The sequence below is a fragment of the Chrysemys picta genome, chromosome 5, assembly GCF_011386835.1.
Source record: "Chrysemys picta bellii isolate R12L10 chromosome 5, ASM1138683v2, whole genome shotgun sequence".
Taxonomy (NCBI): domain Eukaryota; kingdom Metazoa; phylum Chordata; order Testudines; family Emydidae; genus Chrysemys; species Chrysemys picta.
This window is the reverse complement of record NC_088795.1, coordinates 115,431,398-115,719,416: the sequence shown is the minus strand read 5'-3', so window position 1 is coordinate 115,719,416 and position 288,019 is coordinate 115,431,398. Positions and strand designations below refer to the sequence as shown.

The following is a 288,019-nucleotide window of genomic DNA, read 5'->3' as shown; positions in this document are numbered from 1 at the left end:
TTGTATATGCAAAACTTTACGCTCTTGGTTTTACCCACAGCTTCCCCTATTTGTGTACATAAGCCCACTTCACCTGTTCTACTAAGCCTATTTGAATAGCCTTCTCTAGTAACCTAAGTCACACTCGTACATGCCATAAGAGAAAACCACAGCAAACAACTTCTAAAGTATGGCAAATCGATGTAGCTATCAGCCTCTGGAGTACTACTACAGGCTTTAACAGACATGTTACTAGATTCCCATTGCACATGTTTAACACATGCATAATATCTCTGCCATAATGGGAGCCTAGGAACGTACTGACTGCTTTTTTTCTTTTTTTTTTTTGGTCTCTAATCACACATAATCTGTGGATGGAGGGAATGGAATGTTTTCCTGAAATGTTCCTCATCATTCAATGGTGACTAAGAGCCTTTTGTGTGCAGGCTGTAGTTCCCAGGACAGATTTGTATTACTTGCCAGTAACAGTGGTTTCCTGGAACACTACACAGTGACTAGTCTTTATGAAAACTGCCTCCAGGAACTGGTTTAAGAAATAAGGTTGTTTAATACCTGCACTGAGTTTCCGTGCAAATAAAGACAATGATCCAGGGCATAATTCTCCTCCCATTTCCACTGATGAAAATCAGGAGTAGCTCCATTGATGCCTGTGGATTACATTAGTATGAAACTGGTGGAAGCAAGAGGAGAATTACAGAACTCAGTTGTCCACTGTATCAGGGAGCTAGCTGAATAATTTGTTGTGAATATTCATTGCAAATTTTGCATTTTTTTCCATAGAATAAATTGGGCCTGACTGTCAACTGGTGAAAATCACAATAGCCCTACTGAAATGGGGGAAATTTCTCTGATTTACGAGAATCTGGCAAATATTTCCGTTATTCCACAAGCTCTACCTAGTACTAGCAGCAAAACTTAGTAATAGCACTGTCTCAATTTTATTCCTTCCCCAACCTCATCTCCAAAATTAATGTCTGTTTGTTGAAACATTAGCATCTCCTTGAAAGACAGAGGTCCCCCTCTCATATTCAGATAAATTATAATTCAAAATGATCTGGACAAACTGGAGAAATGGTCTGAAGTAAATAGCATGAAATTCAATAAGGACAAATGCAAAGTACTCCATTTAAGAAGAAACAATCAGTTGCACACATACAAAATGGGAAATGACTGCCTAGGAAGGAGTACTGAGGAAAGATCTGTGGGTCATAATGTATCACAAGCTAAATATGAGTCAACACTGTTGCAAAAAAAGCAAACATCGTTCTGGGATATATAGAAGGAGTGTTGTAAGCAAGACACGAGAAGTAATTCTTCCGCTCTACTCCGTGCTGATTATGCCTCAACTGGAGTATTGTGTCCAGTTCTGGGCACCACATTTCAGGAAAGATGTTGACAAATTGGAGAAAGTCCAGAGAAGAGCAACAAAAATGATTAAAGGTCTAGAAAACATGACCTATAAGGGAAGATTGAAAAAAAAAATGGGTTTGTTTAGTCTGGAACAGAGAAGACTGAGAGGGGACATAACAGTTTTCAAATACATAAAAGGTTGTTACAATGAGGAGGGAGAAAAAATGTTCTCCTTAACCTCTGGGAATAGGACAAGAAGCAATAGGCTTAAATTGCAGTAAGGCAGGTTTAGGTTGGACATTAGGAAAAAACTTCCTAACTGTTAGGGTGGTTAAGCATTGGAATAAATTGCCTAGGGAGGTTGTGGTGTCTCCATCATTGGAGATTTTTAAGAGCAGGTTAGACAAACACCTGTCAGGGATGGTCTAGATAATACTTAGCCCTGCCATGAGTGCAGGGGATTGGACTAGATGACCTCTCGAGGTCCCTTCCAGTCCTATGATTCTATGAAATACAATGTAGTTAGATTATTATTAATTATTATTATAGGCAGAGGTGGTTGGGCCATCTATAGTCATGGTTGCCCGACACTTCCTATTGATTGCTGCACAACATAGCAATCATGGCTGGCAGACAGTTCTTGGAGACCACACAGAGAAGAGAGTCTTAAGGGGGGATTTGAAGGAGTGTGGAGGTCTTACAGATCAGTTCAGGGAAGATATTCCATGCAAAAGGAGCAGTGTGAAAGAAAGCATATAGAGACCTCTGGTGAGATGGGGGGAAAGCTGACAAATGGGAATTCAAGGGTGCATCACTGGCAGAGCATAGGGCGAAGGTGGTAGGTGCAATGGGATAAGAGACAAAAGCAGATAAAACCAGTGTAGATAGGAAGCCCCTGGATACTATATACTACTGAAAAGGGATAATAAGAACTTGGGCTAGATTTTTTCCCCCCATCACATCCATTTGTATTTAAAAGCAATCCCTTAGCAGTATTTGAAAGCATAGCAGTGTTAATTAAAGATGGGCATAAATCAAAATCCCACCTCCACCATTTGGAGTATCCAAAATCCAGTCCAGAAATTTACATTAACTCCAATATCTGAGGCAAATTCCAGTTTAAAAAATTATATTCTAGAAAGTACCTAAATTTCCCCTGGAAGTTTGTTAGGTACTATATTTTCTTATAGTCCTTATCTCAAACTGTTGTATGGCATTATATGCTTTAAAACCTCTTCTGCATTTCATAAGAATACCTCTGTGGAATCTCTATTTGTAGTTACTTTGTGAATATTTTGGCATCCCTCATGAAGAAAGCTGATATAAAAAAGTGTAGTGAGTTATTATGGATCTCCTCCAAAGCCCATTGAAATTAATGGAAGACATCCATTGACTTCAATGGACTCTGGATCAGGCCCTATTTCTTTACAGCATTTATACCTTGCAAGACAAATAAGCTGCTCCCATAACAATGCCCTGAGCTCTGTATTGTCCCAAATGCCTACCAGTAAATTGTGCTGAAAGTCATGCATCAAATAGCTACAAACTCATTGTGCCAAAGCTGTTAAGAAGCTATCTTTTTCTTTCTCATTGCAGAAATTAAAGAATACTTTCTCATGGGAGTGGGGTGGAGGGAAGCAAAAGCATTTTGCACATTAGAGGGTTCCTGACGGGGGTAGATTATATTCTCTTAATAAAAGAAAAGGAATTGGGTGACCAAATATTTTGAAATTTAGGTAAGAAAATATTTAAAAATAGAGCAAAATGTGGTTTCATATTTACTTCCTCTATGCTAGAAGTACCTGCTTCCTTTGTTGTAGACACGCAGATCCAGGGAGGAATACTTTGAGTGCCACAGCAGTTTGTGTACATTTCATGTTGAAAATCTAATCCTTTTAGAGAGACCTTTGCCAAGAGCCTAACAGGTAACAATAAGACCATGGACTGAGTCCAGGTCTCTTCCTGTAAAGAATATTCTACTTCTAGCATCTCAAGCCTTCTCTATACTAAGGACAACTTTGAAAAGATTTCCTTGATAATACCAGCAAAAGACAAGGTGGAAAATTCCCCCAGTGAGTATATAAGGCCTTAGAAGTTTGATATTTGTAATTCTGTACTCCCCAGAAACTAGTGCAAAATTATCATGAGGTTTTTTTAATGAGGAGCACTGAGCTTGTAGGCAGCTAATATTCATATTTTTCATACTCAGAACTTGGGATTTTCTTCCCCACCCCCATTAAAAAAGAAAAGCAAATATTAATTAGCCTCCATACATAACCCTAATATTTACTATATCTTGTTGGGTGCAGTTCTCTTTGAGTTACGGTAGTTTGTATTAATTAGTCTCATTATTATTGATTTGTATGGACCTAATCTAAAGCCCATTAAAGTCAATGGGAAGACTTCCACTGACTTCAGTGAGCTTTGGATCCAGTCCTATTTGTGTATCTATTCTTGAATAAAACACAAGAGAAGACATGGTCCCTTACAATCTTGAAAGAAGACAGGCTGGTTGACCTATGCACTGGGAGGGTGTTTCAGGAGTAGGACGCTGCAAGGAAGAGCTCCTGAAGGAATGCAGGAAAGATACAAAGAGAGTAATGAGGAGAGTTTCATCAGAGGAGTAAAGTTGACAAGAGGGGAGGCGTAAGAAGTGAGAGCAGAAATGCAGAAGGGGGAAATTTTGATGGCAAGGATGAGAAGGTAAATCTTGACACAAGTGTGAGGAAGGCAGTAGAAAGATTAAGGTTCGGATTTCAAAGGAATTTGGGGGCCTAAGGGAGTTCGACCCCCAAATCCCATTGAAATTTAGTAGGAGTCTAATTTACTTAAACTGCTCAGAAAATCCGAGCTCAGAGCCCTGATTCAGTAAGGTGCATGTGTAACCTTAAGCACATGAGCAGGGATGCACTAAGGAAATCTGGGACCCAAGGCACAACATAATCAAGGGCCCACCATGGTCTCAGTCAAGGGTAGTCACCTCTGAGGTACAAAGAAATGGGAGATCCGGGATGATCCTGAGCCCATACAACTGGACAGCTGGCAGCGTATATAGAGACCCTTACTGATTTTCCAGGACAGCTACCTCAAAAAAGGGATGTTCCTGGGAATGGACAGGTGGCAACCCAACCCCAGTTCCATGCTGTGGCCCTGCACCTCATCAGGAGTGACAATGACAGGGGAACCAGTTCCTCTTTTCCTCCTAAAGAAAGGGGATGTGGCATGTAGTCCTCATAGTCCCCTTCTCCTTTATTGGCAGCAGGAAGACCCCAGTAGTTACCCCAGTAGCTGGCATGTATCTGCTTTGATGGGTGGGCCAGGGCCGCTGTACTCTTCTTCTCCTATGCTGCCCCCCTCCCACACACACCTGTCTGTTGGAGTGATGTTCATGCACCCTTGAAAACAGTGGGTCTTGGAGTTAAAATGTCATGGAGATGCACGGGTCAAAGATACCTCCCAGAGCTATTGTTTCAGGCTTTCTGCAGACTCAGGCGGAGATCACTGCTTTGTTTAACCTAAGGTAATATTTTCCAACTTTTCTTCACTATTGTGAGGGCTAGTCACTTTTTAAAAAATTAAGTGAAAGCTTACATTGTGTTGTAATCACATGACTTCAGGAGCTAGGGTTTTAGGCATAGGCCCATAGGGTTTGTTACACAAAGGGACTTAGGCACTGTAATGCTGAGTGTCATGGTGCAGAAACACAGGTGCCAAGAGAACTTTTACTCTGAAAACATAGGTACCAAGTAAGCGTGGGCCTACCGGGTTTGGCAGGAATTTTGTGGATCGCAGTGGAGCCAAAACAGGGACTTAGGCACCTAAACTCCAGACTTAAGTTCCTTTGTAGATCCCACCCATAGTGCCTTAATCCAGCCCTGAACATTAGTCCGGTTGGTTAAGTACTTTGCTCAATCATGGCCTAAAAGAGGGAAGTGACATGATCTGAGTATAGACCAGGATGAGTATTTTGGTTGCTGCATTTCAAATGGACAACGAGACTGAGATGGGAACCAAGGAAGCCAGAGAGAAGGAAGAAGTTTCAGTTGCCGAGGGGGAAGATAAACAAGGCACAAACAAGCATTGTTAGCACAGTGATGAAGAAGGGTAAGGTTTTTGAGATAAGGTGGAGAAATATCTATTGGGAGTTGCATGTGCAGAAACAGGAGGAAAAGGGAGTTCAAAATTTACATTGAGGTTACAAAAACTTGAGAGAAGTGGAGAAGTCTGTCAACAGTTCAGGAGAAAGTGTACAGGGGTTGTGAGGAAAGATGAGGAGCTCAGTTTTTGCCACGTGTATTCAATTACAGAAAATTTCTTCATTTGCAATTTATTTTCCAACACCAGTCAGTAGCTTGGTCAAGAAACATATATAATGCCTTGAAAGTTTCCCTTTATGCAGTCAACAGTGTTTGATTAAAAAGTTCTGATACAGGTGATGAAACTGTGAAGTTAAATTGAACCTGTGAATGAGAGCACTAGAATCCAAATAGTTGTCCCATGAGAGCATCTTATAAGAGTATTACATAGCAATAAAATATTCAGATAAATTGTAATAAAATAAGTTTTACTTGTATTACTGTAGTGCCTATGATCTCCAGACACGGATCAGGAACCTAGGTTCTGTACAAACACAGAACAAATGGTCCCTGCTCCAAGGAACTTACAGTCTAAGACAAGGTAGTATTTGGAAATAATGAGACAATCTTCACCTCCTTAAGATAACCTTAAATAGAAGAGGAAAAAAAAGTTAAAATGGGATAATGTAAAAGCAGTTATGCTCATTTGGTGCCATACAGCTATGTGCAAAGTTATATATAAAATCAAGATTATTTAACTCACTACAGGAGTCTGAGCAACTGAACTGCCCTTTATACTTCATCCTGTAACACTGTAAAGGCCATATGATGGATATAGTGTAAGATTCAAGCTCCTCTGATAGAACTAATACACCATTATCTTGTGGCATAACCATATAGTGGGAATGCCAATTCTATTGATCTATATAATTAACCAATATCTAAGATATAGTATCCTCAATTCATGGCATTTCTATCTTTTTCTATACAAGAGGGGTTAACAACATAAGCCAGAAGTATTTTAGATCTTGATGGATTTTGAAAAGTGTTTGCTTAATTTTATTGCATATTAATATCTTAGTTGGAAGTTTTCATCCCTGATTTCTTTTATTATCTGAGAGTCTGTCGATATCATATACCCAGTATTTATTCAACCTCCAGCCTGCACTGCCTTAGAGGATTATAAAACTGAATAAAACCAAGCTATTATGCTTTGCATTATTATAGCTTTGAACTCAATTAGCTAGTCAGTATTAAAAAAAAAAAATTCCTTAGGAAGATTAAGCTGAGTTTGCATAAGGCATCTAGTTTTCAAACAGTCCTGAAATTATTGATTAAAATTTTAAATCCACCCATTTAAAAACAAATTAGAATAGCAGCTGGTTTGGAACCAGACCCAGTGAGTTTTTAAAACATAGTAGCTTTCAGAAATCATAAGCCCAAATAAGCTCAATTAAATTCAATCAGAAAAAAAACGCAGGATATAAGTGGTGTGTTTGTGTGGTGAAGAGTCACACTGTGGCCTGTTAGGGTGTGTCTACACAGCAAGTGTCAGAAATCCTCAGAGCCTGAGTTGACAGATTCAGGCTTGCGCTACAGCACTAAAAGTAGCTATGTAGGCATTTGGGCTTGGGCTGGAGCTCAGGCTCTGAAACCTAGGGAGGGAATAGGTTTCTGAGCCCAAGCCGCAACATCTACCCAACTGTTTTTAGCACTGTTACACAAGACCTGCAAGCCTGAGTCTGTCAACCTGGGCTCTGAGACTTGCTGCTGTGGGCTGTGTAAACTTACCCTCAAAGGCATAACTGTGGCTGGTGCTCTGTGGACTCACCCCTCAGTCCAAACGTCTGATGGAGTGGTGATGATTTAAACCACAGTAGTGCTCTATGGGCTCGATCCTGCATGGTTCTGAACACTCTGGACTTGACCTAGCAAATCACTTGAGCACATGCTTAACTTTAAGCACATGAGTAGTCCTATCAATGGAGTTATAGCAGGGATGAATCTGAATCCGAGACTATGTAGAGGGCAAGAATTTCATAGCACATCATGTGTTAGGGTGCTTTGAATACCCCTCTGTCTAAAATAATAAAAACAAATAGTCACAAAAACACCACTGACATTTGTTGTTGGTGGTTTTTTTTTTTTTTTTTTAAAGAAACTACAGTTTGTCCCTATGTTTCTACCCCTTATTCTTCACAAAATCCTTGAGACACTATATCGTTGGGTGGGTCATTGGCAGAGGGATTGAACTGGGGATCTCAGCATGAAGTTCTGCTTCCTGAGTTAGAAAACCCAGCTGTATTAGTTAAGGCTGTAGCAGGCTCATCCATCTCTCAGCATATGTCGGCACAACAAGAGCTGTGCAAGGACTAGCCTAACTGAGCTAACTTGAATCTAGCCAATGTAACAATAGCAATGAAGATAGTGCAGTGGTGGCTAGTGCATACCCAGGGGGTCCATGCTAGGCTTGTACTGCCTGCGTTGTGCTGTCTTCACTCTTGTTGTTACCCATTGTTACTGAACTGGCCACCTCCCAAGATCCACCTTGTGTTTACAGGTTGCTCTGCAGGTTACAGGTTGCTCTTCAAGGGGTTGCTATAAACTCCTCACAGGCTTTTACAAGCCCAGAGACAACAGCCCTTCTTAGGAGCTGATTTATTAAATGAAAGCTCAAAAATAAGCACAAAAGTCTTACCCCATCCTTAAAGTGGCATCAGTGCCAAATTCACCTGGTGCCTTGGGGTCCTTCCTAACTAGAGCAACATCCTTAGTCTCAAGGGGTATGTCTATACTGCATAGAAAAACCTGGAGCACTGAGTCTCAGAGCCCAGATCAATTGACTTAGTGCCTTGGGTTTTTCTGTACACATACCCTCAGTCTTCCCTACAGTAATCTTTAGCTTCCCTGGCTTCAGCATTTTCCCTATAGGAGACTCTTACTACAGTTTTCTTATGAATTCTTATTTTATTATTCCTTGTCTTCTCTTCCCCAAAGCTTCCTGTTGCTCTTTGCAAGAAAATCAGCTCCTCCATACCCAGCTGGTTCTACTAATTAATCACACCTATGGTTGCCAACTCTCCAGGATTGCCCTGGAGTCTCCAGGAATTAAAGTTTAATCTTGAATTAAAGATTATGTCATGTGATTAAACCTCCAGCCAAAATTGGCAACCCTATGCCAGACTCCATCCCACATGTGGCAGGGAGGGCTAATTGGACTGTGGCTAGCCAGCTCCAGGCCTCCAGCCCTTAAAGGGGCAGGTCACCCTATCACACCCATGTTAGCTGGAGTCAAGCTAGCCTGGGTAGGCTAACCTATGCATAGCTTGTGCTCTGTAGCTGTACTTTAAATGTCTCCCAGCTCCTATTACAGGGGGACAGAGCACCATGCTAAGTAATTGTGGGTTACTCAGCCAGGGAAGCTTGTCCCAAGCTTCAGAGGTTCACCCAACTTAAATCCCTTATGGGACTGCATGTGTAGTGAACCATGTATAATGATCATCTGTAGCTAGGAATTCTGAGTTGGACTCTGACCAGTACTCAACATCCCTGAACATAGTTGGGGTTTTTCATCTACAAAATTGCCCTTTTCCTGGCTGATTTTGAAGTGTAACTAGTGAGAACGTTTTTCTCTCTCCAAGGTATGGGGAGGGGACTGAGGTTGTTTTTTTTTTTTTTTTTTTTTAATTCTCTTGCAGATGGTTGCAAAAATAGACACTTCCTTATTTCCTTTTGTTAGCTTTTATGAGAGGATACTAAAGTGTTTTAATGAGCCACACAGATGAGGAAGCTATTGTTCAAGATAAGTGTTATGTTCCAAAATGTTCTCGTATTATCATCGGTAAAATGAGTGAAAAAGTTAATATTTTGCTTGGAGATATGCTAATCCCCATGAGGTATTTTAAAACTGTGATAAGGCTTTTTAGTCATTTTATGTACTATACATTGTGTTAAAAAAAACATAGGTACTGGGCAGATTTTAAAGGCAGGAAGAAAACTGAAATAGTGATCTTAATGTAAATTATCTTAAAGTAGTGCGTCTTTTTATTTGGTTGTTCAAATTACATTCTCCCATGGGTTTGGGTTATTGACCAAGGCTAAATTATGCATATCTGAAAGCAATAACGTTTGCTTTCTGTCACTGACGCATTAATGAGAACTTGCAGAGTACTACTACAGAAATATCAGTCCATAGTACTTTATGTTGTGAATAGCCCCATTTTCTTCAAAAATTCCACCGTGCCTCCCCCCCATTTTTTTGGTCTTTTTCAGTAGCAAAAAAAGAAAACTAGGGGAAAAGTAGAAAGTGGAGAGAGATTCAAACTCAAAAAATTTCAGCAAAAAATGGAACATTTTTCAAACTAATTTTAAAAAAACCACTTCAGTGCAAAAATATTTTTGAAAATTATCATGATTTTTTTTTTTTCATTTCTTTGGCCAGATCTAATGAAAATCACTATTGGAGAGATCAGAGATAGAGAACAAGTTGGAAAAATAATTGAAGGAGGAATCAGAAGAAGAAAGAAGTCCTGTGTCTCACAAGAAAAGGAAGACTGCTACAGTAATAGGAGGCAGTTTGAAAGCAAAAGCCAAGAGTGGAAAGTGACAAAATGAGCATTAAGGAGTGGGAGGAGTGGCCAGAGAGTGAACTGGTTTTGAAAGAGAAAGCAAAGGCAAAGAAAACAAACTTTTTGGGGCAGGGACTGTCTTGTTATATGTATGTACAGTGCCTAGCAAAACGGGGCCTAGTCTGTGACTGGGGCTTCTAGATACTACTACAATGTAGTACTAATAAGATAGAGGTAAAGGCATTGTAGGCTGGCAGATGAGTTTGAATTTGAGAAAAGAGAAATCATGCTAATGCAGAGGGCAAGGAGAGGGTTGACCTGGCTGGAGCTACAGGAGAGGGAGATGATGAAATTGTGCTTTCTTCATTGTCATGCTGCAGACTCATACGTTTAGTTCTGGCTTTGCCTAGTTCCATCCCCTGTGTACCAACCAAGACGGCAGCCATCACACCTAGATAGACAAGACTCTAACTGAAATGCATAAAGAACTGCTGCCTAGTTTGTGGCTCAACCAAAGCAAGAACTACATCCATTCCAGTTTGATACTTCCATCGGAGGTGAAGACCCCATCGAAGGTGGCAATAACATGTTCCCTTCCAGGTTCTGTGCTTGCTTGTGAGACATTGTGCCTTGTGCCAGCAGGCTGTCTCCTTAGTCCTTTATGCAAGTAGCTAACTGTCACTCCCACTTTCCTAGAGTTGTTTTTTTGTAACAAGATTTAGCCCTTTGTGTGTGTATGTTTTTGTATATAAAATCTATCAAGTTCCAGCCCAAGAAATCAATTTTTCCTTTAAGCTTATCCAATTTACTTCTGACTGCATTAACATTCAGCTGCTAGTCCTACTCTGTAACTTTGGATACTTGATTTCATGTCTTGTAAATTGTAATTAATCATTTCCTCTCTACTGTGAAAGGTATTACAACAACATCTACACTGTCTATGGATTTTTATCTGTTTACATTCAACTGACATTTTACTGACGTTAATTGTACATATTGTTTGAACCAACAAGGTATAAAATTAAGGGAGCAACCTTTCTAATGAGTGGAACTGTCACAAATTCCTGACTGAATCATTGGTTTATTTAAATTTGCAACTGATCCTACAAATATAGACACAGCAAAGGAAACTGTCAGCTAGAAATAAGAAAATCAAGAGTCGTATTCACCACTGGTATAAACTCCCTTCATTTAAATGGAGTTTTACAACATTATATCAGAGGTGAAGTAACCCCCAGATTTTCTCAGTGGGATTCTGGATACCACAGGGATTTTTTTCCCCCTTTCAATTTCACATCCCCTGAGTGGCAAGAAAACTGGTGTGACATAACCCAATTCTGTTCATTAGTCCCAGTGTGGATTAATTTACTCACAAAGTAAGTACGTTGTTTACTAGATACTTCTACAAAAAAATATTTCCCTAATGTAATGGTACAATCTTTAAAATAGGATTACATATATTTCATATAGTTTTGCAAAACTGCTCATTGAAATTGACAAGCATAATACATGCAAATTTTCCTGAGTTAACATCCAATTGAGATGAATACACATTTTATACTTCAAACATGTTTCTTCAGATATATACTTGAAGACTCAGAGTTTGGGGGAAGGAGGAATTTTTTTCTTCTGTACAGCACCTAGCACAATAGGGCCCTGGTCCATGACTAGGTTCTTCAGAACTATGGTAATAAAAAATAAGAATACAGCACTGTTTGTATTTGGAAGGTTCTCTCTAATAGAACTGGCTATAAAATGCTAATCCCCTTTTTTCTCTCCCAAATCAGGACAAAAAGGAAAAGAAAAAAAAACTCACCATTTTCTTTTTTATGGGAAGGTATTTCACTTTCTCCCAAAATGAATTTTTTCTGGAAAGTGACAAGAGCCTTCCAGCTGGGCAATTGAAATTTTCCCACAGAAAATTCTGATTTTTTGTTTAAAAGGGCATTTTCCATCAGAAAATAATTTCAGCAGAGAATTCCTAGCTCTACTTTTTACATCCAGTTGAGCCAGGTGAATACTTATTAAATTGCAGATTAAAGTTTGTAGCAATTGATGGGGTAATATCAGTTAGATCCTGAGAGCAGATGTTAAGGAACCAAACAAATCAACAAAAATCAGGTATGATATGTAAAGGAGACCTGCTTTGATACTCTAAAATTAAATGAAGGGGAGAGGAAATATCATTCAGTTGTATTGTTTACTGGAGCTATTTAAAATCTACACCAGAAGAAAAGCAAAACTACTTGAAGTTCAAGTTTATTTATATGAATTAAAAAATAAAGCCTGTAACAAAGGGTTGTAACACACAAACAACCATTTTATCCCCAGACTCAACTTCTTCCTTTGTAATTGCCTATTATCTACTCACCCTCCCCCATCACAGGGTTTCCTTCTCAGGAACTTTCTCCCAGCATGCCCTGGGAATGGCTCTTTAAATTTGTCTAAGAGCAGCAGCTGCCTCCCTAATGTGGCCATTTTGCAAATGTTAGGTAGTGCATCTCCTTCTCTTCTAGTGGGCAAGTGTTCCTAATTCCTGATATTCTTTCTTAGTTGTTTTAAGGGAAGTGGCATATCCACACAGGCCCTTTCTGGCTTAAATATAGTTTTGTATTTTAAAAATTTAAGTATGTTTCTTTCATGTTTGTGATGACCAAATAGCTATTTTCTAGAATTTCATGATAAAGCAAAATTTGGGTGGAATGAACTTGCCTGATGCAAAACAGCAGATATTCTGGTGTGAAATTATGCTGAAAAATATTCCCACACTTTGCTCAGCTTTACTCTATATTTTTCTCTTTGAAGTTTCGGTATTCACCAGTTACACCTGTATTCTCCTTCTATGGGCCAGAAAGGCACCTACTCTAGGCTCCCAGCTCCTAAACCATCACCTCTCTTGAGTGGCGATGTGCATTTCTCTCCCTTCTGACTGGGGTATTTCTAGGCTGCACAGTTCCCTCGCTATACTGTGATATCCCCAGTCAAAGAGGAGACTGCCTAAGCAGGCCTGCTTCGCTTCTCTCCTCAGAGAGGCTAAACAGTTGTGATTGCCCACAGTTATAAGTTATCATACAGCTTTTCTACACATTTATTCTTAAGGTGAAAGCATTACAGAAAAAACATACTAAAAACAATTTTTAAAAGCCCCTACATGTATGCTAATAAGCTTTCCAGAGATCACCCCCTGACTCCAACAAGGGCTCTTTAAACTCCACACAGGAGGTTTACCTTTGGCAGGGCAGTCCCTAGGGGCTGAGAGGTCTGGGGTGGAAATGACAAATCTGTCATTTCCGGGACCAGCGGCGTCAGGCAATGGTGCCCGCCCGCAGGGCCCCCCCAAAGTTTGAGGCCCAGAGTGTTTGCCCTGATTTGCCATACCCCACGGATGTCTCTGACCTTTGGTCACCAGTTTGTAACCACTTTTAACCACAACTAGCCTCCCCCATAAATTAGAATCCCTCCTTTATCCAGTTTGGGCCTTTGAAGAGACTATGAATAGATAATATGCCAGACAGCGGGTTTCTCGTCAAGGCGTAACTTCAAAGGGAAGGCTACAGAGCTGCGTAATTTGCATTCCCCTCTTTCCAAGTATTTCCCAGGAACCTCACTCAATTAAAAATTCTATCTTGTCTGGGCCATTGTTTTTAAAAAAAAAATCCTTTGAAGCACATTGGTCCATCTCCTCCTTAGACTATCCCCCGATACCATGTAAATATTTGTATATTTAATACAATGACCTCCTAAAATAATTAAACTTAATCCAATAAGATTTAACTTAATTCAATAAGATTTGTCCAGGATATTGTCATATTTGTCAGAAGCACATCCACAGAGAGTGTCGCACATCCAGCTTTGTCATGTGGTGAATCTGCCTAGATATTTCCTAAAGCTATAATCATTTTCTTACACATACAGAAAGCTTGTAAAGGAACTGAAAAAAAATTGTAACAGAAAAGAATAAGAGCCAAACTTTACATACAGCCTCCTATTTTATGCTAGTCACAAATACCATTAATACATTCTCTGAAGGTTTTTAAATTGTTTAATCAGTTTCCAGATGCAACAGATATAGAAGAAAGTAGCACCTCAGCTTACTCAACAAGAGTGACAACCAAGTACTAAATAATGAGACTCAAAATATCACCCCCAAAGTCATAAGACTGAGGGTGCTCATGCTTCATTCCACTTCTGAGATCAAAAGAAAACAAAATCTACTGAAAACAATATTCCCACTAATGATTTGTATGCCCTTTGGGGAACCTTTCACACAAGGCTCACACACCAGAGTAGTTAACATAATTGGAAACATCTTGTGTTTTTGTAACTTCTCTTTTCATTGCTTAAAAAAAAAATCTAGTGAAAATATATCCTGATTGTCTCTAACATCAGGAGTAAAAATATTGCCCAGAGGTTAAAGAAAAGTGTGTGTGCATGTTGCCCTCAGCTTTAGGGCAATATAAAACAATTTTAGGTGCTACTTTTGCATTTCAGTAAGTCTGTCTTTGTCAGATCTGAGATGCCTATTATAACAAATGTATGTGCTGCTGTCAGCAAAGAGCACAGTCTAACCTCATTAAAGCCAATGGGAATATTGCCACCAACTATGTTAGAAGCAGTATCAGTGTCTAACTTCTATAAATTGCACACATACACAGTGGGAGTTGAGACAAGAACCCTTGTCCTCAAGTTCAAAAAAATACCTCTCCTACTTGAACTAAATTAGAACTTCTTTTAGCTTAGAAATTTTCAAACTGAGGTCAGCAGAGGACTGGTTACTTACATTGTTTGGGCCCATCTGCATTATTTCTAATGACTGCATTGCATTAAAAGACAGCTAACAATACATTCAATACATTTTAAAATATTGTTAATACATAAGCAATTGCTGATATTGGTACAAGGATTATTTACAATTATGAATGGGAGGGGGTGGTCATGTGATATTGAACACAAAGGAGATGGTTCACAGAAGAACCACTAGGCTGATCCATGCTGAAAGTGTGTAAGAACCCCAACTATAGCTAACGAGCAGTAAGTACCAGTTTCTTAGATAATAGTCTTTGGAGCAGGTACTATCTCTTACCATATATTTGCACAGCACCTACAGCAATGGGGGTTTGAGCCTGAGTGCATCATAATACTAATCATTAGAACTGGTAAAATTTTGATTGAAACTATTTTTGTCTTTTTGACCAAAGTGAATATATTTTCACAAAAAATAATATTGGTCAACATTTTTCATTTTTCAGTGGAAACGTTTCAAAGGGAAACACCTTGAATATTTTTGTAACTTTAAAAAAAAAAATCTGTTTTGTTTTGGGGTGGGCAGGAAACACTGTCCCTTTTTTACTCCCTCTGCCCTGAAGGAGGGATAATAAAGGTTAAAAAAAAAAAGAGGCAAAGAGTGCTAGAGTTATCTTCTATGAGCCAGTTATTTAAGGGCAACAACACAAAGCCAGTACATTTCAATATTACCTTAGTATCTGATCTTTGATCCTGGTATCACAGTATTACCTTTTCATCCTAAAGATGATCTCTGGGGACTGGGCAAGCCATCTTCCAAAAAAAAAAAAAGACAGAAAAGAGGTAGCTAGCTGCCCCAGAAGATGGGATGAGAAGGGGGTCAGAGGTGAATAAAAGCCAGGGTCTATCATATTTCTTCCCCATCCCAGGTGTAGGGATCTTCACTTCTCACAGGGTCTGGCATCCTTGGGCAAGGGGATGTGTTTCATCACCACCACTTTGATTTCTAGGATTCTGTAAATGGGGGAATCTTTTTTTCCCCCCCTTCCTTTCTTCTTCCTCACTTCTACCTGTGCTCTTGCATATTCATGTTTCTGAACAGGATCTGGTATGGATGCCTAAGAGGTTTCTGCAGCGTGAACTCTCGCAACCAATGGATTTTTTTTTCTTTCCAAAAATGCTTGTATCAGGATGTAGCATGATAGTGTTGTAGTGTTAGCAGTGCCTAATAGAGACTTATATTATATTAAGAGAGGTTTTTCCAGTTTTTCACTTGACTTGAAAAAACTATATTACCTCATGAATGAAAAATGGTCAGCTAAGTATGAAGAGAAGAAACTGCCTCTCCAGCTACACAATTGCCCAAGTGCATAATAAATAGGGATTGCCTTCTTAAAGGCTAACTTAAGCAATGAATTAATTGGAAAAATAAAGTGGTAATCAAAAATGTTTGCAAGCAATGTATCACACTAAACCTTTCAAAATATGTTTTCAAAGCAGCTTTGAAAGAAGCTACAGTCTGAAATTGCTACTTAACGTGTTGGGTTGGTAGTCTCCTTCATTGCTGATTCAGGTCCTCCAAGGTCATACCAACTTCACTTCAAGCATTGTTTTGGATGTTATCATGCCAAATGAAACTTTCTCTGCTGTGAATGGATTGGAAAATTGGGATTATTTTTAGTGCTTCTAGATAAGAATAATGGATATTGTGAGCTGGCTGATACAATCCTTTCAGGCAGGTGATTCCCTTTGAAATCGATAGGAATTTTGCATGCCAAAGGGCTGCAGGATTGGAAATAAGCACATAAAATTGATTACGCATTAATTTTTCTGCAGCTAATAGCAATTCAAACTTATTTTATTTGCACAGTTAAGAGCTTTTTGACTCTGCTGTATACTGAAACTGTAGTGAAAGGAGTAATATGTTGTGCTCATTGAAGAACAGCTTTCATCCCTGGATCTCAAAATGCTTTATAAATATTAATATTTATAATATTATAAATGACATGCTCCTGAGTTTAAGTATCAGATGGGAGAACAGAGCTTATTATTTCAATCCTTGCATATGAAACACATGAAATGAAGGCCCCAGTCCTGCAGTGAGCTCTGTCCAAGTGGACCCCCATAGAGGTGAATGGACCTCAGTCTGTGGGGCATTCTCTGCATGGGGCTCACTTAGGATGGAGTCCTAAAGATGAATGGGAGGTTTTGAAGCAAGTCATCACAATTGTGGTATCACTTGGAGCATAGCTTTCGAATGCTCACGTAAAGTTTGTACTGTCTGTAGCCACGCTCTGCCCCCTCCAAGAGAGCTCTTCTGGTTCCTGAGTTTGGTTCTCCCCTTTGGTATTCTAGGCATGTTTGCTTATCTGCCTCAAGTGTCCCTTCCCACTGTCCCAGCTCCCCAGGACTTGCCCAAGATGGGCAAGATTTAGTCCTGCATCAGCAACAGCTTTTACAGACATCATACAAAATCACAATATCAGAGGCCAACATCCTGCAGAACTAAATACAAAATATATTTTTCTCCAGGAAAAAAATATATTGGGACCGACTACTTGTGTCTAGCTTTGAAAGGGCATCAGGTATCAGACCTTATAAATTGTAACATTTTTTTAAATCTGGAAAGATGATTTGTGATTATTTTAGAGGCTTTTAAGGCTCCCTGTGAGCCCTGTATGGTTGGACTCATGGTAACAAAGGCACCTTGTTTTACAGGTGGAAGGATACAGAAACTAGTCCTAATAAAATTAAAACTCTAAAGCATACATACGCTTCACCACTTGTGAATAATGGGACCCTGTCAAACTCATGCTGATAAAACCTTTATAATTACAAACTACACCAGTACATATTCGCTATATACATACTGCATATATGCAAACTTCTGTAAAAAGTGATTCACATTATGCAAGTATGCACGTTGATTACAATTTCAGAAGTAGTCTTAACTAATGAAATGTTCTGGGCATGCAGCAACAACTGAAGTCTGGACCAGCTGTTCTAGAAATGTTAATGTGTATCTTTCAGGTTAGATTTCATCTTCTCTCTTTCTGTAAAGAACCAAATTTACTTCCTAATCTTTTGGGGTGGGGAGGGGAGTGAAAAGATTTTCATTCCCAATAATACTCTGACTGCAAGAAGGACATATTGAACAATGCATTAAAACAATTCTTAATACAGTACCAGACTACTTGGGATAGTAGCCTTTGTGTAGTATCTACTGAAATAACCAGCCTTTAAAAGGATACAGGACCAAATTTATTCTTAGAGTATTAAAATCCATGGGAGAAACCAGGGGTGAATCAATGGAGATAAACCACGGATGAATTTGGTTAATATTTTTCCTGCTAAATTTGCTAACATGTAAGGTATATTTACAAAATATAAGTGCTTAAAGTGCTTTGCTCTGTTTTTGTAAACCTGTTAAAACTCCCTAAATAAATAGATTTTTAAAAAGTGCTTTTCTCCCAAACTATTTAGAATATATCCTTTCATTTACACTAGACACAGTATTTTAAAGTTAATAAAGAATAAAATATGCCCTGCCAAATAAATAATACTCCTTTTTATTAAACATACACATTAGATTAAGTGCCTTTTTTCATACAGTGCTTATCACGTTAGACAGAATTCATTCTGTCATAAGAGCAGATGGCTTGGTTTGATGGAATGTGTTTCATTCAAGGAAAGGATTGAATAGTTTGACAAAATGAATTTTGTGGATGGATTAGACAAAGGAACATGACTTGTGTTATCTATGGAAAGCACCAACAAACTGATTTTTAAAACGTTCTGTATGGAATGGATTGGAGAGGTTTAAAACATGCACTTTATTGATCAAACAGATTCAGAGGTCTGACAATCAGTAAAATGTGTCCATAGAACTCAATGGGGGTGTTTTTCATCCAGCTGCACGCTCCACAAATTGTATTTTCTCATGTGTTTCAAATGATCCCATCAGTACAATGCCATTCCCTCCCTGCTTCCTTCCCACTCCCCATAAAAGCCTATTTTTTTTTCCTGTGACAAGAGAAGATATTTGGTAAAACTCCTCAACATGACTCTAATTTCAGCAAGAAATACATGGAGTCAGGTTCCTCACATCCATTAAATACATTCATTTTAGACCTAGCAAGGCAGGATGGTCCATGGTTTGGGTAATCCATCTAGAGCTTGGGAAACACTGATTCAAATCCCAGCTCTGCTACAAACTTCCTATATGACCTTGCCAAGTAACTTAGTCTGTCTGTGCCTTGCCAGTAAAATGGGGATAATAGTACTTCACAGGAGTGTTGAGAAGATAAAAACATTAACAGATTGTGAGGCAGTTGGGTATTATGATGGTGGGGAACATGTAAGCATCTAAGATGGATGAAGATGGACTCCTATAAGTGCTGCACAGACAGAATTCCCAGTGATTAACGAGGAGGAGGCAAAAGGAGGGCAAATATTACCTTTGTTCTTCAGCAAATTATCGTATATTAAGTACTACTGGAGGAATAATGTTATAAACAGAACCCATTATTCAATGTTTCAGAGAAAAGCTAAGACCTAAAATGGTACAAAAGAAAATAATTCTCTCAAAACAAAGAAATGTATATTGAACTATGACTATAAGTTGTATTTTACAGTTAGGGTGATGCCAAGTGATTTCTATTCCTCATAGATGGGCTCTGTTATTGGAAAGATAAACAGTAACACAGCTGTATTTGCTACTAGATATGTAAGGTCCTCAAGGACCTACTTGAATAGTGCCAATGAGCTTGTTGAAGGTTTAATTGAAGATAAGTGACTGTTACTGGCATACATATTGAGCAAAAGCTTTCAAACTAAATGGCAGCTTTAGGTTATTTTTGTCATTTTTTAATATTCCCTGTTTTATTGCTTTTATCATCCTTTGTTTGTCGCTAATACCCTCACAAAAGTTCATAATGCTGCTTAATACAGCCAGATTGAAATATTAGTAGATTGTTCATTAATAATGTTAACTGACCAAATTTAATGAAGGTTCATTAACATTCATAAAACATAAGAGACTCTAAACATGAAATGCAACATTTTTGCAAACCTGGAAGTTCATGAACTTAAACATTTTTAGGAATTGTCATGAGCTTTAATTAACGAAATATCGAAAACAAGTCATAGTCAATTTCTAAATGTTTGAACTCTTTTGAATCACTCATGAATTCATAATTCAGTATATCTGTAAGAAAATATTCCATATGTAGTTAATAAACAAGGGCCTGTTATGGGCTGGGCATAACCCACTGCCCTTCATCCGAAAGATGCCATTAAGCTCCTTTATATAACTTGGGTAGCTGAAACAATAGGAACCTCCACCCAAAGTAGGCACATGTCATTACTCAAAACAAAAGCAGATGCAAGACATATGTGGGTGAAGGGCTTCACTGGCTATTTTTTTAGGCGAAAGTGCGTGTGTGAGAGAAGGAGGAGAAACACCACAGAAGGAGACAGAGAAGGCAGCAAGGAAACACCAGACACAACCACAGAAGCACTAGTAGAGTGATCCTGAGAAAAAGCTAAAAGAGAGAGGCTAGGACTATGAGCAAAGAAAATATCTCCTGTTGTTTGATTCCATCTGTGTTCAAGGAAACAAGACTTGTACATCCTTTGTACATAAACAGGATTGTTTCAAATCAACAACTATCATCAATTTCTCCTCATAATGGAAGAACCCCAAAAGTTGTCAAAAAGGGATAATAGGCCTTATCCTTTAAATCTTTCTCATGCAGGGAATCCTTAGTCATGCATGCAGTTCCATTACCAGGGTGTTTTCTCATGGTTTCTTATGGAATTACTTCTTTGAATGAGGGTTACCCATCTGAGTAAAAATTGAATGATTGGGTCCTCAAGTGGTAATTTCATCCAATCCTAGGAGTCTGATTCTGCTCTTGTTAAAGTCGATAGGTGTTTCAGTGTAGGGTCCTAATGTTTATAAAAGTGCATAGGACAAAAAGCACTGTACAGCTGTGGTTTGAATGGTAACACTCTGCAAATTCAATGGTGTTCATTGTATTGTTTGAGCAATTTACACATGTAAGAGACAAGCACGCAGTAATCAAATCTCCCAGTGATAACTGCACATGGCTTCTAGGAATGCTACTCATAGTTGCATATAAGTGCCAGTAACTGCCTCTCTGTGTTCTAAGAGTGCAACTAAATTCATGAATAAAAGTCACCAAAATAAATACAATGAAGATTGAGCTTCCCTAGAAATTGCCTGTGTTTGGAACAACTCTCACATCTCTAAAAGCTGCTAATTAAAAGTCTCTTTCATAAAACCCTCTATTTCCTGTTGTTTTCGGTCAATCCCACCCATCCATTTTCCATTTGTTTCCTCTACTACCCAGTTGCAGTGACTCATTCCAAACCTAGTCAATGTCAGTCTGTGCATCAGCCATTGAAGATGTTTGAGGATGATTCAAGGTGCTCCTCCCACCAGGGCTAAGCATGCTGCCAGTGCTGAAAAAGAGCAAGTGCATCTCTTCACCCTATTTAAACATTCCTTTTCCGTGTACAGCCCATTTGTGTACTTCATACAGCAATGAGTTGATAGCACTTTTCATCACAGAGATGTCCACAAAGCTTTCAGATACTGGGGGCTAGATTGTGTTTGAAAGCTACAGCCCATTCTCATGTGCAGAGAATTGGGGGAAGGGGAAACGCATCACAGTAGGACCCCCTGCACACAAATCAGCCTCTTGAGGATTCCTATGGAGAGCACAACAGAGGCTAGCTAGGAAAAGGGGAGAGACAGGGCCTGTTCTCATTCCTCCCCATCCCTTTAAGTGCCATATGCAGTGATACACTGTGACTGGCCCTTGCATAGAGATGAGAAGAGATGCACTGTTCCATCTCACGGTGCAACTGAGCAGGCCCAGACAAAATCTGTTCCTGAAAGATAAGTGAAAGATATAATTAAGGCTTCCATAGTTTAGGATAAAATTAATTTGCAAAACAGTTAATAATTCATTAGCTTACAGTTAATCATAATGCATGTAAATCAAAATGCGAAAGATCAAGGACAGAGACGATTTTCCCATATGAGTATAATCTATGTTAAATCATGCTTTGCTTTAATTCTCAACCCCATTCCTGCTCCCACTATCGTTCTGGAAGTATGTCATCTTTTTAATGATAAAATGGATGCTGCATTTTAAATTTGAGTTGTATCGCCAACACTGTCTGGATTTTTATGTATACAGGTAGGAAGGCATTTTATGACTAGGGGAGGTCTGATGATGTGACTTTCAGGAAAAGAACACTTTATGAAAATTATATGTTGCTCAATGAACTGTGCACTTATTTTCAGGCAATGTTAAATGTTTGAGGCTTATCTTCAAAACATGTGTAACCCTTTCTCCCACTGAGCTGCAGGAGAAGGGATCTGGCAGAGAGTTGGACGGTTCATATGGGAGTGAGCCTGGGTGGAGTACTTCGAGAGGTGTCACGATTTCCTGGCAGCTGGAAGCAGAGAAACTGTCAATCAGGAGGAGCCTCCAAACCTGTGTATGAAATGAAGGTTTCAGATGATGTTAATAATATAAACTACTCTTTTCCTCAGTTGATCTCAAAGTGCTTTAAAAAGTTGCTCAGTAGCCCCATCTCAAATTTGCTAATGGGGAAACTGAGGCACTGAGAGGCCAAATGCCTTGCTCAATGTCACCCAGCGGCAGAGCTGGGAATCCAACTCCAGGTCTCATGAGTTCCCATTGAGCCTGCTGTCCACTAGGCTACAGTGCCTCCCATTGGCTTTGATCAAGTGTGTGTGTGGGGGGGGGGGCATTGCTCTCTCATGACCTGCTTGTCCTGCTGCCTGCCTCAGATGCTCCAGTCTGCCCCCATGTTGGTGATCTGGGGAACTTCTCAACCTCTCCTCCTACAGGCAGTCACAGGGAGTGGGGCACAATGAGGGCTGGCTGGCTTGCTTGAGACAATATATTTCTCTCTTGTTTTTCACCTGGCAGACTCCAAGCTAATGGTTGAAATGTGATAAACTTAAATGCTTAAGAAAAAGCACCAAAACCCCTTGTCCTTGAGTTCAATATGTATTATCAGTTTTTTATTACGGTTTAATTTATCATGTTGGATCCTTGTTTTTATTATTCACAGAGGATTTGTTATAGGTTGAAAGAATTTGCTCCAACGTTGAGACAAATACTCTAGTCCATCTATAGAATAATAATAATCATACCTAGCACGTCTATAGTGCTTTTCAGCTGTAGATTTCAAAACACTTTACAAAAGAGGTCAGGATCATTACAGATGAGGAAACTGAGGCACCAAGAGGTGAAGTGACTTCCCCAATGTCTCCCAGCAAGCTAGTGGGAAAGCCAGCAACAGAACCCAGCTCACCTGCCTCCCACTCCAGTGTTCTAGCCATTAGGCCATACAAATTTGCACCTGGATTTCCATGCACTATGGTGACCACTCAACTATTTGGCACATGCCTTCTTTCTCATGTGGTAGGAGATCTATTGGGGACTAGTTAGTGATGTCACAAACTTGAAATAGAAAAAAAGAAAGAGACAGGTATTTTATCGCCTGTTATCTACACTGGATAGATATTTCCAAAATTATTCAATTCCAATTTAGCAGGATAAAACTCAGTACCCTAAATGAGCTTCACTGTTGTTATGAGTTACAATAAGCATGGGGCTGGCCTTACAGTTAGGTAGTAACATCGCTAGGAATGTGTTTTTATTTTTGTAAATCATCATCAATTACTCAAGCTATCCCTATGGGGAAAAAACAGTATAAAGTCTCCAAAGAAGTTGGCTTCCTGATAATAAAATACTTAATGAAACAAGCAGGGGTAAATGGATGCTCCTCCCAAATTGCCTGGACTTGTTCAAATGTTCACTCAGTAATTTTATTCATAATGAGCAAATCATTTCAAACACTGGAGACTTGTTGGATAAGAGCCATCCCTTAATAATCTGCACTTTTTGGAGAAAGGCCCCTAGCTACTGGAGACTTTTAAGCTGTGATAACGTTTATCATGACAGAAACATTTTTCTTTAATTGGGAGCTATCAGAATTCACAACCCATATCTAATAGTAGGTCCAGGCTTCAGTTCTTGAACCAGGATGTTTAAGAGGGAAAGGGGGGACACTAATACAATATCTCAGTTGTTACATGTAGCTCCAATTTGTGATTTCCCAAGACACAATTATATGCATCCAATCTAACTACGCTAGTACACTACCAGGATAATCTCTTATCTGCAGCATGTTGTCCTTGTCTAGTTGAATAGCTCAAAAATTCTCCATCAATCACAATCCTCAGGCCAAAGTCTGCCCGGATTCACATGCCATGGAACCCCATATTATTCAATGGGCCATCACAAAGCAAGGAATAAGCCGGTTGCCTTTGCTTGGATGGTTGCCTGCTTACTTTATGAGCTGAGTAAGTGTGTGTATAAATTGCTCTCATTAGCAGATGCTTGGGATTTCCTATGCATAACTATTATTAATCCCAATGATCCAACACTCTGTCACCTTCCAAATGATACTCTAGGATCCAAAGCTTTAATACTCTACATACCTTTATCCAACACATACAAATGATTCTTGGTGGAATCAAATTATAAGAAGTCACCTTAGAATACACACTACTTGTTTTAACTATGTCAAGTTAACAGGCCTGATTCTTCATTGCCCTGGACCTTGTGTGGTCATTTATATCCATTGAAAGTGGTTGTAAACCATTATTATTCTGGCTTTGGTAGCATTTTACATCCACCTGGCATTCCCTTTGCAGAGGTTAAATGTTTACATTACGTTCAAGATAGTAGAGAATCAGTTCAAGCATGTTGTAACTATATCCATAAAGGTTTAGATTTCAATTATGCTGCATTATAGACATGTTTAACTATGAGTCATTTTAACTTGCAAGACGCTAGATTGAATGCATGATATACCCTTAAGAAGTGGAGGCGAAACAATTTTGGAACTAGGCCGAACCAACTTAAGAAATAGCCTGGGTTCTTTGGATCTTCATGCTTATTTTATTATCTTTTCTTTTACTTTTGGAAATTAAAAAAAAAAATGTTGGAAAGAGAGTTCATGCCTAAGTGGATTTCCTCTGGAACTGCCAAAAGGATTTAGTGCCATTTAAATAAGGGCTGTCAAACAATTAAAAAAAGTAATTGCGATTAATCACACTGTTAAACAATAATAGAATACCATTTATTTAAATATTTTTGATGTTTTCTACATTTTCAAATATATTTATTTCAATTGCAATACAGAATACAAAGTGTACAGTGCTCGCTTTATATTTATTTTTGATTACAAGTGTTTACACCGTAAAAAGACAAAAGAAATAGTATTTTTCAATTCACCTTGTAAAAGTACTGTAGTGCAATCTCTTTATCATGAAAGTTGAACTTACAAATGTAGAATTATGTACAAAAAAACTGCATTAATAATAAAACCATGTAAAATTTTAAAGCCTGCAAGTCCATTCAGTCCTACTTCTTGTTCAGCCAATCACTCAGAGAAACAAGTTTTTTTACATTTGTAGGAGATAATGCTGTCTACTTTTTTACAATGTCACCTGAAAGTGAAAACAGGCGTTCTCATGGCATTGTTGTAGTCAGCATCGTAAATATCTTACGTAAATATCCAGATGCAGTAAAGATTCATATGTCCCATCAAGCTTCAACCACCATTCCAGGAGACAATCGTCCACACGGCCATGCTGATGACAGGGTCTGCTCGATAACAAAGCAGTGCGGCCCGACACATGTTCATTTTCATCATCTAAGTCAGATGCCACAAGCAGATGGTTGATTTTCTTTTTTTGTGGTTTGGGTTATGGAGTTTCTGCATTGGAGTGTTGCTCTTTGTCAAATCTGCAATGAATGTGTTCTTAAAATGAACATCATGTGCTGGGTCATCATCTGAGACTGCTATAACATGAAATATATGGCAGAATGTGGGTAAAACAGAGCAGGGGACATACAATTCTCCACCAAAGAGTTCAGTCACAAATTTAATTAACGCCTTATTTTTTTAATGAGCATCATCAGCCTGGAAGCATGTCCTCTGGAATTGTGTCCAAAGCATGAAGGGGCATACGAATGTTTAGCATATTTGGTGTGTAAATACCCTGCAATGCCAACTACAAAAGTGCCATGCCAAATGCCTGTTCTCACTTTCTGGTGACATTATAAAAAAGGAGAGGGTAGCATTATCTCCTGTAAATGTAAATTGCCTTAGCAATTGGCTGAATGAGAAGTATGACTGAGTGGACTTTTAGGCTCTGAAGTTTTACATTGTTTTGGTTTTGAGTGCAGCTGTGTAACAAAAAAAATCTACATTTGTAAGTTGCACTTTCATGACAAAGAGATTGCACTACAGTACTTGTATGAGGTGAATTTAAAAATACTATGTATTTTGTCTTTTTACAGTGCAAATATTTATAATCAAAAATATACACTTTGATTTCAATTACTACACAATACAATATATATGAAAAACATCCAAAATATTTAATAAATTTCAATTGGTATTCAATTGTTTAACAGTGCGATTAAAACTGCTGTTAATCACGATTAATTTTTTTGAGTTAATCATATGAGTTAACTGCGATTAATCGACAGTCCTAATTCAAATCATTCTTTGTGACTGACAACATGGATTGTTTGTGATGTTAGTGAGATGGTCTATACAAAATAATGAAGAACGAGTTCACTTGTAATGTTTGTTATTAGCAGGGTAATAAACCATATTCTCCTTTAGTATTGATCTTGTACAATAGTAAGGATAATATACTAACTTGACATTGAGTGAGGACAATGACTGTTAATAGGTGTCCATTCTTAGATCTCTTCCAAAGTCTGAACTCTGTATTATGCTCAGAGTTTGATTACGTTTCACAATTCTGTAAATATCTCTGGTCTCATTAGTTCATTTTTTTTTTTTTTGGCACTGAATTACTGAAACCTCCTTATTCATCCCAAAATCTACATCTTCAATAATTTTGAATGTGTTTACTCTTTGTGATGATATTCTGCCCCATTCAGTTTTATGTCATCTTAAAAGCCTGTTTTTTAATTCCCATGCACTCTAAATCAGTACAAGCTTAAAAATTATAGAGAGTATTATAACCATCTGCATGTCTGCACAATAAACTATTTCTTTTTATTGATAATCTCTGTTTCTTCCTCCTCTGCCAGTTTTTAATTTGTTACAACAGTGGTGGGGAACCTGCGGGCCAGATCCGGCCCCTTGCTTTATTTCATCCGGCCCGTGGCCCCCCTGCAGGGCTGGAGCCGCGAGTGCTGTCTCATCCCGCTCTCGGGGGGAACCCTGAGCCTCTGCGCAGAGGCATGGGAAGTAGAGGTGTGTGTGTGTGTGGGGGGGGGGGGTGATGCAGCACCCCCAGGTTGTACACGGGGTCCCGCACCCGTGGCTCTGCTCCCACCCCCCAGCCCCCTTACCTTTGTCTGCGTCCTGCCCCCCCACTCCCAGAGCCATGGCCCAGTCTTTGCCCCAGCTCTGGGGAAATGAGGCACGGACAGGGGTAAGGGGAGTTCCAGGTAAAAAGTTTGGGGACCACTGGCTTTCAGCACCCGCACTATAAAAACTATTCCAGTGCCACTGCCTCCGCGACCCCTGACCCCATGGGGCTGGGGCTCGCCCTGCTGCAGGGGGAAGCCCCGAGCCTCCGCCCTGGCAAGTGAGTGGCCTGCGATTAATTTTTTCTGTGGGTCAATGGCCTGTGACAAAAAAAGGTTTCCCCACTCCTGCATTACAGTATTTCTACCACATTTGAATAATTTTATAAATTAACCTCTTACACAAAAGTTTTCGTGTTATCCACATTTTTTTGTCCTTTATCATCTTTGCCTAGCAGTTCACTTATTATACTGCACTTACAGAAGTCAGGCAGGTGGCTCAGTTATGCTCTTTTCTGAGTAAGAGGCATTAACTGTCCTTTGCTAAATAATACATTTGTAAAGGTTATATTGTATCATATCATATCCCCTGATCCTTTGTTAAACCTTTGAACTATATTAGCCACGGATACCCCTCTGGTACTTCCACTGTCTGTGATGAGCTGCCCATGATATTTGCCAAAGGCTTTTCTACTTCCCCTGCCACTTCCTTCATAATGATGGGATGCTATCCATCTGGATCTCTTGCCTTGTCAACATTTATTACATTTAATTGCTAGGCTATATGCCATCTCATGATCAAAAAGACTCAGAACATTTTGCTGTCTTCCCCCCAAAATTCTGACCCCATCTCCAGAGTGCAATCATCCTGTTTCTTTTTCTCAGATCTAAGACAAAGTAATTTTCAGAATCACAGCGATATACATCTCACTTACCATACACTTTCTCTTGGTTTCCGTATTGGTCCCACTCACTCTTTGCTAGGTTTATTAGCTTGGGATTAGGGAGCATCATAATTTTTCCATCAAAGCTGTTTATTGGTTGAAAATTGGGGGTTTGATACAACAAAATGTCTTTAAAAGTATCTGCTTTCCACGAATTTTTTTTGGTGGGAAAAAAATGAAACTTTTCAGCTGAAAACCAAAGCACTCACATGATGCAACACCTCCTATTTCAAAGGGAGAGATTAAGAAGTGGCACAGGATCTAGAAAGGAGAGAAGAGAGGGAGGCATGGAGAGGGAGGAAGGGAATATCTAGTTTGAGATCTGGATCTAGAATAAGATAAGGACCATAGAGCATTTTTTTATGTTGTAAAAGTGTCTTGCAGCATTTCCCAGGTCTGGGAAAACAAGTCCATTTTTTCCTCTTAGAGACAGGTGATTCTTTACATGAACTCTAGATAACGTAACCAGAAGAAGAAGAAATGGGGCAACCATCACAGCCATTCTTTCCATAACCAATCATTGTACCAAGAGAGATCTGTAAAGTGTCTGAAACTTTTAACAGGCAGTTCTATGTCTCAGAAACAGCTGATGAGTCAAAATGCTATTGCCATCTCCTTTGAGGACAGACACCTTCCACCACACTCGCAAAGTGAGATACTAGACAGAAAATTATCTGTGTCAAATCTACTCGGTGCAATCAAAATCTTGCCAACCAATCTGTGATTTAGAGCACCAGTTTTTCAGGCAGCCTCGACATTTGTGCACTCAGCCATTTGCATATACAAAAAAAGCATATGTGCTCTGGAAGTGGGTAAGCAAACATCCAGGTCACTAACCCAATTTGTACTGTACAATTTCTTTTTCTGAAATAGGAGATGGAACAATAGAACGTAAGAATGACCATATTGGGTCAGACCAGTGGTTCATCTAGCCCAGTATCCTGTCTTCCAACAGTTGCCATGCCAGTGCCAGGTGCTTCAGAGGGTATTAACAGAACAGGGCAATTATCAAATGATCCATCCTGTTGTCCACTCCCAGCTTCTGGCAGTCAGAGGCTGTAGACACCCTGAGCATGAGATTGCATCTGGCAAAGTGCCAGTGATGGGCTGATCTTCCATGAACCTACCTAGTTCTTTTTTGAATCCAGTTATAGTTTTGGTCTTCATAACATCCCCTGGTAATGAGTTCCACAGGTTGACTGTGTGTTGTGTGAAGAAGTATTTCCTTGTGTTAGTTTTAAACATACTGCCTATCAATTTCATTGGGTGACCCCTGGTTCTTGTGTTATGTGAAAGAGTAAATAACACTTCCTATGCACTTTCTCCACACCATTATTGATTTTATAGATCTCTATCATATCCCCCCTTAGTCGTCTCTTTTCCTTACTGAAAAGTCCCAGTCTTATTAATCTATTGTCATATGGAAGGTGTTCCATGTCCCTAATCATTTTTGTTGCTCTTCTCTGTACCTTTTCTAATTCTAATATTTTTGCACAGGTTTCAAGGTGTGGGTGTACGATGGATTTATATAGTGGCATTATGATATTTACTGTCTTATTATCTATCCCTTTCCTAATGGGTCCTAATGTTCTGTTAGATTTTTTTGACTTTTGCTGTACATTGAGTGAATGTTTTTCAGAGAACTATGCATAATGACTCCACAATCTTTTTCTGGAGTGGTAACAGCTAATTTAGACCCCATCATTTTGTAATTATAGTTGGGGTTAATTATGTTTTCCAATGTGCATTATTTTTCATTTATCAACATTGAATTTCATCTTCCATTTTGTTGCCCAGTCACCCAGTTATGTGAGATCCCTTTGTAACTCCTCGCAGTCTGCTTTGGACTTAACTAACCCGAGTAATTTTTTCTCATCTGAAAAATGTGCTGCCTCACTGTTTGCCCCTTTTTGCAGATAATTTATGAATAGGTTGAACTGCACTGGTCTCCATTCTGAAAACTGACCATTTATTCTTATCCTTTGCTTCCTGTCTCTTAAGCAGTTACTGATCCAGGAGTAACTGCTAGCGTCTTATCCCGTGACAGTTTACTTTGCTTAACAGTCTTTGGTGAGGGACCTTGTCAAATGCTTTCTAAAAGTCCAAGTACCCTCTGCCAACTGGATCCCCCTTGTCTACATGTTTGTTGACCCCTCAAAGAACTCTAATAGATTGGTGAGGCATGTTTTACCTTTACAGAAGCCATGTTAACTCTTATCCAACAAATTGCATTCATCGGTATGTCTGATAATTCTATTCTTTACTATAGTTTCAACCAATTTGCCTGGTACTGAAGTTAGGCTTTCTGGCCTGTAATTGCTGGGATCACCTCTGGAGCCTTTAAAAAAAATTGGTGACAGTATATTAGCTATCTTCCAGTCATCTGGTACAGAAGCTGATTTAAGTGATAGGTTACATATCATAGTTGTTCTGCAATATCATATTTGAGTTCTTTCAGAACTCTTGGGTGAACACCATCTGGTCCTGGTGACTTATTACTGTTTGTTTAATCAATTTGTTCCAAAACCACCTCAAATGACTCCTCAATCTGGGAGAGTTCCTCAGATTTGTCACTCAGAAAGAATGGTTCAGGTGTGGGAATCTCCCTCACATCCTCTGCAGTGAAGACCAATGCAAAGAATGCATATAGATTCTCTTCAATGGCCTTATCTTCCTTGAGTGCTCCTTTTGCACCTTGTTTGTCCTGTGGCTCCACTGATTGATTGGCAGGCTTCCTGCTTCTGATGTACTCTCTTCTGGAGTCTCTGAATGTGTCCACATCTTTCCAAAGAATGGTACCTAAAACTGGACACAATACTCCGGTGCCAAGAAGAGTAGAACAATTACTTCTCCTGTTTTATGTACATCACTTGTGTTAATAACCCCCAGAATGACATTTGCCTTTTTTGCCACAGCATCCCAGTTGACTCATATTCAATTTGTGATCCACTATAACCCCCAGAACCTTTCTGAAGCATTGCTGCCTACCCAGTTATTTCTCATTTTGTACTTGTAGATTTGATTTTTCCTTCCCAAGTGTAGTATTTTGCACTTGTCTTTATTGAATTTCATCTTATTGATTTCAAACCAATTCTCCAGATCACTTTGCATTGTAATCCTGTCCTCCAAAGTGCTTGCAATCCCTCCCAGTTTGGTGTCATCTGCAAAGTTTATAAGCATGCCTTCCACTCCATCTTTCAAATTGGGCAGCGTTTTTAAGTGTCTAGTTTTTTTGGGTGCCTAACTTAAGACATCTTGAAGGGGCCTGATTTTCAGAGCGCGGGTACTCAATACTTTCTGAAAATAAGACCCCTTTTGGGCAACCAAAACTTGAGCGAATCTAAAATCACTGCTTACATTTTAAAATGTTGTCCTTAATCATTACTATCCTAGGCTCTACTTGAATCTGCCACTCAGCAGCGAAGGATCTGTATCCCAATATTAGAAATGGTCTGAAGTCAAGATTCTAACACCCTGAACTTGGAAGCTCAAACTTTACTTGCCTCATTATCAATCCCCAATCTATTCAAATTTCCTATTCAATTATTTGTTTAAGCAAATGACTGTATAAACTTTGGATCCATGTTATCTGTAATTCAGAGAGCAGTACCCTTTTCAGCATAAGGAAAATCATACAATATTAGCAGTGTGCCAAAGTAGCTATATAATTCTCTATCCATATATATACATATAGTAAATTTTGACCTCGAGACTAAAAACCAAGTATCATCCATAACTAAATGGATATGACAGCAAGCTTATAGAATGCTGCAGGCAAGCATCTTGGAACAGGGCAAGCTATAATGTAATTTCAGGGTTTGAAGTAATACAGTGTGAAAACAGCACCTACAGTTTCATTGGGTTGGAATGTCAGTATATTACAGATAATAGAAGTAACCTGTATATTTATGATACTCCTTTTTTAGGCCATAGAGGATAGCTGTAAGATTGGATGCTGCAGAGAGATTTAGTGTGGTATGCAAGTTTGTATTTACATTCACAGAGGAAGATATTAATGAGCATCATTTAATTAAAAGTCAGCCTTACGGACTGTTAACCTTCTTGTAATTTAATTCTACACATCTGTTAAATGAAATACAGATCTTTTTGTGCATTCTGATTACAAGTAAATCTTCCGTTTAATTCAAGAAATGCATACTGTGTACAGTAAGCTATAGCAAACTGTAGTACTAACGTTTTCCTATATATGTATAGCTGTCTATAATCAAGGCTAGAAGAATTTTGTTAAGCAGACTTTGGGACTCCTTATAAGGGCTGTGCCAGGGAGGGAAAATGGTCTTCTGGTTCAGGCACTGTAATGGAACTCAGGAAATCTGTATTCAAGTCCTGCCTCTACCCTCATTTCCTCTGTAACCTTTTGGCAACTCTGTCTCTTTGTGACTTAGTATTCCATCTGTAAAATGGAAATGCTACTGATTGTCTCCCAAATATAGTCTTTTTGTCTATTCAGATTATATCAGGGACTGTTTCTTACTTTGCACATATACAGCTCCTCGCCCTATAGGCAGGGCTTAAATTTCAAACCCTGCAGGTTTGAAAATATTTACCTGAGCACCGCTCTGGAGAGCTCTGGCTGAATTTAAGCTCTGCCTATACACCTTTACATTGCACTATAAATAAAAGGATATTAAGTACTTTTATAATCATTTCCCGTTTTCTTCATTCTCCATTTTTTTTTGGTAATGTCCTCTTAAGAAGCTTAAGAATAAAGGCTAATTAAAGTAAAAAGCCAATACACATTTGATAATGCAGCCACAGTAGTTACCCTTAAAAACGTATACAGCCAAAAGTGAAATTTGTAAGGGCATCTGCTGGAGTTAACATATGAGAGAATCAGAGGTGACCCAAAGTTCATATTTTCTGTTTCTTTTTTGTTATTTTCTTAAACCTAATCCTTCGGAGGATTCCCTTATCCACAGTAATACTTCTTTGGATTGCCTAGCTCTACTTGAACCATTTTGAGAGACTCCTAGCTTTAGAACTGGCACTGGATTTTTATTTGCTTTGCTTTTTGGAATTTAAGATTTTCAAACTTAATAAAGGTTGAAAGTAGTTTTCTTGAACATATAATTAGATTTTTTTTTTTTGCTAGAGCAGAAACAAAGCATGAGGAAAAGATGGTTCAATTATTTGTTCCTTGTGAAGAATTAGCAGGTTTACATTTGGCAAAAATAGGACCAAGAACAAGTATGTGGGGGAGAGGGAGGAAGGAACTCACCAAGAGTGCATTGTTTAAAATGATCTGTTTTCAGAAGTGTTTTTCATTTTCCAGGGAAAAGCACTGGCAAGATTGAAGCACTGGAAAAAGTAATAAGCATGAACAACATTTTAAAGTGGGCTTGATCATTTTATGAGCAGTTGACGGTGTGTGCCAGGAAGGACAGGGAAATATGGCAAAAAGTGTTGTTGAGAAAAGAAGGGGAAAGTCATTCATGCTTCAGTTCACACTCAGTCTATTTAGAGAAGTATTTGGCCGTAATAAAGAGGGATCAAGACTCTGTTCAAGAGGTGCACCTCCTGAAATGTTAATCGTAACTCTGTGCAATGTGTCACTTTTCCCAGTCTCACAAAAGAAAGTGTCTGTTACTTTAATCGTCCCCGACCCTGTATTATCTGAGTGCCTCATTAAGTATTGAAAAATAGAAATAATAACAATCTCTTTCTTCCTTCCCAGCCTGTAGGAGAAATACTTTGACTCCTAGTTTATAGGAGTTTTTGCTTGCTTGTGTCTGTCTGGGAAGAAATAGAAGGAAAGCAAAGTCAAAGAGATGGGTTTTGCATGTAAAGTGGTAATTATCCATGGTCTTAATCTCTTGTGGGAATGAGTTATTTAGCATAGGTCTGTCCTCTTCATTCATGCATCTCCCCCTAGTGGTTGATTTTGTTCAGTCTGAATGTAGCTACTGTGGGATGGATAGTTATAGGACTGATCCCATTGAAGAGTTTGAACATAAGGAGACAAAACTAGACTGTACTCAATGTGGGACCCAGTGCAGAGAGTGACTCTACACTGTTTCAGCCGCCTTCTAGAGGAAATAGTTTCAAACATCTCCAGTGTGAAAATGGCTGTGGTGCTGAAATATCATGGAAAAACAAAATTGTTGCACCATGAAAAGGCTTGTTACAAAATGAGAAATATTTTAAGATGAACTTTCATAAAAATATGTATGGCTTTCCCCCAGCTCAGGTAATGAAATGCCAGTTCAATATTCGGTTACATTGCCACAATATCCAATTACCGAATCTAGTACCTAGCCTTCAAATATCCATTTATTCAAAGATATTAATACCTCAAATTTGCCCTCTTTTCTGACTCAGCTCAACTGCAAAAGTGGGCCCCAAACTGGTAAACACTTACACCTGTGCTATTTTTTGCTCACACGAGCAGTGATTGGAGCTTAAATGATGAATTGGCGGGGGGAAAGTCCTTCTAATCCAGTGGTTGTGGATCTGAAGAACAGCAGGAGCATTTCCCATGGTTCTGAGACCACTTGCACACATGGGGCTAACTCTTGACTCCATTAAAATCAGTGACAAAACTCTGATTGACTTCAATGGGGCCAGGTTTCACCCCAAGGCTTTTCCTACCCCAGAGCTTTGGCAACACAGTTATTTTCCCTGCTTGTTTTTTTTCTTCCTGCAGTTCTTTAATATCCCTCCAATGAGGGGTCTAGATTATAGATGAAAACTAACTGCTGCTTGCTTTTGGCTGCTGTTTCACAATTACTCCTGAGACATCTGCCACCTTTCCTCTTCACCTACTCTCTCTGACACTATTGAATGACATTCCCATAACTGTTCTCCTCTTCACACACACTGGACCTTGGGAACAGAGCCCGGCTTTCCTCTTTCCACATCTGCAAAATGTGTCAGCTAGATTATAAACTAGAGAAAAATAGCAACAAAATTAATCTCTTCCTCCACAACTTCTTGTAGGATCAGATCAATAAGAGAAAAGTATATGACCTTCAGAATATGGGAATGAAAATTTCATTGAGCGTTATTTTTATAGATTGAGAGAGTGGCATTTTCTTTGTGTGCATTTTGGAAGCTGTAATTCCTTCATCCATCAGTATGCAAAGCCTTGAATGAGATTGCTCACCTATCCACAATGGCACTTCAGATAAAATATGGTTGCAAATCCACCAATTTCCCTCATGATGTGGACTAGCATTGGCAGAAGCAGCAGAAGAAATGAAAAGAAGTGTTCAATTTTAGGTGAAAGGTTACTGGAGTTAAAGAACCATGGCTTGACAAGAGGATTCTCAGAGTTCTTTGTTCATCTCACTCCCAGGGCTGCACAGAAGATTTTTTGGGGGGGGGGGGGGGGGGGCGCGCAGGGCAATATCTGAAACTGAGGTCCCCCCACATCTAAAAATAGTACTACTGAGGGGAGAGGGGAGATGCTGGGGGAAGGGGCTTTTGGGGAGCAAGCCCACCCTACACTCAAGCTGCAACAGTGGTTCCTGTAACCACAGAGCTGGATCTGACTTCTTGTTCCTGGCATTGTGACCTAGTGCATGGGATTACCGCACTCTATAGATTTACACCAGATCACAACATCACTCGGTTTGGGGTCCCTCTCAAACAGGGCGCCAGTGGCAAACTGCCCCTTTTGCCCTTTCTCTCCCTGAGGCAGCCCAGCTGCGTCCTGTAAAATCGAAGCCCACAAGGGTTATTAAATTTAGTCCAATTTATGCATCATTCTCCCGATCCCTCTGCCCTTCCCCCCTCCCTTTATACACACTTTCCTTCTCTCCCTCTGTGTCTGATTCTGATCTCACCACTGGTTACGGTACCTTAAGATGGTGTGGAGGAGCTCACATTGCACCATCCAAGGAGGGGGAGTAGCTGTGAGCTAACGCTGCTCCCCACCCCAAGCTAGGCAGAGAAGTGGGAGCTGTGCTATAAGCTTACTTTGCTTCTGAATGTCTCTGATTTTTCAGCATTGCCAACCCCAAGTGTCCCAAAATAAAATAAAATAAAAACAAAAATGAGATTGGTTGAAAATCATGAGATTTAAAAAAATATATATTTGTTGGTTTCCTTTTACTTGCATCCCAGATTTTTAAAGGATTTTGTTTGTTCCTGTCTTGCAATCTTTTCCCTCCCCCTGATTCTGTTTAATAAACTATTTCTAAAAGAGTGAGTTTAAGCAAATGCACACATTAATTTTAAACCCTTTTTAAAAAGATAATCTTTTCCTTGAAATCACCTCCAACATAGGGGGCATTCCAGGGTGCAGACAAAAACACAGATGGTGGTGGCAGGCTAGAGATGATGGGGTGGGATGGGACGTGGACAGGCAGACCAGCACCCCAGTGATTTTATGCCCCCCCCCAAAAGCCCTAAAGAATTTATTGAAGCAGGGGTGCAAACAGCCTCCTGGTTGTTACTCAACATGAGAGGCACAACCTGTCTCCTCTGTGCCCTTATGCTTGCATTTGCACAGGGATCAATCTGGCCATGTATCTAGTGGCTTTAGTCCATCTTTACTTTTTAATACTGAGACAAGTGAGTAACTTTACGGACATGTATAGACCTATTACCAGCAATTAGTCACTTATGTCAGTATGTTGCCTCAAACATTTGGGACTGGGGGCTTTAGTTATATCATCCCAAATTTATCTGATTAACTGCTTTCCCTGCTTGTTGATAAAATTATATTCCAGTTGTGTTTGGATACTGTTAATTTACTCCCTCTCAATAGCTCAGTTCTTCAGTAACCAGATTTCTCCACAATCTCATTTTTGTAATAAATTCTTAATGCTGCTGAAGGGAACTCTGGCCCTGAATAATAATAATTTCCATGTTAGTGTCAGTTTCTTGTCTCCAGTGCTGTGAAGTGGTTTTTTTTTTTTTTTTTTTTGTAAAATAAAGCTTGCAATGTTTTGAAACTTTTTGCTCTGCTTGCTCAAGCTTAAGGTTTCTTTGTTTGTCTCTTCTATGGTGTGTTTTAATTCCAGAATGTGGTTCTGCTAATGTGTCATTGGGATCATCACTGAGCACCTGCAAACCAGAAGGCTGTAGGTACAGGTAGGAAGGAGGTCAGAAACAAAAAGCATGATGGTACTGGAAGTGATTGGTCTATTAGCAAGGATGATTTGGGAATTATATGTATAATATTTAACTCCAAATCTTCCTTAATAAAAGATCAACATATATATATTGTGTGTCTGTGTTTCCTAACTGGCAACCAAAGGATGGGGATGTAACTCTGCAAATATTTCAGAGATGTCAACACCAAAGAGGCAGAAAAATGATTCAGGAATGTATAAGGATGTATAAGTTACGAGTAATGGGAGGGATTTTAAATAATTAAAATTTAGGCTAAATTATGAGCAAAAGTTCATGACAGAAATATCTATCAGAGTATGGAGCAGTCTCCCAAGGGACCCTACTGCCAAATCATTTGAAAATGTTTAAATTAGACTGGGCAAGGTACTATAAAATGTGCTGTGAGGAAACAATCCTGAACTGGCAGGAGGCTGAGGCCTAGCAGGTGAGGTGGTTTTCGTGGGCTGTGGATATATTGCAGTATGCACATCTGGTCTTTGGTTGAGTTAATATATTGTACAATGATAGTATATTTCAAATACCAGCAGTCAAATTTTGCTATGACTTACATCTTGTGCAACTCGCTTCCATTAAGAGGTGGAAGCAAACACAGGATTTGGCCCCATTGAGCTGAAGTATATTCTCAAGTATAGTGGTGTAGATCTGGAGTAACAGCATTGACAATAGTTGTTTTTCTGATTTACAGCAGAATTACTGGGAGCTGAACTGGGCTTTTTAGCTCAAATTTGGAAAAAAGCTGGCAACACAAGTTTCTTTTCTAGAAGTTTTGAGTTGGTACATATACACGACAGGCTAGTAATAAGCTTTCCCATAAGCCCTTTAAAGAAATATAAAAGTTTTTAATGGCTATGTAGCTACTTATGCCCCCCATAACTGCAGTATCTGAGAACCTCACAAATATTAATGTATCGTCATCACACAGTGTGAGGTTGGAAATGCTATTATCCCCATTTTACAGATGGGGAGCTGATGCATAGAGAGACTAAAGACCAAATTGAATTAAAACACAAACAAAAACTTGGAGAAAGGGCATGCATCATTTTTAGGATCACATGACAGAAATCCTCATGTGTGTGCACAAATTGGTTCTTGTGCGTGAAGAAGAGCCTTATATATACCTTTACCTAAATTACATTTACAAATGCAGTTGTTTGCACGTGCATACAGACGTGCCCACTAATTTTGTGACTGAAGTTTGGGAAGTCTTGGATAATTTGCTCCTTCATGTCCACAGAGGGCTGTAAGACCCCTGTTGTAATTTTGAACCTTTAGTTGTGTGCCCATATAGAAGCTTGGAATGGAACTTTATTGCATCGTTACCCTACTTCTTCTCAGCAAGGGGATGTTTGAGTCTCCATATAATTAATGTGCACTCATTTAGAGGCGGTGTGAAAGGAAATGCATGAGGTAACATTTCAAATTGGCTATCCTATAGTGTGATCATCACCACCATAATACCTAGGGGATTTTCAAGTATTAAGAGCAGTTAGATGTACCATTTCCATTGACATTTGGGTAGCTCCCATAAGTGTTTTAGAAACACCCACCCTAAGCACCTTATATTCCTAATAGATTAGCAAACATAAATACAAAATAATTTTAAAAAATAACTACCTAGCCTTTAACAGATAAAGGTCCAATTTTTTAAAAGTATTTAAGTATTGCTACACTCAGCATCACAAAGCTTAAGTGTTTTACAAGTCGAAGTCTCATTGGCAGTCAATGGGACTTAACCTCTTAAGTGCTTAAATCACTTTTGAGAATGTGATTTAGGCTCCTATATCAGTTAGACCTGGCAACACTGATTAGGAATAACCCCTAAATACATTCAAAAATCTGGGCCAAAGTGATCTGTGAAGGGTTCATGCCTCACGCAGTGGTAAAGGGATGGATTATTAGCACATTGTATTTTAAGAAACTCATTAATGCCTTGTCCTTGAGCTATGTTCAGAAATAAAAATACATTGTTACCTGCTGGATGTTTCATGTCTTTCTGTGAATCAGTATCACGTGCCAAACAGAACATGTGCTGACAATAATCAAGTTATAAAGCTTGTTTTCTGCCTTGCAGGAGTAAATGTTTGCTTTCTATAGTATTTCATCAGAAGTAATTTAGCTTATCAGAAGCCTAATTTATTAAACAAAACTGAGTCTAAGAGCTCTAAAACAAACATTGACCCTACAACTAGCAAGTCTGACACAAATCTAGGTGCATGATTAACTTGGCTAATAGATCATACTTTGTAACCAATAGGGCATGCTGTGATTAATAGGAGATCCTTGCATAAATGAGATTCTATGCAGGTTTAAGGATAAACTCTGAGTGACAAGCATTGATACACTTAAGAACACTGGAATGCTTAATGAATGCCAGTTAACATAACTGTGTGAGTACTTAAAACAATAAATGTAGATCCAAAAACAAACCTGTCCTCTTAAGGTCTGTGTGCAACTCCTGCCAGGCAGCATTTATGGGACTTACAAATGTTGGCCAAATCTTGAAATGCTTAGCTAATTTATACTTGATCCTAACTCATGCACATTTCTAATTGAAGTTAAAGGGAATTTTGCCTGAGTAACAATTCAGTGAAAGGTGAGTATGGATTTCAGGGTTTGACTCACTGTGGGAGAAAATTGCCCACTTCTTTGGCTAATGCTGAGAAGCAGATGTCATAGCTTGGGGAGCTGAATGTGTGAAGGTGGCCTTTGCTTTTCCCCAGTCCTGAACCCAATCTGTGCCAGGCTGGTCCCTGAGCATAATTTAAAGCACCCTTATGCCAGCTGCCAATGGCCAAATGGGACTCCCCTAGCCAGGGCCGGCTCTAACTTTTTTGCCACCCCAAGCAAAAAAAAAGAGTGCTGCCCCGCCTTAACACCCCCCCCCCCCGAGTGCCGCGCCGCCCTGCCGAGCGCCTTGCCGCGCCGCTGAAACCCCCTCGCCCCCCGAGCGCCGCACCGCCCGGCCGAAACACTCCCCCGAGCGCCGCACCGCCCGGCCGAAACAAAAACAAATAAACAAAAAACCCTCGAGCGCCTGGAGCCAGCCATGCCCCCTATGCTAGTCAGTGTGGAGCGGATCAGAAGAATAAGAAGCCCAAAAGCTGGCTCTACACTCCAAGAAGTTCCCCCAAAATGGAATTGCTCTTTCAGTGGCCTCTACACTGGTGTTGGGGCTATAACCTGCTGGTGGTGTGGCACGAAGCAGCTGCACCAGAGCGAATAATCTGAGCATAAACCAAACTCTAAAAGTTCTCCACGTCATGCAGTAGGTTCCAGTTTGCCTTCTATCAAAACCTTCAACACTCAGAGACTAGCTGATTATGGCAAAAATGGCAGATTAGAAGATCCCGAAGCTGTTGCTTCATCTTCAAATAGCTTTTTAAAGCAATGAATTAACGGTACATTTAGTGTGAACTGGGCTGGATCCATACCAAACTGTCAGCAATGAGCAGCTAAAACACGTTGAATCCAATTTTCAAAACTGGATTCCTTAGCGTGCCTGAGTCCACGTTTGGGAGCTCAAATCAACATTTGATTAGGCATGCACCTAAAATGAGCATTTGAGAGCCCAATGTGGAACAAGTGAGACACGTTTGAAAATGAGCTGCCACATTCAAGAACTCCTTTAAAAGAAGGTTTTACTTTTGAATAAATTTTATTCTATGCAAAGATGCAAATCTTTAAACACAAAAAGAAGTTACAAGTCTTAGTAAGTTAAACACTTTGGAACTTTTTTACACATACTGTTTTTTTTTAATTACCTTTTTCTTGCTGTTTTTCAGCTAACATGTTTTTAAACTAATCATTATTATACATGTCAATAGCCTTCATTTATAAAACATCTTCAAGCCACAAAAGGCTGGTAATCATGGGTTAGCTAAACATATCACATTATAGGACTCCACTGCACTGTATCTATCCAATAGTACATAATGTTCATCTGAATAATCCAGTTGACATAATGAGATATAATTATCCTTTTCAATTTTTCATTGTAAATGGTAATTGTATTTTAAATTACTGTGCAATTTAACAAAATCATGAAATATAATTGCTGCCTTTCAACATGTATATGTTAGAGACTACGATCACTTTCTAAATTTATATGCGTTTCTCTCTATTTTTTTATTTTACATTTCCAGCTAACATACTCTGAATGAAGATCTATTGTTCATTGTTAGTCATCTTGCTAATTTATTTTCAGTATTCAGTAAGAAACTAGCAGTCTTGAAGCTTGAGACAATAATATAAACATCCTTTCTAATTAATCTTCTGTGCACAAGCTTGAAGTTCTAGTCTCCTCGGTAACATCAATTTCATTAGTCTTATTTCTGATTCTTTTCACCCAAAAAAGCAACATTATTTATCTGTATCGGTTAGAGTTGTTTCTTCAGGAATCCTTTTAGTTCTTAAGCCTAAGGTGCAGGAGATTCCTGCAAAGCTTTCGGATATCTTTATATTCCCTCATGTATGGAAGCTGCAGAAAGGAGGGCAGAACTAAACAGAGAACCATAGCTTCTAGCTCTAGGTGCACTTTTGCTGTTTGGCACTAAGAAGCTAAACACAGATTTAAAACGCCACAATCTAAGTGGAGGTACATGGACACATGCAGATCTGCCAACTGCAGGCTAGATTGTAATGTAGCATTCTGCCCTTGGTAAAGGACAATGCATAGCTTTACTGCCTCACAAGGAACCCAGAAAACAAATAGTGCCTGAGTCTCAATCAATTTCCTGGTTCTGCACTTCTATAACCGGTAGCAGATAATTTTTGCCTCTATGCTGGCCTAGTTCTGCTGACTGGCACACTTAGGGGTGGGGCCAAGGCTCTGCCTGTTCCCCACAACTGCCTGCCCACTCTCCACCGAGTGCAGGGGAGGGAGCAGCAACCCTGAAGTCTACGGGTACCTCTACACAGCAGCTGGGACGTATGACTTGAGCTCGCCTGCTAAAAATGTCAGTGTGGCTAAGGCAGCCTGGACAGCAGCTTGGGCTAGCTGCCGGAGTACATTCCCAGGAAGTCAGGTGGGACTGTAGTGGGGTGGCTAGCCTGAGCCACTACCCATGCTGCTATGGCCCCACTGCTATTGTTGGAGCACTAGCTGAAGCAGGATGCCTAACTCCTTTGGGCACCTATGCAAATCCCAGCCTTAGATTGGACAACATATGGTACCCAGAGGTACAGTCTTAGGGATTTTTGCCATTGGCATCAGTCGAGACAAGAGCTCACTCCTAGAACTGACAAATCTCATTTGTGCTGAAGTGGGTTTCCTGTTGTACAGGCTGAATTCCTTTGAATTTCCTATAAGAAGAAACAGGCCCTTCCTATAGGACTGCATACCAAATAACATTGGCTTTAATGTGACATTTGAGAACCAAATGGTGCCTCCACCCCTGTATGGGACAGAAGAGCATAGTCATTTAGGCCATTGAACCCAGCCCAAAGCATTGTGGTCCAAATCCACAAAGGTACTTAGGCACCTAAATCGCAGGTTTAGACACTCAAGTCCCAGTTTTGGCTCCACTGTGATCCACAAAACTCCCACTGAGCCCAGTAGGCTCCTAAATTCAATCAGCATCTAAATTTTCAGGGTAAAAGTTCCCTAGGTGCTTATGTTTCCAGTTCAGTGCCTGAGCACTGCTGCCTCACTCTGGCATCCACCTAAGACCCAGAGCCATGCACGATTTGAAGGAAGGTAACTAACTTGCGTGTAAAAAGCAACAGAGGGTCCTGTGGCACCTTTGAGACTAACAGAAGTACTGGGAGCATAAGCTTTCGTGGGTAAGAACCTCACTTCTTCAGATGCAAGTAATGGAAATCTCCAGAGGCAGGTATATATCAGTGTGGAGATAACGAGGTTAGTTCAATCAGGGAGGGTGAGGTGCTCTGCTAGCAGTTGAGGTGTGAACACCAAGGGAGGAGAAACTGTTTCTGTAATTGGATAGCCATTCACAGTCTTTGTTTAATCCTGATCTGATGGTGTCAAATTTGCAAATGAACTGGAGCTCAGCAGTTTCTCTTTGGAGTCTGGTCCTGAAGTTTTTTTGCTGTAAGATGGCTACCTTTACATCTGCTATTGTGTGGCCAGGGAGGTTGAAGTGTTCTCCTACAGGTTTTTGTATATTGCCATTCCTGATAGCTGACTTGTGTCCATTTATCCTCTTGCGTAGTGACTGTCCAGTTTGGCCAATGTACATAGCAGAGGGGCATTGCTGGCATATGATGGCATATATAACATTGGTGGACGTGCAGGTGAATGAGCCGGTGATGTTGTAGCTGATCTGGTTAGGTCCGGTGATGGTGTTGCTGGTGTAGATATGTGGGCAGAGTTGGCATCGAGGTTTGTTGCATGGGTTGGTTCCTGAGTTAGAGTTGTTATGGTGCGGTGCATGGTTGCTGGTGAGAATATGCTTAAGGTTGTCAGGTTGTCTGTGGGCGAGGACTGGCCTGCCTCCCAAGGTCTGTGAAAGTGAGGGATCATTGTCCAGGATGGGTTGTAGATCACTGATGATGCGTTGGAGAGGTTTAAGCTGAGGACTGTAGGTGATGGCCAGTGGAGTTCTGTTGGTTTCTCTTCTGGGCCTGTCTTGTAGCAGGAGGCTTCTGGGTACACGTCTGGCTCTGTTGATTTGTTTCTTTATTTCCTTGTGTGGGTATCGTAGCTTTGAGAATACTTGGTGAAGATCTTGTAGGTGTTGGTCTCTGTCTGAGGGGTTGGAGCAGCTGCGATTGTACCTCAGTGCTTGGCTGTAGACGATGGATCGTGTGGTGTGACCGGGGTGGAAGCTGGAGGCATGAAGGTAGGCGTAGCGGTCGGTGGGTTTTCGGTACAGGGTGGTATTAATGTGGCCATCGCTTATTTGTACGGTGGTGTCCAGGAAGTGGACCTCCCATGTAGATTGGTCCAGGCTGAGGTTGATGGTGGGGTGGAAGCTGTTGAAAGCATGGTGGAATTCTTCCAGGGTCTCCTTCCCATGGGTCCAGATGATGAAGATGTCATCAATATAGCGTAGGTAGAGAAGGGGCATGAGTGGACGAGAGCTGAGGAAGCGTTGTTCCAGGTCAGCCATAAAAATGTTGGCATATTGTGGGGCCATGCGGGTGCCCATAGCGGTGCCACTGGTCTGGAGGTATATATTGTCACCAAATTTGAAATAATTGTGCGTGAGGATAAAGTCACAGAGCTCAGCAATAAGTTGTGCTGTGTCATCATCAGGGATACTGTTCCTGACAGCTTGTATTCCATCTGTATGTGGGATGTTTGTGTAGAGAGCCTCTACATCCATGGTGGCTAGGATGGTGTTTTCTGGGAGGTCACCAATGCATTGTAGTTTTCTCAGGAAATCTGTGGTGTCACGGAGATAGCTGGGAGTGCTGGTGGCGTAGGGTCTGAGTAGGGAGTCCACATATCCAGACAGTCCTTCAGTGAGAGTGCCAATGCCCGAGATGATGGGGCGTCCAGGATTTCCAGGTTTGTGGATCTTAGGTAGTAGATAGAATAACCCCGGTCGGGGCTCTAAGGGTATGTTGATTTGTTCCTGTGTTAGTGTAGGGAGTGTCCTGAGTAGATGGTGCAGTTTCTTAGTGTATTCCTCAGTGGGATCTGAGGAAAGCGGCCTGTAGAATTTGGTATTGGAGAGTTGTCTGGCAGCCTCCTTCTGGTAGTCAGACCTGTTCATGATGACAACAGCACCTCCTTTATCAGCCTCTTTGATGATAATGTCAGGGTGGTTTCTGAGGCTGTGGATGGCATTGCGTTCTGCACGACTTAGGTTATGAGGCAAGCGATGTTGTTTTTCCACAATTTCTGCCTGTGCACGTCGGCGGAAGCATTCTATGTATAGGTCCAGACTGTCATTTCGACCCTCAGGAGGAGTCCATGTGGAGTTCTTCTTCCTGTGTTGTTGGTGGGAGGGTATCTGTGTATCAGTGCGCTGTTCAGTGTTATCATGAAAGTATTCTTTGAGTCGGAAGCGGCGAAAGTAGGCTTCCAGATCACCACAGAACTGTATCATGTTCGTGGGGGTGCTGGGGCAAAAGGAGAGTCCCCGAGATAGGACAGACTCTTCTGCTGGGTTGAGTGTGTAGCTGGATAAATTGACGATATTGCTGGGTGAGTTAGGGGTACCCTTGTTGTGGCCCCACGTGGCAGGTAGGATTTTAGACAGCTTACGGTCCTTTTTCCTTTGTAGAGAGGTGAAGTGTGTAATGTAGATCTCCTGTCTTATTTTAGTAAAGTCCATTTGTGTGGAGGGTTGGTTATTTATGAAAGTCTCCAGGTTGGAGAGCTCTTTCTTGATGTTTTTCTGTTTGCTGTATAGGATGCTGATCAGGTGGTTCCTCAGTTTCTTTGATAATGTATGGCATAATCTCTCACTGTGGTCTGTGCAGTATGTAGATGACAGTCTGGACCTATCCATCGTCTACAGCCAAGCACTGAGGTACAATCGCATCTGCTCCAACCCCTCAGACAGAGACCAACACCTACAAGATCTTCACCAAGTATTCTCAAAACTACGATACCCACACAAGGAAATAAAGAAACAAATCAACAGAGCCAGACGTGTACCCAGAAGCCTCCTGCTACAAGACAGGCCCAGAAGAGAAACCAACAGAACTCCACTGGCCATCACCTACAGTCCTCAGCTTAAACCTCTCCAACGCATCATCAGTGATCTACAACCCATCCTGGACAATGATCCCTCACTTTCACAGACCTTGGGAGGCAGGCCAGTCCTCGCCCACAGACAACCTGACAACCTTAAGCATATTCTCACCAGCAACCATGCACCGCACCATAACAACTCTAACTCAGGAACCAACCCATGCAACAAACCTCGATGCCAACTCTGCCCACATATCTACACCAGCAACACCATCACTGGACCTAGCCAGATCAGCTACAACATCACCGGCTCATTCACCTGCACGTCCACCAATGTTATATATGCCATCATATGCCAGCAATGCCCCTCTGCTATGTACATTGGCCAAACTGGACAGTCACTACGCAAGAGGATAAATGGACACAAGTCAGATATCAGGAATGGCAATATACAAAAACCTGTAGGAGAACACTTCAACGTCCCTGGCCACACAATAGCAGATGTAAAGGTAGCCATCTTACAGCAAAAAAACTTCAGGACCAGACTCCAAAGAGAAACTGCTGAGCTCCAGTTCATTTGCAAATTTGACACCATCAGATCAGGATTAAACAAAGACTGTGAATGGCTATCCAACTACAGAAACAGTTTCTCCTCCCTTGGTGTTCACACCTCAACTGCTAGCAGAGCACCTCACCCTCCCTGATTGAACTAACCTCGTTATCTCCACACTGATATATACCTGCCTCTGGAGATTTCCATTACTTGCATCTGAAGAAGTGAGGTTCTTACCCACGAAAGCTTATGCTCCCAGTACTTCTGTTAGTCTCAAAGGTGCCACAGGACCCTCTGTTGCTTTTTACAGATTCAGACTAACACCGCTACCCCTCTGATACTTAACTTGCGTGTGGGCAACCTCTGAGCACACCTACCAGAACAAGTCCCATTCAAAATCTGGGCAGAGGAGGAGAGGGTAGTGGATTTGATTGGTGCATTGGGGCTGGACCCAGGGCCTCCCAGCTCCCAGGCAAGTGCTCTAACCACTGGGCTACAAGTTATAAGGTTGGCATCATACCATCTCCTCCGCCTCCCTCCTGCCCACCCAATTCCCAATTTTGTGTAGTGCAAGGCAGGCACATAACTTACTCCGTCAAGAAACTACTGAAGCTCCTAAGCCGTCTAATGTCAGATAATGGGTTCCATTTGTGCATGGCTAAGCAGAGATAGGTGCCTATTTCCAAGAGATGGGCAGGGCTTACCACACACCCCTCTTGTTAGCATCTGCCATTGGTCAGCTTAGGCAGCTCCCCATCTAATGTGCTTGGTTTTGTGGATCACGTTCAAAGGCACCTATCGCTCCCCATTCATTGTATAGGGATCCTACTTGCTAAATCAGGCTTTGTGGATTGAAGTGTTTTTCTAGGCTCCTAAAAGTTAGGAGTGCACTCAGCCTGACAATGCCTATCTGTCTATCTAGGTATTTATGCAGCTCACTCCAGGGATGTCTAAATACCTCACAAACATTAATTAATCCATCTCCACAACACTGTAGTGAACTGGAGGTATCATCCCCATTTTACATACGGGAAACTCAGGCGCAGAGAGATTAACAAAAGCCATACAAAACTGAGCCAGCTATTGAACCCACATTTTCTGAACCCCAGGCCAGTGATTTAGCCAAAAGGCCTTCCATCCCCAACCCTATCCCTCTAAAAGAGTGTTCTTTACAAATATATTGTGGTGTATCTGAAAGCATATCCGTTACCGACCCCTGGGATAAATCCTTTTAAATGGGAGGGGAATTCAATTTTCTAAAGTTATTTACAGGCACAATATGGGAAAATTCAGGTTGTACTCCTGATGCAGCTGTATTTTTCAAGACAATAAGCTATTCCAAAGTTGCACTCTCATTGCATGAGATACAGGATCTTAAAGTCACTTAGGCTTCATTTGATATTGTTAGGCCAGTGCATTAATCAAATAGTAGCCTTGGAAAAAGCACAACAGAAATTTTAACTGTAACCTCGTGGTGCCAGCGGGTCGGAAGCTCCCACTGTTAAGTGCTGATGCATTTGGCATTGCTCCCGAGAAGTCAAACCTCCAGGTGCCAGAAGGGCTTATTAACTTTAAATAGCCTAATGCACTGTTTCTCCGCCCTGGTGCTGCTACCCCAAGGCTGGTCATAATGGAGTTATTGTGGGGCTGCGGCCTAATTCCGCTAATTTTAAACAAAAGAAATTCTTGTTGTCAAGGCAATGTGCTGCAACTGCCCCCCTCCCTTCCTTAACCTTGCCTGTGTTCACAGGTGTGTTCATGGGGGAATAAGGGAGACATAATGCTCTCCCAGCTTGTTCTTTCTACTTGATCAGTATGGCTGCAGAACTAGTGCATTCTTCTCCCAAACATAACTCTTTTAGTGTGGTTGCACCATTATTTTGACTTCAAAGAGGCTCACTGCTTCTCCTATCACTTCAGCTAATGGGAGATTCTGCCTTATCACCTCTGCTGCATGAAATTACAGATCCCTCTGCTGTCTAGGGAGAACTGTGTAATTCAGCAACATTACATAAAACAAAAATAATGTGACACATTTATAATCGCATGAAACCTCTTCATGCTGCTATACCCTTAGAAGTTTAAAAAGTCTTCGTTACAAGACTCAGGGTATATCTACATTGCAATCAGAGGTGTGTCTGCAGCACATGTAGACCTAACCAAACTAGCTTTGATCTAGCTAGCTTGAATAACTAGCAGTGAAGCCATGTCAGCATAGGCTGTATAAGCCCACCCGGGACCCTGAGTATGTACTCAGGCAGATTGTCTGTGCTGCCACGGTTGCACTGATACTGTTGTCAAGCTAGCTAGATCAAACCTTGCTTGAGTATCTCCACGTGTGCTGCAGTCACACCTCCGATTAGAGTGTAGACGTAACTTCAGAGTGTGTAAAGAAGTGTATCTTATGGAGTGGAAGCACCAGCATCTCCAAAAACTGGTTAAGACATCAGGACTATCTCTCAAAATTGGGCATCTGGCAATATTTATTTTTATTATTGTTTTTCCCAGTTAACAAGAATTTCATATTTTATGTGCAAGAGTGAGAAATCCAGCCCCAGAGGTTTGTGTTGTGGAGATGGTTGGAGCAATACAATCCAGTCTGATTCCTTGGCTGGGAAGCAAAACTGAAATCCCAAGAAGGGACTCAACTGCCCACATAATGTCTACTTGGCAGCCTGACCCCATTCCCTACCAAAAGATGAAGTCCAAGATTCTGGGGGTGACTCTTACAAAGCTCTACACATATACAAATATTCCCAAACTGTGGAGATGGTGTTGGGTCTCTATAGCAGAGAATTTTAGAGGGGACCTACAACCCAAAGAACAGCTTCAGCTGATAGCATCAACGTAAATCCCGGCTGTGGGAATTTCTGGCCTTTGAACCTAATTATGCAGCTACTCCTGAGCTCCTCTGGGTCCTTTCTGTCCTGACTTGGCTAGCCTCAGAATCCATCAGGACACTGTGGAGTGACTCCAAGCATTCCTTACTTTAGTTCACAAAAGGGTAAGAATTTGTTCCATAATTAATATTTCATGGAAGTGCCTTTGAAATCTCCCAGAAGTAATTAATATTAAATATATTGAAACAGAGTAGGATCATAGGGGTTCACCCCACTCATGAGAGTTATGATAGGCAAGATTGTGGGGTATAACTACAAAGGCCTGTGGGATTGGGGTCCTGAGAAGAAACAATAGCTATTCTTGAGGTCAGTGATTGAGGAAGTTGGAGAATATGTGGTCTAAACGTAAATGTAGAGATGACCATTCAGAATGTATGAAATCACTGTTCCTAACACTGATTACCTTTTTATTTCATCTTTTTAAAAAGGGGAGGGATGTTATATTAAAATTACTTTCTAAAAGGCAACAAAACTCTCTAACAGCCACAGCTGGGCTATTCCCTACTAAGACATCCTCTGTGTCATGCTCTGAAGCAGAGAACACCGAAGAGGCGTGAACATTACTCAAAAGCCCCTCTGAAGGTTTGTGTTATTCTCCAATGCCATCAAAGAAGTCTGAATGGCAGTTCACATTTTCATCATGCAGCAGAATATATCTGGGAGAATGGACAGTCTACGGAGAACAGTTAGCAGGCCCTGCACAAGAAGGAGCTTTGATTGCTCAGAAAAAGACACAGATCCATCTCAAGCACAGCAAAAGGCTCATGTCCTGCATCTGGCCATCTAGGTGTAGTATGTGCTCATGCTGGTGGGGGCAATCTATGTAGAATATCTGAGTGCTCCTCCTCTGATTTTCCAACCATGAGCTCTTCTCCCAAGGAGTCCATGGAGATTACAGAGACACCCAACAGGGGAATCACTAGAATTTTGTGCACCTGGAGTACAGGAATTGAATTTGAAGGTGGAGGCATAAAAGCTATTGTCACTGGTAATTCTGTTTTGTCAACGGAAAAGTCAGCTAGTCTTCCCACCAGGATCATACAGTATTTAGTACTACATTATTGATTGTCAGCACTTGTATTCTATGGGCCAGATTCTCTTCTGCCCCAGATCTCTAATCAGCAGGAAAAAGAGGAGAGGGATGAGGAGTAGCCCTCAATGCATGAGACAAATCTACACTTTTTATCACTGCACATAGGCTATGGTCAATTAAGCACCCTATCTCCACTATGCCCCCTTTTACTCCCTGTTTCTCCTACAGTGGGAGTGAAAGTAGGGGATCTAAGGTGCAGGACCCAGTACTGCCACAGATACACCAGCAGGGAGTTCCCCTACAACAGCTGACATCTTGTGCTAACTACTTTCAATCCCCTTTGTACCACCCAAATAGCTCAAAGGAGCTGGGTTTAAAATTGGAAAACCAACCAACCAATCTCATCTCCCTCCCCTGCCAGCATTAAGACAGACAACCTACTTGTAAAATGATGTCGTAAACTAGCCTACTATAACCAAGCTACGTATTAATCTAATGAAGGGGAACCTCAGAATGTTAAATGTTTTTTGATATTTATCCAAGCTTATGCCCCCACCCCATCACTCTTCCCTTTATCCCCATATGGTTTCCTCCAGTCTTACCTGCTGCTGTGTTTTTGTAGCTTAAGTTTCTCTCTGTTTCACCATAGCAGCTTGGAATTTGTGGACCAAGTGTCATTTTTTCCACTGAGTCATTACATTTTTTATAACAGTCTGTGCTATTAGTTACCTTTGCAACCATTCACTGAATCTAAGCAGCAGTTTTTATTGAATACATAAAAAAAAAAACCGAACTAGCGTTGCTGAGGGTAGCAAAGATTTGTCACACATAGTTATTACAGGCCTCAAGTCAGGAAGCTGATGTTGCACACAGACAGCTATGGGAACCCCAGGCTTCAGCAAAATATTTAGCAAGGTTTCAGCTAAGTCTACCTGACCTGGATCATTCACAAACTGTGGTAACTGTCAGAAAATGTACAGTATTGCTAATGCACTCAGCGTTGTTTGATGAACTGGTGAGAGAAAAAGAAAAATATTATAGAAAGGATCATCTTGTACTTTGGGAACCTATCTAACAAAATCCTGATAGAAATTCTGTACATTGTTCATCGTAAATTCTTTAGAAATGAACTCACTGGTTGAAAAATTATATGGCCTTTGATTCAATAAAGCACTTACATATGGCCTTAACTTTAATCACGTGTAATCACATTAAAAAGGCCATAATGCAGCAAGATACTTACATATTCTTAACATACTTTTAACGTAGGGGGGTTTTGTGTATAGTTTCCTAGTTTTTTAAAAAGCAAACTGAAAAACAAAAATCCCACCATATGGCAACCTATCCCACCAGCAAACCATATGTTGACACCCATATGGCTCATCAGCGAGGTTGGAACATTTAGATCCACTGCATAGACTTCTGCGACTTGAGCGAACAGAGCAGTAGGTTATCCTCCTCTATGTGGGCAAGCACTAGAGAGGGACTAGACACACACTTTGCCACTGGGTTTCACAGATATTTGCTGACAACATAAGAATGGTGAGACTCAGAAATCTTCCGTTCCTTTCCAGGTTCTGGAGAGAAATGTGGTATAGCAGTCACAGACCCTTCTGTCCCTGTTCTCCCCAAGCCCTGACACTTTCTGCCTGCGTACTCTCCAGACTATCCCTGGCCCAGTACAGTCTCTTCCCCATGCTACCCTTCAGCTTCTCATACTAGTCCCTGTCTTGCCAGCCCTGGTTTCCAACCTCCCAAGGCTCCTTATTAGATCCCAGTCTTCTCCCGACTGCCTGGCTTCTTATGCAATCTGCTCCCTCCACACTCACTCCCCATCTAGCTTTTGTCCCTCTGTTTGAGTCAGGCGGCTTTCACCTCCTTGCTGCCTGGGTGTCAGAAGGGGAAGAAATGAGAGCACCGGAGAGACAATCTCCCTGCTCTCAGTTCTACGCCCAGCTCCACAGTGACACACAGCAGCCAGGAGCAGCAACGGTAGGGAAAGTCTTGATCAGCCCCTGCAGCCCCACGGATGGAACACTCTGTGGAGATGGAATCTTCAGCTACCAGACTCTAACAAGTCTCTACAGAGCATGGGTGAAGTGAGATTTTTTTTCAAAGGCTTACCACTTGCCAAATTTGTAAATGAATACATTTGAATGGGAACACCAAAAGGCACATGCCTGTCTCTAGGGTGACCCACCTCCACCTCACAATTTCAAGTCCCTGCCCTAAGCATGGAGCTGCCAGAGATTCTCAACCAATCAGCTGCCAGAATATTCTTGAACCAGCAAACCAAATTTTGGTGAACGTTTCCAAAAAAAAAAAAAAAAATTCAGCATAAGGCAGACACATGGCATGAAAAATTTCAGTTCAAGTGATTAAAGTTTGGCAAAGTTATAAGCAACTGAAAACAGGGTCTTACAGTGGGAAGTGTCAGGAAACCTTAAATACAGGTCGAAGTTCCAGCTCTGCCTATAATTTTTTGTCATCTGAGATGCTTCTTAACAGTTGTCTAATGTTCCATTGTTAGATCAAGTAGTAGAGGGGATAAAGGATGTGTGACGAGTTTGTTGAGATAGAGTAAAATCAGTGGGCAGTCCACTATTAAGATTAGTTCCAGCACTGGGATCTCTGTATGTGGCCAACTGGCAATATTATGCAAATATGACTTTCAATATCAATAACTTGAGTAATCCATCTTGGTTTTTAGAATGATTATAGAGAATCAGTGGTCACAGTGTATTTTCTTATCTCCAACATATTATCCATTGCATCTCTAATTTTCCTTTCAGTTACTGTAGTTCTGATGGTTAAATCTTCACAGGATCTCTGCATCATCGCCAAGCCCAATCTTAGCTTCCCCCCAATTTGATGAGGTAAATAGTCATTGCCTGAACTTACTTCTGAAATAATAAGCACCAGATCTGAATAATTATTAAAGGAGGTGCCAGGAGGTAGTGCACCACCATCTCACATGTTCCCTCTTCGAAGGGGGGGAGTCAGAGGTAGGTAAAAATGATCTGTGCAGTCTTGAGAGTAGGTTGATGTAAAGAATTCACTGCTGCCTTGGCTGGTTTCCTGCCACTGTCTCTCGAGGCTCCCATTGTGTGTGTGTGTGTGTGTGTGTTGGGGGGGAGGGGGAGCGGGAGTGGAAGCAAGGCTTATATAGGCAACTCCCTGCTACCTCTGGAAACAGTACTCATGGTGCTGCACTTGGCCCCCTTCAATGATTTTTATCTTCTCTGGTGACTTTTATTTTGTGCACTTTATTTTCCAGGCAAGGAAAACTAAACCGATTTATTTTGATACCTTTCCACTCTAGTCACTGGGAGCAGGAGCAAGCTCCAAGTGAGGAAGAGCCCAGATTTTCATTGCTGACAGCTTTGCTAGTTATCTATCCTTTTCTTTACTTTTTTTTTTAATGATACTCTGGAACAGGGTGATCTGCCCCTTTAACGGCCTGGGCCCTGCCAGCCCTGTTTGGAGATGGAGTCATTTTTAGAATTGGTGTTTGGGGTGTGAATTCTAGTGTGCCCTACAGGGGTGCTGGAACTAGGGGTGCTCCCACACACCCTGGCATGAAGTGGTTTCCTTTCATATACAGGGTTTACTGTTTGGTTCAATGGCTCTCAGCATCCCCACTATACAAACGGCTCCAACACTAGCATGTCATGCACTAATAAGCCCATGTGGACCCTGCTGGTGCTCACTAAAAGTTCCCTAGTGCGCACTAATGTAGTCCCATTTCAAACAACACAATGCAGGAACTTTCAGTACACACCAGCAGGGTCCACACGGGCCAGTTGATGTGCAACACACCAGTGCATGTTACAATTTACACCCCTACTGGGGAGGACTAAGGCACTATGTAGACAAGCCCTGTCTCACTGTGTGAGTTTTGCATTTGAAGGATAAAACTATGTCCTGAAGGAAGGGCCTAAACAGCCTTTGGACACAGTTTTAGTTCTTCCTGGAATGAGGGCACAGGCTACATATATCATCTCTTAACTCCCAAAGTGGGAAGCCCTCCATAATATACTCCCCGCATTAGAAGAAAATAACAATACAAGCACATTGACAGTAAAGCCAACAATATAGAAAATGAGAGATTGCTACTTGGGATGTTAAAAAGAATTCATTGCGGCAGATGGAGGCAGATCGCTTCAGGAAATGAACAGCTGCATTGGCCTACATATCTTTCCCACAATTTAAAATTAATGCATTAATAAATTCACAGTGTAAGAGGAAATAGTGCATCATTAAATAAATACAGACCCCTGTATTTATTCATAGGGCAGGGCTGGAACCTTTTGTAATGCCTATATTATGTAACTGAGGACAGGAAATAGAGTGGTTTCTTACCAATGATCTTGTTTGTTACATCCATATTACATTTATAGTCTTGATTTAACTCCTATGATAGAAGTCTACATGAGGAATTTTCTATTAAAAGGAAACTACTGCTTTCTTGGCTTGTACTGCGAGGGATTGGTTTTTTTTTATTATTTTAAAATTAAAAGCCAGTCAGAAGTTTGTAGTAGGACATGCAGCAAAACAGATAATACCAAGAGGGGAGGCGAAGACAAGCAGCAGATGGTAGTGAAGAAAGATGGGGGTACAAGCAGTGCTGCTCGCTTATGTGAAAAACTGCTAAATGATTAAATTCCTCATGTACCAAACCTTTTCATCTGTCCATCAGCTGTAGTTCCAATTATTACATGAATAGCTGTAAAATGAATAAAATGCATATGAGAATATTTAAAATGTTCTATTATTCTGTGATGTGTTTTAGTGCATCATTAATTCTGATGATAAATCTGGCTTTGATTAGCCAGATTGCTAAACATCTATTCTCAAGTGCTGATATGGTGTGAGAAATTACCTGCTGAACTACAGAAGTGTCATCTGAATGCAGTTTATATCTCCGATGTTGAGGCCGGGCCTGTGCCCCATGACATTTCTTTAACACGTCAGGAGCATTTTAATGCTGTCTCTTTGTGTATTATGGAAATTGCTGAAACAAATGGACAGATGAATTCAAATACTTTTATTCACTGAAGTGGAATTAGTGTTGTGCATGTAAATGCTTTGCACCATAGCTTGAAAAAAATGTCAAGAGCAACTTCATAGCTTCCTAGGAGAGAATGAGGTGTCAAATGCAATGCCACACTAGTCTGGTAAACTGGGTCACGAATGCTAACATCTTGCTTTCAATCACCACCAATGGAGAAAAACATCAAAGAGCTGGTATACTTATATTAGTACTGTTTTGAATCCTGACCTATACTCTTATTCATTTTATTTGCCATAATTGAATTAAAACTGAAATGTTTTTATTGTGAACAAGGGTCCTGCAAAAAAAGGCATTTCCCTACCAGGATCTCATTCTTACTCTAAGTGGGTCAGACACATTCAAGTTGCCTGAACATACACTAACCAACTTCTGCTTGTATTTTTGTCTTTGTTCTTCTCTTTTGAAATGATACGAGGATGGGTTTTATTGTATTGTTTTTTGTAATTCTGTTACTTTATTACTGAGTGACTTGGTGGGGAGACTTTAAGAATAATTGTATTACTGTTTGTTCCAGAATAGTTTGGCTCAGGGGCTTCCCATTAATATTATTGGCATACCTCTGAGAAAACATAAGTTGAGTTGGCAGTGTCATTTCAGATTGTGCATTCTCTGTGTGATCTCAGAAGGGAAACATATTGGGGCAAATTCACCCATGTCTACCAGGAGAGGATACTGTGGCAGTTCAAGGTGTCTACAACACAGTTTTATTACTATTGGTATTGCAGAAGTGCCTAGGGGCCTCATTGTGCTAGGCACGGCACAAACACAAAAAGTCCCTGCCCCAGGGAGCCTACAGACTAATGATAGGATGGAAGAGAGCAGGGTGATGGAACAAGCAGACAGGGAGAGCATGACATATCAATGACATGATTATGAACTGCATGATAAGCAACAGTCCTAGCACATCCACTTCCTAATAATTGTTGAGGTTTTTATGGTATCACAGCATAGGTGAGTTTTAAGGAAAGATTTGGAGGGGGGCAATGTGGTGGATTTGCACAGGGATTTTTACAGGGAACATCTATGCATACGAGGTGGCATAGGAGAAAGCATGAAGAAGATGCTTGTTGGAAAACCTCCTCGTGTAACCTGTTAACTGGGCACCCTTGACTGGAGAGGGTGCCAGGGTTAAGGCAGCCAGAGAATGAGTGTATTGAGAAAATATATTCTAGGCAGCCTTATACTAATAAGGCTCTTATCCACTCCACAGTGGAGCTAAAAGGTAATCTTGGATGAATCCCCCATAGTGTATAGCTGAACAGGCAGGAGTAGGGAAGTTCAGTTTGTCACCTGTCTGTGTCAGTAGAGAGAAAGTGGACTCCACCACCTTTTTAAGTATTAACAGTATGATTACTCATTATCATCAGCTTCTTGTTTGTGAGTCACACCAAGTTTAAATTCGTTATGCAGCAATTACCTTTGTCTTTAACAACACCGGCAGCCAAAAATGAAGCAAGCTCTGAAATCCCTCAGCATGCTGTAGTTTCATATTTCAATAACTCCAGTCTTGTTTTTACTGTGTTTTAAAAATACAAATAATAATCCCTTAAGGAAGCAAGCAATCATATTCTGCAGGCCCTTGTCACATAGCGTATAACTCAACATTCTGCTAATAGATGATCCAGGAGTTGTAACCAATATATCTTTATTTAAGTTTACCTGCGGCCTAACTGTAATTTTTGTTCAGTGTGATAGTTAGGGAGGAAATAGAATCTAGACCTTTGGTAGCTAACATTTATCTGCACCTTTATGATCACTGGGAATTCTATAAAAAGACTGGAATATAGAGGAGAATTTTATTCAGGCCTACGGGGACTGATTTCTGTATGGAGATAACTGGAGGGCATTCTCCCAAATAGGCATCCTCAAACCACAAGCTGTATCAGCTCAATTCGATATGTTTAGGAATGTTGCAAATGGAGACCTTTACTCTGGACCTAGGCTGGACTGAGGTTATAATTTAAATCCATGTAGCTGCATTTGTATTCATAATATACTTAATGACATCATAGTCTTCTCCGTGGAACGGCTTTTGGTATCGCAAATACTAAGTCTTGAGATAAGACTTGAGATAGGCCATCAGAAACAGATAGAAAGGAACAGATTGTTGTTGTTGTTTGTTTGTTTGTTTTTTTAACATGAAGCCAAGAAAAAAAGATTAAATGTACCACAATATTCACAGGAAAGAGGGACAAGGGGTGTATGTCTATAACAGACGTAAGAGCAGTAGGTATGGTCTTAAAGTGGTGTATTACTGGAAAATGGGACACCTGGGATCTCCTAAGGGTATTACCTCCTGAAGCGACACTAAAGGGTTAAAATATTACAGCTTAACTATTACAAAGCCGCACATATCTGGTTCATTCACTGCCTAGACAGACCTCCCCTCTAACCAGTCTCTGCTTGGTCCCTTTCAATATGGCCTCCACTATCGCCACTTCTCCAAACCCACCCTCTCCTTACAGTATCTAAGGATGTGTTCCCTCTGCACTGTATCAAAGGGAAATTTCTCTGTTCCTCTTCTTCTCGATCGCCATGCTGCAATGGACACAGCTGATCGCTGTCTTTCTCTTTTGCTTCTATCACTCCGTGCTGTTTTGGTTTTGTCCTGCCTTTCGGCCAGCTCCTATAGGCCCTGACAAAAATAAGTACTTAAGCACATGTTTAAGTATATCCATATTCAGTATTTAAGTATTTAAGCATATGCTTAAATCTCATTAATCTCAGTGGGATTTAAGCACATGTTTAAAGTTAAGCACATACACACCCTGAATAGGGTGCTTTTCTGATTTGGAGCCTGAGTGTTTGTACTGATAACATCTTATCTTCCCTTCTACCCACTAGGTCGGTGCTGTTCTCTGCTCTTGTTTTAAGTCTTCTTATCAATTACAATAGGTTCCCCATCACCTCTGCAGAAGACGTCCAAATCTAACTTTCCCACTCTCAACTTTCTGCAACCATCCATCCTGCCGCTGATACCTGGAAAATCTCTTACTTTGCCACCAATTGTCCTTTCTTACCATTGCAAATTCCCTTCTTTAAAACTCATTTCTTCAAAGATGCCTTGCTACACTTGTTTCCTCACAACCCAGCTGTCTATATCCTCCCTTATGCAAAATTCTGTCCTGTTCTGCCTTTTCTGTGTTACAATACAGGATGTTCAGGACAAAGAACTATGTCTTTTCCAGGTTCCTTAAGCACCATGTAGGATTCACAACATTATAGATGTTTATTATCATTACTAATAGAAATTTTCCATAATGCCGGGAGATGCTTTTTGCAAATCTTTTGTGCCAGATGATCTATTCATAGAATCATAGAATATCAGGGTTGGAAGGGACCTCAAGAGGTCATCTAGTCCAACCCCCTGCTCAAAGCAGGACCAATTCCCAAATAAATCATCCCAGCCAGGGCTTTGTCAAGCCAGGCCTTAAAAACCTCCAAGGAAGGAGACTCCGCTACCTCCCTAGGTAACGCATTCCAGTGCTTCACCACCCTCCTAGTGAAATAGTGTTTCCTAATATCCAACCTGGACCTCCCCCACTGCAACTTGAGACCATTGCTCCTTGTTCTTCATCTGCCACCACTGAGAACAGCCGAGCTCCATCCTTTTTGGAACCCCCCTTCAGGTAGTTGAAGGCTGCTATCAAATCCCCCCTCATTCTTCTGTTCTGGAGACTAAACAATCCCAGTTCCCTCAGCCTCTCCTCATAAGTCATGTGCTCCAGACCCCTAATCATTTTTGTTGCCCTCCGCTGGACTCTTTCCAATTTTTCCACATCCTTCTTGTAGTGTGGGGCCCAAAACTGGACACAGTACTCCAGATGAGGCCTCACCAAAGTCGAATAAAGGGGAACGATCACATTCCTCGATCTGCTGGCAATGCCCCTACTTATACAGCCCAAAATGCTGTGAGCCTTCTTGGCAACAAGAGCACACTGTTGACTCATATCCAGCTTCTCGTCCACTGTGACCCCTAGGTCCTTTTCTGCAGAACTGCTACCTAGCCATTCGTTCCCTAGTCTGTAGCAGTGCATGGGATTCTTCCGTCCTAAGATGAGATTCTTCCGTCCCAAGATGAGATTCTTCCGTCCTAAGAAGAACTTTTCTCTCTCATGTTAGCATATGTACAATGTCATTGGGAGTATCAAAATTTTTCACATAATGCATTTTTGTTTGATAAAAATTTCCTTTTTTGCAAAACCAGAACTGTTCTGAAAAATATGTTGACATTATCAACATAATCTGTGAAAATGTCTGTGATATTTCTTACAATTTAATGGACAGTGTCACTAAATTTTTCAGAATTTTTTATTTACTAAAACCCACATTATCTTACTGAAAACTGTTTTCTCTAAAAGAAAAAATGTGCAAATAATTTGATAAAAATGTCAGCAAAAATTAAAAAACATTTTGCAAAAGATGGAAAATGGGTCCATTTCAAACATTGCAAAAGTGAAACAGCTCCTACATTTTTTTTTGCAAAGTTGTTTTTCCGTTAGCACACAAAGTCACTGCTGTAACAAAACAAGAAAGAAGAGTGTTCTTTTCTTCAAAGCCTTCTGATTGCATTTGTTTCATTATAGAGAGTATTGAACACAATTCTAATATATTATTTGCAGTAGCAACTTCCACTGACATCATATTGTTTAAAAGCTATTGTCAAAATACTGAGACAAAGTAAAAAAAAAACAAAAACCCGGTGATTATTTTTGTTGGTAGTTCCATAGGCATAGAAAATGAAATAATATATCATCATGAGTTTCTCGAAAACACACCAAACAGGATGGGATGTTTCCTGAATAAGCAAAGATTTGAAGCACACACCTGCAAATATTTTGGCTCTGGGGCTTGATACATTAGAGAATTCAATTTCCTATCTTTTAGTGAAAGTTCAACTCCCTGCAAGCATGGCATTTCCTGTGGACCTTTCTTTAATGGCATGGGGCAACCATTAATGAAACAGGACAGCTGGTTTTAGAATTATTAGGTGAACTAGTTGTATGCCAAAGTTTGCTATGAGTTCAGAACAGTTGCTGAGCCAGCTTTGGGTGGTTATTGTGCTACCTATATGAGTAATGTGTGCACTAAGGTGATGGGAGGAGAGAGGGTTATTCCTTGTGTATTCAATAAAAATGGGTCTGATTCTTGGGTTTTCACCACAGTGTAAAATACTCAGAAACCCAATCGATCCTGTCCCCTCAGAGCTATCCCATAGCATCTTTTTCCCAGGGAAAAGAAGGCATAGCTGGGGCATCCTTATACCACTGTGCTCTCTAGCCCTTCTATCAATTGACAGTTGGGCATAAGTTCGGTGAGCTCTGAGGCTGCTCTAACTTCTGCTGGGGGCAAGCCCAGCTGTCAGTCAGCCCCAGGATCAGGGAAATGCACAGGCCCCCTTTCTGGTTCTGTGACCAGCACTGCTCTGCTTGATCAAAAGATGTGGGCCAATGTTTTTTATTTCTGTGACATCTTGACATTCTAGGTGATTCCCTTAAAAATAAAAAAAAATAGAGATAAAGGTAAATCAGATACAATTCTAAAGCCAGTCATTGTCAGCTTGATGCCTTTTAAGATATAAATGCTTTTAAGACCTGTTTATAAATCTGATTTTCATAAAATTAGGAGGTGGGGATAGCACAAAATTTGAGCTACAAATGCAAAGACTTGGTCAATATCCTCTCTACCTCTGCAAAGTCTCTCCCTAACTTGGTAGAGAAATGATGTCACAGAAGGTCCATAAGATCATTGGGACCCAGTCCTATTCTATTGGGGTTCTTATGCAATACCCATCACAGTGGCAACAGAGCACGTTTTTAGCATCCAAAAGCTTTAGATCAGTAGTTTTTAACCTGTGCTCCATGGACTCCTAGGGGTCCGCAGACTGTGTCTAAGGGATCCGCAAAAGGTTGTCATTACCATAGAATAGTGGTTTTCAACTTGTGGTCCGTGGACCCCTGGGGGTCCGTACACTATGTCAAAGATTTCCAAAGGAGTGTACACCTCCATTTAAAATTTTTTAGAGGTCCACAAATGAAAAAAGGTGAATACCACTGCTTAGATGTTAAAGCCAACATTACATTTGACCCACAGACCAATACATTGCTTTTCTGTCTAGTGTTGTGATTTCCTGAGTAACCTTGTTAAGGCAGAACTGTGCTGAACAAGTGGGGTTTTTGGCATGTGTACAAGCTATATACTGTGAATAAATAGTACTTAAAACAAAAAGCAGATCCGCTCTGATTGTTATAGTTGTTATAAGACAGAGAAAAACTTTTGCTAAGAAAGCATCTGGAAGTTTAATAGCTTGTGACTTTTTAAACTCCAAAGCAAACCTTGAAAATGAAGAAGCAACTCTCATTATAAACACTTGCCACATTCCTCAATGTTATCTGAAGTTTCTGTTCTCTTGAATAACTTACCAAAACCAAATCAACCCCATGAAATTAAAGTTATCTGTCTGGTATTTTCTTGCCAGATGATTTTCTTTTTAATCTGATTCTGAACAAAGCGGCGGGGCATCCCCAGATCTATAGTTTTCTTGCAATAACAACAATTGAAGACACTATTTGTCTTTTTGTAACAGAACTCTTCCTTATTTGGTATTATGGAATTTTTCCTTTCTAATTTACAGCAGCAAGTCAAGCCAAAGATGGTATGGTGTGATAATACCAGTAGTCCGGGGTAGGGAGACCCTGGTAAGAACACTGCATTTCATTTTAATTGACAGGTTTCAGAATAGCAGCCATGTTAGTCTGTATCCGCAAAAAGAACAGGAGTCTCTAAGGTGCCACAAGTACTCCTGAACATTTTAATTGTACTTCCTAAAAATCCTAATTATATTCTACACATGAAGTACAACTTTGTACAAATTTGTGAGCACACAGGACTTGACAATTGTCACGGTCCTGTTCACCATGCCACTTGGAACTTCACAGTGGGATAGAACTATTATCCTTTTATTTCAGGTGAGCTGAAAGAAAATCTAATATGAGACCTATGACATGCAGTTAAGCAGTTGAATTCTATCCAGTACAGGGCAGCATTGTCAGTATTTTTAGATTGGCAGTATGTATTCTTCAAGCTATCATAGACATCTATGGATTTTCCCGTGATGCAGGGTGCAACTGACAGAGAGCACGAGGGGTTCATGGGGTTTTACAGGGATCTCCTGGATTGTATATCTGCATAATAGTTCACCAAAGGTTGCATGTGAGGTCTCTACTGAGAGCCAGCAGTCCACTGATCATCATAATCATTGCAAAATATATGTATGGATAATATTTAAGGACCTATGCATCTAAACTGAAAATTATGTTCTTAAGGTCTTGGAGTTAAGGCAGGTCACCAGGAGGTGGCATTCCTCAGACATGTTCCTTTCTGGCAGGAGGTAATTGTGTCACTGAGGCTCCCTGGCAAAGGATCTGCTGTTCTTTGCAAACAACTCTCACCTCAGACCTGACAAACGCATGTCTTGCAGGATATTTATCCATAAAGAGTAATGTGTAAGGTATCTTCAGAAAACTCATAACTTGTCAAGATTCATAATCATTGTGAGATGCATGTATGGGTAACATTTAAGGAATAATGTATTTATATTGAAAGTATGCTTTAGGGACCTGGAGTAAAAATTAGGCAGCAATAGATAATGTCTCGGTTCTGACCCACTCAAGCAGTAGGAAGTATACACCCACCCCCACACACACATACACCCCCTTGGGGTGGAGCAAGGCTAGACAATTCAGCCTTCATCTAGGAGGCAACTGACAGCATGCTTGTTTCAATAAAGGACAATCACAACCAACCAGTCTACAAAACACTGCAGGGATTTTGGGTGAGCATTATTCTAGAAGATGTGGGAGTATCTATTTAGTTAGTCTTCAGAACGCATGTTATGATTTTATTTTATGTGTAACTGATTCCAATAGTTCTACTTGCTGCTACTTGAATCTATGTGCTTTAAGTAAGTTATACTTGATTGCACTGTAAACGTATCTAAGTGCTATATGTTAAACAGAACAGTGATATGAGATGGAGCTGCTAAGATAGGGGGTACTGCTTCTTTGGAAGCAGCGAATCTGTGAATGTCCAATGGACATGGGGCTGGACACTCCATGGAGATGCTCGGAGAGCTCAAGGGTTGAGGGTGTCTGTAGAATAACAGCGAGGCCTGGAGGGGAGAGCTTGTATTGCCTGTGGAGTTGGGGAACTAACCTATGGCAGGCACAGGGAAGGCTTCCTTACACTAGGGGCAGATGGTAGCTAGGTCCCTTACAACCCTAGCTACTACCTGGGGCGGGCGGGGGGAGGGGGTGATAGCTCACGGTTTGAGCATTGGCCTGCTAAACCCAGGGTTGTGAGTTTAATCCTTGAGGGGGCCACTTATGGATCTGAGGCAAAAATCAGTACTTGGTCCTGCTAGTGAAGGCAGGGGGCTGGACTCAATGACCTTTCAGGATCCCTTCTAGTTCTATGAGATAGGTATATTTCCATATAACTCTGGGTACCTCCAGGAAGTATCTGACTTTCCCCATAATATCCTTTCAGCTGGTTAGGTAGAATAAATGGCAGTACTGCAGGGCTGAAAGACTGCACCTGTAATCTAGCTCAGACAGCATTCATCAATGGACACAATGAGTTTGTGAAATTAATGGAGACATAATTTAACACACAATGTTCTTTCAGTACTACAGAACTGTAATTTATTCATAGAAAACTAATAGGACTAGATACTCCACATGCTAGAAGAAATGTGCATATGGTAAGAGAGAAACAGCAATGTGACCTAGTTAAAGCAAAGGTGAGTCTTGCCTTTTTTGAATGAATGTCCTTTGGTTCACTTGATGATCATAGAATCATAGTAATGTATGGCTGGAAGGGACCTCAAGATGTCATAAAGTCCAGCCCCCTGAACTAGGGCAGGACACAATAAACCTAGCCCATCCCTGCCAGGTGTTAGTCCAACCTGTTCTTAAAAATCTCCAATGATGGGTATTTCACAGCCTCCCTTGGAAGCCTATTCCAGAGCTTATCTACCCCCTTCAGTTAATTCCTCCCCCCCCCTCCCCAATATCTAACCTAAAATTCCTTTTCTGCAGATTAAGGCCACTATTTCTTGTCCTACCTGCAGTGGACATGGAGAACAATTCATCACAATCCTCTTTATAACAGCCCTTAACATATTTGAAAACTATTAGCCATTTTCCCCCTCATCTCCATAAACATGCCATAAGAACATAAGAACAGCCATACTGTGTCAGACCAAAGGTCCATCTAGCCCCAGTATCCTGTTTTCCGACAGTGGTCAGTGTCAGGTGCTCCAAAGGGAATGAACAGAACAGGTAATCATCAAGTGATCCAACCCCCATCACCCGTTCCCAGCTTCTGGCAAACAGAGGCTAAGGACACCATCCCTGCCCATCCTGGATAATAGCCATTGATGGACCTATCCTCCATGAATTTATCTAGTTCTTTTTTGAACCCTGTTATAGTCTTGGCCTTCACAACATCCTCTGGCAAGGAGTTCCAGAGGTTGACTGTGTGTTGTGTGAAAAAATACTTCCTTTTGTTTGTTTTAAACCTGCTGCCTATTAATTTCATTTGGTGGCCCCTAGTTCTTGTGTTATGAGAAGGCATAAATAACACTTCCTTACTTCCTTTCTCCACACCAGTCATGATTTTATAGATCACTATCATATCCCCTCTTAGTTGTCTCTTTTCCAAGCTGAAAGGTCCCAGTCTTATAAATCTCTCCTCATATGGCAGCCATTCCATACCCCTAATAGTTTTTGTTGCCCTTTTCTGAACCTTTTCCAATTCCAATATATCTTTTTTTGAGATGGGGCAACCATATCTGCACACAGTATTCAAGATGTGGGCCTACCCCATGGATTTATATAGAGGCAGTATGATATTTTCTGTCTTATTATCTATCCCTTAATGATTCCCAATGTTCTGTTCATTTTTTTTTTTTACTGCTGCTGCAGATTGAGTGGAGGTTTTCAGAGAACTATTCACAATGACTTCAAGATCTCTTTCTTGAATGGTAACAGATAATTTAGACCCCATCATTTTATATGTGTAGTTGGGATTATGTTTTCCAATGTCCATCACTTTGCATTTATCAAGATTGAATTTAATCTCCCATTTTGTTGCCCAGTCACCCAGTTTTGAGGAATCCTTTTGTAGCTCTTCGCAATCTGCCTGAGACTTAAGTATATTGAGTAGTTTTGTTTGTATCATCTGCAAATTTTGCCACCTCACTGTTTACCCCTTTTTCCAGATCATTTATGAATATGTTCAATAGGCCTGGACCCAGTACAGACCCCTGGGGGACATGACTATTTATCTCTCTCCATTCTGAAAACTGACCATTTATTCCTACTCTGTGTTTCCTATCTTTTAACCAGTTAAGAATCCATGAGAGAACCTTCCCTCTTATCCCATGACTGCTTACTTTGCTTAAGAGCTTTTGGTGAGGGACCTTGTCAAAGGCTTTCTGAAAATCTAAGTACACTATATCCACTGGATCCCCCTTGTTCACATGCTTGTTGACGCCCTCAAAGAATTCTAGTAGATTGGTGAGGCAGGATTTCCCTCTACAAAAACCATGTTGATTCTTCCCCAACAAATTATGTTCATCTATGTGTCTGACAATTTTGTTCTTTACTATAGTTTCAACTAGTTTGCCTGGTGGTGAAGTCAGGCTTACCGGCCTGCAATTGCCGGGGTCACCTCTGGAGCCCTTTTTAAAAATTGCCATCACATTAGCTATCGTCGAGTCATTCGGTACAGAAGCTGATTTAAATGATAGGTTACAGAGGTCAGTTAGTAGTCCTGCAATTTCACATTTGAGTTCCTTTAGAACTCTTGGGTGAATACCATCGGTTCCTGGTGACTTATTACTGGTTAGTTTATCAATTTGTTCCAAAACCTCCTTTAATGACACCTCAGTCTGGAACAGTTCCTCAGATTTGTCACCTAAAAAGAATGGCTCAGGTTTGGGAATCTGCCTCACATGCTCAGCCATGAAGACCGATGCAAAGAATTCATTTAATTTCCCCACAATGGCTTTATCCTCCTTGAGTGCTCCTTTAGCATCTTGATTGTCCAGTGGCCCCATTGGTTGTTAAGCAGGCTTCCTGCTTCTGATGTAATTAAGAAAAAATTGCTATTACTTTTTGAGTCTTTGACTAGCTGTTCTTCAAATTCTTTTTTGGCGTTCCTAATTATATTTTTACACTTCATTTGCCAGAGTTTATCCTCCTTTCTATTTTTCTCATTAGGATTTAACTTCCACTTTCTAAAGGATGCCTTTTTGCCTCTTACTGCTTCTTTTACTTTGTTGTTTAGCCACAGTGGCACTTTTTTGGTTCTCTATTTTTTTTAATTTGGGGTATACATGCCAAGTTTTATTTAACCTTTCCTCAGAGGTAGGATGACCAGATGTCCCATTTTTAAAGGGACAGTCCCATTTTTGGGGACTTTTTTTTTTATATCGGCACCTATTAACCCCCACCCAGGGGGTCCTGTTTTTTTCACAGTTGCTATCTGGTAACCCTACTCAGAGGTCATGTTTCTTAAATATTTATTATATTTGTTGTTCTCCTCTGCGCACTCTATTTTGTACACATCTTACCTCAGGTGTGGTGCCCGGAGCTGGACACAGTACTTGGAGGCCTCAGCAGTGCTGAGCAGAGCAGCACAATTACGTCTCCTGTCTTACACACAACACTCCTATTCATATACCCCAGAATATTAGCCTTTTTTGCAACTGCACCACATTATTGATTCAAATTCAATTTGTGATCTGCTATAATCCCCAGATCTTTTTCAGCAGTACTACTTACCTAGACAGTTATTCCCCATCTAAGTGTGAAGTACTTTCAATTTATCTTGATTGAATTTAATCTTGTTTCATTTAGACCAATTCTCCAATTTGACAAGGTTACTTTGAATTCTAATCCTGTTCTCCAAAATGCTTTCAACTCCTCCCATCTTGGTATCAAGGTAAAAATTTTATAAGTATAGTTTCCCCTCCACTATCCAAATCATTAATGAAAATATCAAACAATACCAGACCCAGGACTGATGCCTGCAGGGTCCCACTAGATACACCCTCCCAGTTTAACAGTGAACCACTGATATCTTTTCTATGAGTATTGTCTTTCAACCAGTTGTGCACCCACCTTTATAGTAATTTCATCTAGACCAGGGGTTCTCACAACAAAAATTTTGGTGGTCTCAGAGTGCGGCCACCAACTCTTGCTGGTGGCTGCTCTGACAATTTTTCCTAAAATACTTAATTAACTTTAGGAAAAGCAAAATAAATAGGCACATACACATGTCCAAAACATTGTAATTTATTTATGTAGGGGTTTTTTTGTAGATTCAATAATAAAAATAACATACAGTTATCGCTATTCTTTACTGTACCTAAACAGAATAGAAACACAAATAAGGTGCTTTACATGTTCTTGTCTTTTGTTGTTGTTTCTTTTGCTTATTTTTTTTAAGACTTGCTAGCTAGTAAGTCTCCTGCTGTGAAAAGTGATATTTATATGTTTGTTAATATCACTTTTCACAACAGCAGACTTGTTAGCTAGCTGGGAGGCAGTGAAAAGTGATATTAACAAACACACAAATATCACTTATCAGAGCAGACTTATTCAGGCCTGGCAAGCCAGGGGACAAATTAAGCCTTGGCTGGGGAGGTGGGTAGGGAGGCAGCAGGGGTTGGGAGTGATAGGGTGGATGGGTGAGGGACTGGGGGATGTAGCCTGCTGAGTCCTGTGGCTGGAGGATGGAGCCCATGACTGGAATCTGCCGCCATGCGGCCTGAGCCCGTGGCCAGAGACTGCTGCTGTGTGGCTGGAGCCTAACTCCCACCACCCCCATGCTGAAGCCGGAAGCCTGAGCTCTACCATCCCTGGGAAGGTGGAGAACTCACACCGGCTGTCTGCTCCTCCGGCATTTGTGTTTCCAGACGGAGGCAGGGCCCAACCCCTCCGGGCAGCCCCAGGGGAGGGGCTGCTGCTTCTCCTCCCCTCTCCCCCCAATCACTGCCCGGAAGGCTGCGGCCACAAGAAAAGTCCCTGGTGGCCTCATGTGGCCATGGTAGCCGCATTTGAGAAACACTGAGCTAGACCATATTTCCCTAGTTTGTTTATGAGAAGATTATGTGGGACTGTATCAAAAGCCATACTAAAATTAAGATATATTACATCTGCTGCTTTCCACCTTTCCACTGTCAAAAAGGGAAATTAGGTTGGTTTAGTATGATTTGTTCTTGACAATTTCATGCTGGCTATTCCTTATAATCCTATTATCCTCTAGCTGCTTACAAATTGATTGTTTCATAATTTATTCCAGTATCTTCCCAGGTATTGAAGTTCCATGGGTTCTCTTTGTTACCCTTTTTAAGGATAGGGACTATGTTTGCCCTTTTCCAGTTCTCTAGGACCTTACCATGAGTTCTCAAATGTAATTGCTAACAGTACTGAGATTGCTACAGCTAGTTCCTTAAGTACCCTAGGATGACTTGAATACAACCAACTTATCTAAATATTCTTTAACCTTTTCTTTCTCTATTTTGGCTTACATTACTTCCCCTTTGTTGTTGTTGTTGTGTTGAGTCTCTGATCACCATTAACCTTTTTAGCGAAGTCTGAAACAAAATAGGTATTAAATACCTCAGCCTTCTGGATATCATCAGTTATTAGCTCTCCTTCCCTGCTAAGTAGAAGCCCTACACTTTCCTTCATCTTTCTCTTGCTCCTTATTTAAAAAACCTCTTCTTATCCTTTTAATGTCCTTTGCTAGATGTGACTCATTTTGTGCCTTAGTCTTTCTGATTTTATCCCTACATACTTGTGCTATTCGTTTGTACTCCTCCATAGCAATTTTCCATATTTCCACTTTTGTAGGATTCCTTTTTTATTTCCTGGTCATTAACAATCTGTTGATGGAGCCAAATTGGCCTCTTATTCTTCTTCTTACTTTTCCTTTGCATTGGGATAGTTTGAACTTGGATAATAAAATATGCCAATGTACCACTCTCAATGTGGAGCTACGTTTTGAACTGTTTAGCACTTAAAATTTTTCCATCAAATCCATTTTGATGGAAAAAAATGTTGTGTGAAAACTCTGCTTTTTTTGTCAGAAAAATGAATGGCTGAAAACCAAAATATTTCAACTGAAAACTGAAATATTTTAGTTTGGAATTGCAGCTGCTGTGCAACTTGGGAGTTGGAGTTCAATTGCCTCATGTCCCAAGTCTCCTTTATGGGCTTGGCTCCCTGACTAGACTACATCACCCAGGATGCACTTGGCCAGGGACTCCCAGAATACACTGTCTCCCCTCTCCAAGGGAATGCTCTATTCCTTTTTTTTAAAGTGAAATTTAATTAAAAATGGCACCTTCCCACAAAGTTTCATTTTTGATTAATCAATATTTTCTGAAGGAAAAACATTCTCTCTGAATATTTCAGCTATGACTACACCTCTACCTCGATATAGCGCTGTCCTCGGGAGCCAAAAAATCTTACCGCGTTATAGGTGAAACCGCGTTATATTGAACTTGCTTTGATCTGCCGGAGTGCGCAGCCCCGCCCTCCAGGAGCACTGCTTTACCGTGTTATATCGGGTCGCGTTATATTGAGGTAGAGGTGTACTTAGATATATTTACTTTCCTCTTTGTGTGGCCCAAATTGTTTAAAAGAAACTTATTGAAGTGTGGAGTATTCCATGGGGTTTTTTTTTAAACTACTCTGTGTGAACTGGGTTGCCTGTTGAGTTAACATGTATATTTTACTTTATTAAGAAATCAGGTAGTGGCTATGAGGACACATATACATTGCATTACATTCTCACTTGCCTGTCATGTGTAGCTCTGCATTAGGGAGTTTCCAGAAGGGGCTCCAGGGGATTGTGCCTTAGGCACAAGGGCTTGTCATCCAGTGTGTAGGGGGACTGCACTATCCTTTAAGATGCTGCATCCTACTCAGCCCTACTGATATGGAGGGAGCTATCAAGGCAATGTCTCTTCCTTGTCCCTAGTCCTCCTTGTGTCTCTTGGGATGTTATGTGACCCCAATAGGAGCATCTTTGTGCTTCTCTGAGAGCAGACACTGCAATTGTAAGATGCCCTTCTGTAAGCTGCACATGGGGAGCAAAACCCCTTGCATTCTACACCCTCCCAGCACACAACCATAAAAGACCCTGCACAATCTACAAACTTTTATCACACCACAGCACCTCAGATACCACCACTCTTTTCTGATCTAACTAGAAAAAGACTGAGCCCTCTCTTGTTGGTAAATGTTTATTTGTTAATAGGAACCACTGTAACACATAAATTACTAAACATATGCCCTGTAAGATGCTATGCCTTGCATAATCAGAGAAAATAAAAGAGTAATAGTCAAAGTCCCTGCAAATCAGCTCAATATAATACCTTGCAAACTCTAAGTGAATTTTCTAGGAGGCCCCTTTTCTCAGGTAAAGCAATCCCAAGTAGGCTCCTGGTCTCCATGAGGGTAAAATTTACCCCAGTGTAGAAAGCTGGTGTAATGCCCTCAATACCATGTAGGCCCCATAATAAGATTATTGGTCAATTGAAAAAGTTTCCATGGAAGAGACAGAAACTTCACATGTTAGGCTGAGATCACAGGGCTTGGAGAGTCCTTCCTCCCCTCCTTGGCTCTTGTCTACATGTGACTCTGGTGCCAAGCTCCTCACCTGAGCTTAATGGCCACTTTTGTTGAGTTAGGAGTGAAGGTTTCTGATTCTTCTACTGCCCAGATACTGTGGAGTTTTGAAAATACATTTCCCTTCTATAGGAGAAGAATATCGTATTGTCCTTAAATTCTAACTGAAATATAGAAGGTCAAATTCACCATTGGCATCACTAGAGTTGCTACTGCTCACACAGGTGATTATTTTTGATCTGTTATGTCACCAACAACTGGCCTAAGAAATAACAAGAATTATTTCATAACAGCAAAGCGACACTCATTTTACCCTGGTATAACTCCATTCACTTTAATTAACTTACTCTGGTATACAGCAGTGGTGTAACTGAGGGCAGAATCAGGTCCCTGTTTTTTTGCAGTCTTTAGTGGTCTGAATTTATAGGTATGACCTACAATATGTCCTGCTATATGGAGTGTGGTGGTAGAATAGTATCACCTAAATTTTTATATAGAGAGAATAGTATCACCTAAATTTTTCCCTGCCTTAATTCATTCTTACCCTATAGATTTATATCTATACAGATAAAAAGCCCATCCCTAAAAGATCCATTATACAAGTTCCATTTACTCTGTGGTTTACAGTATACTTGAAAATATGAAAGATCTTCTTCAACCTGAGCCTCGAGCACTGGATTCACATTTCCAATTGTCCACCACCTTGAAAAGAGCTATGAAAGCAAATCCAGTATTATAATAAATACATAAATGAAACTTCCAAAAGGAACTATTATCTTCACCTCATTCTCATCATGCAGTCATTAAGGTTAATGATTTGCAGAGTCCAGTTGCTGCAAATGGATTTTACTAAGATTCTCACTATTGTTCTCAAGCCAGGCTTACAGTACTGATGAATCTGGGTCTCATTAATTCTCAGTCCACCTCGGCTATGTGGATAGGCTTAATCCTGAACATACTTTGAGATAACGCCTTGTCACTTTTTGCCCAAGTGGAGGTGCAAGAGATGGGTTAGGAGTGGGAGAGTTATGAGCAGCTGATATCCATGTTACTCATATTCACACATGAAAATTGGCCTGTGAAATACACAATATAAATAGTCTCCTCCACACACAGTCCTAACAAACGATGCATCAGAGTACACCTACAGTGTGTATTTATTTTAGGATGAAATCCCATTAGTCACGGGCGGCTGGTGACCCAACTGTTGGGGGAGACTAGCCCCCAGCCCCTCCCCTTCCTTGTGCCCAAGGCCCTATCCCTTCCCTTCCCTTTCTGCCACCCCTCCCCTGCAGGAGCCCAGAGCACCCCAACCCCGTGCTGGGTGGCTGAGAGGTGAGGACCTAGCTCCAGTGTGCCGGTCCCCAGCTCTGGCGTGCCAGGAGGCACAGCCACAGCACCAGCTGCCCTGAGTCCCTGCAGGAGGCAGGCTGGACAACCCCAACCAGCCTGGGCCAGACAGGGCAGTGTGCTGGGAACTGCAGGAGGGGGCCTGGCCTGGGGGTGGAGTGTGGGTGGGGCCACGATAGGCTGTTTGAGGAGGCACAGCCTCCCACTGCCTACGATATCCACCATCTATGCCATTAGTCTTTAACCAAATACTTGTATATTCCAAGTCCTGTTCAACATAATATTGATCATGACATGTTACAAAATGCAGCTAACTTCAAATTATTTTAGTAATACTCCATCATGCATCTACCTTTATTATCACTGAAAAATACCTCTAATATTTTGCATTAATTTGAATGCAGATAAAGAGTTTACTGGCATCTGTGCTGTAAACCTATACTTTTCTCTAATACAACAGAACACAAATGTGTCATTAAGAGTTGAGTGAACTATTCACGCCAAATGATTTATCCAACACTTGAGCCTTTTTTACTATGTGCAAATTATCCATGAACAACTTCACTATTTACAAATGTATTTGTTTCTTGCAGTTTGAATACATTATTCAAACATATTTCAGCCTAGGCTTGTTTGCAAACTGCTATTTATGGCATGTGACTGGTCACTTTGTGTTTCTGTTCCCTCGTTGGATGACTGAAATTTTTATAAACAGGGGTGAGCATTCCCAGTATGAATAGCAAATACCCATATTTGCACAAAATTACTCTCATCTGCCAGTGAAGACGGGAGTTCTGTGACAAAAAAAAAAAAAAAAAAATCCCCAATATTTGTATAACCAAAGCCCCATTAATATTCTTCATAATATTTGTTTATGTTGTGATACTGCCCAAAACGTGCGAGGCACTTTCTAAACATAGATGAATCCCTGTGCTGAAAAGCATACAATCGAAAAAGATGACACACACGAAGGGTGGGGGAATGTGACATAACATACAAGCAATGTGATTAGGGTGATAGATGTGTGGTATTAATTATAGGTTTGTTTATTTGTTTTAAAGTTAGTGACTTAAATTGCTCTCTTTGCTCCCATCCCCACACAACCATTGTCCCTCACTCCCTTCTTGGCTACTCACTTGGGAGTGGAAGGAAACTATTAATCTGCATCTTTAAAAAAAATATTCTTCTGCATCCCCTGGGTTTCTTTTAAAATCAATTCTCTGATTTATATAGGGAAGTGTGGTGGCACATTCTCATGCAAAGTATTTTTAGAGAATATGAATAATTACACCAGATGGTTGTTTAATTCTGTTGGCATTATCTCTGCTGTATATTTATGGTTTAAAGTAATATTTCCTTATATTTTTAAATATTCCTGGAAGGTCATGGGTAAGGACTTTTTCCTTATTTACATTTGATCCCTTTCGTAGACATATTTCAATGCTACAGCTGTTGAAGGGTTACAAACATGTTGATCTAAAGGCATCTTAACAAACAATTTGCCTGTTTCAGCCAAGGAAGTACTTTCATAAGAAAACATTACATCTCTAATAACAGATTGTTCTTAGTGTTTTATATACAAAGGAGAGCTACTTATTCTGTGATTGCCTCTATTTAATCCTCCAACATTTGCTAAAATTACCCATTTCAATTGCCTCTTCATTTTCTACAGCAGTAGAAAAAACAAAGAGATGTCTGAACAATTTTTTCCCATTCTATATACTTTGGCTGCTTTGTCAACTGCAGAGAACACCTCTGCTGTTCCCTTTGTTCTATGGGTCAATGAAGCTAATTAGCAATTTTTTCCTTCCAAATTCTTGAACAATTGGATAAAGGTAAAAGATTTATTCTTTGTGTTATTTCTGGATGCCACCGAGTGCATAGTATCCAAGTCATTCAACTGGAGTATAATGCCAAGAGAAATATTCTAGGTGAATATTCAGCACATTCCTGGCTAAAGGTGGTTTAACAAGAATGGGTACAATTGTGATGACGTTTGGACACGTCTGATGCAGGTAAATTATGCAGACAAATGGCTCAGCAGCACAGCAAACAAATCTTATTTTGGAACTCTTGAATGCATTTAGCATAGACAAGAATACCCTCTCTTCACACTGCTGCATGTTTCTGGGTCACTGCTGATCATCTCAAACTGTATGAAATGTGCAAAACTCTCCCACAGACTGACATTTACCCTTTGACTGTCAGTGCCAGCTCTCCTCTGTTCACAAGTTTAACATGCACTCAGAACAAAGCAATTCTGTGCTAGATAGAGAGACCTACACAGAATATAATAGAAAGCAGACTTCAACCAGTATTTTTCTTGTAATTACAGTTTTATATAGAAACATAGGTCTAGAAGAGTCCTCAAGAGACTGTCTAGTCATCATTCCATGCTGATGTGGGATTAAGTATAATTAGACCATCCCTGATAGGTGTTTAACCTGTTCTTAAAAAAAACTCCAGATAACTGATGTTTTTGTTAGTAAATGGATTACAAATTGGAACGCTACTATGTGAGTCAAATTAACAGTGACCTTGTGGGTTTTTCTCCTCTCTCTGCAATGTGGGGTGTGGGTCACTTGTTAGGATTATCTGTGTATATCTCACTTAATCATGTCCCTGCCATTGCAGAAGTCTTGCGCATTGGTGCACCTCACTCCCTGCTGTTCTTTGCCTGTGGCTGTAATGCTGTGGTCTAGTTTCCGTTGTTGGGTTTTGTGTGCAGGTGCTGGGTGGGGTTGGTGGCCGGTGATAAGCAGCAGATCAGACAAGATGATCCCTTCTAGCCTTAAGCTTTATGGCTATAGTTCTGTGAATCACACTGCCCCAGTGAGTCAATGGAAGTTTTGCCATTGATTTCACTGGGGCTAGGGTTTCACCCTCTGATCCTTAGCCCAAAATAAAAGAAAATGGAGGCATTAAAGGAGAAGAAAATGTGACATGAAATCAAGACGGCCATTTTATTTTTCATATAGTAAATGAATTACAATCTGGAAGGATACTAACAAAAACATCAGTTTTCTGGGGGGTGTTTTAATATAAAAGAATAACCATATAACTGTACACTACATTTGTCAAGAATGGTATCTGAAAAATAGGCTTGATATACCAACCGTGTCCCCCAAGAGGAAGAAAGCAGAAGAGGGAGAATGATGCCGTTTATGGTGATATAAACTGCAGAATACCTCCCCAACTCAAACAGGCTTTTTCTGAGTAGGTAATTCAGCATTCAAACATGTTGCTCTTTGTGACTGCGAAACGGACATGTAGGGACAGCTCTTATCCTTTCCTCTTCAGATGTGGAAGATGGTTTTTTTGCAGGACCAGTCTGATTGCAGCATGTGGGATAGAATTTGAAGAACCGGTACAAGGACAGTGGTGGTTCCCTTCATGTTGGTGCATATAATGGATTTTGGGGGAAGTCCAGGAAAGACAGGGCAGGCTCACCTTCCACAATGTCACTCCACAAGCTGTTCTCTCTACATCTTTCCTATAGAGGGTGTGCAAGAAGTAAATACACAGCTCTAGCTCTGTAATCTCTCCATCACCTGAGTAGGAAAGATTCCTTCCACTCTAATCCAGAGTAACTCCCCAGAGCTCAGCAGGCATGCTTTGTTTGTGTGCTTGGGAACTATTAGCGCTGCAATGAAAGAAAAGAAAATTGTTGTGACATATACAGAGCTCATAAATTATTGAGCAATCATAAACATATTGAGCACGCATGACATAGTAATGCATACAGCTGCTCACACTTGGTGTACGGAGAGGAGTAGGGCTCAGCCACAAATTCCAATATACTCTACGTGAAACAAGCTGCTCCTGGAAAATTATACCTTCCTCATATTGTAAATGATGGATACTCCCCATCACTCACAGCTAATGCAAATTTCATATCTTTTCCATTACATATCCCATTGATACTTGTGACTTTTTTGTAACCTTTCCTAAGAAAAACTGTGATTTAAAATAAAAACATGACATGCCTAGTGAAATTTAAAGAGAGTCAGGTTTGAATGGCTCCTACATCGCAACAGATAATGGAACTATAATGCCCTCATTTTCAACAAAAATGTTCTCTCTCTCCTCAGATTGGAAACATCAGGTTTTAAATCCATTCCTACACTCCTAGGTGGGCTTGTCTGGAGTCTGAAAGAGAGCATTGGTGGTGGTGGTCTAGAGATAAGGTCATCCAATCTCATAATGAGGAATTCAGAGTCATTTTTTTTGGTGGCTATGCCAGTTCATTCACACCTTCTTTGTCTAACATACCAGCGAGTTCCGAAGAGACAGTGACACCTTCAGATACTCTGCTTTACAGCCTAACAGCAGATTGCAGAGACTGTACTCAAAGAAGTGTTCTAACATGGGCTGTCTCTCCGGGAGAGATTTTGCGGGAAATCTCACACTATGACACTACCATTGCTGGAAATAATGGCAGGAGGACTAATGCAGACAAGGCACTGGTATTTTTACCACATATAGTCTAACCCTGCTGAGAAAAGGTCTAGATGAGACAATGTAAAAATGTGGATGAATGCCAGTGCCCTACCTGCTCCTTGTTTTAGACTTTTATTTTTTAAAGAGGAAGCCATAACAAATATGAAAAGGGGCAAACACGATACCATAGTGTGTGTACATGTATACATTTAATGGAACATATATTTGAGATCTTAATAGGCTGAATGTGTCCATTTAAGATACTTATTCAGAACAAGAAATAAATCTGACCTCCCAGAAATTAATCTAAGCCCAAACCTCTTGTCAATCCTTAAAAAGGGAAGTGGAAGTGTGTTTTATGGTGACACTCTCCAAAGAAGGACTTGACACAGCATGAAGTTCTGTGTGTTTCAATGGGGTAAGGTTACCTGAAGTGGGCACTGGACAAGGTGAAGCGAAATGCTTTTAGAACAAAAGAGCATTCCATATAAAAGAAGCAAATGACACATTATATTATACCACAGATATGGCATATTTAAATGCTATTGGCTCCCCAAATGAACCTGAAATTGGCATATGAGATCAAGAGCAGTGCATATTCTTGCAAAGAACAAAGCCCACATTGTCAGTAAATAGAAAGGCAACTTCCTACTAGGTTACACGGAGCTTTGTTTACACAGAGTACAATCCCTTGGGGTGACTGTTGTAGTACTGTATGTATTGGAATAAAAAAAAAAGACTAGAAAGAGAAGTGGGCTTTATATTTTGTAACAACAATGTACAAATACAGTTGCATTTTTGTTCAAATTATAGAGACCATTACAATGTCACACAATTTCAATGGCCAATTATATGTTCTCATCCTTCTCTAAGCAAAAAATCTAACAAAAGAGGAAAATTGCACCAAATTAAAGTATTCCTGTGACACAATTGTGATGCAAGCTGAAACTCATTAAGAAGACAAACTAAAAATTGTCTTGCTCAGATGCCCTACACAGAATAATCACGCAAACAGCAAAGCCAATAGTTTGAAGTGAAATAAAGGAGAAAAAAGTGTTGTGTGTCGTCTTAAAGTATGAAGTCCATTGATCCAAACAAACTGAATATCACAAACCGAAAAGCCTGCAGCCTTGGGGAAAACAAACCTTATTGAAACAATTAGGCAAGTCAGAGCCAGTCCTTCAAAGATTGAAAAAATGGGCCAAGTTGATGTAAAAGGGTGTAACTACATTAGCTGATTATGTAGGTGCATATACAGCCTCCATCACCACAGAATCTGAGCATCACGCACACACACTAATGAATTTATCCTCACAACATCTTTGTGAGGTAGGGAAGTATTATCCATTTTACTTATGGGAAATTGAGAAACAGAGAACTTAAGCATCAAATGTTCAAAAGGTCTGAGCGCTCGCAACTGGGCCATATTTTCAAAAGAACTCAGCTCCAATTTATGCCACTAAGGGCTTCTCTACACTAACAATTACTTTGCGGTAAGCAGGGGTGTGAATCTACTCCATGCTAGCCTGCCTTGGACTAACTGTCCATGTGAACCCTGCTGATGTTCATTAACAGTCAATGCACTTTGACCTAGTCCTCTTTGAAATGGGCTAATGAATGTCAGCAGGGGGTTCACACAGACATTTAGTCTGTAGCAGGCTAGTGTGAGGGAGAGTCACACCCCAACTTATTGCAAACTAAAAGTTGTGTAGACACCCCCTTACTGAAGAAGCCAAATTTTCAAGGACGCTGAGTACTCAGAAACCATTGGATACCTGCTGGGTGCTAAGTACTTCTGAAAATCTGACCCTCAGTGACTTGCTTAAGGTCAGACAAGAAGTCTGTGGCAGAGCCAGGAATTAAACTCAAGTCTTCTGAATCCTAGCCTAGTGCCTTAACCATAAGATCATCCTTCAACTAAAGTGGAATTGCATCTGCTTACTCCATGTCTTAATTCGGCCCACTGTATGTACTGTGTTCATAGCAGAATGTCTTGGCACAAGAGAACTGATACAACCAATATCATCTAGACACCTGCTGTCGAATATAAAAATCCTTTTAAAAACAAGCAGAAGAAGTTTGGAGTCAAGTTACAGAAACCTATTTTCAATTAAAAATCAATGGCCAGGATGCTTTTCTTCCATATCCTAAAAGCACTCACACCATATCCCAGGCTAATTGGTTGTAAAATTTAAATAATGTAATGATATTTTGCAGACACATTTACAGGAAACTGCACTAATTTTGTTGTGGCCAACAGAGAACCATAATGAGAGTTACATGCATGGAAAAGGGCAGAATATCACCTTAAAAATTTCCAAGGGAAGAAGCATTTGGCAGTTTGAATAAATAATTTAAAATAATAAATTGGAAAGGATTGTTATTTTAAATTATAATTAAATTGTGGCCATCTTTCTGGGATGAGACATCATTTGAGACTTAACCGAGGGTTGCAAACTGCTTTAACAGTTCAAAGAAGAACAGGAGTACTTGTGGCACCTTAGAGACTAACAAATTTATTAGAGTATAAGCTTTCGTGGACTACAGCCCACTTCTTCGGATGCATATAGCAATATGCATATAGCAGTATAGCATCTGAAGAAGTGGGCTGTAGTCCACGAAAGCTTATACTCTAATAAATTTGTTAGTCTCTAAGGTGCCACAAGTACTCCTGTTCTTCTTTTTGCGGATACAGACTAACACGGCTGCTACTCTGAAATTTAACAGTTCAGAGAGTCAGAACCAAAACCCTACATGCAAACACCCAAACCTGGATGATACAGATCTGAATTTCACAGTTGACCCCTAGCAATACTCCTGATCCAACCCCCCTTGAATGTTGTTGGGATAGTAATTGAGATTCTCTGGAGAGCTATGTTAATATTTTGCCTCCCTACATAGGGGAAAGTTGAAGTGATTTCTTTGCCTGTGAAAGAGTTTACCCCTCACCTGTACATTGCTTAATCACCCTGCCAGAAATGACTAAATCTGGGAGATCCTATAGAACAAATTCTATGGTCGGTATTTTTCAAAAAATGCTCAAGGAAGAGAATAACTCAGTGCTTCACTGTATGGTCATTGCCCCAGCCCATCCTTAACACATTGAAGGCAGCTCTAACTGAAGTCAGTAGGGATTACAAGTGGTTAAAAGGCACTGAACGCCTCAGAATTTGGCCCTACAAGCCTCTCGACCTGCTTGCACATTGTTCAGAGCTTGCAGGCTTAAGATGATGTAACTGTTCCCTGACGGGCACACCCATCAACTATACCTCCACAGAAGAGGAGAGACATTGTTAGGTCGTTTCCCTGTTTATCCCCATGGAGAAATACCCTCACAGAGAAATCAATACATTTATTTGGGCATAAGCTTTCGTGGGCTAAAACCCACTTCATCAGATGCATGGAGTGAAAAATACAGTAGGAAGATATATATATATATATATATATATATATATATATATATATATATATATATATATATATATAATCTAACAGTATATGAAAAGATGGGAGTTGCCTTACCAAGTGGGGGGGGGGTCAGTTCTAACAAGACAATTCAATTAAAGTAGCCCTGGGTGGTGGGGCTCTGGTTATTGGCTCCCTGCACAGGGCTGAAGCCCTCGGGCTTTGGCCCCCCCACCAGCGTGGTGGGGCTCAGGCTTTGCCCCCCCTGCCCAAGGTGGGGCTCGGGTGGGCTCATGCTTCAGTCCCCCTTCCTGGGGTCGTGTAGTGATTTTTGTTGCCAGGAGGGGGTCGCAGTGCAATGAAGTTTGAGAACCACTCTTCTACTAGCATGGCATGGGAAGTCAGTCTGATGGATTGTGGGTTGCTGCATTGATTTCTATCTGCTACCTGGCAGTTTCCAGAAAGAATGCTGCAGAATCTGCAAACATCCATTGAGACACTGGAAGACTCCACACTGGTGTGTCAATCAGAGGTTCACCTCTTAGGCTAGGTCTACACTACCCGCCTGAATCGGTGGGTAGAAATCGACCTCTCGGGGATCGATTTATCGCGTCCCGTCGGGACGCGACAATCGATCCCCGAATCGACGCTCTTACTCCACCAGCGGAGGTGGGAGTAAGCGCCGTCGACAGGAAGCCGCAGAAGTCAATTTTGCCGCCGTCCTCACAGCGGGGTAAGTCGGCTGCAATACGTCGAATTCAGCTACGCTATTCACGTAGCTGAATTTGCGTATCTTAAATCGACTCCCCCCTGTAGTGTAGATGTACCCTTAGTGGTACAATCAACTCACTTCAAATTAGCGGGTTAGCATGCATTTGTAGTGATGGCCTGAAGAGTTACAAAGAGAAGCTGCCTGCGGGCTTGTCTACATGAAAAATAGACCATGGCAGGATGGGGTGTGAATCTATCCCTCAATAGCCTGCTGCGGTCTAACTGTTCATGTTTACCCTGCTGACGTATGGTAACAGCTCATTAGAGCACTTTGATCGTCCTCTTTGAAACAGGACTAGATCAAAGCTCATTAGCTGACTGTTAACGTGCATCAGCAGGGTATACTAACTGTTAGACCATGGCAGGCTAGTGTGGGCTAGAGTCACCACTCCAGCTTGCCATAAACTAAATCTTCCTGTAGACAAGCCCTTAGTCAGCCTTTGAATTTCATATCTGTTATGGTGCTGAGGAATCATCTGCATTTTGTTGTATTCTCTGAATTTGCAGCTTTTTATTGCTATTTTGGAATCTTGTTGTTATTCCATTGTATTTTTATTGTTGCACAGAACCCCATTTGCACTTCAGTATGTGGCACAAAATAAACAAATTCAATATTCTTACTAACAATTATGGGCCCAATTCCTCACATTAAGAAGTCCCATATTGTGCAAGCAGTCCTACTGAAATCAATGAAGTGATCATTATTAATATTTGTACTGCAGTAGCATCTATGGGGCCTAATCAGGCATTGATGCCACACTGTGCTGGGCATTGTACATGTGCACATAACAAAAATAGTCAGTGTCCCAAAGAGCTTGCAACATTTGTGGTGTCTGGTACTTAACTTGAGAAAGAGGCTTATATAATGTTGTGTTATTATATAGGATTATATTCACAGTAATCCACGATATTACTCCAGTCTTCCAGTTGTAGATTACAGTTGCATTATAACAATACTTCCAGTAACTCAAATTTAAATGTAACTGATTGTTAGAGATCTTACAGGTTTCCTGTTAGACATATTGAAATGTATCACTATGTTGCAGAATATAGTACAGCTACTTGAACTAATTAAGTGTGTGTCTCTTTCTTCTCTTTAGGTGGGGAAAGTGTAGAGCAGCAAGATACATGTGTCAGTCTTTGTCTGAATTCAGTTATATTTGTACAGTGTTAAAGTTCCTGAAGGCAGTCTAGATTTTTGACATATTATGAAAAAACAAAATGAGCGAATCGTTAAGGCAGTCCTCGAAGAATTCAGAGATAACGCAGATTCCAAAATACTTGAGCTGCTTCTGGCCCTCCACTTTACTCTGTACTCCTCTTTATTTGATTAATCACATTGGATTATTTAGCTGACATTCAAGCATCACACAAACCATCTGGAAATGTCAGAGTCCCCCTTTCCTTGGAAGCATTCCCCGTGGATAATTGCAGGATAGCAATCTCTTAATTTTGGAAATTCTTAGGCACTTGACTGAAACGCTTGTTTCTAGAAAAATAAATGTTTTTTTTTAATGTAAATTTTTTCTGGTGCAATTTACAGCCTTCCCACCATGCCATGAAATATTATCAGATCTTTCATACAGAGATGGACAGAAATCTTTGATGAAATTTTGAATTTCAGTGAGAAGCATGGAGGAAGAAATTGACAAGGTTTTGTAAAAAGAAATCTGATTTTTCTCAAACAATTCTACTCACCACCTAAGCAAGTTGAGGGACAGCCAGTGGGAGACAGTAGACACTGGTAGAGGCACTGGTGAAGCAATAGGTGGCACTCTTCCCTGAGCTAACCGAACCAGGTAATGGGAGCAAGGTATTGCTAGAAGTGTCATCCTTGGGATGAAATTTAAAGTTAAGGTATTTACTTTAGCTTTATCTTGTGCTCATTAAAGATTCCAGGGCTTTGTCTTTTCCATGACTTTGCAAATGTAGCTATGTTAACCCCTGGGTAATGGCAGAATTCCAGTTTGGATAATTACACTCTGCTTAACTAAACCACTGTGTAGTTAAAGATGGATAAGGTGTTCCGAATGTTCTGACAATTTTAAATTATTATGTAGCTTTGCTGTGAGTATTAACACCTTCTCTTGGGTCTCATAGGCTCTGGGGTTTGTGATATTTCAAAAAGTAAAGGGGAAAAAAATTCCTATTCTCTTTTGAAGTTGCCTTGGAAACTGTACTCTTGGAAACTAGAGTTTCCACCTATCCATAGCAAAGTTGAGAAACTCAGTGTTTGACATCGTAGCTCTGGTTTTTGATGGCACCAGAATGGAACCACAGAGGCCTGATGGATTGGTACCAAAGGACTACTGCTGTGCTAAGCAAGCTGAGAGTTGCTCCAGGCCTCCTTTCTCAAAAAGAGGCTGTAGAATGTTCAACACTGCACTTGGCTCTTTGGTATAAAGAACTAAGTACTGGAGCTGTTGAGCCTTCTCCTACCACTGTTGAGGGGGAGAGGAGAGGAAAAAACAAGCCGCACAGAGAAATGAAGAATGAATAAACTTCCTGATTGCACAGCAGGGAATAATGAGTCCCTCCCTCCCTCCCCCGATACCATATAATGTGGAAGAGGAAAGCAACCATGAAGGAGAAGAGTCTCCTTCTCAGCAGCCAGGAGATCCCTTCCAATAGCAAAGAAAGAGTATGGTGCATAGGGTCCCTATTTATAGGTCTTGTACTGGTGCCTATTGCCATAGTATCTGAGTGCCTCCAGGTCAATCGATTGGCACAGTGAGGTCATAGCACAAGAAGTAAGACTCATTCAATGCAATTAAAAGGTGGGAAATTTAAAATTTAGATCTGGGCGGGGAATAAGGTTGGCCAGATTACCCCACGTCTGTCTACTGCTGGGTTCTTGTACCTTCCTCTGAAGCATCTGGTACTGGCCATTGTTAAAGACAGGATATTGGACTAGGTGGACTTTGGGTCTGATCTGGTATGTCAGTTCCTGTGGTCTTAATAGACTGCATGGGATCTTAGACCATTCTCCTTTTTCAGGTACTTTACTTGGGTGGTTTTTAGTGCCATGGGGGGGGGGGGAGGGTTACAGTTATTGGCATGTTCCTTTTGAAATGTGGACAAGAACAATGCTTGAGAAAAGGGACACAATGAATTGAAGGGATTGGTGGATGGATGTAGAGGTGGAGTTTATTTTGATCCTTTGTCTCAACTCAGAATTAGCAGCACTGAAATCTTCTCCCCTAACATTCTCTTCTCAGCCCCCACAAAATTAACATCTTACTACACTGCAGCTCTTCTTCTTTAAGAGATACTGATTCTCTAGTACATATTTGAGAAATAAGCAGAACATTTCTTCAGGTGTAAAAACAGTGTTAAATCACTTGAAAATAACTAATCTTCAAATGTCTAACTTTTTTCTTATTCAGAAATGCCACAGAGTTTAAAAAAAAAACCCTACCTTCCAATATAAGCATTTCAATGGGCAGTTTTTCAAATTAATGCAGTTTAACTATTACATTAACTTAATGGCTATTTTCCCCTACTTTAACCATGTTAAATGTGCCGGCAATAATGAGCTTCTAAAGCTGTCTCTTTCGAGTCTCTGAGGCATCTTTAGAGTTCTGCTTATCTCCTGGATCATAAAGCTGCATAATTTAGTATTCAAACAATTCATTTAAAACTGAAGCACTTTGAATTACCGTAAAATTAATCAGAACAAAGAAATCTTAGCGCATCAATTTGGTTTATCTCTATTTAGCAAATTTGAAAGTGTAAGTAAGATAAATAAAACTTTAGAATAATCTTCTGTTTTCTACTTATAAATCAGCTACTATAACCACAAATATATTTAAATTAAAGAGGGGCATTTTACAAAAATTCTAGTAAAAGGGCCCTTATGGCTAACACTGTAGGATGATTATTTTGATAGGACAAACCTTTTACATTGTTCCATACCATTAGCTTAAAGAGCTACAGCTTTAAAATAAATTGGCATTCAAAAACCTCTCCAGATCTTGCAATGCACAGAGGCAATTGATGTACATAGTCACAACTGCCACACTGTTAACTGAGGGATAACCATATCCTAGGTCATATTGTAGCTTGCAGTACTGTACTACTGTACTTAACACTTAAATATATTTTCATGTCTAGGTTGTATTTGCTAGGTTGCTTTACTCTCCTTCTTGGTGGGTTTTTGTTTTGTTTTTTTCTGGATGGACTATTGCTGGTTATGGGAAGGAAGTGTTGGCAGGGAATTAGGTTTAGTTCCCAGTTTTGCCACAAACTCATTGTGTGACCTTGAATAAATTACATGCAGGGAAATTTTCAGAGGTCAAGCTGGGAATCTGAGTGCTCTGGTTTGGATTCACAAGGGGCATTTCAAAGCTCAGAATGGCTGGTGCAGGAGTTCTTAAAAACTTTGGCTCCTGTTCTAGTCACCCATACTGTCTGGGTGCTCTGACTTTAGCTGTGTCCTCAGTCATTAGTATTTCCAAAATGGCCGCAAGGCCGGAGCATGTGTATTTAACATTCTGTTATTAAAAATTCAGGTTTCTTCCTTCCAAAATAAGCCAGTTGTTTCCCAGAAAAAAAGATATCTACAAAATCAAGATTTATCCAGCAATAAACTGCATCTGAAAATCCAAAAGAACAACCTTTTATAACCAAAATACCATTAATAATGAGACAGAGCCTTTGATAAATTATTAAACGTGGTGCTCAGTATGTAGCACTTACGTACAGCACAGTCTATTTGACTTGACACTTTTCAATGAAGCAATTGTTAAATACAGATTATTAAAAAGCTGACTGATCTAATGAAAAACTATTTCAGGTGATCCAAGAGAGAGAAGTGACAAAAGAGTTTGTGTGCATTCTCTATTTTTACTTTGTCCACTTGATCTAATGTGGGAAGTTAACTCATAGAGCTGGTTGGGAATTTTCTGTCAACATGTTTGTTGATTAAAAATGTAGTTTCTGATTTTTTTGTGGGAAATTTCTGATTTTGTGGAAATTGTTTGAATTTCCATTGAAAAAACTGAAATGAAATATTTTGTTTTGGGTCTGATTTACCCAAACTGAAATATTTTGGTTTGTTGAATCAAAATGTTTCCACCTGAAATGATGCAGTGCCTCAGACCCCTATTCTCCTCTGTGGTCTGGTTTCCATGACTGGACTACATCTCCCATCATATACCAGGCTTTCCTCTTTGTCTGAACAGCTGTGGTTCATCATACAAGTCCCATGGTCATAATGGAAGATGTAAACTGGCCAACAGAAATATGAATGCATGAGATACGTGCACTACAGTTCTCATGAGGAGAGAACAGTGTGTGCAATGGAGTGTTTTGCTTTTTGTTTGGTTGGTTTTTTAAATGTACATGCTACAGCATGTTTGTTACAGAAATCAGTTTAAAGACATGAGCCTTGTACTTGGAATAGAAGGTGGATAAGGTCTATGATGGTCCTTCATTCTTGTCAAGTATCAGAGGGGTAGCTGTGTTAGTCTGGATCTGTAAAAAGCAACAGAGTCCTGTGGCACCTTATAGACTAACAGATGTATTGGAGCATAAGCTTTCGTGGGTGAATACCATGGCATGTGTCTGACGAAGTGGGTATTCACCCACGAAAACTTATGCTCCAATACATCTGTTAGTCTATAAGGTGCTACAGGACTCTTTGTTGCTTCGTTTTTGTGGGAGTTTTGAAACCTTTTGTTTGTATCAGAAACATTAAAATGAAACATTCTGACATATCTGAATTGACATTTTCAGAATTTTCCATTCTGTGCAAAAAATAGCGACATATTTTGACTTTTCATCCCAACAAATTTCAAAGAATCAGAATTCTCTAGAGGATGGACATTCTGATTTTCAACCAGCTCAGGAGGTATTTTGTTATGCATTGTTTTTGTTTGTTATGTGTCACTAATATTCCTCAAGTTCTGTGCCTTATACAGATCGTGAAGAGATGATGAAGAAAAATAGCAGCAAGAGAGGAAAAATAATAGGGCATTTTTGATGGTTGGGAGTAGATACATTAGGGAAGAGAGGAGCAGATTGTGGTCCACCTGTAGCAAATACTTTTAATTTTTAAAATTTGCAAACTCCTCAGATGAGCAAAAAAACAGAGAACATCCGCTCCCTCTATTAACATACAATTGCATAGTTAAATAACATTGAACTTCAAATACAAACAATACAGGATAGGGAAAAGATGCCTGACAGACAAGTGAAGGAAAATAAAAATAAAGTAAAATGTTCTTAGAACTTATCACATATAAGTAATGTCAGTGTGTTGATTACAAATACCAAGACTATGAAATTATTCATTTTCTTATATTTAAAAGAATGTGGTTCCTACCAAATTGCACTCAGTTGTTTTTCTAATTAAAAAACCAAAACAAAATGCGGTTCAACTTGAACCTAATAATCTCTGCAATGAGTATTTAACTGTCCATAAAAACCTACTCCTGATTTCCTTAATGAACCTGCTCCCACCATCATAATGGCATAGAGAGTGCATGTATAGAGTTTGTGGATGATACCAAGCTGGGAGAAGTTTCAAGTGCTTTGGAGGATACCGTAGGATTAAAATTCAAAATGATCTGGACAAACTGGGGAAATGGTCTAAAGTAAATAGGATGAAATTCAATAAGGACAAATGCAAAGTACTCCACTTAGGAAGGAACAATCAGTTGCACACATACAAAATGAGCAATGGCTACCTAGGAAGGAGTACTGTGGAAAGAGATCTTTGGGTCATAGTGTATCACAAGCTAAATATGAGTCAACAGTGTAACACTATTGCAAAAAATCAAACATCATTCTGGGATGCATTAGCAGGAGTAAAGCAGGAGAAGTAATTCTTCTGTTCTATTTTGCGCTAATTAGGCCTTAACTGGAATATTGTGTCCAGTTCTGGGTGCCACATTTCAGGAAAGACATGGACAAATTGGAGAAATTCCGGAGACGAGCAATAAAAATGATTAAAGGTCTAGAAAACATGACCTATGAGAGAAGATTGAAAAAATGGGGTTTGTTTAGTTTGGAGACGGGAAGACTGAGAGAGGACATAACAACAGTTTTCAAATACATAAAAGGAGGAGGGAGAAAAATTGTTCTCCTTAACCTCTGAGGACAGGACAAGAAGGAATGGACTTAAATTGCAGCAAGGGAGATTTAGGACGGACATTAGGAAAAATTTCCTGTCAGGGTAGTTAAAGCACTGGAATAAATTGCCTAGGAAGTTGTGGAAACTCCATCATTGTTGATTTTTAAGAGCAGGTACGACAAACACCTGTCAGGGATGGTCTAGATAATACTTAGTCCTGCCATGAGTGCAGGGGACTGAACTAGATGACCTCCTGAGGTCCCATCCAATCCCACAATTCTATGATCATCCCACACCCCAAATTTAAGACAATACCCCCCCCCCCCAATTGCATAGTAAGCTTCCCCCCATCTCCACAGTATCAGCAACAGAATCTACCAGCCCTCTTGATATCAAATACAGTCATTTTCAGCTACTGAATAGGTTAGTATATTTTGTGGAAAGTCTAGGATAAAGTATATGATATATGTTCAAACAGCCGTGGAAATATAACAAAAAATAAAATAATCAGTCAGCCTCAAAGTACGGTATAAATTGTATATTTAAATCTCATGTTTGTCACAGTCTGCAAATAACCAAAATACTCAACATGGGCAATTAATCAGTTGACCAGTAAATGCACTCAAGCTTGGTTCATATGTTGAATCTTTATTTCTGATTTCATAATGAATAGGAAACTAGATAGAGGAAAAAATGGTGTGCAGGACCAGATGTAATATAACCAGACTATTACTAGTAGAGAGGGGAAATCTCAAGAACTGTGATGGGGTGTCCATCCCACACAGGACTGTACAGGGGGTAAGGTGGCTAGAGAGGCCAATTAACTCCACGGGCTACACCTGGAGGTGTTCTGACAAGGTTCCTGTGACGACTTCTGCAATATAGAAGACAAAAGGGCTCACAAAGTATTAAGGGATACTAACCTAGTCTGCACTACATACACATTTTTAAATTTATTGAATGGATTTCTGATTACAAGGCAGATGAACTTCAATTGAAAGTTACAGTAGTGATTCAAACTATGGTTGAAGAAAGAGCAATTTTGAAACTAGCTATGTAGGTCTGAACTTGAAGAGGAATCTGGGGCATTGTATTGATATGCCATGAAGAGAGAACTCAAACAATTCCAGTCTGATTAGCATTCTGCAATCGTTACCTTTGGTCCAATATACGTGTGATTTCAAGCCATGTTCTCTAAAACAATTTACCCTGTTGTGACTGTTCAGGGAAACTTTTTCTGGGGGCGGGTAGCATTGCCTTGGACTTTTTCAGAGATTGTTTGACTCAGAAATGGGGCTACAGGCCATTGTCAGTGCAACAAAATTCCCCTTGTTATATTGTAGTAAATTGCCATCTTAAACACTAAATAAGATAATTGTTTATAAACTGTGTGGGGCAGGGTGGAGAGGGCTTAGACCAGGGTAATGTACACTTCTAGACAATGTTTGTCAGATTCAGACAGAGTTTTTTCCCAGCTGGATCAGAGAATTCATCTAACACACCACAGCATCTCCTTGTGAAGAGCCAGGTGTTAAATGACTTCTGTTCAGCCTGGTTGACACTTCTAATTACTAGGGATTGGCTTAGTTTGTCATGGAAATTAAGTCACCAGATGACTTACTCTACATAACCTCTCTGAACAAAGCAAGCTCAACTAGAAATATATCTAGCTGCTCTTTGTGCTGAAGTTGATGGATATCGAGAGAGATGTAAAAGTTCTTTAAAAACTTCTGTAGAGAATTTATGGACACAAGCAAAATTTGAGTAAATTTTTCTGCATTCATGGCTGCAATCTGAACTCAAACAAAACCTGATTTGGGAATGTTTGCACCCTTTACATTTCATAGAAAAGTACATTTTATGACTAAAAAAACAAGTGACACTAGTTAGTCATCTTATTCGTTTTTGCTTTGTCCAGCTAGTTAGTGTCAGCAACTCTTGTTTTTCATCTCCAAGCATTCCTGTAAAGTGTTTTCCAATCTGATACTGACCTTCTTCATGTCCTCCTTCAGTGTCTTGAAACACCTTTTTCTGGGTCTTGTGCATGGTCTTTGTCCCGTGACCATTAGATTGTGTACTCTCTGACCCACATCTTATTGTCTCACATGACTCAACCATCTCAGTCGATATTCCCTCAGCTTTTCCATGATGGGGGCTCCTTTCATCATGGCTCATCCCATGTCACTGCCTAGCCTATCAGCTCTTAGTCAGCATCCATCTGAGCACTCTCATTTCTGACCCATACATCATGCCTGGCCTAATCATGGTTTTGTACACTTGGCTCTTTAGTTTATTTGGCATATGCTTATCTCGGAGAACTCCCTCCATTTGCACCAACTGCTCCCCATGAGACTCCTAACATCCACATCCCCATCATCACTCAATCGAGGAATTTAAATTGTTGCACAGACTTTATCTCGATACCATCTAGTTTTACTGGCTTCTCTTTATCCCTCTCTGTGAAGCATCCACATATGTTCTGTCATTTGTTGGCTGATTCATAAACCATTTTCTTTTAATGGAGCCCTCCATTGTTCTAGATCTCTTTCCAATTTGTGTGTATCTTCATGACAAAGCATAATATAATTGGTGAAAAGCATGCTCCCTGGAGCCTCTCCCCTAATCCCCTGCATGAAGGTGTCTTTTACAATCAGAAAAAGGAATGGACTTAAGAATGATCTTTGATGTAAACCTACCATCCTAATGAATGGCTCACTCTAGCTGAAGCTGCTTCTCATTATCATTGTGCAACCTTCGTACATGTCCATGACTGTCTGAACATACGTCTTTGGCTGATTATGTGACTGCAGACACCACCATATCCGTTCTCTAGGAATTCTTTCATAAGCCTTCTCTGAGTTCACAAACACTAAATGCAATTCTTTGGGTTTCTCCCTATGCTTCTCCTGCAATATTCATGTTGCAAACACTGCATCCATTGTTGATATTCCTGGCATAAATTCAAATTGGTTATTGCTTACTTGGTGGTCCAGTTCCTCACAGTCTTTCCTTGATAATTCTTTTCAATCTTTCCACTGTGTGATTCATTAACTTGATGGGTAAGTAATTCAAAACTACATTCTTGCAATCCCCTTTATACTTGAAAATAGGGACCAATGTACTCTTCCTCCACTCAGTGAGCATTTTTCCAGTTCAGAGGATTAAAAGTGGAAGACGTTTGTCACCCTCACCTCTTCCTCGTGGTCATGTGCCTTAATCAGTACACTGTCTGGTCCCAAGACCTCCTCACACTTCACCATCCTTAGTGCTGTCTGAATCTCCACCATGGTGATAGATCTTGTGATCTTGTTGCTTGAGCATATTTCCCTCAACAGTTTTCTTGGATTCTCTTCATTGAGCAATTTCTCACAAAACCATTGCCATCTCCTAACAATTTTTGCTATCTTCCACCAGTATTCTTCTGTTTTCATTTTTGACACACTTCACGTCTCACAAGTCTTCAGTGCTTCTTTGCCCGATCTTGGCTAATCTTTATATTCCTTTTTCCCTTTCCTTCATCAGTAGTCCTGCATATAAGGCTTTCACAACCATTTTTTGCCTGTCTTTACCAGCTTGTATTTCTCATAACTTTCCACAATTCTTACTTTTTGCCATTACTTAAACCTTTGGTCCTCCTTCTTTACTGCCTCCTGCACATCTTTGGACCACTACTACATCTCCTCGCCATGAAATTTCCCTCCTTTCATTTGGCCTCAGACAGCTGGTGCTTTTTCTGTAATAAGACTGAATATTTCCCCGCAAGCCTCACTGGTGTCATCATGGTTGGTTTAGTTGTTGCCCAACTTCCATAGAACATCATCCTTAAATCTCAGACTAACGTTCCTATCCACAAGCCTGCCCCACTTTATCATTTGTGCCACACTTCAAGTTTTGTCCCCCACTAGCCTTTTCACCCAGAAGTCCATTACATGCAATCCGCTATCCTGGAAACAATTTATGGTTCCTCACAGTTTTTAGATCTCTTCTGGTCAGAAAGTAATCAATTTGAGATCTATTGGCCCTGGTCTTTGTATGCAATTAAGTGCTCCTCCCTCTTCACAAAGTATGCATTGGCAACAATCAGGCCATGCACTCTGGCTAAGTCTAAGATATCATCAGCTTCATTTCTGGTTCCAAAGCCTCATCTTCCATGAGAATCATCATAGCCCTTGCTATGTTCTCCCACATGTCCACTGACAGTTGCTCCATAGTCAGGCACTCAGCTTGCAGTATTTCACTTATCACTTGGTCTAGCACTATCTGGAATTCCTCCTTCTCCTCTGTCATATAGCTAGCCTGCGGCACATATCCACATAGAACATTAAATATTTTGTCTCTTCTCAGTTCTAGTCTAACTTTCATTAGTCAGTCACTCTTCCTTTGGACGTCCGCTCTCCTTCTCTTCAGTGTGTTCTTAGTTTCCTGTTAATTGTTTCCACATTCAGGGAAGCCAGAGGTAGTTTTTAGGCTTGCTTCTTTAGCCATATGCACCCAGAATGTGGTAGCCTTTGCCCATTTACAACAGCCATCAGGGAAAGTGGTTGTGTATCACTTCTGAGGAATGCCCTAGCACTGTACTGCTATACTCCCTGAAGACAAAGACCCATACAGCATGTGTGATTGGCACAAAGTTTAACAACTGGCCCGCCCTGACATTCTTGGTTCGAAATCAGAGTTTCCTTCAACTAATTGGACTGCCTACCATGGCTGACAAGCCCCCCTGCCTGGAGCATTCTGTTTATAAGATGCCAGACACCCTGCCATTCATAACCACACCTTCAGTTAAGAACACCTCTAATCTGCCACCAGAAGGCAAGTGGTAGTAGTTTAATTGTCAGAGGCTATGTATGCATCGGTCTGGTGAGACATTTTCTAGGTAATGAGAACTCATCCTCAAACCCACCTCAGCCATGACAGCCCTTTAAAGTGAAACGAGTTAGTATTAGCTGTGAAACAGAGTGAATATAATATTGATTCCAACAGTGTGGTGAGCAGGCTTTGGCTCTGTAAGGCATTGCTTAAATACAGGAAAGAAAAATGTTTTCACTAACTTTTTTAATGTGAAAACATATTTCTGTTAATAGCTTTTATACAAACTTTGTGTACTTTTTTTTCTTAAAAAAAAAAAAGACTCTAAAAAACCCAGTGGCCCTTTTCAGTTTCTTCATCTCTGTTTATGGGAAACAGAACAGATAGATAAGTAATGCAGTAGTGCTTGATAGTGCTTCTAATGAAGTCAATAGCAAAACTTCTACGGACTTCAATGGTGAAGGATCAAGCCATCTGCTTGTAATTGGATATGGGCCCAAAAGAGAAACCTGGATCTACAACCCCAAAATACTAGGAAAGTTTGGATGCAGAACCAAACTTTAAAGCTCAGGCCAAACTGACACATTGGTTCCAGACTCCATCAGTCTCAAGGAACATCACATCTGAGACTTGTCTCTGAGTCTAGCTAATGAGATAATGGCTACAGGATGTATATATTTAATTTGTACTTATTGTGCAGGTCTAGGCCTTAGGACACCCTTTCCATGAAAAACAAAAAAGGCAGAAAAAGCTATTGGGAGAAGCAAGCTCCTGTATATTTCCTGAATCCTACAAATCAAAACATATAAGCTGCTGAAGTCTAATAGGTGGACAGGGTTACCTGTGTCTTCACAAGAAGGCTCATACGTTGCTGCAAGGACAGCATGTTTGTTTTGTCCCTACTGAATACAAATTTATTTAACATTGTTCCTGGCCAGTCCATGTTTAGTGCAATTATAATGGAGGTGGAGCCATGGCAGAAAAGCCTATAATAGATACTTTCAATTCAGAGTGCTCCCCCCGCAACTTCTCAGGAGTTTCTGGTGCTCCGTAGCCTCTCCAAAGCAAAGACTCACGCGCCGCCTATCGGTATGGGGATTAATATGAGAAATGAAAGGTAGATAAGGAACTGGTTAAAGGGGAGACTACACTGGGTCATACTGAAAGGTGAACTGTCAGGCTCAAGGGGGGTTACAAGTGGAGTTCCTCAGGGATCAGTCTTGGGACCAATCTTATTTAACATTTTTATTACTGACCTTGACACAAAAAGTGGGCGTGTGCTAATAAAATTTCTGGAAGACACAAAGTTGGGAGGTATTGCCAATACAGAGGAGGACCTGAAAATCATAGAAGAAGATCTGGACAACCTTAAACACTGGAGTAATAGAAATAGAATGAAATTTAATAGTGCAAATTGCAAGGTCATGCACTTAGGGACTAACAACAAGAATTTTTGCTATAAGATGGAGACTTGTCAGTTGCAAGTGAGAGGAGGAGAAAGACCTGGGCATATCGATCACAGGATGAACCACTATGAACCACCAATGTGATGCAAAAATAAAATAAAATAAAATAAAAGACTAATGCAATCCTAGGGTGCATCAAGCAAGGTATTTTCAGTAGAGACAGGGAAGTGTTAGTACTATTAAAACGGCACTGTTGAGACCTCCTCTGGAATACTGTGTTTAATTCTGGTCTCCCTTGTTTAAGAAAGATAAGTCAAACTGGACCAGGTGCAGAGAATGGCTACTAGGATGATCTGAGGACTGGAAAACTTATCGTATGAGAGGAGACTCAAAGGGCTTGACTTGTTTAGCCTAACCAAAAGAAAGCTGAGGACAGATATGATTGCTGTCTCTAATACCTCCGAGGGATAAATACCAGAGAAGGAGATGAGTTATTTAAGTTAAGCGCCAATGTGGACACAAGAACAAAGGGATATAAAACTGACCATCAACAAGTTTAGGCTTGAAATTATATGAAAGTTTCTAACCATCAGAGGAGTAAAGTTCTGGAACAGCCTTTCAAGGGGAGCAGTGGGGGCAAAAAAATCTAACTGGCTTCAAGACTGAGCTTGATAAGTTTATGGGGATGGATGGAATGTGACTGCCTACAATGGCATGTAGCCGATCTGTGACTGCTAGTAACAAATATCCCAAGAGCCACTGATGGGACACTAGATGGGCAGGGCTATGAGTTACTACAGAGAACTCTTTCCCAGGTGTCTGGCTGTTGGGTCTTACCAACATGATCAGGGTCTAACTCAGAGGTTCTCAGACTGGGGGTTGGGACTCCTCAGGGGGCTGCAAGGTTATTACATGGGGAGTCACAAGTTGTCAGCTTCCACCCCAAACCCCGTTTTGCCTCCAGCATTTATAATGGTGTTAAATATATAAAAAAATGTTTTTAGTTTATAAAGGGAGTCACACTCAGAGGCTTGCTATGTGAAAGGGGTCACCAGTAAAAAAGTTTGAGAACCATTGGTCTAACTGACCACCATATTTGGGATTGGGAAGGAATTTCCCTCCAGGTCAGATTGGCAGAGACCCTGGGGTTTTTTTCCATCTTCCTCTGCAGCATGGAGCATGGGTCACTTGCAGGTTTAACCTAGAATTAATGGTGGATTCTCTGTAATTTGAAGTCTTTAAATCATTATGTGAGACCTCGGTAACTCAGTCAGAGGTTATGGGTCTATTATAGGAGTTGGGTGAGTGAGGTTCTGAGGCCTGCAATGTGCAGGAGGCCAGACTAGATGATCGTGATGGTCCCTTCTGGCCTTAAAGTCTGTGAGTCAGCTATACTAAAACAAATCTAATTCAGCTCCAGTTCTTTTATGAAAAGACACAATGCCCTTGAACTGATAATGTATACACCGAGTTTCTGTCAATTCATGATGACACTTGTGAAGTCTTGGAAAGTAGCATTTGTAACAAAAACTTCTACTGACCCTTAATTAATAGTGTCAGGAACCCAACAGTGATTAATTATTAAAATTAACAGATGTCCTGGACTGGCAGCCCAGAGTTTTGAAATGTGCAGTCTGATGAAGAGTGGGGGGGGGGGGGGGAAGGAATAGCAACAGCAAATAACCCTTCTTTAGTTAATCTCATCTGCTTTTACTTTTAGATGGTTGCTTTTCCCTGACCATATCAGAAAGCTTATTATGACTCCATTTTCAAAAAGCTTGTTAAAAATCAATGTTTCCTGCAAATTGAGAAGTTTCTTAGAATGGAACATCTATGAATTACTAAGTAGATTTGGATCTGTCTGCCTAAGAGGGAAAAAAATTAAGAAAAGCAATGTTTTGCCTATTGAAGGACACACTGTACTACCACATGCCCCACCTCAGAGTAATTAGGAAATGAATCACAATCTAGCTAGGATAGCGACAGTGTACTTTCAAATGGGCTGCCTTTATTTCCAATACTGCTAGGGCAATGCAGTATGAGCATACTAAAGAATGTTCAGATTTCAGGGAAGGATAATGTCTGCCTGGCTGCTTTAGAGTTTCCCGAAGGCTGAAATACAGGGTAGTATTGATATGGAGTTCTGTGTGAGGGGAAAAAATTTTTTTTTTGCTCTGTTCTTCTGCTGGGTTTATGAAATTATTTTTGTTAGTGACAATGAGTTCCACAGGTTAAGTATTGTGAGAAAATGTTTTTATTTTAACAGATTTATTTCTTTGACTTTCAATTTCATTTGATGTTCCCTATTTCCTTTGATTAGTATATTTTCCTATTTTTCCTTTCAATATAAACACAACAGATCTATAGTTTATGCCTGAGCACACTTTGAATGTAACACCAGTGTGCTTTGGTTTTTGACATGTAAAAATAAAGCCCTAGGACAAGGTTGGAATTATTATTTATTTGTATTTTGGTAGCACTGAGGCCCTAATCCAGAATGGGATCCCATTGTGCTAGATAGTGTACAAACATAGTCACTACTCTGAAGAGTTTACAATCCTAATAGACAATATAGACAAAGGATGAGAGGGCAAGTGACTTGCCCAAGTTCATATGGCATGTCTATGTTAGTGGTTGAGCTAGAAATAGGAGCCAGCCAGATCTCCTAAGTCTCGGGCCAGCAGCCTGTCCACTAGACCACACTGCAGACTCATCTCCCAGGCCTCACTCTAAAACCTTCCTCCTTAGGAGAACAGCTCCTTTTATTAAGAGATCAGGATCCATTTGTGTTGCTCCTGTGCCAGCCACCACCACCATCTTTTCACATCGGATATTCAGAAAAGGAGATAAGCTGTGCCCAGTTAACCTCTGCTGGTTACTTCCTTTTTACCCCTACATTTGTCAGTGTTGTCATTAAAGAGAGGTGGGGTATTTCTGGCCTCAGAAAGTTCCTGGTTGAATCTCCAGAGTCAGTATACCTGTTACAATGATCAAACACAGAATAGAGCCATACCCTGTGTTTTATCAAGTATCCCAAGTCCTTCTGCTACTTTCCTACTGGCAACCTTGGTGAAAGCTCTGCGGGGATTAAGGAATTAATTTGGGTATTAGTGAGTAGCTAGCTAAAATGCTTGTAATCAGTATTTGTTGAGTTATCTGCTTTAAGTGATAAAATACACTGGCAAGGTATGTGTAGCTGATATTTCTTTCCTTTACATCCACTTAAAATGTAATATTTAAAGGAGAAACTCATGTTGCCTTTTGTTTATTAAGAGTTTAATTATCATAAAAAAGCACAATATCTATTGAGGAAAGTGACATCTATAGAGCCCTGTAAAGATCTTTGCATTTTATAATTAAGTCCATTCCCAGCCGCTAGTAAAAACACAATATTCCAGAATTCTATGGATGCTAGGAGACTTTAAAACTGGTATTAGAAGTGTTTTCCCAAATGTGTTGAAGGATTGGAACTCGGTACAAGTCTCATTCTTTGATGCGAAAACTATATTGTGATAAAACGTAGGAATCAACCCTTCCAAATGAAAACCAGTGCAGACAGTCCTACTTAGTCTTTCCTAATTTAGCCCCCAGTCCTGAAAAACTGTATGCACATACTTAACTTTAAGCATGTGAATAGTCTTAGTGAAGCAAATGGGATTATTAATGTGATTAAAGTTAAGCATCTGCATAGGCCTTAATGGTAAATCACTGACAAACATTGGGCCCAGGCTCCATCCATTCTATGATGTTTTCACCTCTCTTAGCCAGAAGAGCCTCTCCACTGAGACAGCATAAGGTTGAGGTCTATAGGGTTGTGGTGAGTGCAGAGTGGGGGAGCAGCTTAGAGTTGCCAATTTTGGTTGGATGTACTCCTGGAGGTTTCATTATATGACAATCTTTAATTCCTGTAGACTCCAGGACAATCCTGGAGGGTTGACAATCCTAGAACAGCCATTTTATTGTCATGCTTCCATCATGGCTCAGAGGATGTCAAAATGGGAATCCATGAGAGAGTTAATATTGATCATACCAGCATTTACTCACCGCCTTTGCCTCTTCGGGTGGAAAGCTGGATGAGTTCAGTGAATCTAATGGAATCCAGGTTGCTAGGAGAAGGTAGGCACTAGAGACCCTGTCTTTGCAAACAGAGGCTCTAGTTTTCCATAGGGATGTCACAGGATCTCTGTGGTTGGGGCCCAAGTTCAATACAGTGGAACTCCATTTGTTACCTTTGTAAGAATTCAGCCTTTCTTTCTCCAGACATTCTGAGAGCCTGATTTTCCTTGACCTTGTACCCTGTGTAGTCACATACATCAGTGCAAAGTGAATAGACAACACTAACAATCGAATGGTAGCATTACACTCAATTTCCACAGATGGAAATTACACAAGAATTAGACCCAGTTCAGAACTTTTCAATAACATATTTTTCCCTCAAAAGTTGTTTTTTTTGTTTTGTTTTAATAAAAGGAACATAATTTTAATCTCACTTTCTTCATTGTAAATCAGCATCATCTGAATGGAATTACCCTGGTGTAAAAACAGTGATGCTGAGATCAGAGGCAATCTGACTGCACCGAAGGAGGTGTTTAGTTTTTAAAAAGTTAATACCATCAAACTGCCCTGGACCCCCTTATATGCAGTGCATCTTAGATCACAACAGGAAAGATGCCTGTAATGGGGTTCACACTGTGCCCCTCTGGATTCAGCCACTGGGCTCCTCTTCTCCATGAATCAGGGATACTTCAGTCTGGTGGAACACCCGTGTTCTTTATTGGTGATCAGTTTCCCACCACCAGTTTCCAACTATATACAGGCTTTACAATGGCTTGGCCTACCACAGCCCTAGCCAGCAGCAGACTAGGAGGCTCCGGCTCCTACTCCCTCTGAGCCTGACCAACCTCCCCCTCCTAGTCTCTGTCTGTCTGTCTGTCTGTCTGGTCTGGTCTCGTCTCGTCTCGTCTCGTCTCTCCTCTCCTCTCCCCTCCCCCCCTTTCTCTCACTTCCTTCCAGCCTTATAGCTCCTGCTAATGAGGCTGGCAGGTGTGGTCAGTTACCAGGCAAACATAGGGCAGTTCACCCAGCCCCAATCTATTCTCCCTGATTGGGGCTGGAGTGGCAGGAGCTTATTAAGGGCTTCTGTAGCAGCACCCTGCCACAATGCCCAATTTGATATATGGTTTGCATGTTTAGACCATAAGCTCTTTAGTGCAGTGATCATGGCTTCCACGGTACATGGACAAACACACTGTTGGCATTTTATATTTTATTCACCATCTCTGGTCAAACGTGGGGTAATTTTTTCAGAAATACTTAAGTGAGTTAGCAGTCTAAGAATAATTTTCAAATGGGACCAAGGAGCCTGACTTCTATTGAAATCAGTAAGGCTTAGGGGCCAAAGTGACTAAGTCACTTCAGAAAATGGGACATAGGTCCCTAAATCACCTAGGAGCTTTTGAAAAATGTATCCATGATCTGAAGGAACTGTGCACATTTTGATGATTGATTATGCCTCTCTCTCTACCCTCTCATTTCTCTCCCAAAATGGAAGATTCACAGTTCCCTGATCATTTTTGTCTCATGATATTTTCAGTAGCTCTCAGCATTTTAGGATCTCAAATAATTTCTGGTTTTTGTTTTTTTGCTTGTTTGTTTTATTGGCTCTGAACCCTGAAATGAGAGTGTTAACCTGAATGAACACATCAGTAATAATGTGAAAGGTATCAAGAATAAGTTTTCTGCTAGAAAAAAAATATACTCATTTAATATTTGGATTTACTTGTTTGGGAGGGAAACCAGAAATATTTTTTGCCAAATCAAGCACCGAAGATGTTATCGCAAAATATTTCAATTATAAAACTGTCTCCAAAAGTTTACTACTTGCAGCTCATAGATGCCTTTTGTACATTACTTGCCATATACTTACAGACATTGGGCCAAATTCAGATCTCATTTACATCCGTGAAATCAATGGAGTTACCCTGGATTTATATCAGTATAGCTAAGACCATAATTTGGCCTCTTGACCCCGATCCAGCAATGAGCTTTTCGCATGCAGACCACTCTATCCACACTGAGCTCATTTCAGGATGTTGAATGTAACAGTCATAATCATGGCAGTACTCTACAGATGAAAAGAAACTGGTAATGAAATTAGTATAGATATCAAAACCCAATCATTCCAGTGCTAGAGTTTCTTCTTCTTACTGAAATTTCACATAGTGCTTTTGAAATACAGGGCAATGCACAAATATAAAAGGGAATCACTTTGGTTTACTCACCTTCATATTGATGTATTGTCATTAGACTCTCTGTATTGATAACATGATTGTAGTAGGTTAGTAACTTCCTTTCGTTTTTATTTTAGGACACCTGTGAAAAAGCATCTGGGTTATATTCAGACTTGGTGTAACTCCTCTATCTTCAGTGCACTTGTACAAGGGATTAATTTGGTCCATTTAGTGAAATGTTTGTAATTTGTTTGTATAGAGCTGAATCTCCTTTTTTAAACATTCTGTTCTAGCTGAAATGCATGTTAAGTACTACAGCTGCAGCCACCTGTAAGAGCTTAGAATTAATTTTCCTCTTTATAGCTGTGGCTTATTTCATTCTGCCTTTCTTTTTATATTTATGTCACACAGAAATCCTTCATTCCTGGAAAAAAGGTTGCAGTTACTTTCCTTTTTCAAGTAATCAATACAACTGTTACCATTGTTACTTACACTAACTACAGTATAAGCATTGTTGAAAGTAATTTAATGAAATAGTACATTATTTTTCTGTTAATTTTTTATTAAATTTAATATATATATACACAAAATAGAACAAACATAGCAAATGATACATACTTCTCATAATGAATTCATCATTTGCTACCTAATCTTGGCTATACTTGAAACATTTTATTACATATACAACATGAATGGTTAACATATAAATCAGTTATTTGTATTACTGCAATTTATAAACAAACAAAATATATTTATAAAAATCCAAATAGTTCAAGACAAATTGCTTCTAATGTTTTATCTTATCTTAATAAAGTTCAGAAGAGCAAGACAGAGACAAGTAGGCAGGGGGTCCCATGCAATCAACAGGATCATTCAAATACTTCCAGGAAAGCATCCCATATGTCTGAGAATTTTTCTTGGGTATTTCTGTTACAGTACACAATTCTTTCCATGGTGGCTGAACTTATTATGTCTGTGCTCCAGTCTTCAATTGCTGGTCTCTTTTTGGATTTCAGTTTTGTAGTACTAATCTTTTAGCAATTATTAGTGCTCTGCTTAGCCAAAGTTTTTCAGATTTATTCAGCTTCCAATTAACTTCCATTAGGTTTATTATTACATGTTTAGCTTGTAACATAATTTTTTCCTGTCAAATAAAATCAACTCTGTAATTATGTTCTGCCCAAAACATAAGGGTATAGGGGCATTCCCAGAGCATATGGGCTAAATTAGCACCTGCTGAATCACAGTGCCAACATTTGTCTGCCTTAGCAGCGCTTGTTTTGAACAGTCAGAGAGGGTTCCAATGCATCCTCCGTATGCTTTTCTGCTGGATTAATCTGAAACCGAGGTCCAAGAAACAGTTTGGTGCACTGGCTAAAATTTGTTTCTATTGGTCTAGTTCCTCCTCCTATTTCTTTTTCAGGGAATCCATGTTTAATTCAAATTTGCTGGCCAAGTGTGTCTATAGTGTTGCCATAGGACTTGGCAAACAGGATAATACTTGGAGAAATGAAAGCAGTTCAGCTGGGTCAGGGATAGCACAAGCATTGGGGCCAAACGGATGGGAGATGGCATGCTTAAGCTGGATATATTGCCACTCCTTCTTAGTCTCTAGACTGAACCTTTTTTGCAATATCGCAAAAGGGAGGAAGGTATCATTATCAGTTAATTGGCTGATGGTCAAAATCCCTTTCCTAATCCAATCTGGCCAGATAATGGGATTGCCTTCTATAAAGAGTTTTGAATTACCACAGACAGGGGCCTTGGTATGTAGAAGGGGGTGATTTTTATATTTTGTAAACATTGTACACCAAGTATTTCTGGCTGCCACAATAGCTGGTAATTGTTCTGTAGGGAATCTATAATAATCTGGGTGCAGCGCATTGGGAAGGGGTAAAGGAGCAACCAATTCTGCTTCCAACTGGAGCCAATCCAGGGCTCTACAGCATGAGGGAACGAGGCACTGTGCTGCTTGGCTAAGAGTTATTGCTGATGGTAAAGTTTAAAGTTGGGAAATCTAAAACCACCTGTTTTGACAAGGAGCTGGAATCTTTGTAATGAGATTCTGGGTTTGTTACGAGAACCCCACAAGGAGGTCCTCAACATGTTGTTGATTTTGATAAAATAAAAGGGAGGAACATGGACAGGGAGGGAATTCAGAATAAAAAGGATCCTGGGAAGGGCATTCATTGTGATTATGTTCATTCCCCCCACCCGCCCCCACGGAAGAGAGGCAGTGTGTGCCATCTATTTAAATTGTTTGCTAACTGCATGATTAATGGGGCTACGTTAACCTTGATTACATTTTTAATATCCTTAGGGAATGAGATGCCAAGATATCTGAGGTTTGTCAGTTGCCATCTCAGTATCCCTGTAGGAGAGCCACTTCCAGGTAGATCCAATGAGATTTTCATTGCTTCCGATTTATCCCAATGTATCTTGTAGCCAGAGTATTTACCACAGTTAGTTATTGTTTGTAGGATATGTGAAATAGATTAATCCTTATTTTAATAAATAAGATGATGTCATCTACATATAGAAGAATTTTTGTCTCCCGAGTCCCAGATTTGATCCCTTGAATCCCTTGGTGTTCCCTGATTGGTACTACAAGTAGTTCTAATGCTGGATTGAACAGGAGGAGAGAGAGGGAGCCTCCCTGTCCAGTTCCCAAAACAGATCAAAGAGATAGGGGAATATTGTGCTATTTGTTAAAATGCGAGAGTTGGGATTAGATTATAACAATTTTGTTCACAAAATAAAGGATTTCCCAGAAACAGATACTGCCAGTTCACTCTGTCAAAGCCTTGCTCTGTATCGAGTGAAATGATTGCATGGGAATTTTTAAAATATTAGTAGAATGTCATAACATTAATCAACTAATATGTGTTATCTGAACCATGCCTTTTTTAAAATAATTCCCACTTGATTGGGTCACTTCTTTTTTTAAAGCCGCTTAGCCAATATTTTTGAAAGTATTTTTATATCAGTATTGATTAAAGAGATAGGTCTGTAGCTATTACACTTCTGCACATCCTTACCTGGTTTAAGTAGTACAGTAATTAGGGCTTCCCTCACAGTTGGAGGCAACATACTTTTCTTTAAGGCATCTTGGTAAATGTATAGCAGTTTAGGCTCCAGAATTTCTTAGAGACTTTTGATAGAATTCTATTTGTACTCCATCAGGGCCTGGGGTCTTACCCAGATCCATTTCCTTCATGGCCTTATTTCCTCTGACTGTAAGGGAGAGGCCAGCCTGCTGCTCTTTTGAGATTTGTGAGAGGTTAGGAGTTCTAACAAAATTATTCAGTTCTTCTTGGTCAGGAGGTGAATCATTATTGTAAAGATCCTGGTTGAATTTCAAAAACTGATCTTCTCTTTTTGATTAGTAATAACCCACCCTTGTTCTGACTTCAGTGATACTATTCAGGACCTTTGACCTCTCATTTTTAATCTATATGTGAGAATTTTCCCTGTTCTCTCTCCCTCGACTCCCAGTATGTTTGTTTGAATCTTTAAAACAGCAAATTCGGCTTGTGTTGAAGTCAATCTATTTACTTCATACCGAAGACTGATTAATTTTTTAAGATTTCCTTTGGAGAGATCGTTTGCACATTCTAAGGCTTGGTCTACACTACCCCCCCTAATTCGAACTAAGGTACGCAACTTCAGCTACGTGAATAACGTAGCTGAAGTTCGAAGTACCTTATTTCGAATTAGTTCAAACTTACCTTGGTCCACACTCGGCAGGCAGGCTCCCCCGTCGACTCCGCGGTACTCCTCTCGGCGAGCTGGAGTACCGCAGTCGACGGCGAGCACTTCCGGGTTCGACTTATCGCGTCCAGACTAGACGCGATAAGTCGAACCCAGAAGTTCGATTTCCAGCCGTCGAACTTGCCGGTAAGTGTAGCCAAGGCCTAAATCCATAGCTTTAAATTGTTTGGTTAATTCCAGGAGCCATGCCAGGCTAATCCTCTTTCTATCTACTGAGTAGGAAATGATCCTGCCCCAGCTTTTAGTATATCCCATAGGATGGATCAGGATATCTATGGTGAGTCATTTGTTTCGAAGACAAACAAATTTATTCTGTAACATAGTTTTAAAATTTTTATCTTTCCAAAGAGAGGAGTTCAGTCTCCATCTTTTACAAGTCAAATTTGTCTCAGGAGGAGAAAATTATAGTATCACTGGTGCATGATCAGAGATCATGATAGACTTGATGTCATTATCTGGCACCGAGTCCAACAGATTCATAGAAATCAGGAAGAAATCTATTTCTGACTATGTGAAATGTGGGGAGGAAAAAGAAGTAAAATCCGCCATTATAGGGTTCTGTAACCACCATACATCTTTTAACCCCAATTTATCTATATAATCTTCTATAATATTTATAGCATATGATTGTGTAGGCTGGGTATGGCCAAGTGTCTAAAAAGGGGTCCAACACCCACTAAAATCTCCTACTATAATGATTGATTCTAGTGGGATATTAATTAATTTGGAAAATACTTGTTGGAAAAACCTTGGATCATCTTTATTGGGTCCATATATATTAATTAGGGTATGTATAGAATCAGAGATGCTAGCCTTCACCAGCACAAATCTACCATCCTCATCTTTATTTACATCTACAATTTGTAAATTGAGTCTTTTGTGAAACAATATTACTACACATTTGGAGAAGAAATTGTTAAACACTCCTTCTCCTATCCATCCCCTCCTAATTTTCTCTGCCTTCAAGTCATGAAAGGTAGGTTTCCTGTAGGAAGATAATATCTACTCTCAGTGTTTTTAAGTGGATGAAAAGAAGTCATGGAAATTCATGAAGGCTAACTTAAAAAAATACATAACTCTCATCCAAACAGAAATAGGACCTAAATTCAGGAGGTTTACGACGTGTGGCCTTGCCACTCACTGCCCCTCTCCCCACCCAAACAGGGGTATAATTGGATTCTGTTTAGCTTTATAAAGAAAAAAATAATCGAATATTCAGGGAGGGCATGGTTTCTGCACTATTCGCAACAACACAAAAGGACTGGGGGAAGAACGCTAGTATTTAAACTTAAGAACATGTTTACAGTGGCTGTATAAGAAAGCTATACAAATTGTTTAAATAACCTTATTCTTACATAACTGGATCATTTGCTGATAAGGGTTCATTTGCAGAACAGTTCTGCCTAAACTTTGCCCCCTAGAGCCTTGTCCACAAAGGATTATGTAGAGTGAACACCATTGCCCAGTAGCTATGTTGGTAGTCCATCGCTGACAATGAGGACGATATTGTTGCAGTTCTCATCCATGGCTACTCATATGACTCCGAAGTCCGAAACCCGATGCACAGAGTCGGCTGCACTGAGGGCATGGGAAGTCTGTATTTGATATTTGATGATGTGGCTCTCTGACACCTTTCACGTGCAGCCTGGAGATGAATTTGGTGATCCTGCTCAAACCTGTCAGATACCACCAGTGAGTCCTATTCTGAGCCATTTGCTCAAGTTCTTTGGGATTGATGCCAACCCACTAGACACTGTTCAGTAGTTATATCAGCAATGTAAATCAGTGTAATAGTTAGTTCAACTCACTTAACAAAAATAAAAACTAAAGAAAAGCATCTGAACTATTATTATTGAAAAAATAACTGACAATATGTTGAGGAAGAGTCAACACTGGTTTTATAAAGGGAAATCATGCCTCACCAATCACTTAGAATTCTTTGAGGGGGGTGGGTCAACAAATATGTGAACAAGGATGATCCAGTGGATATAGTGTACTTGGACCCCATCAAAGGCTTTCTGAAAATCTTTCACCAATTGCTCTTAAGGAAAATAAGCAGTCATGGGAGAAGAAGCAAGGTCCTCTCATGGATCAGTAACTTTTAAAGAGATAGGAAACAAAGGGTAGTAATAAGTGGTCAGTTTTCACAGTGGAGAGCAGTAAATAGCGGGGTCCCTCAAAAAATTGTACTGGGACCAGTGCTGTTCAACATGTTCATAAATGATCTGGGAAAGAGGGTAAACAGTGTTACTCAAGATAGCTAAGTCCAAAGCTAACTGCGAAGAGTAATGGGGATTTCACAAAACTGGGTGGCTGGGCTACAAAATGGCAGACAAAATTCAATGTTGATAAATGCAACATATTTGGAAAACATAAATACCAATTATAAATACAAAATGGTGGGGTCTAAATTAGCTGTTACCACTCAAGAAAGAGATCTTGGAGTCATTGTGGATAGTTCTCTGAAAACATCTGCTCAGTGTGCAGCAGCAGTCAAACAAGCTAACAGAATGTTAGGAACCAATAGGAAAGGGATAGATAATAAGACAGAAAATATCATAATACCACTATATAAATCCATATTGCATGCAGTTCTGGTCGCACCATCTCAAAAAAGATATTTTAGAATTAGAAAAACAGGTGCAGAGAAGGGCAAAAAAATGATTAAGGGTATGAAATAGTTTCCATACAAGGAGATATTAAAAATACTGGATTATTCAGTTTAGAAAAGAGATGACTAAGGAGGGATATGACAGAGGTTTATAAACTCATGAATTGAGTATAGAAAGAGAATGGAAAAGTATTATTTATCTTCATAACACTAGGGGTCACCCAATGAAATTAATAGGCATCAGGTTTAAAACAAACGTGAGGAATTACTTCTTCACAGAACACACAATCATTCTGTGGAACTCATTGCCAGTGGACAGTATGAAGACTAGAAGTATAACTGGGTTCAAAAAAGAATTAGATAAATGGAGGATAGATCCCATCAATGGCAATTAGCCAAGATGATCAAGAATGCAACTACATGTTCTGGGTGTCCCTAAGTCTCTGACTGCCAGAAGTTAGGACTGGATGACAGGAGATGGATCTCTTGAAATTTGCCCTGTTGTATTAATTCCTTCTGAAGCATCTTGCACTGACCATTGTCAGAAGACAGGATACTGGGCTAGATGGATCATTGGTCTGACCTAGTATGTTCATTCTTATATTCTTATTCTCATACTAACATATTTTCAGTAATGTGGTAATTCATAACCAGCAATAACAATTATTCTTGGACAGAATATTAGGACATCAAATTTCTTTACAGTTAAGGAATTGAAAAGATTAACTGTTAAACTGAAATCTTTGTTACATTGTTTAGATCTGGTAGATTTTATGAGTAGTTTAGCACAAATGCACTGAATGTGTCCAGATTCCCAATAAACCTAGAATCTAGGAAATTAGATGGGGATGAAACAAAGTACGATTATGAGAGGGATTGGAGAAAAATACTAGGAGGGGGAGTGCCTCAGACTGAAAACAAAAATCATGCTGCTCTATTGAGCCTTGCCAATCCATGGGAGTAAACAGAAACCAGGTCTTGCGAGGTGACTAACTTGGAGTCACGATCTGGAATCATGGGGAGGAGGGGCGTGGTTAAGGCGGCCACTCATACGTATCCAGAATACCGGACATTCCAGTACTTCTGGGAACAGCATGAGCCCACCCCACCAACATGACCTCATACACAAGGTGCTTGTGACATCACACCACACGAAGGACATCATTTTCAAGAGCCCACTGCCCCGCTCTGCTGGTATGACCTTGCACTCATTCAATACCAAATTCCCCATTCAATACCAAAATCCACGTGGACAAAGCCATGTCCAGTTTTGTCACAGTACTGGACAGGGGACAAATCAGCCAGAAAGAGGACTGTTTGATAGAAAACTGGACAAGTAGCCTCCCAAGGTGGGGTAGGTGCTCCTGGTGCCCTGAAATCACAGGAAGTGGGGCAGGGTAGGCACTCCCAGTGCCCTGGAATCATGGTGGGTTGGGCAAGGTAGGTGAGATCCTTTTTCCCACCAACTCTCTCGTGAGCCAGATCCCTCTGTTGGTGAATCCAGAGAAGTTCAAGGAAATAAAACTGTGGGAGGAGACAAAGTGGTAAGTTTTCACTGTACCGTTTGTTGCCAGACTAGAACTGAATTCCAGCAGTGACTAATCTGGTAAAGTTGCTTTAATTCAGCCTGTCTGTATCTTCTGCAGGGGTCTTTACTTGTGAGATCAGACTCCTTTCAGTTTCTTCTGCTGTCACAGAACTAAGCATTTTATCTTCCTTTCTAACTTTGTAAGTAGCAGGGAAGGAAATGAAGAAGTCCGAACCCAATCCTTTGGCTAGGGTTCATGGTCTATTGAATGTAACCCTCTTTTCCACCGGGTCATTGATGTAATCTGGGAATGTCATCACCCGATGTCCTTTCCATATTAGACTTTTAAGTTCACAGGCTTTTTAAAGAATGAGTTCCTTAACATTGTATTTTAAAAATCTTACAGTTATGGCCAAGGGCTTTGCATTTGGAGAGGGTTTGGGTGGAAGGGATGGTGGGCTCTCTCCATATCTAAGTTGTGATCAGAGGGAGAGACAAAAGTCCTGACAAAAGGTGGATAAAAATTCCACAGGCCTCTCTTTTTTCCAGCTCCTGTGGGAGACCCACAATTCTGAGATTGTTTCTCTTTGATCTTCCCTGGAGCTCATTAACCTTCTCCTGCAGTGCTTTAATAGTCCTTTCCTGTTGCTCTGCAGTTAGATTCAGAGCACTCACTGTGTCTTCTAGTGAGGAGATTCTGTTCTCAGCTTCCTCTAGTCTCGATGCCAAACCTTGCAAATCTGCTTTATGTGTGAGAGTAATATTTTTGATGTCAGTAATATCTTCAGATATTTTTCTTAACATAGTCTGTTCATTTGAGATTAGTTTCAGCCAGTCCATAATTTCATCTGGTGTCAGGGGAGAAGCCTCTCCTGGTCAGCCAGAAGTCGTGAAATAGTAAATTAAACCAGAATATAAAGTGAAATTTCCCTGTTTCTCGGGTGAAGACTTGAGTATAGGAAAGAAGAACAACACAGAAATAGAACATTATGGTGAGGCAGTTGGAGTAGAGAGATTAATAAGAAAATCAATTGATTAGTAAACGTTTTCCTAGGTTTTCCTAAAGGAAACTCATTTTGTTAAACACGAGATATGTAGCTCTTTGAAGAGAAAAAAACATATTTCATGATTTTATGCAACTCTTTTGCTGTCCCAATATATTTAAAATTGTACATATGAACACTGGGCAAACACCTTCCCTTCCAAGGAAAAACTTATAGAAGGGAACAGTTGCATTAAATGTTTTGAAATGATGATAAAGAACATGCACTGCAGTTTGATCCTGATTCAGGAAAGTATCTCTATACAGAATAGAAGTTAAAGTTAAGCATGTGCACAACTGTTGCCTTGAATATGGATGAACTTAAGCACATGCTTAAATGCTTTCCTGAATCAAAACCTTTACCCTCCCTGCAGAAAGACTAGCAACATGAGATGGCACAGCATGGGCCTTGGAAGCATGTTGATCTTTAGGACTCACCGAGACTCCCACTCACTGCCCAGTGCTACAGAGGTCAATCTATTTTCACAAATATGTTGCACTTCTACTTGCTGTTCAGTGGCTGCTTCATTGGTTAGGATTCCCATTTGTCACCTGCACACTGTTGCATGCTGGCATTACCTCCCACTCTGGGAGGTGCGGGAAGTGCAGAAGCCACAGAATGGGATTTGATGCAGCTCCCTGAAGCAGTAAAACAGCAATTTGATAGTCATTGCTATCTATTTTAGATTTTTATAATCACCCCCATCAGGGCCAGCTCTAGGTTTTTTGCCGCCCCAAGCCAAAAAATTTTTGGCTGCCCCCCCCACCCCAATCCTGGGCTCTCCCCCGCCACCTAACCCGCACTGCCTGCCGCCCCAACCCTGGGCTTCCCCCCACCAGTGCTGACTCTGCCCGCTCCCCCCTCGCCTCCAGCCAGTCCAGCGCTGGCAGGGTCAGGGTAAGCAGCGGGGCTCTTGGGCCGTGCCTCAGCCCAGGGTCCCTCCAGCCGGAGCTCAACCTCCAGGACCGTTCGGGACCGGGGAGGACAGAGCCAGCGGACTGCCCCAGCAGGGGGCTGAGGAGCCGGGGCGGGGGAGCCCCGGAGAGCAGGATGCGGGCCCCGCACGGCAATGCCCTGCTCCTGCTGCTGCTTCTGGCCGCCCTGCCGCAGTCCCGGGGCGGCTCTGGCCACTTCGCCCAGCCCCACCTGCGGCGCTGGGGGGTGGCCACCCTGCGGTACCTGCAGGCAGCTCTGTGTGCCCCAAGGGGCAGCCCACAGCCCGAGTGTCCCGCGCTCGGAGCCTGCCCAGCCATAAAGTGTGGGCGCTGCTCCCCGACGCGAACCGCAGCGGCACCAGGGTGCACCCGGTGCAGGACACTCTGCTTCTGTCAGGGCTGGCTCTAGGCTTTTGCCGCCCAAGCACCAAAAAAAAAAGGAAAAAGAGACCGGCTGCAATGCCACCCCTGAAAATGTGCCGCCCCAAGCACCTGCTTAGTTTGCTGGTGCCGGCCCTGATCCCCATTGCCATAATAGCTAATGCATTTATCTTCCCAACACCGCAATGAGGTAGGGAAGTGCTATGATCCCCATTTCACAGATGGGGGAACTAAAGACCAGAGAGACTTTAATGACTTGCCCAAGTGTGTGGTGGAGCAGGAAATTGAACTTAAATCTCCCACATTCTAGGCTAGCATCCTAAACATCCTCCCTTTGCTATGGACACCTTCACTGTGCTTTCTTTGTGCCCCACTTCTCCTCCCACAAACACACCCTTTAATACACAGAGTGGGCTCACACAGGATGCTGGCTGCTTGGCAGAATCAGGAGAGAGCAAACAGCATAGCCACTGCACTCCTCCTCTGTGTTTCCTGGCCACACTTGTGTCATTGGTGGGCATTTTTCCTTTCTGTGCCCTAGTACACAGGGGAATATCTCATACATTACCGTAAACTTCATAATAGTTTAATATGAAATATTCAAACTTAAACCTGTTGGATGGAGGAAATATTTTCCTCAGAGTTGAGATGCAAAATTATATCTAAACGATACTTCTTTTAGAAGCTCTGTGCAAAGGTATTATATCCCCATTTCATTTGCCACCTAATGGTTTCACACAACTGAGAGTAAGTGAATTATTGGTAACTACATTTTCCTGAACAAATAAATCTGCTGTTTGACGCAGCACTGTAAATAATAAATCTATTGAACCTGTTTACATGCTACCCTTCAAAGAAGAGTGAGAATAATCTATGGATTTTAGTCCTAAAATATCTTACATTGCTCACGCATTATATATAGCATAAGAAAGAACCATTTCTTTTATTCTATATAGCATTCTTAAAGGTGAAATCCATCCATGTGGTAAGCAGTGTCAGTGGAATATGAAATTATAGAAATACCCATTTCAATGAAAAATACTCTATATATTGTTATCCCTTGGCCCAAACAGATAACCAATATTCAGGACCTACCTGGGCTGTTTCCATTAGGAAGTGAAGCTGATTATACTAATCAGGTAGTTCTTTGGTTTGGTGCAATCCTGTTTATTTACAAAGAATGTATGCAAAGTCCTGCTCTCTGAATACAATAGGAACAAAAAACACGAGGCAGTTTCTTGCTCACAATTTCCAAGCCTTCCTTTCCAGCAACTCTGCCCAAAAGAAGATCTCTTTCTTGGCTTGCTCCCAGGACCATGGTACTGGTGCATCTCTCCCTGTTTGCTCACTTTCTGGGTGCTTTTATTTCTCTGGGCTGGTCTACACTAAAGCTATAAGTCAACCTAAATTACGTTACTTCAGTTACACAACTGAAGTCAACATAAATTAGGTCGACTTACAGTGATGTCTACACCGCGCTGCGTCAACGGAAGACGCTCTCCTGATTACTTACCTTCCGCCTCTGGGGGAGGTGGAGTACAGAAGTCGACAAGAGAGCACTCTGCCATCAACTTAGCTTGTATTCACCAGACCCACTAAATCGACACCACTGCATCGATCGCAGCAGTGCTGATTTAGCCATAAGTGTAGACAAGCCCTCTCACATGCAGACATGCACAGATCCACCAATCAGTTCTCCACCCCCTGAATTTTTAATCAGTTGCAGGGAAACTTCTTGGGCCACATGACTCAGCTTCGAGGTCTCTAAAATTTTTCAAGTCTCTTTCTCTAGACCTTGAGAGGTACCTCTAGGCTTATTTGTGAAGGAGGCACTCTGTGCACTATGTGGGTATGTCTACACTACGAGAGTAGTTCGATTTTACTTAAAGCGAATTTGTGGAACTGATATTACAAAGTCGAACGTGTGTATCCACACTAAGGACAGTAATTCGACTTTGTGAGTCCACACTAACGGGGCAAGCGTCGACATTGGAAGCGGTGCACTGTGGGCAGCTATCCCACAGTTCCCGCAGTCCCCACTGCCCATTGGAATTCTGGGTTGAGCCCCCAATGCCTGCTGGGGCAAAAAATGTGTCGAGGGTGGTTTTGGGTAACTGTCGCCATTCAACCCTCCCTCCCACCCTCCCTCCATGAAAGCGCCGGTGGGCAATCAGTTTGTGCACTTTTCTGGCGATTGACAGCGCAGACGCCACAGCACTGCGAGCATGGAGCCCTCTGTGATCATCGCTGCAGTTATGGCCGTTGTCAACACCTCGCACCTTATCATCCACCTTTTTTCAGAGACAGATGCTGAGAAATCGGGCGAGGAGGCTACGGCAGCGCGGTGAGGACATTAAGTCTGAGAGGGGCACAGACCTCTCACAAAGCACGGGACCCCGCGCCGTGAACATCATGGTGGCAATGGGTCATGTTGATGCTGTGGAAAGGCGATTCTAGGCCCGGGAAACAAGCACGGACTGGTGGGACCTCATAGTGCTGCAGGTCTGGGATGAATCACAGTGGCTGCGAAACTTTCGGATGCGTAAGGGAACTTTCCTGGAACTTTGTGAGTTGCTGTCCCCTGCCCTGAAGCGCAAGGACACCCGGATGCGAGCAGCCCTGACTGTCCAGAAGCAAGTGGCCATAGCCCTCTGGAAGCTTGCAACGCCAGACAGCTACCGGTCAGTCGCGAACCAATTTGGAGTGGGCAAATCTACCATGGGGGTTGCTGTGATGCAAGTAGCCAACGCAATCGTTGAGCTACCGCTCTCAAAGGTAGTGACCCTGGGAAACGTGCAGGTGATCATGGATGGCTTCGCTGCGATGGGATTCCCAAACTGTGGTGGGGCTATAGATGGAACTCACATCCCTATCCTGGGACTAGACCACCAGGCCAGCCAGTACATTAACCAAAAGGGCTACTTTTCAATAGTGCTGCAAGCACTGGTGGACCATAGGGGACGTTTTACCAACATCAACGTCGGATGGCTGGGCAAGGCTCATAATGCTCGCGTCAGGAACTCTGGTCTGTTTAGACGGCTGCAGGAAGGTATTTACTTCCCAGACCACAAAATAACTGTTGGGGATGTGGAGATGCCTACAGTGATCCTCGGGGACCCAGCCTACCCGCTAATGCCCTGGCTCATGAAGCCCTATACAGGCACTCTGGACAGTGAAAAAGAACTCTTCAACTACCGGCTGAGCAAGTGCAGAATGGTGGTGGAGTGTGCTTTTGGACGTCTGAAGGGGAGCTGGAGAAGCTTACTGACTCGCTCTGATGTCAGCGAAACCAATATCCCCATTGTTATTGCAGCTTGCTGTGTGCTCCACAATCTCTATGAGAGCAAGGGGGAGACGTTTATGGCAGGGTGGGAGGTTGAGGCAAATCGCCTGGCTTCTGATTACGCACAGCCAGACAGCCGGGCGATTAGAAGAGCCCAGCAGGACGCGCTGTGCATCCAGAAAGCTTTGAAAGCTAGGTTCCAGAGTGAGCAGGGTAACCTCTGACTATTAAGTTTGTTTAAACAGAAGTTTAACCTGCCTCCGTTTCTTTACCCAGTTAATGTTCACTATCCTCTCCAGTTACCAATCCCCTCCCCCCCCCCTTCCAACACACCTTTAAAAATAAAATAAATGGGTGAGGTGCTTTTGGAGTGAAGGAAAGGGCTTATCAAATCTTTGGGAATGAGAGCCTTCTGTTACTTGAGCAGTCTGCAGGGGTGGAGTGACTGTTTTCACGGCCTCTGCCGCCTCTCCTTCTTGGGACTTTGGGTGAGGGGGGGATGGGACTCTGTGGCGGGGGAGGGTGGTTAGAGATAGAATGCAGCGGGGCTCTGTCCTCCTGCCTCCGGTCCTGCAGAACATCTACAAGGCGCCGGAGCGTGTCCGTTTGCTCCCTCATTAGTCCAAGCAGCGTTTGAGTCACCTGCTGGTCTTCCTGCCGCCACCTGTCCTCCCATTCGCTGTGTGATCGCTGGTATTGCGACATGTACTCCCTCCAATGGGTCTGTTGTGCCGCCTCGGCTCGGGAGCAGCCCATAAGTTCTGAGAACATCTCGTCCCATGTCCTTCTCTTTCATTGCCTGATCTGCGCCAGCCTCTGGGAGGGGGATGCCGGGGTAGCTCAGGAGACACTCGCAGCTGTGGGATGGGAAAAAGGGAGTGAATTCCTCACAAAGATAAAGTTTTGCGAACAATGAATATAGTCTTTCTCTGTGAACAAGACCATGCACAGCACCTATCACATGCGCACTCAGTACAAGGTCGAATTTTCGGCCTTCCCATTGAGTGCCTGGAGTCTTGCTGTACAGATCACACAAGCGGGGCCGGACAACGGAATTCGGCTAGCAAGCGGGCATGGTAAGCCGTAGACTTTTGGCTGCTTAAAGCTTAATTTATAGCAGTGCCCTCCTTTCACGTTCCAAGCAATGCTCCTAGCGTTGGCCAGTTCCTGCTGCCGGCAATCCGGCCAGCATGAACTCTGCCCCCTGTCCCACCCCCCTCACGGCTGTCCCCGGGAAAGATCCCTGCATGCTGCCCCTGTCATGCCTCCACCACATGGCTGTAAACCGCCGGTTACAGTTATGTAAAGGAACAGGCAATCAGTCCCAATACTAACATTCCCCTAATTCAAAGCAGGTCACCATGAGTGATATCACTCTGATGAGGATTTCGGAGACAGAGAAAGACCGCATGTTGCCTGAATGCCAGCCAGCACCAGGGCCGTATGCCGCCAGGCTTTGCGAGGCAACGATCCCGGAGTACTTGCTGCTAGTCTGGCGCGGAAAAGTTTCCTACCATGGAGGACGCAATAAGGCCACTCTCCCCAGGAACCTGATGCAAAGGCTTTCACAAATCCTCCTGGGACATCTCCACGAAGGTCTCCTTCGTGGAGATGTCCCAGGAGGATTTCTGCTCTACCCCCGGACATATTGACAGAATTTTCCAGTAGCTGCACTGGCAAGGACTAAAAACTAAAGTGCCTAGGGCAAACTAATCATGAAAAACCCATTGTTAAGATACCGTTCCTATTCTGTTCAAAATAAATGTTTAAAACACTTAACTACTGATCCTTCCCCTGATTCACGGTCCGGGTTACCGCCTTGGGAGGGTTGGTAGGGGATCTCCGTGAGGGTGATGAAGAGATCCTGGCTGTTGGGGAAATCAGCGTTGAAAGCGCTGTTGACTGCATCATCCTCCTCATCTTCCCCGTCCGCGAACATCTCCGAGGAAGCGACCGTCGACAATACCCCATCGTCAGAGTCCATGGCCAGTGGTGGGGGAGAGGTGGCGGCTGCACCTAGAATGCAATGCAGTACTTCATAGAAACGGCATGTCTGGGGCTGGGATCTGGAGGGTCCGTTTGCCTCTTTGGTCTTCTGGTACCCTTGTCTCAGCTCCTTGATTTTCATGCGGCACTGCGTTGCATCCTGGCTGTATCCTCTCTCCGTCATGGCTTTTGAGATCTTCTCATAGATCTTCGCATTCCGTTTTTTCGATCGCAGCTCCAAAAGCACGGACTCATCACCCCACACAGCGATCAGATCCAAGACTTCCCGATCAGTCCATGCTGGGGCCCTCTTTCTATTCTGCGATTGCATGGTCACCTCTGCTGGAGAGCTCTGCATCGTTGCCGGTGCTGCTGAGCTCGCCACGATGTCCAAACAAGAAATGAGATTCAAACTGGCCAGACAGGAAAAGGAATTCAAATTTTCCCGGGGCTTTTCCTGTGGGGCTGGTCAGGGCATCCGAGCTCGGACTGCTGTCCAGAGCGTCAACAGAGTGGTGCACTGTGGGATAGCTCCCGGAGCTATTAGCGTCAAATTCCATCCACACCTACCCTAATTCGACATGGCCATGTCGAATTTAGAGCTACTCCCCTCGTCGGGGAGGAGTACAGAAATCAATTTAAAGAGACCTCTATGTCGAACTAAATAGCTTCGTTGTGTGGACGGGTGCAGGGTTAATTCGAGTTAACAGTGCTAAATTCGACATAACCTCCTAGTGCAGACCAGGCCTGTGCCTCTCACTTCAGTTCAGAGAGAGATGGGGTTCAAACTTGGATTGGAACATAGAATCTTAGCGTACCCACTGTTGCAAAGAGCAGTCTTAAAGCTTCTGTTGCAAAAGAGAATGATGTTAAGTCCTTTAGGTGGTAAGACAATAAGAAAATACTCTCTGCCAACACTTTGTGAAAGTGTCCTGCCTCATGAGCCATCAAGTGAGTTTGAGCAGAAGGGGGCTGCAGGGACCAGGAAATGTTGCCTTGTTCTCTGTCCTGCTTGGATTATCTCTGCCATTGATTTATAGCTCTCACCTGTTCACTTGACAATGTAACTAGAAGGTCTGAATTGTTGAGATGAGAGAAGTTTACCCTTGCACTAATAATACAACAGTGAGTAAGACCTGTTGTGACCACTGTCATTTGGCCCAATTTACAAAACAGTTGAACCCTCCCTTTAACCAGGACTATAATTAGAGGCCCCCAACTTCTTCTCCAATTCAACAACAGACTTAAAGGAAAGCCACTTTCTAAGACTCAACAAGGCAGCTTTTGTAAATTAAACTACCTATTTTTATCTGTTTTTCAGACTAAGCAACATTATAACAAATATGTCATCCTCACTGATTCTACTTGGCCTATTATAATGAGCCTGGGAAGGAAACCAACAAACAGACAATCTTGAATACAATAGATAATTTTCAATGGTTTAGAAATCTTTAGATGTTAGATACTAGATGTGCCAGCCTATGAGTAAAGAGTAGGTGTTTTGATACTTGTACGCTTTTAATTTTTGCAAAATCATTAACAAAATATGGGCTGGACACCTGCCACAAAACTAATTTGAACATGAAGAATAGCATGTTTATTCCAAAATTTGCAATATATTCTGTTCTATAATTTTGCATGACATCGCATAGTACTGAGCTGTAGTTACACTGTTATTTGTGACTGTGAGTAAAATAGTTAAGTGGGTTTAAAATCCTGACTCTGTCAGTCTGGGCACATTCTTTAGGCTATTTTAAACTTATTTATTTGTTTTAATTTAGGCATCTCAATAATGTAAAAATTAATCCTTTAGAAAGTGATGACAAATGGACACAGCTTCTGCTCTCTCTCTCCCAGCTGTAAGCTTTATATTGTGCTTACTCTGATTGGAAGCTTTGATCAGCTGAGCATAAGAATGCCCATAGAAGCCAGTTGGAGCAAAATGATAGAATCCTGCAAAAACGACCACCAGAAATGACACCAGATGGACATACAATAAAATGTCCCCAAATAAACTTGCCATCTGACACCAATGCCAACCTGGCTCCTCTGGAATCTGTTTCAAGCTTGCAGAGTGAGTGGGTCCAAATTACTACAGATGCAGGCATCATGACTCTCATATCAACTATGACCAACATTTCTTGCTCAGTAGTGACTTTAAGCTTGTATATTCCTAGAGTATGTTCTCTGGGACAGGGACTATCACAATGAAACTAATAATGAATAAACAGAATAGGACCTAAAATGACTGAGTTAAATAAGTGGAAGGAAATAGCGTGACCTCAAATTAATTTCTTTGTCTTTTAATATCTCATTTGGCAACACAATCAGAAAACATTCTATTTGACTGCCCTTTTCCTTTGGCTCTCTTGGGTTTTGTTTATTTAAGCTTTTACATATCTAGAATAGAAAATGCTCTTCTTACTCTTGAGTAAACAAAAGCTAATTTACATTATATTTACATTGTTATACTCTTCCCAGACTTAAAAGATGGCTATGTTATACAACGGATAGGAATGCTTTGTGCTTACTGAAAAGGGCAAACTTGATCTAACAAAAAAAAAATGTTTCTGTTCTGTAGCATACAGTATCTATTCCCCTTTAAACAGATAGGTTGACTCAAATTCTCAATCCCCAAATGCCTCAGCTGAAATTTGTGAGAGTGGCTATAACCCAGTCATAGTTTTTACAGGTTCATAATAGACTCTCACCCTGGTTAAAGGAAGAAAGAACCTCACTAACAGTCAAAAGAACAGCAATATTATTTGGAAGGTGATCATGTCACAGTTGCACTTTATTGCCATAATACTTTGGAATATATCAATCACATAGTCAAATCTTTAAAGAAAAAAACATATCTCATAACCATTCAAGTACATGTTGTCATGTAAGACTGACCACTTTTAGTTATTAGTGTCAACTTTTCAATCCTTGCAAACCAAGAGGTACATGGCATACAGTGATGCACTTGGTTCTTTGAAGACCTAAAGATAAAGATGTTTTCCTGCATTTGGGCAACTCCGTTAAAAACTTTATTGCCAACGTCACTAGTCTTTTTACTGCTACACAACTCAGGTCCAGTTTCTCTGCTATTGACTCTAGAATAGCTGTGGCACTTTATATCAGTAGAGGATGTAGCCATCAGTCACAAGCTTCTCAAAGTCCTGGACTAAATCCATGGCTCCAGTCTCTTTTCTGTTAGGTCCTGTTTAGTTGAGTGGTCCGAGTGCCATTCTGTCTGCAGCGGATGTTGTTGCTGGCATGCTGCAAGTTTGAAATCACTTCTTATAACACTGGCTCTTGAGGTATTTCTGTCCCCCCAGAGGCCTGATTTTTTTAATTGCCCTGTATCTTGTGCTGTCATTTATACCAGTAAAACACCACCAATCTGATATGGTAGCATTTGCACAAGTATGAATGATTACACAGATTGCAAGGTCATGATAAAAAGGGCCCCAATATTTTATGAAGTAGTTTAATAATATCATGCTTCATCTGCAAGGTACTTTCCAGGTTTATATTAGGTGCCAAATGATTATCATATTTCTGTACTTTTCAATTGAGAATCAGAATCTGAAATGTCATTCCGGTTTCTTTTGGTATTGCTACCAAAAAGGCACGACCTGTATAACTAGTGAGAGATCTTAACTTTGGTGATTCTTGCTTAATACAATGGCTCTGATTCATCACCGACTGACTTCAGTTTTCTACTGGAGCAAATCTATTCAAATCAAAGGAGTTATACCAGCAAAAACTGGAGTAACACAGTGATGAACTGAGCCTACTGAGTTAAAATGAATGCCAAGTTTGAGGCTTTGGAAGGAATTTTGCTTAGGGAATATTAGCAGTAACAGTGTAGGCAGGTTTCACCTTCCTCTGAGTATTTTATTATTAATAGAATTCACTAATGTATATGTTTGTGATTTTTAATAGCTTGTGCACCAGCTTCGGGTAGGGGAACACTTTAAAATTCAAGTTATCAGTGGAGATATTGCTGAGTTAAAGAACACTAGCACTGACAGAAATATATTTCTGTGCTGTTTATTCATGTATGCTGCTCCCCATGACCTGTTATATGCCTGTGTTCTGAGCACTGTTGTTTTTGCTGCCTAATTTGGAACAAATTTAACAGGTAGTTAATCTTTGTTATTAGCTCTGGAGATGTTTTCCAAAGCATGCAATATACTTGGTTTCTCTCTACAAACCAACAGCAAATAATTACCATCTACGGTTGTTATTTCACTCACTGAAAACTGACACGTCCTCCTGTTTCAGCATCACCCCATCGTGCAGAATTCTTTGTAGTGTTTTAATTAACCTGGCATCATGATCTCACTACAGCCCCAAATAAAATGAACATCAAACACTCATATGTTGTCAACGTTACATTGTTATATGAGATAGCTCAGGTGCTGAACACATACCATATGGTAATCTTTATAAAACAATGACTGCCAAACAGCATATTAAATGTGACTATCTGGTCATATTCATTGTAAGGATTGACATAAACAAAAATAACTTAGGCTTATGTAGCTTGTTCATCTCAAAGGATTCCAATGTATTTTACTCTACCTATCAATCTATCTACCTAACTATCTATTGATCTATGTAAAACTATCTATTGATCTATGTTTATTTTCTGTGGTGGAAAGTACCAGCTGTTGAACTAGAGCACAGGAAACTGAAATAACAATTTTAGGACAAGTAATACAGACATAGCATATCCTATTTAAACTGCAGGGGCAGAAAGTAATTACACAAATTTGACTCTGGCCAGGATACCAGATCAGTCACTTAAAAAAACAGCATGGCTTTATGAGTGAGTATTATCAGAACCAACATTAGCAATGCTTTGTAACCAGGGCTTTGGAGTGGAGCCTGGAGCTGGAGCGTGGAGCAGCTCTGGAGCAGTGGAGCTGCAGGTTTTTGCCTGGAGCTGGAGCAGAGCCGGAGCACAGCTCCAAAGCCCTATTTGTAACAAACACCTTTCAAAGAAACTGCTAGAATTCTGGGAGATATGAGTTCATATGTGAACTGTCATTCTCCAGAACATCAGTCAAATCTGTGTTATATTCCTGGTGTTGGATGGATAAGGATTTAGGATCAAACTATTGTCCTGATCTAAAGTCCAACTGAAGTCAATGGCATTACACCCAATGGATCAGATCCTTTCTCTGTTCCCATCTGGGAATACTAAAGAGTGGGCACAGGAAGCCCTTTTTTGTTCACTAGCACAGCTGAGTTATGGAATGCTAGTGCTCCAAACTGGCCCAGAATGGACAGATCTAATCAGGAAAGGGGCTTTACTCCCATACCCACTCCCCCCCCACGCACACACACACCCCAACACAGCAGTATTGAGGGAGTTCTGGCTACAAGTTTTCCAAGGTTTAGCAACTGCTACTGAACATGTGCACACACGACATCCCACCCTCAGCTCTCCCAAAGACAAAAACATACCTCCAGCCACCACTGCCTGTGCAGGTCAGCTCTTCCCCTTTTTAGGGAACAATCCTGCCTTCAGTTGTGCGTTTCACTCCCACTTAAGTGCACCTTACTTATTTCCCTCTCTGTGAGAAAGGTTTGCTCAGTTACTTCCTGAAGTAAAGAACTTTAACTCGTTTCCCTTTTTCATGCTTCTAGAAGCCAAGGGCCTGGTTGATTTATGTTACCGATTAGAAAAAAGGGATGCTTATTGTGCCAAGGGTGAGTTATTTATGATAATGCCTTGATACTGTGAGGATTGTTTCCTGCTGTGTTTTTCCTTCCTGGAGAAGACTGAACATTACAGAAACTTTTAGGTCTAAATTTTCAGACTGCAGTCACAATTGCACAAGTTGTGCAATTCATTTCTTCTGTTGCTGTAGTCAGGTGATTAGAATTCTAACCGGGAGTAGTGTGAATAATTGTGCCTGCAATTATGAGTGCAAAATTGTGTCCATGGTATTTGAGACTGGTTTGAAGCTCAGCTGAAATTCACAACCATAATCATTTTGCTTTTATGATGTCTTGTTAGCTACTTGATGATTCCCTTGTAGGTGTCCTGTTGTCAGTTGGACACCAGGTGCATGTAGTTCTCAGCTTGGTACTTCTATGTGGTGAGTACATGGCATATCATTAAGTGTGGTGCTATGACTTATTTATATGTATGGATTTGAGCCACATCATTCACTGCATTTGGTTGCATTATCATTACACCACCTGTCTCTCTAGTTCACAGTTCAGCACCATACAGCCCACACATTTTCCACTCTAGAGTGAACTGCCTTTATTCCACTTTAAACATTTCAGAACTCTAATCTCCCATCAACCTATTGCCCTACACAAAACATACTCTCCTCTCAGCTATTCTAAGCCATCTGACCTCGTGCTTAGCCATTATAAGTCTGGGATTTGTAGCACAGTAGAGTCTACATAATTGGGATTCAGATTTATCTGAGCATTACATAACATTATAACCACATGTCTCCTAATTCACCTGAAGCAGTTTTGACATTTCAGCTACTATCTAATTCCAATTCCTGGTAGCTATTTGCATGATCTAGGCAGAAGCAGTAGTATGTGACTATTCTCCATGTTAACACTTCTAATTATAACTGACAGGACAAATGTGGTAAAAATCATCTCAACAAATGACTTGAGCAATTACTATCATACTCTTAAAGTGGGATACCTATTCAATAGGGAAAAAATGTGATCTCTGAGATGTGGCTCATTAAAATTTCTTTCCTGATTATTCAGATTCTTTTTAAGTGCATTTAACTTTACTCCAGCAAAGGAAGATCCATGTAGCCAGCAGAGAGTCTTCCAGGGTTCTAATAGAGGCTCACACTTATGTTAAGCTTAATCATTCTTCCTTCTTTCCAAATGCAGGTGCTCAATATAGATGGCTTGCCTTTAATCGCGAACTTAGTTTGGAGCTGAATATGAGCTCCACACAGGCTCACCCCTACTTCCACATAGAGATTTCAATCAGCTTCTGCACAGGTACAGGGGGTTCATTTGCTAGACTCATCCCTCCTCCAAGCTGCTCTGCTGGGGCTTTTATTTCTTTATTCATTTGTTGTAGGTGCTCTGACATGCTTTATTTTCCACCCAAAATTGTGAACTGCTTAAACCCACTTTCACAAAGATATCTGGTTTAGTTCTGTCATTAAAGTGAGTGGTTCTATCCTAAGACTCACCTAGGAAAACGCACCCTATGTAGGATCCAGTCACACTTTCACATTAATTAGGTCTGCTGGCAGCAGGGTTAACACATTTCCCAGTTATTACAGCAAGACTTTTAATCATTTAAAAGACACACAAAAACATGCATACTTTAGAAGTAGAAAGCAAAGGGGAAGGGATGATCCACTGACAGGAGAAGTACATGTCACAAGAAAGATAGAATCATAGAACTGTAGTCAGAGGGGACCTCAAGGGTCAGCTAGTCTAACCCCCTGCCAAGTTGCAGGATTTGTTGTGTCTAAACCATTCAAAACAGATGGCTCTCCAGCTTCTCTTTGAAAACCTCCACAGTGAAGGCAATTCCCTGACTTCCCTAGGCAGTCTGTTCCATTGTCCTAATGGTCTCTCTTTTAAAAGCTTTCTGTTCCACTAGATGTGTTATACTAGATACTTTTTTCTCGGTGTAGGATAACTTCTATTTTAATTGATTTTTATAGACTTATTGTTGGGAGGCATGAAAGAAAACTCTAGATCTGAGACATGGATTCAAGCTTTGTACCTCCTGTAACAAGCTGAACCACAAGAGTGAATATTCCCAAATGTGGTGTTTCAAAGTCTGGGTCAAAACTGTTCAGATTGGACTCATAGTAAATAGGCTTCAGGTGCAAACTCTGATCTGAACTTGGTTTACTTCTATGGGACTATTCACATGTTTAAAGTAAAGCATGTATGTAAATATTTGCAAAGCTAGGGTGTTAGCAAGCATGTTTTGTAAAGTGAAGGAGTGTTTATACTAAACAGTAGTCTCTCATTTAAACCCGAGTGCTCACATATTTCACCTCTGTGAGGTGCTTCATTTCTACTAATTCAGTGTCAGATTGATATACCCTTACTCTGGTTCAGTAGCACCTTATCCGTAAGAATTCAATGGAACTACGGTTCATGGAGTACGGTTCTATTCAATGTGAGTAAGGGTATCTGAATCTGTCCCTCAGTGAGTAAGTGTCCCTTTGTTTGCCTCCTGCCACATGCACTGTCTTTGCCTCCTAAGATTAGCAGTATCAGGAGAACTGGAGTCTGTGAACTTTTTTGTTGAAGTTAAGAGTTCATGTGTTTGAACCTTTTGCAGCATTTGAACTTCATTACCTCTCTCAATATGCATTCTTGTACTGGTGAATGTAAATGTGCCACACCCTATGTAGTTGACATATTTCTTTACACTTCCTTTTTTTAAAGATTCCAGATAAGAAAAAGCAGGCAAAGTCTGAATTGAGAGTGCCAAGGAACAGACAAAACAGTCAAGCAGGCAAGCTAAATAAAATGTTAAATTATCAGCACAAAAACTCAAACACAAAGAGCAATCAGGTGAGAAAATGCCAGATACAGTCATAAAGAAAGCAAAACAATCCTATTTTCTTCCCTCATCTTCCCCTCCTATAGTGTATATGTAACTGTGCTCCAGTTCCTTCTGCAAAGAAGATATATTAACTTTATATAATTTCATTATAACTGTTGGATTCTGTTTTCTATTCTGCTGTTGTTGGTCCCCATTTTACCTTTCTTCAAAGAAAACCCGTTTACTAGAACTTGTATCTAAAATAGAAATATATGTATCTAGTTAGGATGTTATATTTAATTAACTTATTTGTCCTTCATCCTGTCAAAAAAGCAACTTTTTCACATTTTAGACCACTTGAGAAGAGCTTTTCCCCTTCCAAGGCAAGAAGTGTTAAGAGGATTTGTTAATGGTATCTTAAGTTTCACTATTTTATTTTCAGCTGTTGCATGCATATAACTGGCAAATACTGTTATAGAATTGTTTACTTTACATTATAAAATGATCTAATCCAGGGATTTGCATCATGCATAACTCAAATAGAAATGTGATGAAAGTGGATAATGGCTTTCAAAGGAAATCTCCACCTATTCTTTGCTCCAGGAAACCCTCTTCTCAAAACATCAGAATTAATTGGTTAGAAATGTTACAATTTTTAATTATATTCCAATGGGATCTTCTTGGATACATCTTTCAAGATTTCTTAATCAATAGAACATTTACAAGGAAAATATAGGTTTCTTCTGAGACTAAGTTCACGAGTTTCCCACCCTGCATCTATTAAGAGAAACCTTCTTATCTAGTTACCGCTTTTTAAAAATAAAGCACTGAAACAAGTGCTCAGCGCAAGCAGTAGATGGCTGCTAATTTAACAGTACTTATATACTCCACATCAGTCATGAGTTACAGGGTGTGCTTCAAATGGAAGTAACTGGCAAACATTATTATTATTTTTAAGGCTCAAAAGTATATTTAGCACTATATAAAACACAGACCCAATCTGTGCTTTGAGGAGCTCATAATCTAAAAAAGACAATTAAAGTTATACATTGGGCCATACCTGTGATGATATGGTAAGAAGTCTGATAGTCAACCTGTCCAGAAAACATTCTCATTAGTCCAGGGCATTGACTGTCCACTAACAGAAACCACATTGACATATAACAACTCATTTCTTAAACTGCCTTATCAGGAACAAATAATAAATCTGTATTTTAACAAGTAAATTTTGTTAAATATCAGTGATTTTGATGATTTATTTATTTTTATAATTAAGCAGGGTCGTTTGTTTTTAATGCAGCCATGCTCTCCTAAAGTCCTGCCAACAATCATCGACAGAAGGAAAATGGAAAGGAACACCTTTTCCTTTCCAAGAACTGACAGGAAACCCTATTCCGTTTTGATAAATGACTAATGACCTCCAGTTGTCCTACAGGAAGGGCCACACTGTAGATGGCCTGACACAGACGTGTAACATGGGAAGAGGGCACACTCTGCAACTAAATACACAGGGGACAGCCCTGATAAATAGGTTTCCTAATGACCTAACACCAATGTGGATATCAGAGCTGCTATCCATTAATGCTCCCCCAGATACAGACAAGTGGTTGTGTACTCCAGAACATCAAAGAGAAATGGAAAGAGAACCCCTGCTAGCCTACTCACATGGACCCTCTAAAGAGACTATTAGAACCAAAAAGTTGAGGCAAACAGCTGTCTTATGAATCATTTCAAAGCTGAATTTTCCAGGTGACATTCTCAATTTGATTTATAAATAAATAAATCATGAATTTTACTCCACTGACCAGGATATGCTCTGGTTTTAGGAAAGTTTTTGCAAAATCTCTTTAGAAGTGTTCAGTCAATGAAATATTGATACCATATGGAAATGGTAATGCATTTATACATTCTTTCTTGAAAAAAAAAAGGGGGGGGGGAGATGGGGAGGAAGGGAAGCCAGCGAATTCATTGAAAAGTCAGTTAGGCTGCTATTCTTTGCATTTTTGGCACTAAAAGCCAGTCTCTCAAAATCTCCCATGTGTGGGCAAGAACAATCATGGAACAAATGGACTGTGAAATAACGGCAAATTAAATGATAGCATAATTTGTTCACTCTTAGAATCTTGAAAAAAGAATAAACATATACAAGTGATTCTATAAAATCACCACTGAAAGGAGAAAACAGTTGGACCAATCTTATGTTGTTTTTATTACCCTTAAAGGAGTTTTCTAGAGGTTCTACTTTGCTTATATTGGCCACAGAACTTTTCCTGTGTTAAAGTAGAGGGGAAGGGTATATAACTGGGTAGACTACGGTCCTGCTCCCTCAGTGTTTCCAGCTGAAAAAGAGAAAAGAATACAGCTGGGTGGGGAAATCATACCTTCATTACTGCCACCATCCTCTTCCCCTCTCTCTGTTTTGTGCACCCAGATTACATTCTATGGAAACAAATATTTCTCAGCACTTCTTGTATGAAATTTGGACTTAGATCTGTAGGAAAGACGGAACAAGATATCTTATACCAACCCTATGTCCCTGCTCCTGCAAACATACATATGCAGTTTACTTGCAGAGTCAACAGGGTTACCCATATGGGTAGTTAAACATGCCTCAGTGTCTGCAGGATCAGGTGGTGACATAAGCACGCTACTTGTCAGGCAAAATGTACAGTTTATGTATTGTTCTCAATATTGTTTTGTACTCATTTAGCATTAGGAATATTGAATATGCTCTTATGTCTGATGCTCTCAAGTATCCTGAAGTATCCAACTACTTTGATTTTTAAATTCTTCCTGAGTGTTTTTCCTTTTAAGGGTATTAGGCTACCATCATCAAAAATTATAACGCATTGCCTCTTGTACACGGTTTTGTTCAACTGTAGGCTAATACAGTAAATGGAAGCTGCTTTCTAATCCAAGACCAGAGAAAATATCACCATAAATCTGAGCATGCAATCTTCAGAAATGCAAACTGTGTGCCAGTTGGCTGCTAACTTCTGACACAGAAGTGGCTTCATTTCAGTGGAGTTGCACAGTGGGTCTGATTTTAGAGGTGATGAGCAGACCCAGCCCCTTCTGATTTCCCTGGGAGTTGTGAATTCTCTCAGCTCCTATGAAATTATGTCCCTTAAAGTGCTTTGGGTGGGAAAAAAATAGCACTATATAAACACATTTCAGCTGCTATTCTTTATAAAATTAACAAGATCTTAATTTTTACCAGATTTTCTATTCAACAATACTCTGATATTAAAATAAACTCTGATAAAGCAGTGCTGTCTGGGGCTTTGAGCATCGTGAAATCACTCAACAATTGCAAGAGAGACTCGGTCATTTAAGAATTACTAGAAACTTGCATGTTTCAAGTTGCATGTTGCATGTTTCAGTAGTGGCTCATAAATGTCTTATCTGGGGGACAAAGCTCCACACAGTGTTCATGTATGTTACATTAACAGTGTATGTTAGCTGACCTTATTTATAGCCCCACAGCCCAGCACCACAAGCAATGGGCTGCGGGGCTAAATATTTCAGTGTAAACATTCGGACTCAGGCTGGAGTGCAGGCTCTGAAACCCCATGGGGGGCGGGGGGGGGGGGTGAGTCCCAGAGCGCAGGCTTCAACCCAAGCCTGAACGTCTACACTGCAATTTTTAATCCTGCAGCCTGAACCCCATGAGCCCAAATCAATTGTCCAGGCTCTAAAACTTGGTGCCATGATGGGTTTTTATTGCAGTGTAGACATATCCTAAAGGGGCAAAGTACAATGAGTCTTTTTCCACACTCCATGCAGAAAGAACTTGCAATTTGACTCCAACACTCCACTGCACAAGGGAAAGCAGATTCCAGGAAGCACTGCTTGGCCTCAGGGGGTTCTAGGTAGTGTCACGGCCCTGCCTTCCCTGTACATCAAATATGGTTGTGCTGGAAGTAGCATAGAGTTCTCTATACCACCCCCAGAAGATGTTATTCCATGTACAGTTGTAGTGTTTCTTGGCAGCACATTGTAGTGCTGCTATCTCTTCTTATCTCCCTGCCCACTCCTTCTTCCAGGAAGTATAACTTGGCCCCGAGTGTGATCTTTAAATCTGCCAGTGAGTCTCTGTTCTTAATCTTGATAATTCAAAATAGCAGCTTTATAACAAGTTATGAAGGAATTAAACCCCAAACTCTGCTCCTATTTCACCAAGCTGTCACTGCAAATGAAATGATGGATTTTAGTTCACTTCCTTGACAGAAACTTGAGCATATAAAATTGGAATCAGTTATCTCTGTTTTACACCATCTTTTCATTGACTAGCTAAATAGGCCATCATAGACAAGTTATAACTTTGTACTGCTTTCAGGTATGTGGATTGTGCAAGAGCTTACATACATATTAGCATGCCTTCTTAGCCCATTTCTCAATAACTCTATGCTACCCAATTACTGACATGAAACTCTTCCACTTTATTTACAACTCAGAAGTCTCTAGAAAACCGTCATTAATTCTGCATACTACAGCATTCGTAGGCCTAACTTAATAGGAATGTTGAACTTGTCACTGAAACTTTCAAACCAATCACATCACTATATATCACCATAAAAGAATCTAATGTCTTGGTTCATATGAGATTAGAACGAGGAAAATCATTGAGTTTTTGGTTTGGTGGCTGAACTGAAACATTTAAAAAAAATCATTTTGGGTTGACAAAAATTTACAATTTTTTGACTTTTCTCACCAAACTGAAAAACTGAAAATAAAAATTTGTTTCAGGTTGAACAGAATGCTTCATTTGACATGAAATGAAATTTTGTTCTGGGGTATTTTATCCTTTTTATAAAAAGTTAAATTTAGCTACATTTTAAAATGAGACAACATTTTGATATTTCAATTTGACTTTTGGGGAATTTTTTTTTTGGCCAAAACTATTGATCACATTTGACCCAAATTTGTGAACAGTTTTGGTTGACCCCAAACTGCATCTTTTTTTAAAATAAATAATCATAGAGTTGCAAGGTAGATAAAAGCAAATTAAACTTCAAGGATGGAAAATAATTGTTGATGGTAAACCAAAAGATAACAATGATTAATATGATAAAATGTTAAAAAAGGGAAATTTTGGATGGTAACCAGTGATTTCCTAATGGTGGTACTTATTAGATTGTGAAAAAGTCTTCCATGGATATGATTGAAGTTCTGTCACTTTTTATAAAGAGGTGCTTAAAACTGCACATAGAGACAATACTGCTGCTCTTGTCCTACACAAGAGACCCTTGTAAACACATTCTAGAATACCATTATCCTCTATAGTGACTCGCTCAACGATTCCCTTGAACCTCCACATCCAGAAGTGGTTGAAAAATGCTGAAAAAAGCAACACTCCTATCCACTGGACTATAAAATAAGTCTCTGGTGCGCAAGCTTGTGCTCTCTCTCTTCTCTTTCTCACACTCCCATTAAAGTTGTTCTACTTTGTATAAATAATTAAATATCCAGTGGGCCAAAGAGAAAGACTGACTCTCTAGCCCAGTGGGTAGGACACTCACCAGGGAGGTGGGAGATTCAAAATCCCTCTTAAAACTGTTCTATTGTTTTTTGATGATTTTTTTCTTCATGAAGGATTTTCAGGCCCAGGATGGAAATGCTTGTAAAAAGCAGAGCGCCCCAGCAAAGTCAGTAGCTTAGTGGTGAGGGCCCTCCCCTGAGACGCAGGAGAGAGGTTCAAATCCCTGCTCTGAATTAGGCAGAGGAGGGAGTTGAATGTGGGTTTCCTACAGCCCATGTGAGTGCCCTGGTTATTCTGGGCTTTCCTCTCTTATTCAGAAATTCCATCCTGGATCTGGAAAACTGTTTCAATGAATCAGCATTTTGTGACAAAATGTTTCTTCAGAAAATTCTCAACCAGCTTAAATAATTAATTCCTCTTTACTGATCAGCACCAAATCTAAAATTGCCTCATTTCTAGTTGTTGTCTCAGTGTTGTGGAGTAAGAAGTTATCCTCTACATCAGATTATTTTAATTGATATTCCCTGTTATGAGTATTGACATAAATCTCTCATCCTCCTAGATCTGGATTTTGATGTCTTTATCATCTTCATTATACAAATGTTTCATCTTTGCCATTTCTTCTGACTTGGCAATCAAGAATCATCTTCAGCTCCTTTATTCCATTTCTCGCTTGTAAGAACATATATGGCATCATTGATATAGGGTCATTATTATTGATCAGTCACATCATGACTGATATAAATTATCTTGATAATTGAAACACTATACCCTCCATCCTTTTTTCTTCTTCTGTGTGGAGATTGTATAATATATGGAGATATACCTATCTCATAGAGCTGGAAGGGACCTTGAAAGGTCATTGAGTCCAGCCCCCTGCCTTCACTAGCAGGACCAAGTACTGATTTTGCCCCAGATCCCCAAGTGGCTCCCTCAAGGATTGAACTCACAACCCCGGGTTTAGCAAGCCAATGCTCAAACCACTGAGCTATCCCTTCCCCCTGTATCCTTCATTGTTCCTATTCCGATCTTATAATTTGTCCTAAAACATGTTCCTGTAATGCTCACCAAAGCTCACTGCAAGGACTCCCTTAATTTCAGTGGACTTTGGATCAGGCTCATAACCTCACTGTTTATTTCTCACACCTGACATTTGAGAGGAAGAAAACTTTGGCTTTTAATTTTCTTTCATTTATACGTTGTTTATGATTCAGAGTGCACATAACGTATGGTATCCAAAATACAGTAGTAACAATGTCCAGGTGTTCCCTCGAAAATGTGAGAGTGAAGACAGAGAAAAGAGTTGTTTGCTAGTAAATTCTCTTTTAATTGTGCATCTATTTAATGTAGTTTATATTTGGTCATTTTCACAATGTTGTTGCTACTAACTTGCCCTTTACAGAGGTGACCTGTGCATCTGGATCTCTCTTTGCAGAAGGGGGGAAATCAGCTGGCATCATGGTCTCTCTCTCCCCACTCGATCCTATGGATGCCTCTTTGTGGACCAGCTTTCACGGGGTCACTAACTAATCCCTCTCTCATGATGTGGGTGGAGTGTTGGTTCTGGTCTTTCTGCACACCAGCCAACACAGACTGGCCAGATTATTTCCCTAACCACCCTTCAGTTTAAGTGGGGGAACAGGGTGATTCTGTGGCTGCATAATCTGGTTTCTGAACTGCTCCTGGAGCAGTGAAGCTACATGCAGTCCCTTCTCAGGCCTTGTAGCTAAACCACATCTTAGCCCATAATTATTATTTCTTATACTTCACCACCATATTCCTATATGTGGTAGATGTAACAACTTTTCTCATATCCTGGCAGAAACCATGTTGAGTATTGACTATTTCTGATGTTGCTCCCTATTAGTTCTATTTCCATTGACGTGACTTTGTCTAAACAAGACATCTCAACAGTTCTGTTTATGCTGAAGGTCATCACTTCATAAGCAGTGATTAGTGTAAAGTATTTTACAATTAATCCTTCAAAGATCTTTATTTACCATTTTCTTGACTTAGCATCATCAAGAATATTTGTGAGTTTCATCATTTGAAAGCTAAGAGGCAAATCTTGCAGTCCTTCATCCAGCAAAACTCCTTGAAGCCTACTGGGTTGTCTTTAGGACTAAGGATCACAGAATTTGGGGTATATATTTGTTGTTACTTAGTAACTGTAGGCCATGTAAATATTCTCTTGTCAAATGATAGCCTGGATAGAATGCATCTGAAGAAGTGGGTTTTTTACTCACAAAAGCTTATGCCCAAATAAATCTGTTAGTCTTTAAAGTGCCACCGGACTCCTTGTTGTTTTTGTGGATAGAAAATCTCTCTCTTGTCTAGCTCCCTTATTGTCATCAATAATCTTTAATTCTAATAACTACATGTACAATTTTTGGCTACTCTTGCATAACATAAAAAGAAGTTATCCTGATTCTTATCTTGCCAGCCTTTTGTATGCGTCATTGTACTATACACTATGACGTCCTCATGGCTTTTCAATACGTTGATTTCATACTGGGCTGACAAAGTGACAGAGGGATTAATTTTACCAGGTATAGTATATTCTGTAATGAATGCTAAAAGTAAGCAAAACTCTTCCTATTTTATTTGTTCAGTCTTAATGACAGTAACTCCTTAGACTTGTGCCCGAGTATTGACAGGCCAAAGATATTGCATGCTAAATAGAACATGGACTGTCTTTATTTGTTTGGAAATTATACAGATTTATTTTAAGGATTAAATTTACTTCCTTACCCTTGGTATAGCTTGAGGATCTCCATGTATCCTGGTGTAACCCACACGCCTCCTGGGTGTGGTGTTCTGTCCCATCTAGTGGCACTGAGACCACTTAGAGAGAGAGATAAAATGAGTCTGCTCAACACCCTTAGCTAAGAGCCAGTTGGCTTTTAGCTCATGCGGTAGAGGCTTATGCACTGAGGTCCCAGGTTTAATCCTGCCCGCTGACGACCGGGGTCTGTCGGCATTACACTGGCATTTTCCAGCCACTCGTTTTACTGAAACTCTATTTCTGTGGTTTTTGCCAGATTACCACAGACAACAACACTCATAAATCTTCCTTGTTATCACAAAATAATTCCTGGGGGTTTATGGGATTATGAAGTAGCTGTCATTTCACAGTTGCCCTTATTTCCTAGGAAAACACACCAGCTGGTTAAAAGCACACTGCACTATAAAATAATTCAGGACAGCAAAAAAGAATATCAGGCCAGATCAATGTGCTCAACCGAAATGAACATGGTGCAGCTCAGGATTTGTATTTGTTCAATAGTGGTATACAGTAAACACATCTTAGTGCTCACCCGAAGCGCTGTTCATCTGCTCACCCAAGTTGCTAATGTCCCCAGGGGGCTGAAATAGAAACTGAGGATGAGTGGAGCCTAGAGCATCCCAGATAATCTCTTTATGATCACCATGCTCCCTACACTGCTAACAGAGGGCATGCCACAGGATAATCCCCTTATACTATGGGACATGCCCCTCCCATAATGGTGTTGGTGTCACTAGGGCATAGCTACCAGGTAACTCGGGAGAGTTGAAGGCCAAAAGTGCCGATGAAGCTCTTCTGCTCTGGGCCTACCTGAACCACAGTGACTCCATCTTGAGAACTTTCACCTACTTCTGTGCTAACTGCTTACATGTTGAAGCAGAAATGTAAGGGTCAGCTTTTCTCTAGCATACAGCTGCTGTTTTGCTCAGACTGCTGTAAACAGGCCTTGCAAGGCCAAAAGATAAGCAGACGAATGGGAACTTTTCTAATTGTAACTGCTACAGAAGGGAGGGGTGGGAGGGGTAAGAGGGAGTAACAGAACAAAGGCTTGCACAGAAACAGCTTGGAATATAAAAGGGAAAATTTTATTTGTATGTGCGGCACTTGATTTGAGACATGCTGGTCTCCTAGTGCCATTTCAAAGCTCTGAAATAAACTTGGCTTGCTTTCTCCCCTCGGTGTCTTTACTGGTGCCAAGCACACCGGGCAACGAACCCCTGTTTGCCATCTCGGGGCCCAGTTCTGGGCAGGCAACAATGGGACATGCGCTTTGTGGTCAGATTCTGCTAGTGGCTCATCCTACCCATCTGAAACTGCAAGGAGAATTTAGAATATAATGACTTCGTTAGATCTCTGGCCTGGAAACTAGGTCGAACACCCTTGCTCTTGCACAAGGGGCTATGAGATTTTCAATGACTATATGGATCTTGGGCTTCCATATGATTGTACTGGCTTGCGTTACAGAATAATAAACTTACTAATGTGATCTGTTTAATTACCTTCTAAATACTTATTTCCTAATTAAACGGAGACACATTTTTGGGTTCAATACTACCATCCTCATTTGGTCAAACTTCCAGTAAAGGAACTTTTGTTATATATACAAGATTCAATATGAAACACAAGGGAAAAAAAGCTTGTTTACAGTAAATTGTAACTTTGATATAAGTATCAGACAAAGACTAGAGCTAGCAAAAATGTTAATTGTTTTCCATTGGAGTTTTTTATTTTATTTTTTTTTCAAAATTTTCCTTTTTTTTTTTTTGACCTTCCATTGAAAAACCAAATGAGAAAATCTTTTCGTTTTCATTGTTTATTTATTTGTCCCCTTTCGCTCCCTTCCCCTGTTCACCTCCCTTCTCTGGACAAAAAAGAGAACAGGCACAGGAAAAGGTTGGTGGGGGGGAGAGAGAGAAATTGAAAAACTGGAAGTTTCAGTATTCAGTTTTTGGGCAGTTAATAGAAAAAATCCAATAACACGAAAACATTCAACTTTTTTTTTAAAGCTGTTTTTGTTACAAAATGTTTGGAGAAATTTTCCCCCTTTGTAGTAAAAACATATTTTAATACCTTAAAATGTAAATTAACATTTTACAACTAGAAGGCCAAATTGTGACTTGCAGTATTAAACTGCAGAGGGGAGAAAGGAGATGTAAGGTAGCACACTGTACTTCCCTTAACTGGCTACCTGCACCATGGGTTATAAAACAGGGAAATTATCCCACACCAACAAGAGGGCAGTGTTGGGGAGTGGGCAGAGCACTGATTATAATGTGCCAGCCAGGATAACTCAAACGTTGTGGAGGGCGACATAGGCTGTACCAGGAATAGGGCTAGTGCAGCTTACTTGAGCAAGGAGAGCCAAGGCCCAAACTGTGACTGTGTCATGGAGTCCCTGGCCTGCTCTTGGGACAGAGCAACTATACACTGAGATAAATCCATAATCTAGCTCATGGTTGTGTGGCATTAGTGTGTTTACTATCATGTTAAAAATATACATAACTCTTTCCTTACAGATCACTTACGTATTCAAATTACCAGGCTTTTAGTGCCTGAAATTCAATTAAAGGAGTGAAAACTCCATGTTGTAATAAAATCTAGTGTTTGAAATGGCATAATAAAATGAACTTCATCTCAGAAGTGTTTTTCACTTTAATGTGCAAGTGTTAATTATTTCTTTCTGAATTAACAACACTTGTTAAAAATGTCTAATTGTTATTTACAACAGAGTGAGGTATCAGGGTTTTCGAGCCTTCTCCGCCCTCTGAAAGCTCACTCAGTTCGGTTTTAGAGGCCTTTTTTGAATGAACTGAAGATGCTTTACAATTCTTAGTCCTTTATAAAGGTTTGTAAATGGAGGGGAAAATTTACCATTCAAAACAGCTTATTTTACTTAGCTCACAGGATTGAAAAATCACTATGGATGGTGAAAAGAAATACATCCCTATTGCATTGGACTGGTAACTGCTAATCTTATCAGGTAGTACAAACAAACGAACAGAACACATACAGTCACTTCACCTTCCTGTGCCTCAGTTTTCCAATCTGTAAAATGGGAATAATGATACCTACCTTCTCTGTAAAGTACTTTGAGACCTACTGATGTAAAGCACTATATAAGAGCTAGGTATTATTATTATATATACAGCAGCTAGGAATACAATTCATGTGACCCAAGAGCTCTTCTACCTGTTCTTAATGAGAAAGCAGGGACGTGTGTGTGTGTGTGTGTGTGTGTGTGAGAAAAGCCCATCCACAACTCCCTTCCAAGTACCACAAAGCTCCCTTGGAGAATACAACCTTCTTGAAAAGACATTGCAGTCTGACAGAACTGCTGTAACAATAGGTCTGCTTCTGAGGTATTCTGAGCTTCAGCTTCTGCCTTCTTTTTACCGCCACTCTGTCCCTATTAGTAGTAGTAGTAGTAGTAATTAGTAATACCTAGAACTGGTTCAGGGTGGAGTAGAGGTAGAGGGACATGAGGAAGTTGTTTGGACTAAAACTCATGCTGGTGTGAATGTTGCAACCTACCAGGACAAATTTGGGGTTGGGGGGTGGGGGAGCTGTGGAGAAGTGACATGAATGGTCCCCATACTCCCAGCTCACTACCCTGCTCCCCCTTGATGTGCCCAGGTCTCTGTGAATATAGACCCACCTTCCTGGCTCAGCTCTCTAGTACACCAGTTAGAAATGTCAAAGAGAGACATCTTTGTGTTGAATATATATACCCCTCCCCCTCTACAAGGGGCTTCTCTCCATTTTTTCTTTCCCCTGGAAACAGGCTACAGAACAGCTTGCTGTGACAAACCCCCAGTCTGAATCCCTTCTCTAGCAGGCCTTTGTCACCCCAAGTGCCTGTTTTGGGGTTTGTGAAACTTTCCATAAAATGGAATAAAAAATTGTTTTCAGGGGGGAGAAAAGATTCTTGCGGATTATTTTTCATATTTGGCATACAAAAGAAACATTTCCCTTGAATTTTTGCATTTCCTCCCCTAATTTTGAGCTGTTTTGGTCATATGAGCCACTTGTCATTGGTTTTATTTTCCTCCTGGGCTGACCTTACCCCATGTATTTGGGAGGGACAGCAGAAGTCACTTGGGCTCGCTCATTCCCTGCTCTGTAGTGCAGTGCAAAGAGGGATTTTTGTTACAGTGGCTTTGCTTTTCAGCCCCTCAAAGGTCCCAGATGAGAGAGTAGGCCATTCACTAAAGACAAGCACTAGCTTATTATCAGATTTCTGATTGGAAATCCATGGGCTCTGCAGAAGATGATGTCTCAGAGAGTAGCTAGTTCTGTACTCCAATGCCAATGAAAGAGATCCTGCATGTTAAAGGGAAGAAAGGAACGGTCCCCTTGAAACAGCAATCCCTCCTTCTCTTCCAGTCCCACCAAGATAGATTCTGTGTTCCTGGGTCCCCTCCAAATGAAGCAGCAGATGGGACAGTCTAACCCTTGGTCTGGGAGAAACTGTGCATATAAATAGTAATAAAATATCACACAAGTGTTTAGGTGAGTATTAATCCCGTTGAGTTAACCCAGTGTGAGGGTTTTGTGAACCATAGGATACTGAATTAACATCACCTGAACACACCATTTATTTGCAAATGTGAATCAAATTTAAGAACACACAAATTGTATGTACCCCTTTATCATTTTTATGTGACTTTGTACTAATGCAAAATGTAAATCTCTAGCAATTAACATTTATAGCTCTAGCTATAAATAAATTAACATTTATAACTCTAGCTTTTATATTATCAGAGTTCCCATGGTTCTGTTATCTCCATTTGTCTACAAACATTTTATTAGAAATTTGACACCAGCAATGTCCTAATTAAAGTCCACTTTCTAGCATGAAGTACATTAATATACAGCAGCATGGATTTGTCCATTTGCAGTTTCCTCTGATTTCATGCTTAGTTATGGCAAATGTTGCAATTATTATTTTTCTTGAGACAGTCATCGTTCATATGATGATTGAACAGCCTTTTTGTAGCTGATTGTTCATGTCTCTTAAATCATAGCTACTTTTAATAGATCGCATTAAGACACTGGAATTAACTGTATCACCAAGTTGATTTCTGAATCTTTTCATGACAGAATGTTTTTCCTGATGTAACATGCAGAGCCAATGTAAAGTCACTGAAACCACTGGTACCAAGAAGTAAATTTGCCTGTCATAAAATGACATGAAAGTAGTCTACAGCTCTTCCATAGCAACAGCCCCTCCAGTTACAAAAATACTTTCTTTAAATGAGTTGGGTGCTGTTCTCAAGCAAGTGCAAACAGGAAGATCAAGCAAAGAAAAAGAGAACATCCTGCTTTTAAGACAGTCCTATGGGACCAAAGGTAACTTACATTCATTATGTTCCGTATTCATATAATCCAAAATACTTCAGAGGAAACTGAGAGGTAATCACCTCTAAGGAAGGAACCTGCAATCAAAATATAACTAGAGTATCATACCTGCCATGGAAGCTCAAAGTATTAAGCTTTTGGTTGCAATTTAATTGGCAAGGCATCCTCTCTAACTTTTGCAATGAGTTAGAAGTCATCTGCTCTACAAAAAGCCTCTTGTCCCTAGCTTTTTATTTGTAAATAATACATAAGCATCACTCAAGATAGTAAAATAAAAAAATAAATATTTTTAAAGCCCATATAAATACCTAGGGCAGCATTTAGGATCAATAGTTCATGGTACCTAATCCAGAATTAAAGGTATTCAATTATTCAGTAAACAAATTTGAAAGCCATTATAATAAAATTCTATATCTCAATAGATTTCTCTATAACTTACCTCAGAGCTTTTCCATAGAGTCTGCTATATATTTTTTTTTCAATAAACCTTTCCAAAACAAACAGGCTACATAGTCTACTTAGCACATCTACACAACGCATTTTGCATTAAATTCATTGCCAGAGCCTGGCATAATAAAACTAAGCTAGAATTCAAATATTGCTTTTGGCTTAAAGACAGTTTTTCTGGGGAAGTTCACTTCTCAATAAAGTCTTCACTGGAAAAATACAGGATGATTAAAGAGAGTCTTTGCCTGCTACACCCAGTGTACATACAGGCAGCAGATGTGCTCCTTGGCAAATACTGATGCTTCCAGTCTTCAGTAACCGTAGCTACAGATGCTTCTCCACCCTATGCTCTCACAGAAAAGGTAGACAATCTGCATTGTCACAAATGCAATGCTAAACCCTGACAGTCCCCTGATATCTCCCTGCATGATCATGAAGGCTAATCCCTCTCAGAACTGTGTGGTATGCTGTTTTGGATTTTGCCAAAATAAATAAAAAAATCCATCATTTTCCCATTTTGAAAACCAATATATATATATATATATATATATATATATATATATAGTTTTTGGTCTGGCCAACGTTAATCTGTGCTCATCTGAACAGTCATAGTGCCTCATAGAAGCTGTAATTCAGGTGTCTAATACCCACATTTGCCTCTGTGGGTTGGGCTCTCTGGCTGTACTACTCCCCTATGGTTGGTCCTTTGCAGTGCATCATGGGATTCTTACCTTGCCCTGTCAGTAACTATTTTAGGTGTACTGCACAATAATATGGTCAGAAATGAGGGAGGATCTTTCCTCCTCTGATAGTGTGATAATTTTAATTTTGGGGCTTTGTCTCCTTCCTACTTTGTCCAAAGTGGGCAGGGTATACATTTTCTGAGGTCATCAGTCCTGAAGCTTTTTTCCCCCCAATGGTCTTATGTCTGTTCTACTTTTTATGGTAGTAACCTTAGAGACAAAGCAAAATGTAAGGGTGACAGTGGACTTCCTTGTCTTCTCCTACACTCAGAACTGAGTTCTAAGTGTTTATCCGTACTTTAGGGTAGAAAGGATCTTAAATTCTGTGAATGGATGAACTAGTTCAGGTTAATAAAAAGACTCCTCCATACCTTTGCTCACTTTTTTATAAATAAACTTCAACCAAGCATTTTCTGTGGTTCTGATATATTTGAATAAATGCTTTTTCATGGCTGGTTCCCATTAGAGAATAAAATGTGAAGTGCTGAAATATTATGAGTAAGGCTCTTATCAGAAGCTGGTTGTCCGAGAAGGTCGAGTTGAGGAATGGCGCCTGTTTGCTGGCTTCTATTAACTCTACCATGGACATCAACAGAATATTCACCTATTTGCCTGTTAAAATGGAGACAAGATGCTCTGTGGATATAGAAGTCCTAATTATTGTGGGGAGAGCCTGAGATTGTTCTGAGAAAGGGCTGTGTAGTTATTAAAGAGAGAGGACCTTGGATCTGTTCTGAGAGAGAGGTAGAATTTGGGGACTGATGAAAAGCTTTAATTGCTTCCTTTTTTTTTCCTTGCTGAAAACTCTTTATGCCTTCATTCATTGATAATGCAGTACCATTAATGTTTACGGTGACTGGTTTGCATAATGGTACATAGTATCTAGTAGTCATCTTCTATTCTCTGAGTCATGTCACTGCAAATCACTGTTTGATTTGGATGTTTTAGCTATTTTATTGGGGATTCTTTTTGCCTGTATCTTTCTAGAAAACGAATAGATCAGATTTACCAGGAAGGTAAACCCATGAGCTGCTAAAGTGTACATGTTATTAAATGCAAAGTAGACCTTATATGATTTGGGTGTAACTTAGAATATTTCAACGGAACACCACATTTTAGTATTTTCAGTAAGGAAACCTCGAGTATATTAAAAAAAGCAACAGTAGTATTCCTTGCCTGATCCTTTGTATCTCTGTGGCACCATTGTCTTCATGTAACATAGCTGAACCTGTACAAATATTTTTTTTTTCTTTCAGGTTAGTTATTATTGCTTAGCACATTGATTTTTTTAAGATGAATGTTGGCTTCAGTAAACAGATTTCTATGCCTGGTGCTTTTTGTAACATGAAAAACATTATGTACAGTGAATGATGAATGACATTTCATTTTATATTACTCTCATGGTTATTTGCCCAAAACAGTTGAAATATCAGGCAACTGAAATGCTGCTTGTGTATGGCAAACTTCTAAATAAATACAGTGTGTGTTTGCAACACCATGACATTTTGTGGTGTACTCTCCTTCAGAAAAATCAAAGGCAGAAACGTGTCCCCCAGAAAATTTTCTCAGAACTTAAAAACAAAGGGTGGAATCCTGGTGTCATTGAACTGAATGGGAGTTTTTCCATTGACTTCAAAGGGATCAGAATTTTACTGCAAAACAAAGTTAGAGAACGGATGGGTCAGGAGAATGGTAATGGGATCCAAAGACTTCTATCTTTAGGTTCTGGGATCCAAGCAGAGTAATGACAGAGACACCAGCTGAAAACCAGCCTGTAGCCTAGTCTGTTTACTAGGAACTACAGTTCAACAATTCATCTTAAAGTTTGGCCTTCAAGCTATACTAAGAAAAATCATTCTCATTAGTAGTCTCAGCAAAGAGCCTAGCGTTTGGTTGAGCATGGACACTAAAGTATGGTAACTTTCTCTCTTAACAAATGGTTAAGTCATCTAAGCATTCAACAATAAGAAGTGATGATATTCTGCTTAAAGGTGAAGAGCCAGGTTTACATGGGTTCTACTCCTGGGTCTTCCATAAATGTATTATGTAATCTTGGCAAATCACTGAACCACTCTGCGCCTCAGTTTCCCAATCTGTAAAATGGAGATATTTGCCTCACATTTAATGAAGTTTTTTGATTTCCAAAGATGGAAAGTGCCAACCCTCCCAGGTCTCTCTCATTATGATGGACACCATTCATTTTAGTCCCAAAATTACATATGTTCTACATAAATTTGGAATTTTGTGTTGAAAATGATCAGAAATGCAGAACAATGAAAGCGAGGTTACAGAAAATGTCATTTACATGAAAGAAATGGACCCCATGGCATTTTAGATGTCACGACGGAATGACATTTTGTGTCCCACCACATTTGTGCATTGTCAGGTGGAGAGGTTTGGATAGAGCTGTAGAAGAGCTAAGAATTATTTATTGATACACTGAATTGTTGGTATACTTGGCGCCTGTGCTATACCTATTATTTTATTATTACGGAGTCCCAACAATCTGCCTAGTGTTGCTCTGTAGTTAGAAAGCTTTGTTTATAGGTATTATCAATCTGGAACCTTTAACGGGTTTGAAATTAATCTTTGAACTAATTATTTTAAAACTTATTATCTGAACACAGCAAACCATGGTGTTGACTGTCTGTATACCTGGCCTGAACTACTTCAATTTAGAAGCCTACTTATGACTGTAATGAATGTGGATAATCTCAGGCAAAGCAGAAAATTCAATATACTTATTGGCATGCCAGTACCCAGAATGCTCTACAGTTCACATTTCTTTTATAGCTGTGCTAGAGTCTAATCTGAAATGAATGGGGTTTGTGGGTGGTAGTGTTTTTTCCACTCCAATGTTTTTCTCAAAAAAGAATTCTCACAAGCTTTCACCACTTTGAGCTTCTTTTCGTTTTTTTCTTTTTTTTTTTTTTGAGGTTTGTTTGAATATGTTACAGTGTATTTAGATAGCATGGAAACTAACATTCTGTATGAAATCAAAACCTGAAACTTTTACATTGCTATATGTGAAAACAAACTAATAAACATCAGTTGTCACAGAGAAGGAAATATATGCTTGGAGAAGATACACTTAAATGAACCCCAAGTTTTCACAATAAGGACAGAGCATGTGGGAAGAAACAGGAAGCTGATTTAAATCAGATACAGTCAAAAGGAACTGCTTTAAGCAGTCACAAGTAAGGAACCCTAGATCTAGATAGGCTTAATGAGTTAGTGGGCAGACAAAATTTTGCTACACTGCCATTTTGACAGCAGTTGAATGGCACTGTGGAAAGAATAAATTATTAAAGTCTGAAATAATGGTACATATATAAAAAGGGGGGGAGGGATAGCTCAGTGGTTTGAGCATTGGCCTGCTAAACCCAGGGCTGTGAGTTCAATCCTTGAGGGGGCCACTTGGGGATCTGGGGCAAAATCAGTACTTGGTCCTGCTAGTGAAGGCAGGGGGCTGGACTCAATGACCTTTCAAGGTCCCTTCTAGTTCTGGGAGATGGGATATCTCCATTTTTTTTTTTATCCAGACTGACTCATGGGCCAACAGTCTCTGGTGTTTAGATATAACTTAAGTTAAACAGTTTACAAATCCATCAGTAATAAAAATCTCTACGAACACATTATTATCAAAAGAGCAATAGCGACTGATTGTATCATGCTCAGAGCTGGACATCAAATTTCCATGGAAAATAAATGTCAATGAAAAATGGAAATTGTCATAGTGCTATCATCACAGATGGGCTGCCTGCATATTCAAAATACCACTAAAGGGGGGGGGGGGGCAAAGAGGGGGAGGGAAATTAAGTGCTAGTGCCATGATGGTCAGCCAGTGCAGTCCTTCTTGTGGATATGTCCAATCAATCATACCAACCTCCGTATAGTTACCATGGTGACTCTCTCTCCATTATAGATTATCTGGAGATTTTTAGCTATCACTCCATTTTGTTAGTACAGATATGGAGGTTGCTGGTTGTATTCCTGTAAGGACATAAACTTTTGAAAAGGTCCTGATTATGTGTGTTTTAGGGACATTCTGGTTGTTGTTGTTTTTTCTTCCAAAAAAAGGAAATTAAAACAAAGCAAAACATCTCAGTTTCCTATACAAATAATGATATTGAAAAATAATCTTAAAAATCTGTGACTAGTTAGGTTGGACCTGGCATCCTCTCCACAGCTGTAGTAGGGCTACTTTAACCCACAGAGCCATAGAAATAGTTAGATCTGCTAGAGTGGCAAGCTTTTTAACATGGAGGGGCAGGCAGCCATTACGATATAAGCCATTAGTGCTGGTAGCACATGTGCACACTAGGCAAATTGCAGGGTGGTGCTACACTAGGCAGACACTGTCATATGGGCAGTTTGACTATGTATGTATGTTAGCACCATACTAGCATTCAGTGCTGCTATCACAATGGAACTGTGAGTAGAGACACAACCTAATAACTAAAGCTGAACAAGTAGTGGGGAAAAAATTCCATGAATATACTTGAAATTTGCTTTGATTTATTTGTGACACTCTTGAGTTCACTTTCCATGAATATTCAAGTGTTCAATATTCAGAAATTACAAATGTTAAGGTCCAATATTCACCAAAAGCTAATTTTGAATAGTATATTTGAGTGTATGCTTTGCAATTTGAGCCATCTTCATTATCTAACAAGGGAGCAGAAACTTTACCACATCTTCTGTAACTCACCAGCACAGCACGCATTGCAAATATTCCTTAAATTATCATCAGACCAAGGGTTATTCATAAGCAGCTTTGAACAAGAGCTAAATATGACAATGTTTTGCTCTGGTCAGACAGGACACATTTCAAGTAAATTATTAACTGTGAATTATTCATTTGCTCAGCTCTACTTCTACTAATACCTAGTAATTATATATTTCTCTTCAGCATCAAAGTATTCTACAAACTATGGCCAACATCCTATAAATGGATCCTTCATACACAGTCCCTTACTCTAGTACAGATTCCAGTTTAAGTCAGTCATGGCTATGAATTTCTTAGGAGGATAAAGGCCTATGATGGATTGTTTCTTCTTATTATTTTTATTACAGTAACTCCTAAAAGCCCTAATCAAGACTGGGGCCTCTTTGTTCTAGGCACTGTACACAAACATAATGAGAGAGGATCCCTGAGCCAACGAGCTTTCAATTTAAGAGGGTGGGAGGGGAAATGGAGGTATAGGGGAGTTGCTCAAGTTCACACTGCACATCAGTGGCAAAACTTGGAATAGAACAGAGTTCTCCTGACTCCCAATCTGATGTCCTATTCACTAGGCCATGCTGCCTCTCTTGCTGGCACAGCTGAATTGCAATTGCTATATAAAACTTGAAGAGTTTAATGTTGTGTGCTACATATTATGCCATATTACAATTAGTCTTAAAAAAAAAAAAAAGGATGATTCCACCCACATAGCGTTGAGGCATTCTTTCAAAAAGGCTAATGAGATGTTATATGAACCATCTGCTGCTTGCCTTTCATTAGCTCAAACACCTTTGGAAGTGGGGAAAACTCCTTTTTAGTAAAAGTAAAATAGCATTTTAACAAACAGTGAAATAGAAACCAAAAGTGTTTAACTGTACGGGGGTTGGTATGATTGATCAGACATACTCACACGGAGGACTGCACTGGCTGACCATCATGACACTAGCACTTAGTTCAGTTATCACAGATGGGCTGTCTGCATATCCAAAATACAATGAGTACAGCTGATTAGAAAAGGAGGGAGGAGGAAACTATGACAATTTTCATTTTTCATTGAAATTCGTTATCAGTGGAAGTTTTACATGAGCATGATACAATCAGTCACTATTGCTCATCCAGCAAGAACGTGTTTGTAAGGATTTTTATTACTGGCGGATTTGCAAATTTCACATGTTCCTTTTAATATTAACCACTTCTCAGCAATAAAAAGAAACTGTCCTGGACTCCAAGGTCAATGGAGCTCCTCCATAATAGAAGACTGAATTGGTTAACAATTTTACTTCCACTTCAACCAGAATTGGGACAAGATTTTTCTTAATGAAGATGACAAAAACTTTGCTGAAACATTACACACAGTGTTCCAAAGACTCATTGAAACTGGTTGCATACAGCCAGCTTGATTGTATAGATTGCCTGATATAACAATGGCTATTGAGGGCTTCAGAGAGAAGAAAGCTGACTGTCAAAAGGAGGTGGAAGGAGTGAAGTAATGACTTGGGCACCCACACAAAGTTATAAGAGAAATAGCATAGGTTAGTGTGCACTCAGAGAAAATTAAACAACCTGAAGGTATCAGACCATCAGGGAACAATCCTGCAAACTCTTTTCTCATTAAGAGTAGTCCTTTCTTACTTCAATGGGACTGCTCACACAGTAAGGACTATTTTTATATAGCGTGGGTTTGCAGGATCTGACCTATGCTCACTGCTAAACCATACGACATTAATCTACTGTTGGTGTAGAACGGTGGGAGGATGGGGCAAGAACACAGGTGCTAAAATGAATCTGTGAAATGAAACATGATCTTAACATGGTTCTTTGGGGGGGAGGGGGTTATATTAACCAACTATTTCACTCACTAGAGCCTACTTTAAACCCCTGCCATATTTAGGAAACTAATAGAATTCTAATTTCACAACTTTACTGTGTAAATATCCAAGCCCCATAGTTCACGTCATCCAAAAGTCACCCACTTTGCAATTTTTCTTTCATCTGCTTTTAAATAAAAAGTCTGCCTGTAAAATAATTTCAGCACTGAATGTATGTCTTTGAGCGGCTCTCTGAATACATCCATGGCTGGCTCAATAATTATTGCCAAAATGATTGTGATCTTAGTATCACTTGTTACTGGCTAGCAGTCTTTCCCCAGGACTAATTATTTTACAGACTATGTTTTAATTGCAGTGTGTAGGAGGTACTTTCTATAACTGTTGAGCATTACAAGGGGATAAGTTCCACAACAGGCAGATCATTAAATTTGCTACCAGGAATAAGCACACTTCTGGGACCAATGACATTTGTCAAAATTAGTCAACATGTTTGTCGAATCCAAGAGGCCAGCTCGAGGATCTGTCTCCTAATAACTGCTGGCCTAGTGAGTGCTGTTAATTATTTAACAGGGAGAAGCTATGGAAGACATAGGCCTTCTCAGGAGAAATGCCTTTTTTATTAACAGATATATTAAAAATCCTGAGTGAATTAAATTAATGCTTTAAACAAATCCAGGCTGACAATTTTCTGGTGGTCTGCAAGCATTGCTAGAAGAGATGGAGAAACAAGTTACAAATATCAAAATATTATGCATATTCTATCGCTTCTTATCAGAGCCCAGAGTGATGTAAAATACAACTGTTAACAGATTTGAAAACATCTATGCTCATATTGAATTAGGCCATCACCATTAATGTTACTTTATACATTATCTGCTAAATCATACTATAATAAGCACAGTGCAGGTCAGAAGCACTGCTATTCAGTGCTAAATATTACAGTAGTATATTTCAAAAGCTTGGAAACAGAAGGGAAGTTACAAGATGACTCTAACAGCTTTATTTATTGGGCAGATAGTTATGAAAAGTGAAAATCTGACACCCATTAATCTTATATCATTTCACAGTTTACATATAAGATTTTAAGGCCCAATCCTGCTCCTATTGAAATCTAATGGAAAACTTCTCATTTACTTCAATGGGAGCAAGGTCAGGTATGTAATAGCAGCAGAGATTATCAATTTCCGTCATGAGGTCCATCTCACATACAGTAGCCACAGTTCTTGGTAATGGAATGAATGCATTTCTGGAATAACATGTATTATTACTGAGTCTCAAGATGCATCAACTCTTGGACAACCCTGATGAACTAATAAATATTTGATGTGTGTAGGCATCTCATGAACATGTAGTGGTGCACATAAAGCATATCCTTTTTGCCATCATCCATAGTAATCTGGATTTCCCATTGAAGGAAAGTGATATCACAGCAGAATAGAACAGAAGCCACAGCTAAATATTCTATATACCTCATCAGACTTTAGCTGTGAGGCCTCAAAGATTAAACCCTTGCTTCTCAGAGAAGTGGGAATTTTGATCCTTTCACCAACAGTTGTCTGTCTGCTTGGTGACCAATTGCTTCTCCAGGTTGGGTTCACAGCTTTATAGAGGCCTTTCCCACCATGCTCGCCTTTGGTATCTGACCCTTATAATCTGAAAGAGGCAACCAGCTACAGTTTTAAGGTTGCCTTTGTCTCCGTGAAGGTGGGATTTTGTGGTATGTGATCTTCAGTAACTACTATAGGAACAGCATTATGGAACTAATTAAATCTTAGGAAGGGATGATGCCAATTGTTACCTTGAGGCAGACAGGTGGTTTTCATAGATATGTGGATCTACATCTGTCTAAGGCAGTTGTGAGTGACACAAAAACTGCAAGTGTTCTGGGATGTCTGGGGGGAGAAAGATTTTTCTCCTTCAATTTGCATTGCAGATAATTAGATACTGTTATAGTATGACATCTGGGATCTTACAAGCTTCATTACTTATGGGTGGTTCTTTCAGCTTTGCCATGTGCCTTATGGATTTGTATCTCTACTTAGTACTTTCCAAAGGATGGTATCTATAATCTTCAATGGTCAGTATGGGGATCCAGTGTTGTTTGGAGACTATACTCTAGAAAAATACCATCCAGCATGATGAAAATTTGACAGTTCTGCTTAAAATGTATAATAAGGCAGGTTTGAAAACTTTAGATAAAGTTATTTGGGCGGGGGTATTTCAGAGACAGGCACAATTCCTGACCAAGAACATATTATACAGCCAACACTCATGCCACACACCAAAATGGCCATTTTATCTTCTTTTCCATGAGTTACCTTAAAGATGTCACACTTAGTGTTTTCTGGACAAGTGCAGATCTAATTCTGAAGCAGTTAAAAAATTGTTTGCTAAATAAGATGTTTATGCCACTTCGCCTACAATTGTAATTAAAAATGTTTTGGATCATGTCCAATTCTTATTCAGATCCATGAAAAATTAGTCAAAAAGAAAAAGTTACATTTTCAAAGACAATAACTGAAAAAAAGAATTGTCTATTGCAATGGTTCCCAAACTGTAGTCTATGGGCCACCAATCACCTGTTATCCAAAGCCCAAGTCTGACTGAAATGAACAACACATTAATGCAACAGAGTAGATAAGATATAGGTTCAGGAAAGGAAGATAAAAATAAATGTGCACTACCATACAAGCTATGTATAAGCCTGCCTTTGTGTTTGAAAATAAAGAGAGAAAGAACAGTCTTCATGGACATATTGATTTTACAGCCAGAAGGGACCAGTCAAATCATCTAGTCTGACCTTGTGCATAACACAGATCATAAGATTTCCTTATATTAATTCTTGTTGCAAATCTAATAGCTGTATTTGAACTAAAGCATATCTTTAAGGAAAAAAACCACTAATTTGATTTACAAATTTCCAATGATGGAAAATCCACCACAACTGTTGGCAAAGTGTTCCAATGATGAATTACCTTAACTACTAAAAATTGGCTCCTTATTTCTAACCTTAATATGTCTAGCTTCTACTTCTAGTTCTTCTTATGCCTTCCTCTGTTAGACTGAAGAGCCTTCCATTATCAAATTTCTGTTCCCCAGGAAGGTATACTGATCAAGTCACCCCTTTAACCTTCTCTTAGTATTAATGACCCATTTTTCATACCAACATTCTACATTTAAGTTATCAGCTAAGAAGATTTGGAATGGTACACAGTATGGTACTATATATATATATATAATGGTATATACCTCACACAGGTACATCAGGAACAATAGAGCCATAGGCTTGGTTCTAGGTATATAATCTGAGATACGATGCTTCCCAACCACCTGTGTGCCCCAGTGAAATTAAATTGTATCACATTAATGCCTCATTGTAATATGAAGACCACCTGTACAGACCAATGATTGTGGCAAGAAACTTTAAATAGATATCAAGTCTTTCACTGCTTTACTACAGCCATCTTGAGGTTTCTATATTTTTATGCTTTTAATATTGAACTATTATTTGTTATCATTTACAACTATGCTTGGAACTTTATCAGAGTTATTGCATATTTTTGTTATTTCTGCTGAAAAGATAGACCTGTTTTATACAAGAAAAAATATGTGATGACATGAATTACCTTGGGGGTTAGCTAGATGGTGCTAACACATACGTATGCATGGCTGTATCAGGGTAACTGTTGAAGCCTGAGCCTTGTTGATTAGAAGTTTGTAAGGGGGAAAAGAAACATAAGTGAAAATGTTGTTGCTCTGTCCTAATTACAATAGTGTGGTTCATGTATAGCACACGTTTTGGTATCCCATAGAAAGTTCTATTCCAAATTTCCCATTCATATCAGTAAATTTATTTATATGTATATCCATCCGAGATTCATAACTTATAATATTCTTACAATACTTTAGTAATAACTACCCTTTTCAAGATGTTTTGGTGTGATTTCGCCGATCCTTATGGTGTTAGCAGAGATTTTTTTTTTTTTTAGTAGACCAGACTGAAATGTAAACTCAGCTCATATAGAAGATAAGATCTTTCCTCCAGGGAATATATTAAAAAGTTATACAAAGCCTATTAAAAGTTAAACACTATGATATACTGTATCTCATATGGGAAAAGTAGCAGCGTCAGATCGTAGGTAGGAATACACAAGGGAAAGAAGATCTGCTTAGACAAGTAATTAAAGCATTCATTTAAAAGACACAAGAACCTTTCCCCACAGCAGCTGAACACTGCTTGTGTACAATTTCACAGTGAAAAGTGCTTGAAATTAGAAAATGCTGAAACCTAATTTGTCTTGATGTCAATAAATGCTGTTAATGATCACACACTTGTCTGAGTAGGTTTGGGGAGTTTAACATTAATCAGGGTTTCAGTTAGGAAAACCCAAGACTGGCAATAACTCCATGGAGACAACAAGCTGTAACAAACTTTCTTGTAGGTCAAATGCAATTAACTAATAACCAGGGAAGCATGAAGCCATAGCTTTATTTAGCTAGATCAAAGTCTACTCAGGTTTGATACCTCCATAAAACCACTAGACCACAGTGCTTGTCCTGCCATTATTACTATGTATATAGTATCAACAACACTCCTGTTGCTTTGTAAACAGGTACCCATCTACCTACTATGTAAATGGCTCCCCACCACTGTCATAGCTGAACACCTCAAATGGTAGTGGAATTATCATCACAACTCCTCTGTGATACAGGTAAATGTATGTATGAAGACAAACCAAGGAGATTCTAATTTAAAAATCCACTAGACCAAAGGGCTGTTTTTTCTCTTAGAAAAAAAAAATCCTATAGTGAATCTAGAACATTTGCTTCAACCTGTTATTCTCTCTCTAGGTTTATGCACAGTGCCCACCCCGGTGGTATCTGATCCCCTTATAAGCCTAGCCCAGCTCATTTAGAAAACTGGAAATTGTTTTACGTCTGCTTTTGCTGCCACTGGACCCACACCTGGCTATCCTGGATAGTCATATTGCTTTATTTGTTTTATCATGAAATCTTGCTGCTCACCATCGTTCTGATCCAATACCCATTAAAGTCAATAGCAAGCTTAGGTTCATTTAAATTCCCTGAAAAGCCTCTCAGACCACCACCCAACCCACAAGATCGCAACATAAGTATAAAGATAATTGTTTATATAGTCTATGATATAACTAACTAAAACTCAAACCAGAAAAAGGCCAGGTTTTGCTCCTTTTCTAGGCAATATAAGATTGTCTGTATTGTGCAATGTATTATAGGAACCTGGCTTATTCCAGCATTTGTGATACAATCAATGAGAAGTTCTGTTGTCTTGATATAGGAAGTTTTGCCAACACCTAAAACTGAATGATATTCTAGTTATCCTCAGACAGCATCATTATCACCAATGTAATTAAATCCACAGCAGGTGGGAAAATCATGCAATGAGCTGAAGTCAGTGTTTGGAAGCTTTGCATTTGGCTTAGCAGCATTGCCTGAACTAGCTATTAAGGGTATACATTTATTAATCCTTGTTATGTTCCATAATATGTTAGCTGTAAATGGAATACGTGTGACAAGACTGTATATTGACTTGTAATATTTACTGGGGTCAGCACCACCTCTTGGGAATGCCACCTCTCATTGGGTGTGTTCACAGTCTTTAAGCCAGTCCAGCCCTGGTATGGGGCTGTATCCCAGGGCTTCCTCCCTGGAGAGGCTATCTTCCTGTGGCCCTCCCCATGCTCAGTCCTTACTCAAGGGCTACAACGAGCCAGGAGCTCCTCCATTTCTCCCCCAGTCCCTGCTAGCAGAATGTCTTTGGCTCAGTCCTACCAACCAGCCAGGAGCCTCTCACTCCCTGGGTCCTTGCCCACACTGAGCTGTCCATGGCCCTGCTGCTCTTCCAGGCAGCTGGGCCTGCAATCCTTTCTTCTTCAGCTCTAGCAGTAACTAACTGCAGCACTGTTCTGCAGCTCCTTTTATATGGCCCTCCTGGGCCCTGATTGGCTGCTTCCCCTGCAGCCACTCTAGCCTGCTTGGAGGACCTCACCACTGCTCTTTTCCTGGGGTGGGTGTGGCAGAGCCCTGGGGCCTTTAGCCTTTGGGTCCACCATATCACAGGTATATAAATTTCTGTGAAGAATTTGGAATGGAGTCCAAATCTGTCTAGAAAATTAGGATTTGTAGGGGTTAGCAATTATTATAGGAGTAAGTGTGATCTGAGTTAGTTGCATATGAAGAAATAGGGCAAAATTCTCTTCTCCATTAAACCCATGTAAAACTGGAATAACTCCAATGATTGCTAGCATACTGTAGATTATTGAAAATCTAAATGCTACTAAAATAAAAAATCCTAACTTGGATTCCTAAAATTCAGCTTCTAAAGCCATATGTGGGCAGCTAAATAAGTGAAGTGATGATCCAAAGTGCTTAGCAGCCACGATTCCCATTGTAATTAATGTAGATTAAGGGCCCTGACTCACATTTGCACTATGGCCACTTTAAAAATAGCTTACTCTGGAAAAGCTCTGTAAAATACGAATAAATGTAATTTGTGCCCACTTTATGGTCCCTTTACACTGCCAGAGCACCATCAGTGTGTAAATGAGAATCAGGGCTTTTCGGTACTTAATTTTAGGCAGCCAAAGTTTGGCATGATCAGCCTTTAATACTTAAGGCCAAAATCCCTAGGATCATGTGTGTGCAAGCATCTCCATAAAAGTAACACAGGAGGTTAAAAATCTACTAATCTTATGACTGTGCCAACACATCCTTTCCATCTACACTGAAACTGCAGCCTTAAATAGGTATGGTTGTTTGTGCTGGTATAGTTTCAGGTACTTTTTGTAGCAGAGAATAATGAAGCTTTATTAGTAAAGCAGTAGTGAGCTGACCAAACAGCTACCCAAAGAGCATAGTGTTGAAGTAGTCAGCAGGCTCATACTTCATTTCAAAGCTAAAACCTCTAGGCTTGCAGTAAATGATGCTAAAAATCTGACCATTAGACTGGGAGAAAATGTAATTGCCACCAAGAGTTTGCATCTACAAAGCTGCTGAAACAGAGGGGAATTTGAGAACTTGACTGTAAGCTCATAAGGAACAAGATACATTACTTTTGGTGTTTAAAAGTGAGCCCAGTGCCTTCATGTCTGCATCACTTCAGAATTAGAGGAGTCAGCAAGAAGTTGAACTGAGCTTCACAGACTGACCTGGGGAGACGCATAATAACTTACAGCACAATGATGGTTACAATATTTTGGAGAGAACAAACAATAATACAGAAAATAGGGTAAAATGTAATGAGATTCAACAACAAGTCAACAGTGTGTGTATTCTTGGGGGCAGTGCTCTGTACAGGATTTGGAAGTACATCTACATAAAAAGCAGAACACAGAGTAATGTTACTGTCAAGGCTGCTTCCCCACGTTGAACTTTAGGGTACAAATGTGGGGGCCTGCATGAAAACTTCTAAGCTTAACAGCTTAGATCTGGTCCGCTGCCACCACTCCCAAAGCTAGTTCCCTTCCCTGGGTAGCCTTGAGAGACTCTTCACCAATTCTCTGGTGAATACAGATCCAAACCCCTTGGATCTTAAAACAAGGAGAAATTAACCATTCCCCCTCCTCCCTTCCACCAACTCCTGGTGGATCAAGATCCAACCCCCTTGGATCTAAAAACAAGGAAAATCAATCAGGTTCTTAAAAAGAAGTCTTTTAATTAAAGAAAAGGTAAAAATCATCTCTGTAAAATCAGGATGGAAAATAACTTTACAGGGTAATCAAACTTAAAGAGCCCAGAGGAATCCCCTCTAGCCTTAGGTTCAAAGTTACAGCAAACAGAGATAAACACTCCAGCAAAAAGGTACATTTACAAGTTGAGAAAACAAAGATAAACTAACACGCCATGCCTGGCTGTTTACTTACAAGTTTGAAATATGAGAGACTTGTTCAGAAAGATTTGGAGAACCCGGATTGATGTCTGGTCCCTCTCAGTCCCAAGAGCGAACAACTTCCCAAACAAAGAGCACAAACAAAAGCCTTCCACACACACACCCCCCGCCAAGATTTGAAAGTATCTTGTCCCCTTATTGGTCCTTTGGGTCAGGTGTCAGCCAGGTTACCTGGGCTTCTTAACCCTTTACAGATAAAATGATTTTGGAGTCTCTGGCCAGGAGGGATTTTATAGTACTGTACACAGGAGAGCTGTTACCCTTCCCTTTATAGTTATGACAGTTACATACCTGAAAAAAGAATAGCAGAGGGTTTATTTCCTATACACTCATAGCCTACCCTAAAAATAAATAGCCAAAAGAGATACAACTTGTTAAACCACAGCCTATGGAAATAATAATAAAATCATAATACAAGACAGAAGCCTGAACAAGGATTGCAAGTGTGTGGGGATATACTAGAGAAACATCCAGGGATCACACAGAGAATATTTCTGCAGATGTCCCTACATCTGCAGGTGTAGTCCATGACAAGAGGTGGGAGGGAGAATTAAATGAGGGAGAGATGGTTGCTTTTTAGGGTGTTTATGTGTAGATGTGTTTATTCAGCACATTAAATGTGCACGCCACTTTAGAGAAAAATAAATTCTAGATCAATGTTCAAAACAGTTTATAATTAATGGGTCAAATCTTATGGTATTAAGACACCTACTACTCCATTTAGCTTCAGTTGGAGTTGTGGGCTCAGCACCTCTCAGGATTTGGCCCCCAGAGAAATATGAGAAATAAAAACAACACTGTAGGTGAGCAAAACAGAACAACTCCCCTAGCAAAGAAGATATTGCATATTCCCCCTCCCAATCAGACCTGTCATCTGCTCACAATTTGTTGTGAATCTGATCTTCTGTTTGCTGTGTCCTCGTACTGCTTCCCGCCACATCCATGCACATACAATTGCCTGATCACTGCACTCCGCCAGGTCTCTGGAAGAACATTCATGTTCAGGCAGCTGGCACTGAAGGAGGTGCATCATATTTGGAGGCTCTCTGGTGCAGTCACAGGTACCGGGACCAGTGACGTAGTCCTACTTGAGCATTGTCTCTAGACGGGCCAACTCCAGTGCAGAGTTGATTAAGGCAATGCCACATAGGCCCAGGGCTGATTTGTAGCAGGTGGTAGTAGCTCAACTGGTGGAAGCCAGAGTGCACAGGGCCATTCTCTACTCTTGTAGCCATAACTGAGCCCATGTCTATTTGGGTGACAGTGTTAGGGCTTTATCGGTGGCAAGAAAACTTCTTCATGACATCCGTCGACTCAGTAGTCGTGTTATATTGCAGATGTCTGGGATCTATACATTGCCTTGTGCATGTGACTCTATTAGCAACTTCCCAGTGTATATCAGAAGGATCAATACCTGTGAGGATATAAAGACTATTGACGTGGGTGGCTTAAGACATCCTGCAATTTAGCAGCAGGCGAGTTAAATATAGGATCTAGTTTCTTAAAGTGAGGGGATTGTGCCCACACTGCACAGGCTTATTCAATGGAGAAGTAGCAAAGTGACACTGCTATTGATCACAGAGTGGATGGGTCTGCCCCCCACTTTGATGTAACCAGCTTGCTGAGAATGTTGTTTAGTATGCTAACCTGGGCTTTAGTTTTCTCAGGGTGGGCTCGAGAGGAGAGGGTGTAACACGGAGGTATACAGCATTTATGGAAGGAGTACTTTTTGTCCCAAGCCAACTAATACTGAGTTTGTGTTTGGTGCCTCAGTTTTTGAGATGGAATGAGCTGACTTGCACCTGAATCTGTTCAAATTTGTCCATTACACAGATAGGAAACTCCTCAAAGACAGGAATGCTCAGTTCTGCATCAGAGTGACGACAATTAAGATTCATGAAAATGTCCATCTTCTGTAGAATTTAGGTGATCAGGACTCCATGAACACCAGGGTAGGAGAGAGGAAAACACTTCACCACATTAATCCTGCTTATTACAAAATCTTCCAGTCATTAAGGACTAGCTTGTGAAGCTTCTACTCATACTGGCGAGCATGTACTCATGTAGTCCCACTGAGGTCAATGAGACAATCTGTATAAGAGCTTGCCCACATGAATAAGGCAGAATCTAGTTGGAACTATACAGATAATGTTTTTTTTTTTCAGAAAGACCCATGTGGCCAAACTGCCTGGTCCTTAAATGGGTGTGCAGAGGGTGGGAGGACTCAAAGGATTTCACCCACTGCTTGGCTGACATAAGGGACAGCAAAATTGCAGTGATTCTAATCATGCCTGAAATGAACAGCATGGGGATGTCTTATACCAGGGAACTGGGGAAAAGACTGTGCCTCTTTGAGGCACCACTATGGGTATTGTTGTTCTATACCACCCCGCTATTTGGGCTAGTTCCTGAAAGGTGCAGTTCAGCCCTGTATTTGAAAAGAGATATTGTATCAGATGTTGTCATGCAAGTGGCAGCAGATTTCAGCGGAGGAGCTGCAACTCCCAGCTTATACCTTCATTAGTTTGTTACCAAGAGGGTTTGTTTTGAAAGTTCCCTTAAAAATTGTTGCAGGTGCTGTCGACAGTGTGTGGGGCAATTTCCACAGTGCACAGAAGGCATTGGATTAAATGTTAATATGTCAACAGCACTGATCTTCTATGACTCCGCAAACCATACTAATAAATCATGAAGGCTCAAGCTGACTGACAGACAATTTCATTTGGCAGTAACTTTCAAGGTTTTGAAATTTGTGTTTGGTCCACATTGAAATGAAAGCAAAACACTGTACACACTTTCATGGAAACTCAAATGTGATAAAGTGTCTGTTGTCAGGCTGTTGCCTGGCTGTTGCCTCAGCTTTCCGCTCAGGTAGAGGGTTTGTTGGTGGCCCTAGCCTGGGATGTGGGAGACCTAGGTTCAAGTCCCTATTCTGTCTGATTCAAAGTAGAAGTTTCATCCCAGATCACTCAGAATTAATTAATGGTAAATTCTCAGAATGGAGAGGGGTAACTAGTGGTGTTCCCCAAGGGTCAGTCCTCGGACCAATCCTATTCAACTTATTTATAAATGATCTGGAGAAAGGGGTAAACAGTGAGATGGCAAAATTTGCAGATGATACAAAACTACTCAAGATAGTTAAGTCCCAGACAGACTGTGAAGAGCTACAAAAGAATCTCTCAAAACTGGGTGACTGGGCAACAAAATGGCAGATGAAATTCAATGTTGATAAATGCAAAGTAATGCACATTGGAAAACATAATCCCAACTATACATATAACATGATGGGGTTTGAATCAGCTGTTACCACTCAAGAAAGGAATCTTGGAGTCATTGTGGATAGTTCTCTGAAAACATCCACTCAATGTGCAGCATCAGTCAAAAAAGAAAACAGAATGTTGGGAATCATTAAGAAAGTGATAGATATTTTTTGTCTTATCATATTGCCTCTATATAAGTTCATGGTACTCCCACATCTTGAATACTGCCTGAAGATGTGGTCGCCCCATCTCAAAAAAGATATATTGGAACTGGAAAAGGTTCAGAAAAGGGCAACAAAACGAGTAGGGGTATGGAATAGCTGCCATATGAGGAGAGATTAATAAGACTGGGAATTTTCAGCTTGGAAAAGAGACAACTAACAGAGGATATGATAGAGGTTTACAAAATCATAACTGGTGTGGAGAAAGTAAATAAGGAAGTGTTATTTACTCCTTCTCATAACACAAGAAATAGAGGTCTCCAAATGAAATTAATAGGCAGCAGATTTAAAACAAACAAAAGGAAGGTTTTTTTCCTACAACACACAGTCAATCTGTGGAACTCCTTGCCGGAGGATGTTGTGACGGCCAAGACTATAACAGGGTTCACAAATAAACTAGATAAATTAATGGAGGATATGTCCATCAATGGCAATTAGCCAGGATGGACAGGGTTGGTGCTCCTAGACTCTGTTTGCCAGAAGCTGGGAATGGGCAACAGGATGGATTGCTTGATGATTTCCTGTTCTGTTCATTCCCCCTGGGCACCTGGCATTGGCCACTTTCAGAAGACAAAACACTGGCCTAGATGGACCTTTGGTCTGACCCAATATGGCCATGCTTATGTTCTAGTTCTGAAAACAGTCCTCTCTGATTTGAAGGTAACATATAGTACATGCCAAATTGTCTGTGCTGGTGTACAGTGTGCCTACTACATGCAATTGGTAATAAAATTAAACAAATAGATTTCGTTTCTACAGATGCTGCTTAAACAAGCCCATGTCTTTATTATTATTGTAAAAGCAGCAGTTATAGAATTCCCTACTTTTCTAATAGGAAATTTCTGTTAATTTGACCATCACAGATTAGATTTTTTTTTTTAATGCAGGGCTATCCTCCTGGTGTATCAGTATGTATCAAACTTCTGCCATCAGGAAACAGAGCTTTAGTTTGTACGCTCTCAATATCCTGCTTTTCCTGACTTTTTCTTAATTCTAGCAAAACAGTTCACCTTTACTGTCTCATAACCAATTTTTCATCACCTTTGTAAGCTGATAAGAAATGATATTTACATTTTGAACTTGCTGGCAGTAAGCATTCAAACAAAACCAAGTATTTTTGATGGCAAGACCCTATTAGGAATGTACTATAAATGAGTCTATCCATCATGATGTAAAGATTCAATTCAGCTTAGTGCTTTAGTCTTAAATGTAATTCTTTGTATAAGAAAGAATTGTGCATAGCTGGCAGCATAGACATAGGAATTCAAATTATCTAGAGTCAGAGATGTGAAGCTTACTTTTTGCAGAGAGATTTCATATTAAAAAAAAATCCAGGATCCCAGTTAGTTAGGTCACTGAGATTCAAAGCAATGAAGAAGAAATATCTTTGTTTTCCTTGAAATGGAATCCTCAGCTTTCCCCAACATGAGAGAACAGCAATGTAAGTGGAGTCTTTGATCCACAATGAGCATGTCTAATTTGAATTCCCTTGATATTCCTGCTAATATCAACTGAGCTTTTGTGCATCTTCTCGATTGCAGGAGTATTATAATATGAGCAGCATCCTCATCCCAAACAGCAAAATTCAAATCATATCCTTTCCCTTCTTCAGTAGATGTCAAATACTCAAGCTAACAGCAGATTTGGTCTCTTGCTTAGAGGGCTTCCCTCAACGACTGACTCTATCATTCACCTACCTGTGAAACAAACAAGCTTACGGGCTATCCTCCTCAATATGCAATTTGAAAAAAAAAGGTTAAAATATCATTTAAAAATATCACATTGCAGGAAAACATTCCAAGTGGGTTATCTTCTAAACAAAATGTACCATAGAGCTCTATAAATATGATTGCTGAATGAATAGATTCACTGTCCTGCATCCCTAGGTTCAGGCTAGAATACAAGAGGTTCATGCTACGGTACTGTACAGGAAGTAAGACATAATTGTCTATACTTTCTGGAATTTTACCAAACAAGTTTTATAAATTCCTTCAGATATTTGCTGCATTTTCCTGTGCCACAACAAACGGAGAACTTAGTTAACACCTCAGCTTTGAGAGTTCTTTCTCGCTATTTCCTGTTTCCAGCAGAGTCTTAGACAGTAGTTCCTCCCTTCCTAATCCAGCTGTGACCCGGCATAATCATTGCAGCCTTGTATTTTTTTTAAATAACTTTATTTTATTTTATTTTATAACCAGATATTTGTTACTGAAGATTCTCCTTCAATAAGGAGGGTTGTGTCAGAGGGGAAAAAAAACATCCTAAAGCACATCAAGGCATTGAGCTGGATAAGCAATGGAAAAGTGCCAGGGGTGTGATAGGAGAGGAGGTGAGGAATCTGGCACCACCCCTCAGCTGCTTCCCATCTCCCTTGTGTTATAGTCAGCCAGCCAGAGTGAATCCTTGACCTCATTCTATCCTTTTCAGTAATCTACCTTGGGCCTGCAGCTTGATCATAACAGCTTCTCTTGTGAAGCAGTCTGGAACTCTCCACCCTTCCTCCAATCACAGACCAGAACTGCCAACAAAGCTCGCATCTTTCAGGCTACAGCAGCTCTCTTCTTGGCAGTTATTAGAATACTCCTCTAGTCCCAAACTAATGTTTCCATACAACAATGTTAAAACTGGCGGAGAACATGGCCAAAGTTAATTGCTGAAAGGAATCTTCATAGCAAGGGTCCATCTCCCCCATTTCCTGTGGTTCAGAACCTACCAGTTATAAACAGGCATAGTTACCTGGGCAGAAAAGTACACCCCATCTAATTCCCCTGAAATACATTGAAGTAGTAGATAGTTTGGTTAAAAATAAATGCAAAAATCAGGAAATATATCCCCTGTTATGGGAAAGGGGATGTGTGCTTCCTTCTTTCTCCATTAGTTTAATAAATACTACTAACAAGTCACCTTGAACTTCCTGTTTCAGTCACATAGAGGAGAAAAAATGCCCTAACACAGTAGGAACAGAACTTAGGTCTGCCTGCTCCAAAAAGCGGAGAGCTCTATCACTTAGGTTAAATAGAATCACCGTAGCTAATGACAGCGTGTAGGACCCGTGACAGAGCTATGCGAGACAGGCAATTCCCATTAATGAAGGATTTCAATATTTCTACATTTTATTTAGTTATGATTTGGAATAATTTGGAAGCAATGCAAGGAGGGCTTTCAGATTCCCAGCTTCCCCTCCCCATCCCGCCTGGTGAACTGAGGGGGAGCCAGGAGCCCAGGGAGCCTACTCTATGGCTGACTGCCAGTTGAGTTACCTAGGAGCTTGGCAGCTGGGACCATAGGCACCGACTCCATGGGTGCTCTGGGGCTCAAGCACCTGCCAAAAAAAATAGGGGATGCTCAGCACCTCAGGGCCAGATTAATACTTTGTGGGCCCCAGTGCCCAGACCATGGCCCCACACCCGCTCCACCCATGCTCTGCCCCAAGGCCCTGCCTCCTCTCAGCCTCTTCCCCCCAAGGCCCCGCTTGCTGCTCCACCCAGAGGCCCCGTCCCCACTTGGCCTATTCCCCCTCCAAGGCCCTGCCAGCTGCTCACACAGGAGGCAAGGGATGGAGAGCCTTGGGGGGAGGGGGGAAGAGGCTGAGGGGGGCAGGACCTTGGGGCAGTGTGTGGGTGGAGAAGGAGGGGGCCAGGCCATGGACTGGGCACCGGGGCCCCTTCTGCGTGTGGGCCCGGCCCCTTGGTGCCATTGTAAACTCGGTACTGACCACCCACAAGCCAGTGTTGCTAGACAGTTTCATTAAGAAAGCTACAGTGAGATGTAATGTCTTTAAACTGGGACGTTAGTGAGGACAACTTGTAGGTTAGTGCAATGATTTTAATATACTGTAATTTATGATAATGTAATTATGTAGTTCATTACTATTTTAATAATAATTAAGATGCCAGTGATAGACACACGTTCACTAACCAGAATATGAATGAAGTGTATAAATATGCTGAAAATAGCCTCCCCCCAAATCTGGCAGAGCCTCGCCTGCCCCCCAAAATAACAAGTAGTCCTGTGGCACCTTAAAGACTAACAGAATTATTTGGGCATAAGCTTTCATGGGTAAAAAAATCTCACTTCCCCTGCCCCCAAACACACACACCTCTTCAAAAGCACCCACCACCAAAAACAAAAGTCAACACCTGTGGCTGGGGCTTCCAGGCTGTCAGCTCCCCTTCACCCCACCAAGAAAGCTACTGAGGAACTAGGAGGGTGAGGTGGCAGGAAACCAGGCAGGTTCTGTTGCAACTTTGTTGCAATCAAACTATTGCTGTGAAACACTTCAATTTCGACAAATCGTCATCCTGTGATGGAAAAATGTTCCATTGGATAAATTCTGCCCTACTCTAATGATATGTGATTAATCAGTTCTGATTCTATGCTGCAGAGGGGCAGTTCTTGCAATAACATCTTCTAGGCTTAACCCTTGCTTTTATATGACTTTTTAAAATGCAATAATTCCTTCTGACTGCAGAAGCTCAGCAGGCATTGCTGGGATCAGTTCCTTGCAGAGATGAATGTCTGAGTCAAGGAATCAGCTTCATTCTGCACTTCCACCAAAGAGCTTAGATTTGGGGATTTAGCCGTGGTTCTCTCACTGAAAAGCATCCCGTGTACTCTAGTTCCCCATGACAATACATGGATAACATTTCAGTGACACCCTTTAGTCGGCTGAGAAAGTGCTGAAGAAGAGGATCTCACAGGCATGAAGTAATATAATGAAGCCTCCACTTCACGTTCCTCTCTGTTGAAGGCCCCCACAAAAAAATCAGCCAAAAGAAGTTTCAGAGCCTTGAATGACTTTTCATATATTTTATCAAAAGAACACCTGTCAATTTGCAAAAAGCTTCTACATGCATAAGAGACATATACCATTCAGTGTGACAAAAGCCCGAGGCATTAACACCAGCAAGATGGTCACTGGCAAGGAAGAGAATTTACAGAAATAAGGACCAGAAATAAATACAGGATGTTTAGAGTGATTTTGATTCCTCCAAAGACATTTGGTTTCTAAATATTATTTCAGCACTCTTTTCCATTTCTTTACATTTTATTTGTGCTCTTGGTCTTGCCACCCAATATCAGATGACTATAGATCAAAAAGGTGTGAGTTCTTGTGGTATTCACTTGTATGAAGCTCTATTTTGCTTCAAAGTCAGGAACACAGCTGCTTTTTTCTCATGGAGATGAGATTTAGTTCAGCAAAAAGTATATACGTAATCCTGGCAACATTAAAGGGAGAGAGAGAATATTGATAAATGGGCTGATTTCTTTAGAATGGAGCTCTTTCATCTGTCGGAAATTTCTTTCCTCTACTGTCCATTCTAAAAATAAAATAAGAGACATCCTGCTCCTCAAACTCTCACAGCTATGCCTGAACAGGCCCAACAGAGCCACGGAAGAACATTGCAATTTCAGTTGTAGTAAATATGGATATTGATAAATGAAGGCTGTGCACAAGGCCTGGTTCCCTGCTGCACCAAGCCTGCTTTGTGCTGCGCTGGCAGCATGAAGGGACCTTCAAATGGGCAGAAATACCCCACTGACAGTCCCGTGTTTAGAGGGCCTCCTGACTGCATCAGTCCCTGCACCCAGCCCCTGCTATAAGAGAAGGCTCAGGTGTGTTGTAACCTGGCAAGAGTGTACTGAAGTATGATTATTCTCTGCTTTCTACAGTCCATAGGCAGCAGAGTATAGTTACAGAAGCCCTGAGTCTTAATTCAAAGACTGAGCAGACCCCTTCATGGTCCGAGATTAAAAAGAATTCATAAATATCTTAAAACAGTTAAATCTCTGTTTTAAATGCAAAAGTTCTTAACTATGGAAGTAAGACTAAGACCTCCATAATGCTTTAAAAATGTGCTGGATTTAGTGTACTATCAGAAAGCCATTGACAAAGTCCCTCACCAAAGTCCCTACTTAAGCAAAGTAAGCAGTCATGGGATAACTCTCATGGATCAGTATCTGGTTAAAAGACAGGAAACAAAGGGGAGGAATAAATGATTAATTTTCTGAACAGAGAGTGGTAAATAGTGGTGTTCTCCAGGGGTCTGTACTAGGACCAGTGCTGTTCAACATATTAATAAAGGATCTGGGAAAAGGGGCAAACAGCAAAGTGGCAAAGTTTGCAGATGATACAAAATTATTCAAGACAGTTAAGTCCAAAGCAGACTGTGAAAAGTTACAAAGAGATCTCACAAAACTGGGTGACAGGGCAACAAAATGGCAGATGAAATTCAGCGCTGATAAATGCAAAGTTATGCACATTGGAAGACAATCAGAATTATACATACAAAATGATGGGATCTAAATTAGTTGTTACCACTCAGGAAAGAGATCTTGGAGTCACTGTGGATAGTTCTCTGAAAACATCTGCTCAATGTGCAGCAGCAGTCAAAAAAGTTAATAGAAAGTTAGGAACCATTAGGAAATGGATAGATAATAAGACAGAAAATAGTATAATGCCACTATATAAATCTATAGTACATTTCCACCTTGAATACTGCATGTAGTTCTGGTCATCCCATCACAAAAAGAGATACATTAGAATTGGAAAAGGTACAGAGATGGGCAACAAAAATGCTCAAAGGTATGGAATGGCTTGCATATGAAGAGAGATTCGCAAGACTGGAACTACTACTTCTTCTTTTGTATGGCTTGGGTAGGTAGCAATGACTACAAATTTATATCTAGATTTGCTAGCCAGCACATTGCCGCAGCAGTGAGCTGGTGAATGTCCTTCAGGTCCCTGGCAAAAGAATGAAGAGACACTCAGATATGATGTGCTCCATTGTTTGTGCCTGGTGACCACAGTCGCATACAGGTGTTTGCCTCATTTTCCATTTAAAGAGGGTTGGTCCACATCTCCCATGAGATGTCCTGATGCGATTCAATCTGCACCAGTCTTTCTGATATAAATCAAAACCTAGTGGTTCCTTGGCAGGGTCAACAATGAGCTGTTTGTTTTGAGTGGTTGAAACACTCCATATGCAATCTGTGGGTATCCTGGAGTATAAAGCCAGCAGCATGGACTGGATTCACTTCTCACTGACACCATTTGTACATCAGCAAAACTCCCCTTGACTTCTCTGGAGTTATTTCTGATTTACAACAGTGTAACTGGGTGAAGAATCAGCCCAAGTGCCCTGGTGCAAGTCTACTTGTATGTATCAGATATACCATGGAAATGTGCTTGCGTAGCTACAGATGCTAGGAATCTGCAGATATTCAATTCTTCTGAATGGTCAATCCATTAAAATTGCTGTCAAGACACAAGCACAGCCTGGCAGCAGACAGGACTAATATGATAGCCAACCATATGCTTTATATTTCTAAATATGAAGCTTCCTAAGCAACATCAACAAAGGGCTTATGTGAGTTTCAAATAGTAATGAACTTTCAAGTTCCAAAGAGCTCCACAAGTGCAATAAAACTTGCAATAAAGTTTTAATTGACTAAATTCACCGATATACTTTACTGCAAATGCCAGTAGGTATGGAAAAATGCACTGCATACCAGAGGCTGGTGAGCAATATAATTATTTGCTGCCTATTCATTATTAATCTTTTTCTAAAAAAATCTAAACTAAATATAGTTCAATAATACATCTTGATTATCATTGGGCCTTCAATATTTCTGTTTACATTCCTTTTTAAAAAGAAAACAATATAAAAGAACTGCAAACACGGTGCACTGAAAGAAAAATAAATAAAAAGCCCTTTATGAAGAAATTATATTCTTGCTGAAAGAGAAGTCATTTTGCATGCTATGAATAGCAGCCTTTCAGTAAGCCACCTAACAGACTTTGATGGAATTATAATTTATGATGTATTAATTGGACATAGCAATATTAAATTTATCCAAGGAAAGATTGCATCAAGAGATTAGCAAAATAGCATATTTCAGCTATTATTTCTCTATATTTTTGGTACCAGGAAGGGAAGTCTTGTTTTTATATTTAAATCAAAGAACTGCTCCCACCTATTGAGTTTTCATAAAACATTTCATTTCTTAGGAGGATTTAATCTCATAACTTCTGGAACATGCTTGTTAATCTATTTTTTATTTTTAAGGAAAGGTGTACTATTGTATCATTATCTGAAACATCTGAATGTTTCAGCTTGTATTATGCCAGATACAATTATATTCCACGGGCAGCATGTTGACAGTTTTCTGATGTTATTTCTAAAAGTATACTTGACTTTTTAGTAAGTTTCCAGGTATTTCAAATACAATCCACTGACAACAACAACAAAAATCACTACTAATATGTATCCAACAATTCAGACACTATCGTAGATGTCACTTTTTTTAAAGTTCCAAGATACAGAGCACACAAATAAGAATAATCTTGTTATAGTCTACAGTTCCCCCTTACAGAAGAAAGTCTACAGTTCCCCCTTATTTTTATAAGAATAAATCAAGTTTGATATTTTCTTGATAATTTTTTATTGCCAAAATCCAGCAGTTTCAGTGCGCCATTTTAGTTTAAAAACATCAACACTGTTCTATACATAAATGTGACCCTGAAGCAATGGATGAAACCATTTCACATGTCTAATGCTAAATTTTGAGACAGTTTACCATTGCTCTTAGGCCCTAATCATGCAATGAGCTCTGTTCAGGCCCATCCTTGCATCCACACAGAGACTTACTGATTTTTACAGGAGCTCTATGCAGGCTCATGGGACTGCCCGTGAGGAGCACATTGATAGATGAGTGTTAACAGGAGATACACCCTTGCCAAAAGGGGAATGTACCTTATTCTTAAAAGTATATAATCTCCTCTTCATGTGGTTGTGAATCTATTGACACAAACAGAGGTTAAGTATTCAGCATTGCCAACCCCAAGCATTCAAAAATCATGAGTCAGGCCCCCAGAAAATTGCAAGACTGGATTAAAAACATCACAAGATTGTCAAAAATAGTAAGTTTTAGTTTCTTTTATTAGCCATATGGCCCTTCATGTTTTCAAGTTTTTATCTGCAACGAAGAGGGGTGAAAAGTTACTTTTAAAATATAAATGATATTGAAGACTCTCATAATCACATGCCTCCAGAAGCTGGGGCTGTAAGAAATACACCCAATGTCAAAAAAACCACAATATAATTGAAGGAAGTTGGCAACACCAAATATCCCGAGGAAAGTATAATACAGACATAAAGACAGGGAATACTGTGGCTTCCTTTTTAGGTCTTCTCTGTTTTAAAGCATGTAGTATATTAAATCAGACAGCTACTAAACCCAGGTGATCTTCATACCCTGCCACAGAGGCATTTGTTTTCACACTGTCTTGCTTGAGTAATGTGCTAATAGAAAACAAAGTTAAGGAAATACAGTACCAGCACAATAATAAAAACATAATTACATTGTTAGCAATTTGGCTGCAGCATTTGCTTCTCCTGCCATTGAAACCCTGTCACGGAAATGGAGAAACTAATCAATCAAAAAAATCACAGAAGAGTAAAGCCAGCTGTCTTCAATTTACACATAACAGTATGAATGTGACCAAACTCAGTGATGTGGGTAGTTGTATTTTTTTAAAATTGATAGCATCATGCTAAGAGTTTGAGAGTCTGCTCAGAGGAAAGTTTCTGTTGTTTCAGTGGTACTAAAAGATTCTGTGATGTATACAAAGCTCTAATTGCCAACAGGAAATCTAAGGTCCCACACTATTCCATGTAGCTAATGAGTTAGAGAAAACAAGCTAACAATATTGGACTCAGGTTATCAAACGTTTAGACACTGTCTTATATAAAATGTAGCCGGATGCACATGGTCCTCAGGTGCCTTTGTGGTAGATAACACAGTGACAAGCATTAGATAGCTTAAAGTGTGCATGGGTCATTGCACGGTCTGGGGCTCTTCCATAAGAACATACCCTTATTATTCAAACATGGAATTTCTATCCCTAGACATGCAATCATACAGTTTGATTCATTTGATTTTTTTTTACTATATTTACTATATTTCAGCCTATGTTTTCTTTCACATATAGTGCCACTGCCCCACCAGTAGGACTTATTGATTTTGTACCCTTGTATTACCATGTCCAGGAGGAATGGTGGATTTATCATAATTTCACCAAATTTCTGTGATTCCTACTACCTCAATATCCTCATTTAATACCAGGCACTTAAGTTCACCTATATTAGTATTTAGGCTTCTAGAATTTGTATACAAGCACTTAAAAATTGTCAATGTTTGTCTTCATGTTATGTAAATAAATGGGACTCTTTTTTGTTTCACTCACCGTTTCTCTTCAGTTCCTGACTGTACTTCATTAACATGTGTTTTCTCCTCTTTAAAAGGATATAGAGTATCACATTTAATAACCTACCCCCAGGGATGTCTCTGTCCGAACTGTGTGCTCCTCTGCACTTGTCAGCTTTCTCCCAGCCTTTCATTTAAAAACTCCTCTACAACCTTTTTAATTTTACATGTCAGCAATCTGGCTCCATTTTGGTTTAGGTAGAGTTCATCCTTCCTGTATAGGCTCCTCCTTCCCAAAAGATTCCCCAGTTCCTCATAATCCTAAACCTCTCCTTCGAACACCATTGTCTCATCCATGCATTGAGACCCTGCAGTTCTTTCTGTCCAGCTGGTCCCTCCTTCAGTTCAACCACTCTGGTCTCAAGAACCTGTGCTCAGTGTCTGAGGGCCATGAGTTGTTTGCCCTGAATGCAGGGTCATGTAGTCACTCCTCCTTCACCTGGATAATTCCCTTGCAAAATTCATCTGTTTGCTGTTCCTGTTTGCTAGCTAGCATGACAAGTGTGGCTACTTTGTGAAATCCAGAACTACAGAGGGAGGGACTCTGGTAGCATAATTCTACTCTCACTTAAACCACTGTGACTGACTTCTATGAAATTTATAACAGTGTGAATGGGGAGGGTGAGGAAGGGGAGAGAATCAAGAACTAGACCTTATATTCTCTCTGTGCTTCTTGAACCCTTGTTGGGAGGGGTGAACTGAGTTAATTTAATATTGCAACCTGCAGGTATTACTGCTGAATGAAATAAAATCCTTCCCCCGCATATACTCCTCCCCTTTCTTTATGCAGGTTTGCTTACGGAACACACTCCTACAAACTATTGGCCTTCTCTTCCCAGCCAGTCATGAGCACTCCCTGCTCTGCTAAAACACATAATCAGGAAAGTGTTCCCATGTTCAGTAAAGCAAGACACATAGCTCCTTATTCTAGCTAAAAAATAAGGAAGGGTAGGGAAGAAGAGAGTGGGAGCCTGATAGATCAAGATAGAGTACCCTGAGCAGGAACCAGGAGGATAAAAAAGATGACAGTGGGAACAGAAGAGTCCTATTCTAGGCAGAAAATTTGGTAACATTCCTCCCTAGCCCCCCAAACAAAATTATACTCCTCCCACCATCCTAACCTCCCTGGGAGCTCCAGCTCCACTGATTAATCTTAGAAACATGCACTCACCTTTTCTCTCAGAAGGCCAACTTCCTTAAATTCCCTACCCATCTCCCCTTCTTTCGTGCTCCTGACTTCAACTCCTAATGTGACCAACCTTCCCCCACTACTTGTGCTCAGCTAAGGTATGAGAAGTGGAGGACTTGCAAGAGAAAAGACAGGTGACTCAAAAGATGTTGGCCGATGGAGTGGTGCAGGGTTGGGCTTGCTCCAGCCTAACACATTGCTCTCAGTCTGCCTCACAACTGCCAGAAACCTTCCCTTAGTCTGGGGACAACCAGCAAAACCCTAGGAAAATAAAAAGTCCCCAGGTGATGTGGTATTCAGGATTAAAGATTAGCAAACACTTAATTAACTGTGTCAAAAAGAAGTGAATAGAAAGTTCTCAAAATCAGTATGTTTATTTTTTGTAATAGCAGAAATATTACAGTCCTCAGGAAGTATTTGAGATAGTTAACTATCTTTTATACACTATTGCTTTCTTCTATTTTACACAATAATTTCATCGAATGCTTTGTAGTCTAAACTAATTTCCTCCACCACAGCATTTTATTATTTGCTGCTTGTCCCTAGGTACCTTAATTACTGGTAAGAGGATAATGAAATAAACCGGGAGCCAATATTTAAGTAGCGTGAAGCTACTCAAGTGTAATGAGTATTTTAAATTTACATTTTAGTACTTTATAAAGACCTGTAACAAACATCACCTTCCCTCTTGGCTCTCATATTAGAACACTGCCTAGAATTAATGCACTGAAATGAACAAGGAAGTAAAGGGCACACCCCACAAGCTGGTGCTCTGAGTTGAGTCGATACCCCAGCATGATGTTAAGAGGTACTGTGCTCAGAGCTATCTTCTGGAGGAGACATAAAACCAGCAAACTGTGGCCTTTAAAAATCTCATGATACTTTTTCCTTAAGAGGGGCATTATTTATCAATGCTGATGTCCCTGGTCATATTCTAACTTGGTTTATTATTTTCCATCCACTTAAATTTCCCCTGTAGTTTCAGTTACACACGTTCTACTATACTTCTTTTCTTAAATTGTTTACTTTTGCTGCTGTTGCTGCCATATAACTACCAGACTCCACCCCAGAGATGGTTGCATTCCAAGTGTTGAAGAGCTCCATACTATCTCTCTGGGGGGGGCTAATCACAAATTAGCCCCTCCAAAAACTGAAATTCCCCTTTTATTATCTGTCCCGGTTGCCCACATGCTAGTGGTGGAAGGACTCAGAGGGCTGGAGCCCCACTGGAAGTCCCCAGTGACTGCAGCTAGTACTGCATCCTGCAGTATACCAGCTGTGTTACACAGTGTCTGTAATGTGACTGCCTTCGGGCACCACATGTATGGGGCTTAGCCCCATAAACCCTTTGTTACCCAGTGCCTCTGATCACATTTTGTCAGTATGTGAAATAATAGCTTATTATAGTTACAGGCTTTGGTGAAAGGTGCTGTATAAATTAGTATTTATGTGCACTCACATACTGCAGCTCAACTAAATTTGTTGTTGACTTTTTAAACCAGCAAATTAATTTTTATGCAACTCAGAAAATATATGTTATTCCAACAAGGAAGTGTTACAGTTTAATAAAAGCAATAAGGTAGCTTCAAGGGTTGTGATTATCACTTAGATAATCACATCCTGAGGGAACTGGAGCCATTTAGATGCTCTTTGTGCCTAATTAAAATATGACACCATTGGATTAAATGTTAGGACATATACCATTAATAATGATTTCATGCCTTATTAAGTGTAAAGAAATGTTAACAGGACAAGAAACATAACTGGCCAAATTCACCCCTAGTGTAAGTGGACTGTGATTCCATTGACTTCAACAGAAGCTACACACAATTATGCTAGAGTTGAATTTGGCCAGTTACATTTTTATGGTTCAATTTTTTTCCCTGTGAATAGTGTCTATGCTGTAAATGCATGACACATTCGTTATTCACTGAAAGTCACTTCAGGGGCTCAAAATCTACTTCTCTGTTTATGATATTGACAAAGGAAATTGACCCAAACTAACAAATCAATATTGACATTAGTCCACTTTGGTTTGTAAGAGATGTCTGAACAACATAGGCATACCTGATGGTCCTTTTAAAGTGGTGTATGAAGGATACTTATAACACATACACTGCATGGATTAGAGCCAGGGAGTAATACTCCTAGGTAAAGAACCCAAGGAACTGTTCTTGGTAATTCACTCTGTCTTGGTCTACATTACAAAATTTTGCCAGCATAGCTATGTAGACTAGTAGTGTGAAAAAAAAAAAAAGCTACCCCCATGCTATATCTATTGGACCACACTCCCGGGTTATTTTGAAAACTTCTGGATTTAAAATGTAAATCCAGTATTAACGTCGACCCCTTTTCTCTGTTGTTTTGGAGATAAGAGGGATTTTCCCCCCCCAAAAATGAAGTAATGCCCTTTAATAGCTCTCTACTCCAATTTAGAGTAAAGAACATGGATTATAGCTCCATGTTATTGCTGTCTTGCCTTTTGTCTGCAGGCTTTATTGCCATCTCTTTATTAGATAGCTACTTTATTATGACCAAGATATCTGCAAACTAAGAATTGTTACTTGTTCAACATCACTAAAGAAATACTTCTAGACTGTAAGATATAGTTAAATAGAAATTTTGCTTCTGTGTACTACTGTTTGCCCTTAAATTACCCAAAGTCTCTACAATAGGCCAAGTAATCCCTTGTGCTCAAACGTGTGCCTTAGACACCAATGTCAATGGAAAGACAGAGCCATTGGTTTGGCAGAATGGGTGGAATTGCACTCTGAGACTGAACCAAAAAAAAAAAAAAGGAATGTCACTAACCATTGGATATGTCCAAGGAAAACACAGAACACCATTCAGCTGAGCAACTAGTTCTAAAGTTGGTAATGACTTAAAGTTCTTATAATTTGAAGGCTGTCTACTGATTTATGTGGGATAGGATGGTGTTCTCATTACATGGTGGACAAGTCTCCACATTCCAGTGCTATCACCATAACTGGCCCATTTCTTGGCAGACTCAACAGGAAACCCATGACTAAACAGGCATGGAGAGGTGAATTTCTGGTGGCCAAAAACCAGGTTTGAGGCACTGTGGCTAGCTGGTGCAGGGAAGCATTGCTGCTCCCCATACTGAGTATGTGCAGTGGAAGATAGTTAGATGACTTGAAACTCCAGGACTGGCAATTTGGCGGCCTTCCTCAGAACCAAGATTAATTTTGCATGTTATAAAGCAAGGAACTTTTTACTGAGAAAAGTAATATTGGTCAGGGCTCTTGTGTTACTCTCTGACCTTTCAAAGGGTTGTAGAATCCTTAAATCCATCTTGACAAGTTGTGGGATTGTTCTGGGATGTGGTAACCCTCGGGTGAAAAATGAAAAGTGAAATATCCTCATACCTAGGATGCCTTTTCCACTGCATGAGATTGATTTTTATTTTTTTTCTAAATTAAATTAAATCATTATAACAGTTTCTTCAGCAAAAGTAAACCTTTTTTAGATAGCTATTCAAAGTAATCTTTAAAGATGTTTCTGAAAATGCCATTTTCATTCATTACAAATAAATAAAAATGCTGGAGGCCCTGGGATCTTAAAATCTTTAGAGCAAAGATCTGCTTGTGGAGCTCACTCACAGAGCTCTGAGTTGAATGAGAGCCTGTATGCTCAACTAAGGGCAGAATAGACTGCTGAAATTGGCAGCTTCAGAACAGAATTCTGCATCTGCCAAAAGAAGTTTTGAACCTAATGCAGATGCGATGAAGAGAGAAACCCAGCATTTCATTTGAAAGCGATGTGATTCCACTACTCACTGCCCTAACTTCAATAACAAAAGTTAAAAAGAAAAAGGGAGCAACATCTAAATAAATCTCTGGTTCTGCACTCACTTATAGGAGTGTAAATCTGAAGAGATTCCACTAAAGCCACTGGGGTAACATGGCTGTTAAAATAATAGATCACATCATTGTACAGCACCTAGCACAGTGGCATCCTGGTCCATGACTAGAGGTCCTAGATGCATCCATAATATAAATATACAGCAGTAACATCATCAGATTTTAGTAACATAAGTGAAATCAGGTTCAGTGGGGCCTGGATTTCAACCACTGAAGTCAATAGGACTTTTGTCATTAATCTTCAATGGGGCTAGGATTTCACCCACTATGATTAGCCTACAATAAAAATTGCATGACTTTTTTTTTCTGTTTTCTGCACGTGTGTATTTAAATTCACTATATGTATTAAAGTTATAATATTTCGATGTCTATATTTAAACATAATTATTGTTTTATAACAATGTGCTTATTATTTTTGTAAATATGAATATGATTACTTTTAAGTATGGAGATATTTCAATAGGATTAGACAAAGCACAGTACATAATACAGCCTTTTTAGTAAAATAAGTAAAATGAATCTGGTATGATGATTGCTTCAATAACCAGGCATTTGTAGAGAGACAGATTATGATACATGAGGGTACCTCTTCTTGGCTATAATTACTTTAAAATAAAAAAAGCAGTCAGGGCTGACATACAAGAGTACTGCTAAGAAACTGAAACTATTTCCTGGTTCAAACCACACAACCTAGATCAGTGCTATTAAGACAAATAACTCCATCATATGGCATAGGTCAAAATCCACAGTCTCTAGTGGTTACAGTTATAATTTCTGAACATACTGCCTATAATATCAAAGCTCTCATGGCAGCATCAGTGACACTGAGGTGCACAGGAAAAATGCCCACTTTCCAAATAACTAGTACTGAGGCAATTTTTCTGACAACATTAAACAGCAGAATTTCAATACACATGGATCTTTGGGGTGCACCTTCAAACACTAGGATTTAGTAGGCAATTCTGTAACAGTCTACACAGGGGTCAGTTTACAAAACTTTATGAAAGCAATCTCATAAACCTAAGGCTCTTGTAATGTTTATCTGCCCTCATTTCAGGCGTGACAAATGGGCAAACTGAAGGATAACCACTATAACTAGAATGACCTACAGGCTTTGGTCTCAGAATGTTTTCACTGAGTGAGGAGGGAAAGGTGGTTTTCCTGGTGTTTTTTGTGGGCATGGGGAGAGGATTGGAACCAAGTCCCAAACTCTGCCTTCATTTACATCTGTGGAACTCTGTGGGAACCTGGGGGAGGGGGTCTTTAGTGTGTAACAAGTGCAAATGTGGGCAGAATTTAGCCCTATATTTTGCCAAAACTCCTGCAAAGCGAAACACATTCACTTCTTACACTTCTACTTTGTAATTTTGAGTCTGATGCCAGTATCACCTTAATAAAGAAATCACTCACTATTTTCATGTAACATTATAGAAAGTCATCTAGACACTAGAAAATAATGGCCCATTACATACATTTCTGCTACTACTTTGTCGCTTATATATTTTCAAAAAAGCTGTTTCACACCTATCTACCAGACCTATGAAAAACTTGCACAATGAAATGCAAAGCCAGTTAGATGTGCCAGGTTTAATTGTACACCAGAAAACTGGGACAGGTGCTCCCTGATACTTGCCAACTCTCAAGATAGTTAAGTCCAAAGCAGACTGCAAAGAGTTACAAAGAGATCTCATAAAACTTGGTTATTGGGCAACATAATAGCATATTAAATTTAATATTGATAAATGCAAAGTAATGCACATTGAAAAATGTAATCCCAACTATACATACAAAATGATGGGATCAAAATTAGCGGTTACCACTGGAAAAAAAAAATCCCTGCCATCTTTAGGGTCAGGAAGGAATTTTCCCTGAAGTCAGATTGGCAGAGTGTGATGGGTTGGGTCACAGAAACCCCTTTGGGCTTGCCATCTGGTATGCTGAGACTACCTCCGAGCCCGTTTTCCCTGGCAGCTTGGGACTTCAGTACCCTGTCTTGTTGAGCCAGCCACATTAGCCTGCTGCAAACACAGACCCAGGTCTGAACCACATCCCCCAAAAGCTGCAGGCTTAACTGAAAACAGTTTAAGAAGTGCTCCTGTCTCCAGCACCCAGATACCCAGTTCCCAAGGAGGTCCAAACCCCAAATAAATCAGTTTTACTCTGTATAAAGCTTATACAGGGTAAACTCATAAATTGTCCACCCTCTATAACACTGATAGAGAGATATGCACAGCTGTTTGCTCCCCCAGGTATTAATTACTTGCTCTGGGTTAATTAATAAGTAAAAAGTGATTTTATTAAATATAAAAACTAGGTTTTAAGTGGTTCCAAGTAATAACAGACAGAACAAAGTAAATTATCAAGCAAAATAAAACAAAAACACCCAAGTCTAAGCCTAATAAAGTACGAAACTAAATGCAGGTAAATCTCATCCTCAGATGTTCCAATCAGCTTCTTTCACAGACTAGACTCCTTCCTAGTCTGGGTCCAGCAATCATTCACACCCCCGTAGTTACTGTCCTTTGTTCCAGTTTCTTTCAGACATCTCTTTGGGGTGGAGAGGCTGTCTTTTGAGCCATCTGAAGACAAAATGGAGGAGTTTCCAGGGCCTTTTACATTCTCTCTTTTGTGGATGGAAACCCCATTTGTTCTCCTGTTCAAAATCACAACAACAAGATGGAGTTTGTAGCCACCTGAGCAAATCACATGTCTCTGGATGATTCAGCTTTTTGCAGGCCGACACCATTGTTTACATGTTAGTTTGAACGTTCCCAGGAAAGCTCAGATGTGGATTGGTGTCTCCCATAGTCTATTGTTAGTTAAGTACTCCCAACTACTTGAATAACCCCTTCACACTATGTTGACTAAATCTGCCTTATGTGCTTTCTACAGCAAACACTTTAAATACAAGCATAGAGCCAATGCTTATAACTTCAGATATAAAAATGATACATGCATACAAATAGGATGAATATATTCAGTAGATCATAACGTTTGCAAAGACATGTTACATGGCATATCTAGCATAAAACATAATCCAGTTATGTCATATTTACACTCATAAGCATATTTTTATAAAGCATTATGGGGTGCAACATCACACAGAGATCCTGGGGATTTTTTGCCTTCCTTTGCAGCAGGGGGCACAGGGTCACTTACAAGTTTAAACTAGTGTAAATGGCAGATTCTGTGTAAACTGAAGTCTTTAAATCATGATGTGAGGACTTCAGTAACTCAGCTAGAGGTTATGGGTCTATTACAGGAGTGGTTCGGTGAGGTTCTGTGCCCTGCAATGTGCAGGAGGTCAAACTAGTTGATCATGATGGTCCCTTCTGACCTTATAGTCTGAGGCTATCTTGGAGTCATTGTGGATAGTTCTCTGAAAACATCCACTCAATGGTCAGTAGCAGTCAAAAAGGCTAACATAATTCTGGAACCATTGGGAAGGGGATAGATAATAAAACAGAAAATAATATAACACCACTATATAAATCCATGGTATGCCCACACCTTGAATATATAAAACCTTGAGTGGTGGGGGAAAAGTGAATAAGGAAGTGCTATTTACTCCTTCACATAACACAAGAACCAGGGGTCACCCAATAGGCAGCAGATTTAAAACAAACAGGAGTACTTCTACACACAATGCACAGTCAACCTGTGGAACTCATTGCAAGGGGAGTTATGAATGCCAAAACTATAATGAGATTCAAAATAGAATTAGATAAATTCATGAAGGATTGGTCCATCAATGGCTAGTAGTCAAGATGCTCTGGATTCAACCCCATGCTCTGGGGCCCTAGCCTCTCATTGCCAGAAGCTGGGACTAGACAACAGTGGATGGATCACTCAATGAACCTTTCTGTTCATTCCCTCTGAAGCACCTGGCATTGGCCACTGTTGGACGACAGGATACTGGGCTAGATGAACTATTGGTCTCACCCAGTATGGCCAGTCTTGTTGTCCTGTGATATCACAGTGTCAGCCAGTCAGCGTTTGCTGATACTGCAGTGTCATTCACCAGAAATACCAGTATCTAGTGAGTTACATTTCTGGTCATCCTTAAACAACATTTCTGGAAGCAATTTATCAGATAATCCCCAGCCTTGATAGTGATGAGATGAGTGCACTTGAAGTTATTTTAGTCTGGTGCCATCTAGTCTGTACCAAACCTTCTTACTCTTGAAAATCAAGGACTTTCCTATATTGACATTTTATAACAATTTTGACCTTACTGTGCATAGAACATGATCAGCCACACTGCTAGATATAATTACACTTTAGACCACACTTATGTACAGTGTAACAACATGTCCAATCTAAACTTTAAAAAGTTGGCTTGAAAGCAAAATAATTTGACATTAAAAATCGATGTTACCATCAAGAAAACAAGTTAGTTCACAGACTGATGTGAAAACTAATATATTAAGTCAGCCTGATGGAAATGGATGGTAAAAGGAACTTTAGAGGATGGGAGCTTCTACTAACTGTGCCTATCACAAAAAGCATGAGTGAAGTACAATTTGAAACTTCTCCAGTTTGATATTTTTGCTGGTGATTCCCTATAATACTTGCTGTGCTGCTCCCATTCCAGTGAAAATGCTAGAGAGCATCCTGTATATTCCACAGGAAACCAAATTCCAAATACTTTGCCACATGTATTTAGTATATTTGGCCACAGTCAAGATGTTAAACTACGAGTAATGGTGTATGTGGTAGGGGACAAGTTTTCATTTTAACTAAATTCACCGAATCATGTGGAAAGACAGATTAAGTGATGGAGACCATTACTGTTCCTCCAAATTGTTAATACAAATTACCTGTATATCGGACATTAGCTGTGAGCAGTGCCATCAGTCCAGCACAGCTTTACATAGGACCACAGCTGTTCTTGTGGTCAAGATTCAGTTTTAGCAGGTTAGCAGAATTGCTCTAATTTATTGTTCAAATGCATTTACCAGTAATTTATATTTGGCTCCCACACCCAGAACGTCACACCCTACCCAAGTTGGATTTTGGCTAAACAAAATTAGACTGAAAAAATGATTGTCTTCTGCCTTTTGCAAAGCCAAAATAGTTTTATCTTTATGTTTGGGTTAACAGCTAGCCTCTGAGGAATCACAACCAGTACATCCCTGAGAGAGAGAAGGTGCCTTGCTGGTAGCTACCAGGGCAAAGGGGACCAAGAAAGGTTCCTCATTGATGGAAATTGATATTGACTGCCCATGACTTTAGCGCTCTAATCTATTTAGGCAGATGCTCAAGAGGGTGTTGTCAATGAGGCTATTTGTGACAGTAAGGTGACAATAGGTTATTTGTGTGAGTAAAGCAAACAGGATTTGGCCTACAATGTTTAGTAATAGTTGAAAGGACAATGTGCTCATGTCAGCTAAATGTGGTTGTTGTCCTTGTGGCATTGTGACCTGCATTTGAACCCCTCTAAGAAAGCAACATTTGTCTTCCTCTAAATCCTCTCAGGGATAAAACATAAGAAACATTTCACTTGTCAGTATTGTTTACTACTTGTTAAAGTAAATGTAAATCTGATGTTTCTCTAAGCAGGAGCTGACCGCTTTATTCTGCAACAGCATACCCACAGATTTCTTGACATTTCATTTTACTTTTTGATGCTGGAAGCTCTTTTCTCTGAATTAGTGTCAAAGCAACAAGGTCATCTCAGGGTATTTAAACCCACCTACTTGCTAAATGTCAGACTAATAAATAAGCAATAAAACTGGAAACAGAATCTTGCTGCTTAGACAGACAGTCTCACCACTGGCACTCATGGCTACCTCGATATATCCATGGTACTCCAAAAATATAATTTATGAAACATTTATATTAGAGAAGTACCCAATGGTTTCAATCAAGAGCCCACTGTGAAGGTTACATACAAATATTAGTGAGACAGCTCCAGTCCCAAAGAATTTACAATCTGAATAGATAAGAAAAAGAAATACACAGATAAAAAAATAATAAACAAGCAACAAACAAGCAAGCAGCATGACCATCATTATGGAACCTGATTGTTTGATCACTTTTGACCCAAAGAACTCTCATTTCAACCTGCCCAACACATCAATAGAACTTCAGTCTCAATCTGAGGGAGGTAAAAACATGTATAGGTAGACCAAAAGTGTTCAAACAGCTCTTCCCAGCCACTCTCCATTCCACACTATGGAGGGGTCATGCCACTCGCAGCAGAGTCTATAGGGGAAGGGAGCAGGGGTCAACTATAAGCAGGGTGAATAGTAAAAAGGTGGAATAAATATTCCATGGAATCATAACGTGTGGGTGTGTGTTTGTGTGGGAGGGGTTAGGGAGGGAGGCAATTTGCAACCTGCAGCTCAGCCACTTATTTTGAGCATCAGACACTGAGAAGGGGGAAGGAACATCCAGGGAAAGGCACCTTCTGTGTGTACAGCTCTATGTGTGATACATTCATTGGTGAGATGTTTAATGGCTGGTAACAGGGATCTTCAGCCCACTACCCTTCTCAAGAAAAGGGAAACAGAAGCAGCACGAAGGGAAGACATGGAGAAGTGTACAGACCCACAGACACAAAGTGAGCTGCAATAGTTGCAAGGTAGAATGGTCTTTGCTGCTGCTGCTGCATTTGACAGGCATGTGACACAAGGGAGAGCTACAGCTGACTGCTGGGCAGCCCCCCCCCCCCCCCCCCAACGGAATGAGCTCTTAGAATGAGAGTACATGCTGAATAATACCTAAAGCATCCCTATAAACTCGTTTGTTCCTATTACAGAACCCCTCCCCAAGATGACTGTAGCTACTAATAGTTGCCGTGTATGATTATTGCCACCCAGACTTCTATTCCTAAAACAATTCCCCCATTCATACAAATGCCCCATTAACCCTGAACCATATCCTTGAATTCGCTGATCCAGCAGCAAGTCATATTAAATAATTCCACCAACTTTTATCTTACTCAAATGATTGTGAAATGACTGGTTTAATTACATGGTCAATTATCTATTAACATTTCAATTATAAAAACATTATGAGATCTCCTTAAGGACGTATACTCTCACTGAAGACAATTAAGCTTCCAGGAGACATTTCTGTCTTTGCCACCAAGGAATATTGCATGTTATTTTACAGAGAGTAGAACAAAGAGCTATAATGGAAATATGTCTACAAGAAGAAAAATTGCTAATAGAGTATAGGCTTGATTTTGGGGGTCCTGCTAAGCTCTACCATCTTTGTAGCTTGCCAATTCTAGTTCTGTCTGGGGGAAATTTAGCCACTGGTGCAACTTAGAGCAGCTTCAATGCTGCTCTGATTTGTGCCTGGCTGCCAACAGGTAGTTGTGGTTCAGTAGGAGGAGATTGCTGGAGCAACATTCTAGTAGGAGGGGATTGCCAGAGCACAGAGGCACTCGAGCTGTGCCCCCTTGTGCTTGGTGATAGTCTGGACAGGGACTGCAAAGGTGTGGTGGTCTAGAACCACCTACCTTGGCTCACAGACATGTGGATTTCTCCAAGACAGAGTAATCTTCAGCTGGCTGGGTGAATGGATTCACAGCTCCTTGGCATGGAGTGGCTCCATCAATATGATTTTTGGGTGACAACAAAACTGTGAAATTAATGTAAATATTCTTGACACATGAGAGAAGTTTAAAAAGTCAGAGTCAACAGATAAGTTCCTCTCACACAAATAGTGGTATTTTTATATGCTCATCAGCATCATACATAGACACCAGTCACAGGCTTTATAGAAATAGACCCACATTTTATTGCATGGGTGACCAAACGAACCCTTGTATTCACACTCTACACACCATTGTAATAATCTTTGTACAAAATAAGCCTCATGAGATATCACTGAAAACTAATAACTTTCTGGTCAATAATATCATGGTGTAATGTGTGTGGCAACACTATATGTAAAGTTATCAATTTCCCCATGTGACATTGGTAGCACATATTCAAATCCATGTAGCCTTGATGAGGCAGGATTGGTTAAGCAGAGCTATCTTAAACAAGGAATGTGTATTTACCTCAATGTATATTAATTAATGGTAAACAAGGTCCTTGAGACAGTAAGAGGAGACAAGGCAAATCTGTATTTCAGCATACACAGGGGAGAAGGAAAAGCATTGAGGCACCTTCGTTCCCAGACTCCATTGCACCTTCTTTATTGTTTTAATAAACTTTGCCTTAAGAGGTAATCCTCAGAAGAATCCACTTTAAAGAGGAACTGGACTACAAAAGCGAGGGGCAAAAATACACCAGCGGATTCTCTCTCTCTCTCTCTCTCTCTTGCTCTTTCACCTTAGACGACAAAGAAACCAGCTGTTTGGACCTTAAGGACCTGACTTGAGAATTTGGTCGGCAATGTTGCTGGGAACATGTGGTAAGAATTTTACCTTGAACCAAGTCTACTTTGTTAAGTTTTAGTTACTAGTAGACCTTCTATCTTTATTTCTCTTGCAACCATGTCTGACTTTAACACCATATACTTGTATTCACCTAAAACCTATCTCTTTGTAGTTAAATAAACTTGGGTATGTCTACACTACGGGATTAATCCAAATTTACAGAATTCGAATTTTGGAAACGGATTGTATAAAGTCGAATGTATGCGGCTACACTAAGCACATTAATTTGGCGGTGTGCGTCCATGTACCACCCACTGGGGTGGAATGAGAGGGGGCATGGAACGGCCACCTCTGTCCCCTTAATTAAATTCCCATATTTCAACCAGTTTACCATGAGCGATATCACTCTCCTGAGGATTACACAGCAAGATAAAGAACGGATGTTGCTTGAATGCCAGCAAACACCGGGACCATATGCTGCCAGGCTTTGTCATGCAATGATACCAGATTACTTGCTACTAGCATGGAGTGGTCAAGTGTCCTACCATGGAGGATGGAATAAGGCTGCACTGCCCAGAAACCTTGTGGAAAGACTTTTGGAGTACCTCCAACAGAGCTTCATGGAGATGTCCCTGGAGGATTTCCGCTCCATCCCCAGACATGTTAACAGACTTTTCCAGTAGCTGTACTGGCCGCGAATGCATCCCAAGTCCTCAGGGCAAAGTAATCATTAAAAAACGCTTGCTTTTAAAACAAGTTTTATATTTTAAAAGGTAAACTCACCTGAGGTCCCTTCCACTGGGTCGTGGTCTTGGATACTGGCTTGGGAGGGTACTTCAGTCAGGCTGAGAAAAAGATCCTGGCTGTTGGGGAGAACGGAGTGCTGTGTGCTCTCCGCAAGCTCGTCCTCCTCCTCCTCCTCCTCCTCCTCTTCCCTGTCCACAGAATCCTCAGGTGTGGCTGATGAGATTACGCCCGCCTCGGAATCCACGGTCAGAGGTGGGGTAGTGGTGGTGGCCCCCCCTAGAATTGCATCCAGCTCAGCGTAGAAGCGGCATGTCCGCGGCTCTGTCTCAGAGCGACCGTTTGCCTCCTTTGTTTTTTGATAGGCTTGTCTGAGTTCCTTGACTTTCACGCAGCACAGATCTGAGTCCCTATTGTGCCTCTCTCCATCATGCCCTTGGAGATTTTTTCAAAAGTTTTGGTATTTCGTCTTTTCGAATGAAGTTCTGCTGGCCCTGAATCCTCTCCCCATATAGCGATCAGATCCAGTACCTCCCGTACGGTCCACGCTGGTGCTCTTTCTCGATTATCAGCCTGCATGGTTACCTGTGCTGATGAGCTCTCTGTGGTCACCTGTGCTCTCCATGCCGGGCAAACAGGAAATAAAATTCAAATGTTCGTGGGGCTTTTCCTGTCTACCTGGCCAGTGCATCCGAGTTCAGATTGCTGTCCAGAGCGGTCACAATGGTGCACTGTGCGATAGCTCCCAGAGACCAATACTATCGAATTGCGGCCACACTAACCCTAATTTGAAATGACAATATCAATTTTGGCGCTACTCCGCTCATTGGGGAGGAGTACAGAAATCGATTTAAAGAGCCCTTTATTTCGAAATAAATGGCTTCGTTGTGTGGATGGGTGCAGGGTTAATTCGATTTAACGCTGCTAACTTCGAATTAAACTCATAGTGTAGACCAGGCATCAGTGTTGTGTTTAAACTGAACTGTTTAGTAAATCCAAGTACCAAACTGTTGTACATTGACCTCTTACGGGGCAAAGGACCTCTAATATCTGAACTGTTCGGGAGAGGGCTAGACTGTGCAGAACACATGTTTTGGGGAAATTCAGGCCTGGGAATGTGTTGGGGTCAGCCTGCAAGTAGTAACCAAGGCTGGTGGAAGCCAGAGTACAGCTGGAGTGTGGCTGCTAGGCTGCAGCTATACACAGACTCTTAGGGAGTTACTGGTATGCCGGAAGGCTGTTTGTTAGTGACCCAGGTGGAAGCTACTTCAGCAAGATATTGTGAGGCATCCAAGGTTGCAGGACAGGTAGAGACATAGCCCCTCACTGGTCTGGATTGCACCCCAGATTGTGATGGCATGTTAGACCAACGTGGACAGAAACTATGATGGAAAACTGTTGGCAGTTGCACGTAGGGATGGATGAATCTTCAAGTTTTTGCAGATTTCAAAGACTATTTTTCACAGGATTTGGAAAAGTAATTTGAATTAGACTTTTTTTTCCAAATCGTGTTCCTGGTTATTGACTATCTCTAGTTTTTCCATATTTCCCATTTTCCTTTCTGCCTTCAATGATGATTCTTTCCCCCCCATTTCCTCTCTGTGTCCATGTATGCTAACATTGTTCTCCTGCACCACTACAGAACAAGATGTACATCTACATTGCAAAGTCATTAGATGTTAGTCATTAAATATCCCAAGCTAGACTAATCTGATTAGCTGAATATTAGAAAGACACCATCACAAAGTTAGAAACAAAGTCTTGGAGTCATAATCTTCACAGGACCAAATAGCATGAGAAATCTAATGCATTGCTTTTAAACCAGCGCAGGCAGGACCATGGGGAGTCCACAGGAAGCCCAGCTCTATAGAAAACAAACTGCTGGGGGCATTGCTAGGGGCACAGAACTATTGGAATATTATAGGTCTTCTGCACAGTAGTCCCTAACCTCCCATGGATTCCCAGGATCCATAGTGATTCCTGGGAATAGTCCAGATTAAGAGGTACGCCTTGTGGCTCCTTAGATGGAGGGGAAACCTTTGTCCCTTCTCCCCCGACAGAAAATAGATCAGGGAAGAACTCCACTAAGGGGTTCTCAAGGAGATTTACTGTCCCCAAGGCATCCATCTTTTGTTGGAGAGGGAAATCCATCTCACTCACTGAGAGGAAATGACCATAATTGTAATAACACTTATATTACATAGAAAATTTTTGAGGAGTTTCCCACATTTCTATATGTCACAGTTTCATGGTTAGCTGCACTTTTGACTCCCCCTTTCCTCCTCAAAACCCACTTAAGGTTTCAGGCTCCCAGACATCATCTCTTTTGGACAGAGATCCATGTCTCTCTCCCTCCAGACAAGGAGTTTAGGCTTGCAGTCCCTCTGCACCTCATGGTAATTTCCCCAGCAGATCTGACCAGGATCCAGCACCTGTGATTAGCCTTTCTCCAGGGGGTACAACAGTGTATACCAGTCACCAAACATCCATCACAAAACAAAATACATTTATTCTTAGGGTAAAAGCATTACAGAGAAAATATTTTTAAAAATAAAAATTCCTATAAAGATACTAAAAGCCTACCAGAAGTCACCCATCAATCTTATAGGATCCTACTAAGCCAAAGTCCTTCCAATTCTTCTGGAAGGAGAATTCTTCCCCTTCTTCTTCCCCTTTCCCCCCATCCTTGGACAGAGGGTCCAGTCCATTTGTTAGATAAGAAAGAAGGCCATGAGTCAGTTTAAACTCAGTCCTTTTATACCAAAAGCCCTTTCTCTCTCTGTTCGTTTCTGGAAAACCCAGTTTGAACCAGTATATGCAAACCTCCCCTGGGAGTGGTAGCTCTCTGAAGGTGTTGATAGCCTGAGTGATTCACCTTAATCCCCCCTCCCTTGCTGTTCTTAGTTCCTGGAGGAGCTGTGGTAACCCGGCCCCCTTGGAGTTGCAGATGAGCCATGGCCCACCATTTACAAACTTCATACGATATGGTCCTCAAAGATATTGTTTGCAGTTGTGATATCTTTCACACAGTAATAAAACATTCATAAAGCATGAACTGGGTGCTCCATGGGCACTTCTGTTTGTCATGGGTAGCTGCACCTCTACCCCTTTCTGGTTTCTGAGTGCATCCACCTCAGGCATTCAACCACTTGCCCTTACCTGTCTCAGAATCACAAGATTCCACCTATAGACTGGAGCCTGCATATACTACTCTATGTATCAACTGCTAATTACCCTGACTGGATTTCAAGCACCTGCGTTTCCTGACACATGACTAGTGAGATTCACCAACAGCCTTCTTAAAACATAATTTTATTTAACAGTTGAAAGCATTAGAGAAAAAATGGTTTTAAAGGAATAAATGGCCTGCACACATATTTAGTGTGATCTAATCTTATGCTTCCCTACAAGCTGTTAGGTATGCTTTCCTCTTAAATTACAGGAACAGAACCAAACCAACCTACATTCTCCTTGCATGCCCAAATCCCGCTATGACCCACCCTGGTCACAATTCCCAGTATGCCCTGCCATTCTTATCTCCCTGCTTGTCTATGACAGTTGGTGGGTCTCAGTCTGGATGTCTTTGACTCACACTGTCGTAATTGTTTTCCTCCAGTCTGCAGGAGCGTCCAGCAGGGCCTACCTGGAGAAGGTCCCTGTTATGGCTGCTCCATTGCCTAGGCAGTTAGACCCATTCATTCTTAATGGGCTGAAGTCACTGGACTAATGACTATGTTTCCTCTGTAGATGGTGATGTTGATACTTTGTGACCCAATCTTAAAAGTCAAGCACATAAATCACATTTTCGGATACAGATGAAAATATGCACTTAATACAGATATGGATGGTCTCATTTTGTTTCAGTATATTTTATGTTCATATGTCATGTTAACCTTTCTTGGGCTAGAACTGTTCAGCTGTGCTACACACACTAGAACTATTTATCAGGTTCCCCATAATTCAGGGAATAACCACATCAATTTATAGAACAGTAAACAGAGCTACAAACTCCTTGCTGATACTACCAGCTGTGCCCATCTAATTCTAATCATACTGATCTTTGCCCCAGCCTGAGGGTATGTCTACACTGAAACTGGGAGGTGTGATTGTACCATGTGTATACCTAGCTGAGCTAATGTTGATCTAGCTAGATGAAAGCTAGCTCAAATAACAGTAGCAGTGTAGCTGCAGCAGCAGGGGCAGCAGCATAGGTTAGCATCCCTCCCCACCAACTACAACGCTGCTCTGGACCCTGTGCCACTGCCCCTGCTACCACAACTACGTTGCTATTGTTACTCACGCTAGCTTTCATCTAGCTAGATCTATGCTAGCTTGCATATGTCTACATATGCTGCAATCACACCTCCAAACTGCAATGTAGACATACCCTAAGTCTTGCAACACTTACAAATGTTGAGTGATATCTTACTCCTTGAGTCGTCTCATTGATTCAGTGGGATTCCTTGAGGTGAGGCGCTAAGACACTACTACTACTACTACTTTTTTGACAAATGGTAAAGTGACACAGAGTCAGGGCAGGGTGGAAGTGAAAATACTGATTCGGATTCATGATCTGAACCCTTTCCAGAGAAGGCTTTTTAGTGACATTCAATTTTATTCACTTTCCTTCCTTCTACCCCTCTGTGTGATTATTCTCCAATCCACAAAAACTAAGGCAAATTAACAAGCCAATGTTAAGGCAACTCTATATGCCAGCTGTACATGTGTCACTGCAGACATAGAACCTGTCATGTGCCTATTACTTTGTCTTAAAATGGATTGAAAGGAAGCTCTAGTAAAACAGAAAATCCACAATATAATTAAGAAACTCCTTATTATCTTGTTTTCTTCTCCCATTAAATATTTCATTGACATTAATTTATCTCAGTCTTGGTTTCTGAGTCTAGCAAAACTAGTTGATGTACTCTATACAAGCTAAATTTGCTCACGGGCAAATAATCCCAAGCTGATCCAGCACTACTTATGACAGGCAAGAATATGCACATTGAAACTGTGTCTTTCTATCCTGAAATTCAGCTTCCCTTCTGTCACAGGATAGTGGTAATTTATAGTTAGCATGACTTTTCTGCATGGTGACATTTTGTTTAAATAAGAAAATCTGTGTAAAGTGGGTTTTTGCCTATGGGAGAATTTGTTTGAAGTGTAAAATGTAAAACTGGCAAGAATAATAATTCTGTAAATTAGCCACACTAAGTAATGTATGTGCAGACTTTTGATTTCTGTGGGTGTTGAAGGATTTCTCCAGCTCAGTGGTTTTCAATCTGTGGTCCACGGAGCCCTAGAGGGCCGCAGACTATGTCTAAGATTTCCTAAGGGGTCCGCACCTCCAATTGAAATTTAGTCTGCAAATGAATAAAGTTTGAAAACCACTGCTCTACCTCTATTTTGGGAAGCCAAAGTCATTGCTACCCCAAAAAAATGGATTTTGGGAAGCCCTTATAATAACCTGCCCATCACTCCCTTTGTCTGTTCTTCCTGAGGTCTGAGTTTCTGGGGTTGTTAAGCAAACACTAAAGGATACAGATAGAAACGTCTGATAAAGTGATTGACACGGGCAGTATATTTTCCAAAACAAAGTACTTTTTATTAAAGTAACTAATAATTTCTAGTATAATATAATCTAAAAATAGAAATCAGAAACAAATACCTTATTGCAAGTTAAAAAGCATTCAGACCACAAGAGCATACAGTTTAAATCAGGGATCGGCAACCTTTGACACGCGGCCCATCAGGCAAATCCGCTGGCGGGCCGGGCTGGTTTGTTTACCTGCAGCGTTCGCAGGTTCAGCTGATTGCAGCTACGAGGAAGAGGATGAAACTTCTGGTCCTGATCCATCAATGTCACAGGACCCACATTTTCTCCCATCCTCCTCCTCTGAACCACACCTCATAACACAAGGTGAACTGAATGACCTTGTCAGGGATTTGGAACTACCCTAGAGTAAGGCAGAGCTGTTGGGCTCCATACTACAGCAGTGGAATCTCCTGGCAGGTGATGTTAAGGTTTCCATGTTCCATGACCGTCAAAAGGATCTTGTCCCATTCTTCTTCATGGAAGGTGATCTTGTAGCCTGCAACAATATCGATGGTGTGATGGCAGCCCTCAACATCGTTCATGATCCAGATGTGTGGAGACTGTTCATTAATTCATCGAAGACGAGTCTTAAAGCTGTTTTACTGCATAATGGCAATGTTTTGCCATCAATTCCAGTTGGTCAAGTAGTCCATATGAAGGAAACCTATGACAACATGAAACAACTTTTGAGGTGCATGAACTATGACCAACATCAGTGGCAGCTTTGTGGCGATTTGAAGGTTGTTGCTCTCTTGCTTGGTCTGCAGACTGGATACACAAATTACCGCTGTTTTCTCTGTGAATGGGATAGTCGTGCAAGAGATTCCCACTACATCAAGAAAGATTGGCCACTCCGACAGTCATTGGAGCCTGGGAGGAAAAGTGTTCAGCATCCACCACTTGTTGAATCAAGGAAGATTTTGTTACCACCATTACACATCAAGCTGGGTCTGATGAAGAACTTTGTCAAGGCCATTGACAAAATACAAGCAGCTTTCAAGTACCTCCGTGGAAAATTTCCAAGGTTAAGTGAAGCTAAGATAAATGAAGGTGTCTTTGTTGGTCCTCAGATTCATAGATTCATAGATTATAGGACTGGAAGGGACCTCGAGAGGTCATCGAGTCCAGTCCCCTGCCCGCATGGCAGGACCAAATACTGTCTAGACCATCCCTGATAGACATTTATCTAACCTACTCTTAAATATCTCCAGAGACGGAGATTCCACAACCTCCCTAGGCAATTTGTTCCAGTGTTTAACCACCCTGACAGTTAGGAACTTTTTCCTAATGTCCAACCTAGACCTCCCTTGCTGCAGTTTAAACCCATTGTTTCTGGTTCTATCCTTAGAGGCTAAGGTGAACAAGTTCTCTCCCTCCTCCTTATGACACCCTTTTAGATACCTGTAAACTGCTATCATGTCCCCTCTCAGTCTTCTCTTTTCCAAACTAAACAAACCCAATTCTTTCAGCCTTCCTTCATAGGTCATGTTCTCAAGACTTTTAATCATTCTTGTTGCTCTTCTTTGGACCCTTTCCAATTTCTCCACATCTTTTTTAAAATGCGGCGCCCAGAACTGGACACAATACTCCAGCTGAGGCCTAACCAGAGCAGAGTAGAGCGGAAAAATGACTTCTCGTGTCTTGCTCACAACACACCTGTTAATACATCCCAGAATCATGTTTGCTTTTTTTGCAACAGCATCACACTGTTGACTCATATTTAGCTTGTGGTCCACTATAACCCCTAGATCCCTTTCTGCCGTACTCCTACCTAGACAGTCTTTTCCTATTCTGTATGTGTGAAATTGATTTTTCCTTCCTAAGTGGAGCACTTTGCATTTGTCTTTGTTAAACTTCATCCTGTTTAACTCAGACCATTTCTCCAATTTGTCCAGATCATTTTGAATTATGACCCTGTCCTCCAAAGCAGTTGCAATCCCTCCCAGTTTGGTATCATCCGCAAACTTAATAAGCGTACTTTCTATACCAATATCTAAGTCGTTGATGAAGATATTGAACAGAGCCTGTCCCAAAACAGACCCCTGCGGTACCCCACTCGTTACGCCTTTCCAGCAGGATTGGGAACCATTAATAACAACTCTCTGAGTACGGTTATCCAGCCAGTTATGCACTCACCTTATAGTAGCCCCATCTAAATTGTATTTGCCTAGTTTATCGATAAGAATATCATGCGAGACCGTATCAAATGCCTTACTAAAGTCTAGGTATACCACATCCATCGCTTCACCCTTATCCACAAGGCTCGTTATCCTATCAAAGAAAGCTATCAGATTGGTTTGACATGATTTGTTCTTCACAAATCCATGCTGGCTGTTCCCTATCACCTTACCACCTTCCAAGTGTTTGCAGATGATTTCCTTAATTACTTGCTCCATTATCTTCCCTGGCACAGAAGTTAAACTAACTGGTCTGTAGTTTCCTGGGTTGTTTTTATTTCCCTTTTTATAGATGGGCACTATATTTGCCCTTTTCCAGTCTTCTGGAATCTATCCCGTCTCCCATGACTTTCCAAAGATAATAGCTAGAGGCTCAGATACCTCCTCTATTAGCTCCTTGAGTATTCTAGGATGCATTTCATCAGGCCCGGGTGACTTGCAGGCATCTAACTTTTCTAAGTGATTTTTAACTTGTTCTTTTTTTATTTTATCCGCTAAACCTACCCCCCTTCCCATTAGTATTCACTATGTTAGGCATTCCTTCAGACTTCTCGGTGAAGACCGAAACAAAGAAGTCATTAAGCATCTCTGCCATTTCCAAGTTTCCTGTTACTGTTTCTCCCTCTTCACTAAGCAGTGGGCCTACCCTGTCTTTGGTCTTCCTCTTGCTTCTAATGTATTGATAAAAAGTCTTCTTGTTTCCTTTTATTCCCGTAGCTAGTTTGAGCTCATTTTGTGCCTTTGCCTTTCTAATCTTGCCCCTGCATTCCTGTGTTGTTTGCCTATATTCATCCTTTGTAATCTGTCCTAGTTTCCATTTTTTATATGACTCCTTTTTATTTTTTAGATCGTGCAAGATCTCGTGGTTAAGCCAAGGTGGTCTTTTGCCACATTTTCTATCTTTCCTAACCAGCGGAATAGCTTGCTTTTGGGCCCTTAATAGTGTCCCTTTGAAAAACTGCCAACTCTCCTCAGTTGTTTTTCCCCTCAGTCTTGATTCCCATGGGACCTTACCTATCAGCTCTCGGAGCTTCCCAAAATCTGCCTTCCTGAAATCCATTGTCTCTATTTTGCTGTCCTCCCTTCTACCCTTCCTTAGAATTGCAAACTCTATGATTTCATGATCACTTTCACCCAGGCTGCCTTCTACTTTCACATTCTCAACGAGTTCCTCCCTATTTGTTAAAATCAAGTCTGGAACAGCTTCCCCCCTAGTAGCTTTTCCAACCTTCTGAAATAAAAAGTTGTCTCCAATGCAGTCCAAGAATTTGTTGGATAGTCTGTGCCCCACTGTGTTATTTTCCCAACATATATCCGGATAGTTGAAGTCCCCCATCACCACCAAATCTTGGGCTTTGGATGGTTTTGTTAGTTGCTTGAAAAAAGCCTCATCCACCTCTTCCACCTGGTTAGGTGGCCTGTAGTAGACTCCTAGCATGACATCTCCCTTGTTTTTTGCCCCTTTTAGCCTAACCCAGAGACTCTCAACACTTCCATCTCCTATGTCCATCTCTACCTCAGTCCAAGTGTGTACATTTTTAATATATAAGGCAACACCTCCTCCCTTTTTCCCCTGTCTATCCTTCCTGAGCAAGCTGTACCCATCCACACCAACATTCCAATCATGTGTATTATCCCACCAAGTTTCAGTGATGCCAACAATGTCATAATTGTATTTATTTATTAGCACTTCCAGTTCTTCCTGCTTATTCCCCATACTTCTCGCATTTATATATAGGCATCTAAGATACTGGTTTGATCTTTCCTCCCAGTTTTGTCCTGACTCTCCTTTCTCTCTGCCAATATAGCCCACACTCCCTCTCGTTTCCGACCCATCTCCCCGGTCTCCATGTTCCCCACTTACCTGTGGGCTTTGCTCACCTGTCCCCGTCGAACCTAGTTTAAAGCCCTCCTCACTAGGTTAGCCAGTCTGTGTCCGAATAGGGTCTTTCCTCTCCTCGAAAGGTGAACGCCATCTCTGCCTAGCAGTCCTTCCTCGAATAGCATCCCGTGGTCTAGGAAGCCAAAGCCCTCCTGGCGACACCATCTTCGCAGCCAGGCATTCACCTCCATGATGCATCTGTCTCTGCCCGGGCCCCTACCTTTGACAGGAAGAATCGAAGAGAATACCACCTGCGCTCCAAACTCCTTCACCCGTACTCCCAGAGCCCTGTAGTCACTCTTGATCCGCTCAGTGTCACACCGCGCAGTATCATTTGTGCCCACATGGATGAGTAGCATGTTGTAGTAGTCAGAGGGCTGGATAATCCTCGACAATGCCTCCGTAACGTCTCGGATACGGGCCCCCGGCAGGCAGCATACCTCCCGAGATGAAATGTCAGGGCGACAGATGGGCGCCTCCGTCCCCCTCAGCAGAGAGTCTCCGACCACCACTACCCTACGTTTCCTATTCGCAGTGGTGGCAGCAGACTTTCTAGCCTTAGGGGTACGAGGCTTCTCCTCCTTTACTGTAGGGAGTGATTCCTTCTTTCCTGTATCAAGGAGAGCATAACAGTTACCTATAACCACGGCAGGAGGGTTTGGAGCAAGGGTGGAGCACTGCCTGCTGCCAGAAGTAACCAGCTGCCAGTGTCCACCCTGAGCCATCTCCTCCTCCACCAGTGGTGTATCAGCAGTCCTGTGTACTGGGACAGCTACCTCAGCTGTCTCCACATGGACACTGTCAAGGAATTGCTCGTGGATTCGGATGCTCCTCAACCTAGCCACCTCCTCCTGTAGCTCTCCCACCTGCTGCCTGAGAGATTCCACCAGCAGGCACCTCTCACATTGGATGGTCCCCGCAGCCTGGATATCAGTAAGTGGAAATTGCAAGTTACAGTCTTTGCAAAACCACACCAGGATCTGGGTAGAGGCATCCATGCTCAGGCGCTCTGTCTGGCTACAGGCACAGGTGGAGGAGACAGTAGCAGTGCTGGCACAGGTGTTGCGGGTCTTCCTAACCATCGTAAGCCTCCCTCTGTCAAACTCCCGTCTGCAGCCCCCTGTCAGCTGAAAGGGTTGTTTAAGCAAACAGTTATGAATGTAGTTGCTTTATAGGTATTAAGGGGAATCAAGAGAAATACAGATGGAACTGGCAAGGGACCCTCGCCCCCTTCCTGCTCCCCTTCCAAACTCCCTTGCGAAACTCCCTGTTAGCAGCCCCTGTTCGCAAACTTCTTTGAGATGATGCATTTGACCATGCACTGTGTGGCAAGGAAAAGATGGCATGGAAAGCCTTCCAGTTAGTGGCAATAAATTTGCTCGGAAACAACAAGGCAGATAACTACAGGTTGTTGGTGGAAAACCCCCTCAAGGCATACAAAAGCCTTGGTTGCAACATGTCACTAAAGATACATTTTTTGTACTCTCATCTAGATTTTTTTCCACCAAACTGCGGAGCAGTGAGCGACGAGCACGGTGAGTGATTTCACCAGGACATTGCAACAATGGAGAAACGCTATCAGGGCAAATGGAGCCCATCAATGCTTGCAGACTATTGCTGGACAGTGACAAGAGATGCTCCATTTAATGAATACAAGAGACAAGCCAAGAAGCGCCGAGTAGACACTGAATAGGACTAAACTATGTACAGAATAGTTTTTTGCCTTTTGTTTCATAATAAATTTTATTTATATAACCCTTTTGCTGATTTTTAAAGTGTTATATAAACAGGACAGGTGAAATATTATCATGTAAAGCAACCATAAACACATGAAAAGACCTAGGTTTACAATTTATGATTAAAACTCTACTATCTACACAATATACATAGACATAAAATGTAAAAACTTAAATATCTTAGAAATAGTAGCCAATCAGTTGTTTTAATTGTCATATTTGAATTCAGCACATCAAAATACATAATAAATAGCACATTTTATCTCTGAAGCAGACGACTTCTCAAAAATTGTAGACCAGTGTTATACTTTGAGTTTTACATGAGGAAAATGCAATTAAAACACAGACACATATTTCAAGGATACACATATTGAATACCATGCTAGACTACACTATGCTAAAAATTATATTTAAAAACTGGCAGATTTACTTTTTAAGTCCTGTACTATCCCTCTATTAATCACCTGCTGCTGCTGCTCAGCTATTGTTGCAGTTTATTTTCAGTCACAGTTGTTACAATTAAAGCTCACTCCTGGCAGCTTCTCTTGCTCTGTCCTTTTGTCCATTAGTTATATCAATGTTGCCCATATTGTGGCTGCTGCTGAAGCTGCCATCTTTGCTATTTTAAGTGCTTTTCTTCAGTGGGGCTCTTCTCAGCATTCTAAGCTCTCTCTCTCCAGCAGTTCTTTCAGCAGCTCTTCTTGCTGACTTCCCATCTCTTCGTCCATCTTCTCCCGATTACCTTCCTCGCCGGGTCTACTGCTTTAGGGCCCATTCCTGTTCCCATTGAAATATGGGAGGTTTGCCATTGACTTCAGTAGGATTATTACTTGGCCCACTTATAGCTGTGGATTCTCTCACCATTCTGACATCATCCCAGTGGAAGTTCAAACCTATACTACTTTATTTTAGTTTTTTGTAATGCTTTGCCTGCTTCTGGTCTGCCTGTACTAGAATGGGATAATCAGCAGCAATTACTCTTATTTAAAAAGAAAGCAGTGGTTTCCCTGCATTTTTAGGGCACAAAGTAGAATAGAAAAATTAGTATGCAAAGATTAATAAACCTCATTGGTTCTCAGTTTGAAAGCTTGGAAAAATACAATTTAAACCAGTTTTAATTATTTATTAACATTTAGTTTTTATTGCAGTAGCACCCAGCTGCCAAGCCAAGACGGGGGAGACACTGTGGTCGGTATTGTACAAATCCCTACAAAGACCACGGGTTAAATCCTAGCTCCACTGAAGTCAATGAGTCTTGCCAGTGATTTCAATGGGGCAAATACATCACTTATGGTTAAGGCTCCATGTTTGTCACAGAGGTCACAGATTCATTGTCACAGATTCACTTCTGCAGCGGCCTGTGCGGCTGGCCTGGGAGCCACCTGAGCAGCTTGGGCAGCCCCTGGGCCGGTCACACTGGCTGCTGTTGGGGCAGTCTCGCCTCACCCCCACTTCCACTCCCCAGCAGCAGGAGCTTGAATGTGGGGAGGGGCCTCAGGGCTGTGGATTGGGGTGTGAGGTGGCGTTTACCTGGGGGGGTTCCCAAAAACGGTGACAGGAACTCTGCTCCCAGCTCCACGTGCTGCCTCTGCCCACAGGCACTGCCCCCGCAGCTCCCATTGGCTGCAGTTCCCAGCAGAACTGGGCTTGGGGCAGAGTGGTGGCAACACGTGGAGCTAGGAGCTGGAGATTGCCACTTCCCAGGAGCTGGGTAGGGAACCTACCCAAGTCCCGCCAACCCCGCCCCCGCCCCACAAGCACCCACGGCAGCCCACCTTGGCCGGGCCCCCCTGAGCACCCATGGCACCCCCCTGAGCTGTCTCCCTCAAGTTTTAGTCAGGGGTATATAGTAAAAGTCATGGACAGGTCATGGGCCATGAATTTTTGTTTACTGCCCATGACCTGTCCATGACTTTTACTAAAAATACCCGTAATTAAAACGTGGCCTTACTTTCTGAATTAGTCCCCACACCTTCTGTTTAAAGTTTAAAGTCTGAAAGAAAACACAAAACCATTCTTCTGCCCCAGACTCTTTTTGGGCACCGACCTTCCTCTTTGGGATCTATCCTCTTTTACAGTAATCTTTAGACCTTCTTCTGAGCTCAGCTTCCAGCACTCCTGGGATCCACTCTCCTCTTTTGTTGACAAGAGTTGGTTGTATCACTTCATAAGGTGATACAACCAACAGTATAGGGAGATCTTACACCCACTGTCTACTACAGATCCCCAGCCCTGGGACTTTAAACAAATGGGCTATCTGACCTACAATTCAAACAGCCCTGTCTTTGCTTCCTAGGTTTGGTCACTGGTCCCTTCCAGGCTGATCTCCTTCCTTTCAATGGAGCGCCCACTCCCAAGTTTGCTCTTGCTGGAGTCTCTCCTTGAAAGACCACAGGCTACCCTCATATCACTTAGCAGGCCTAGCTCTTAGTCACATGATCTCTCCTGCTGGGTGATCCTTATACTCATTCCTTGCACGTGAGACTAAACCTAGCACAGCCTGAAGAGATAGCTCATGGTTTGGCATGGCCTGATTGCCAAAGGAAGGAGTCTCACATATTTTATTTTATTTTTTTAATTTTAAATAGAAGCAATAGGAGGATTGCAAGAAGTGGTCCCCCAAGCAGAATGCAGGAACTCTACCTGCTAGGGCTCTTGAGGGTGTGGGAAGAGGTGGGTCTATGACCTCAGAATAGCCCAGTGCTCCTTGAAGTGGTATAGCAAAGAACATGTGCTCCCTGCTGCACATCTCCTTCAGTATGAACCAATGGCTGAAACCAAAGTTGAGCCCTACCAACTTTGTCATATGTTCTGTCTCCTGAATTCTTAACAGTGATGGAGTCAGACAGCAGTAGTCTGATGTTAGGAGAAGAGTCCTAGACAGGAAAACTGAAAGAGGTTTAATTTCTACCTTTCCAAAGAATCCATTTCAAATAGGCATAAATATATCCTTACTTGCTGAACAAAGGGCAGAGGCACATGGCATTCAGTATGTATTTTGTCCTGTTGATCTGATCTTATCTTTCTAATAAGATTTCAAAAGCCTGAGTCAATGGATTTATTACTTTTAACTATACAAGACATTCAGATAAAGGGCAAGGTAAAATAATACCTGATGGCACTAAGTGCTTTTATGTAAGAATTGAAGGATATGGAAGTGCCTTAATATTTTTCACTTACCTTGTTATGAACTAATGGTGTTACATTCACTTGCTTCTTTTATATAGTCTCACATATTGCAGTCAAGTTTAGGTTCTCTGAGCTCTATTAAAAACTAAACACTTTTGTCAACAGCGGAACAATATGAACTGTATTTTTAGGTGACCCTGTTTTCCTACCCATTCTCTTATGTGAAACATTACTCTGTGTTGGCTATTAGCCATGCCGCCTTCAGAAAACACTCACAATTGATTTCAGTCAGATATTTTTCAGTGCTAAATTGTATGAAATACATCATATTGTTTGTGAAGAAATCTCACCTTTATGATCCCCTTCATTTCTGCCTAATTGTCTAAGATAAGAATAGCTTGCTGTGCCTGAGGGGAAACTTTTCCATTACCACCAAAAAGATAAATGGTAGAAAGCAAAAGGAACCATTACAACCTTCAGGAAAAAAAGCCAAATTGGTCCTCAGAAATTATGTAATGGAGCTGACACATTTAATAGTCTCCAGTACTGTGGCATTTTATATAACATTTTTCATAATGTATAATACAAACAATTATAGATTCTGGCAATAATGTATGGTACTTAGTATATTTTGCTAGCTTTACTTTGTAAGATGCAGGGGTGGGGGGAACTGTTTTACTAATGCCAGTTTTAATGAGTAGAGAAAGGTTACATTTAAGGAAACATAACATTCATTTCAGCATGGTTCTAGTCTTAATCTCTATAATAATTGCACTAATGTCTTTTGATCTACTGTGAAAAATATATAAATTGCTCAGAATGGTAAAGCCAGACGGCTCATTTGATGCTTTAAATATCTGATGAGCTGTGGAGGACAGGGCTGAAGGGAAGATTGATTTTTCAGTACAGAACACAGTCCATAATAACAGCCAATTTCTTACCTGGGATTCATTTAGGTCAGCCACTTCTAAACATATTTTCATTAAGTGCATTGAGCATTGTTGAGGTTTAAAATTTTGGCATCGATTTGACAGGACACTAATTAATGTTACACCTTGAGAAGGGAGTCTGATGCTTTCTGAGTGGCCACACATCATCGCTATGGATAATCAAATGCAGTTAATGCACACTATGAATGGCATATACAAAAATATATATAAGAAAGTGTATTGATTGTCAGCGTCCCAATGATTTACTTTGGGATACCATTCCAAATGAATGGAAAAAAACAATGACGCCATATCCAGAAATAATGTATATTCTAGCTAAACGAGGCTCCAATTCAGGAAAGCACTTAAGCATGTGCTTAAATTGATCCATATTCAGGAAAGCATTTAAGAACATGCTTAAGTTCCACTGATTTCAAAAAGATTTAATCACATGCTTAAAGTTAAGTTCATGCTTAAATGTCATCCTCAACAGAGGCCATGAACTGGGATCCTAATTTATAGCTATTTCTAAAAAGTCCCTCTCTGGGATTTATGGGAGTCAAATAAGTGACAATTCAGATGTGTTTGCTCATAATTCTTTCAGAAAGTCATTAATCAACATCTCTTTTCAAAGACTATAAAAAGAAACCTGTACCTCACTAATACTCATATATTCAGTAACACTGTTACATTTTCATTATTAATATTTATGGTTCCTGGATAGACATTTGTGATTAATATATTGGCCATATTGATTCTAAGGCCCTGTCTACACTGGCAAGTTTCTGCGCAGTAAAGCAGCTTTATGCATTGTAACTCCCAAGGTGTACACACTGCCAAGCCACTTAGTGCGCAGAAACTGTGCAGTTGCAGCGCTGTGAAAAAAAAACCACCCCGATGAGAGGCGTACAGCTTTCTGCGCTGGGGGTCCAGCGCTGCGGTGCCAGTGTAGACACCCTGGTTGATTACAGTGCTGCGATTGGCTTCCGGGAGGTGTGCCACAATGTCTGTTCTTGCCTCTTTGGGGGTAGTCCCTGAATCTTTGTATATGTGTGGAGAGCATTTAGCACAGTGGGTGCTACCTAAATAGATTAGAGTAGAATCAAAATAATAATATTCACAGATAATCAATTACTTCCTAACATGGGAGAAAACACTGTTTTATGAATACTTTACAACCAGAAGCCAGCAAACTCATTAGCAATGGAATAGCTATTTTGAATTACAAAAAACTAATACTTTTCAAATCCTGCTGAGGTGAAGTGTGTGCGAGAGAGAGGCAATGTGTGTGACTAATTAATCACAAATAAACTGGTGGGTGTCACTTGATTTTATTTGGATCTATTGAACTGCAGTAACTCAGGTGCCTACCCATTCTGCAAACTTTCCATGCACAGAACTCCCTTTGACGTTAATGGGAATTCTCAATATGTTAAACCTGGAGGCTAGGGGTCATATAGACCAAATGTAATCGCAAACATTGCTTTAATTGTAAACTCTGAGGCAGGAGCTGTTCTTCACGTTTAACTACACCTAGTGCAATCGGCCTCTTATTCTAATTGCAGCCTCTTAATGTTACTGCAAAATAAATTTTATATTAATAATCAATACATTAGTTTACTATGGGCAGCATGCATGTTATATTTAGGGGTTTTCCCCCCACCCCTCCAGTTTGTTTTGATCACCACCTTTCCAACACGTAATGGACATGTTCAGCCAGAACACTTTCATTAGTATGGAAAGGTGCTGGAAAGTAATTGTATTAATCCTCCTTTCAAACACAGTTATAGAGGGTAGCTAGTCGTATAAAGATCATTTTTTGTAGCATAACCCATCTTTTCTATATTTATACTCTAGGATGACAGCAGTGAGAAAGGAGGTGACGTGGTGAAGGCCTAGCACACTACATCGTTCAACCAACTTTTGGCCTCAACTAGAAAAATTTTTTTCAAGGTGAGAGGTATAGAAAGTGAACTTTTATGCTGATTCTACAATACTTCAAGTCTTCCCTAAAGCACAGACTTCAGTTCCAATGGTTTAGTGATACTATCCATCAGAGAGTTCAGGCTCTGTAATATATTTTACACCAGTCACTAGGCTGGACTCAGGCACAAATATATCATCTTGATATTGCTTTATAGCTGTTGCCAGTTTTATATTTATGTATATATTTATGTATTTATTGGGAGAGGATGTGTTGAATTTCTGCCAATGAATAATATATAAAATATAGCAAATGGAGCTTAAAGGAAACAGACATATGAAGTAACGGCATTGAAATAGTCATCTACGGATAGTAAAATTAATTGTCAGCTTGAGCACCAGCTTAGTTTTATAGGACACTTACCAAGTTATTAGCTGCTCGTATCCCTTCGGATACTTCTGAGCTTTGAATTGTCACCATCTCTCTGACCAGGCTTGCTGCCCTCTGTCTCCCTAGCCCCATAGACTTTGTCTTTTGAGATTACACATTCTCATTTTTCAGTATTAAAAATAACTTCTCAGAAAGGATTAAATGTCAGGCAGTTTTAACAGTTACTGCATGAGATCTTGTTTCAGCAAGATACCTAAGCATGAGGGAGAATATCATATGAAGATTATGTCTTCTCCCCTATCTCTGCACACCCATAACTTCAGTTACTCCACTTCTCTGCCTGGATTCTGAACCCTGTGGAGTGTCAGAGCAGCATATGTCTGCATGAGAAGCAATGCCATGGTGGAGGGGAGATCCAAACGTGCGGTTCATGCTGCGTGTGTATTGGGGAGGGGAGGAGGGGTACAGGAGGGGGCAAATGTGGGAAATGATTCAGACCACTTTGATCCAGAGAACCCATGAACATCTTATTTCCTAACAACATCTCAGAAGTAAGTTTTCGAATAAAACACCCAGTTATCATTCAACAAAACAAACATTGTTACAAGTGGCCCCATTTAATATTAAATATGGAAAACACTTATCCAATCTGTTTTTCATGCTACTAATGCATTTAGTAAATAAGTACCTTAAACTAGTCCCAGAAAAGTAACAATTTACAAACAGTAAATTGTCTCCCTGTCACTAAACTTATATAACCAACCCAGATGAAAAGAAAAGAAAAAAATAATTGTAAAGCTGAACTACTACTAACTCTTCCAAATCAACTAACATGGAAACTCCCTTGTTTTATTCATATTGTGAAACCCAATGTCATTCTCCTTCAAAAATGAACTGCCCTATCCCTAATGTTGGTTTCTGTTCATCTGAAAATGTTATGTATGGCAGGATTGTTTTCCAGAAGAATTAGCAATAAGGAACTTTTGTTCTTCCACATCCCTCTGTTGCAATCTTTTTCGAAGATTGGGAATTCAAGGCCACCCCAAATGGAATGTTGATTTTCAAGTTAGAGTAACTTGATTGCAAAATGATCAGGAGGCTGGGGCACATGACTTACGAGGGGAGGCTGAGGGAACTGGGCTTGTTTAGTCTGCAGAAGAGTGAGGGGGGATTTGATAGCAGCCTTCAACTACCTTCAACATCTATTGCCAGAGGGTGACCTGGTCTATTGTGTTAAAAATTAAAGTTTGCTAGCAGTAATGTTAATGTACATATTGACTTTATTGCTGCAGCTTCCTAAAACTCTGCATTAGTGTTTCATTTCAACACCAGCCTGAAAATGAAGAATGAGAAATGAATTAACTGGAACTCTCACGTTATTGGAAAGCAAAATATAGTTGATGCTGGTTTATAAGTTGCAAGGAAATCAGAAATAAAAACTGGTTTATTGCAAGGAATCAGTTGCATTAGGCAGGCTGAGAGCCTAATGGGAGCTGTCCACATCTGGAATGATTGGAGCAGATTGAACTGTGACAATTGGAGGTATGACAATCTTGGGGATCTGCCTCACTGAGTTGGGGGAAAGAATGTCTGTCTGCTAGATAATATAACATTAATACATATCATGAACTTAAAGTAAACTTTTTCTGAATCAAATGTTAGCATGTAATAATGACATGGCTTTATTTTTTAAATTGCCTTGATAATCCTGACCCAATTATGCTGAAAGATGAGCTAATTAGTTATGTTAAATCTAGTAAACTGAAGGGAAGTATCCTGAATATACATCATTTAGCATAATCTGAGATGTTAACTGATTTGCCCAAGGTCACAAAAGTACTGAGTGGCAGAACTGGGAATGGAATCCAGATCTTGTGACTCGTAGTGTGGTGTCCTATAAGTTGAGTCCAGAATATATAAGAAATAATAAAGTGCATGGAAGAAAGAAAGAGAAGACAAGAGGGTTGGATTCCTACAGGAATTCTGGAGAAAGACAAGCAATACAAAGAAAAATTGTAATAAATGAGATTGGGTGAAGAGATGTGAAAAGCAAGCTGGAATAGGATAAATGAAAGCCATAACAAAAGGTTAGATAAAATGTTTATTTTATTTACTGGCAGGAGATCATATATAAATGTAACAAAATTAATGTATTGTAGAATGCCAACTTTATTCCATCCATCTATCACTACAGCTGTATTGTAATACATGCTGTAGAATCACAGAGATTTATTGAAACACTACATGTAACAACTCCAACACACACACAGTCAGGACTGAACTTCCTAGTGAACCTCCCAGGTCAGATCCAACCACATAACATACAACAACTTAACACTAATATAAAGCTGCAGTACCATCTATTGATAGAGGTGAGGTCTGGGTTGGTCCTTACCACCCTTCCCCACCACTTAGATAAGAATATAAAAGAGTAACTACTAGAAATCCAGATAGGATGCCATCCACACAGGTTTACATGTTGGTCTGCCTGGTTGAGTCTTCTATTCCTCCATGAAGACAATGCTTCTAGATGGTTCTAGATTATCAGTAATGAATGGTTCATGTCTTCCAGATTAGGTCTATCCATTTTGAACAGACTGGAAGTTGAAGACTTCAGTATGCTGAGGTCCTAAGGACACACCGGCAATTCCTCTTCCAAACTGGCATCACATTACAAGCTACAGGAACTTTGCTAGAGTATCTCCAAATCCTCTCTGCACCCCTCTGGGATGGTGGTTTAGTATCCTTGGCATTTGCCTTCCTCTATCTTTCAATGAATTTGTGCACCAGTTCTCAATGCAATACAAATGGGCAAGCTCTTGGTTTGTGTCAGCAAGGATAAGTTGTTTAGTACTTTAATTACCATGTAAGGTTCCCTTCCCAAAAGGAATAAGTTTGGGATTTTTCCAGGCTGCTTTTTCCAGTTGTGTAGACACACCTTTTCTCCTTCTTGGATGGGCACATGTCACAGATCCTAGTGAGCACCTCCTTCCGTCTACCCGCTGGGACTGAAGTGAGGGGAATCCAAGCCTCAGATGCTTTGTATCCCTTGGGTGTTTCAAACTCCTACAACCCGAACAGATTCCAGCCATTGCCCCAATCTCAAGGGCCCCTAGGCAGATTTAGGGCATAGACCTTCCATCTGGGTGTCCCCCCATCTCCCCGAGTTTTGGAACCCACTATCCAACCCCTCTGGGCACAGAGCCGACCCTTCAGACTCCCTGGTACTTAGACACACTCCTTTCCCAGAGCTCCACCCTAGGGGTGTGAAGCTTCTGGTTACAATTTAACTTTCTCAGGGGTAAGCAGTTGTTGTGAAGCAATCACACATACTTTGCCCAAACAAACACATTTACACTCTTTTATACTTAATCATGTAAAGTGCAGGAGAGTACAGATTGCATAAAACAATAAAACATCCTAAATACAGTGTCCTTCACTAGCTCACCCTTTCCTTGGGGGATCATCTGTGATCTGTCAGGCAAGCAATGCCCCCTTGCCTACTCTGCCCCTGCAGCAGCCTCCCTCATCTTAGTCTGGTGCAAAATGGCTCTCCTTCACAGACTGCAGAAAATGGCCCATGAACAGACCAGCCTTTGACTTTTTAAAACCTTCAATGCCCTGGGTCAGGTGACACCTTTACCATCTTCCCCACATGAGTACTGTGACAGTGTACCCCATAAGGCTTTATGGGGAAGGGGTGCTTATAAATGTATGTATGACATAACTGGAATATGTTTTGTGCTGCCTATGCCATGTAACATATCTCCGTAAGGGTTGTGATCTACTATATCTATTCATCCTATTTGTACGTATATATCATTTTCTACTCGAGCTTAAGAATATGGGCTGTATGCTTGCCTGATTTCTAAGTAAGCTTTGTGAGGCATGTGGTCAGCTTCTTTAGGAAGGAATTTGCTAGGTTAAGTACCTGATCAGGAGACACTTAGGGAACAATGCATCTTGGAATGCTCCAATCCACATGAGAAGTCTTCCTGGAGACATGCAAGATGCCATGTGGACAATGCAAAGACCGAGTCATGCAGGGGCATGTGACTTGCCCAGGTGACTCCAAAACTCCATCTTGGAGCTGGGCTTTGCATAGGAGGGAGGTCTCCACCCACAAGAGAGAGTCTACTTAAACCTGTGGGAGACCCCTCCATTTTGTCTTCAGCTGGCTAAAGAAGGAGCCTCTCCACCCCCCCCAGGATACTTGAAGGAGACTAAAACAAAGGACAGTAACTACAGGGGGTGTGAGTGATTGCTGGACCCAGGCTAAAAGGAGCTTAGCCTGTAAAAGGGAGCACTCTGGAACTGGTGAGGAAATTATCTGTATTCAGTTTGATTAAGCATAGATCTGCGCATTTTATTTTATTTTGCTTGGTGACTTACTTTGTTCTGTCTGTTACTACTTTGAACCACTTAAATCCTACTGTCTGTATTTAATAAAATCACTTTTTATTTAGTAATTTACTCAGAGTATGTATTAATATCTGGGGAAGCAAACAACTGTGCATATCTCTCTATCAGTGTTATAGAGGGCGAACAATTTATGAGTTTGCCCTGCATAAGCTTTATACAGGGTAAAACGGATTTATTTGGGTTTAGACTCCATTGGGAGTTGAGCATCTGAGTGCTAAAGACAAGCGCACTTCTGTGAGCTGTTTTTAGGTTCCTCTGCAGCAGTAAAGGATGCAGCTTCGGGGGCAGGGCTGGTTGTGGCCAGTCCCTGTAGCCCTGGGGCTCAAGGGAAGTTCCAGAGGGAGGAGCTGGATGAAGCCAGCTCCTGTCCCGTAATCATCTCCCCTGGGGAGGGGGATGTACCACCTTGTAGCAAGGAGGCCACCACAGCTGCTGACTGCCAGGAAGTTGCAGGTCAGCAGGGGGCTGGGCCTGCCCTGGGGTGCACAGAGGCGTGTGTCCCAAAGGTGGAAGTTGGGGTCCTGGGGACCGCTGTGGTGGGAACAGGCCCCAAGGTCTCTATAGCTGAGTGCCAGCCCAACCCGAGTGGAAGGGGAGGGATTTTGCTGGCCAGCGAGAGGTCTGTCGTAGCTGGTAGCTGTGAGTCCACAGCTGGGGCAGGATCACCTTCCCTTTCAGGGGACACAAGAGTGTCGGACCCAGAGGGGAGATCAAAGAGGGAAGCCCAGATGGAAGGTCAGGGGGGGCCAGAGAGTCCACCCACCTTTTGTGGGGAGGGGCTTTCCCAGGAGGAGGGTGAAAAGTCTGCATTCGAAATGCCAGCCTCCTCTCCTGTGGATCAGGTTTTAAGGGAAACCTGGGGGTCAGGCCTCCAGGATGAGGGGGTCTATCCAGCTGACCCATTGGAAACAGAAAGTGGGGTGCCCAAAGGGGTCCAGAGCACCCCAGGGAAAGCTGCTGTTCTTGCTACACTTGCAAGAGATAAAACTCTCTCTCCAAGACAGGGGGGGGGAAATCTCTTCATGGGAGGAACTTCACAAGGGAGTGGGGCCCAGCCCAGAGAAACTCCAGAGGGAGGGGCCGAGGACAAGTATGGTTGTAATACACCCTTTCCTGGCCAAAGACCCAAGCACATGCCCGAACTAGAAGTCTTCCCCAAAGAGGCAGAGGAATCTGCATCAGAGGGTCTACCAGAGGGCACAGAGAACTGGGAAAACGCAATGGATGCTAAACAAGTCAAATTGAGTGAACGAAGCCTGTCCACTGTAGATTTGCTGTTAACCTTGTGTCTTTTGCTAATTCACCTATGGGATAAAACAAAAGAATTCACACTAGTGGTAAACACTTTAAAGATGTGGAACATATTTGATTTGTGGAATAAGCTGTTATACATGCTGGGGATGGTGACAGGACAGCCCCACCAGCATGTTACTTTACCGCCCATACCTGTAAAAAGCAGCAAAAGCATAACAGGCCTATGCTGCTGTGTAGAAGGGGAAACTGAGGCACACCGCCTCATGGCATTGGTGGCTAAATGCCAAGATACCTCCACGTTAATGAGTATTGCTGCCTGCATTCTGTTAGCAATACTACATCCCTACCTGTTTGCAAGCATCTGGGGACCAGGGACCCCAAAACGGGCTAGAACCCCCAGGAGTGACATCATATGGTTTCAAGGTGCTGAAAGGAAGTGTGACCAGAAACAAACAGAAATTTTACAGGTACTGCCTCCGCCATGAACAGTGTCCAAGTCTCTGGCAGTAAGTTCAGGGGGAGGGTGTGACAGTGTACCCCATAAGGCTTTATGGGGAGGGGGTGCTTATAAATGTATGTATGACATAACTGGAATATGTTTTGTGCTGCCTATGCCATGTAACATATCTCCGTAAGGGTTGTGATCTACTATATCTATTCATCCTATTTGTACGTATATATCATTTTCTACTCGAGCTTAAGAATATGGGCTGTATGCTTGCCTGATTTCTAAGTAAGCTTTGTGAGGCATGTGGTCAGCTTCTTTAGGAAGGAATTTGCCAGGTTAAGTACCTGATCAGGAGACACTTAGGGAACAATGCATCTTGGAATGCTCCAATCCACATGAGAAGTCTTCCTGGAGACATGCAAGATGCCATGTGGACAATGCAAAGACCGAGTCATGCAGGGGCATGTGACTTGCCCAGGTGACTCCAAAACTCCATCTTGGAGCTGGGCTTTGCATAGGAGGGAGGTCTCCACCCACAAGAGAGAGTCTACTTAAACCTGTGGGAGACCCCTCCATTTTGTCTTCAGCTGGCTAAAGAAGGAGCCTCTCCACCCCCCCCAGGATACTTGAAGGAGACTAAAACAAAGGACAGTAACTACAGGGGGTGTGAGTGATTGCTGGACCCAGGCTAAAAGGAGCTTAGCCTGTAAAAGGGAGCACTCTGGAACTGGTGAGGAAATTATCTGTATTCAGTTTGATTAGGCATAGATCTGCGCATTTTATTTTATTTTGCTTGGTGACTTACTTTGTTCTGTCTGTTACTACTTTGAACCACTTAAATCCTACTGTCTGTATTTAATAAAATCACTTTTTATTTAGTAATTTACTCAGAGTATGTATTAATATCTGGGGAAGCAAACAACTGTGCTTATCTCTCTATCAGTGTTATAGAGGGCGAACAATTTATGAGTTTGCCCTGCATAAGCTTTATACAGGGTAAAACGGATTTATTTGGGTTTAGACTCCATTGGGAGTTGAGCATCTGAGTGCTAAAGACAAGCGCACTTCTGTGAGCTGTTTTTAGGTAACCTGCAGCTTTGGGACAGGAGATTCAGACCCTGGATCTGTGTGTGGAGCCAAACAGGAGTGTCTGGCTCAGCAAGACAGGGTGCTGGAGTCCTGAGCTGGCAGGGAAAACAGAAGCAGGGGTAGTCTTTGCACATCGGGTGGCAGCCCCAAGGGGGTTTCTGTGATCCAACCCGTCACAAGTACACACATCTGTCAGGTGACTTTGTTGTCAAGGTGACTTCCCTTCTGCTAAACCAGTTCTTCTGGGAGAGACCAGTCTTTTGTATATAATGATTGGGTACTTAAAAATCAACTACCTTCTATTATTCTTTTGCCACCGGCCTTTGTAATTTTCAACCCAGTATGGAGGAAAACAGACTATAAATAAGGCAAAAGGCTGCACATTCAAAATGGAGTTTGCAGCCTGACACAAACATATAGGATTCATAATCTCACGCCAAATTAATAAATTGTACAGACATTCCCAATTCATCACAACATATAATTCTCCTTCTTCCTGGCATCTTGTGCAGGGCATACTTGCTTCAGGATCATCTGTTCCTCCACCTCCTGGAATGCTGTTCTTTCACCTGAGTAGGTGCAGGGGCCTTGCCACTTTTTGCTGCCTCAACATCAAGTCACAGGGAAGTGTTTGCAGCGTCCAAAAATAATCTCATATGGAGAGTAATGGACAGCTGAGTGCAGGCTGGTGTTATATACAAAGATGACAAAAGGTGTCTTCATATCCCAATCTCATTTGTCTTCACGGACTAAGACTCTAAACTTGGCTTTCCATTCCCCCCATTACTTGCAGGTTGGGTGACACTGGGCCTCTCCTTGGTTATCTGGAATTGTCGACAAATCTGATGTAATAACAGTGATTGAAATTCCTTCCCCTAATCACTGCAGATTAAGTGTGGTGGGAAGAACTTCAACACTGCATGTTTCATCAATGCAGCTGTCACTGTCTCAGTCCTTTTATCCTTCAGTGGCTGTGCCACCATATACTTTGGGAAGGCATCACACGCTGCCAACAACTACTGATTTCCAGCTACTGTTTCTGGTAGTGGACTGTCAAGTCAATCTGTATGAACTCCCAGGGCTCACTAGGTTGGGGCATTTCCCCTAAAGGAGTTCTACCTCTCCTTGCTGGCACTTTATTTTCTTTTGACAAGTAAGGCAGGAAAGTACCAAGTCCTTAACATCCGCAGCCATGCTCAGCCAAAAAATTAGTTTGATATCCAGTTCAGTATATTTTCATATCCCAGGTCTCTGCCATTTTGTTATCATGAAGACACCCCAGTACTGTTTTCCATAAGCTTCTAACAAGTCCATAGATGTCAACTCCGTGGATGCGCAGGGGCTGGGGCACTTATGGAAAAAAATAATGGGTGCTCAGCACCCACCAGCTACAGCTGTTCGGCCATGCCGCCAAACAGCTGTTTGGCAGCTCAGGGAGGGTCTTGGAGAGGCCAGAGAACAGAGTGGTGGGTGGGGATGGAGCGGGTTCAGTCCTGCTTCCTGCAGCTTGGGTCGATTCCCAGAGGTGGAGGTGGGTCTGATCTCCTCCATACGGCATGGAGCCTTCAGAGCTGGCAGCAGCCACGGAGATCCCTGCAGCCTGGGGAGGTATCCAGAGGTGGGTCTGATCTTCCCTCAAGAGTGGCCATGCAGGGAAAGAGGAAGTCCATTACCTCCCCAGCCCAGCCAGGACTAGCAACTAGGAGCTGCTGGCGGGGGGCATTCCCAGCAGCATGGGATATCAGACCCACCTCCACCTCTGGGAATCTCGCCTGGATGCAGGAAGCTCCATGGCTGCTGCCTTTAGAGTTGGCTTCTGAAAGCAGCACAGGTGCAAAGCTTCCTGCAGTCGGGGGAGGTACCTGGAGGAGGATCTGATCTCCCCCCGAGAGCGGTCGTGCAGAGGAAGAGGAAGTCTCGCTCCTCCCCAGCCCTATGGAATAGCAGCTGGAACCCCTTGAACAATAGGAGCTCCTGGCTGGGGCACCCGCACCCTCACCCCTCCAATAACTAGATTTCATGGCGGAGGTCTGATTTCACGGTTTGTGGAGTTTTTTTCACAGCCATGAATTTGGTAGGACCCTAGTGGTGTGGATGTCAGTAACCCAAAACCCATATGGCCTAGGTTCTAGCCTTGCTGGGTCTTACAGTGCCAACAGACTGCCCTGGGGCTGGGGATCCTTGAACTCAGAGTGTCCACACTTCAGAGGTGGCCTGTCATGCAGAATGTATCTGAGCCAAGGGCCCTGGAGCTTTACCTTTCACAGACATTTTTTTCAAAATATCAAAATCCTCCACAAAATGGAATTACCTTTCTCTGCACAGCTCCGGATATTAAACATCATGCTTCAGGATTTAAAGCAATCTCTCCATTAGGGATTAGGATGAGACCTTCATGGGTAGCGGGAGGGGAGGGGAGAGGGAGATTATCCCACATATGACTAATGCAGGGTTTCGTACACCTTCCTCTGGAGCATCTGGAGCTGGCCACGGTCATTGACAGGATACTGAATTAAATGGACCTTGTGTCTGATCGAGTCTGGCAATTCCTATGTTCCCAATTTCCCAGGAGGACCCAGAACTCACAAGCTCAGTGGAGATGTGTGAATGTATACGTATGCCTATATATCTACAGAAAGTTATGAAAAATCTTAAGCAAGTTCTTTTGCTGAAATTTTGCATTTCAAAAGTCTCTATTTTAGGGGAGTGTTTTCCAGTCATGGTCCACGGATCCCTGGGGGTCTCAGACTATGTCTAGGATTTCTAAAGGGGTCTGCACCTCCATTTGAAAGTTTTTAGGGGTCTGCAAATGAAAAAAAAAAGGTTGAAAACCACTGTTTTAGGGCAAAGTCCAACAATCGGCACTCCCTGAATATCAATGAGTTGCACACATGTAGGAAGGAAAGACGACTGATAATTATTGAGACTGACTGAGCAGATCTTTGCATACAATTTTGTCCTTAAAATGTAAAATTTTAAATACGTTGTAAAATGTGAAATACAATGACTCTGTAAAGAAATGTAGAAACACACTATCCTCACTCTAATAAAAAAATTTATTTGATGAGCTTTTAGGTGTTGAGAGAGAATACATCGTTTTTCAGCTGCAGACCTATTAGCAGTAAAATCCTGCGAATGATGATATATTTACATTGTGTGAATTGTACAAAAAGTTCCAAGACTAAGGTGAAGGCACCTTTTTTCCCACTTTGAAGTTTAGTTTAGCTACCTCTTTATTCTGAGACCTGGACTAAAAGTGAAGGGATTCTATTGCCCCAGAAATTGACTGAAAAAATGTTCAAATAACTCATAGTGCAGTCTATACCTTAATAATTCAATTATGTAAATTAAGAATATGAATTAGTAATGAAAAGTGATAATAATTCAGTGTTAATTTATCATGAATTATGGAAAAAAGGTCTGTGACCTTAAGGTCAATCCATTTAGTCCATGTTCCATACTTCAGAAAATTGCAATAAATTGTCCAATATGCTTGTCTACTTGTCCACATTTCTATAATTTTGGTATCTTTGATTCTGACCCATATAACCTTTTCAGTACCTTTTACCATGTGAAGTTAATGATCAAATATATGTTAGCATTTATTCTGAGTAGTTGAGGAAAACCATAGGAAGCTGACTAGAATGCCAATTATCAGCCATTTGTTTTTATGTATTCTTTTATGTTACTTTACTTTCCCAAAATAATTATTTCAATCTGATTCTGCTGTTTCAATGAGGAGTTGAGAGTTGTGAAAAATTAGGGGCTCAACATTTGGACATTTCTTAAGCAAGATAATTATTACCAAGAGTTTGCTTTCTTCTGAGCAAATTTTGCTCTCTTATTCTCTTAGAATAATTACAATTTGCATGTATGTGCTGTGTTTATCACAATTAATGTTTGAAATTGTGCATAAATTGTATTAATTACTGGGTGCTGAGGTGGCTACCTGCCAGTTTAGGCACCTAAATCCAGCATTTAGCCATCACTGACATTCACAAAACCCTGTACAGCTGCTGGCTAACAATGTAGGTACCTGAAGTCACTAGGTGCATAAGTTTCTGCCATAAAGTCCCCAAGGCCCCTATATCTTGGAACAAGGAATTTTGCAGTTACACAATTTGCTGGATCTGTGTCACACTGAGAAAGTCTCCTCCCATGCCCCACTTTTGATCACTCATTCTACCCCAGAAAAGTCAAAATAGGAAGAACTTCGTGCCTAAGGTTGCGGTTGCTTTGCTGGCAGCTTTTTAGTGAGTAACAAGGACATGTCATGTCATCAGGGGATAAAATGACTACCCAAAGCAGTATAATCCATGGATTAGGACATAGAACTGGTAGTTAAAAGACCTAAATTTCTCTGTTTGGCTTTGCCGCTGATATGCATGACAGTGAGCAGATCACAAAGTAAATTGATCATATTGTACTTTAGTTCCCTTAGCTGAAAGAATGAGGATAATGATACTTGTATATGTTGGTAGAGCCCTTTAATTAGAGAAGCAGTGTGCTGTGGTAGAACAGCCACTGAATGGGGAGACCTAAGAGAGCTGGGTTCTGGTCCTGGCTCTGTCACAGACCTGCTGTATGATGTTGGGCTTGTAACTTCATCTCTGTTTCCTTTCTAATTAGATTATAATATCATTGGGTCAGAGACTGTTACTTACTAATTATAACTATTATTTGTCTTATGGTAGTGCTAAGAGGCCCTAGCTGACTTCAGGATCCCATCTTGTTGGATACAACACAGACACACAGCCCCCGCCCAAAGAGTTTACCATCTAATTATATTAAATATCTGTCTATGTTAATAAAGTATCATACTGAGAATTTGTTCACCCTTATTAGCTGTTGCCTGAAACACATGTTCTTGAAGTATGGATCTATACATTTCTCCTACAGCCAGACCCTCATTCAAAGAGCAACAAAAATCAAAGAGTAGAAATTCTGCTCCTTTTAGAGCACATTGGTAGCTGACAAATTTTCCAGCTTAAGAATTTCTTTTGCTTTCAAAGGAAACCACCTGGCCCTTTGTCCAGCTTTGTTTTCATGGTTATTAGTCACTTTCTCTATTCAGAGCATAGAAAAAAGCAAACTAGATTTTGGATGGTACTGCTTCTTAATAGCTCTGTTCAAATAGACATTAAATGGGAATCACAGATAGGTTTCTATTGGCATAAATCTTAAAGTTCAGCTCTGCTCTGAAATGTAAGCGAATAAATGGAACAGTGGGGTTCATGTTTATCATGTCATAGTGACCTTTGGACCAGATTTGCTCAGTTTACAAATGGGAAGATGTTTTTCTAACTCCCAGCCTTGAAATCTTAACCTGGAATCTGAAAGTCAAGCTGTATTGTTTTACTGGTTCATGCATTTTTACCAGTAGTAAGGATTCTGCTAGCCAAATTCTACCCTCAGTAAACTTTACCTCTGCATCCCCTGTATGGCACTGTGCAGATGTAAATGGGGGCCAATTTTGGCCAACAGTTGGAATTTAATTAACACTTCAGTTAATGGTCTAGACAAGGATCATGTTCATTTCATCTTAGCAATATTAGCTCTGCAGAGCTAACAAGAGTGAGAAATAGGATAAACTTATTAAAATGTCACTCTTTGGCTGAACAGAAAATGACCTTGAAACAATGTCCAAATTTCCAATTGTTTGATCTATCATCCGACTTTGACAATTGGGCTGAAGATGAGGCTGCATAATTGAAATCAAGACCACTTATCATGAGTAGTGGAGCATCTATGTGAGCAATAAATGGATGTCAGGAGGCACTGTATTGATAATGGTTAATATTAAAATAACTGCCTTTAAGAATAAGTTTTATTAGCAAGAATGACATTCTGAATTTTTAAAACAGGCCATCCAGGGCCATCAGCATTGTGGAGTAATCTTTTCTGAATAAATACTGCTTAAAATAACGGAATGCTTCAGTAGGCACTTAGAGGGGGTTTGGAATTTTGCTGGAAATTAAATATGATTGATAAGCTCTCTGTGGATGCCTCGGAGAGAGTTTAGCATCCTATGACACTTTCAATGACACAAGAACTAGACAAACAGCTGTTGATCTAATGTATTCGAAGAGAGGGCTGGACGGCTCACGGTATTGATAATGCAATGTAGAACCCTTTGTCACTTAGATGCTGGCTTAATTTCAGCCCCTGTCAATAGTGACTAAAAGCAGTTACTATATGATGACTGTGAAATGACTTTGTGATCTTAGTGAAATTCCTAGTGGGGAGAAGCTTCCACAGTCAGTTCTGTGGCTGAACAGCAGAGTTCTCTCTGCAGGGTTGTCAGTGAGGTACCTATCACATGCACTAAAAAGCCTGTTAAAGTATAACAGGCTCTAATGCCCATTGATGATAGTGACCTGCTATTGAGTGGATAGTGGCAGTTCTGCTGGCCTACATAGTCACTGCACTTCTTTAAATTGACTCTATACTTTGTAAAGCCCTTGGGAAATACCAGATCAATAATATCTATAAAACCAAATGACATTCTCTCTGAGTGATTCCTGTCATTCCTAAAGCATATACTTTCATTTTGTGCTCAGCCAACATATACACTATTGACCAGATTTTACAAGTGTATTAGTCAGAAAATAGTGCTGCAGAATTTAGATAACAATGCCAAATTGCCTCTTTTTCTACTGTACAAGGTTCAGTCACTATTTCAATTATAAACCGCAAAGGCTTTTAGTTTCATAATAAATATTGGGGAGAGCTGAAATTTGTCATGTATGTTCTCAACCGGAGATGTTTTTAATTTCAATGTACAAATAAACTCCTGTAGTCTAAAACTGCATGGAGACAGAGATATAGGTGTATTGTTCCAGTAATTGTTGTAACCCTCACATATGAAACATGTGATCTGGGGGAGCTTTATGGACTATAGTTGCTGTGGTGAAAGTTTTCTAAGGTGGGAAGACAAGGTGTAATCTTATCTGGAGTAAATCCTGCAGAGTCTTTCCTCAGGATTCAACACCATTACAGCTATCTGACCTGTGCTGCCTGGTTGACCCCTTTCCTCACTACGTGGCTTTGACCTGAGTGTATGGCCACAAAGATGCAGCAGTGTGATAAGTCATTTGGAACTGGACTCAGGAAGGAAGCTGATGACAGAAAGCCCAAATGAGCCTAATGCTCTTTTGCCTTGTGATCCCTTAGGATCTCCTAGGGCCAGAATTAATTAAGTTACAAGGCTATGATGCCAACAAATGCTACTGTGTACATTCTAATATCTAAATTGTTTTTTAACTTCCAAGGCCTCTGTTTAAGTACAGTTATAGTGTGATTTTACTTTTGATGTTTTTAATTTAAATTTGGAGCCAGAGTCATCCTTCCACTGCCACCAGTGATAGGACTAAGGGGGAAGCAACTTGCAGTTCAAATGTTGCCCTTGATCAGTGAACCAGTGAGATAGTGTAGGGTGCAGAATAGCTGGTGCATAAAAATGCCATGACCACACTGTCTCCTAAACCCAATCCACTTGCCTTTCCTTCAGTCCCACCTCTGTCCCAGGATGCCTTAATAGTCTGTGGAGACAGTGCAGAGCCAGCACTGGGAGAATCATTGGGAGATAGACTGACCTAAGGCCCTTTTATGGCAACCTAGCAGGAGCAAAGTGAACATAAAGCAATATTGGCTATAGCCCTTGGTTTTCGTTCTGCAAACATTTATGAGTACATTTTCAAACACTGCAACATATACATACACTCACATTTAAATGCATAAAATTGGAACTATTGTACATTAAAAGATTATAAGCTTCTGGACAGATACTGTCTTTCTGACTATACAGCACCCAGCACAATGGGGCTCTGACATTCTAGGTGATACTGTAATACCAATAATAATGCAAATGGGTACTTTTGTGTACAGTTACCCATTTTGTGCTCACAGATATAATTTCAATTGCAAAATGGGTGCATGGGCATATTTTGCTGATGAAAATTAGGCCCTGTCTACAGGGGGTGGAATGACGTCCATTTTTCAACTGTTAGCTTACTACAAATGGAAATCCCTTTTCATATCTATGTAAACCAGTGGTGCAAGTAGGGCGGTATGGTATGGTACGCCATACCAGTAAGATATTTATAGACAGTATGCTGTACCGGAAAGACACAGGAGGAGCAGAATGGGGAGCTTCTGGGTGACCCTATGCTGGCAGCTCCTCCAGCACGGCTGTACCACCCCTAGTCCTGCCCCCAGCCCTTCCATGCAGCTGCATCTCCTGAGTTCTGTCTAGGGTCTGTACAGCAGCCCTGCAGGAGGACAGGGCTGGGGGCAGGCCTGGAGGTGGAACAGCCGTGCCAAAGGAGCTGCCGGCATGGGGCCATCCAGCGGCCTCGCGTTCTATTCCTTTCACCACTACAGTTGCGGAGAGCCCTGCCATTTGGTGCAGTGGGAGGAGGACAGAGTCCCTCCCCCAGGTAACATGAGATGGATCATGAGGAGGGGTGGGGGAGAGCGTGGGTCCCAGGCTGGGGCGGGGTGGGGAGGAGTCATATGGGAGATCACGTGGAGAGGTCACGTGCCGCCCTCCCTCCCGCCCCCATTAGCTGGTTCAGGTACCAATAAGAAATGAATTCTACTTGCACCACTGATGTAAACACAGTTTAATATCATTGAACACCTTCAAAGTCATGTGAATGGTTGCATAGTAGCCTAGACTCCCTCCTCCATTACAACACGACCAGACAACATGACTGAAACAATGTTAAACTGTGTCAACTTGGCATTAGGAGGGTTTCCAATTGTGTTATACTAATCTGACTGAGCTAAGGCCTCATCTACATGAGAAAGTTGAATGAGTTTAACTTAAACTGGTTTTTAAACTCATGTAGTTAAACTGGCGCAAACCCTTTGTGTAGACTCTTCCATTTTGGTTTGAGTGGTTTCCTTTGGTTTAGTTGAAACAAATTTCTAATCAACACAAACTAAACTGAAATAAGCCTGGTTTAACCATAATAATGAGTATCCACATAACCTTTCCCACTGGTTTAAGTAAATCAACTTAAAATCACATCTAAAGTTAACTTGTCTTTTGTAGATAAGCCCTGACTCAACTGGAAAAAAAAATCCTTTTCCCACATATAGACAGGGCCTTAGGCACAATGCTTGGAAATGTGATCCTCAAAATTTATCCTGAAGTTCACTGGAGCTGCTGTATAATATATTTACTGACACACGTTAATGCAGTATATACCTTTTGGGCCACCTCATTCCATTCCATAATTGTTTTCTGGAGAAACCCTTACCCTTTATTTGATTTACACAATACAGATGGTTGGTAAAACTTGAATTTTTATTGATGCATAGTAATATCTTTCTGGGCACTCTTAAAGAAAGTGACATAATTCTTTAAGACATAATATTACACTTAGGAATTGCAGTAGGGGATCATCAATCTTTTGTGAAACTCTTTGAGCACTCTGCCGGTGTTAAATAAACCATGACTAAAAATGAAATTCAAAATAGTTTGAGTGATTTCTGCAAAACGTTCTCCATTTGCCAATTATGTAGCACTATATTTCATCTTCTCAGTTATTCATTATTCTTTGCTAAAAATACAGCAACAATAGGGGACTTTTGCGATTCCCATAAGAATTATAGATGACCCATTTCAAGAAAACCATGCTGTATATTATAACAAATGTCAAAATTAATAAAGTAAATGATGATGATGATGCATTTGTTTTTCAGAGTTTGTCCAGTTAGAGGGACAGTGAATGACCAGAAGTATGTTCTGACTGGTCGGTTGGGCTTTTGGGGTGATGCTCATGCCACACTGTCTCCCCATAGTGCATGGTTGAGACCTGAGCCCCAAAAGGAAAACCCCAGCATCTCATGTGGGATGAGGAAGGAGGAAATTAATAGGACCCAAAGAGAGTAATTATCTTTTCCTAATTTTAAATTAAGCCAGACCCTAACTTAGTCCTTCCTTCTCCTGGCTTATCCTCAAGTCCTTCCCTTACCACCACATTCATCATCATCTTACTGTCAGTGATCCTTTTGCATGGTGGTTTAAATACTGAGTTGGAAGCCTTAAACAAGCTCCCAACTCAGCTCTCTAAAGTTCTGTTCAAAGCAGCCCAGGTGCTTCTTAAGAGCTGCTGGGGTCAGTGGCTGGGCTGCGAAGCTACGTGGGAGTTTCACCTTAAAAGCCTCGCTGCAGCAGGAACACTAATGGCAGCACTTTGAAGGAACACTGCTGTTTCCCCTCTTGGCCCAGATGTGCAGCTCTAAAGAAGAACTAAAGAAGTTGCTGAGATGCTTTAAACTGCACTTTAACTGTGGAGAGCTGGGCCGGTAGCTTACTTAACCTACCATGGCAAGTGCAAAGGAGCCCCCAGGGTAAGAGGAGCACAAGGGAAGAACCTAAAGGGGAAAAGTTCAGTATTAAAATCCTCTCCCCTCATTTGCACCAGCCTGCCTGCCCCTCAGCAGCCCTTTGACTTCTCACTTTAAACTCACTTCTCACTTTAAAATACTAATTATGATTTTTAAAGCGCTTCAATTTGGACCTTGGTAGCTGGGGGTCCTCAAACCTCTAAAATCAGTCATTAGGGGCCAGACACTACACGAGTGTAAATCATAGGAACACCACTAATTTCCTTTGGCCCAAGGTTCTAAAGTTCTCCCAAAATCTGAGGCACACAAAAATGGTAAGCACTTCTGAAAAATGTAGCCATGGTTTTATTTTTAATTGCAGAAGGCAAAAAAAGCTAAGATAAATTTCAACGAGGCACTATGGAGTCTCAGGCCAACACCGATATTAATTCGAACCCAATCACATTGAAAATTTCAGTTTTGACAAAACCCCAGTGGGAAAATGTTTCATTTGACATTTTTCACCCAGCTCTCGGAGTAAATTTGCAGAATGTATGGATGCATGACACACTGCATCAGGACTGTGCCCAAACAGTCCACCATCTGGGTGCTACATAAGGACACCCAACAGTACATAAAGCCTCTTATCCCAGTGACTGAGGCAAACGTATTGACAGCTGGAATGTGCATAGCATTTCCTTTAATCAAAGGCACACTACATCTAAAATGGTTTTATCACAACTAGACCCAAAGAAACTGACTCTGGCTGGATACAGCAGAGGAGTTGGTATAGATAGTGCCAACCATACCCTGATGCAACTATTCAGGATTGAGGAAGCTATTGTTTGGATGATTGCACTGGGGAGTCCAAGTGGGGACCTTCCAACACTGCCAGAAGTACCCAGATTGAGGGATGTCTATGCAGAACGATGGCCTCACTTCTTGTGTGCATTAGCAAGGACCAGAAAGAAAGCACTGAGGAGAGTACTGTGGACAAGTTGTGGCAGCCTATTTTTTTGAATTCAGACAGCACTAGCAGTATGGTTGGGTTTATTTTGCAGACACTGTACTAGCAGTTTTATTTAGACATTTTGCATTCCCTTCTTTCAAAGTGAATGCAATTCAGTCTTGGCATCAAGTTACATTTTAGTAGGGTTTTTGAGTGTCATTTTTCCTCTGACACTCCATGATGTTTTTCTAAAAAGAAATGCCCTAGTTCAAAAAGGAATTATTTTGGGGAAGTTAAGATCAGATCAGATGATCTCAATGGACCCGTCTGGCCTTGGAATCAATGAATGATATATCCACCTTTTATATGTGGAAAAATGTGCCCAAGAAACAGTTTAGGTCACCAGATCTTCATCCAATAAGATGGAGCTTCTGTTTCATTGTTGCTATTTCAGTGGAACTGTGAAACATAAAAACATTGCATAGAATAATATAACTGCAGCCAGAACTCCTTGCTTTACATTACAAGTGTTATATGGTGTAACACTTTTTGGTTTACAGTTTCACAATGTAACACAGCATGTAAATAATGTTTATTGTTGACATTATGCAATATGGAAATCAATAAAACTCTCATCTGAGAGCTACACTGAGGGATATCATTAATTTCTAGCAAACTGGATCCAGATTCCTGAAAGCAATGAAGAAGTTGGATTTATTTCATGCCCTACATATCAGACTATGCTTCACTTCCTAAACGGGCTGAAGTCCCAAGTCTCACACTCCTGCTAATGTAGTGCATCACAGCCCAGATGTTTGAGATCCAGAATTATTTTGAAATTCAATCACTATATCAGTGCCAAACCCAACAGACACAGCAATGACATAATTTAGAAGTGTGACAAATATGTTACAGTTGCTAAAAACAGTTTCAGTATTGAACATAAACTTGTCTACACAGAAAATCCTCAGAAAAGAAGCTTCTGAAGAAAGTAGGCAAAGGCTGGCCAATAAGCAAAGGCAATAATGATGTATGTACATAAGTGTGTCCCCTAAAGTATCTGATCTGAATGCCTGCAGCTGTAGCAGAGTATGGGTCCAGTATTTCAAGGTGGGCAAATATTCTCATCAGCGATGAACTTTAATGAGAGGTGGGAGATACTCAACAACTCAAAGATTCAGGCCCTTTATTAGTTTATCTGTGCAATATCTGTACACTTTCTGTACATACACATGCAGTGTGTTTCCTCTATTTTATTCATTCCTTACTGCTAGAGTTGATTTTCAATACTTTAGATAGACAAAGGTGAGTGAGGCAATATCTTTTATTGGACCAACTTCTGTTGATCATAGAGACAAACTTTCAAGCTTATGCAGAATTCTTCTTCAGGTCTGGGAAGGGTACATGGGGTGTCACAGTTAAATACAAGGTGGAATAGATAAGGAGTTAACACATGTTGCAAGAGACTATTCAAGGTGAAGTGGGCAGTTAATACCTCGGCAGTCACAGGGCAGGTGCAGGTTAGTGAGTTATAGATTGTTGTAATGAGAAATAAACCTAGTGTCTTTATTAAGACCATGTTTTAGGTGTTTATCAGAGTTATGAATTTAAGTTTCTAGTCTCATATTTTGAAGGTGATGTGCAGATTTCCTTTGAGAATTAGGACTGAGAGATCAGATAGTGAGTGATAGTTTTGTTAAAAGTGTTCACCCACAGGTGATACGGTGTTTTAATCTTTTATCATTTTTCTGCGTGAGCTCATTTGAGAGTGTAGTGATTGTCTTCTTTCACCCACGTAGTTGTTATTGGGGCATTTAGTGCACTGGAGGAAGTACACCACATGTTGTTGTGTAGGACCCATGGATCTTGAAAGGTGTGTTGTGGGGGGTATTGATCATGGTAGCAGTGGAGATATGTCTGCAGGTTTTGCATCTGTTATTGGCTGGAGCTTTGCCACTTTGAGTTGTTGTGTCTTGGTCTGTGGGAAGCTTGTATATAAGATGAGCTTAGTGAGGTTGCGGGGGGGGGGGGAGTTGTTCGAACACCAGAAGAAAGGGTTCAGGAAAGATTTATTTCAGAATATGGTCCCCATCGAGTATGGGTTGTAACTGTTAAATGATATCCTGGATGGGTTCCAGCATGTGGTCAGAGAGGTTTTTTGTCCTGTATTGCAGCAGGTTCTCTCAGGGTATTTGAATGGCCCATTCCATGATGCAATCTACTTCTCTGGTGGAGTGTCCTTGTCTGGTGAAGGCAGTTTTAAGTATGTTAAAATGTGAATCCCGGACTTTCTCCTCAGAGCACATTCTGTGATATCTGAGTGCCTCACTGTAGATAACAGATTTCTTGGTGTGTTTGGAGTGGTTAATGGATCTGTGGAGGTACGTGTGGTGATCTGTGGTTTCTTTATACAGTTGTCTGTAGGGTTCCATTGCTGGAGCTGATCATGATGTCCAGGAAGTTGGTGCTGGTGTTGAAGTGTTCTAAAGAGAGTTTGATGGATGGGCTAAGTTGTAGAAGTTGTGGTTGTAATCTATGAGGGAGTTTAGGTTGTCTCTCTAGAGGATGAAAATATCATTCATGTATCTCAGGTATATCACTGCTTTTGTGGTGCATTTGTCCAGAAAGTCCTCTTCAAAAAAGCCCATGAAGAGGTTGGCATACTGGGGAGCCATCCTAGTACCCATGGCTGTTCCCATGGTTTGGACAAAATGTTTGTTGTTGAATGTAAAGTTGTTATGGGTGAAGATGAAATGGATGAATTTGGCAATGTGTCTGGGGTTCATATCTGAGGGTTGTTCATTGCCTTTTAGCTATTTGAGACAGACAGCAATTCCGATTGTGAGGGATGTAGGTGTTTAAGGAGGAGGCATCCATGGTGGCAAGGATGGTGTTCCAAGGGAGGTTGTTAATGTGAAGGAGTTTCTGGAGGAATCTTTTGTGTCCTGGAGGAATCTGGCCATTTATGTGGTGAGTTGTTTGAGGATGGTTTCTATGAGCCTGAATATTCCTTCAATAAGTGTGCCATGGCCAGATAGGATGGATCTGCCTGGATTCCCCTGTTTGTGTAACTTGGGAAACATGTAGTAGGTCACCAGGGGATGAGATTGTACAGTTTGCCTTGGAGTGTTTAGGGGAGGATTTGATGATATCCTTAAATTTCTGGGTGTGTAGTCTTCTTTGAGTTCTTTACAGTAGCTGACACTGGAGAGTTGTTGGTTGGCTTCATTGACATAGCCCTCACAGTTGAGGATTACTATGGTGCCCCCTTTGTCTGCTGGTTTGATCACTATCTGGTGGTTGGATTTCAGGGTCTGTATCGCTGTCCTCTTGATGATTACGGGATTGTAGTGGATGCGATGTTTGTTAAGAATTTCACAGTCAATCCTTTTCCTGAAGCAATCAATGTAATGAATAAGTGTGTGGTTTTATCTGCGCTGGAGGATCCAGTCAGATGTTTCTTTTTTCTTACGATTGTTGGTAGGGACGTGGCAGTTGTGGTTGGTGTCATCTTTGTTGTGAAAGAATTATTTGAAGTGAAGTAATGCAATTAATTTTTCCACCTTATTTTCATCACTGCTTATGATAAATGAAATTACTTGTGCTATGTATTGAATAGCCACAGACTTTGAAATTTTGGCCGCAAAATTTATGTTCCTGCATAGAGCAAACACTGTTGCCCACAAAAGTTTTCAGATAGTGGGTTGAAAATGAAAACTTCCATTTGCTTTCTAATTGCTGTGACTATGCTGAAAAGTTAAAAGAAAAAAAGTGAAACACAGTTTAAGCATCAGCTGTTCAGCAAGGGAAACAGATGTATTAATTAACATGTACTGTGGGGCATATTCTGTATTGAAATAGAAGAATGAGAAAAACAAGTGTAGAGTGCATATCCCCACAGGCAAGAAAAACTGAGTTCTGACCTGAGAAACACAGTAATACATTTTTTTTCAATACCACATGTCTAAGAAAAATAAGCCAACAGCTTTGAGTACCAAAGTAGACCATGAAAACCACATGCCGTGTGTTACCAAGGTAATCGATCATATGAAAAGAGCAATGTTGAAACAGGTGCAGATCCTGAAATATTAAAAACAAGTTAAATGGACCCAACATTGCTGGTGTCACTGCAGAAACAATGAGAAAAAATATAAATCACCTTCAAAAATAAAGTCTTCCTTTTTATAACACTGAACAATAAGGAATGAAGACTTAATAAGAGTACTTTTTAAGAAACCATATCTGAAACACAAGCAATGGATTCAAGTCCATAACAAAAGAGTGAAAAATTCTAGAACAAAGTTTTAAGATCTGATTGAACCACGAATGTTGATGTTCCACTCTGATGGGAATGTTTATACAGAAGAAAATGGTAAAAACCAAATGAAGTATAATGAAGGTAAAGTAGTAACAAAGGTCATGTCCACATGAGTATAACTGAGGTCGGAATATGGTCTCAAGTGCTCGCATCATGACTATTAGACACAATCTGAATGCATTTGTAGCAGGGTGGACACCATCTCCTCCCCTGAAGGGCTTAAAGCAGCCTTGGGAGAAGGCTGTTGCAGGGGGAAGCAGCTGCAGCTGGGCCACGCCCCAATCAGGCCTCAGCTGGCCCTATATAAGAGACTGGGAGCCAGGGGCTCAAAAATCTCTCTCTGTATTCAGAGAGAGAAGGGTCTGGCTGCAGGGAGCTAGAGACAGAGTACCTGAGTGGAGCAGGGCTGGGGAAAGGCAGAGGAGCTGGGGAGCTCCAGCCTGGAAAGCCTCAGGCTGCGGCCTAGCAGAAGGCCAAAGGGTACTAGGGGTTGAAGAGGGCAGCCCAAGGGTAAAGGCGAAGGCAGCAGGTCCAAACCCAACCTTGCCAGTGATGAGTAGGCTGATACTGCAGTCTGCCCCAGGGCGCGGGGCTAGATGATGACTGGCAGTAGCCTTATACTGAGGCAAGGTGGGAATAGTGGGTGGGGGTTCCCTGGGGAGGGGAGACCCTAAGACTGAGAGGTTACTGCTAGGGGGCAGCACCCCAGGTAAAAGGGCACCGGGCTCCAGGGAGGGACATGGGGGCCAGAGGACAGGCAGATCACTGGCCTGCAGAGGGCGTTCTGGAGCTGGAATGAGTTAATTCCCAGAAGTCACCAGCAGGAGGCGCCGCAGGGGTGAGTCCTGCACGTGCTACATGATTTAAAGGAATTTTAAATTAATTGAGCAAAGGAGTAGGTAAGTTAAGAAGTCCTACAGCAACAAACTAAAATGAATCAGCATACTATGCACACTTCAAAGGAGCTGTCTTGTATTTTCAATAACTATATAGACAGTATTCCCAAGAGATTCCAGGTGTAATAAAATGAATGATGGGCTGGAAAATGGTTGCTAGAAAGACAAAATCAGAACATGAGGAGGTGACTTGTGGATATAACATGCTTACTACCTCTGAACCCATACTCTTTTTTTCTTCCCCTGTTACACCCCCACTGGAGGGGATCAAGTGATAAGGGCCGCCATTGCTTTCTCCACAAATAAGACTTGGAGACATATCCAAGCACTCCCCTTCCAATAATTCTCATGCCTTTTGTTTGTCTGCATGAATAGACATCAAGGTGGAATTTAACTCAAAGTTTAAATAAAGGGTATTTAAATTATTTTTTGGTTGATGGCTTTTTTCACACTCATGTGAGCTGATCATGTGTTGCTAATATGTTCTCCACATTTGTCTGTTTTCTGTTAACATTGCAAAGAAAGTAACAGATGCTAAACTTGTTTTCTAGTTATTAGTGTCATAAACCAAATGTTTTCTGCAGATTCCCCTGTTATTTGGACCATAGCCAAAACATTTCAGCATGTTCAGAAGGCAGAGTGTCAGAAGAGGGGACTATCATTGCAATCCAGTGATTACACAACAAAAAGGATGGGTGAAGCTTGATCCCATTACAGTTTCTCATAAAAATTAGTTCTCAGCCATGGGTCAATTATTGGTCAGTGCTTGTAGCTAGAGCTGGTGAACAATTTTTGTCAATGCATTTATTTTCTGTTTTCACAAAAATATTCTTAGTTTCTAAACATTTGTGGATTTTGCATTTATTGAGGAAAACCTGAGAAATTTAAAAGAGAAACATAGTTTTTTCTTGATTTTTTTTTTTTCCTGGGGGAAAAGGTCACATCTTGACCAGCTCTACAGCTTTTATTGATTCAGAAAAGTGCTCACCAACCACAGGAAACAGATATTTCCAACATCAAACCCCATCTTCCTTGTTATGAAACTTTCAGTAGTTTAATGGTATGGTTATTTTCCCCTCTCCTTCATTATGCAATCAAGATAGGAAATTAACTTTCAATAAATCAAGCTATAGATTGCTGAAGAAGTCAAAATAATAATTCATTAATTTGCATCATATAAAGATTATATTAGATGCATTACATTATTTATAGAATATATAGACTTGAAATTTCTACTGTAGTAGCTATAAAAGTGAGGCAATGTGAACAAATTATATCCATTTACTTTTTATTGTGATTTTTGCCCATTCTTGTTCTTGGGTAAATTTTCAGAAGTACCTAAATGACTTAGGTGCCTATGTCCCATTTTCAAAAGTTATTTAGTCACTTAGAAGCCAAATTCTCTCTAAAAATCAATGGGATTAAGGTTCCTAAATGCGTATATCATTTTTGACAATGGAATTTCGGCTCCTTCAGTGTTTTTAAAAAATTCACCCATAATCTCTAATTTGAGGATCACAAATGCTGTAATTTAACATATGGAAATTTCAGTTACTCTGCATTCATATACCTTTACTATTCTTTCAGTGAATGAAAACGAAACATCAGAATGTTATTCCTGTCCATTTCGTCAAAATTAATTATTTACTGATGCATCTGATGTTACAATAATGTGATCATTCACAAGCACACAAGAAAGTGAATGATCACATTATTGTAACATCAGAAGAGGTCAGCATACCATGGTGCAATCCTTGCACACTATAATTACCGTACTTCATATTTAAATTCATATTGACACTCATTCACAAACCTTTTTAGAAATCTGAAGATTACATCTGCCTGATTAAAATGTAACAACTTTGTGAGTGTCCTTCAGCTATAGAAAAGTCTAAATAATATAGTGAGCTTTATCAAAGGGAATCTTTGCTTCCAGCATGAAGCATTGTATTGTGCCAGTGACTGGAAGTGTTATATGTGGTAGGCTAAACTGTTTCTTAAAGTGACAGTTGCCTGACACACCTGTATGAAATAGCCTTAAGAAAGATTTGAGGAGAATACAAGTTATGTTGTTCCCTTACAAATAAGGAATTATATTTTGTATTCAATACCTGACTGTTACACTATACACCATGGCTCGTTTGCACTGTCCTGTTGAGCTGTATCAATCTATCTAAATATTTACCGGTGACATTATTAGCCATCTTAAGCAGGATTATTAAACAGAAATCAGGCAACACTATGAATGCTATATCAAATCTGCGGCCTCCTAGAACTTCCCAGTTGGCATTATGCTGCACAACATGGCTTTTTGGAATATCACATTGACAGTGGGGAGAGACTTCCAGTTTGAGAAAAGTGAGCAGTTCTGATTCTATTCAAGAATCCAGTGAAACACTGGAGCGTATACCACCCACCCACCCCAGAAGACCCCGAAGGGGAGAAGGCCAAGTAATGGGCCCTGAAATGGCGAATTAGGAAGGAACAAGCCTATTTACTGATTCCTGCTAGAAAGTGCAGTGCTCCCCCCGTTAGAGAGGACAGACCCCCAGGAAAACCTGCCACTGGGTATGGGGAGACAGTGGTTTTGTGGGGTTTGAAAAGGGAAGTCCCAGTTTGTGTGGAAATCAAGGAAAACATCCTCCATCACTGACCGTTTTTAAATCAAGATTGGATGTTTTTCTAAGAGAGCCTCTAGAAATAGAAGGGTTCAGAGTAGCAGCCGTGTTAGTCTGTATCCGCAAAAAGAACAGGAGTACTTGTTCTATGGCCTACAGGAGGTCAGACTAGATGACCAAAATGGACCCTTCTGGCCTTGGAGTCTACAAATCTATGAAGATGAGTCACACAGTTGTGGGAATGAGGGAACAACTCAAGGCTCAAATAACTTGATCAAGCCAACGGTTCCCAAACTTTTTCATAGGATGGGCCACAGTTTATCTTGCCCATCACCTCCCCTGTAATTTGTAATCATATGACATCCCTATGGCAACTAGGATTGCTTACTTGGAAAAGTACAGTAGGACAGTATTTAGGATGAAATTTTTAAAAGTGTGCAGAGTTGGGCCAATGCTCAGCGCTTCTGAAAATCCTACCCTTTAATGTATCTTTATCCTCTTCTAATGCAATTTAGCAGCTAAAACAAGGGGGAGAAGCAGTACCATCCACAAGTGCTCTGTATAGACTAATGCACCATGGAGCACAGTGTGGGGACCTCTGAATGGGAGATATTGTTTGGAGGTTTATTTGAACTGCACTGAAAGCTCAAATCTTTTGAATGATGAGTGACTGAGGCATAGGGGAAAGACTGGAAGCGTTCTGATAATTTGCATTGGTTTAGGCCAATTTCTAACTATTAGAGATCAGGATGAGACCTATATGGGGGACAAATTAACCCACATCTGCCTACTGTGGGGTTCTTGCACCTTCTCTGAAGCATCTGGTGCTGGCCACAGTCAGAGACAGGATATTGGACTAGATGGACCTTGAGTCTAAAACAATAATGTCCGGATACTTGTTTGAATTGAACACAAACTCCAAACCTTTTGAGGTTTGCCCCTCATTAGATTCACTGGAACACTACACCTGCGTTATACCATTGTTGACATAAAGCAGCCATACACTTGGCTAAAACCTGATGCTATTGAAGTCAATGTCAAAGCTTCTGTTGACTTCAGTGGATCCAGGCTTTGGTCACTGACATCAATGGGAGTCGGATCTGTTTGTTTTTTTTTTAATATTTTGCTGCCCTAGATGACCCTCCCTATTCTGGATGTCTGTCCTTGCCCTGGTTAGTAACCACAAGAGAAATGCAGGTATCAGCTTCACTATATGAAGAGTACTATTGCTTTTAAAAATGCTTATTTTTAAATTAAAGAGATCAATGGTTTTTGTTGTTGTTGTTGTTGTTTTGTTTTAGGAAAAGCCCTTTTGGGTGCACAAACAAACCAATTCATTTTTCAGCCTTTTAATTTTTCTGGTTGGTTCTAAAGTTTCATTGCATTTAGGAATAATTTGTCTACTTGAAGCTTTTACTGGTTTTTGTGTGGTGGTTTGGGTTTTTTATGTTTTTGTTGTTGGGACCCTGCATTTTCACTGCTCAGCAGGTAGCTGACAGAGACAAGTGAGAGTCCTGACTCTCTTCTGCTGGCTACCTGCTGTCTTTCTGCTCCTGTTTCCTCAGAAACAGAGTTCTGATCTATGAAAATTGAGCAATTAATATTTTAAACCTCTGACTTTTTTCACTGCATTTTTAATATTTCAGAATTTTTAAAAACTGGTCCGAAAAACATCTTGTTGTTCTCCCAGCCTAGATGGATATAAAAGATTTTTCAAAGGGTGGACAATGAGTTCTGACCTGTATGCATATACTCAATAGCCACAGAGTCTGAACCTTCATCAACTAACCTAATGCCTCTGTTGATAGGATTAGATTGTCAGTTTACAATAAGGGGCAGTGCACAGCTGTGTTTCCCCAGGAGCAGACCAGGGAGGGAATCCTGACCTTGAGAGTCACAATTGCCCTGTTTCCCCTCTTGTTCCAGGGGTGAAGCCAATCCCAGTAGCAGTTTATTTTATCTTTCACACCAGCTCAGCTCTGCTTGCTGGTGTGTTCGGGGGGCAGAGATAAAACCCCACACACTCTCCAATCATCCCCACCTTCCTGACAGGAAATGAGTACCAGTGTGCAGAGGTTATTCTCCCCTTTATTGCATTGTGGAATGTGATGCCTTATTCCAACATACTCCTTATAGGGAAAAAATTCAATCTTGCCAATAATGTCCAGATGGTAGTCGGTCAAAAGATACCAAGGAGTTCAGTGATTATTTCAAGTAAGAATTGGATCCCGCAGTCTTCTCATAGGCAAAACTCAAACTGACATCAGTAGAAGTTTGCTTATGTAAGGGCTTCATGTTCCAGCCTTTGAAATACATACAGTAGTTTTTTTAATACCTATTCATTATTTCTCTATATTGAATGTGATCGTATGCCTTTCTTCTCTTTGAGAACACTAATATCCTTGAGATAACTGTATGAACTTGCTAATGAATTGGTTCCTTTTTCAAATAATCAATCGAAACAAAATCCAGTCAATTTAGGATCATTTTAATTAAACATTTTCATCCTTATCTGTGTTCCCTAGGGAAGGTCAAATGCTTCTGATACTGAGCACTTAGCAAACAACGGTATGGAACTCTATGTTCCTTTGTTTTTGCCTTTAGAATTGTCAAGGTTGAAAATGCTAAATTCTTCTCTTGGGGCCCATGCCTGTTCCCACTGAAGTTAATTGTAACACTCCTATCCTGAAGAAGATTGCACTGTCACAGCCTGTATCTAGTATCTGTATCTAGTCTATGGGTAAATAAACTTTAATCTCCAGGCTATCAATCTGGCACTTTTCATGAGCAATACATTCACTTAACATTTTAAAATGTAAGTAAATCTTGTGTGCTGCATCACTTGATTTCAATCTAAATACTAGGTGCATGAACAGCAATGCTTATGCTGGCACCAGAGGAGCTGGTGAGGGAGAAATTATAAGAAAATACAACTGACAATAGGCCTAAGATGAGTAAAGAGTGCTATTTTTTTAGGGTTTTTCCTTGCCATGTTATGGGGCATATTGTTTTTCTTTTGCAAGAAATGGCTGGGGAGCTTGGCTGACTGGGGTACCAACAGGGAGCAATCGATAAAGAAGGGTAAAAAAAGTCTAAAAGAGATCAAATGATAAAGAAGATCTCCGGGAAAGGTTTGAAGAACAAATTGGAAAGATTTATAAATGTGAAATGAAATGGAAAGAGAGAATGCGATTCAGACAACTTGACAAGGGGAGAGAGAAAACTAAGCAAAAAAACCTCCAAATGTCATTCAAAACTCATACTTTTGGAGGCCAGATTAATGATATTTACTTTTTTTTAATTAAATACATGTTGAGTTCATTTTATTTGCCTTCTTTTTTTTTTTTGAGCCTTTAGCGTTCAATATTTTTTCCACAACCATGAAGTCTAAAAACTTAACAAAAAAAAAAAAAAGCTGAAGTTCTCACATGACTCCAGGAACTGGAGTTTTAGAAAATGACCAAATACAATGAGGCTCAAGATAAAATTGGCAACACTGTAATATCCTGATGTCCCTGAGCTTTCACCAATGTGTCCACCTTCTTGCTCCATTTACCTATGTTAATATTTTCTCATTCACACAGCAAGCGCTATAATTATTCTCCTCCATGCACACACTAAATCAGTTCCAATCCTCGCAAATATCAATGTCACTGACTCAAAATCATTTTATGCCCCAATCCATTCCACCCTCCCACAAAACAAATTCCCCGTGAAAAATTCACTCCCAATCCATTTTTGCTGCACCCACAGTTCATTGCCCTTTTAATCCACCTGCCTGATCCCACACTCTTCAAATTCCCATCTCATGTCTCCCCTAATCCCAGACTTTCTTGAGTCATCCTGCTGTTCCCAGACCATTAGATATCTTTTGTCCCTGTGTTCTCCAAAGTAATTTCTTGAGCTAGGGATAATGTCTGGCACCAGCATCTCTGATTGGTGATTTGCAGTTTATTCTGGGCGAGTCATTTCTGGCCTTAATACCAGAGGTGATAGCAGTTTGATTTGAGGTGGGGATGGGGAAGAAAGGGACCCTTTAAAAAAAAAAAAAAAAGTGATCCATTGTGGTAGCTCCTCCTTCCTGCCATGCATGTCTTGGATGGAACTGAATTAAAGGGGCAAAGCTAACAGCTCAGAAATCTGCTAATCACTACGTAAGGTGGATCACAGTTTAGGAACAGCCATTCTACAGAGTCCGAATTTTGGTGCCAAGGGCACATGTTTAAGAATGAGGATCTATCCTGAGAATATAATTGAATGAAAACAATGGTCAATTACTTACCTACAGATAGCTGTAAGTATCAGATCAGCACACGTGTGAGCAAAACAAAATTAGCAAAAGTTTCCCTTGCAGTTCATGCTCACACCTTGCACAAGTTTTGCCTTAAAAGAAGCATAAACTATTATTTTAAGGATTTATAGAACTCAAAAGGCCCCAAATTATGCAGATTTAAGATATGTGAAATAACTAAACTAGACTTTGAAATTAATGTTGCAGAACATAAGGACTTAACTAGAATAAAATTCAGTCAGACCAGATTAATCTGTGTTTGATTATGTCTGAGTACCCAAAACATTTCACTGGCAGTTAGTCCAATAACAAGTACTGTTTGTTACTGCTTTGTTAATCTAGAGGGTTTTCTTTTTAATATTTACAAAAAAGGTTTTCAAACTGATTCAGCCTAACCAGATCTGATTGTACTACCATTATCTTATCACAGCTTACTGTAGTACAAACCTCAATACTGAAATAATTGCAAATGTGGCTTTTGAAAGAAAATAGAACCACCACTGCTGGAGCTTAAAACACTGCGGATGACAAATTGTATTTATGATTATATGTTTGAAAGGAAGACAAAGTCATTTTAATAAACATATCTGTCAAGAAACAGCATCAAAGCATTTTAAAAGTCCTCTATGCCCTTTGTCGCACAGACAACATTGAAAGATGCATCAAACCGCCTGCCTCCAGTGAAAGGATAGCGTTTAGCACAGCATTACATTTAACACAAACTGACAAGGTTGTTGACTTTGTAACAGTCTAAGAAGATAAACAGTAAAAGTGAAAGTGAAGACATGACCCTGACTATTCAATCCTTTAAGAGACACTTGAAGGGTTTCAAGATTAATCTCCATTTTATTTTACAAAACCAAACTCTCGTATAAATTACCACCGAAAATAAACAAAATAGACAATATCATTATATATTGTTGTTTCTTCATTTACATAAAACATTTCACCTGAATGAAAGCACTTTGAAAAAGAATATAAATCATCCAAATCTCTTTGCTCGCCTCAAAGAGTATATAGTAAAATTACACAAACAGAGCTCCAGATTGTGCTATTTGGACACAACTCCACAATGAATATGGTGGGGAGTCATATTGTCCGTAGGTGGCACACTGACCAACATTAACCTCAGAGAGAAACACCTCTCATAGCTCCCAGATGCACAAGGGGAAGATGCCTTGCCTATTGCTAAAAACCTTTACGGTTTGCTTCATGCACTGTCTGAGACAACTTGCCATGACCCTGCCTCCTCTCCACCACCCTTTTTGGAAGCCAGGAGAGGTAAGAAGTTCCTGGGTCTTAGTCCTGTGCTCAGGCCACTAGACCATGTTACCCCTCTCTATGTTGCGGAAACGCTCTTGCACTAGCCAAGACATTCTAGTGAATACACTTTTCAGCTCTCCTCACTACTGTACCTGCATAGTACCTTTGACGAAGGCTTCATGTCCTTATCTCCCACAGTAGGAGACTTCTGGGAGAGAAGCACCTCACTCCTTCTCTTCAGAAGAAATATTTGGAGGCTTTTCACCACTATCCCAGCCATAGCCAATGTGCATACTGGGTTTGCATCTGTTTTTAGAATTTGGAACCCTCCGAGGCCTCTGCCATTTTGATGATGCAGAATGTTTGGGCAACCTTAGAATTTAAATAAGTGATTCGGAAGACCCTGATCAACATACCAGCTTTTGACACTTTGTGATCCCTCCCTAAACTGTCATTAGATGGCACAGAAATTGGCTGGAAGTGAGCCAGATATAGCATTTTTTAAACTCCTTGTATTTCCTGTATCCCTGTCAGTTGGGTTTCAGGATTGGGTGTGGTATGAAGTCTATGGTGGCCTTGTAGTTAATGATCTCCTGGGGTTGGGCAAAGTTCAATTGTCCATATTAATTCTTTTAGCTGTCAGACACCTTTGATCAGCTGGGTTAGTTTGTTTTTATGCTACTGTATTCATAGATTACAAGGCCAGAAAGACTACTTTGATCACCTAGGCTGATCTCCTCTATAACACAGGCCATAGACCTTCTCCCAAATAATTCCAAGAGCAGATGTAACCCACAGACATCCTGGGTATGGCGTTCTGTCCCATCTAGTGTCACCGAGGGGAGAGAGAGAGAGAGAGAATTATGAGTCTGCTCTACAGCCTTAGCTAACAGCCAGTTGGCTTTTAGTTCATGCAGTCATAGGCGCCGACTCCGTGGGTGCAGAGCATCCACTAATTTTTTCCCATTGGGGCTCCAGGGCTGGAGCACCAATGGGAAAAAATTAGTGGATGCTCTGCACCCCCCGCCCCATCTCTTCCTCCCCTGAACGTGCCCCGTCCCCGCTCCTCCACCTACCTCCCAGCACTTCCCGACCAGTCACCACCAAACAGCTGTTTGGCAGCATTAGCATGCTCCGGGAGGGAAGGGGAGAAGCAGGAATGTGGCGCGCTCAGGGGAGGAGGCAGGGAAGAGGCGGGGATTTGGGGAAGGAGTTGGAATAGCAGTGGGGGTTGGAATGGGGGCAGGGCAGTGGAGGTTAAGTACCCACAGGAAAGCTGGTAAATCAGCGCCTATGTATGCAGTAGAGGATCATGCACTAAGCTCTTGAGGCCCCAGGTTTGATTCCACCTGCCAACAACTGGGCTTTGTTGGCATTACACAGATATTTTAGGAAAAACTTCCAATTTTAATTTAAAAGTTGCCAGTGATGGAGAATCCACCATGACACTTGGTGGACAGGAATGTTTCCATTTATAGCTTTCGGAGACATTGTACAGGATAAGTGTTGAGAAGTTACTTATTCTCCACATCCCTAACTCCCCCCACAGCTCTTTCATGCAGTTTTCTGACACCAATGCTTTTCAATGTGCATGTAGAGCCTGGTGGCTTTGTGCACTTGAATTCTAGCAACTGTGCACACAGGTGTTAATGCTTCAGAAGTAGGTGTGTGCAGCTGCTTCCACATACAACTTTATGCATGCATGTAAAGAGAATAAATTTAAGCCTCTTTGAAAATCAAACCCTGTTTGTTAAGCTTTGTTTCTGTGCTTTGCACAGAGGTGGACATGGTTCCTGCTCCAAAACTTTACAATCTAACACCAGCACAGACAATACAGATCAGTATGAAACCAGGAGGGGTCCAAAGACATTTAGAAGTATCCCATAGCTATTACTCTACAAGTCCATAGAATTTTTTTTTTTAATGGAGATATTTTATCTCCTAGAACTGGAAGGGACCTTGAAAGGTCATCAAGTCCAGCCCCCTGCCTTTGCTAACAGGACCAAGTACTGATTTTGCCCCAGATCCCTAAGTGGCCCCCTCAAGGATTGAACTCACAACCCTGAGTTTAGCAGGCTAATGCTCAAACCACTGAGCTATCCCTCCCCCCCAATTTGATTAAGCATGATATCCAGTCTGTAGAATTTTTAATATCCCATATAACAATTATATTCCTGTTATAAAAATTTAGAGGTTGGTTTACAATTCCTATAGAAAGAATAATCTCTGTTCAATTCTATAGGACTTTTCTATAAGAACTCCTTAAGTTGCAGCTTAGTGGCTGGGGCTTACTAAGAATATATAGCTTTCCCGCACAGGTGGTTTTCTATAGAATTTTTTTTTTAAACTAAATAAATCTGTTTGCTAAGGTATCTGTTCTCCACAGAAAATTGAGACTTTTGTCAAAAACTTTTATGCCTAAAACTTGTTTTTCAATTTTCAACAAAAAGTCAAAAATATGAGTGGAAAATGTCAATGAAAACACAATATTTCATTTTCCCTGAATTTTTTCACAGGGAAAAAATAACATTTTCTGACCCTCTTGCTATATAACCCTTAATTACTCCTACACAAACTATACAACCTACTTGATGACCTTCCAGGTAAGCTTCAAAAGTCATTTATTTGACAAGCTTCTGGGGCAGGTTGAAGGTATATTTCCTGTGGGGACTAAAAGGGCTGTTTTGCTGGTTGGATTTATTAGCTGCCTGAGATAATTCACTATTTGTATGTGATTGTTTTTTGTCTGGGTGGTCATTTGTAATTCTAATTAACAGGGCATTTCCTATTATTATTTAAATCTAAAGAAGGAGGAGGGGGAAGGGGTGACCTGGCCCATGTCTTTGCAGAGCTCATCTCCCCCCAGCCTCACCAGTGGCTGGAAACAGCTTGTCCCTTCCTGTTGGCATACTGTGGAAAGGCAGCTAACACCTCCAGGATGCTGCTGGCCACTAACATAATCCAGCTGCCTCCTGTCCCTTGGCTACAGCACGGGCAGGAAGGGGTTAAGCCCTAAGGATTCATTGTGCACCAGGGCTCAAGGAACCTGACTGTAGGGGCTTCAGTGAACCCAGCCTGAGAGGTGGCTCAGCAGAGGAAGGTCACTAGGGGATGGAGCAGCCCCGTGCTTCCAGGGGATAGGACCCAGGGTGGGGTGGGGTCAGGTCAGGTGAAGAGGGTGCTAAGCCCCTGCCCAGGGAGCTGCTGTGGAGCCTGCAGGTTCGGGGTGTGAACAGGCTGGAAATCACTTCACCCCATCACCACTCCAGAGCTTAGCTGAGGCGCAGACAGGCTTCCCCGTGCCAGCGCTGTGCAGGGCTTTGGCACATGCAGGGCTTGGTTCCTCCTCGACAATGTCCCGGGATGGAGGGTCTTGGAGTTTCCCATGGTGCTGGCCCAGCCAGAGGCAGTGGGGGAAGGAAGGAGCCTGCTGGCCAGGTTGTTGGTGAGCTGAGCGCTCTGACCAGGGGCTGGCTCTCTGCAGAGCAATGGGTGTGAGATGTGCCCTGGGGGTGGGGGGAGATGTGGAGGAGCAGTGGGGCTGGGAGGGGTGAAGGGGCAAAGCAGAAAGAGGACAGGGGGATGGGGAGCACGTAAAGGGCTGATGGGTGGGCAGCAGAGGCGACACGTCACTGGCCACTGAATGGTGCCTGCCTGCACTCACCCGCTAGTGCAGCTCACAGCACGCAGCCAGTGCCGGCCGGAAATGGAATTGGGGGAGGGCAGTAGCGTAGCTGGGGGAGTACAGGGGAAGCAGCCGCTTCCCCTCAGCACATTTTTCAAAAGTGGCACCTTAGGGGTTACCTTATATGGCGCCAGCAGGTGGGGCCCGCTCCTCTCTGAAGGGCAGCACGGATGGAGGAGCCACGGGGTGGGGGGGGCGGCGGGCGCTTCTGGAGGAGCACACCAGGCGGCCAGGTAGAGAGTGGGGATGGGCTGTGCTGCGGTGCCCGTTTGGGTCCAGAGCACTCGGGCCGCGCTGGGGGGAGCATGCGTGGTGGCGGGGGGCTGGGGGGAGGGGAAGCATGCACGGCAGCGGGGGGTCAGGGGGAGCATGCAGGGCAGCGGGACTGGGCTGGGCGCGTGCCGCCCGGCAATATGGGGGCCGGCGGCCGGGGGGAGAAGCAGCAAGGGGGGAGGAGGCTGGGCGCCTCAGCAGCAGCCTTGAGGGAAAGGCTCCATTTGGCTGGGCTCAGCGGGGGACCTGCCGTAGGTGCGCTGAGCTGGGCCGTTCTCAGCAGGGTGGCTGGCAGCGCTGAGCCCAGGCAAACGGCGGCGGGGGAGGGGGCGGAGGAGAGCGGGGAGGGGGTGCAGCCGGAGGAGCGATAGGGGAGGGCACGGCCTCCGCCTCATCCTCCCGTGTCCTCCGGGGCGGCGGCCCTTCCTGGCGAGGCAGGGTCCAGGGAACTCCCAAGCTCACCCTGCGCAGGCCAACTCTGAAGCCTCTCCCCTAGCTTGAGGTGTCAAGTATTAAGCCTTCCTCTGTGGCTTGGGCTGGAGAGCGTAATCCGCTCTCTGGTACATTTGGGTGGAGATGGTGGCCAGCAAGAATCCGGGCCATCAGGTCAACCCATTGGTCCTATATTACTATGGTTCTTTGTTCTTTTTCTCTTTTTGGACCCATTCAAATACCTTAAATGTATCATAACTGATAATTCATTATATTGAGTTCTAGATTAGTCTTATGCCTTCTAGACTATATTTGTGATTCTTGTGTGTTATTTCAACTATGTATCTCTGGTACAAAACTTTTTGGCTCAACCTATAGAAGTACTGTGTGCTTGTCATCTTCGTTGCATTACAGTTTCTGAAATTGCTTTTACATAGAGCTGTCTATCTATAACTTTGTTTTATTTATTTTTTCTTTGCTTATTTAGATGATAATTACAACTGTGGGATATCATAATACATTTTGATATTATTTCTATTTGTAACATCTGTTTGCGATACCTGACCTGAATATAATTAGACAGTTGGCTGTGTTTATTTCTGGGTTAGAAAACATTGTTTTACACAAATAATTTCATGTTTCTCTGATGACTTGTGTTTGCTCCGAAAATGACATGTTGCAGTGAAAACATTAGCCAAAATTATAGTATTACTTTAGAAATTCAATATAAACATTCTCTTTTTACTCACTCTATGGAATGCTATTGAAATCATGGTTAATTTTGACTTATTGTCATTGTACATTTAGAACATCTTTATATCTTGATGTGCACTAGCTCATTTTGAATGTTTGAATATTTTGTCTTGAAGAGCTTGAGGCTATACTTTACTATCCAGCAACGAAAAGAATGCATACGCTAAAGGGCCAGAAGAAATCACTATCATCTTGTCTGACCTTCTGCTTAACAGAGGCCATAGAATTTCACTCAGTGTTTTTGCAGTAGAAGGCATTGTTCTTCTCCACTGTACACATGAACACCAGTGAGCCATCCCTATCTGACAAATCCTTGAGGAAGAATATTGTGTAATGGACACAAATCTGACATCAGGAATTACAGCATTCAAAAACCAGTAAGAGAAAACTTCAACCTCCCTGGTCACTCAATAACAGACTTAAAAGTGGCAATTCTTCAACAAAAAAGCTTCAAAAACAGACTCCAACGTGAAATTGCAGAACTGTAATTAATTTGCAAACTGGACACCATCATATTAGACCTGAATAAAGACTGGGAGTGGATGGGTCATTACAAAACTTAATTTTACCATACTAATTTCCCCCTACTGTTACTCACACCTTCTTGTCAACTGTTTGAAATGGGCCACCCTCACGACCACTACAAAAGTGATTTTTCCTCCCTTGGTATTCTACTGTTAATTGAATTGTCTCATTAGACTGACCCCTTACTTGGGAAGGCAACTCCCATCTTTTCATGTACTATGTATATATACCTGCTACTGTATTTTCCACTCCACACATCTGATGAAATGGGTTCTAGCCCACGAAAGCTTATGCCCAATTAAATTTGTTAGTCTCTAAGGTGCCACAAGGACTCCTTGTTGTTTTTGCTAAAATACTCATGTTACCTCGCTCAGTGTAAACTGTTTTCCAGCTAGCACATTATAAAATCTACTTACTGTTTACTTTTCATTTTATCTTTGTTGCTTACAGAAAAGTGCTGTGAACTTCAAGAAAACCAGGAAGGAAGAGTGCAAGAAACTTAAAATAGACATCTAGCTCCAGACCATTACTGTGAACAACTCTGGTTACTAGAACAGGCTACTCTTTGCCTCTGGTTGTTATTTTCCCCATAAGAAATAAACATTATTGTAATTGGTTTGGTTTTATACATTTTTTTCAAACAAATAGTTACTTGTTTTAAATAAAAAGAACAATAAATGTGGGTTTGTTGATTTAAAGCACACAGTTATTTGTCAGACACTATTGACTGAAAACATCACTAACCATGAGCACAACTCTATATGTATCTCAGGTATTTTAGTTGTACATTGTTATGGAAACAGAGGTCTATTGATTGCATCCAGAATTAAAGCACTGCTGTGCTGTTGCAAGCATATAATGAATCACCTGCAATAAATTTGTTTGGGGAACTTGCTTAACTACAGTATCTTCAGGGGGAAAAATCAATGGCATGTGCCTGTTGACCTTTAAGATAAAAAAACGAAATACAAAATATTTTATTATCTACAGATTCTGTACAATGCTTATGCAATGTTACTTCAACAATGTTATGATTGCATTCCACTATTTTTGAAATGTCAAAAATAAAACCTTGGTCCAGAATCTAAGCTGCTGTAAATCAACATAGCTCTAGTCACTTCACTGGCCATTCTGATTTACACAGTGAAGGGTATGGCTATTTCTTATGTGGGCTGAACATTCTTCTGGTGAAAACCATGTCACCAAAGGGAACCACTGAATATTACAGTTAAATAATAACTCAACAAGTAGTAACTCCAAGATTCTTAAATGTCTGTCTTTTACTTCTGATTCTTCCTTTCTCTACTTAGTTACTAAAGGTTAAATGTCTGAGTCTGAGATATTAGTCATCTGTTGCATTAGTTACCTCAGGTAGTCACATCATTCAGATGTACAGAGTACTAAAGAATGACATCACAGCCCAGATCCTCACTACGCGTTTAGGCACCTAACTCCCATTGATTTCAATAGCAACTAGGTCCATTGGTGGATCTGGGCCCACGTGACTAGGTCTGTATAAGAGACAAGGTGGGGGAGGTAATATCTTTTATTGGACCAACTTATGTTTGTGAAAGAGACAAGTTTTGAAGCTTACACAGAGCTCTTCTCCAGGTCTGGGAAAGGTACTCAGGATGTCACAGCTAAATATAAGGTGGAAAAGATTGTTTAGAATAAGGAATTAATATGTTGTAAGAGACCATTCAAGAAGAAATGGGCAGTTAATTCTACAGCTATAGGACAAAAGAGGGACAGTGGGTTATAGATTGTGTTAAGAAATAAATCTAGTGTCTCTAAGTTCATGATTTTTAGTGCATATGTATATAAAGTGAAACTCTTCTTAAGTAACCAGCCAAGGATCAGCAAATTTCCATTGCCTGCCAGAGGTGGTCTTAAAAGGTCAAATAAAATTGTATGAATAACTGAAAATACTTGAAAGTAGAGCTGGACAAATACTATTCATTGAATGCAACATTTATTCATGGGGGATCCTCTTTGCAGACATCTGCAAACCTGTCCAAGTTTCTTGTGAATGTACTTGGTATTCAAGTCTAGCTATTTATAACCCGATTTATGAGCCATTTTTAAGAAAAGAAACTGGAGAAGAAAAAAAATACTTATTTTAGTAATAGGCAATTACACAGACAAAACCATCCTCTAACTGTTTATGTGTCTGGAGGGAAGGGTGTTGTTGATTCAATGGCTCAATGAACATGCTGTGTTGAGTTAGGTGAATATTTTTGCTATTGAAAAGTGTACAAAAACACCATAAGCTTTTTAAATCTATCTTTTAGAATAAACAAGGTTTTATTTAAAATAGGTGTGTTCACGGTCCCTGTATCTACTAGAGACTAAAGTTAAGAATGGCAGAAAACACCATGCTGAACCTCTGCAGCATGTGATTTTCTATTAAACTTTAACAATGTAATGAGATGTGGAGCTCTAGATATATGGAGGTTCATGCATGCATATCTCTGCAGCATGGGGACCTCAAACAAACAACATAATACATACTGAAATAAAAATAAGTAGTCACTTTATTTCACTATATGATTCCTCACTGGGTTTCTCTACTGTGCTATTGCAGTCTCATGCCAAAGTGATTCCATTGAAATGAATGAAGTCAACACAGTGGTAAAAGGAAAATGATGCCTGAGTAATCAATCCCACTATATTTTGTTCTTTGAAAGAAAATTAAATGCAAGAGACTCTGTTAATTCAACATATGTAAATTTTACTCACAAAAGTCAGAAGATTCGGGGTTGTAATGTTATGCAGACAAAACTACACAGGATCGTTTCAGGGGGCAAGGTAAAGATGCCACATTTATTATGATAAGACAATTTATGACCAATAATTAATACCTAATACACACACACACACACACACACACACACACACACAAATGTTCTGCAGCTGCTTGATAGTTACCAGTCCTGAATGTAGCTTGAGTTCGTGGCTTGAGTTCGCAGCTTGGGATCGTAGCTAGTGGTGGCTAACTGGCCAGGAAAGCTGGGCACAAGGAAGGGCTGGGTCTGCCCTCCCATGTTGGCAGCAGAATGTTACCCTTCAAAGTCTTCCATCTCACCCTGTAGGCTTTAGTTTGAATTCAGAGTCTACAGGTCTTGCTGTGTCATGCTGCCTCGGTGTGATTGATCACCTGCCAATTACAGACTTGACTTTCAGCCTCAGACCTGGCTTTGATCTTCCTTCTATTGTACCTTTGTTCTTTTCTTTTTAGGGTGGACTCTTCTTACTTTGTTAGGGCTGTTGTCTGCATCTTCAGCCATCGGTGTTTGAACTCTATTTCATCAGGACAGGCTGGTGCTGGAGGTTGATTCCATCATCCATCCATACCTCATTCACACATCTAAACTAATAAGATTACAGCAGGGTTTTGCAAAAATGAAGGTTGCAGCAAGCTTTTACAAAATGGAGTGAGCATTTTAAAATGGAGTTTGAATTACAATATGGAAACAGTGAACAGAAGTAGACAAGTATAGTGAATGGTAAACAGTGAACAGAAGTTACAATGTAGGCAAGTGTAATGAATGGCAAACAATGAACAGAAGTTACAATACTGAAACAGTGCAAGTCTCAATGATTTAAGCAGGAATTGGATTGACAGTGAAACTTACAAGGGCAACTGGCTAAACGCTGTGGCTCTTAACAAGCATCTTAATTGTCAATTAGCCAGTTATTGGGGTAACCGGTTTTATGAATGAATGTTGTTTCAGTCATAAAACTTTACTTATGAAGTTACATTAATAAAGTGAACAATTAAAAACAATTTCATCCATCAGTTCTACAGTAATTTCCACAGCAAGAATAACTTGGTCCCATGGGATGTACAGGGGTAAATTTTATCTGGCCTGGTGTGAGTACATTAAGTTTGCGATCCACTCAACAGCCATTTAAGTCAGTGGAAACACGCCCACTAACTTCAGTCAGATTCTTGGGGGAAAGTGCTCAGGCCACCACCCCCATTCTCAGGCATAACATACACAGCCAGAAGACAACCCTAATTTTTCTACAGGCACTCCAGAGCACAATGGAGCAGCATTTCCTGGCATTCAGGGTACACCTTGTAAGAAGTGTAGGTATTCTTGCTACTTAGCATGCTCTCACCCCCAACCTACCACCCAGATGGAGTTACATCATGCAATGTCCATCTCTCTGCCAATGCAAGATTAGTCTTCAGTATAATTCCTGTCACTACAGCAAATATAAGTCATTTGCGTTTTGTTGTAGGTATTCAAGTGTTCAATCATTAATATATTTCTGTTTATTAATGTAACAATATTCTGTATATTTACAAACTGTACTTAATGTTTCATTAGCATACAAAGAAATGGAAAATAGAGCATTAAAGGGCCTGATTCCAGTCCATTATATCTGCTTTGAACTGCTCTCCCAGATCTTCAGCTCTGTTCCACTGTTGCAAAACGACTGTAAATTAGCTTAAGTAGCCCCTTGATAATTCCACCTGCCCAGGAGAATCATCAATCAGGTGGCTTAGAGCAGACATAGCAACCAACTTCTCCCCCTGCTCTTAGAAAGTGTGCTAAGGGCATCCCTACATCCTAGCAATTTCCAACTGCTGGAAAGGTTCCTGGGGGCCTCTGGCAGCTGGGGTAAGTTACAGCAGCCCTTGACTGCTCTAATTTACACCAAGGACTGGTCTGGGAGCAGGATACCTCCAGGACTGGAGGACCTTAATGTTGACCGAAGTCTCCTTTGTTCCCCATATCTCTCCTGAGCTGCCCCTAAACACAACTAGGTGCAACTCAGGTTTTGGGCCGTTACAAACAACAGAATAAACCTACAGTCTATTGCAATGATGTTACTTTCTGATGTTTATTTCCACAGAGACAATGGGTCAGAAAGATAGTACTTGTGTGAGAGGAGAAGTGTGCATTTTTCAAGGTGTACATTTAATTGCTTGAATGATATAATATCAAAATAACTGTGTGCCTACCTGGAATATTTGAATTGTCAAGTTGCTATAGTTGCACTCAAATTTTGATATATGAACCTAACTGTTGACTTCAAAAGTGAAGTAGAAAATTAAAGTTCTTTCCTTACATTTTTCACTACAGAAAAAGCCAGTCTAAGGTAACATTTACTGAATGTAAAAATAAAATACAATAAAAATGTAATTTATTCTCATTAGGACAGCAGTAGAGGAAAGGAGAACAGTCTGTTAAGGAAAGATCCTTTTGATAAATGGAATTAATGTCACATAACAGATTCCGGGTTTTAGTCCATATTGATTTACTACTGTTTATTTTAGGAAGTTGCAGTTAGATTAAACCATACCCAACAGAAGCTGATTTCCTTTTTTTTTTAATGCGAGCCAATCTTAACACATTTAAGTCACCACAAGCACAAAAGTGCATACAGTACATGACTCATAAGAATGTACTTGTATATTTGAACAGGTGAAGGTGTGAACTGAAATCTTTTGATGCCAACTCCATCTATTCCTGCAGCATTTCAATAGAAATTAATGAAAACAGCATCAGATTGGAGAAGGACAATTCACTTCTTTTCCTAACATTTTTGACAAATTACTCCCCCGTTTCCTTCCATTAGTCTCTTTTATTTTTCTTGGACTTAAACAGCAACTTGTTTTTCCCACTGATTGTTGAAGCTATTTTTGGTATGTTTACTTCCAGTATCAAAACCTTTGTCTTGACTACAAGCTTGTAGCTGTTTGCTGCACAAGCTTAATTGTGATGCTTAGCTGGTTGTTCCTAAGACTAGCTAATTAGAGATGGGCTAAATGTTCTGTTAATAATGTTGTTAAATACTGCTGGTCAGGGAAGTACTTACTCAGCCTGAGCCTTTTACTCGTTCTCCATCTCACTTTTGAGAGCCTCTTTTGCAAACTTATAGGGAAAGGAAACCTGGCTGAAAGTCAACCCTGTGCAGAAGGCCAACAAAAGATTTGTGCATCAAAGGCTATGTCTTCACTAGTAAAAAAAGGTGTCTGCTTTGTTTTGTTTTCCTATCCTGGGAAAAATTGATATTTTTCAGTTTCCTATTCCACACTGGGACCTTTTGACATTTTTATGAAAAATAAGAGAGATACTCCCTCCCCCGACCCAAGAACAGCCTGGGGGTTAGGCACACAATAGGGGTTTGTTGGAAAATGCTGATTTCTCAACCCCAATATGTTTCTGTATAGCTAGTTTAGGTCAATCCCAGGTGGAGGAATATAGGATTCACTTCAACTAGCTAGAGCAAGGTAAAAAGCTACCAGCTACCTTGTCTCCACTAGCATTTAACATTCAGAGAGTCATCTCAAGGTAGTTATCTGGATGGAAAACATATCTTTCTTTCTTTCTTACTTACAGTGAACACAAAGCCATAAACCCTCAGGGTAGTCTAGGGTGTAACCAGTCAAAGTAAACCCTAGGGGTGGGTCTAGGGTGTAGTTGGTCAGAGTAGAACTAGACACACCTCTAGGGTTTTCCTCTGCCAGCTACACCAAAAGTAAAACTACCACTTGCCTGGCCTTCACTAGGATTTTACAGTGAGAGAGCTAGCTTTTATAACTAGTGAAGATGCATCCAAACTAAGGCTTAAGTAGGACTTAAATGATTCATAGGCCTTGTGCCTCTCTACAAAAGAAGGGTTTTTACCCTTAGTGAATAGGAAGACTGGAACCTTGGTTCAACATTGCAGGAGGGCATGTGAAAGACTGAAGACAAAGATAACAATCAGTTTTAAATGGGAACACTGAAGTGCACATTAAGGAATGTCAGCTACTTTGTGATTTCTAACGTCAGGACAAGAGAAGTGAGGTTGAGATTGTTTATTTAGTTGGCTTAGTATTTGTCCCACAATGGATTCTGAAGGCACTGGTGTTGGATCATTTTGAATTCCATCTATAATGTGCCATTTTAGTCCAGATTTGCGGGAAAACCAAATAAGCAAGCTGCAGCATTTGTAAAATATGTAATTCATGTAGTGAGCAGACAGTTTTATCTTCAAATTAAATTAGATGTAGGTGAGTGTAAGCTGATGCATACTGGAAGGACTAATCTCAGCTATCCTTTCATATTGCTGAGTTATAAATTAACTGTAACAACACAGAAAAAAGACCAAGACATCCTTGTGGACAGCTCAATGAAAACATCTGCCCAATGCACAGTGGTAGTCAAAAAAGCAAACAAGGTGCAAGGGGTGTTAGGAAAGGGATAGAGAATAACACTGGAAATATCTATGTATTAGTGGAAGAAGAAGACCATGTGCTCTCTAAAAGGCATTAGCAAGGGCACACGTTATCCATATCTATACTCATTATCTGATGGAAAAATGACAGCTAGCATTTGGAAAAAGAACAAGTGGATTAACCATTGCCTTATTCTAGACACAATGGGTGCTTCTTACTCTGGAAAGTTTTCATTCTACAATCTATGTCCCTAAGGATCATCCAATTTTAGGATTTTAACCCCCTAAGGAATTTGCAATTTTAACCCTCTAAGGAAAGTTCAAATACCCTTACAATTTTAACCCCCTAAGGAAAGTTCAAGTACCCTTACATGAATTTTCCAGTTTAACCAGAAACTAAACTACAAATACAATATTAAGGATAAATACCATTCACTACTGAATTAATGACATACAAACCTGGTGTGCTGTTGTGGAAGGTGTACCAGTAAGATGTATTATTCCTGTCTCTTTAGCCTTTAAGCAGGAAATAAAATGCTAGTTACCTGTTTGGGGAGAGGTTAAGTGTCAGATGTGAATTACTGGGTATGGACCTAATGTTAACATTGAAAAAGTCCTGAGAGGTTTGGTAAAAATATGTTGTTAGAAGTGGCTGATGCTATTTTTGGAAGCTACCATTCTGATTTGGACCCAGCTGAAGTCCAAGAGGGTTGTGCCTTTCAAATGAAAGGGAGCAGGATTAGGCTAAATATTTTTCTGCCTGTGCAACAATATAGTTTGCTAAATCTGAAGTTTGGCCTGTAATAAAAACGTGTTTTCTTTATATAAAGCAGTTTTAATGATGTTAAACTGTTTGGGGAAATTACTATATGAACAACCCAGGATATGTCTACACAGCCCATAGCAGCGAGCCTCCCAGCCTAAGTCGGCAGACTCAGGCTAGCATGGGTTGCGCAAGCACGCTAAAACTAGCTGCATAGATAGCGCTTTGAAGTGGCGGCTTGGAGTCTGGAGCCTAGGGATGGCTTGGGCTTCAGAGCCTGAGCTGCAATGTCTCTTTTTAGCACAGTAGCATGAGCCCTGCAAGCAAGAGTCTGTCAACCCAGGCTGAGAGGCTTGCTGCCAGGGGCTGCGTAGACGTACCTCAAATGGCTTCAGTTTAAAAGAAATTTCTTGAGGATTATGCTTCAGTGGTGAAACCTACTGCATAAGCATTATTGTGACTTTAAGAGAAATCAGTGCAGAAGTTGGACACCACTCTAGAAAGTGGCTGAGGAAAAGTATGGCATTATTTAGGCACTGGCTTGGGCCTCAAGAGAAATGGGTGCAGTTCCCAGCTTGGCTACTGAGTTCTTATGTGACTTTGGGCTTACTCTCTGTGTGCCTCAATGCTTTCTACCTTGTCTCTTGAGAATGCAAGTTCTGCATGGCAGAGCCTGTCTCTTACTATGTATATGCATAATGGGGCACTTGACTCAGTTGGGGCCTCTAGGAGTTACTGTAATACAAATGGTAAATAGGGGTACTAATGTGAGAGGCAGAGCCAGCCAGCAGCATGAGAGGCTGAATTAAAGTTCTAGTACAGTATTAGGTGCAGAATTTGGATGCTATTATAACCCTTCTGCCCAGTGTTATTGGTAGCAACATGGGCTGGGTTCAAATAGCTAAGGGTCCCTCTTAAAACTAACAGACACCACCATCTTGACCTCTCGCCACCCAGAATTGCTGGGATCACTAAATATGTTCACTAAATACTTCCAGTGCTTAATTTGTGCCAGGGCTTGCAAGGGCTGAGCCCCGGCACCTCTAGGCTTGCTGCATCAGTTTTGAATGTAAAAAAATTGCTCGAGCCCTGGCACCTCTTTCACTACAAAATAAGCACTGAATACTTTTCTCTGGCAAGCACTGACTCTGTGTATGAAACAAGGAAAATTATATTAGAGGGAAAAGGGAACACAGCATCAGCTTAAGAAAACACAGCAACGATCTATCTAAATGAATAAGTAAAACACTCCCTCACAGTAATGTTGACAGGAGTCACTCTCCCCCCCACCCCAATTTCTGCCTTCCATTTGGCCCTGCTCCTTGAAGTGCAAATATAACAGGGCAGAGCAGTCGTGGGTCTCCTTGACTAGCTGCTGCCGGCTTCTGGAGCCAATGGCTGAGGCAACCCCTTCTGATGGGGGCGGAGAGGGAGGGGAGATACTGCAATTTTTGGTTGTGCCCCTCCCCCCCAACGCAGACAGGCTGGGTGGCCCACTGAGGTGAGTCAGGGAGTGGAGGTGGTGCTCCCTTTCCAAGCCCTGCCACGTTTATTTTGGCAGACTCCCTGAAACCTGCTCACAGCCCCCAGGGAGCCCTGGACTCCAGGTTGAGAACCAGTGAATTAGAGGTTATTCTGTTAAGAAGGAGAATGCCTAGTTAAAGAGAAGAGACTCCAGGAGGGAAAGAATTAGGAGCAATATCAGTGAGTTCTCAGCATTCAAAAGATTGTTAAAGAGTAATTGCTTATGAGTCAACATTTTATTTTTGGACTACAACGTTGAGAAAGATTTTATTTATTGAATGAGGATCAAATTGCAAACTTGATTGTGCCTTTAAGTCACAGTCCTGCACTCAGATACTATGGTGCTGAGAGCTTTATAGCATAGGGTATGTAAACATACCCTTACAGTAGGAGGTCTTGTACCTCACTCTGGACACACCTGTTTTAGAGCTCTCCAACATATAGGAAATATCTATTTGCACCCTTCAGTACCTTTAAAGATGGTAAATCCTGCTCTCCCTAGCGCATTCAGCCCCTGCTGTCTGGAGCGAAGGATCCTTTTCCCTGTCCCCTTCGGGACAATTTGTGGTCTTAAGGTGCATGTAGCAAATATTCATGCATTCCTCCAATCACCGGGGATAAAATCCTGGCCCCACTTAACTCAATGGGAGTTCCTCCCCTCCCCTAGAGAATGATATTGTCCCTGGTGGCCCATGTGTGGAAATGCAGCGCAGCTATTTTTTGTCAATTTACCCTCCCCCTGCCATGTGCTTCCACGGAGAACATTTTACTCTGAATTAGCCACCCACTGTATGCAGTGGGGGACATTTTTCAAACAGCCCCAGGGCACTGTTTTAATACTCAGAATACGTGCCCAATATTTTCCCAGCATGATTTACAGCACTTGCTGGGTTCTCTCCAGCTTCCATCATCTGCTGGATTTCCAGCTGCATTTGTTTCATTTTAAGATTGATGAATAAAATATCTGTACCATGTTAATTTTGTGATAAGGAGAATATTTCTCTTCTGCGTAAGAGAATGCCTACAACAATTCTATATCCTGTACATAATGTGCACATGCCATAACATCACCTACCCACTAGGACACCCCGCTGTAGACTTGCTGTTCTAGTCATTCATAAATCATGTTTATTATGCACTGTTTATTAATAATGCAGAAGACTAAAGTGCAGAACCAATGCAAGTAAACAGTTTACTGGCAAAGGTTTTTTTTGTTTTTTGTTTTCCCCATAAGAGGATGCTGCAAACATAAGCAAATCTGAACAGTTACCTTTGTAAGCATTTCCTTCACAGTTAAACATACAAGGCCAAAATCAGGCTGTGTAAATGGGCACAGTTTCATGGATAGGATAATATGCATTTAAAAAACTACATCAAATTTATTGTACTGAGTAATCTAGAGTGAGTATTCGTATATACGGTACTTATAGAGAGAGATAGTGTCTAGAGGCCCAAAGCGGAGCTCAGGGCCTCATTGTGCTAGGTACCTGATAAACAAGTTAAGTAAATGTAATACTTTTCCCAACAAGATCACAGTGTAAGATTATGCCAAGAAGCTATAAATTAGTAGGCTCAGTGGTCAAAGTAGTCACATGTGACCCCATGCCTACTCTGCCAATATAATAAATTATTATTTAGACATCACTTCAAAGCTACTCAAATATCTGTAGCAAAGTCCGTAGAAATTTCAGTGTATTATTTCTGGTCTCTCCTGGATGCATCACAGGTTCTTAAAGTATTTTTTGTTTGTTTTTAAATAATAAGATTTAGAAATAAAAAAGTCCTTGGGCAATGGATTAAATTTTACCCATAGGGAACAGATTCTAAGTCAAAGGGACACTTTTGCTTAAGCTGAATTTTCCCAGGAAAAGTTTGGAACAACTAATTAGTGAAGGAAGCTAATATACTAGGCTCACTCTCAAATGAGCCAGGCTTCTCCTGTTCAGTGGTTCAGTGTATATGAAGTTTCATCTTTAAGTTGTCTAAAGGAAGCAGATGGGATTATAAGTATATAATGGAAATTGTCTGAATAAAGCTTTTGTTTAGTTAAAGAGATCCAAGTGATATCTTATGAATCAATGTTTGAGTGAATAATCTAAACCTAGTCTCTAAGCACTAAAGCAATTATTTACTTAGAAAGAACAAGAAAAATACAACTTGCCCATGCAGGATATGTTACTAGTCCAAGGAGTAAAGAACAAAAAGCACTTTTAATCACAGCTACTGTAACAGAACACTTTCTGGGAATTGCTTGGACTTCATATAGTGAGAAAAGGTATAATGAATGCCTTCTACTTGAATGAAAGTATCTGAAGAACCCCAGACATCACAATACACCATATTTGAGCTTTTCTTCCAATTGTCTTCTTTATAAAGAATGTAAGTTGAATGAATCACAATAGTTTATTATTATAGTTGTACTATTACAAATTGCCGTATCTTCAACTTTGACATTCTATCATTTCCATGCAAGAGGTGGAAATGAAGCTTAATAGGGTAGTATTTAAACTGGGAATACACAACCTTGTCATTATTGTCGGTACAATAGCAAGCCTCATTGGAATCTGCCATACAAGCCATGCAGCGGCTTGGAGTTAATTACATCACCATAGACAATAATTTGCTCTTTGTGGTGGTAGTTATCTCTTTGCACAGTTGGTTCTCTTTTTTGTTGTTTTCTAATGTCCCATTAATCAAAGTTACATTTACTCTGTGTCATGTGATTCATCATCCTTTCCCCCCAGCAGCTACTTCCATCCAATAAACTACTAATCTAAGCTGGCAGTGTCCAACCTTGAATATCACAATGGCTTGTACAAATGCTGCAGGTCAACTGCACTATGAAGGCTCCCTGACTTTCAGTAACTCATATTATATTTCATCTTGTGTTCATTTGTTGTGATAGAGATCATATTTGTGTCAAATGCAGGGCTATCACTTTGAACTATAGCAAACAGGGCACTAAAATAAATCTGACATTTTCTAATTTCAGAACACACCATTTTTTATATGTAAGAAGATGAAGAAATGACACACAGCTAGAGTTCTTATACTTAGGTCAGATATGCATCACAGATATTCTTTGTATTATAAATTCATCTGAGTGGTTATTCAGGACTAAAAATTAAAGAGAAACCATTAAAAAAAAAACACTTGTACCTGATTTTTTTTAAACCTACCAATATTACAAGAAGTACCCAAAATTATTGTAACAGAGTATAGGTGAAAAAATGTGCTCTATTTCACTGTTTCCCTATTACAGTCAGCTAGTTTCCTATATTCCCTGTGTGTGTCATTTGTGCAGCCACAGAGGAGAGAAACATAACAAATACAATTTAAAAAAAACAACCCCCCCAAACTCCCCCCCCAAGCGCCCCACAAAACCAACACAAACTAGACAGTGAGATTCAGGGCAGGTGTAATAGCTGAAATTACTTGATTTTTTTTTAAATGATGTTTCAAATCATGTCTTACATTTTTGTATAGAAGGTTATTTGATGTATCATAATGCTATTCAGTCCTTAATATTTCTGGGGAAGACATAAAGAATAGATTTTTTGTTCTCCTGGCTTTGTCCACTGTTCACTTCACTAAATGGGAACAGATATGGGGTGTGTGTGTGTGTGTGTGTGTGTGTGTGTGTGTGTGTGTGTGTGTGTGTGTGTGTGTGTGTTAGAGGAAAAGTTTCCATGTTTCATTTTTTTGAGGCATTGTGTGTCCTGGAGAAAGGCAGCATAGCTCATCCTTCCATGTCACATTTCAAGTCATGCGACATGCTGACTTCAATACAATGGAATGCATTCAAGGTCTTGTTCTGACATTCACCTGACAGCATAGGCTGATACGTCAAAACTCAGAAAGTATAAATTTCAAACTGCTGTTTCCAGAAAAAAGATGATTTCATGAATGCTAAAAGGAAGCAGGAGGAATATGGTTGTCTTCACAGTTTCTGTGGGGGACACATGATATCATGGTTTGTGCGCCAAAATGTGTAGCAACTTACTTTTTAAAATGGCCTCCAAATTATACATACTAGCTAAAACCTGCTCTAGCCTGTGAAGGATGAACAAAATAGATGGGAGGCACTGAGGGATGGGTATATAAATATCTAAATGGATTAGAGAGAGGACTCAGCACCTTGCAGAATATAGCCCCAATCAAACATACATGTCCCCTGAGGCTAACACATGGTGCAAGCTCTATCTGCCCCATCCTTTGCATTCCCTAGACGGATGACTTCCTGCATAGGCAAGGAAGAGGTTCCTTGCACCGTCTCACCTGTCTAGGACATGTGTGCAGGGGGAGGCATAATTTAGTCCATTATATTATAAAAACTTCACAATAGCTTTTAAAGAACCAGACTTACAAAAGAGGTACATCCTATACAGTGCCTCTTATAAACACTGGGCTTTGTCTAGATTTAAAAAGGTGATGTTAGCATGCGTTAGCAAACATTTAGGGTGACTCTTAGGTCAGGTTTACACTAGAAGACCTATATCAGTATGTCACTCTGGGGTGTGAAAAATCCACACTCTGAGCAACGTAGTTATACCGACCGAACCCCCCAAGTAGACAGTGCTATGTCAATGGGAGAACTTCTCCTGCTGACGTAGCTACTGCATCTCAGGGAGATGGATTAACTATATTGATGGGAGAAGCTCTCCTGTCAGTGTAGGAGTGTTTTCCCTAAAGTGCTACAGCCATGCAGTTGCGCTGCTGCAGCCCTGACCGTGATGACATGCCCTTAGGCTTTAATTTGACCAGCTGGCATGTGTTAAGGGTAGTATGCCTTCTACTCAGACTTTTGAAATGTGTTAGTTAGCATGCAAATATTACATGTTTAAACCCTAGTTTGGATGAGGGCTTAGAAACAAACCTTAATACTATTTAATGCTACTGTTTGGGGGGGGAGGGAATATTTTTACTGTTGCTCAAAAAATGCCCCCAATCTTGGCTAACCCAGCATATTTCTAATTTATTTCCAGAGCTCCTGCAGAGAGGCCAAAGTTTTCAACGTTTGATGACTCACTCACTCAGAGAGCTAGTTAACAGCCTGTTTCTGAACATTTTTCACTCCTTGGCGACTTTAAATGTGGACAACTTGACCAATGCTACAGTACTAATAGAACGTCCATGTTGTAGCAGCCAAGCTTTGTGAAGAAATCTCTCATTAAGAACTTTATTACTCACATTTCAAGAAATGCCATTCACACGGTGAGCTAACTATGCCTTTGGGAGTGGATGTTAAATGAAAGAATAGGAACTCACTAATAAAGGGAAGCCAGTTCTTTTTCTTTTATATCAATGTACTGACCATTATGTTGATGTGTATCTGTGTATTGCATACATGATTTGAGCTCAACATGAATTATCTACTGTCGATTCATAGATTATATACATCTGTTACCAAAGAAACAGTCATATGGAATTGTATTGCTTGGTTTTCCTCTCTGTGAATACAGCTATATCACCTATATGGCCTAATCTTGGGGAGGATGCAAATTTGCACACATGAAGCTTCCTTCTCAGTGAGGTAGTAATGGTAGGTTTCACCTACTAAACCACCAGAGTTTGAAGGATTCACAGGAGCTAGGCCCAACTGCTATGATACCCTGGGCTTTCAGTTCCCTGCTCCCCTCCACCTTTTTTGCATCACAGCTTCTGCAGACCTTGGGCCTCACTGGGACAAGGACATTCTACATCATAGAGTTGGACAGCAGGTAAGTTAATGATGTAGGCTCAGAACTATCTTACATGCAAAAATGCCCCAGGGTTGCTTGCAGGGGATGACATCACATAGGGTACTCATCTCCATGGCCACATTCCTCTGACACTTTGAACCCTAATCGCCACAGAGGGGAATGGCACTAAGTGATGTAGCCTATGTATTTTCCGTAACTTCTGCCTTTGTTGGAAAAGTATATTAAAAAATCTGCTCTATACCAAGAGAGAGGGGCATATTTTTGAGGGAATTAAATAAGTGCTCTAGACTGGGTGTCTGGAAAACTGGCTTCTGTTCCCAGCTCTGGCACTGAGTAATTGTGACTTGTCCAAGGCCACACTTAGGCTGAAACTTTCAATGAGATATAGCTACCTAACTCCCACAGTCTCTGTAGAAAATTCCTGTGCTGATCTCTGTGCCTTAATTTCCCCATTTGTAAAAGTTATTTTAGATCTACTGATGAATAACGCTATGTAAGTACTAAGTACAGAGTCAGAAAAATAAAAAGGAAGGGAAGTAACTGGACGATTTGAATGGTCAAGTATGCATAGTCTGGGTTTAGATCAGTTCTTATATGATCGAAACTGGCTTGCCTATCTCTAATTGAGAACAGAAGTAATCACAAATGCTGAGTGCCTACTAACCACAAATATTGTGACACTGATCTAAAGAAACAAGTGAGATTCAAGAAACTCACTTGCATAGTGGGATCCTGGAAATGTTCCAGGATTAGCCCTGAGTTTCTAAATTGGATTATGTCTATTTTAAAAGCTGTGTCACTGGTAAATTAGGAATTTGCATTAAAAGTCAAGGACAAGTTTCATATAAGTTGACTACAGTTTCCACCATGATTGCTGTTCATTAATTTGGATAATTTGTTTATTGTTTGGTGGTGTTTCTTTTTTAGACCATCTATGCATGCCAAACCCTTGAGGCATAAACAGTAATCATCTAATCTCTCCAGGGACATAATGTATACTCTTAAAATCTCGCAGTGAATAACAGTAGTAAAAACTTACTGAGTTAGATATGTGCTGAAGTTCACAGGATTGATGTTGGCTATCCTGAGCACAAATAACCAGTTCCCACCCCAATAACAATTTTCAAAAATAATATAAAACACACCACCACTGTCAACAAAACCATAGAGAACAAGATACTTAAACTAATACAATAATCAATATTACCAATGTCAGGACAAAGGAATATGAAAACGTAAGTGCACTGTTTTATATACTTAAGGATCGATCCTTCACACACTTCGGTGTGATCCTGCAAAAAAGTTAAGCCCATGCTTAACTTGAAGCACTGGTGTAGCACTGGCTAGCAAAGTCAATGTGACTACTCATGTGCTTGAAGTTATGCATCGGCTTACATGATTTGCTAAATCAGGCCCAGAGTGCTCAGCACTTCTCAGGATTGAACCAGATTTTGTCCTGGAAAAATCAAAGAAATAATGAACCAAATATCTTTGTGACATTCTGCAATATTTCTTCCCAATCTTCTTCTGACAATGAGATATGTAAATCGGCTTTCTACCTGCAATGGCAGTGAGTACAACAGCGAGTTAAGCCATTTGTATGTATCAGCTGCAAGGCATCCTGAATTATTGATCTTCTTAACAAAATTTTCTAATGGAGTCAATAGTTTATTGTGCCATATACCGTTATGTAACAGATTGCAGTTATCTATAATGCCATCCATGTGATATTGGTATATGATTTTTTTCCATGTTAGAAATTGATTGAGTAGAAATTAACTCTTCAATCTTATGGAATTGCTTTTACATCCATGTGTTTTTAATATTTGACTCCACAGGGAATTTAAATTTTGATTTGTCTGTATATGTCTGAATATTGATGTGACGCGGGTAGATCAGATGCCAGGTCAGCCAAGGTCCCCATGTCTTGATTGAACACTGACAAATAAATAGCTCGAATCAGTCTGGCTCACCTGTGTGTTAGCATTGTTCTAGTAGGTACTAGAATTATCAGAATGTGTTTATAGTGTTCAGACTTTACTGAATGCTTGTCAGTTGCTGCAAGCATTGATCTCACTTACAACATATGTATCCCATATTGTAATGCAATATTTCAGCGGTTGTATTGTGAGCCTGTGTGATGGCATAGATCACCAGACAGGAGAAAGACATTAATTACTGTGAAGGGCTGATCTTCAATAGGTGTTACACCCTTTCCAAAAGGAAAGGTCCATCGTTACTAGATGGACGATTGTGGTACGTTGCAACTGGTATTTCGCTATGTACCATCAACAAGAGGACAACATACTTTTTGTTGTTATGCCCTCCTTCCTGTTAAGATGAGTCATACAAGTGGACGTCTCCCATCAGCTGACCTTGTAGCTCAGAACACATGGCAGGAGGGGGGCTAAAACCCCAACCAAAAGGAATTGGGTATCTCTATGGTGCTGGGACTCTTTTGGGGGAGGTGGGAGAAAGTGTTTCTAGGCATAAGCAAAAGCTCCCCAGCTGCTTAGCATGGGTTAGCCCAAAAGGACATATAGAATTTGCTGATTACAGATGTTTCTATTGCCCTTTGCAACTCATTTGTGTATCTATGTTTACCAGCTTTAACCTTATAAATAACTCCCTGGTGTTTTTTCTACTTAATAAATCTTTAGATTATTATTGGATTGGCTGCAATCATTGTCTTTTAAGTGATTGGTCCTTTGGGACTGGGAGTAACTGAATATTGCTGTGATTTTTGGTGTAAAGGATCAGAGACGGATTAAGGTTTCCTGGGGCCCTCCCAGAGCAAGTGGGGGGCCCATCCCTGTCCAAGGCACCACCCCATTCTGCCCCTTCCACTGCAGCCCCATCCCTGTTCCACCCACAGTTCCACCCTATCCCACCACCCTGCAATGTATTTGCTCCTTTCTGCCCTCCTGCCATTGCGGCCCCCAAGACCATAGAAGCTCTGTCCCCGCTGCCGCAGCCCTGAGGTTGCATCAGGGAGCGAGAGCTCCTCCAGTCCCAGGGCAGCAGTGGGGGTCAAGGCGCTGGGGATTCCCTCTGCACCCTGCGCTTCTGCATGGGACCAGGGTTGGGGCACGGGGGCTCCCCCCATCCCACCCGCCCGGCGCTTCTGCCGGGGAGTGGGCTCAGGGCGCCGTGGCTTCCCCTGCCCCATTCAACGCTTCTGCCAGGCCTCCAGCCTTCTGCCATCCCACAGTTGATTTCTGCTGGGGGCGGGGCACCCAATTTTCTGGGGGTCCCCAGTTAGCAGGGGTGCTGTCAATCCATTGGATAGTCCACCACTGTATGCTCACCCAGGTGGCAAGGCAGATCGTAGTATCCAAGGGAACTGTCTGTGACTTGATGTTAAGGCTGTTATAGTACCTGAGAAGTTCATACTTGATAATTAGTTGTGAAATCTAAGTGTAGAGCTCACAGCCAATTTGGGGTTTGTGCTCTGGTTCCTAACAGTCTGTCCTGAGGTTGGTGAGTCACCACAGGCAGCGTTACAACTGAATTTGATAGTTGTGAGTTGGTGAGTGCTTTAGAGGTTGTAATATGTCAGGCTGTATTGAATAAAGAATTCTCTCTCAAGCGTACTAGTAACTGCTGAGTTATGGAAATATCTGCAGTGCACAAAATGGAGTTGCTAAATCCAATGTTCACTATTAGCGGGGCCACACCTGAAGTCCTAGTGGGAGTTTTGTGTAAAGAATAATGTTTGTAAGATTGGGCTCATTGTTATTAATAATCATTAGGTGTGCCCTGCCCTTTAAAGTGTGCCAGATGAGGAAGAGAATCTCTGCCCTACAGAGATTACAGATGTAGGGCCCAATCCTGGGAGGTGCAGAGCACCCTCAATTCCCACTGACTTCAATGGTAGTTGAAGGTGCTCAGCATCTCTGAAGATTGGTCCTTACAGGTGCAAATGGGCAATGAAAACAAGTGCCATTTGAGTGACTGGAATTGTGTGTTTGCCATGACCCAAAAAAAAAAAAAAAATGAGGCAGCTGGTACAGAACCTGCCAGTAGCTCAGAGAATCAGTAACCTCAATTTCAGTGACCTTAAAATTCCACACATTCACCCCAAAATTGACAATAAGTAAAATAGTCTGAAGTGTTTTACAAGAGTTTTTTTCAGGATTTTTATTTAGAAGCCTTGGTGCAGATGTGTGAAAGTCACCTTCACTCAATGCAGCTGCATTATATCTAATGTCTTTCTCTTGTTTTAGGGATGCACCGAGCACACTTGTTGGTGCTCAGCAAATATTATATTTCTTTGTATTACATATTATGGCAATCAAATTCTATGCTTAGATTATTCTCTATTATGTACTGACTCTCCCATTACAACTGAGGTGTTCACTGTATTATGTATCACTGCAATGTTCTCATCTCTTGTATTCAAATTAAAAACAAAGTCAAAATAAGTTTCCTGTTGCTGTAGTTTGTTTGTTTTGTTCCATACTCTAATTACAAGAGATAACTAACTTAAAATCATATTAAAATCTTATTACTGCTAAATAAGGTGTCACCCAAAGTTACCATTCATTCACACACACACACACACACACACACACACACAAGAAAAAACTTGTTTCAGCAGCTAGAATATTTAAGGCAGGACAGAGAACTATACACGAACCAACAAGTATTAGCAGGTGAAAATTGCATATCTTGGGCTAAATACTTCAGTGCCCTATAGCTCATTTTCACAGAAAAACCATAAAGCATTCATTAAGTCCAATTTGGAAATACCCTTACTATAGGTGGCTTTCCTGGAAGGTGTATGCATCCCACTCCTTCCTCTGCAATAACCCAACACCCATCAAGGCCACTGAAACCAGGATACAAGTTAAGGCAGCCCTCAGAAATTCTTCAACCCCAGGTTATGGAAGGTGCATTTTTTCCATTCCCCACCACCGGCCCTGTGCCAGGTTCAGCTCTGACACAGGGATGAATCAGGACAATTTTACCTGCAATACCTAATAGTTCTTTTCTGTGCAAAGTATGTGGTAACCTATGTCCTGGAAAGTCTTAATAATGCTTTCAAGGGAGCAGTACAATACAGCCTGTTGTGTTCATAATCCATGCACTAATCAGTCCCCAAGTAATTGTTGACACCATAGAGTGCAACAGCTCTGAAGGGAAATTACTGGCGCATAAGTTACTTCTGCTGGGAATAGACTTAGCATTTAGAATATTCTCTTCACCACTTTCCAGCTCATTAACCTTTTTCTATCAGAAAAAAATATTGATATCCAGCCAGGATGAACTCATGAATCATTTAATTGATTTCAAGTCTGGTCCAATAAGATCAGAATAAAAAGTGAATGGGGGCTCTCGGATGTGTCTTTATTTTTAACTTAATGTCTTTAAACTATATACACATGTGACTACATTCTTGAAAGTTAGTATTAATTCTAGCTTACATTAATATATTGGCCTTTCATCCCAAAGTACTTTATAAAGCAATATAAAAACTCTATAAAGGTAGCACTTCACCCACCTTGGGGATAAATACAACTGTTGTTAATTACACAGCAACATTCCTTAACAATTTAAGGCAGGAAAAAGAAGACTATCATATCCAATTGAAACTGAAGTAAGGAGAAGGTAATTATCCAATTTGGGAAATTGTTTAGGACACCGGGGTTTATGTGCCCTGCCCCTGATTTCTCCATTACAGGTGTCTTAGGATCTTTTATTTATCTACTTTAAGTCTTTCTAGTCTTCCCTTATCAGGCACTGACCAGAAGTGACTAGGATTCAGGTGGGGTTTGGTTTTACATCATTTCTTGTGCTCTTGCTGAACTCAAACACCTTACTCCCCTTGCACCAGAGATAAACCAGAATCCAGCAGTGTTCTTCTGCCCAGCTAGCAGCATGTGTGATGCAGGATTTCTTCTTAGTACTGGCCATACTAATTCATGTGAGGATTAACTGTTTCTAACTCATTGGTCCACATGGAAATGAATGGTTAAATGCCTAGCAGCCGCAGTTGAACCAGGAGGCTATTTCTGGCTCCTGGGAACTGTGGGACATCTGGGGCTGGAAGGGCTGGGAAGCACAGCCACAGGGGATAGAGAGCATTAGCAGACTCTTTAGAAAAGAGTACGGCAGCCCAGACTTGAGCTGTGTTAACCATGCAAAACACCTGGGATATGACTCTCATGACAGTGGGATTTGGGCTCTGACCTCCCCCCTCCTTCCCCGCAAGGGTCCAGGGTCTTAAATTCACAGGGGTTCCTGGCTTAAGTTAGACTAATGTCTATATGGATGAAAGTGGGGCTTGGGCTTAAACCCGAGTCAGATCTTGGGCATAGTGTGCTGTGTAGACATATCCAGTGAGACAACCTTGACTTTGGGTCTCCCTTTGTTCAAGAGGGAAGTAATCTGTGATAGATCTACACCTGGTGCAGATTGCTTCCCCCTTTACACTGATTCAAATGTCTTACCAGTAACTTGTGGGGAGTGGAGCCTTGGCTACACCCACTCTTCACTCCTATCTGCCCACTTATGAAAAATAGTGAGGAGTGGCCTTGACAGCTGCTCTCCTCCTTATATTGGTACCTGAGACATCTGCACATGAGAGTAAGGGGTTGTCCATTACATAATGCATTCGGGGGAGGGTGAGTCATTAATTTTGCAGGTTTCAGTGTTACAGTAGGGTGGATGGGTGTTGAAAAATCTCCCAAAAGTGTGTTATGTAGTTTATGGGCTGCCCCTAAGGGGTATATTACACCCCTTATTCTCTTATGCAGACACATTGCTAGAGTCATAATTTGGCCCGTTATTCTTTTCTGCACTAATTCAGCTGAGAGAGTTGCAAATGCTTCTTTTTAATGAGCTTCTCAGATCACTTGAACATAGCTTGACTGTCCAATTTTAGAGAGGGCTTAAATCGCATATGAAGAGGTTTTTAGGAGTACATAAAAAAAAGCCTTGAAGTGGACAAGAAATATATCTTGTTACATGTTCTCACCAAGCTGTGAAGATTAAGTACTAATTTTGAAGAGGTTTGTATTTCCCCCCCCTACTACAGCTTTAGGTACACAGTGGAGAAAAATATTCTCCCATTTGTGCCTGTAACTTGTCTATAACAACAGTCAAGACATTGTAAGGAGAAAAAATGTGCAGGATGGAAGGTTTTCAGCCTCAGGTCTCTCCAGGTACCGTGTTTAGGTTTCCCATACTTTTCCCTTTGCTCTTTTCCCATCCTTAGCTGCCACCTGATGCCCTTCTGTTAGAGCTCAAAAAGTAGACAGCTTGCCAGTTCTTTGACAGACAGGCCCTGAATACTTCAACATCCAGCAAAAACATCCCTTTCCTCTGGAAAAATTAGATCCTGCCACTTTTATAGTTCTTGGGATCCTGATGTAAACTCAAGTTTTTTGGTGCACAACACCATGGGCAGCGGCTTAGGCCACCAGACTTGATCTAACTAGACTTTGTTCATACTTTTAAAACTAAATGTATGTGCTTGTCTTCCCTTTTTCTTAAATAGCACAACGCTGATTTCCCAAAGCAAGTTCAGATTTCTCGCTTTCTCATGTAGGCGAAGCAGCTGCTTTTTGTTGCTTCCTACTAGCACAGGATTTAGGCACGGCACTTGGCAAAGAGAAGTGCACTTCCCTCAGTGTTACTACCCTACTTTGAAAAATGAACACTCCTGTGAGATGGACTCCCCAGGCAGATATTGTATAACCCACCCACCCCCAAACTCTCCCCAAAAGGACATATAGGTTTCAGTAAAACAGAAGAGTGCTTACAAATCCTACTCTCCTCTCCACAACAGTAAAACTCACTGCAGTCAAGACATGAAGAAGAGCCCTGTGTGGATCGATAGCTTGTCTCTCTCACCAGCAGAAGATGTCCCTGTACTCAGGTTGGCATGGTTGGCTTTTTTTAAAAATACCAAAGCCTGTCTCTGAACCCTTGGGTCAGTTTTACTCTTGGTTCGTCAGCATAAATCAAGTGTCACCATTGATATCACTGGATTTTTATGTGTGTAAATTTGGTCATTAATCAGCAGTAAAAAGGTTGGTATTTTTTAGTCTTTTATCTGGTACCTGCACTCCCTATTAATTTATAAATATTTTACCAGGCAGGGTTAGTTTCTGATCAAGTTGGCTGAATCGACTAAAAAGGGAACTTTGCAACAGATTCTGATCTCAGATACACCAGTGTGAACCCAGAATAATTTAGATCAGAAATCTAACCCTCTTTTTTGGGCCCAGGCTGAAAGAGGGTAAGTGCCCTCACTTCCAAGAGAGCACTCCCAGGAGGTCCTCAGCACATCTCAGGATTGGCTACTGTGAGCAAGTATTTCTTCATTTTCCTTTAAATAAGTCTATTCCAGCATTACCTTCACTGCAGAAAGTACTAGGGTCCAATCCAAAACCTAGCAATGTCAAATAGGATCCTTTCTATTGATGTCTTTGGTCATTGGTTCAGTCCCTAAGACACTACAGATATAATATGGGCCTGGACTACAAAGTAATATATTTTCACCTTCAATGTAAAATGCATCAGTCCTTATTTGGCAATTAAAACACGGTTTGGGGTAGATGCCCCGTTGCTGGCTTAATAAAAATCACAGAACGCTTATTAACCAAGAAAAATAGTTAGCTCTCCAACATTCCAAGACATTTGTTTTGCCAAAACTTTGGCTTACACAACTGATTTTTAAACATTTGTTATTTAAGACTGGAACAAACAACTGTACCTACTGAGGGTACCTTTGTTAGTGTCTCATAGTGTTTTTCTAATAAACCACAGATGATTTATAATATGCTCACATGAGAGACATATTATTGGGCCTATAAAGCAGTTGCAATGCAAGATTTTTTTGGTGCCAGAAGCAGTTCCTTGTGGTTTTGTAACAAAGATCTGTTACGACTCGGAGAACTGTCAGGGAACGTTTCTGTGCAGTGCCCAAGGAGTAAGACATTCACTCTGGTTAATACCCACAACCTGTTTCTCTCCCCAGTATCTAAAACATACTTTTTGCCATTAATTAGAGCTGCTCTCCTTTCACTAGAATTTGGGTTGGGGGCTGGTACCCAAAGGAAATATCCCTGCCAGCCAAAGACACAGTGGCAGAAAAGTAAGTGTTAATGGCTGAATGTATATATTATACTTAGCAAAATTTGTTAGCCTATCAGAGATTTCTTTCAGAAGCCAGGAAACTGAAAACATTTTGCGAATTGGAAAAACAAACAATCCTCTCTAGTCAACAGAGGGCAGAAGGTTTCATTTATGGTTGCTCTACCATTGCTTAGTGGTGCTGGAACAATTTTTTTATTGTGGGGGCGCTGAAGCCGAAAACCATATATTTGGGTTGTTACTGCTACTTCAAGACAGGGGTTGTGGCAGCACCCCCAGTTCCAGCACCTATGCCACTGCTACCCTTCCACAAGGATTCCGCCAAGGGAGGACAGCTTTAAAGTCTGCCCTGGTCTCCACAAGATCTCCACCAGAAGAGGCTGCCTAGGAAAGGCATTTAACATCTTTTGACTAGCCTGACCTTAATCCCTCCTTGGCTGGCTCTACCCACTTTTAGGGCTGTACTGACTGGGTCAGCAGATGCAGGTTTCAGAACTTGCATCTCCACACCCTTCCACCAGACAGATTTACTATATCAGGAGCAAGCAGCCTGGGTCAAGTAGCACCCACAGGATTACAAAGCCATATATTTGAATATTACCATACCATAAAAACACTGACAGAAAAACCCCAACACCATATACAGGAGGGTGTGGGAGCCTTAATCCTTGTTTTGTCTAAGTCAGACCTTTAATGTTAGTTTAATGCAGGGTTGTTGGCTTTTTTACATTTACTTGTATTGACATCCTGATAGGACTGCATCAGGAAAACAAATTGCTTAAGAAACAAATGTAAAGCGGGATGCTCCAGCTGATTGGAATTATAATAATTATGTACTCAATTGACTCCCAAGACAAAGAAATCTGGCAAAAAAAGCCGAATACATAGCAGGAATGCATTGTACTTATCAAACCCTTAGGCCAAGGGTAGTTAATAGGCGGATCACAGGCCAAATCTGGACTGCAAAATATTTGTATTTATTTATCATCATTATTGTTATTATTTTTGTATTATTTTCTCTGGTGTCTGGACCTCGACTATATCTTGACCAAGAAATTTGGACCTTGACAAAACTAATTGATTATTTTGCCTTAGGCAAATAATGAAAAAGTGATTATTTGCTCTGGCTTTTTTCACTCACTTGAGTTTTATAGTCATGCAAAATGCCATTGATGATAACACAACTAAAAGACAGGTACAGTCATGCATCAACTCCTTGTTGAAAGCCGTTTGAAATCAGTTGGAGGGGAAAAGAGGGAAATGCTTGTAATGCTGGTAGCTGTCATGAATCTTAAGCAACACAGAGACAATAACAGGGTTGGGCAAACTTTTTGGCAGGAGGGCCATATCTGGGTATGGAAATTGTATGGCGGGCCATGAATGCTCACAAAATTGGGTTTGGGGTGCAGGAGGGGGTGCGGGCTCTGGCTGGGGATGTGGGCTCTGGGGTGGGGCCATAAAAGAGGAGTTCAGGGTGCGGGAGGGGGCTCCAGGCTGGGGCAGGGGGTTGGAATGCGGGGGGGGGAGTGAGGACTCTGGCTGGGGGTGCAGGCTCTGGGATGGGGCTGGGGATGAGGGGTTTGGGTGTAGGAGGGTGCTCCGGGCTGGGACTGAGGGGTTCAGAGGGTGAGATGGGGGATCAGGTTTGGGGCAGGGGGTTGGGGTCCAGCTGGGGGTGCAGTCTCTGGGTGGGAGAGGGATCAGGGCTGGGGCAGGAGGTTGGGGCATGGGAGGGGGTCAGGGGTGCAGGCTCCGGGCGGTGCTTACCTCAAGCAGCTTCCGGAAGCAGTGGCATGTCCTCCTCTGACTCCTACATGGAGGCACGGCCAAGCAGCTCTGCGCGCTGCCCCATCCGCAGGCGCTGCCCCTGCAGCTCCCATTGGCTGCAGTTCCCAGCCAATGGGAAGTGGGGGCAGCGCCTGCTATGTTTAGGGGCTATACCCGGCGCACCCTGGCTGCCCCTAAACATAGGAGCTGGAGGCGGGACATGCTGCTGCTTCTGGGAGCCGTGGTATATGCATGTGGAGCAGCCCCCAACCCTGCTCCTCAGCTGGAGCGTGGGAGAGGGGCAAGCGAAGCCCCAGATCCCGCTCCCCAGGGGGATCTCGAGGGCTGGATTAAATTGGCTGGTGGGCTGGATGTGGCCTGTGGGTCATAGTTTGCCAACCCCTGGACTATAGCATAAGTGACTTCATGACAGACAAGACTGCATGCTGACAGCACTTCTTTAGTTATTTTCTCATGAACTGAAAAGGAGAAAAGCCCCAATTCCACAGGGTAAAGACATTAATCACTTTAGAAAATCTCATAAGCATTACAAATACTAGGTATGTATCCAATTCTTCTATATTTACAAATAGCACTAGTCTGAAAAATTATGAAAGCAGATACAAACTATTTCTAACATAGCATATGCTACTCCACTATCAGGAATGATCTGATACCATTGTCACCTACAGAAGCACTTTCTGGCATAGCTTTATAATAAGGTATCAGATTCATTTCAAACATTGTACAGCATGTCAAAGCCTGGTGACAGAACACTAGCAACAAACCAATTACAAAAACGATGTAGCTACCTTCCTACACCAACTTAGTCAAGTTACCAGAAAAATACAATTTATCATTGTCTCATTGTACTCCTATTTCACTAATAATATTGATATTATTTATTAATATATAACAAACTTGCTGTGAAGCAAAGCAGTTAGGGTTGTTACAGATACAACATATGTAACACACATCCTGTCTCCCTCTCCGCCCACCCTCCCCCTCCACCAAAAAAAAACCCCAACAACCAAGGAAGAGAAAAGTTACGCTACGCAGCAATAAATACCCTCCACTCCTCCACCCTCACACCCTACCATTACCACAAGTACTGTACACAACAGGTTATGCATTGCAACCTTTTGGATAAAATCAGACAGATAAGTACAGCACCACAAGGTTTTATGTGAATCTGGCATCCATCAACTAACCATATTTCTGTGCACCAGACTCTCCCCTCCAAATCAACCACTCAAGCCACTATCCCCTGTCAATCAGGCTTCTGTTTGTTTGGCTTCCCTCATCAATCAAGCTTACATGAGCCCTCCTCCATCTATAGGCTTGCAAGTGCCTGGCCCTCATCAGGCTTCTGTATTGTTGGCCACCTTCAGCCAATCAGGCTTTGGCGTGCACTGAGCCTCCTTCAGTCAGAGGGTGTGTGTGTGTCCTTTCAGTCATAACATGAAAACCAGCTAAAAAGGAGCCTAAATTCAATATTAAATAAAAAACAAAACCGGTTGCATCAGTGTTTCTCAGGATCCACCTTTCTATCAACTGTCATGTAGACAATGTTTTATTCATTAATTAGTCACCAATGAAAAGTAGCCTTGACAAGGAGATATTTTAGCCAGAGCCCAAATTCAAAATCTTCCCATTAAAAATGTATTAAGAGAAACCAAAGGAAAACTACATCAACTATAATACATAGGATGCAAAAACTAAACATGCGTGATTGGACACACCCACTATAGAATTCACTGCCAGACACCCCATCATTAAAGCTGGTTGAAAAACAGGCAAACAATTAAATGAAAAATGTCGAAGTTGTTTCCATTTCACAGGATTTGCTATAGACATATTTTCTGGTTTTCACATAATTTCACATATTAAAAATGTCAGAAATGATTTTTAAAAAACTATTTTGATGAAAATTTTGCTACAAATTGTTGTAAAAACATTTTTCTATGATTTTTTTTACTACAATTTGTAGTGAAATTTTCATTGACATAGTTTTTAAAAAAATCAATTCTGACTTTTTATTTACTGGAAAAAGAGTTTTCTTTAAGAAATTGAAATGTTTTGGAAAATAAATGTTGGGGAATAAAAAATAGCCTGGAGAGTTTCAAGGAAAATGGAAGTTGGATAATGACAACAATTATTTATTGTTAAAAGGCTCTTTTTGATAAAAAAAAAAATATAAATTTCTTGCAATAAATTTTGACCAGCTCTGTTATTTATTTTTACAGAATTCTAAAGTATCTACTTAGACTAGCCATCCCCTCACCTTTTTTTTGCTTTCCATTAAGTATATCTGATGTATCTGTGTTGAGATCACTTTTTCATTAAGGTTGAGGTAGCTATCAGTCATCTTGGACCTGCAACGTGACTTACTGAGGTTCCCTGGTAAGAATGTCTCTTCACACAGACAGGTTATTGCAAACACAGACAAGATCTTGGCTACTCACACACAAGACAGGTTTATCTGTGTGTCAGGTGCTGGTAAAACTCTGGCACGTTTATTAGTCCATCATGATTATATCACATTGCAACTCAATGAGTTCCATCTAAAATTCTTGGAGAACTTTTTAAACCTTAAATGAGAACGATGTCCTGAAGAACATGAATTTGTCCCAGCAGGCTTGAAAAATCAACAAATTCACACTCAAATTTACATCCCTGTTACCAAATGCTGAGTTCTGTCTTCGAAGAGACCACCATGTGTCTCAACCAAGTCCTTAGAAGCAAGGAAGTGGGAATTGTTTTGCAGTTGTGCCTCCCAAATACTCAGCATCATTTCAAATGCTCAAACATGGCTGAAGAATGACATTTCTTGAAAGTTTCCTTGAAGATCTGTTGTGCCCTCTCCTGCATTGCTTATCCATTTTTTTTCCAAAAAGAAGAAATGCTTAAGAACAGCATCACAACGGAATCATCTCCCTTCTGCATGATATAAGAGCTATGCATACTGGAGGCAAGCTCTTCTAAGAGATGCTGCTGTGTTTGGCAGTGATTAAGATGTTTGGAGTAAAAAAAGTCACTGCCTATACTACAATGCTCATGACAAGTTCGGTCTGCACATTTTCACACAAAGTCTTACAGTGAACAATGCAGTTAAACTTTTGGAACTGCACAGGTGCTGATAGAGTGCTCAACTTTTCATTTTCCTGGCAGCCACTCAACACCTTTATCTATTTATGGCAGGAACTCAATGAGTTGCAAGTGAAATACATTTTCCCCAATGCATTTCCATTTTATCAATACACACTTCAGGTTTTGAAAACGTAGCAGCTGCCACTGTTGTGTCTTCCGTGGGCATTATTTCAAACTGTTATTTACTTCTGTATAATAGAACGGTTGGTCAACACTTGAAATAAACACAATCTACTGCAAAAAGTCTTTGACATCAATGTTTTTATCTGTAGCAAAGGAAAATCCACCAAGATCTTCTGATTTATTTCTATAATATTCTAGCAAATTAGTTGATCATTTACTTACACTTTTAGTCAGTCTATTTCTGATCCAATTCACACTCACAAAAACTTAGGAAGAGGAAGTTTACCTATTTTGACAAGACAAATCTTCGAAAACAGATCACTAGAAAATGGCTTGAAGACCTTCACAATCATTTTGGCAGCTCGGTAGGTTGCTTAAACAGCATTCATAAGAAATGATGGTGGTCTTTTGTACAAACAAAAATTGTACTGCTTTAACTATGCTACTATAGTTAAAAGAGTACAACCCTATTAGCATGGATGATGTTGTACCTGTATGAACATGTTTATACTGGTATAGCTTATTTCCATACAGGAAGGGGAATAAGCTATACTGGTATAAGTATAGTTCAACTCTTGTGGGGCAAGGACCATTTTTTTTTGTTCTGTTTGTACAGCCTGATCCATGACTGGGTCTTAGGCACTAAGGTAATACAAATGATAAATAATAATAAAATACCAGTATATTAGTTAGACTGGTACAAAAACTGCTTGTAGACCAGGCCTCTGTCAATAGGAGACCTTTCTTCAACTCAGCAAGCTTGTCTCCCCTTATCTTTCCTCCTAACATCCCATATTCTCATGTTGGGTGTGGTAATATCTAAGCCTGACAAGCTGAATGTTCAAATGTTAAGGAGTTTAGCTCTTATTTTCTTAACCACAAGTTGTTTATTATAATTCACAACCATAAAAGGTTAATAATATCAGTGTGGCAAGGTATGTTCCACTCAATCTTATAAAGAAAAAGTTTACTATACTCTACTTTACTGAAGTTTAAGAAGTATTCATTTTGCTATATCCCACCAAAAGTGGTGAGGTAGTAAAATAAATAGAGACATTTTTCCTCAAAAAAAGATTGGGATAAGGATTACTATAGTCTTTAATATGCATACTGAAGTTGCAAAACATCTCTACCTAAGGAGCAGAAAATCTCACATAAACAATGTAGACATAAATGGGGTGCTGTTTGACCTGCCTCCACTCATTAGAAATTAGATCAAAAGACTGATGTGCAAAGATTTTTCATTATCAAATTTTAATGAATAAATGGCATTCTTATTTATTATTTATCTACTTTTAAAATAAACCAGATTATTCCCATGATACTGATTTCATTTGTACTACAGAAGTTTATACCAAACAACTCAGGGCCTGGTTCTGCTTTCACTCATACAGGCATAATTTAAATCAGGAGTGTCACAGGCCAGAGCTACACTACACATCTATATTGGTATAACTGTGTTGCTCAGGGGTGTGAAAAATCCACATACCTTGAGCAATCTAGTTATACCAACCTAACCCCCGGTGTAAACAACGCTATGTCCCTGAGAGCTTCTCCTGCTGACATTCCTGCCATGTCTCAGGGAGGTGGATTAACTACACCAACGGGAGCAGCTCTTCCCTCAGCATAGGAGTGTCTTCACTAAAGCGCTATAGCCATGGAGCTGCGCCACTGTAGCACTATATGTGAAGACAAGCCCACAGGGTAGTTGGTCCCTGGGGATAGACTAAGCCCAGATACCCTGGACCAGAGCAGATGAGCCCAGTCCAGCCAGTTGAAGCAAGATGGGCTGCACCTGGGCCTACAAAGGGCTGCTAATAAGCAGTTGATGGGCTGAGACAGCCTGTGCCCTGGGGAGGGAAAGCCACACTGGAGTGGATTTAGCCCCTGTGGTGGGTCCCTAGAGCAAGGGGCTAGGGAAGCAGTCTAGGGGCTGCTGCTCCAAGAAGGAAGCAACAGCTGAGACCGGAAAGCTGCCAGGAGCAGGAGTGTCAGAGGCCTGTGGGAGGAGTGGCCCTGAAGGCTAAGAAAGGAGTTAAGACTGTTTTTCTGTTCTGTTTGTTTGCTAATCTCTATGAAGGTGATAAACCTGCTCCCAAAAGACAGGGCATGGCAGTGCATATTCTGGAGCTGGAGAGAAGCCCAGGTCAGGGATACAGAGTACCTTTGCTAAAGTCAGCAAAATCATACTAGTATAAAATTGATGTAAATCAGGTCTTCTGTGTTTATTTTTTGTGCCCATTTTATATAAGATTGAGGACTTTGTTAACACGTACACACTTGCTTAATTTTATCTAGTCCCAATGACTTCAGTGGGACAATGCACCTGAGTAAAGTTAAGCACGTGGATAAAGGTTTGTAGAATCTCGGTTGTAGATATTTAGTTACTTTCATTGAAGTAACTTGCTACATTACAAAAGTAGCTTTAAAAAAAAAAAAAAAGCAAGGTGGAATGCAAACATTTATTTGTTAAGGAAATATGTATTAATTTTTCCTTTAATGAATACGGACTATAGAATTAGAAGAAAAGCACAGATGGTGGTGAAATCTAAATAAAGAAAGGACAGTTTGGGATAAGGAATTTATATTGTAATGGTCACATCTTTAATGCAGGGCAATTTCTACAGTATTTTTCTTTCAATGCTGCTTTCCGTCATTCCAAGTCTCTCTCTTCTTTTTTTTTTTAAGAGTTTTCACTTATCTTTAAAAGGTAAAAGAAACTTCAAAAACATCTGTTCCACAATGCTTGCTGCAAACCTATACCTCTCAAACCATTCTTCTTTCCTATCAATAGATCCAATAATCAAAAAGGAGCATGTTTCTGTTCAGGGTTTTAAAACAGATTACAAAGGAGACAGTTTATTCTCCCATTGCTGGATTATAAAATACAAACTGCCAAGAAATGTGGTGAATATGACAAGAAGTTCTTTACTGGATTCCCTGAAATAATGAGAGGTTAGTGCCATCTATAGACAGAGATTAGTACTAAGAGAAATAGCAGCTGAAGAGGGTTGGCAACATGCTCCACAAATAAATTGTTGCGTTCAATGAAACAATAGCATTTTTATAATATATAAATAAATGGGGGCGGGGGCGAAAGAATACCTCCCTGTTCCTAGTATGGTGTGAAGTGCCCCCACGCTGCCTCAGGTAAGGTGTTAATACAGAGATGGATTTAGGAGCTGCAGAAATTTGAAGAGAATCAAAAAGTTTAAAATATGAAACATTCACTGCTTTAGGAAGCCTCTGAACTCTAGTTTATAAATCCCTGTATAAAAATCCAGGAGTAATCACGGGGCTATCAAACTGTGCGACAAACTTCACCACTCAATCACTGTGCTTTTCTTTGTTTTCAATCTCTCACCTAAATTGTCTGCTAGTGACCTGATCTTGCAGAGATTAAGCACGAGTAACTTCAGACATGAGTTATTTCATTAACTTCAATAGTACCACTCATATGACTAAAGTTACTCATGTGCTTATTCTTCCAGGACCAAGCCCTTAGATGGCAAAATTCTTTATGGAAGGGACCTTGTTTTCCTTTTTGTCCATAGAGCACCCAGAACCAGATTTACAAAGGTATTTAGGCACCTAAAGATGAAAACAGGCACCTAGTGGGATTTACAAGTCACACATCTGCATTTTAGGTACTAAATACCTTGTAAATCTGGCCTTCTGCACATTGTTGACTCAATAAAAAGAGGGTTGGACATCAAGGTCCCTATCTAACGTTCTGAGAGATACCCACTGATTTCAGTGGCACGTGGGTCAGGCTCCAAGAGAGCAGTCTCATGTGTTATCAATAACATTTATTGGAATACAACTTTTTCAATCTGGACCACATATGAGGAGAAAAAGCTCCATTGCCTTTGATCCTGGAATCTCTTCAAGCTACTTTCAGGCACCTTCCTTCCTTCCCTAGCTTGTCTATCCCATTGTACTCAGATTTGCTCTGTTGCAAGCCTCAGTGTAGGGGAGCATAGGATCATAAAAGCCCATATAAAAATGTTGTCTTGCACCAAGAGCAACAACTGTAAGCATTAGTAAACAAACAGTACATATTAGAACATACTAGAGGCTGCACTGCTACCTGGAAATTAATAACTAAAAGCTCTCTGATTATATAAAGTATCACATTTGATTAAATATTTAACTGTTTTCATAGCATTGAAAGACTACCAAAATCAGTCAGAAAAAAATTGCATATCCAAAATTTGATTTGATAAAAATACCCCTTCCAAAATAATATAATTTGGATTTAAATTTTTAATGGGAAAAAAAACTAATACAATTCACATAACTATACAATACTAGCTATGATAACACTGAATTAATTTTCTGGCACATTTAAAACCCATTCCTGTGCAGTAGTTCAATCAATTGTGTATGCGTATTTATTTTAGCATAGTTGGTCTCATAGCAGCACTCCAAATACTGCATTTGTATAAAAAATGTCAAGAGTAAAATTGCTTTGAAATGTGTTTGTAATTTTGCTGCTACAACTTAGAACACTGGGCATGCTGGCATAATGTGAGCTATAACAATACACATTTGGATTCTTCAATAGATGCAAAATGCTTTTACAAATAGTTTTCTTTTGGTCTAATTCAGCAGACTTATTTATAGAAATAAGTTGATTTAGGTTGCTTAAGTTTTAAGTTTATGTGCCATCCCTCAGCAGTTTCCCCTGCCCTCTAGATAGATTTAATTATGAACTGAATTTGCAAAAATTAGATAGCTAAATCTGTGAAAGAAGCAGGTTATTTATTAGTCAGTCAAATTTGCAGTGTTTCTGAAAAAAATAATCTCACTAACTCTTCCTCCAAAGCTTTTAAACAGATCTGAGATCACAGAAAATGGGAAGCAGGTGTTGTGATCACAGAAAATGGGCATTGCTATGTTTTTGATGGGGTAGGGCAGCGGAAACTTGTTTTGCAGAACAGCTCTAAAATGCGAAGACTGGCTTTGTATGTTCAAATGTTGAGCCTTTGCTGAGGCTGAGAATTAGCCAGCTGCTGCTCACTCAGGCAGCTGCCATATTACAGGTGCCACTTCTATTTCTGCAGCCATGGAAACTGCTTTAAGAGAAACTTTCCTTCTATTTCTCCTATGAGTGCACAGAGAATGCACCATTTAATCAGCCTCCCCTCCCCTGCTTGTTGCTTCAGCACTGCATGAGAAGGAGAGAGAGGTGGGGCTAAATCGCTGCTGAAGGTCCCTGCAGCAAGTCACTCCCCAGAATTGCCTTTTAGTACTAGGAGAGAACCTGGAGCCATATTACCCATCAAACCCCATGCCACCAGCCAGTGGACTCTGCTCCCAAATCTGGCTACACAGATAAGTTCTGGGAGGACACTCAATACTTCAAGACCCATACTTCACTGTTATAGCAACCACCCATGCCAACACCTGTGGTGACTTGCTTCCCATCCAATCAATTACTCTACAGTCAGGGACCACAGGACAATCCATTTGCTGCTGCCGTTGCTGCTGTGAGGGACAGATGCCAGGTAGGGGAGTCACCTAGAAGACTTTTAATGATGAGCTGGAGAAAGGAAGCCATGGCATGTGAAGGTGTACTCACCAATACTAGGGATTATTTTTATTGGGTGAGTGAGATAGTTTATCCTCACAATGTCACACATATTGCCGATTGAGGTAAAGCAGAAAAATGTTGAGGAAACCCTTGTTCAAATTTTGGAGGTACACCATGGATTATGGCCCTATACTATTCTCTTGTGCAAGAACTCTTACTATGTTTTATTTATGACTGAATGTTGTCCGTTAACATGAGGTGTGTTTATGCTTCTGACCCACTATTCTGATTGAATGAATAAATACAATGAAAAGTATTTCCATCTCCTAACTTCTTTGAACCTAAAATTATAGAGAGGTATAAGCTACAAAGTTGAGATCCAAATATAAGCCCCAGTGCTGGAAAGAGTTACATGTGCTAATCTTTAGGCACATGTGAAATCTTATGCAACTTAATAGGATGACTCTCATGTGTAAAGTTAAGCATTTATGTAACTGTTTTCAGCATGAGGGCCTGAAGTCAGAAGACTGCCAAAGTTTGGGAGTGTTTAGATCAGGGTTATAGGGCTATATCAAACTTAAGAACTTGAGCCCACACTTTTCTCTTCTTTATACTCCTCCACCTCTGCTTGAATGCCTAGAACAGGGGTTCTTAAACTTTTTTTTGCTGGGATCACCTTTGAAAATATTTCAGGCTGTGAAGAACCCTTCTCAGCCCCCCCTCCTCCCCAAAGTGATAACAAATGACAGTACATACTCATAAGAGCACTAAATGAGCACTAAATCATTATCCCTGCAGTCAAAGGTCCTGAAGCCTTTCAAAAAGAGTGGAACAAATGAGGGGTGATGCTGTGGCTCCAGGGAACTGAGGCAGACTCTTAAATCGTCCTCCACATTCAGTTTTGCCTGGTATTTATTCTTTAAGTAGTCAAAGCGGAAAAACCAGAATGGGAGATAGTCTGCATCCAGGGAAACCCAAAAGTCAGCCAGAGGCTGGAATTGTAATCTCTGCTTCAGAAGGGAATCATATGAGTTGTCAGTCAATTCCTCTTGAGCTTTCAAAGTGAGATTTGAATTCAGAGATAACTGGTAGTTGAATAGGTTTCTTATCCAGTTAAACATGGTTAGGTCACAATCAGCAAAATATTTCAAAAACTGGGCTCAGCGTGTAGAGAGGTGTTCAGCTACATTTCTTTTATATCCCCAACAGTGACATCATTCAAGAGATTTCCAGGAGATCGTTCAGCATTGAAAACATTTGAATATTTTTGTTATCAACTTGTGACTTCCAAAGACCCAGCTTTTGGGTAAAGGCATTAATTTTGTCACTGAGTTTGAGAATTTGTTTCTTTTCCTTGTAGTGACCCATTCAATTAATTTAAATCAAAAATATCTGCTAGATATGTGAAATCTATGTGCAGATATGTGCTGCCAACCGTTTGATGTCACTTAAATGCTTCTTCAGGGTAGAATCCACTTCAGTCAGAAACGAACATACTTCATCTCTCAATTCAAACAGGCGGATTAGAACTCTTCCCTGTGACAGCCAATGAACCTCTGAAAATAAGCGCCGATCCCCTTTTTCCACATAGACTTTCAAAAAAGTTGGGAATTCAGCAGCTTTGCTTTAATAAAATTAACAATTGCTACAGCTTGACTTAAAATTGATTTAAGATAGGGATCCAGGTCCCTGCCAGCAGGAGCCTCCCCGTGAATCATGGGTGGCATATAGCATAGACTGGGGAAGGCTGTGCCTCCACAAATAGCCCCATGTGGTTCTGCCCATGTTTCACCCCAAGGCCCCCCTCCTGCTTGCTGCTAGTTGCCCCAGCCCAGGCAGGCTGCCGCCTCTTCCAGGAAGTCTGTTGGGTGGGGTTGGGGCTAGGTCAGCCAGCCTGTGGCCAGGACTTGGGATGGGGACTCTGTGCCACCCACCCAGCACTCTGGGATTGGAGGGGGGGCGCAGGCTACCTGCCCACTCTGTGCTCCGGGGTTGGTGGGGCATGCGCTGCCCGCCTGGCACTCTGGGACTGGAGGCGCTCAGGCAGCCCAGGGAAAGGGAGTAGGAGGAGTGGGGCCTCAGGCAAAAGGGGCGGGCCGGGCCTCCCAATGCCCGTGGTTCACCCACCGCCCATGCTGTGAATCATGTAGTATGTCCACTGGGCTTCTGGGGCCATTTCTTCTCATCAGTAAAACTCTTGTCATTTGGATGTGGGGTTTTTTGTTTTTGTTTTTTTGTTGTTGTTGTTGTTTTTTTTTAACACCCCGAACGACAAAAGTTTTGCTGACAAAGTGCCAGTGTAGACAAAGACTTCACAGGTGGGCACCCTGCCAGCACCTGCCCATCTCCTGATTCCCCTGCAGTCATCTGGGGACCCCCACTTTGAGAAACGCTGGCCTAGAAGATATCAGCCAACCAATGATGGTTTGGTTGTAGATAAATCAGGGAAAGCTGACCTTTTTTTATTTATTTAATAAAAAATGGTTACATTCAGGAACCGTCTGCTTGCGCACTTGTTACCTGTACACCCATGTGATTTTGGTTTTTTATTTGTTATCCTCTCCCAGCCTCTCTCTCAATGTTTGGTATACTCATTTTTTTGCATCTTGTCTCAAATTAGATTGTAAACATGAACCTTGTGGTGTTTTACTGTGCCCAACACAATGGAATTCTGACCCTGGTTAGGGCCCCTATGTGTTACTACAATACAAATAATAAATAATACTATTTCTTTTGAGGAAGAGTGGAAAAATTTGTAAACAAGGGTTTAGACAAAATATATATGCAGTAGCTTCTATTTTCTATCAGTTTCTTCATCTACATACTCCCTTTTAAACATTTTAGTTGTTGTGCATACACATTTGCAGGTTCTCTTTAACAAACTCATCAGCAATCTTTATTTCCCAGATGCTTTAGAAAATGTAGCCAGAAGATAGTGAACTAGAAATCTAATGCTAAAATAATGAAGTCTAGAAGTGAACGTAGACTGCACTAAGTGCTGTTGGAGTTAGGGGGATTTTAGGAAATATTAATGAAATAAAAGCAAGAGATATGACATGGCATATGACCCATTTGTTGCTTCTAGACAGATGTGCCTGTGTTGCCCCTCATTCAGAAGCTGTAAGGAAGTTATAGAAAGATTTGGGACTTAACGTACAGACTGTCTGTCTCAGAATAGCAAATTAATAAAGAAACTAAATACCACTTGGATGGTTTAGACAAACTGGCTCTGTTAATTTGATTCCTCCTTATCCAAGTCTTGGGGATCCATTTATAAAGTACATTTGTCAAAGCATTTTTTCATATTAGTTTCATTGGAAGCCTGAAACTAATACTGAAAAGTATTTCCATGCTTTTATATATAATAGACATACTGGTTCACTGTTGGAGAGTTGTTCACAGAGGCACATGTTGATTTCCTTTTAAAGAGGAGGAAAAAAAAGACAGTGAATCATTTGCTCAATGAAATACAAATAAATGACTATATCACACAGCCACAGCCTATGAGGAAAAAAGAGGCCTATTTGCTTCAAGACAGATCCATTAAGCAGAACCAAACCGAATGGTGGTGGCTTAATTCTGATTCATAAATAAGTTGCTTTTTCATAAAATCTAAAACACAGCAGTTGAAGGGCATGATCTAATGACCACTGCGGTCCCTGGGGCTCTATTGATTCCATTGGACATTGAGTCAAGCCCCAAAATGTCTTGTGTTTTTCATTCGCAGAGCTAAAATAGGCAACAAAAGAAACTTCCAACATTTCAGAGACCTTTTCTGAAAACAATTATACAGTCTCCTACTACCCAGAGAAAAGCAGTATAGCCAAGATTAACAGAAAAGAGAAGAAACGTGAAATAATAACACAGCATTTTCCATTTGGGATGAGAATTACGCAAAAAGATTCTGAAAAACAAAGCAATAAAAATTCTCCAACCATACTTGGAAATATAAGAAAAAATAATAATGAAATTTGTATTTTTAAACAGAAACAGTTACATACGATCATCCAACAGCTAATTGGCAATAGAGCCATGATTGACAAAAATCAAGGTAACTCTGTAATGGATACCTAGAATGGAAATGGTTGTAGGGCATAGACTCTTTAAGTGCCATTTGAATTGTATTCATTAGATCAACTTTGAAAATATCCCTGTAAATTAGTTTCAGAAATTAGGAGCCAAAGGTTATAAACTGCTAAGTAATACATTTAATAACATATCCATTCTCCTGTAAAACCAAACTCATATTTATTTAAACAGTTATATGTAAAAAGTAATAATATTAAACAAAGGGGGAAAATCATACAGCCTAGTAATCAGATCAAAATTATTTAGTGTAGAAACTGAACATGCCCAAATTTCAGTGTTTTAGGGGAGTATTTTGTGGGTAGGGGGAGGAAAGGGGAGGTCTTTTTAAAGGAAAAAAATGAACCAGCTTTAAACAGGACTGACATTTCCCTGCTGTGGTCTGGAGTTCTGGCAATATCAGTTAATTAACTCCTGTGCTGGTTTGAATTTGTATGAGGCTATGCATATCATTTATGAAATCTTATATTCCTATGAAACACATAATATAAAATGTTTTTTGGTTGCCAAGAAAAATAGAAAAAAAATAGCTTGGTGTCTTTGGGAAATGTTAGTATGTGCCATGCTTTAGAGGGTGAATGTAAAGCCAAATCCAAGCTGAATGCTTTGGGTTTGCCCTGAGGCCTAGAAAAAGCTTTATTCTTTTCTCATTGTGCTGGTGTTCTCTGCATTCACTTGCAGAGAACACCAGCACACAGCCTATGAGGAAAAAAGAGGCCTATTTGCTTCAAGACAGATCCATTAAGCAGAACCAAACCGAATGGTGGTGGCTTAATTCTGATTCATAAATAAGTTGCTTTTTCATAAAATCTAAAACACAGCCGTTGAAGGGCATGATCTAATGACCACTGCGGTCCCTGGGGCTCTATTGATTCCATTGGACATTGAGTCAAGCCCAATGTTGAATATTGAAGCATTCATAGAAAGAAAGACCACAAACCTCTCCTGCTTGAAAAATGCTACTTGCATTTTTACTGACATCCGAGTCAGTGAAAACTTTGGTTCCTTCTCACTGGATGGTAATGGAGAAGGTGTAGAGGAATGTATCATAGGGAATAAAATGCTACATTATTGCTCTCGTAGAAAGGTGAACAAGGGAGAGCTGGTAGGTGTGCTCACCAAGCTGGACAATCAGGAAAAGACATTTCAAAGATCTGCTGTGTTTTTAAAGTAGGGGTTGGTGGCTTTTGGTCTCTGTGACCCCTGGGCAGTGGTATGACCAGCGTGGTCAGTGTCAAGCATGGTGGGACAGCTGCTGGAGGATTGTTGGGGTCAATGTAGATCAGGCAGTGTCCACACTGCATCAGCCATAGTAGGTAAACCATTCAGGGAAGTGGTGTTACTGAATCACCGTAATGAGGCGCTTACATTGGTGGGAGACAAATCTGAGTGTGGACACATGCACAACTGGGTTGACACAAAACTATTTATCTCAATCTAACTATGTAGTGGAGACTAAGCCTATAAGTCTTCTTTCTAAAGTTGCTGAAGACATCACTCAGGCAACATATCCTTTCCAATTCAAGATCAGGCTCCATGGGTCTCTGAGAAGGAAAAGATAAGGGAACATGAAATGGGAGAAGTGAGGGTGAAAGAATAAAGAATAACTTGTACCAGATACAAAGAGTTTAGCTGAAGACTAAGGGAAAGGAATGATTCTGCCTAGAAGTATTGCACCTATTTGAGACATCATGCCTCCAGGGGCATTAATGTGTATTGCGTGATGTATAGAGGAATTAGCGACACCTTTAAAAACACATAACCAGCAGGGCTGGCTGGAAAACGAGACCTGAGGTTTTGACATTTATTTCTGTTCAAGCAGAATCTTATGAAATTATTTAAAAAAAAAAAACAACAAAACCTACGAGAGAGAGAGAGAGAGACCTGCCCCAGAATAGTCAATAATGTGGTGATGGCTGGGAAACTCAGGTGGGATGTGGGATACCCAGGTTCAAGTCTCTGCTCTGAATCAGGCAGAGCAGGGATTTGAACCTGATGTAGAACACGACAAATGATGTCACTCACTCATGTCAGGTTCAAATTCCTGCTCTGCCTGATTCAGAGCAGATATCTGAACCTGACGTGATCATTTGTTGTGTTCTCCACAGACCACAAAGGTATGCCCTGTAACACATCTGCCAACTTGATTCTTAACGGTCATGTTCAAAGATGGTAAAATTCTGTGACGTAGACAAGCCCTTGGGGCTGGTTATTTATACAATATATGGTTTTAAATATTCATGCTTGAGGTAATTAGAAGGCAATGAGCTTGATTTTTCACTGGCTGGCCTTGTATGCCGTCAATTGCATCTGTGAAAAGCAAATGTTTTCTCGTTTGTTAGTATTTAAAACCCACTTCGCAAAGGGGCAAGTGACCATACAAAGTGCAAGGCAGAGTAAAATCAGTGCCATTGTCTCCAAAAGCAGTGACTTTAGCAGCTTTGTGATAATTCCTCCATGTAATCCTGACAAACTGGAAGTTAACCAGGTCAAATTAATCCATGGTATAACTCCATTATATGAAAATTTGGCCTAATGTACCACTGCAGTGATATGCCTATTAACTACTGATTTTCTGACCCATTTTAGAAAACACAAACATATTCTGGGGCAAAATGAATGAAAACCTAAGTGCATCAAACACTTGCACCCACTACATACAAAAGTACCAAAAACTGTTATATTGATAACCCAATAAAACATTTACTTGTACCACATGAGCAATTGTTTCAGCATCCACAATACTGAGCACAACTTCAAATAAGTAAAACTGACAATTACTGTACTGCTAAGCTCATGTGGCTTTTTTGGTTCAACAATGTAATACAACTCACAAAGACAATTGGCCTCCAGGCTACAATTTCTCCTTTATGCTGTTTTCCCAGTCTCAATCCCACTGACTTCTGTAAAATTTCAGATGACTGTATTGAGATCCAACCTAAGATTCAGCCTGGATTACCCCTGGTAGCTTTATCTGCTCCCTGCAGGGCTGAGTTGGATCGGACTGGTGTTCAGCATGGCTGCCAATCTGATATAACTCACCACTGATTGGTCAGGAGCTTCCAACTTCTAACTAAGGGCATAAGTGTCTACAGGGGGAAGCTACTCAGCATAGAATCATAGGACTGGAAGGGACCTTGAGAGGTCATCTAGTCCCATCCCCTGCACTCATGGCAGGACTAAGTATTATCTAGACCATTCCTGACAGATGTTTGTCTAACCTGCTCTTAACAATTTCCAATATTGGAGATTCCACAACCTCCCTAGGTAATTTATTCCAGTGCTTAACCAGTCTGACAGTTAGGAAGTTTTTCCCAATGTCCAACCTAAACCTTCCTTGCTGCCCATTGCTTCTTGTCCTATCCTCAGAGGTTAAGAAAAACAATGTTTCTCCCTCTTCCTTTTACGTACTTGAAAACTGTACCATGTCCCTTCTCAGTTTTGTCTTTTCCAGACTAAACAAACCAATTTTTTTTCAATCTTCCCTCATAGGTCATATTTTCTAGACTTTTAATCATTTTTGTTGCACTTCTCTGGACTCTCTCCAATTTGTCCACATCTTCCTGAAATGTGGCGTCCAGATCTGGACACAATACTCCAGTTGAGGCCTAATCAGTGCAGAGTAGAGTGGAAGAATTACTTCTCGTGTCTTGCTTACAACACTCCTGCTAATATATGGTGAACAACCTCCTGCAGGCCAAACTTCTGGTTTGCAGTCACTCAAGCCTCTACACTGTTGGCTTGTCTGGGAATGTTTCCATATCAACCCAGGGCAAGTAGAAACAGGAGCTGTAATTACAGCAATAAAGTTTTTGATTGAATACGAGGAAATAAAGAAAAGGGGGTTAGACTACGTTTGAATAAGAAACATTGAGGGTGGGATTACAAATAGTGTGCATGGTCATTTTTCTTCCTTACATGGACATTGAAGAAAGATAAATCAACATTAAATAAGGCAAGCTATGTAATTTGATGTCTTATTGAAGTGAGTAGAAATTACCATTTGTATACATTTATCATGCAAATAAATTCACATTATTTGAAATACAATAGTATTGGGGATCAACCAGTGGCAGCACTCCTCACCTAGAGCTGCCCCGAGACATCATCTTGTTTATTCACCTTCATGATATTCTACAAAAGAAGAGCTAAATCACACCTTTAAGGAACATCCCTGTGTTGGGAGGGGCCATACTGTCCAAAGGTTCATGTATGTTGGTGAGCATGCACCATTGTCCTTCAGGATGGGGCAACCAGCGGGACCTGGCAGGGCCAAATCCAGAATGTAAGCCTCTGGGCCATTTTAGCTGTGATGCAAATGGTGATGGTAAATTCCATTGATGGTGGAGGGTGGTGGAGAGGCACATTCTAAGCTCAAATTCCATTGGTGTAAATCCACCCTTGATATCAATGGGACACATTCTGAATTCATTTATATTAATATAAATCCAGCATAACCCCACTGAAGATTTCAATAATTTTTAATGAAATGTTATCAAAGTGGGATTTATAATTCCCATTGAATGCCAACTCACAAGGAAATGAGGTGGGGGACTCAATTAGCCAAAATAGCTCTTGTTAGCTATCACAGGAGGACATGTCTTCTCCCTTGACAGGGAAGACTGGTTAGGAAAATGGAACATGATAAACAATTATGACCAGGTCAAAAAATGAATCAGCTATTTGTAGGTTATGTAATTACTGTCTGCAGTCATCATTAAGTTTAAGATGTCTTTGGAGAAAGAGGGCTGCCCTGTCAATGATTAATTATGCATCTTAAAGAACACTGAGATGACCCAGGATTTGAACCAAATGATTAAATCATGTCTCTCTTGCACTGAAAGGAACTGGAAAACAAGACTTAGCGTTTCATCCACACCATGTCCTCCAATATCAGAAGGGAGATGGGTCCCTTCTGATCTGATTTCAGTTAGTCAGAGAGGAATCTGGGAGCGCTCCTGCACTTCACAAGAAATAGTACTAATATACCCAGGGAAATTGTTATCGGGCCCGTTGGTTTTAGGAATAATGGCCAAACTATTCAAAGTTGGCTCCCTAAGGTTAGACATCTAAATCCCTATCTGCCTACCTAAACAAATGCAGACTGATTATTAAAAGTGCTGAGCATCTGTAGCGTTCCACTAAGGTCAATGAGAGCTACAGGTGCTCAGCATTTCTGAAAAATAGATCATTTTTATTTAGGGGCTTACCTATGCATTTAGGTGCCTAGCTTAGGCCTCCAAATCTGTGCATTGTGGCCATTGTAACTGTTGAGTATGCATCATCACCAATGCATCAAGACAGTATCCAGTGAAGACACCACGTAGCACAATGAAGTTTACATCTGAGTGCATGGGTATACTATTTAACCAAATAAATAAATAATCAGAATGGATGTTATTTTAACATACTGGCAGACTCTAGTAGGACATTTCATGGTGGGTCTGTTTTCTGGAGACATGAATTTCCAGCTGCAGAGGATTCCTTTCCTGGCCGCTGTTAGAAAGAGCATAGCTATTAAAGCATCAAATTGTCCATTCAAGAGGCATTGTTGAGAAGAGCAAATTTAAGAGTAATTTGAAGGGTGTGAGGGATCCTGGGCCTCGAACCTGGGCTCCAGGCCACAACTGCCACCCAGCAGCTCACATGAATAGACAGAAAAGGATCCAGTGAAGGATTAGCTTGCGGAAAACCATGCCCTCAAAGCTCCCGATTGGGGGAACATCCAGCCCCTCAACTGGCTGAACGACTCTATATAAACCAGGAAGTAAGAAGAGGAAGATCTCTGAGCAACTGGAGGAATCCCTAACTGGCCGGTTGCTACTGTGGACTCCCTCCACCTTACCTGACTCCTGAACGCTGCTTCCTTGTCTGCTCCTGGTTCCTATTCTCCTATCTCAGATTCTCGTCTACTCCCAGTTCCTACTATCCTGCCCTACTTCAAGTTCCTGCTCCTGTGCCTTACCTCTGACGTTGTCTCCAGCTCCGACCCCTGGCTTGGCACCTGCCACTATCTCTGACTCTGACCACTAGGCCTGACCACGCACACCCAGGTCATTGCAAAGGGCTGGTTATAATACACAGTTGATCCTGTTTTCTTGCTTTAAATTAATAAATGTTTTAACCTGTTTCATATTACTACAGTGCTCCTAAAAATACCTGATATGAAGTACAGATAATAAACAAAATGGGCCAGATCCTCAGCTGGGGTAAATTAGCAAAGCTCCATTGGCTTAAATAGATCCAAGCCATGCTGATTTACACCAGCTGAGGATGTAGACCAAGATATTTCGCTTGTTCATACTGTTGTGGCTGCACAGACTATTTCACCCCTGGATGTATATTTTAAATCCTTCATGTTGTCAGTATCAGTTCCATATCAACTGAAACCAGTGAGACTCTCACTCCCCCATTAAAATGTTTATAGTCCTGGTGTACCTCATCATCACAAATACTTCCGTAGTGACTGAAATTGAATCTTACAATTTAACTGAGGGGTCCGTTCAAATAAAAATCATATAAATTGACTACATCTTCTAGGGGGAGTCTTGCCACTGTCATATTTTTGTGTCTCTAAAAGAAAAATCTTCTATGTAGGAAGTGAGAAGAGCGATGTAAATACATCATAGTGCTTTAAGGCAAATAGATTTATTCTACTTTCCAAATCACATAAATCATTCTTGAAGAGTAAACGTCTACATAAAAAAAGATTGTCCCTGAATAAGACACAATTTTTAACAGTGTGTGTAATTAATCATTGGAACAATCTAAGGATGTGGTGGATTCTCTGCAACTTGAAATCTTTAAATCAAGAGCAGATATCTTTCTAAAATATATGCTCTAATTCAACCAGAAGTTATGGGGTTAACGCAGGAAGCACTTGGTGAAATGTTATGGCTTGTGTTATGTAGGAGGTCAGACCTGATAATCATAGGGTCCTTCTGGCTTTAAAATCTAGGACTATATAAGAAGTCCCTTTATACCAAAACTCACTTGAAATGCCTCATTGTACTACACAGTGCAGAAACCACAGGGTTGATCAATGTTATGGTAAATCAACTGATGGAATTAATACATTAAAACATTCAGCATGAGCCAAGCAAAAATCTGTGTGAAGGACACAAATTCAAGAGTGATAGAGTCCTCACTTGGGCTTGTAAGGCTGCAAGTGTTCCAGTAATGATACATAAAACTGACCCAACTTCTCTCCCATTGAGAGAGGTTATTACATCTTCCTGCAATAGTTAAGCATTGCCACCTAGTGGACAGTGTAAGAGCAGCTACTGCTGGAAAAACCTTTGTTACTGTGTTTGCTGGGAAACAGATTTCCTTTTACAGTAGATTTGGGGGCGGGGTAGATAACTCTTGTAATAACATTAAAGAAATTGATAGAGTGAGAAACAAAATATAAAAACAGAGGCACATTTGCGTGCATAACTACAGTAACTCATGCCTTTGTTTTTTAAGATATGGCCCCTTTATGTGGCAGCAGAATTGTCCTATTTGAGGGAAAAAGTAGGAAAGAGTTGAAAGCAATGAAGTGGGACCCTTTGCTTAACTGAAAAAATGGACTTGGGGTTTGGAAAGCCAATGCTCTTGTCAAGAGGCTCAGTGCTGTAAAAGTGATGATGAAACACAATTCACAAAGTGAATCCAAATTAAATAGAGGCTTTGGACAATTGGCCTCTCTAAATTGTTTAAAGGCTCTAATGTGGGTTTAAGAAAAAATAGAGGAGCTCTACTGAGCACAGTAAGTTAATGGTTTCCATTGTGAAGTAGGTTCTTCTACTCTAAGGATACATCTACACTGCAATAAAAAAAACCCACAGCACCAAATCTCAGAGTCTGGGTCACCAGACTCCGGTTCAGGGGGCTCAGGCTGTGGGACTAAAAGTAGCAGTATAGACATTTGTCCACCCACAACATGAGGTCTCAGAGCCCAGACTCCAGCCTGAGCCAGAATATCTCCGCTGCAGTTCTACAGCATCGCAGCCTGAGCCCTGCAATCCTGAGTCAACTGACTTAGGCTAGCTGTAATGGTGCGGCGGGTCTTGTATTGCAGGGTAGGTGTACCGTTACAGGGTCCATTTTTCTTTATCCTGAAGCTGAGGGCAAGAATATTGTTAAACCGATCCATTTTTGTCTCTAGCACTTTTCTTTTCTTAATCATCCCAGGCTTATTGTAAATTCCTAAACCAAATAAAAGATGCTAGACAAGGAAGGATTATGATGGCCTCTTCCCACCTGGAAATAAAACCTCCTAATATGTACAAGGCTTTATTAGATGCCTTGCATTATACATTTTATCCCTCCTTCATTTGTCCTCAACCATTCTGCTTTTCCTTCTCTTGTATTTTCCCATGGATTTTTAACTCTCTGTTCTCTTTTTCCCCCTCCAACCCACCTCTTTGCCCTCTGTAGTCCTTATATAGGTAGGGATCTATTAGCCCCACATTAAACAAGCATAACTAGGAATTATATACAAAGCGAAGACCTGAGTCATGCTCATCCATGGCTGTTGGAGGGAAGACTAGACTTCATGAATTACTTAAATCATAACACTCCTGAACACCTGTCAAACCACACAATCCTCAATTTTATAATACAAGATTTTCTAGTTGCTTAGTATTCAGGTAAATACATCTATGGATCAAAACTAGATCTTTGCATGACATTGTTTGCTAGGAAAATACACCTCTGTGGAATATTTCAGTGTTCAGTTTTAACATTTACATTTTTGTTACTTAATTTCAAAACAAGGAGGCTAAACCGACATACTCAGATACCATGGTAATGGGCAAGGGATAAGAACCAGAATAAAATGTTTGATGAAGAAACTAGCATGGTTTAACAGCAATCAATTTGTGAGTCTGAGTGTGATCTTTATTCTATATCTGTGTAACTTCTTTTACTTCAGTGAGGGTTTCACCACATTTACCCTGGTAGAAGTTAAAGAAGAATCTGACTCTATGTTATTTGCCAAATTCAATTTGGCAGTATTTTTTTCCCATTGCATTTTCACCTGGACTAGAGTATACATGACTAGACAGAAACTTTAGCTTGGAAAAAGATGCTTTTTGTACCAATGGAGAAATGAAGGGAGTTGGTGTCTTCAGCCCTTCTCTATTAAACCTTACGAGGAAAGGAAGGTATTTTCTTCAGCAGCTTGTCATTCACTTGCTCAGAAGCAATTTCACCTGTGAAATGGGATGTAATGTGCTTACTCTCTTCTCTTAACACATGACTGACAGGTTTATAATGTTTTTAGTGGTAGATGTGGCCTTATGCTTGATTTCTGCCTAATACATTGCTGATGGATCTTGAAGCTGCTGAGGTGTAAGCAGGTTCTCTCTGGCAAGTAAGTAATTGTGCTGCCCCATACTGAGCTAAGGCTATTTGTACACACGTTGCGGAAAGTAATTTATTCCCACATTTCAACACACTTAATTTGGGCTTCACTGTTCTTTGCATATCTGCATCCAGTTGACAAACGTGGTCAAACTGAACTCACAGGAAATAAAACAAAATATTTTATTACTAAACCAGACTCCTCATCTATTATGGTACAGAATTCATTTCAAAATCTGATTTTCACACAGTACATATTTTCTTTTTTTGTACCACCCATTTCTTTTTAAAGCAGAGGTGGGCAAACTACAGCCCGCAGGCCACATCTGGCCTGCGGGACCCTCCTGCCTAGCCCCTGAGCTCTGGCCTGGGAGGCTTGTCCCTGGCCCCTCCCCTGCTGTCCCCTCTCCCCCACTGCCTCAGCTCACTGCACCACCGGCACAATGCTCTGAGCAGCAGCACAGCTGCAGAGCTGTGGCCTGACCCAGTGCTCTGATCTGCGCAGTGGCGTGGCTGGCTCCAGCCAGGCGGCCTGGCTGCCTGTCCTGGTGCTCTTGGCGGCGCGACTGTAGTGCCGCCAGTCATCAGTGCTCCAAGCAGCACGGTAAGGGGGCAGGGAGGGTTGTCTAGAGGGCAGGGGAGTTCGGGTGGTGGTCAGGGGGCGGGGGTGTGGATAGGGGTTGGGGCGGTCAGAGGGCGGGGAACAGGGGGGCAGGAGTCCCGGGGGGCAGTCAGGGCACAGGGAGAAGGGGTGGTTGGATGGGGCAGGGGTCCCGGGGGGGCAGTCAGGAGGGGGGGGGGGTTGGATGGGGCAGCGGTGGGGCAGTCAGGGGTGGGAGGTCCAGGGGTGGTCAGGGGACAGGGAGAGGGATGGGGGGTGTGGATGGGGCAGGAGTCCCGTAGGGGCCAAGAAGCAGGGGGAGTCAGATAGGGGGCAGGGGCTGGGCCACGCCTGGCTGTTAGGGGAGGCACAGCCTCCCCAAACAGCCCTCCATACAATTTCAGAAGTATTCATAGATTCTAGAACTGGAAGAGATCTCGAGAGGTCATCGAGTCCAGTCCCCTGCCATCATGGCAGAGCCAAATACTGTCTAGACCATCCCTGACAGACATTTATCTAACCTACTCTTAAATATCTCCAGAGATGGAGATTTCACAACCTCCCTAAGCAATTTATTCCAGTGTTTAACCACCCTGACAGTTAGGAACTTTTTCCTAATGTCCAACCTAAACCTCCTTTGCTGCAGTTTAAGCCCATTGCTTCTTGTTCTATCCTTAGAGGCTAAGGTGAACACGTTTTCTCCCTCCTCCTTATGACGCCCTTTAAGATACCTGAAAACTGCTATCATGTCCCCTCTCAGTCTTCTCTTTTCCAAACTAAACAAACCCAATTCTTTCAGCCTTTCTTCATAGGTCACGTTCTCAGGACCTTTAATCATTCTTGTTGCTCTTCTCTGGACTCTCTCCAATTTCTCCACATCTTTCTTGAAATGCGGTCTAATCCAATTCTATAAATGGATCTATTGAAAATAGCACCTAATTAATGTAGCCATAATTCAGTCAAACATTTTCAGGACTGGAATGAGACACAGAGATTCCATCTGTGGATACAGATGGGTTCAGTGGTATTCGTCCATCTTATTCAACCTATGTGTAAAAGCAGTAGGAAATTGCATGATTTTCAATGCTTGCAGAACACACATAACATCCAACTCCTTCATGCTACACACATGCTAAAATCATCTCTCACTTCTCCTGGTGCCTAACTTAAACAATCCCCTAGATGAAAAGCAGCTGGCTGGAAGTAAAACCTCACAATACAGAGAGAAGAGGAAAATTTTGGAGAAACCATATATCTCATCCCAGGGACTCGGGGCCCCAAATGATAATTCATAGAATCATAGAATTACAGAATATTAGGGTTGGATGAGATCTCAGGAGGTCATCTAGTCCAATTCTCTGCTCAAGCCGGGCCTTAAAAACCTCTAAGGATGGAGATCCCACCACCTCCCTAGTTAACCCATTCCAGTGCTTCACCACCCTCCTTATGAAATAGTGTTTCCTAATATCCAACCTAGACCTCCCCCACTGCAACTTGAGACCATTGCTTCTTGTTCTGCCATCTGCCACCACTGAGGACAGCCTAGCTCCATCCTCTTTTGGAATCCCCCTAATTGAAGGCTGCTATCAACTCCCCCCTCACTCTTCTCTTCTGCAGACTAAATAACCCCAGTTCCCTCAGCCTCTCCTCGTAAGTCATGTGCCCCAACCCCCTAATAATTTCCGCTGCCCTCCGCTGGACTTTCTCCAGTTTGTCCACATCCTTTCTGTAGTGGGGGGACCAAAACTGGATGCAATACTCCAGATGTGGCCTCACCAGTGCCGAATAAAGGGGAATAATCACTTCCCTCGATCTGCTGGCAATGCTCCTACTAATACAGCCCAATATGCTATTGGCATTCTTGACAACAAGTGCACACTGCTGACTCATATCCAGCTTCTTGTCCACTGTAATCCCCAGGTCCTTTTCTGCATAACTGCTGCTTAGCCAGTCGATCGCCAGCCCATAGTGGTGCATGGGATTCTTCCTTCCTAAGTGCAGAACTCTGC

The 288,019-nt window shown here is 40.8% G+C and overlaps 3 long non-coding RNA genes across 4 annotated transcripts; 2 read left to right on the top strand and 1 right to left on the bottom strand.

Annotated features, from left to right (window-relative positions):
* The first annotated feature begins 8,513 nt into the window (after nt 1-8,513).
* Nucleotides 8,514-11,702, top strand: LOC122174216 (uncharacterized). Its single transcript, XR_006175734.2, has 2 exons — nt 8,514-9,067; nt 9,868-11,702. It is a non-coding gene; the product is annotated as an uncharacterized LOC122174216 (long non-coding RNA).
* Nucleotides 11,703-74,648: 62,946 nt separating this feature from the next.
* On the bottom strand, nt 74,649-240,508 carry LOC135983771 (uncharacterized). Of its 2 annotated transcripts, XR_010601548.1 has the most exons (6): nt 240,061-240,508; nt 138,242-138,318; nt 126,998-127,107; nt 100,621-100,711; nt 98,569-98,635; nt 74,649-76,076 (listed from the first exon to the last, which is right to left on the bottom strand). It is a non-coding gene; the product is annotated as an uncharacterized LOC135983771 (long non-coding RNA). The 2 variants fall into 2 exon arrangements; XR_010601549.1 differs by lacking the exons at nt 74,649-76,076; nt 98,569-98,635; nt 100,621-100,711 and adding an exon at nt 110,933-114,978.
* LOC135984144 (uncharacterized) lies at nt 200,751-204,051 on the top strand. Its single transcript, XR_010602051.1, has 2 exons — nt 200,751-201,120; nt 202,151-204,051. It is a non-coding gene; the product is annotated as an uncharacterized LOC135984144 (long non-coding RNA).
* Nucleotides 240,509-288,019: the final 47,511 nt, after the last annotated feature.